Source organism: Miniopterus natalensis, chromosome 2 (assembly GCF_054644295.1).
Source record: "Miniopterus natalensis isolate mMinNat1 chromosome 2, mMinNat1.hap1, whole genome shotgun sequence".
Lineage (NCBI taxonomy): Eukaryota > Metazoa > Chordata > Mammalia > Chiroptera > Miniopteridae > Miniopterus > Miniopterus natalensis.
This window is the reverse complement of record NC_142082.1, coordinates 174,208,712-174,484,184: the sequence shown is the minus strand read 5'-3', so window position 1 is coordinate 174,484,184 and position 275,473 is coordinate 174,208,712. Positions and strand designations below refer to the sequence as shown.

Below are 275,473 nucleotides of genomic sequence, written 5' to 3'. Positions count from 1 at the left end.
GGAGAGGTCGCAGAGCAACTACTTCCGGATCCTAGAGAGCGTTTATTTCGTGACCAGGGGAACAGTAGCCATGGCAACGCGTTCTTCACCTTTCCCTCGTCCACGCGTGGAGTCGCGTTGGGAGGATTCCAGTGCGACTTTTCTCAGTCGGATTTCCTTTTGGCAGCGCATCTTAGAAAAGAAACACGTGAGAGGCTGAAAATCCCCGGAGTGTTTTCAGATGGGGTAGTGGTGAAGCGGGTCACGGACAACTATAGTTCCCGGCATGCAACGCACCAGGGGTACACTGCATTGAACGCTGGGAATCGTAGTCGGCCCAGCTGCGTCGTTTGGCCTTTTCTTCCCCACGCTCCCAGGTTGTCTTTACGTGAACTGTGTGCGGCGCGCTTTGGAATTTACATTTTGTTCTGATTGCAATAGCGATCTGTGCCTCTGCCAGGCCTCTAGCTGTGAGAAGCGGGATTGGAAAGCCGCCGCGCCTGGGCTAAGGCCGCCGGTTAGGCGGGTCGGCCCTTCTGAGCCTGGACTCCGCCTCCCGCCGGGGAACCCGCGTTTCCGAAAATGGCTTCTCATGAGTCCCTCGGGCAGCCGGAGCCTTCCCTTCCTCTGCGCGTTCCGCTGCCGGGATCCCGAGGCCTCCCTAATTTCCTTTACAGAAGAAGGGGGTAGCGGGGCGCTTTTTTAAAAAAAGGGAAACGGCGAGCAACTCATGCCCCCGACTTCCTCGTGAAGTTCAAAGGCGGTGGCCCGTGGGCTCCCGTCCGCTGTCAGCCAGGTGGAGAGCGTGGCCGTCAAGTCCGGTCCAGCACGGAAAAGAAAACACACTCAGTTTAACGGGGGCGGGAGGATGCACCTGCAGGTATTTGAAAGCAAAACCCGTGGGGCTGCGAGTGAGCGAGGGGGCGCGACTTCGCAGCTGCGTAGAAACACCGGTCCGTTGGGAAAGGCGCGCGCCCCAGGTGTGTCCCCGGAGGCCTCCGCGGCGCGGCCTCGGCCCTGTCCCTCCAACCCCGTCCTTACGCCCCCTCGGCCCACCCGCGCCCTCTCCCTTTCCAGCGAAACACTCCCTTTCTTATTGCCAGGAAGTTGAGTTTCGAGTTTGTTTTCAGATAGCCATCCAAATTCCTGAACACAAGCGTTTCAGTCGCACAACTTCCCCTCTGGGTTTGCCCAGCCTTCCTCCTGCGGTCGGCGCGTGCCCATTGTGGCGGCGCCTTATTTACATCCGCCCAAATTACCTACGTTGGTTATTAGTAAGCAAAAGGTAGTTTACAAAGCTTTTTATTTTTTTTAAAAAAACTTTGTAGTTAATTTATTTTTTTATGTTAGTGCTCGCCCGAGGATATTTTTCCCTTTGATTTTTTTTTTTTTTTTTTAGAGAGTGTGGAGAGGAGGGAGAGAGAAACATTGATGTGAAAGAATCACATGGATTGGTTGCGTCCCGCACACCCTGACTGGCCCGGGGATGGAACCTCCAACCTCGGTCGGTGCCCTTGATTGGGAATTGAACCCCCCACCCTTTGGTGTGCGGGCTGATGCTCTAACCATGGAGCCACCCCAGTCAGGGCTACAAAGCTTTTTTAAATGCCTCTGTGCTTGCATTTTTAAAAAAAAGTGTACTAGGCCCGGCGGGGCGCGGCTCAGCGGTTGGGCATAGACCTAGGATCCAGGAGGTCACGCACAGTTAGATTCCTGGTCAGGGCACATGCCCAGGTTGTGGACTCCATCCCCAAGAGGGGGGTGCAGGAGGCAGCGATCAATGATGACTCATTATTGATGTTTCTGTCCCCCTCTCCCTTCCTCTCTCTGTAGTCAATAGATATATTTTTTAAAAAAAGTATACAAGGGTGCAAATTACATTCAGAAATCCCGCAATTACATTTTCATGTGTTTTAACTTGTTTGTTTTTTTAATTTTCATTTTTTTGAAGACTTACTTGGCTTTATTAAGCAAGTCACGAATTGGGCAGCATCCCATTTAGCAATTCGAAGGGGACTCCCTCTTGTTTATTTTTTTAATAAAAAAAATGAGTTCCTTCACTTTTCTGCATTTCACAGCCCAACTTCTTTACATTTTTCTCTAGCTCTGAACAAGTAAGCAACCAGTTCTGAAACTGCAAATTTCATCTTAACTGCTCAGTGGTGGGTAGCTCGTGCTGCACCTGGAGGGAACTGAGAATGAGAATGCCCTCCAAAATAGATCCATTGTTTGAAGCTATACTTTTTAGCAGATGATGGTGGGAATTTATGAGACAGAACACAAGACAGTAGACTAGCAGAAGAAAATGGATGGCTGTTGTGTGGCTCAGCTCTGCCCGTTTAAGACAGGATCCCTGACTGCTCACCCTGTAAAAGAAATGGGCAGCTTACCCAGTTCCCAGCCTTGCTGTTTCTCACCTGTTCTTTCCACCCTTTCTGACCCATTCACGGATGGGGAACCTTTTTCTGCCAAGGGCCATTGGATATTTAGAAACATCTTTCGCGGGCCATACAAAATTATCAACTTAAAAATTAGCTATGAAAAAAGCTCCTGGATTTGTTGAATTTTGAGCCCCACTGACGGTTGCCTTGGCAAGACCAGACCAAATGATTTTGTAGGCCTGATGTTCCCCACCCCTGCTTATTTTATCATCAGTTCCCATCTTTCCACAGCATCTTCAGAATTTATACTTCAGATTGAGTATTAAAATTGAATACCTTTGGATCTGGTTCCCTTGTTTTCTAATTTTAATTTGTCCCTTTTGACATTACGTGTCCATGGACACTACTCACCTGGTACACAGGTGTAGCCTGGCAGTGTGGAGTCAGGGAATGCAGGAGATCATGGCAGGAAAGCATTTGGTATCAGGGAGCATGAAGGAATTGGGGCTGAGCACCAGGGCGAATTCGTTGGTTGGTTGATTGGTTCGCTCATTAATTCGTTTATTAACTCAGTTAAATGTTGAAGATCTGGTATGTGCCAGGTATTATGCGAGGTGCCGGCAATGTGGAGGTAAGCAATGTAGATGGCCTCTCTTCATACAGAGCTTGAACAAATATTAACAGTGGAGTTGCATCATAAATGCGTGTATTTTATTTAAACTAAAGCAAAGGTATAAAAGAATGCAAAAGAGTATGAGGGAACTTTTTGGGAGTGATGGGAATGCTCTTGATCTTGATTTTGGTGGTGGTTAAAACTCATCAAACTACATTTATTGTTTTCTTTTGTTTTTAAGCCTTACCTGAGGATAAGGATATTTTTTCCATTGTTTTTCAGAGAGAGTGAAAGGGGGGGAGAGAGAGAGAAACATCAGTGTGAGAGAGACGCATTGATTGGTTGCCTCCCACATGCACCCCGACTGGGGCCGGGACGAGCCTGCAACCCAGTTACTTGCCCTTGGCTGGAATCGAACCCAGAACCCTTCAGTCTGTGGGCCGATGCTCTAACCACTGAGCCAAACTGGCCAGAGTTCAAACTGTACATTTAAAAGAGTGAATTTTCTGATATGTAAATTATATCTTAAAAAACCCAACTAAAAGCAGCTGTCATTCTAAACAATAAAACACTAAAACCCATTTTAGCAGGAGGCGGGAAGCAGAGATGCCCACTGTTGTCAGCGTCGTCCCATACTGCTTAACAGCGTCTCACTAACCGTGTGACAAGGAAATGGAGTAATTTTAGAAAAGTGAAGTCTTTTATTATGAAATTCTTCTCACTGGTGAAATGATTGTATATCCCAGAAACCCAAGAGATTATAGTTAGAAGAACACACACACACGGAGAGGGAATAAATACAAGACTAAACATTATAGACTTGCTCTAATCTTGAAAAAACACATAAGTAGAAGTTTTTAATAAGTTTTGTTCATATTAGAGACAAAACCCATAAAATACTTAGGAATAAACTTGACAAGAAAGACAGCTCCTGTTTAAAGAAAATGGTAAAATCTTACTCAAGAATATAAAATAAATGGAGCACTTGGGGTCAGGTGCCATACCCTATGTATACCTATTGCTGTGTAACAAATTGCCCCCAAACTATGCAGGCTAAACAGGGAACATTTATACCTCACACAGTATGGGTAGGTCAGGAATCCAGGAGCACTTAGCTGAGTGGTTCTGGCTCAGAGTCTCTCAAGTGGCCACAGTCATCCAAGGCTTAACTGGGCTGGAGGACGTGTTTCCTCAGTGGCTAAAGAGAGAGCAGGTGGCAGGAGGCCTCGGTTCCTTACCCCGTGGATCCCGCCATGGGCCGCTGGAGTGAGTGTGCTCATGGCACGGCAGTTGGCTTTCCCCAGAGTGAGTGCTGATCCAAGTCAGAAAGCAAGGCAGGAGCTGCAGTAACTCCTGACCAACCTTAGAAAGCATAAAACCATCATTTCTGCAGTAACCCCACTCAGTGAGAGAAGGATTGCACAAGGAAGTGAAGCCCATCAGTCAGAGGTCACTGGCCTTTCAGAGGCTGGCTGCGGCCACATCCTCGCTTTAAGAGAAGCTGAGAAAAGCTCTGGCATCTTCAGTTTCTTTGTGAGGGGTGCGCTCATAAGCTGGGGGTGAGAGTCATAAGGTGGGGATTTCCCCAAACGCAGGAAGGGGATTTAGATGCTGCAAAGTCAAAAAGAATAATAAATGTCCACTACATGTTTGAATATGCAAACAGCAGTGCAATAAAAGAGAGAATCCAGAAATAGTTTCAATTGCCCTGTGACAAAAGTGCTGAGACTATTGATTTAGAGGGGGAAGGATAGTTAGTTTCATAAATGATGCTGCCTTTGACTGGTTATCATCTCTAGAGAAATAAAGTTGACGCCTGTCTTACACCATATGGAAAATAAAACCAGCTTAGAAGAAAATAAGAGAGCCCGTGAGTACATGCTAAGGGTTAGGGAGGTCTTAACCAACATTGAGCATGCAGAAAATACAGCGGAAAGCCTAGGTTCACCGGACCTCCTCCTTGGTGGGCCTTGAGCTCCAACTTTGTTTTCCTAGCACGAGCATTTATAGACTTCAGAGCTTTGCTTAGCTTATCAGCCTTGCAGCTTCTTCTAAGATGATTGGTTCTGGGTGGCATAAGATTCACTAAGTACTCAGAGGGGAAAAGCAACAGAGAAGGTAGGGCTCAGTTCTCTAATTTTCCCTTCCCTCTGGAATCTTGTTTCCTCAACTCCGGGTTGCCTAGATCTCCTGAAATCCTGGTTGTCTGGCTAGCTATCTGATGCCCTTCAATAAATTCTTGCCCTGCTGTTGTGGCTCAGCGGTTGAGTGTGGACCTAGGATCCAGAAGATGATACTTCAATTCCCAGTCAGGGCACATACCCGGGTTGTGGGCTCGGTCCCCAGGAGGTAGCCGATCAATGACTCTCTCGTCATTGATGTTTCTCTCTCCCTCTCCCTTCCTCTCTCTGAAATCAATAAAGACATATTTTAAAATAAATAAATTCTCAAGTATCTTATCCAGCTTCTCTAGTTATTTTGACAGGAGGGTGAGTCTATTTCAAATTGTCCATCATAGTTCAGTTGACCTTTGAACAATAAGGGGTTAGGGCACTAATCCCCTGTGTAGTCAAAAATTTGTCCATACCTTTGACTCCCCCAAAATTTAACTACTGAGAGCCTTCATTGACCAGAAGCCTTACCAATAACATATATAGTCAATTTAACACATTTTGTATATGTATTTTATACTGTATTCTTACAATAAAGTAAGCAAGAGAAAAGAAAACAATAAGAAAATCAAAGGAAGAAGAAATATATTGATAGTACTGTACATATTTATTGAAAAAAATCTGTATATAAGTGGACACATGCAGTTCATACCTGTGTCAGCTGTGGAATGTAGAAGTAGATGTAGATCTACATAGTAATAGAAGTCCTTTGTTCTATTTTAATGTTTCAAAAATATGAAGATTTCAGCTAAGACATTAAACAACTATGGTTATTTTCTCGTGTTAACCTTTTGGTGGCTTTTCATCAAGCAACTATGGAACTTGTATTATTTTTGGCTATAAGACAATAAATGTGTTTCTGGATAGTTAATGTAATTGTAACTACAGTTTACACTCTGTCTTCTTTTTGACTAGTTTTATCTGCAATTTTGTATTATTTGTGATCTTCTCCCTCACCCCAACTCACTCCACATTACCCTGCTTGAGAATTGTGGACATAAGAAACATTCAAACCTGTAAAGAATTTTGTGAGTTTATTTGAGCCAAACTGCCAACAATTTCAAGGAAGCAAAATCTTAACGGATTGAGATAATGCTCCAAAGAATGGCAGTTTTTAACCTTATTTTATATAGTACAATCAAAAGAGAAGATGGTTACATGAAATCCATTGGTGATAGATTAGGGAGGGGGGAGAAAGCAAAGCAGTGGGGGGGCAGGGGACCTCTGGGGTTGGATGAAAAATAAAATGATAGACATATACATCTTTTACATAGGTGGGTACAGAATAGTTAATAGTCAATAATTAATATGATATAAATAACAATGAGAGGATTTGTAGTCTCTGCACATTAGTTGTGCCCTGAGGGGTCCAGAAAAGGGAAGTTACCCTGACATTCCAAAGGTATGTTATCTTAGATGCAAAAGACAATAGACAGGCTCAGTTAAGAAAATATTGATTGACTTGTCAGGGATGATTCTAGCCTAGGACATGACTACCTGCCATAAACTGCTTTTAGTTAAAAAGTTTTAATTTCAGACCATCCTTTGTGGTTACTTTAGGTCTCTGAGTTTGCAAGGCCTCCACGCAGGCTTCCTTTGAGCTTGTCAGGTTAGCATGTGGCCCCTTTTTGTCCACAGAATTGACTTTGAATTTGTAAAATGGTTACCTGCATTTGCTAATAAAGTCTCAGGGTGCTATGACTTTCTTACTTGCAGTCAGAAAGTTTAAACCTGTTATAGATTAAATTCATCCCCCAGTCTTGTAGTTTACATTTTATTTTCTATTAATTAAAAACAAACATCTCCCTAGAGTCTGCTTTAATTGAATTTCAAATAAGAGATTTGTTAACTTTTAAATTGTCGAGATAAATTTGATATTTTGCGCGATCAAATCAGCTATGTTGATAATTTATAGTAGGTACTTAACAGAGTTTTTAGAGCTGGAAGGAATCTTAAAAATCATGTAGTTCCACAATTCTCTCTTTCATTTTAAATTATATAACTAATATATTTTCATGGTTAAAAAGCCAATTGGTATAGAAAGCTTTAAGATCAAGGTAAAAGTTCCAGGTTCTCCCCACCTCACTGTTACCATTCTTTAGAGGTCACTACTGCTAGAGGTTCCTTATGCTTCTTTCTAGAAAAGTGTGTGTGTGTAATAAAATTAAAAATGAAACGTTTAATTTTTAAAAGATAAATGGAACAATACATATTGGCTCATCCCATTTAATACACCTGGATGCCTCATTTCCTTTGATTTACTCCCCTATTTGATAGCATCTGTATTTGTTAGACAGACATGAGCAGAGTGAGGACGATGGGCCAGGTACAGAAACTCACAAGGGCAGAAAGCCCCAGATGCTTAGCAAGGGGCAAAACTGGGAAAACAAGAACCTCACCCCCAAGGTAACTTACCTTCCCCAGCATATTGCTAGTCAAGCGGCTCAGACCCTCCCTGACCTTTTCCTTCCTATAGATACCATCTAGGCCTCAGTTGTATTTCAGCTGTAGCCCCAGAAAAGCCACAAAACCAGACAAGTGACACTGTGGTTGCCTCAGGACCAGCTTCATTGACTAAATGACCCCCTGCCCTGGCACTGACCTGGACCCTGAAAGAGCACACCTGGAAAAGTGATGAATATTCTATTGAGACCCTCCCCTAAGATTTCTACCTGCAAGACAAAGATAAATATGCTCAGGACAAAGGACCCAGCTTCATTCCCTTCCCCCTCCTTCCCTCGAAGGGGCCCCATGAGGGAGCAGCAGCAGCAGCTCATCCCAGGCTGACCCCCTGAACCTGTCCCCGAGGCCCCCTTTTCTCTGACTTCCCAGTGAGCCAGAGCAGCCCTGCCTGGGCTTTCTTGTTTCTTCTTATATGCTCTTCCTTGTCTCACTGTCCTAAGTATATTTTTGCCGCCAACCTAGACCCAATACCCTTTGGCTCGGTGCTGTGCAGCCCTTCCCTTTGGATATCCCCCGCCCCCAACCCCCTTTTCTTTAAATAAGTTCAATTTTTCTTTACTCACGCCCTGAGATGGCTGTTCAGCCTACCTGCATACCACCAACTGAACCCTTCAGTGTTGTTTCCAGCTTGTTGCTCTCTCAGTCAGTGCTTCAGGGAATGTTTTAATAAGCACAAGTTTTCGTATTTGTGCAAGTTTATCTGGAGGAGAACTTTTTAGGTTTGGAATGGTTAGGTCAAAGCGTATGTGCATTCAAAAATCCATGGATATTTAGCGATTCTTCTACAAAAAAGGCTCTACCAATTTATACTCCCAACAAAAGCCTCCCCAATCTCCCTTAAAAAAATAAATAAGAAAAAAGCTTAGCAATTTTGAGGTCTAGAGAAATTAAATGAGGTTCCAGAGTTAGGTAACCCATATTTCTTTATTAGATATATCACTATTAGCATCTTGGTGACTTTATTAATATTTAACATATATATATTTAAATTAAATTAGGATCACACAATAATGTTTTATAATTGTCTTTTTTATTTGCCAATATATGGTAAACATTATTAGAAATAAATATTTTTGCAAGTTATCTTTTAATGGGTGTGCACTATTTCCTGTCATGACTATGTCATAATTATTCAGTTTATTATTGTTAGAATTTAGTTTGTTACCAATTTTTAAGCCAGTATAAATACCATTGCAATAAAAATCTTCAGAGATAAATCCTTATAGACAAAATAAATTCTTAAAGTTAGAATGCTTGGCAAAAATATATCACTTGTTTTAAAAGACTTTTGATACACATGATAAATTGCCCTCAAGGAAAGTTGTACCAATCCCCACTAATGTACATTTTAAGTATAAGAACTTTTAAAAAAAGAAAAGAAAAAGTGCAGCCTTGGGCTCTCAGTAAAAATCACTCAATGGAGCAAGGTGTGGCAATTATTGTTTTTTTAATTTAAAATTTTAATTATAAAATATCATAGCTATAATTTACAGTCATTTTGATTAGAAAAACGATGTGCCGTAATTTCATCATTCGAACACAGCTACTATATTATTTTTCTTTCCTATTTTCTCTTCATGTGCATTTGTTCTAATTATGATAGTTAACATTCATTGAATGTTTGTTAATAGGCACTGTTCTTAGCATTTTGCATCTAATAACTTGTTGAATCTTCTCAACTGTTTTATAATATAGATACTGTCATTCCTGTTCTGCATAAGAGGAAGCTGAATCACTGTGAATTTAAGAAATTTACTGTAAGGACTTGAATCTTCTGAGCTTCTACTTTTCATCTCTGACTGTGCTGTTACACATATTTAGCTGTGTTTTATTAACACTATTGTTATTATGGCCTATACTTATTTTTTTCCTTTTTACTTAACCCTTACTTATAAACATTTTCCTCTTGCTATGTAGTTCTCAAATTTTTAAAAACGTTAATTTTGGTATAATTTACATAAAATAAAATGTATTCATTTTAAGTGTTCAGTTGATAAGTTTTGATGAATGCATATACTTAACCACCACTGTAATTAAGATAGAACTTTCCCATCACCCTAAAGAGTTTCCTTGTGACCCAGTAATTTCTTCCCCTGTCCTTCTGTCACTATTCTAATATTTCTTTTGACTTCCTCTTTAACCCGTGAATTACTTAGAAATGTATTGTTTAACTTCCCAAAGTTGTGAATTTTTCAGGTATCTTTCTGTTATCAGTTTATAATTTAATTCCACTGTGCTTAGAGAACATAATTTATATGATTTCAGTTCTTTCAGATTTGTTGAGTTTTTGGTGTATGGCCTAGAATGGAGGTTGACAAATTTATTGTTTGAAGGGCCATATGGAAAATATTTTAGGCTTTGTGTGCTATATGATCTCTGTCAGCTTTGCTGTTGTATGAAATTCATAATATGAATGGGAATGGCTGTGTTCCAATAAAATATTCTTTATAAAAGTAGCCAACAGGTGGGCTTTGACCTTTAGGATGTAGTTTGCTAAACCCTGGCCTAGAATATGATCCTTGTTCTGTGGGGCACTTGAAAAGAATTTGTATTCTGTTGTTGGGTGGAATGATCCAGAAATGTCAGTAAGGGAAGGTGGTTGATAGCGTTTCTCAGATCTTGTATATCCTTGATGACTATCTGTCTACCATCTATTACTGGGAGAGGAATGCTGAAATCTCTAATTATATTATGGGTTTGTCTATTTCTCCTTTAATTTCTACCAGTTTTTGCTTTGTGTATTTTGAAGCTCTGTTGTTAGGTGCATATATTCTTAGGATTGTTATATCTTCTTGGTGGACTACTTTATCATTATGTAATGTCACTCTCTAGTCCGAGTAATAGTCTTGTTCTGAAGTCCACTTTTTCTGATAATTATAGAGCTCTTCTAGTTTACTTCTCTCTGGATCACTCCTGTATTGTCTAATGTCTGAAAATAGATATTTCATATATTTTGTCCAGTTTCTAATTTTTTGAAGAGTGTAGGCAAGTCTAGTCCCTGATATTCTATCACAGATGGAAGCAGAAGTCCCTGTCTTTTTAATAGATGCACAACCTGCCATCAGTGGTCGCACTTTTATCCTCTTAGCTGCCCCCTTAGTGAAGACTAGCTTGCCTTCTTTCTTTTAGTATGTTTTCTATTATAGAGAATACAATGAACATCTCAGCTATAGTTTTTGTCTATTTTGATTAGTTCCTTGGAGTGATTCCCAGAAAGAAGGATTATTGAGTCAAAAATTATAAACACTCTAATATATTTAGAAGTATATTGTCATTAAGTTTCCAAATATACCTTCCAATAGCATTCCAAAATTATCTGAGATATGTTTCACCAATATTTAGACAGCTATATTTGAAAAAAATCTGTAACATTGCTTACTTTAAAATTTCTTTGAATTCTAGAAATGTTGAATATGCTTTTTTTTTTTTTTTTTTAATCCTCACCTGAGGATATTTTTTCTATTGCTTTTCAGAGGCAGTGGAATGGAGAGAGAGAGAGAGAGAGAGAGAGAAAAAGAGAGGGAGAAACATTGATGTAAGAGAGACACATCGATTCTGACCAGAATCGAGCCTGCAACCGACATACGTGGCCTTGGCCAAAATCGAACCTGGAACCCTTCAGTCCAGGGCTGATGTTCTAACCACTAAGCAAACCAGCTATGGCGCTTTGTTTTTTTTCAAATTGATTTTAGAGAGGAGGGAGAGAAACATCAGTTGGTTGCCCGCCTGCATGCGCTCACAACTGGGGATTAAACCTGCAGCCTGGGTATGTGCCCTGACTGGGGATCAAACCCATGACCTTTTGGTGTATGAGACGATGTTCCAACCAACTGAACCACACCAGCCAGGGCACTGAATATGCTTTTATATGGATTCTTGTATTGATTTTCTTTTTTTCTCTATTTGTATATTTTGCTTATTAGTTTACTAGGGTGTCAGTATTTTTCTTGGAATAAAGATAAATTTATTTGTGGCAAATATTTTTTATAGTCTGTTTGCCTTTTAAGTTTTTTAAAAATGTAATTATATTTGCCCATCTTTTCTTTTGTGATTTCTTCTATAGCTTATAAGTTTTGGATATCCTCTCCAGGTCTGATAAATATTTAGTTTTTTTTTTTTAATTTAAAAAATTATATTAAAATTTTTATTCAATAAATGAATGAAATTATTGTTGTTTATATTATTTTATAAATATGATTCCTCACTGAGCTCGGAAGAGGCAGGGAGTGGGCGACTGCTAAGGGAAACAGGCAACTCCCTTTCATTAGCTAGACTAGGAGAGGAGGACAGCAAAGCGAGAGGAGAGCGCGTGGCTGCCACCTCCGCAGCCGGAGGGGGAGAGCACGGGGCGGGAGCCAGCAGGCTGGGCCCGGGTGGGTGAGCACAGCTGCGTCTGCAGGGAAGCCGGTTCCACCTGGTGAGCTGGATGTGGGCAGAAGAGGAAGAACAGCTGCTGAGAACACAGCTGGCCTGAGAGGTCAGGTACTTGGAGCTGGTCAGCCTCTTTTCAGAGTGTTTTCCTGGGGCCACCTCAGCTGTCTGCAGCTGCAGCTCCGGCATGGGCTGTGACACCTCCCCCAGGGTGCCCCTATGGAAAGCTCACATTTCTGCTCCGCACCTCACCCTGCTTGTCAGGGTAAAGGGACCTTGCAGATGAGAACTGCCGGTAGCCAGCATTCACGGCTCCCATGCCCCTCAGCCGCCCTGCAGGCAGCTGGTGTCCCCTCTGTAGCACGCTTCACAGAAGGTCCGAGGAGAGCAACTGACCTTCTCATGTACACATTTCCTCACCCTGTTACCCCTGTGCCCTGGTGGCAGCCCTGAATAACAACTAGTTCCACTCATTGAACTGGCTTTCGGGTGCCAGGCAATGTGCCAAGGGCTTTAGCCGCATGTCATGGAATGCTCCCAGCCTCCAGCATCACCCACGCAGGTGAGGAGCTGGGTCACATGGCTACACGTGCGTGGAGCAGGGAGCTCAAGCAGGGCTTGCTGAGCTGCAAGCCCCTGGTCCTTGGTACTGTGCCGACTTGCCTCCTTGAGCCAACAGAGGGGCAGCTTGCTCTCTGGGATGATTTCCGCCAGGTACTGGCTCCCAGGAGAGCCTGCACTCAAGTCAGTGAAACGCAATGGGCATTAAGCGCAGCGGGAAGCCTGGGCAGGGCCGCCCAGCTTGGCGCCCTGGGCCTGGCTGACTTCTCCAGCGTCTCCCTCGCTTCGCTCCACAGCCTGATCTCCTCGGAGCAGCCAGTCGCTGCCGTTCCTCCACTGTTCCTCCATGTCTGTCCACTCAGTCCCCTTCTCCTGGAATGCACCTCCCTGTTCTCAGGTCAGTGAAATTCATCTCATCCCATGAGGCCCAATTTAAAGGTCACTCTCTATAAGAGGGGCTGACGGGTGCCTGTCTCCTTCACCCCCAACACTGACCAGGGGCAAGGATAGCCCCAGTCCCACTGTGTTCTAGCGTATGTGGGTGTCTCCCTCCAATACTGTGAGCTTGCCTTCCTGGTCCCTCAGGTCACTTACACATGGTCCTGTCATCATGTGTTTTATTGTCTCCCTCTCTAGTTCTGTGAGTGCAGGGAACCATGTCTATATATATATTTTTAATCCTCACTGAGGATATTTTTTCCATTGCTTTTCAGAGAGAGTGGAAGGGAGAGAGAGAGAGAGGAACATCGATGTGAGAGAGACACATCAATTGGTTGCCTCCTGTATGTGCCCCAACCAGGGCGAGGGATCAAGCCTACATGCCCTTGGCTGGAATCGAGCCCTTCAGTCCGAGGGCCGGCACTGTAACCACTGGGCAAGACTGGCTAGGGCGGGAACCATGCCTATTTTATTGGCCATTGTCATACTCAGTGCCAACACATAGATGGTTCTTAATAAACCTGTATTGAATGATGGGAGACAGCACTGCCAAAAAGTGAAAAAGTAGTTTTTATTGTGTGACACAAACTCAAACTGTATCTTTTTTTATACCTTTTCCTCCTTTATGTTTCACATTTACATACGTAACTTTCAAGTCATTGACTTTTATGGCCATTTTCTTTTTTAAATATATTTTTATTGATTTCAGAGCGAGGAAGGGAGAGGGAGAGAGAGATAGAAGCATCAATGATGAGAGAGTCATTGATCGGCTGCCTTCTGCACGGCCCCTACTGGGAATGGAGCCCGCAACCCGGGCATGTGCCCTGACTGGGAATTGAACCGCAATCTCCTGGATCCTAGGTCAATGCTCAACCGCTGAGCCACACTGGCCGGGCTATGGCCATTTTCTGATATAAAAATATGTATAAAATTCAATACAACCCTCTACTGTAATATAAAAGACGAGATAGAGAAAATAATTTGTTTTAAAATAATATGTATTTCAACATGTGAATGCTCAGACCTGATTCCAATGGGAGACCTGATTCCAGTGGAATAGGCAGGTGCCCACCCCATATGGAAAGCAACCATGGAAGCGATAGCTGTAAGTGTGTACTGATGTGGCTGTGCTATAGTCAAAGCTCAAACATCATGAGCAATACTGTTCTCAGGGTTGTGATTTTATGAAATGGTGAACAAATCTTGGTATCATTTAAAATGAAATAATATATAATCTATCAGTTTAAGTGGCAGTTGCTTTCCTAGAAAATTTCATGTGTTTTTAACCCATGCAAAAAATATGTTTACATGTAAAATGGAGTTGGTTTCTAGGCTAGGTGATTATAGTTTCCCCTCAATTATGTGACTTACAGAACATTTGAAAGTCAGGTAGATCAGGGATAGAGCTTCATTGTGTGGGACTGTCCTGTGTTGCAGGCTGTTGAGAACCCCTGGATCACCCCTGGTGAGTTCCACTGCTCTGAACAACTTCCTGTTTTCCCAAATGTTCTGTACGTCCCTACCTCCAGGCCTTCACCTACGCCTTGTCTAGCTTGACATAGCCTTGCCCTTGTTTCTACCTGTGCATTTGTCAAGGCTCACCTCAAATGTCCTCTGTATGAAGCTTTTCTTCATTGTGCTGGTTCTACATCAAACCCCAGTAGACTTCAGACTCGTATTCCGCCTCAAAAAGTGGTTATTTGTGTACAGAACCCATTTCCACTTCCATTAACTCCTTGACTTTATATTACGGAACATTTTATCTCTATGTCCAAGTCATCTAGCACAGAACATTTCACATAATAGGCAACCAGCAAATATTTGTCAAACATAATTACTCCAAATGACTCTATAACAGAATCTTAATGCATTGGAGGGACTTAATCCATTAAAGCTTCTTTGCACAACTTGATTTTCTAGTTTCTAACATGCCTAAGTTTCTACAGAAAATATTGCTTTTGAAAACATAAAAGCAAGATATGGAGCGTGTATAGTAAAATGCTCTTAGATTATTAGGCAGTTGATTATAATGTTGCATTGCTGCTACTATGTTGTTTCATCACAGTTTGAAAGTTGCTCTTCAAACAACTTTCTGTACCCTTGGCTGGCTCATAACTTAATTCTCCCTGGTGACTTTCAGAATCCAAGGTTTGGGGTCTGAAATTGTGGGCAGAGGAGGTTAGGATTTGTTATGTTAGGTTGAAGATGGGCTAGGACCAAAGAGACTAGGCAGTGGGTGGGAGATGCCATATGTGTGCACTGCTGGGCGGCCCAGGGTGGCAGCCGTGACCCCTAAACAGGCACCCAATGTTAACGAGCTGCAGAAACTTCACAGATCACAACCGCCTGACCTCTCTCTCTTCCCCATCCAACTCTTTGTAACATGATTTTTGCATTTTGTAAAATGAGAGTAATGGTTTGGATCATACAAAATGTTTTTTATATAAAACCCTGAAACTGGTGAATGAATTCATCTGGTGGTGAATATCATCATCTCTTTGGGTAGAATATTTTGAGGCTCCTAATCACACTTATAGGTACATGTCAGCTGTACAGCTGTGATTAGCACCCATTGCTCCCAGCCCCTTCTGCTTCCCCATCCCATGAACATATTCTAGCAGTGATGGAATCATTTTCACCTAATTTAAGCACATTTCTAAGCTATCGGTACTCAGCCTGAAACCGACAGCTGGAAACTCATTAAGACTCAAATGTCTTGGTCTTTTAGCTTCTTGTAGAAGTGTTCACAGCTTCCATCAGTTTAGAGCCTTGTATTAGATGGAATCGAAGAATTGATTGGTATTTATGGGATTTCAGGACAGAAAGTAATCTCTTTTTAAAAAATAACACCTGTTTTATTACTATTTTATAAGAAAAAACCCCATAATTTAGATTGCACATAACACCTTTTCATTGCATTGTTTATCTATAGCTGTGGCCAGCATTGCTCACAGGGACTGCTGTATATTTTTATGGAACAAATATTTGTACAGCACTTACAATGGGTCAGGCGCCATTCTAGGAACTTTAGAAATCTTAACACATTTAATTCTCACAATAGTCCTATGAAAGTAAGACTGTGATCCTCACCTCTGTTTACAGAGGGGACTGAGCATGGAGATCTTAAGTGGCTTGTTGAAGGCCCTTAGGTCATGGTGGACTTGGGATTCAGACAAGGGAAATCTGGTTCTAGCAACTGTGGCCTTTGCTCCTGCATGGTTCTGCCCCACTTTATACTTTGATCAGGCATTTATTTGGCTCCTGTTGTGTTTTTTATGTTGTATATTTTGATCCACCTCATCTACACTTATTAAATCCCATTGATTGATTACTATCTTTAATTTTTCCCTTGTTCGAAGTAATATGGGGTTGATGGACCTCTAATATTTTTGGTGTCAGTCATTACTTTGTGAAACATTTTCTCGAAAACTTTAAATTATATGTAGTTATAAATTATGTAAGTAATATGTGTTTCTCATAGGAAATATGAGATTTGGGGGTTCATTTGTCCACACAGCAAAATCTAGCCTGTCGTCAGCTAGTGAGTCTGCCCTGAGAACTGCACTGAACTTTGCACAGAAGATGCTGTGGTTGGGCCATCCCTCATATCCCATGTGTACTCAGAGGAGGGCTGGACCTGATTGAGAAGGCTGGAATCCTGCTTCTGCATTTACTAGCTACGTGCTGAACAGAGGCCAGCCACGTGGTCTCTCTGATTTTAAGTAGCTTTGTTTGTCATATGGGGATTGTCTTAATTGGGGTTCTCCAGAGAAACAGGGCCAATAGGAGATATATAGAAAAATATTATAGATATATAGAAAAATACTTATTATGAGGGATCAGCTCACATTATTTTGGAGACTGAGAAGTCCCAGGATCTTGCTGTCTGCAAGCTGGAGGACCAGGAAGACTGGCAGTGCAGTTCCTGTCCAAGTTCAAAGTCCTGAGAGCCAGGGGAGCCAAGGCTGCAAATCCTAGTCCTCAGCTGAAGGTCTGAGAACCAGAAGTGCTGAGAAGATAGATATTCCAGCTCACATGGTGAGCACATTCGCCCTTCCTCTGCCTCTTCTTCCCTATTCGGGCCTTCAACTGATTGGATGATGTCCATCTGCACTGGTGAAGGTGATGTTTACTCAGGTTCAAATGCAAATCTCTTCCAGAAACACCCTCACAGGCACGCCCTGAAATAATACCTTACCAGCCGTCTGGGTATCCCTTAGCCCAGTCAAGTGGACTCATAAAATTAACCATTACAGGGACTTTCAGATTCTCCTCATAAGATTGCTTTTCAAAAGATAAAATTGTAGTGCAGTGAAGGCCTTGGAGGGGGTTGGGGATGGTGGTGGTGGAAGGGGTTAATGGGGGGAAAAGGACGGACATCTTTAATACTTTTAATGAGAAAGATAAATTAAAAATAAATATAAAATTGAACACGGTGTCTTATATGAAAATGTTTTAAGCATTGTGTTTAACTCCAAATCTTGGACTCAGGGGTCATATCTATCGCAGCTCTCTTCCTCTCATTCCCCACCCACTTTCCCAATTTATGGCCCACATACAGTGGGGGAGGGGAGATTCCTTTTCCTCCCGCGCGTTTCCTAAGCACTGCATGCTGTCCTGGCAGATTTGCACACTTTAGACCAGCTAGCACAGAGTCTCCCCAGATGGGTAGATAACATGGAAATCATTTCAACAGAAACGCACAATGGTTATTTGAACAATGGGCTCCCCTTTCACTGTAGGTCTGTGAAGAGCTGGGCTTGGTGTGCCATCCAGCTGTGTGACCCATTCAGCTTGCAAGTGTCAAGCAGGAAATTAAAAGTACTTCTATTTCTGTTTTCAAGGATGGATATCTGCAAGATTTAATGAAACAAAACCCTTCTGTTTTCTAGAAGCTTGCTTATGAGCAGTATGATCGGTTGGAACCATTTTCTCCTTAATTTTGACTCCAACATCCAATTTGCCTTTAATTTGCCAGCTACCCCTTGGCCTATATGAGATCCAGGCAGCAGATTAACTTTTACAAAATGCATGCCCTCAAATATCTGAAAGTGCTTATTTAAGTGGTAACCATGGTGTATATTGAAAATAGAAAAATAGGTCACAAATATTTCCTTAGGGGAGGGGGAAGACCATATGAAAATCAACATGCTCACAGGCTTCCCAAAATCTAGGTCAGGGATCATGACTGTAACTAATTCTTTGGTAAGTCAGACTAATTTATAAGGAGATACATTTTTAATATTTCAGTGTTTTTCAAGCTACCTTATAGTCTCTGATTATGGCCACAGAGCTGTTAATCTTTGCCATTGTGTTTTCATATACTAAAAAGTCAGATGCATTCGACTATAATTGAGTTTTTTAGATAGGCGTAATCACCCCTGTCCGAGAAATCAGTCCACACAGCCCGCGTGCCTTTCAGAACCCAACGAATCACAAGAGATCACGTTTTCACTGAATCTTGGTGAGATTTCCAAGGGCAAACTGCTTTCTGGAGAGTGTACCAGGAGCTGCTGTGGCGTCTGAAAATGAGCAGCTCCTGGGGGGATTTGTGCAGCTTTCTTTCAAGTCCTAGGTAAGTTGCATTGCTTTTATACTGTGTTTGGCAGATTTAGCTTCTCCTTTTGCTAGCTCTGCATTTAATGACCCATGGCTCCCATTCATTCATTCATTTGGAAGGGACCATTATTTGCCATCAACTTCTGTGGCTAATGGATCCCCTGGGTTACTGCATTTGATCATCTGGCTCTGCAGAATGTCCTATTCTTGACTCCGGCGGATTCCTCTCCAAATTAAGAGGCATTCAGGAGAAAGGAGGACTTGTAGTTGGGTCGGGATAAAGGATTGGCCATGTTCTCCTGCTAGACCCTCCTGCCTTCCCTTTTTTCCCTGCTCCCCTCCACCCCATCCCCTAACTCTGGTCCCCTTTCCTTCTGGTCCTCTCATGCATTCCTTCTGCAAACGTCTATCGTTATCCCTCTGTCTGCCTCGCTGTGGTAGGCTCTGGGGGGGATGCACGAGGGACTGAGATACAGCCCCAGCGCTCAGGTGCTTTATCTGCGATGGGGGAGAAGTGCAGCCAAGAATCGCTGGGGGGGGGGGAGGCCACGCGTGGCCTCCAGCTGTGCAGCTCGGGGAGGGAGGGGCCTCTCTCCTGGCAGGTTCGCAGCCGCTCAGAGGAGGGGCCTCCTGGACAGATGACGGCTTTGGCTTTCACTGCCGAAGGGTGACAGGCTCATATTTATCTGTTGACCCACCCAAGTCATATTAGTCAAGAAGCTGATGAACAGGCTTATAGAATTAAAAGACTAGCTCCCTTGGAGGCATGAATACTAAAATGACTTACATGAATACGTTGTGCTACATTGTCACAGACTTCACATCAAAGATCCAAAGCCTGAGCTTCTGGACAAGGCTGCACCTCCTTCACTCCTGGCATTTGTATCGGAAGCTGGGTATGACCCTGCCAGGGCCTGGATGAAAGACAGAGTGAGGAGGAGATGCACGTTCTCAGGTACAGTGAGTAGTGACGTGTGCACAGTCCGTTTTGCTGGGATATAGAGTGGCCGATAACTACTGTTTCCTCATATAATTCTGGTCAACCCAACAGATCTCCCTGACTACTCCTCCCTACAACTTAAGCCAACAATTCATGAAGATAGGAAATCAGAAAAAGTATTAATTTTGAAATGGCTCCTCCTCATTGTTTTGTTGTGGCTGTTTTCCAAGGGTTTGTTCTTAGCAGTTTTTTTTCCTCTATATACTTTCTCATGGCTTCAACCACATCCCTAACACCTTCCTTCTTTATCTGTATTCTCAGCCTTAACCTCCCTTGGAGTATCAGGGTACATCCACCACTTCCTGAGAGCTACTAGTAGTATTATTGCTTCATCAACATCTTTCCTGAGTGAGCAGTGGGCAGTTCAGATTAAGTAGATGCATTATTTCAGGTTTCCCCCCAAAAGTTGTTCTTCTATGTTCCCCTAATCTACTGATGATACCATTAACTTCCTCCATCTCTCAGTCCTGGAAATGTGTAATTACTGTGGAGGTGGCTTCAATTCCAATCAGGATCACTCTTTTATTTCAAAATATTTTTTTATTTTTCAATTACAGCTTACATTCAATATTATTTTGTATTAGTTCCAAGTGTGCAGCATAGTGGTTAGACAACCAGGGATCATTCTACTTTGACACTTTTTTTTTTTAATTTTATTTTTTAATTTATCTTTATTGTTGAAAGTATTACAGGTGTCCTATTCTCCCCCCCCCCCAATTGACCCCCTCTACCTGGCTCCCACCTCCTCCCCAGGCCTTCACCTCATTATTGACTGTGTCCATGGGTTATGCATATATGCATAGAACTTCTTTGGTTAATCTCTTCTCACTCTCTACCCCCCTTCCCTCTTTCATTTGAAATATGATTGTCTGTTGCATGCATCAATGTCTCTGGATCTATTTAGTTCATCAGATCCTTTTGTTTATTAGCTTCTTGTTAAAGAAGACCCTTCAACATTTCCTATAGTGCTGGTCTGGTGGTGATGAACTCCTTTAGCTTTTTCTTATCTGTGAAGCTCTTTATCTGACCTTTAGTTCTAAATGATAGCTTTGCTAGGTAGAGCAATCTTGGTTGTAGGTTCTTGTTTTTCATCACTATGAATATTTCTTGCCACTCCCTTCTGGCCTGCAAGGTTTCTGTTGAGAAATCAGCTGACAGTCGTATGAGTGCTCCCTTGTAGGTAACTAACTGCTTTTCTCTTGCTGCTTTTAAAATTCTCTCTTTGTCTTTAACCTTTAGCATTTTAATTATGATGTGTCTTGCTGTGGGCCTCTTTGGGTTTCTCTTGTTTGGGACCCTCTGTGCTTCCTGGACTATTTCTATACCAGGTAGGGGAAGTTTTCTGTAATTTTTCAAATAGGTTTTCAGTTTCTTGCTCTCTTTCTTCCCCTTCTGGCACCCCAATAATATGAATGTTGGGCCACTTGAAGTTGTCCCAGAGACTCCTTACACTGTCTTAATATTTCTGAATTCTTTTTTCTTTTTGCTCTTCTGGTTGGGTGTTTTTTGTTTCCTCATGTTCCAAATTGCTGATTTGATTCTCAGTGTCCTCTACTCTACTGTTGATTCCCTGTAAATTATTCTTCATTTCAGTTCGTGTAGCCTTCATTTCTGATAGGTACTTTATTAGGTCGATTTTCTCAGTTGTTTTCATAATAATATGCTTGAGCATCCTTATAAACAAAATTCTGAACTCTGTATCTGTTAGCTTGCTTGGGTCCATTTCATTTAGTTTCTCTTCTAGAGATATCTTCTGTTCTTTCCTTTGTGACATGTTTCTTTGCCTCCACATTTTGGCTGCTTCCAGGTGTTTGTTTAGGTAGAGATGCTATGGTAGAGATGCTATGTCTCCTGGAATTTGTAGAATGGCTTTGTGTAGTAGGTGTCATGTAGGGTCCAGTGGCTCAGCCTCCCCAGTCACCTTAGCTGGGCCATTAGGTGCCCCCCTGTGTGGGCTGTGTGCATTGTCCTGTTGTAGTTGAGCCTTGGTTGCTGTTGGCATCAATGGGAGGAATCGACCCCCTGGCCAATCATCTGTGAAGACCTGCTGCAATTACAGCCAAGGAGCTGCTGTGCTGGAGACACCCCTATGGAGCAGGATTTACTTCAGTGGGGCTTTGGTGTTAACCAAGTGCACCCCTCAAGTGTGTCACTCGTGGATGTAGTAGGGCTGTAATCCAGTGTGGTTGAGTCTGACCACCAGGTGCACTGTCTCTGGGGCCTTCCAGGAGGTGCAAAGTCAGCCTCTGCCAGTGCTTTGCCCAGGGCCACCCAGCATGAGCTACACAGCAAACCGTAGTTGGCTGCTGCTTGTGCTGGGCTTGGAGGAGCCCAGGAGAGGCCAAGCTATGAGCCAATGCAGGCTGCTGCTAGTGCCAGGCCTGGGGCCACTTATCAAGCCATATGGGGCCCACTGCTGCTTGTTTGAGAGATTTTAGGAAAGTACTAAGCATGAGGCCCGAGAGGCCACTTGCACAGAAAAGCCCCTGGAAAGGGCCCGGATGAGCTGCAGGTGGGGAGGGGCGGGGCCTCCGGGAATCACAGGGCGGGGCCATGAGTCAGGTGCTGGCGATTCAAACATGGCGCCTGCCTGCCGGCTGTGTGCGGGGAGGACTCGCCACAGGAGCCATGGCCTCCGCCAGCCCTTCTGCCTGGGAGGAAGCCGTCCCTCCAGCTCTCGCCCCGACCCCAGGCAGGTTAGTTCCTCCCCGAGTGTCCCGGGTCCTTTCAGGCTGCTGCCCGGCGCTGGGCTCAGAGGGAGCGCGTCTGCTCGGCCCTTTAAGAGGAAAGCCTGGGGCTCCCGCAGCCTCCGCGACCCTCAGGGACAGTCCCTGCTGGTTTCACAGCCTGAGGTTGTGGGGACTTCTCTTCCCAGCCCTGGAGCCCTGGGCTGCGGGCCTGCTGTGGGGCTGGGCCCCCCGCCCCTCCGGGAAAGGTGGGGGAGGTATACGTCCCGGGTTTAACCCGCGGCACCGGATGTGGGCCTGCAGCTGCATCTCCAGGATTCAGCCCCGATCCGCCTGCGTCTCCGCCCCTCCTGCTGGTCTCAGTGCTGCTTCAGTTCCCTGGTTGTAGGGCTTGTGTGCAGCCAGATCTCAGGAGGCTCTGAGCGATGGTTATTCTGTATCTTGGTTGTAATTTTGGTGTGGTTGTGGGAGGCGGCGGGCACAGCTGTTACCTACACCGCCATCTTGTTTCCTCCTACTTTGATATTCTTTAAAAAAAAATTTTTTTTATTGATTTCAGAGAGAGGAAGGGAGAGGGAGAAAGAGATAGAAACATCAATGATGAGAGAGTCATTGATCAGCTGCCTCCTGCACGCCCCCGACTGGGTATCCAGCCAAAATCCGGGCATGCTCCTTGACCAGGAATTGAACGTTGACCTCATGACACTCAACCACTGAGCCACACCGGCTGAGCTGATATTCTGCCTAATGACTGGGCTTGGCCAGCACCTTGGTTAATATTTCCTTCCTTTGCTCTCTATAAGTAGTTCCCCTCCCCTCCCCCCTTTCATCCTGGCTTATTAAACAGTAATAACCTTTGTTCATTATTCCAACAAATAGCCACTGTGTACCCTCCCTGGGCCAGGGACTCACTGGCACTGCAGATGTAGCAGACAGAATCCCTGCCCTCATGGGGTTACAGCAGGGACCATAATCACAGATTCTGAGCATTTGTCATGTGCTACCTCCAAGTCAACTACTTTATATGTATTATTTTGTTCAATTCTTATAAACATCTGTGATACTATTGCTATCTTGATTGGAATTGAGGAAACTGAGTCTCAGAGAGGTGAGGTGAGTTGCCCAAAGTCTCCCAGATAGTTAGGAACCGATTTGGGCTACACAGACTCCATCCGTTTTGGTCCTAGGGCATGGAGCCTTTACCTTGATTTTTATTACCATGTATAACTGGTGTAACTTTGGAATTGTCTGATCCACTGCTCCTCCACGTGGAGGGGCCCAAGTGATGCTTCTAAGGATACCAGGGGATTGAATGAAACCAGGATCCACCTAGAAATGTGTCAGTGCTTAGGGCTGGAGGGCAGAGGAAGGAGGCGGGGAGACGGGTGGGGGAGCTCTGGGTGCCACAGGAAGCAGAGGCTAACCAGAGGAAGTTTCGAGGCAGGGGTAAGAATCCGTCCTGATCAGGCCACAGCTGCTCCTCATACATGGTTGTCATGGTGATGGCAGGGGCTGGGGCTGGGGGTGGGAAGGGGGAGGAAGTCAGCTCACATTTCAGTGTATGAGGATTTTCTGGATGCAGATGAGCCGAGTTCAGAATGTGTCTCTTTGATCTAGGCTGAGGTTTCCATGGGGCTCTTCTGGGGGTTCCATGAGCAAGTTGCCCGCTGCTGCCTGACAGTCACCTGAGATGCTGCCGGTGGCTCCGCAGCAGGGAGTCCTGGCCTCGGTCACTGCCTTTGATACTGGTCACCTTCCTCACCACTCGTGTTCAGTCGTGACCAATCCTGTGCTTTTACCCCTGTGAAGTCTCTCATATTCATTCTCTCATACCCACCAGGTCCTCATTTCCTCTCTGATCAATCTTCCTAACACAAGGCTGTGCTCAAGTCACTCGGCACATCTCTGTCCACCTCCTGTCTTACCTGCAGCCCTGCTGGCAGTCAGCCCAGGGCCAGCTGGGGGGCTCCCTCAAGTCCCCCAGGACTGTGTAGGTTCACTTTTCTTCTGTTTGGTTGCTTAAAAGTGGAAGTCACAGGGCCAAGTACTTGTCACAAAGCAATAGAAAATATATTCCATTGATCGGAACAAGGTTTAATTAAATATAGGAATCCTGTATAGTAGCCACAGGGGTCGTTGCAGTGGTCTGGCTGGCTGGCTGGGGTCCTCAAACATTTCTTGTTTCTCCCATGCTGATGTAGCCGCACACAGCCCTGAGCCCCTCTGCCCTCCTGGGGTGCTGCTGGAGGTAAGGTCCTTAACTGGAATATCCGTTCAAAGAGGCTTTCGAGAAGTCCTGTTTTATAGTCTGCCATCTTAGCAATTGCTTGCCAGGTCACCCCTGCTTTCCTTTCTAAAGAAGAGGCCTGGACAAGAGCTCTCACTCTTCCACGTCAACTCAAACGGTATTTACTGAGCACCTGCCTTGTGCCAAGCTCCATGCTGCGTCCCAGGCAGACGACAACGGATGAAACAGACCCTGTTCCGGCCCGGAGCTCACGCGGTGTAAAGACGGACACCACGGAGCAATCGGCCTGAGAGGAGTGGCACCCAGAGGTGGCACGGAGCCTAGAGCAGGGCAGTGTGGCCTTGTCTCAGGAACAGTGGACATCAACCCAAAGAAGTGACATTTCATGTGACACCACTGGACACGGGGGACAGCCTGGTTGAAGTTCCAGAGTTGGGAGGGAGAGCGGTGAACATGAAGAACCGAACGAGTCCAGAACGGGAGCAGGAGAGGCTGCAGAGGCCGGCAGCAGCCCACGCACAGAGGGGCCCGCCCCGATCCTGAGAGCAGTGGGAAGCCACCGGGGATTTAAGCAAGCTGGCGACAGGTTTGGTTTGAAAAGGTCACTCTGGGTGTGATGTTAAGAACAGAAAAGTACAAGCAGGGGAGAGGCAATGCTGCCTAAGTGAGGGGGTGGCAGTGGGGACCAGAGGGAGGCTTGGACATAGCATCCACAAGATTCGGTCATCGGGTGGGTGTGGGAGACGGGGGAGTCCAAGGTGACTCCCACAGGCCTGACTAGAACGACCGGGTAGGTGATGTTGCCATCAACCCAAACAGCAAACACGCCCAGAGGAGATTTAGGGCACAGAAGCCATGCTGAGTCTGGAGTGACAGTGGAGCGTGGGGAGGAGAGATTCTCTGGGCTCGGAGGGAGCTGGGCAGGGATACACGCGTGTTGTGGGGACTGAAGTCAGGAGAGGGACTGAGAGCGGCAGGGAGAGGAGAGGCGGGTCTGGGACAGAGCTCCGAGGGGTGCGCAGGGGAGGGTGCAGCGGGGACAGGAGAAGGTTAGACGGGGAGACTGAGGCCTCAGAAGTTCCAAAGGAAAGGATGGATGGCAATCAGATGCATTCAGTTAAATGTTTAACATTCCATTTTCAGTGATTTTCTTCTCTGTGCGGGGTGGGCACCCTCCTCTGATACCCCTACATTTTTAGTAAAAGTCAGTTACAAATTGTTTGGGGGCATGAGGACACATCCACAGCTGGCCCACATTTAAGGCAGCCTGGATCAGAGAGGGGACAGCAGCGGCCCCAGGAAGTCAGCGCCGGAAGCAAGCTCAGGTGGGACGGGGGCCCAGGTGTGAGCAGGAGTTTAGGGGGGCAGCAGGTAGAGCCAGGCGCCCTTGGGCGCAGGACTGGCCTGCGGGCAGTGGATATCAGGCAAATCCCTTCCCCCAAGTGCACCAGCGCGAAGAAGAGGCCTGAGGACAGGGACGGGGGGGGGGGGGGGCGCAGATCTTGCTGCTGGGAGAAGGGGTGCTTTCCTGGCAGGCACGCCTCCAAGTAGAAAGCAAGCCCCCATTCTTGGGGGCAGCGGGAGCATCCCTAGCCTCCCTCCCCATTCAGGAGACGAGTCAGAATTCCCTTTTCAAGGCTCATTCTTCATTGTCCCCATTTTTGTTCCAAAAGGCAAATGGGCTACTTACCCTTTTGACCCCGCCTGCTCCTGAAAGGCAGTGAGAGTTTCCCAGGGTGCGCAGCCTGTTTGGTTTGATGGCCAGTGGAGGAGCCTCTAAATGAGCTCCAGCTGCAGGAGGCGCTGGCTCAGGAGGGAGCGCACCCCCGCTTCCCAGTCCCCCCTCCCGCCTCCCGCCTGGTTTGGCTCCCCCTGGCTGCTGCCGCTGGAACAGTAGTCTAATTTGGGTTGACAGAAAAATGCACAGCGGAATCTGGAGCTCTCTTCTCCCTGGTGAACTTGACCCGCCTTGGCGAACCCCGGGGAAGCTGCGTCTCTGATTGATAGCCAGCAGAGGTCTTTGAGCCCCGAGGACAACTTCTAGGGTGGGATCAGCTTTTCCAGATTATCTGAGACACGATACTCTTGTTTTTGGCTGGAGTCCAGGGTCACATCAAAGTGAAGAAAACCCATTTCTGGCTCCAGTCACACTTTTTGGACGTTGTCGAAGATGAGAGAATGGAGCGGACGTGGCAGAAGGATGGGTGTCTTGACAGATGGCTGGCTGCCCTCCAGGCGACGATGGGGTGGGGTAGGGAGAATCGTCTTTAAGGGACACTTTCCCATTAGGGCAGAGGGTAAATGCGTTACATCACAGCAGCTTGTCAGAAGGTTGTAGTAAATGGGACAGTAGCAGCTTTTCATGACTAATGTATTTTACAAATATTCTCTCTTAATCTGTAGCTTGTGTTTTTGTTCTAACAGTGCCTTTCATAGAGCAGTTTTTAATTTTAATAAAGTCTAACTTAATATTTCCTTTCATGGATTATGCTTTTGATGTTGTATTTAATAACTCATTGCCAAGTCCAAGGTCACATAGCTTTTCTCCTGTGTTTCTTCTAAAGTTTTATAGTATTTCATTTTATATTTGGATCTAGGATCATTCTGAGTCATTTTTGGGTGAAAGGTATAATATTGTGTCTCGATTCTTTTTTTGCATATGGATGTTTAATTGTTGCAGGACCATTTATTAATTAGACTATCCCCATTGAATTGTTTTTGCTACTTTGTCAGAGATCAGCTAGACTTCTACAGAAGATTTTTATGGAGATTACATTGAACCTGTAAGTCAAGCATCTTAACAATGTTGAGTCTTCCAACCCATCAACATGGAGTATCTATTTATTTAATTCTTCTTTGATATCTTTCATCACAGTTGTAGATTTGCATATAGACCTTGTACATATTTTGTTAGACTTATACCTAAGTGTTTATTTTTGAGGTGCCACGATAAATGATATTATGTTTTAAATTTCTAATTCTAATTGTGCATTGCTGGTACACAGAGCATTTGGCTTTTGTATATTAACCTTGTATCCTTTAACCTTGCTATAATTACTTATTAGTTCCAGGAATTTTTTTGTTGATTTTTTACACAGACAATCATATAATTTGTGAACAAAGACCATTGTAGTTTTTCCTTTCCCAATATATCTTTGTTTCCTTTTCCTGTCTTATTCCACAAGCTAGGACTCCTGGTATGACGATGCACAGGAGTGGTGAGAGGGGATACCCTGACCTCAGCTTTTCACTAGCATCACTCCAGAGTCCAAGCCACTCTCAGCTCTCCCCTGGCCTATGGTCAGTCTCCAAACTGGCCTTGCTACTTTCATTTTTTGTTGTCTGCTAAGTACCCAGGATGAGCTTTTAGGAATGTAAACCATATCATGTCACTACCCAGATTAAGATCACTCCCATGGCTTGCTGTTGCACTTATTCTAAATCTAAGTTCCTCGGCTTAGTTAGTGTGCAATGCCCTACATGGCCTCTGCGTTTCTGGGTAGCATCATTTTGTCAGATTCTTCCTCTTGACCTCTAGATGTCAGCTACCCTGGCCTCCTTTCTGTCCTTCAAGTACATTCTGCCTTTGGGCCTTGGCACCAGCTGTTCCCTCTGCCAGGAAAGGCTCTTCCTACTCATTTATTGTACCAGTTCTTTCTTGTTACATATTTAGATCTCAACTGACGTGTCCCTTTCTCAGAGTGGCCTCTCAATCTAATGTTATACCTACCTAGTCATGCTGTATATCATGTTAGCGTGTTTTAGCTCTTTGCATAGCTTTTGCGGCTACCTGGCTTTGTCTTGTTTTCTTTTTTTAAAAAATTGTCTGTCTCTGCTCCTCCCTCCCCTGCCCCCTACCCTCCCAACCACTGGAATGTAAGCTCCTTGAGAGCAGGACTCCGCCTCTTATGTTCATTGAGGTCTCCCAAGTTCCTGGAGCAGCAGCAGGCTTGGTGTGGGTGCTGGGTGGCTCCTTCCTATGTCTCCACCCTGACCTTGAACCAAACTCTTTGCTCTCTCTGCTTTTCAGTCTCCATCTTCCAGTTCTCTAAGCGCCACGCTTTTTCCTACCCTAAGGCCTCTGTACATGCTCTTTTCTCTCTCCAGAATTTCCCACACCCTCCCTCCCTCATTTACCTTAAAGCCTTCTATTTTTTTTTTTTTAATTTTTAAACTCGCAGATCAATTTCTAATACATGGAAAACCTTCCCCAGTTCATATCAACATCTATTTCATGTTTTTTTTTATAGTTCAAATTTATATTCATTTGTATGATTATGGGATGGTCAGTCTCCCTCATCCTTCTGACCGCCAGCTGGTAGGGCCCAGGTCTGTTTGGGCTCATCCTTTACTGCACCCAGGAGAGTGCCTAGCCCATAGCAGGTACCCATGTGCTCAGTGAATGGTTGTTAGAAGAATGAATTCACTAAAGAACAAGTACTGGATTTCACTGGTTCTAGGAAGGAGGTTTTCTCAAAACTTAACGTTTCTGAACTAGGGAAGAATTTGCATCTGATGGCGTTTAGAGTTGATGAGGAACATACAAGTTGTTAATAAAGACAACCTTATGTTTCCCTAGTAATCAAGGAAATGCAGATTAAAACAGGTACCAAACTGACAATGATTTTTTGTATAATGAATTTTAAAAACAATAATAATATTGGTAAAGGTGTGAGGAAATAGGTCCTTTTCCATCCTGCAGGAAGAGTTTATATTGGGGCAGTCATTCTGGGGAGCAATTTGGCAATATATATCCAAAGTCTTAAAAACATTGCCCTGGTTGGTTTGGCTCAGTGGTTAAAATGTTGGCCGCAGACTGAAGGGTCCCAGGTTTGGTTCCGGCCAAGAGCATGTACCTTGGTTGCAGGCTTGGCCTGGTTGGGGCTCGTGCGGGAGGCAACCAACCGATGTGTCTCTTTCACATCGATATTTCTGTCTCTCCCTCTCTCTGAAAGGTGAAGATTAAAAATAAATAAAAATAAATAAAAATATTAATATCCTGTGGGTTATTTAATTTCTAACAGTTGCTCTAGAAAAATAGTCAAGGAGGCTTAGAAAGATTTCTGCCAGTCCGGCGAGGCGTGGCTCAGTGGTTGAGCATCGACCTAGGATCCAGGAGATCCTGGTTCGATTCCTGGTCAGGGCACATGCCCGGGGTGGGGCTCGATTCACAGTCAGGGGCCTGCAAGAGGCAGCCGATCAAGGACAACTGTCTCATCATTGATATTTCTCTCTCTGAAGTCAATAAAAATATATTAAATAAAAAGGTTACTTCCAATAATTCTCACTGGATGACATTTTATAATACTGAAAAATTGACTAATGGTAATAATATGTAAAACGGAGTACAATCCAATCATAACTATGTGTATTCTCAAACAATTTTTAAGGACATGGGAAAATATTTACAAATAATATGTTTTCCAATAGCTTATAAGCTACACAAGGGCAGGAACCATGAATATTATGTTCAATATGTATTCACCACCTAGCACAGTACTGACATAGCAATATTTGCTGAATGTGGAAGTAAAAAAGCAGGCATTAAACATTATATGTAGGATGATCCCAACTTTAATTTAAAAAATGAGTGTGGGTACACACAAAAGATCAGAAATACAGTAGTATGTTAACAGATTACCTTTCAATGAGGGATTTTCCTTTTTCTTCGTATTTTCCTATATTTTTCAATCTTCTATGATGTACACATATTAGCTTTATAATAAGGAAAGTTTCTTTCTTGTCTATTCCAACTACATGCTGGTGCTAAGTGAGTGAACGTGAGGATATGGTCAGCGGGAGGCAGGTTCATGAATGAATACTTCTTCGAGCACGTGGATTGTTGACTTGAGTATTAAACATAGAGGTGGACGTCGTCCATTCCAGCCTGAGCCCTTGCCAGGAGTCTGGACCCAGTGATCCTTCTGGAATGTGCAAAAGCCCCACCCTGGGCAGGAGCCCATTCCTGGGCTGTTTGTCGAGACCACCCTTGTCTGCCTGCTCTGAGCAGCTGCTTATAGCTCTTAGGTTCCCTGTTACTTGACAGCCCCTCAGCTATCATGCCCACCTCAGCCCCTTTGCTCAGACAGCCACTGTGGACAAACGCCTCAGATCCTCAGCCCGCTCTCTGTCCCTTGGCTCCGACTTCTAGTTTGCTCTCCAGCTTGAGGCACCGGAGCTACAGCGTAAAGCCTCCCGGTCCCCCCGCAGGCTGAGGGCTGCAACCCCGCCTGCTGCGCTGATGAGCCCGGAGTGCTTGTCTCTCACACGGATGCTCAGTGAATGTTTACTCTGCGCACGAGTGGAGATCCACAGCGAAGTGGCAGAAAGCGGGAGGGCTCGGGTCAGCATGTGCAAAGGCTGACGGACAAGGACTGCATTTGTGTCAAACACATTAGGTGCAACAAGTGAAATGTAACCAATGGGCAAATGTAGAAGTTTAGATCCTGGAACATTTGGAAAGAGAAATTCTGAGAATGATGACTTACAGTACCATGCATTTAATTGGGTCTTCAAGTTAAAAATTCTATGTATTTTGATTTGTGTATAGTAAGGTACACACACACACACACACACACACAGTATGATTCGTATTTTGTTCTTTTAAACATTCTGTTCTTTCTGTTAAAGCCAGTGATTCAAGATAGTGGCAACAGAGGGCAGAATTGTGTAAGAAATTGAAACACCTTTTCATGCCTGAAAATCACCCCCAAATACAAAGTGCAGCAACATGCAGACTGAGCTATGGAAATATTCTTCTTTCACCCTCTGGTTTACAAAACTTACATACCAAGGTTATTTAAAGCCATTAGAGTTATTTTTCACGTCATTGTTTAAAACACCGGGTAATATATGCAAGCCTTAATGAAAGCAGGGTGCTGTGCTGATCCCTTGAGAGAGAAACTCTAAAAGGTGGATACTGTATTTAACTCCTGTATCAAGATTCAGCGATGAGCCTCTCTGTTCCTTTCTAAATATGATTTAGGATTACTGGCTTTTCTTTCCGTTCCAGTGCTGGAATGCAGGCCTCTCGAGGTTACTGCCACTGACAAATGCTGGTTAATGTTCTTCATCGCAAGATTTCTGAAGCTTGCGGACAAGGCCGCAGAAGCAGAAGAGCCATTCTTGAGTGTTGAGAACAGTTACCTGAGTGCCGGTAATGCAGGAAATAATTTTAACCCCTTCAAGCATTACTCTTTTCATCATTTTGCTAGATATTTTTAGATATCATTCACCTTTGTTCCTTTACAATTTAGTCCACAAATGGAGAAATTGATCAATTATGTTCGTCAAAGAGGAGGCAATGATTTTCATCCATGCCTCAAACTGTATTTTAATGACAAGAAGCAGGAAATTGATGGGAGTCAATGTAGAATGAATGAACACTAAGAGGTGTCGTTTTTTGGGGGAAAAAGGATTGTTCATAAAGCAAAGGGGAACTGAGTAGTGGATTGAAGTGAACTAACGAGAGACAGGTTACAGGCTTGGTCATATTTTCATAAAGATGTTGGGGAAGGTTGATTGATTTACTTTTTCTGTATTGATTTACTTTTTCTGAAATATGAACTTTTGGTTTTGTTGAATACAGTGAACTTTTCACTCACAACATATAACTATTAGCCGTGCTTAGGGTGACATTTAACTGCCCTTTAAGACAATTATAAATTTTCACTGATTTCAGTATAATTTGTGGACCAAAGATAATATAACCCAAGACAAAGCTGTCTTTACTTTAAAGCAAACACCTTCAGACTTTCATAAAAGACTGCCTTCAACCCGCGGGCACACATTTCCATAGAAGGAATCTATCTAAAGAGATTTAGAAGATTTAACACTGCCAAGTCCCTTTATGGCAGAGACCCTTCTTATCTACCAATTTGTGGCGCACCACAACCTTTGGGTGCTTAAGAAACGTGATAAATGGATCAGTGAAGCAGTTTGAATCTGCAGAAGCTTTGTCCTTAGAAGGCAGCGTGGAGCAGTAAACAGAGCGGAGCTGCTTTCAGACCGACCCCGATTTAAGGCTCTGTGGCCCTCGCTGCCCTGTGACCTTGGCAGGGATGTTAACCCCTGACTCAGGGTGTTCTCACTGTTGAGTTTCTATCTGCCTCTTGGGGCTGTTACCAGGTTTCACTGAGACAGCTCGCAAAGCACTTCCCACATGTGGCACCTGGTGAGATCTCCAGAACTGGTAGCTGTTTTATTATTACTGCCTGTGGGTTCTAAAGGAATTGAGGCCTAGATTATAAACAGAGAGTTCAATTTAAGCTGTTTTGCTCCCTCTTTCATCTTCGGAACAGATAGTCCAGTGATTCTGTGGTATCTTATGATGATTGGGGGATTTCCCCCTGTACCAGGCGATTTTTTCCTCGAGGTCCAGATTTCCATCGCTGACATGTGCGTGTCTGAAAAGCACCAGGTATTTTGTTAGCTAATCCCTGAGTATCTGGTGCAGTGTTACACACTCATTCATTCACTCCACTGACATTCCCCGAGGGCCTTGCCTGGCCAGGCACTGAGCCTGGAGTAGGGGTGAGAGCCTCGAGCCCACAGGCCCAGCCTCTGCCCCCATGGAGCTCCAAGCTCCCCAGAAGCCCTGCCAACATCCTCATCAGTGATGAAGCACGACTGTGAAACACGTTGGTCATGAAGGGGTGAGGCTGCTTCATGGGAGGGGCGGCGAGCCCAAGCTTAGACATCCAGAGAGAGTGTCCCGCTCCAGAGCTCCCCTTTTGGAGGCATCACTCTTAGGATTCCACTCTCAGAATATTTTTGAAACAATCCTTTGAGACTGGCCACCACGGGGACTAGTAAAAGAATTTTCTTTAGGCTCTGAAGGCTTTTCCAAAAGAGAAGTGCTGAAACTATTTTGGGCAATGACGGCTTCTTTGAAATATGTGCTTGAGGGCAAAGATCTTGTTACTGGTGATGTGTATGTTCTGCACCGCTTTTATAATTTCTTCAGCTTAGGGTATTTTATAATTTAATGCAGTGTTTTTCCACTGGGAGGCAGTTTTGTCCCCCTGGGAATATTTGGTAATGCAGGAGACACTTTTGGTTGTCACAGCTTGATGGGGGTTGCTAGTGGCCTTTGGTGGGTAGAGGTCAGGGATGCTGCTGAACATCCCACAATGCACAGGATGGTCCCCACAGCACAGAGCTGTCCTGCCCCAGTGTCAATGATGAGAGACTCTAATTTAAATGATATGTTTGTTAATAAAGTAGGTCTCAATACCACCCTCCACCCCGTCTACTATTTCACGGCAGGTGCCCCAGGCAGTAGGGAAACCAAAGGATATGTGTGTGAAGGGGCCTCTGTTTATGCATCAGAGGTTCACTTGTTAAGAAAATGTCCAGAGCTTTGGAGTTAAACAGCTGTGCGTTGGACACCTTTGCTCTCCTACTTGTTAGCCATGTGAGCTTGGGTGATTTATTTAACCTCACCGAGCCTCAGTTTCCCCAGCCTGTGGTATGTCCCCTCCTGAATTTTTAGCCCAGCAAGTGACTGGAAAGAAGACTACATTTCCCAGCTTCTCTTGAGGCTAGCACATGCCTAAGTTTTGGTTGCTGGGACATACATGAAAGTGGTGTGGATAACTTCCGAGAAGTTTCCATCCAGAAGGCTAGCCCAGCCTGTTCATGTGGTGGCTGGCAGGATCCCCATAGGAGAGCAGAAGCCCAGGCCTAGCTTCTGAAGCGGCACAACACGCTCTCCTGCTGCCTTCAGTGGTCTCAGCGTTTGGATTTTATTCTCTGTGTGAGGGGAAACCATCGCAGGGGGTCCGGTGGGGATGGTGTCATCTGATTTGTGCTTCGAGATCACTTTTGCTGCTGTATGGAGAATAGACCCCACGGTGGGGAAGAGTGGATGTGGGAGACCAGGCATGTGGCTGTCCATCCCAGATGCTCAAATGCAAAGCCTGAGGCCCTGGAGCCAGGATGGCAAGGGAGGGGTGCATCGGCCCTGGGCAATGGACGAGTACTACTGATGATGGGAGAGAGGCGTCTTGATAATTGAATGGCAGTGTTTTGTAATTAAGACGGAATTCATAGCACCGAGAGTTCAATCTGCTTTTCTTTACTGCTAGTTATGCTGTAGCGACACCTCCTGGGAACGTTGTTACGATTTTCCCTCTTCCTAACCAAGCACAGCTTAGAAAACACTTTCCGCTTTTTAGAGAAAACGCTTTCCACTTTCTAGAGGTCTGTGTTACTGTCAGAATATGTAACTCTCAATAAAGGAGCAAAACGTTGGGCCTTTGCCGAGGGGACGTTCTCCTGGTGGCGTGTATCTAGGTAGAGCCCTTTAGTTACTGACTGGATTTATGGAGCTTAGTCACGTGCCTGTGGTTGCAGGGCTGTATCATTTTATTTTTTCTTATGCCACCAGCTGCCTCTGTTAGGACTCGGTTACCACAGTGACAACCAGTTTTACTACATCTCTATTCTCACTCTATTTCTGACCTGTTCGTTTGCAAAACAGACCCAGAATTTGGTTTCAATCTATTTTCTTAGCTCTTCGGCCCAATAACTGCTGTGTACACACAAATACATTGTATGAAAACCAGGCCTCATGCCATGTGGGTCAGTCACTGATTTATTAAGAAACAAGCCTATTGGCTGCGATGGAGAAATGATATTAAATGTCTGCCTCTTGTCACCTTACCTCTTTTGTGGAAAAGAAAACCTTAAGTATCATCTTCTTTGCCAGAATTCCTTCCTCAGGCAGAGTCCTGAACAACCTGGCGACGTCAGCCCCTGAGCAGTACTTCAACGAAAACCCCGTGTTGGGAATGTGTCCTGGACTCCCCAGCTTGCTGGGCAGCCACCCCTGCGGCCAGGCTGCCACGAAGCACACCAAGGTGTTCTGATACGAACATGTTTTTTCTTGAAAAATTTTTGTTTTCTGTAGTAGCTTTTATGGCTGTAATTAATATTCTTAACCCACACTCCTGAATCCGTTTCCCACCTCTCTGATTATTGGAGTAAGAAATGCTGAACTTAAGTGTCTCCATCCGCTGGTTCAGTGGTTCTCGACCAGGGGCAGTCTTGGCTCTATGGGACCTTTGCCAAAGTCTGGAGACATTTTCGGCTGTTATGACTGGGGGTGGGGTGTTGCTATTGGCATCTCATGGGTAGAGGCCAAGGATGTCGCTATACATTCTACAATGCACAGGACAGGCCCCACCACAAATTCCCTAGCCCCAGATGTCAGCAGTGCTGGGGCTGAGAATAGTGTCCTAGTTTCTTATAAAGATGCACCAACATCTTCCTATAAATCGCGTTGAAGGTCTTGAATCCCTGCTGTCATGAACTGCTCTGCTGTTTGGTATCTTCCTATTCAAAAGGCAGGGTGTTTATGAGAATTATTTTTGGTAGCACAGAAATGTAGCCAACGTCGATCATGCCCAGTAAATAACACAACATATGTTTTATTTTCAGAGAGATTTCTGGTGCAAAAACAAAATTTCAAGAATGCTTAAATATCAGGAGTGTGTGTTTGGGGAGAAAAACACCCTAGTTGGAGAAATTATGGAATTTTTAACAGATTTACTAATTATTCCATTAAGAGATAGTGGAAGGTAAGTCTTTATGAAATGTTTCAGGTACTGTATCTCCTTCCCTTCCCCCCAGTGGCAGGGAGGTTTGGGGCCACCCCTCGGGGTGTCCCACTTCTCTAGCTCCAGCCTGAGGGACTCCCCATGCCTGAGAGCTCTGTCCCAGCCGATTTGTCAGGACACTGACCATAATGTGTTTGCAAGGAGCTCTGAGCCCACAGACGTGCAGAGGGTTCGGCAGCAGGAAAAGTGCAGAAGATGACGATGTTTCCCTGCGTCACTCAGGGGCCTCGTGAGGACGATGTACGGGCCCTGGCCCGTGGTCTGTGGTCCCCACAGCCCGCTGCTCTGTCTTTGCAGGACCTCGGCCAGAGCCTGTGGTGCTCAGGCCCTGCTTTCCTGCTACCTCTCCTGGCTGGGGGCGTCCCCTCGCTGTCTTGTGACGTGTGGGGCTTTCCTCAGCTCCCCAGACAGGCATTGTTAAAGCTGTTGGAGAAAAATCACTCACGATGCGTGTCACAGAAAGGTGAGGCAGCGGGTATTCGCACCGCCCGTGATGGGCGCAGGGCCCTCATCATCTCCCTCTGGCCTCCCTGCCTATAGCCTCTCCTGCTTCAGTTTCTCCTCTGTACATCCAGGTGACTTTTCTAAAATGCAAATGAGATCACATCATTCTCCTAATGACAACTCTTCAGTATTAAAGTCCCAAATCCTTAGGGTTGCAGCCAGCGCCCTTCCTGAGTGGTCAGTCCTCTGTCTCTCCAGTCTCTCCTCCTGCCTCGGGGAACTCTCTGAGTTCTCGTTTCCACTCCAGCCCTAGCGCCAGCCTTCAGTGACTGTTTGTTGAATGAGTGAATGACTGCAATGCTTCTTCAAGACAAAACTTTAAATTTCTCTTTTCTAGACTCCAAAGGAAGAAAGCAATTGAATATTATAAACAAGTGATAAAAATAAAGGCAAATGCAAGCCCTCTGGCCAACTCTTCTCTGGTCAGGAAGCAGTTGAGCACCAGCTTAAGCGGTACCTATTGTAAATTAGGTAATTGCTCTGATCTAGTTCTATAAGAAGCAGGTGACTTTTCCGGTTATTTCACCTGCATACTTTGCTCATTTAAAAGATGTCTTCACTTATGCCCGGCTGACATGGCTCAGCGGTCGAGCATCGACCTATGATCCAGGAGATCTTGGTTCAGTTTCCGGTCAGGGCACATGCCTGGCTTGCGGCTCGATCCCCAGTGCGGGGCATGTAGGAGGCAGCCGACCAATGATGACTCTCTCATCATTGATGTTTCTGTCTCTCTCTCTCCCTCTCCCTTCCTCTCTCTGAAATCAATAAAGCTATATTAAAAAAAAAAAAGTTGTCTTCATTTTTGAAGCAACTGTTCCACATACTCTCAACTCTTTTGGCTACCTTCTTCCCTCATTAGGAAAGTGTCTTAGTCTGCTCAGGTTGCTCTAACAGAGCACCATAGACTGGGTGGCTTAAGCAACAGAAATTTATGTCTCAGTTTCCGAGGCTGGGAAGTCCAAGATCAAGGCACCAGCAGATTCAGTGTCAGGTGGGGGCCCAGTTCCTGGTTCACAGATTGTTGTTTTCTTGCTGTGTTCTTACACGATGGGAGGAAGGGCCTGAGAGCAATTTTTTGGGGGGGGTCTCTTTTATAAGGACGCTAATCCCATTCATGAGGGCCCCACCCTCATGACCTAAATCACCTGATTATCCCCCAAAGGCCAAATCTCCTATCATCTCAAGGGTTAAGATTTCAACATAATGCCTGGCCAGGCGTGGCTCAGGGGTTGAGCACTGGCCTAGGATCCAGGAGATCGAGGTTCGATTCCTGGTCGGGGCACATGCCTGGGTTGCGGGCTCGATCCCCAGTTGGGGGTGTGCAGGAGGCGGCTGATCAGTGACTCTCTCATCATTGATGATTCTCTTTCTCTCCTTCTCTCTGAAATCAATACAGATATATTAAAAAAAAAAAAAAGATTTCAACATAAGAATTTTAGGGGGGACACAAACATTCAGTCCATCACAGAAAGACACCTTTTACAATCTTTTCCATCCCATTTCTTTCCTAGGCAGAGCACCATGTCCCACGACACTTCTCTCCCGTCAGTGGAGGTTCCTTCTTTCTTCAAATTCTGTTTAAGACACAGTATAAGAATAGCCTTTTTGTACTTATACCCATGATGCTAAGTAACACGTGACCCAAAGTAACAAATGGGTTTTTACATGGGCCCACCTTTGATTTGCCTAATAGAACATAGGACTCAGCGCCTCAGACCTGGCCCAGAGACTTGAAGATACTTTCTTCTTTTTAATGTATCTTTATTGATGTCAGAGAGAGGAAGGGAGAGGGAGAAAGAGAGAGAAACATCGGTGATGGGAGAGTCATTGATGGGCTGCCTCCTACATGCCCCGCACGGGGGATCGAGCCCGCAACCCGGGCATGTGCCCTGACCGGGAATCAAACTGCGATCTCCTGGATCCTAGGTCAATGCTCAGCTGCTGAGCCACGCCCTGCAGGGCTGAAGATACTTTCTGATTAAAGATAAAAACTAAAAACTTAAAATGTAATTAAAGTTAAAAACTTGGCCTTAATTCTTACTAGGAGGGGAAGTTGGGTTCCTCCAGTCCTCTTGCTCCGTGCAGCTTCTGTTAGGGCTGCTTTGCTGCCCTTCATGGGAGGAGTTCCTGTTCTTCCTCTGAGTTTCTTCCACCAGAATATTGATATTATTATCTGTGGTTTATAGTGAGCGTTTGGTTCTTTTTTCACTGGTCCTAGATCAGTTGGGTGGCATTCACTCGCATGTTAAGCATGGTCTTCCAGGGTCACTGTTGAGCTCCTGAGAGGCCTCCTGAGAGACGGGCTATGCTCCAGGCTCTGCCGTTGCCAAGACAGAGTGGCTGGACCTTATCTTTTGCGGCCTCAGTACTTGTTCTGCCCAGCAGGCCATTAGCTTGTTCTGCAGATAAAATGGCCACTCAGTGAGTTCTGCCACTTGCCTGGAATGTCGCCACCAAACTTGGGAATTGAGGAGAAGGAGAGTTGGATTGGAGGCTGCAAGTAATGCGTGGACGGTAAGCTGGAGACAGGCCACAGCTGGAGAGTGTGGTGGGGGTGTGAGTCCACAAGGCAGTGCCTCCCAGACCTTGTGCCTCCAACGAGTTGCCAAATAGAGACCTCTCAGCCCCTGGCGGCTTTGTTTATTTCTTCTAGCAGCCTACACAAGCAATATTGTTTTCTCTAAGTGCCTTGGGGCTTCAAAGGGGAAGGAGGTCACTGCAGGATGGAAGAGCAGCCTGCGTAGATAGGTCAAATCGGTTATCTCTGATAATCTCTTATTATGGGCAAGGCTCCTAATTTAAATTCTTCTGGGTAGATAAGGGGTTGGGGGGAGCACAGAAGTTTCTCTTGAGTCTGAAGGGTTTCAGTTGCCTTTAGCTGAAAATCATCCACATACTGCAGAGGCACATCTTGAGTTATCACAAGAGATTTGTAATAAATATGCTCAAATAGTATTGTGAATCCAGGGTCATGAAGGAGCTTGAAGGACCCTTTATGACACTCATTTTCTACTTCTTTCCAGTAGAAAAACAGTCAAACAGGCTGAATGGAAACCTTGTGATTTATTATTATTTTTTTCTTTCTACTTTATATATTTTATCATTTGTTTTTGAGAATATACCCATGAACATTTTGATAAACATTTATTATCAAAAATTGGAAATACAATAAAATCTTGTCATCAGTGAGCAAGGAAGCCATTTAATCTATCATCTAAACAGAGCCTATCAGGAGTGAAAGAGGTGCTACTAAGTACTATGCTGAGTGGGGAACTAGGATATAAGGTCATTTTGTATCTTTAAAACATATGTTCTGGGAGCTTGTTGGGTTTCTACATTTGTGAATACCGTGTTAGCTTATACACTTCTCATGTGACTCAGTAGAGTTTAAATTCCTGAGAGTTACTGAATTTGTTATGATAAGTAGCAATGGTTAAGCAATAATGAGATTTGAATGCTGAAATTTTGGTTGCCTCACTTGGTAACTAAGTTACTTCTCTGCATCAGTTTTTTAATTTATTTTAAATTTATCTTTATTGTTGAAAGTATTACAGGTGTCCCATTCCCCCCCCCCCAATTGACCCCCTCACCTCGCTCCCACCCCCTCCCCAGGCCTTCACCCCGTTATTGTCTGTGTCCATGGGTTATGCATATAACTTCTTTGGTTAATCTCTTCCCACTCTCCACCCTCCTTCCCTCTTCTCTCTGAAATATGATCGTCTGTTGCATGAGCCCATGTCCCTGGATCCATTTAGTTCATCAGTTTCTTTTGTTCATTAGCTTCTTGTTAAAGAAGACCCTTCAACATTTCCTGTAGTGCTGGTCTGGTGGTGATGAACTCCTTTAGCTTTTCCTTGTCTGTGAAGCTCTTTACCTGACCTTCAGTTCTAAGTGATTTATTCTTCATTTCTTCAAAGCATCAGAAATGGTGCTCTGTTCACGCAGGAAGGGGAGGAAGTGGAGGAACAGGTTCTTTCTGGGCATTTGTTCTTTCTGGGCATTTGCACAATATGCCTGGCATTCAACACAAGTGTTGGCTGTGCCCCAGCCTAATAGCATTGGAAGAAATGGCCTAAACTGCACTTGTGGGCGAAAAGGGGCCACATGCTAACTTGATAAGCTCAGGGAAGGCCTGCGTGGTGGCTTTACAAACGCAGAGACCTAAAGTAACCACAAAGGATGGTCTGAAACTAAAACTTGTTAAACTAAAAGCAGTTTATGGGGTAGTCATGTCCTAGGCCGGTATCTTCCCTGACAAAGGCCAACCTTTACCTAAACAGAACCTGTCTACTGTCCTTTTGCATCTACGATAACATATTGCTGGAATATCAAAGTAATTTTCCTTTTTCTGGGCCCCTTAGGGCACAGGCACCTCTCTGCTGAGACCACAAATCCCCTCGTTGTCACTGAATTAACTGTTGGTTGTTAACTATCCTGCACTAACCTATGTAAAAGAAATACTTGTCTATCATTTTACTTTTTATCCAATCGCAGAGGTTTCCCCGCTTTGCTTTCTCCCGCCTCCCTAATCGATCACCAGTGGATCTCACGTAACCCACATACGTCTCCTCTGTTGATTGTAATGCACAAAGCAAGGTGCGAAACTGCCGTTCTCTGGAGCGTTCTCTCCATCCGTTGAGATTTTGCTTCCTGACATTTGTTGACAGTTGGCTCAAATAAACTCATAAAAACTCTTCACAGGTTTAAATGTTTTCTTATGCTGACATATTTTAACCTATTGAAAACAATAATCTTTAGTTGATTTTTCAGACTTCGGTCTGGATTATAGATTATTGATGATTGCTAGCTTGGAAAGCAAGCAATCATCAATAATCTTGGCACCTTCCTTAGTCTTGTATTATTACATTCAGTCAACATGTTAGGAAACTGTAATCTCCCAAGGGGTATGAAAATAGTGGGCTTCCAGCAATGATAATTCAGATTTAATTATACACATAACATTTTTATGCATAAGATTACAGTAAGCACATATTAAAATGATGGATTTGTGAGAGGGCCTTAAATCCTAAATCTTGTTTCTTCTTCTGATCACAGTTTTGTGAGGCACTTACTCAAAAATGAAAGCTTTCTGTTTACCAGGTCCTGTTTTACAGCTCATCTCATCTCCCCTTGATTCAGTTTCAAGAACAAATCTTAACTTAATAAAACTTCATTCTAGCGATTTCAGTACTAATACCTGCCTCGACCTTTGTGGGGAAGCAGGGGATCCTGAGAAGGAGCGATGGGAGATTAAGAAATACACAGAGACATAGAAGATAGTGAAAGCTGGGGCCAGGAGGGACACTGCCCTCGGATGGAGAGACAGTGACCCCCAGCAAGCTCAGCGTCTTTATTATATACATCAAGGTAACAATTCTTCATGGAAATTGCGGTAGCCGAGAGGGACAAAAATAATCCCTTGGCAAGCTTGCTCAGAACATGCTGCTTGCTGGGCCCAGAACAACTTGGGGGTTTTCTATTGTTATAGCTGCACCCACTGTGCCCAGAAGCTGGCCCCTGACCGCTGCTCAGCTGATCATCTCCTGGCCTTTGGCAGGACATGCTGCGTGCAAGCAGAGCTCTGCTCAGGCCAGCGTGTCGGCCTACACAATGCACAGGGGAACCCGTATCCAGGCACGGCTCTGCCTCTGCCCAGGACAAGGCCCCTCAGGGTCTCCAGGGCACAGCCTCACTCCTGCCCGAGCCCCGGCTGGCCTCCAGGTTCAGCCGCTCTCCACAAATACCGACTGTGAAAGAGGATTTTGTGATTGCTGCTGCAGGCTGCCTCTGACAGAGCGAGTTTATTAATCTCCTTCTCTGATAAGTGGTGCGAGTCTGCCCATTCAGAAACCACTGCAGCAGGAGAAAAACCAGACCTGCAGGCTCGCATATTCCAGCGCGGCAAGGTGAGGATCCTGTATTGAATTGTTGGGTGAAGGATGGTAGGTGAACATTATGCAACTTCCCTCTCCCTGGGGTTCTTGCAAAAAAGAAATGCCAAGCATCGCAGGCAAATGTAGAAGGAAGAATTTAAACAAAAGCTCTAGCAGGTGACTTTCTGTAGGGTGAGTTAGCCCCTTTCTCATTAGATTTTTTTCCTTTAATCCTCACTTGAGGATATTTTTTCCATTGCTTTTCAGAGAGAGTGGAAGGGAGAGAGAGAGAGAAACATCAATTTGAGAGAGGCACATGAATTGGTTGCCTCCCCCATGCACCCCCAACCAGGGCTGGGGATCGAGCCTGAGGTACATGTCCTTGACCAGGAAGGAAACCTGGGACCCTTTAGTCCTCAGGTCGATGCTCGAGCCACTGAGCCAAACTGGCCAGGGCACCTCATTAGATTTTAAAATGCTCTGTTCAGCCAGAGGCCTCCTCTCTATAGCAGGAGGTCTCTTAATCCAAAAAGCAAGATAAGTGATAGAGACAAAATCTGCATTTTAATTTTAACTTAAACACATAAATGTAATTCCACACCCCCCCCCCCAATTTAAAATTTAGAATCAAAGTCTTTTTTTCCATAGGTACTCTGATTGGTATTAGATGTCATCTTTCTCAAAATGCGTCACCCACAGTGTCTAATTCTGGCTTCTGTGATGCGGTGTGTGCAGGATCCTCCTAGATTGCTACCTTTTCTTCGTTTAAATACACGGTGTTGCCCGGCCGGGCGTGGCTCAGCGGTTCAGCATCGACCTAGGATCCAGGAGATCGAGGTTCCATTCCCGGTCAGGGCACATGCCCGGGTTGGGGGCTCGATCCCCAATGACTCTCTCGTCATTGGTGTTTCTATCTCTCCCTCTGCTGCCCTCTCTCTGAAATCAATAAAGATATATATATAAAAAAATTTTTAAATGCACAGTGTTTCATGGTTGTCTTGCCCTTTCATAATTTGAAAGACCTTCAAAGCATTCAGCCTGTTTTTCACAGAAAACAACTCTCTTTCATTTCACGCTCATGACTTATTAGTTTGTACTATACTTAATTCAGTTACCACAATTAGACTGAGAAACCCTGTGGACTCTAGGTTATGCTGGAACCCCACGGTCAGAAGCAGAAGTCTGCCAGCAGGGTAGAGCGGAGCCCACGAGCTGCAGCGTTTGGTGTGCCTCGGGCATCGGGCACTATACACAGGAGATAGAGGGCCCTGGTTAATCCAGAGTCCAGTTTCTGTCTGTTAACAGAGCTTCCTTCTTACTTGCGTAGGTTTAACCATTTTTAATGGATTATAAATTTCTATCTGAAAGGGACTCTAGATGTTCTTCAGCTAATTTTAAAGCTGAAGAAATAGCAGATCTGTCCTATGACCCACCCCAGTGCGGATGATCAGAGAATCCTATGAATTAGGTGCTAGACTCAATGAGCCTCAGAAAGACCAAGTGACATTCTGAAGCCCTGAAGGTAGTAAGTAGTAGACTTAGGACTTGGAACCCAGTCCTCTGACCTAAATCCCATGCTCTTTCCACCATTTGTGGGCTCTTAGAGTTTGTGGTCGTATTGGGAGGACAAGCACATGGGAGAGAACTGAAGTCCAATAGGATATGTGCTGTGGCAGACATTGCTAGAGGCCACAGGAAGACTTTCCGAGAAAGTGACTTGGCTGTGAGTCCTGACAGGCGTCTGACGGGTGAAAGAGGCGAGGAGCATTTCAGGCAAGAAGAATCAGCATGAATAAAGGCAAGGGAGGGTGAATCAAGGTGTTTTCTTTTTTCAAGAGGAAATAATAAAGATACCACTTTATTACGTGCTGAAAAAAAAGGGGGAAAGTAGGGAGACTTACCATTTAAAATTTGAAAACAGTCCGGCCGGGTGTGACTCAGCGGTTGAGCATGGACCTAGGATCCAGGTGATCAGGGTTCGATTCCCGGTCAGGGCACATGTCCGGGTTGCGGGCTCGATTCCCAGTGGGGGGCGTGCAGGAGGCAGCCAATCAATGACTCTCATCATTGATGTTTCTATCTCTCTCTCTTCCTTCCTCTCTCTGAAATCAATAAAGATATATTAAAAAAAATAAAAACATATAAAATAAAATTTGAAAACAGATTTTCAAGGAAGTTAGCGAGACATTCCTCCCACTCCCACCCCCAGTTCATACTGGGTTGGAAATAAGGTGGGTGTGGCTCCTTGGAGAAGCACAGAATGGAAAGGGTAACTGACGGTTCCTTCCTAGCTGTATTTTTTGGGGAAAATCTCCTAAGGAACCAATGTGACTTCTAGAAATTATGGTCCTTGGATCCTAGGAACCTGTATTTGAATCCTAGTTCCACTATTTTCTGGGCTTGTGGACATAACCTCTGTGAGTCTCAGTTTTCTTACCAGCAAAAGGGGATAGCAGTGTCTACCTGCAGGGTGATGCTCCAGATTTAATGAGCTGACCTATGCAAAACAACCAACAGCCTTCACATCCACAATGAAGGTCTGAAGCGGCAGGACTGCTACAATAGGTGGCATTCCATTGCCACCTCTGATAAATGTTTTTCATCCGTCTCTTTTAAATGTGTGAAGTCAGGGGTAATTTTTAAAAATTCTAATGTTCTTATTTTCAAATATCCAGCAGGTCAGTTATTGGTAAGTGACTCTTGTCATCATGGTGTGATTAAGGCACTGGGCTATTTGTACAGGTCACTTGATTTAAGGGTGATTTACACTGGATCTTCTCATTCATCAATCCACGGACCTGCAGTGAGTTCCTGTTCTATGTCTCAAAAAGAAATACTCTTCTGGTTCTTCATGTCCTATGCATGGCCTCTTGACAATTTTTGATCTTTTGCAACCTTCTGAGGGAAGTTGAGCAGATCCGGGGTAGGAGATGTTGGCCTCAAGGCACGAGCCAGCAATATTCTGAGGGTTCTAGGAATGGCACCTCATCGTGGGAGCACTTGCTGAAATTAAACTACCACAGCACCCAGGGTTCTAATACAGCGAGCTCTGCGATGTGCACGAATGCAGATAAATTACAGAGGGCTAAAAGCACAGAGTTGGTGCCTCATACAATCTCAGATAAATCAAAAGGTGCTTCTGGAAAAGGGAAAAAGGTCTTGGGGCCTTATTTCTACTTCTGTTGAGGAAAAGCCCCAATGGAAGACACAAAATAATATTGAAATGTGGAATGGCCCAGAAAAAGAAGCATCGAAGACAAAGAAAGATTATTTCTCTAAGATTTTATCTGTGGGTACAATGGAGGATGCAGTAAAGCTTCACGATGGAGGATTTTGTTAGCGGCCATGGAGAGTGGAACAGGCCAAACCACCACAGTTTACCCGCACTGCCGGCGACGACGGCCTCTTAGTGCAGATAAGCCCCGTGAATCCGTGACTGAGCTTATCTCAGAAAAGTGGCTTTTTCATAGCCCAGGTCACAGCTCAGCTCCTCAGCAGTGTTTTTGTTTTGCAGAGAAGATCTCAGTTTGAAAGATTCTTATTGAAGAGCTCAAATGACACTAATAAAGTATAAAAATGATCACGGGCTCTTTTATGTCTGTAAATTTTTTCTATTTGCCTTTGTTCAGAACTCTTGGAGGAGATGAGATATAACTCCTAGGAGTGATGTTAATCAAGGTCTTGATTTGATTTCTTAGCTGCTTAAAATAGTGTAACAGATTTTCACTAAGAAGAACAATATTTTTAAAAAAATCTTTATTGATTTCAGGCAGAGGAAGGGAGATGGGGGGAGAGAGATAGAAACATCAATGATGAGAGAGTCATTGACCAGCTGCCTCCTGAACACCCCCCACTGGGGACTGAGCCCACAATCCTGGCACCTGCCCGGACCGGAATGGAACCTCGATCTCCTGGATCCTAGGTAGATGCTCAACCACTAAGCCATGCTGGCTGGGCAAGAATAATAATTTTTAAGTGCTTCACATTTCTTTTTTATTTAAAAAAAATATTTTTATTGATTTCAGAGGGAGGAAGGGAGAGGGAGAGAAGATAGGAACGTCAATGATGAGAGTCATTGATCGGCTGCCTCCTGTGTGCCTCCTGCTGGGGACTGAGCCCGCAACCTGGGCACGTGCCCTGACAGGGTATTGAACTGTGATCTCCTGGATCCTAGGTCGATGCTCAGCTGCTGAGCCATGCCAGGCCAGGAAAGAAGAACAATTTTTAAGTGATTCACATTTCTATGGTAGGTATGTGGATGCTGATCTCACAGGGTTCCATATCTAAAAGTACAGAGAAGCAATGTTATAAAGTTCTAATTTGTGTTACTTTTACATTGCTAAATTTCACCTATTTGAATTTTTGAATTAATTTTTCACATAAACAATGGCTAACATGAAAACTTTTTAATGAAACATGAATAAGAAAAAATATAAATTGGGGCAAACTAAGACCTTAAAGTACCAGAACCCATGGATATGATATCACATATGCTTTAAACATGTTAATTGCCTCTCATTTTATCAGTGATTTGTATGATATTACCCGTTAGCCTGTAAGGATTACTTATTGGCTACCTTCCTCCTTAACACACAACTAAATCCTACCTAGTACATTAGGAAGCCAAAGGGAAGACTGGGCTCAGCTGTGTGACCCTCGGAAAGTCATTTCACTTCTCTTAGCCTCAGTTTCCTTATTTATGAATCATGCACCTGCTTTTCGGGATCACTGAGAGGCTTGCATGCGATAACGCACGCAGCACATCCTTCAATAAACAGCAGTTATTACCTGTCAGGGTTTAATCCCAAGGCCACCTTTCCCCTGAAGCACCTCCCGAGCCCTCCCGCCTGCACCAATGCTTTGTGCACTTTGTCTTAAGTCCTTCCCCACGCATTTCACACGCAGCAGCGTGGTCTCCCAGGCGCGGTGCCAGCCTTGAGCTACTCCGGGTACCTCGCCCAGCCCCGCTCGGCAGTAACCACGGCAACCAGCAGCCCGGGAAGTCGGCAGGTCACGGTCACTCTCAGGCCGGGGTGGGTCGCGTCAGTCTTTCCCGCAGGAGCCCAGACGGACTCACAGAAAAGTCGCCTGGTGGGAGTTTGTTTGACTTTGGTGGAGCCGCAGTGCCCAGAAGAGGCGCGGCCAACAGGTCTGAGAGAAGACAGGTGCGCCGTGCAGGTGAGCTGGTGGCAGGTGAGCTGGTGGCAGGTGAGCTGGTGGCAGGTGAGCTGGTGGCAGCGTCCGGGGGCGGGAATCTCGGCAGGGACACTGGCTTTTCAGGCTGTGCCCTGGGGGTGCTCTTCAAACACATCTGCCCAGGTGCGGGGTCTGGGCCCAGCCGTCCCCTCACGGGCAGCCCTGGGAGGATCCAAGCTGGGGATCCGGGGACGTCCCAGACCCACCCCGCGGCCCAGGGGAGATCCGGAATTCAGAGGTCACCTCCTGAGAGCGGGGGCCACGGCCAGAGGGGACAGGCACGGACCGCGCGGGGAGATGCTGCGGAGCTCGGCGGGCGGCGCCGGGGTCACGGTTAGTGGCCCAGGGCCGGGAGCGAGTCATCCCTTTCCGTGTGGCCTCGGCCTGGCCCCGCGCGCACCTGACCGCGCCGCCACCGGTGCGCCGCGGGGTCAAGCAGCGACTGCGGCCAGCTGGGCGAGGAGCCCGGCGCCCAGGCCCCGCCCCAAGGTCCCGCCCCCGACAGCCCGGGCCAGGCCCCGCCCCCAAGGCCCCGCCCCCCGGGCCGGACCAGGCCCCGCCCCCAAAGCCCCGCCCCGCCCCGCCCCCCGGGCCCGACCAGGCCCCCCCCCAAGGCCCCGCCCCGCCCCGCCCCGCGGGCTGGGCCGCGCCGCCACGCGCTCAGACGCAGCGAGCCGCCGGCCGGCCGGGCTGAGCGCGGGCGGAGCTCCGGTCCCGCGGTGCCAGGCGCAGCGGGGCGGCTGCGAGCATGGCCACCCCGGCGGCGGCAGTGATGGCCGGTGGGGCCCGGGCGAGGGCGGCGGCGGCGGCCCTGCGGAGCGTGTGCGGGACCGCGGCCCGGGGGCGGCTGCGCGCGGGCCCCGCACGGCCCCTGTGCACGGCCCCTGGAGCCGCTCCGGACATGAAGCGCTACCTGTGGGAGCGCTACCGGGAGGCGAAGAGGAGCGCGGACGGTGAGTGCGGCGCCCCGAGCCCCCGAGCCCGTGGGGACCCTCCCCGCAGGGCTGGGGCGCCGGGCCCCCTCCCACGCGGTCAGCCGGGAGGCGTGTATCCCCGGACGCGCGCGAGACCCGCTGCAGATCTCAGGGCCCCGAATCGTGACCCTCGGTCGCCCCCAACTGCGGGCAGCATCGCCTCTGCATTGCGATTCGGGGAAACGCGGAAAATGCGCCTCCAGAAACTTTACAACTCTTGCCTGCCTCTCGTTTGGAAAGCTGTTCTATACATTCTTGGGGTTTTTAGCTAGAAATCTGCCTCGGAAGCGCTTTGGGCTCTCCCCGGGGGTTTCACCGACGTCGCTTGGGGTACGGTCACCCCCACGCGCCGTTAGGGGTGGTTATTAAGCACTAATAATAGTGACCGCCGGCATCCGACGGACTGCAGGTTACTTCGGAGCGGGACTGCCGGGCAGGTGGCGGTGTCCGGGGCTACTCTGTTTCCTTCTTTGTTTTAGGGGATAGGTGGGATTTGCTGTGCTGGAAATAGGAGGGGCTGCAGGCCGGCTGTTCTGGGCTATCTGCTGACCTCAGGGAGGAGGGGATTCCAGGGAGTTACTGCTTTGGGGCCTGGCGAATTTAAAATTAGCATGGTCCCGTTGTTACTGAGGGAAATGGGGAGAGACGGAGGACCGAGTGAATGTTAGTGCCAGGCACGTAGATTGTGTCCCTGAATTCTACCCATACCTACCCGAAGGACGTGCCACATCCCCATTCTATAGATGGCAAAGGTGAGACTCAAGTTTAAGGATCCTGGCCACAGTGACACCTTGACTCTACCTGTCTCAGTCCCTAACCCACTGTCTTATTTCCTGCTTTGCTCTGCCTTCTGCTAGTAGCTGACCGCTGGGGAACTGGTGTAAAGGGCCCGTGATACTGGTGAGGTTTCTTTCAAGGAAGGTTTAGAATTGAAAATTTAAACAGACTTTTTTGAGGAGGAGGGTAGAGGTGGCACATAGAGATAAGGAGAGATTATTTGGTGGGAGAGAACATTTTGTAGAATCACATTTTCCATTGTTTGGCTAGAAGTCAACTTAATGAAAGAAGTCAATTGGGATACTTTTCTGAGCGAACTCAAAGTGACCAGCAATCCGGAATGCTACGTCACAGGGCTCCTTTTCTTGGTTTTTCTTTCCTCAGAGTTAATTTTGCATTGGCTTTTAAAATGGTTGTGTGGTAGGGTGCAAAAAGGACTGGCTTTGGAGACGAGGAAATTGCACATTTACCGTGAAAGAAATATAGATCATGTAGCTCAGCTTTTAGGCAGGCAGGACTCTTTAAAATTGAAACTCTAATTGAGATAATTGTATATTTACAATATACAGTTGTTAGAATTGATACAAAGAGATATGGCATACCCTTAACCCAGTTTCTCCCAACAGTAACATTTTGCAAAACAATAGGTAGTACAGTATCACAATGAGTATATTGATATTGAGACATTTCTCAGCCCTTGTTCAGAGTCCCCTAGATTTACTTTTACTTTGTGTGTGTATTTAGTTCTATGCCATTTTAGCACTTGTAGGTTCCTGTATCGTGTACCACAGTCAAGATGAAGAACAGTTTACTACCAGGACCCCTCAGGTTGTCTTTATAACTATACCCCCTCCTTCCTTGTGTTCTCTCTAATCCCTGGGGCATTCTCCATTCTCCATTTCTAAGAGTTTGTCACTTCAAAATTGTTGTATAGATGGAATCACACAGTACATAACCTTTTGGCATTGGGTTTTTTCACCAAGCATAATTCCTTGGAGATGCATCCAAGTTGTGGTGTGCATGATCTTTTTAAAAAATATATCTTTATTGATTTCAGAGAGAGGAAGGGAGAGGGGGAGAGAGAGAGAGAGAAACATCAATGATGAGAGAGTCATCGATCGGCTACCTCCTGCACACTCCCAACTGGGGATCGAGTCCACAACCCGGGCATGTGCCCTGACCTGGAATCGAACCACAATCTCCTGGATCCTAGGTGGATGCTCAACCACTGAGCCACGCCCGGCGAGGCTGTATGACCTTTTTACTGCTGAGAAGCATTCCGTGGTATAGACGTACCACAGCTTAACCACAGTCCACTCGTTGAAGGACATCTGGGTTGTTCCCAGTTTTTGACTGTTGCAGTAAAGCTGCCATAAACATTCGGGTACAGGTTTTTTTGTGTGAACGAACATATATGTTCATCTCTATAAATGCCACGTCACTGCTTGGTTGAATGGTAATTGTATGTTTAGTGTTACAAGAACCTATGAGCAAAAATTTTGCCATTCTTGTTTTGTGGATGAGGTTTGCTGCTTGCTTGCAGGCTGTGAGACCCTGGGGATGCCATGAAGCTTCCGTTTCCTCATCTGTAAAATGGGATGCTGGCAGTAGGACCAGCATCATAGGGTTGTGGCCAGGAGTGAGTGAGTCTACCATGGAAGGTGTTCAGAGCAGTGCCTGTGGGTGACACAGCTGAAGTGTTGGGTGGTGAAGGTCGGCATGGGGCTAGAGTCTGGGCTTCGGTGTGTTATAATCCCTGGGGGATTTTGGATTATGACAGTTTATGGGAGATTTTGAGATTGATTAGCTATGTAATCTTGGTGGCAAGTTGTTTTCCTCTCTGACCTCAGTTTTCGTTACTGTAATCTGGGGATAATTGGAGGATTTTTAGTGTGGGTGTGGCACCCGGCAGATGCTCAGTAGGTACTAGTTATTATTATTAGTTATTAAATAACTTTCAGTCTTAGACACGCTTAATGCTGGGTGGAGGTGGGTTAGTTAGCTCTGGAGTGTAGGTCTCCTAAGTGCCTAACTAACCGTGTGGCCTTGAACAAGCCGCCTGATCTCTAGCTTGGGCTCTTCCTTTGTAGAATGAAGCCGCTAAATTACGTCTAAACCTTTTCAAGCGTTACTGGTCTGTGAGTCAGGTATTCGTGTGCCCCATGCTATCTTGACACCCCAGCACGTGGTCCCTCTCTCACCCCTGAGAACACAAGGACTTTAATTTTTTTTTTTTTTAAATATATCTTTATTGATTTCAGAGAGAGGAAAGGAGAGGGAGAGAGAGAGATAGAAACATCAGCGACGAGTCATTGATCGAGCCCGCAACCCAGGCATGTGCCCTGACCGGGAATCGAACCCCAATCGCCTGGATCCTAGGTGGACACTCAGCCGCTGAGCCACGCCCGGCCGGGCCAGGGACTTTAATTTGACGTGCTTCTTTGCCCAGATTGGGGCTGGACCATTCCAACCCCCTTTAGCTGAAGTCTGTAAGAGTGTATGTGTCCAACTTGTGTTCATTCAGCAAGCTTTTATTAAGCACCCAGCAGTGGCTTTAAAGGCTTTTGATTCCCAGATGGATGGGCCTGAGAGGGAGGGGCCCACAGTGGCTGAGCCCCTGCCTGTGCCAAGCATGGGACCTGTGTTGCAGGGGTGCCTGGTAACAGGTAAGTGACGGTCCAGCCTGGGGAGATAAACAGTGGGCCCCAGGGGCTCTGACGGAGCAAGTCGCTGCCCCGGGATGCAGGAAGTGTTTGCCGAGAACCACGTCTGTGGGAACAGAGGTCTGTACAAAAGCCGGTGGTGGGTTTTTGTTTTGTTTCGTTTCACTTGTTTGTTTCAGTTTACAAGAAGACAAAAGAGTGTTGTCTCACTTCCTGATTATTTCTTTCTGGCCATTTGATCTCTTGCTGTAATCGGAGCAATCAGTTCAGGTCCCTTCCCTTCCAGCGCGCTCCCAGAATGAAGCCTGCTCAGGGAAGAGACCATTGTTACTCTTTGTTTTACTCGTGCTCTCCCACCCTTCTTTTTATTTCCATTTTTAAGAATTTTTTTTTTTACAAGCTTTATTTCTTAGGTCAGTTTAGATTTATAGAAAAATTGCATATTTCCTTTCATAAACCCTATTAACGTCTCACATGACTATGGTACATTTGTCACAATTAATGAACCAATAAGGATACATTGTCATTATGTATCAATAGTAACTTCGGTCAATACTTAATTCAGATTTTCTTAGCCTTTAACCTAAGTACTGCCCCTCACTCCTCCAGAATCCCATCTGGAATAGCGCATTGTGTTTAGTTGCCCCGACTCTTGGGGCTCCCTGGCTGTCACAGTTTCTCTGAGGTTCCATGTTTTTGGTGACCTTGACAGTTTTAAGGAGTACTGGTCACATCGTAGAATGCTCCTCATTATTTGGAATTTCTTCTTTTTTGTTTTTAAACTTGAGATTTTTGGAAGTGTAATATTTATGCACCCTGTATCAAATTCAGCTCAGAGAAAAGGTTCTTTGTATTTTTGGGGAAAAAAATATTGGTTTATAACCGTTAGCAAAAGTTTCCCATAGACCTATGATTCTCAACCAGAGTTGGGTGGAGGGGGGGAATTTTGTCCCCCAGGGGACATTTGGCTGTGTTTGGAGACCTTTTCTGGGAGAAAGGGGAGGCTGCAGGCCTCTGGTGGGTGGAGGCCAGGGATGCTGCTGAACATCCTGCAATGCACAGGACAGTCGCCACAGCAAAGATTTTCCGGCCCCAAATGTCAGTTGTGCCAAGGCTGAGAAGTCTTGCCTGGGAACGGTGTATCTAAGACAAATGTAGGGGCTCCTGCAGCCTCATATGTGGAGAGCTTGGTGGCCTTTCCCCCTTTAAAGCCATCTCAGAGCCTGAGATGAAAAATGACTATCTTCCAGAATAAAAGAACTTTAGAAGAATACCTAAACTTCTAAACTTTTTGTACCAACTCCAGAGAAATGTTTACATTTTTGCAAATTTCCGTGATGTCTGGATGAATGGGAGGCAGCTAGGTTCCCGGACCTGATCCTGCCGCCTCTCGCAGTATCAGACATCATGTAGCCCCTGGAAAACTCCACTGCGCGTTGGCGAGGACAAGCGTGAAAGAGGCACATCTCCGTATGAAATTCTGTCACTCCTGTTACACATTCCCACAGACTTAGTGACTTAAAACCGCCGGAGTGTGCTCTCATGGTTCTGGAGAGCAGCAGTCCGAAACGGGCCTCACTGGGTGGAAATCGAGGTGCTGGCGGGGCTGCCTCCTTTCCGGGGGCTCTGGTGGAGACTGTTTCCCGGCCTTCCCGGTTTCCAGAGGCTCCCCACATTCCTTGGATTATGGCCCTTTCCATTTTCAAAGCCAGCGATGGCCAGTTGGCCTCTCTCACATCACATCTCGAGACTTCTGCCTTCCTTTTTCCACACTGAAGGACCCTTGTGGTTACATGGAACTCACCTGGATGATCTATGATACTCTATTTTAAAGTCAGCTGATAAGCAGCCATAATTCCATCCGCAACCTTAATGTCCCCTTTGCCACGTAAGGTGACATATTCACAGGTTCCAGGGATTAGGATGTGGATGTCTTTGGTATTACTATAAAAATAGTTTTGACCTCAAAGATCCCTTGAGAGGGTTGGGGGGTGTGTGTTTCCTGGATTCTGCTGATCTAGGAAAAATATTACTTTGCATGGATGAGTAGAGAAAAGGGAAAGGGACTGACCTTTATGAAGCACCTACTATGTGCCAAGTACTATGCCAGGCATTCAATGTACATTTTATTGTTTGATAACTGTGTAACCTGGGACCGGTTTCTTAACTTCTCAGCCTTATTTCCTCATCTGCAAATTGGGGATAACAGTATTCACCTCATGGAATTTCTGGGACATTAATTGAGATGACAAGAAGTGCCCAGTGCGTGGCATGTGGAAGTCACTGATAATTCATTTCTTTTCTATGTCCTCTACACTTTGATGACAAATTCTTGATAGTTTGCCTTTTGTTTGATCTTTTGATAGGGCTAACTTTCCTTTTCTAAGAAGTTTTTCTCTTTCTTTTGAGCACTTTTTTGTTTTTTTTTTTTTTAATTAAACGGACAATCTTAAGATTAAGTTGTCATTAAACCATTACTATATATAATTTTATTGCAAATGTAGTTGCATGAAGTTTTATTTTTGGAACTTTGGGAAGCATGATGGATTTCTACGGAGCAGTCAGAATTACAGATATTACTTACAGAGTAGTAAGAGAGGTAATTTTAACTTTTGGTGGGAGTAGCATAAATGTCATATGCAGTATTCATTTTTCAGATGAGTAATTCTATTTGTCATGGATTGATTTCCCCTGGAGATGATGCAAAATATCTAAACTAGAAAAAGGAAAGCTTCTTTGTAGAATAGACACAATAAATGGCTTTTGAATTGCCGCCCCCTCTGGGGGCACACCCTGCCCTGTGTTAGTTCCTCGTATCTCACCTGTCAGAGTGTCATTTCTTCGTCTCTCTTACTGCCTGTGATGTTCATTACATTTTGGGGCTTTACTATTATTTTTATTTATAATCTCTGCACAGTGCCCCCATACGGTGTCTGGCACATACTAGATGTGCAATAAGTGCTTATTGCAAAACTTCCTGAGAGTTTAGTAAGTGGGAAAACCAGTTTACCAAAATACTACGTGCTGTATGGTTTCATTTACATAAAATCCTAGAAAATGCAAACAGATCTGATCAGGTGCATAGCAGTTGCCTGGGGATGGGCAGGGGTGCAGGAGAGAGGGAGGGGTGGAATTCCAAGGGGTGCAAGGAAATGTTGGGGATGTTAGAGATGCTCATTATCTTTATGGGATGAAGTATATACGTATGTCAAACGTCATCAAAATTTATACACTATGTGTGATTTATTATACATGATTTTATTATACCTCCATTAAGTTATAAAGGAGAGATACAGAAGTAAGGGCTGGACTCTGGTTTAGCCTGGCTTAGGGCAGCACCCAGGAGGTGGGACCATAGGAGTGGTCGAGCGTGAGTGGCGTGTTCTACTCTGGACCAGCAACTGGGGCTGGAGGGGCGGGGGCAGGGTCCCGGAAGAGCCCAGAATTTGTGTTCAGAGGTGGGGAAATGTCATTTCTTATCTAAGGACTGGGAGATAACTGCATAGATGTTCTCCATAGTGGAAAGGACACTTTGGACATCTGAACATCTATTACTGGACTATTGCAGAAGTAAAAGTGATTTACAACTGAGTGGTTATTTGCGATACTAGAGAAAACAGTTTCTGGCTAAGAATAGTTGTATTTATTTATTTATTTATTTTTTCTCTTTTTTAAAAAATATATTTTTATTGATTTTTTTTTAATTTTTATTTTTGTTTAAAGTATTACAGATGTCCCTTTTTCTCCGCAATGACCCGTTCTCCCCCCCCCCCCCCGTTCCTTCCCCCTCCCCAGTCACTCTCCCCACCATTGTCTGCGTCCTTGGGTTGTGCATATATGCATATAAATTCTTTGGTTACTCTCTCCCCCGCCCCCCCCCCCCCCCATCCCTCTGACATTCATCAGCCTTCTCTAAGGTCTGGGGGATAAATGGTGATGGAAGGAGACTTGACTTGGGGTAATGAACACACAATACAGTGTACAGATGATGTGTTGCAGAATTGTGCACCTGAAACCTGTACAATTTTGTTAATTAATGTCACCTCAATAAATTTAATAAAAAGGAAAAAACCAGCAAAATAAATCTCTAAAGGCTAACAGTAGCATGCTCTCAGGAATTGTCTGTGTCTCAAGTCACACTTCTATTTGTCTCTATTTCCCTTATCATAACTGGTTATTAGCAGAAAGGATATTAAATGGACACAACCACACCAAATAACCTTGGTTGGCACAAAACATATCATTGTAAGCATAAACGTGAAATTTGCGTTGTGGTGAAACTGTTCCCTAACGGATCAGTTGCATCAGAACAAACTCACATTTTTCAAGCAAGCGTCAGTAGCAAAACCGTCTGGCCTTCGCCCAGGCCTTCCTGACAGAAGGAAGCTGTCCTGACAGAAGGAAGTAGTAACGTGTGAAGTTCTCTGAGGGCAGCTGTCCTAAAGTGGGGTGGTTTTTCCCTTGGCAATCGCAGATGAGAAGTTTAAAGGTTTAAAATTTGGATACAGAACCTTCGGTTTACTTGCCGCAGAGACAGCCGGGAAATGTAGATACTGCTTTACCTTAGGAACCAAAGTTCCCATACTTTTTTCATATATTTTCAATCTAAATACTTTTAAAAGAAATTTTGAAACCTTGTTTTCAATCTACATGTGCACTTTTGAAAGAGGATTTGAAGCCATCTTTAGTAAATACGAACTAATTCATAAATTATTTTTAATATGAATATTCATGAAATATGAATATTATGAAATATATAATCAGACGTTGAGATTTGGTCAAATGAGGGAAAAACAAATAGTTTAGATCTGCTCTAACTTTTGCTGATGTGGGAACATAAAAATATGACAAGGAAATGTGACCTTGAGCTGTTAATCTCGTCTCATCTTTGTTTTCCCCTCTGTAAAGTGGGCATATTACCGAGGGCCTCACTCAGAGGCCCGTGTGCATTGCTTCATGTGCCTGACACGTAGCGAGTGCACATTATTAGTGCCCTGGGGTAGCTGGTTGGTGCACGGAGCCCTGGGAAGATCCACGGAAAGCTGGGCGGTGCTTTATGGGGGCAAATGGAGGCTGCCAGTTTGTTGTAACCTCTGAAATTCTCTAGGAAAAAAAGCTGCCCCCCCCCCCCCCCCGGTTGAAGTCTAGGGCACACAGCAAAAAAGAAAATCCCTAATTTAATTAATGAATCTTCATTAATAATATTTCATTAATGAAGAAAAATGTCATTTCAGTGTCTTTGGGATTGTAGTTTGCCTTCCCAAAAAATTGAACTGCAGGGTCTTTTCTGTGCCTTTCATTCAGCTTTTCTGTTTGCTCATATTCTTGTTGGCATGTTTTGGTTCCTGAGTTCAGGTATCTGAGATGTATGTTTGGGCCTCCAAATAAGGCATGTTATCTCCCAGGTTTTGCTTCGTTCGTGTCACTGTAGCCAAGTCTTTGTATATAAATCTGTATCCACATCTCTATTTCCTGAGCATAGATTCCTAGAAGGAGAATTACTAGGTCAAAGGGTATGAATATTTTTAAAAGATTCCTGGTAGTTATTGCCAGTCTGCTTTCCTGAAGGCTCAAACTGATTTATACCCTTAAACAGCAAGGAGTGAGGCTGGCCAGTGCCAGCACCAAATCTATGTTCTATCACACAACCCACACAACACATACAAATAACAATAATAGCAACAAAAACACCGCTGTAATCTGATAGGAGCAAAATGCCATCTTACTTTCATTTCTTAGCCAAGCAACACATGCTTATTAGAAAAAAAAGTAAATGAAATAAGATCAGTAACACCTCTTACAATCCCACCTTTAGGGGAGAGCTGCTGTTACCTGTTTTAATTTGCTTTTTTTAATTAGACTGGTTGAACACGAAGATTTATCAGTCATTTAATTTCCTTTCTTGTGAGATGTATCCTCTGTCTTTTTACTTGTTGGAATCTCGTTTTTGTTAACAGATTGGTATGGATTTTTGAATATTAGGGACATTAGTCCTCTGCTGTTTGTTTTTTAATTTTTTTGTCTAATAGATGCCTTCACCTCAAATTTTTAAAAATATTTTTGGATGCACAGATGTTTAAAATTTTATATTGTAAATCCGTCGGTATTTTTCTTTGGTGATTTATTCTGTAGCTTTTACATTTGGAAAGTTAAGTTCTATTCAGAGTTGAAATAAATAGTAATCTTTATATATTTTAATGTTTTAAAAAAATTTACCTCTGATTCACATGGTGTTTGTTTTATGACATACTGTGAAGGAAAATCTTACTTGACATTCTTTCCGTATAGCTAAGTACACAGAATATTCCAGGTGAATGTTTAATCCAAGTCATTGCTCACTACAGTATATCCTGGAGAGCACAGAGTAGTAGATTACCCATCTTTTTGAAAAATGGCAAATGATTACCCATCATTTGAAAAAATGAACTTTTACTTGGGACTCCTTCAGTTGCAAGCAGTGGAAACTCAACTCAGACTGACTGAATTTAAGCCAAAAAACCCCCCAAAAAACCCTTAAAAAGAAGAAATTATGTGGTCTTGTGTAAATAAAAATCCAGAGGCAGTACTAGCTTCAAGCATGACTTGTTCCGAGTTCAGATGGTGTCATCAGGTTGCATCTTTCGCTTGACATTGCTCTCCTCCCTGTTGGCCTGTTTTTCAGGTTCCTAGTTATGGCCCCTCTCATCTCCAGATTTAACTTAGGTCCAGGTTTGAAAGTATAGTGCCTATTCCTTGAAATTCCCCTATAATTCCAGAAATTTTCCTGATTGGACTCATTGGTTCACTTTGGCTGCTGGGAAAGTGTGGTGATGATTAGCGAGAGGGGTCCTCTCCCTGCCCCAAACTAATCAGTGTTGGCGAGGGAATTCAGGGGCTTTATTTGGCCAGGCCTGGCCAACATGCTCTCCTTCTGGAGTCAGTAACTTCACCGATACCGTACAGTCTGAATGTTGGAGAGGTATAGTATCCTAAAGAAATTCAGGAGGAATACTAGAGGAATAGAAGGCATATCAGTCAGGTTTGACTAGGTTTTGCTGCAGTGACAAGCAACACCAAAATCTCAGTGGCTTACTGCAGACAGCTGTAACCAAAGTTTTTTCTCACTCATGTAGTCTACCAGGGCCTCATGCCACTCTCCAGGGCAGTTGCCCTCCAGGTGATGGGCTTAGCTTTCCCGGCTTCTTCCATCTTGTGGTGTCTCCATACCTTATATTTCCATAATAGGCCAGTAGGAGAAGGGAGTGTGGCCTGGAAAGTGACACTTCTGCCCCCAATCTTTTGGCCAGAGCCAGGGTGGGGAGTGGAGGGAGGATGCTAATCCTCCCCATAGGCCTGGGTGAGAGACGAACTGAATGTGAGTGAGTGTGAGATCGCACAGCCAGCCACACTGAGTGGGCACAGACAACCAGTGCCCGCAACCATTGCTTATCAGAGGCTGCCCTTAGGACGTCGTGCGTCAGACCCATCCCTTACACCCCTCCTGTCTTTATCTGACTCATGCTGGGCATCATGCTGAGAGCAAGTACTGTATTTGGTAACCTTCTGTTAGAGCTTTCCAGTGCTGTGTGCCCAAGGGCTGAGTAATAGTCACGTGACACTGCCTCTCTGGGGACATTAGGAATATTCCTTGACACAGCTCAGGCTGTGGATTTCTACCTGTCACCGTCCCCACACACTGCTCTGCGAGGCTCGAGGCCTTTATTAAGGGAGAGTCATTTAGCATTTCTGAACATTGAGGGGACGAAGTACTTGGCAAAAACAGTATTTCCCAGACTTAGATCTTGACACAGTTTGGAAATGTCTGACTTCTGTACCTAAGTTCTGACTTCATTCATATTCTCTGTAAAGATAGAATTTAGGCAAGGAAGGAATTCTTTTGGGCCATCTTTAAAAAAATCAAAATTAAAAATGGTACAGTGGCTATGGAACAGTATGGCGGTTTCTCAAAAAATGAAAAACAAAAGTACTATGAAATCCAGCAATTCCTGTTCTGGGCATATACTCTAAAGAAGTGAGACAGGGCCCACAGAGATATCTGTACAGCCATGTGCACAGCGGCATCATTCATAGTAGCTAAGGGGCAGAAGTAACCCATGTCCACCATCTATGGGTGAGTAGACAAAATATGGGATACACACGCCATGGAGTATTACTCAGCCTTCAAAAGGAAAGAAATTCTGACACGTGCTATGACATGGATTAACCTTGAGGACATTATACTAAATATAATAAGCCAGAAACAAAAGGATACGATATGACCTTTTATGAGGTACCTAGAACAGTCAGATTCATAGACAGAAAGTAGAGTGGTGGTTGCCAGGGGCTGGGGAGGTGGAGGAGTGGGGAGTTGCAGTTTAATGGTTATGGTGTTTCCATTTTGCAAGATGAAAAGAGTTCTGGAGACCCATGTGCTGATGGTTGCGCAGTCTAAATGAACTTAATGTCTGAACCGTACACTTAAAATTCGTTAAGATGGTAAATTTTATTTTATGCATATTTTACCACAATAAAAATGAGTAAACAAGCCCCTCAGAAAGCTTACATGGTTTGCTACAGGTGGCTCTCCACATTTCCCAGCGCTCCATGGGTTAGCAGATGAAAAACCAGAAGCTGCCGGGTATGCTAGTGGGTGTCCCATCTGCTACACTGTCCCCTGAAAGGCACCTGGCTTCCAGCTCCGGTGGCTGCGTTGGAATCGGGCTCTGGCCAGAGCAACAGAGCTGTCTCTCCGTTTCTCTGTACAATTGTGTAGTCTCGCTGTCATCATCCATTAGGTGCAAAAGGAATTCACTTTCTAAGCTCATCCCTGCTCTCGTTGGCGCTTTGGGAAAGTACATAACGGACTGGTCAGAGCCCTTCTGTTTATATTTCAGTCTGCAGTTGAGCCTCCTCTCTCTCTCTGAGTGGTTGGCATTCTCTTCTCCTGCCTTGTAAGTGTTGGTTTTATTTTCAGCACTTTTCTGAAGTGGTTGCAGGGCGCGTTGAGATCCCTTTTAAGCTTCTGACGCTCTCCTGTTTATTTTGGGTGATGATAGGTTAGCCGCCCCAGTTTTCCGGTGCTGCTGCTCATGTGATTGATATCACCTGGGGCTTTCAGTTTAGGGGGGCTTGGGGGGGCGCAAATTCCTAGGCAGCTTTGGGAGGCGTGCGGGCTGTTAGCGATTTTCCATCCTGGTCATGTTTCCTTGAGAGCTTCGCTTGCTCTTCTCGGGCAGCAGAGAGGGAGAGAGGCTTCATTGCCAAGGCCATTTGTAAATGTAAGCTTCTTATTTAAACAGGCTGTTAGAGCTTCCCTTGGAAAGTTCATCTGTGAACGGAGAGCTTGTAGGCAGTCTGTAAGTGATCCCCCTGCACTTGCTTTGTGGGGACAGTGTCACGTGGCATATTCTGAAAATGGCATCATCTGATTGTGGAAGGCCAGAGGTCTTGGGTGTTAGATGCGCAAGAGCTTGGGACTGCGGGCTTCTCCCTTCCTCAGGACTAGTTCTTGTCAACTGTCTGCCTTCAGGTTTCTTAAAATGTTACTTGTTTCCTGTCCTCCGATTGGTTTTATTTGCAAAAGAAAAAGAGAAGAAGCCAAGATTATTGTCTGATTAGTTCCTTTGTCAAAATCAGTGAAAACAGCCCGGACGGATGTGGCTCAGCGGTTGAGCGTCGACCTGGGATCCACGCGATCGGGGTTCGACTCCCGGTCAGGGCACATGCCCGGGTTGCGGGCTTGATCAATGACTCTCTCATCATTGATGTTTCTATCTCTCTCTCTCCCTCTCCTTTCCTCTCTCTGAAATCAATAAAGATATATTTAAAAAAAATCAAAAAAAAAAAAAATCAGTGAAAACACAGAATTGGTGAATCTTGACTATTGGGGTTTTCAGTGGAGTCAATCGTATCTAGGTTGTCAGTGGGACATTCATTCACCCATTCATTCATTCACCTGTTCATGCATTCATTCATTCATTCATTCATGCACGTATGTACTTGCCGTTGCTGGTTGGGGAATTCTGTGTGGGGATGCAAAGGCTTGGTTTGAAGTTAGTGTAATGAGGCAGCTTAACTGGAGACCATGAACAGGCATCAGGGGTCAATCTCCCTAAAATTTTCCACAAAACTTCCCTGTGCATTATTCTATAGCTTCTGTTAGGTTTTCAAAGGGATCCAAGCCCCAAAGATGTAAGGGGCTTTCTGAAATACTCAGAATTGTGGCTGGGACTGTCCCCTGATTGTAGCTGTCACCCTGCTAGATTAGTGCCTTTTGAGTATTTCAGGTGGCCCTTGGGACGCAAGTGGATAATGTGAACCATTCCTAGTCAGAAAGAAGTGAGCAGAAGGGAAAGGGGAAGCACCGTAGACTCTAAAGCACCAAAATTATGACGGATTGAAACCAAACACTGTTTTCCAAGGCTTGTTGATTCGTATAATCCTGGGGAAGGGAGCTAAGAGCATAGATTCTGGAGCTAGACTTCCCGGGTTCAAAGCCCAGCTCTTCCATTTAGTGGGTGTGTGTCCTTCAGTGGATTATATAATTTCTGTGTCACTAGTGTCCCCATATAAAATGGGGTCCTGGAGTATTTGCCTCCTAAGGTTGCTGTAAGGATTAAATGAGGCAATATAAAGTGCTTCTGAGAGCATGTTGTACATGCTAACTGCTTAATCAGTATTAGTTGTTACAATGGAAGTGGGAGGTTGTCCTTAGAAACGTAAAGAATAGTAATATAAACACAGTTCTGTTTAGTGGTAGGCTCTGGACAGTTCAGTTTTTGTGTGCAGGTGTTGGTTGTTTTGTACCTACCTCCAGAAAGTCACCTGCCTTCAGCATTTGTCTGCTGTTTCTAGTAAATTCTGGTGCACAAGCAACGTAAAAGGTGAAAGAATGCCATTACATGTCCTTCTGGCAAAACAGGATGGCTTGTGTTCCTGTCACAGACTACATGATGTTCTTCCTGGTCAGTGACTACCTGTGGGAACTTAGGAGAATATCAGGTTTCCTTTTGTTTTAGAAACACAGGAGTGGGCAAGAGGAGGTTTACAGTTGTGAGTACATGAAACGGTTTATTTTTGTATTATTAATTATTGCATTGACTATTATTATTATTAACCTACTTTGGCCCCCCCTTGCATGTTGCGTGACCTCAGATGTGGTCACTGAGGACTCATAGTCTAAGATTTCACTTCTGTGGTCAGTTTCTCTCCATCATCAGATGCTAGAGAATCGTGCTCTTTCACTTCGTATTCATCTTCTGCCAGTTTTATTATTTGCCACGATGGATGGAAAATGGGAAATTAGGATTTTCCAACTGTGTCCCATGGAAGCTAAAGTGACCGCAAAGGTGGTATCTTCAGACTTCTGAGGCGGATGTAATGCTTTGGGCCGTGCGCGGGATCTGAAGCACGGTGCAGTGAGGGTTTATTTCACCATCGTTCCACCTCAGACAGTCACCCGTTGTCCTCCTGCTTCCTTAGCGGACTCATGCTTGGAATCGCAGGTGGGGACAGCCGATGGGAAATGATGAAAACTTTGGCCGTGATAAAATAGCAAACGCATTTAAAGGTGTTGGGAAAGTAAGATCACTAACATCGCGCATTGCGTCTTAGCTTTTTTTAAAGTGGGCTGGTGGAAATTGTAAGGTAGAATAAGTTCCTGGAAAAGCTCCAGGAAAGAGTTAACAGTCGTGGAATAACTATCCCTACCCAGGTAGAACTGCTCAAAAAAGAAACTTGAAACTGTTGTTGGATCCAGGGGACCCTGGGGTTAATCACACTTCTCATAACCCATCTGAAGGAACTCATCTGAAGGGTAAAAGATAACATAGGAAGATACTGATTGCAGTGCTGTTTTTAACATAGGAAAATACCTAAGTGTGTGACATAGAGTAATAGGTTGGTTTGGCAAAGTAAACCCAAATCTTATGTAAATTTAAAGCTATATTCTCAGAAAGTCTGTAATATAGGAGAGTACAGTCATGAAAGAATATTAAATTTAGAGAGCAGAGTACAAAGCTGTCTACACAGTGCGAGGCCAACTATGTAAAATCTGCATCTACAGCAATACTGGCAGCAGATCCATAAGATGTTAATGGCTTTTTTCCTGGGTGATGACAGGATTTTTGATATTTAAGTTTAATTATCTGTCTGTTTATCTTCTAAAATCTGTAACTGACCTGTATTATTTTATAAACAAAACAGATCTTTTTATGATGTTGAAGCTAATATTCTGTTTTAATAGCAGTTTTATTAAGATATTGTTTACATACCATACAATTCAACCACTTAAAGTCTCCCATTCAGGATTCTAGTATATTCACAACAGCTCTTCAACATCGCCATAATCAATTTTAGAGTATTTCCATCACCCCAAGGAGAAACTCTGCACCCATTAGCAGTCACTCTGTTTCTCCCCACCCCACAGTCCTAGGCAGCCACCAATCTTTCTGTCTGTGAGGAGTTGCCTGTTCTACACATTTCCTGTGAATGGAATCACGCACACGTGGTCCTTTGTGACAGGCTCCTTTCACTCAGCATTGCGTGTGCAAGGGAAAGCAGAGCGCTCTTGCACTTCCATTTGCTCATTTCATTTAGAAATCATACTTATGACCCTTACTTATCACATGGCATGATGCATTTCTTTTTTCTTTACTTCTAGAATTGGTTCCTTCGATCATGAGCAACTTGCTGAATCCTGATGCCATTTTCTCAAACAACGAGATGAGCCTGTCGGACATCGAGATCTATGGCTTTGATTATGACTACACCTTGGTATTTTATTCAAAGCACCTCCACACACTGATATTTAACGCTGCCCGGGACCTTCTCATCAATGAGCATCGGGTAAGAGCACGGGGACATAACCTTCTTTCTCCCCGTCCCTTAGATGTGTGAAGAACAGCCGTGAGCTGACCTGGCCTCATGCTTGGCACGTAGATGGCATTTAGGAAACTGTGGCTGAATGAATGAGTAGATTTTGTTCCATTCCAAATGACTCTACCTGGAAGATAGTTCTTTAAATTAACCACTTTATTTAGGTATGATTGACATGCAAAAGGCTGTACATATTTAATGTGTATATTTCCATGAGTTTGGGGATAAATATACACCTGCGAAACCATCACCCCCATCAAGGCCATAAACTCCATCACCTCCCAAAGTTTCCTTCTGCCCCTTTGTTGTTGTTATTTGTGTGTGCGTAGTAGGAACACTTCACATAAGACCTACCCTCTTAGCAGTTTTTAAGTGTATAGTACAATATTGTTTGCTATGGGTACCATGCTGTATAATAGATTTTTGGCACTTACTTATCTTGCATGACTGAGACTTTATACTCAGAAGATAGTTTTGTTTTGTTTTTAAAAGACCCTTTAGGTGTCTGTTAATGGAGATTAACAGACGTTTATGCTGTCATTTCTCGCAGAGTAGCGACATAGCTTCTCCCAACGTCCCAGGAAGTGGCAGCCTGTTGAGTTCTGGTTAGAAGGAATTCTTCAAATGATAGGCATTGTGTTTTGTTCTGGTCTCAGTTTATAATGATCAGTGTTGTGGCTGGACCAGCCCCTGTGGTTCTTATTACAATTACAAGACACCCTTCAGCAGTAACCATCAGGAACCTTGGAAAAGATACAGGTTTATTATTTACAAGGCTTGGAAATTACACCTAGCATGTGATTCTCTAGTCTGGTTTGAGTACACATTTCCAGAGCCAGGATGAGAAGCATCCTCAGAGGTTGCCCTTGGAGGACCCCCGCAGCATCCCGCAAAGAGCCGCAGGAATCTCCGTCTCGGACCCGAGGGCATTCCTCCGAGAGGCAGTTCTGATCTGGGGAGATTCTTCCACGGGCTGGATAATTCTGCCTTCACAGAGCTTTCGCCCTCTGTCTCTTTTCTTCCTGCATCCCTTCCCACAGCCCTTAAACCTTTACCAAGTGCCTCTTCTGTGTCAAGCCCTATAACAGAAGCAGGGAGGCTGGAGGTGGGGAGGACCAGGTCCTGCCCCTGGAGACCCGACAGTCCCTTGGGGGAGTCAGTCACACAGGCAGATGAGTTAGGAAGCCGCCTGGTGGATGCCTCTACAGACACCCGACCAGAGATGGGGGATGTGTGGAGCATGGTTGGAGCAACTTTCCCTGCCTGAGGGAACTGGAAAAACATCAAGGAAGGTGATATTTCAGCGGAGTCTGAAAGGAGTTTGTTAGCAAGGGTGGGCTGGGTGGGGTGCGAGGTAGAATGTGAGTAGCTAGAAACCTAAAACTTGACTTAGGTTGGGTGTTGTACAGATCAGCCATTATGCCGCCAAGACTTCTCTTTTCCTAGGCTGATCATTCTTAGTTTTTTCAACCATTCTCATTTGGCTTCTTTTTGTCATCTTGGTCACCTTCTTTTGTGTGTGCTCTGGTTTATGCCTCTCACATGTGAGACCCTGAACTGGAGATGTTACAGCAGGTGGGGGTCTGACTGGTGTGGAATAGAGGGAGACCATCACCTCCCTGGTTCTGGATATTAGAGCTTGATTAATGTTGCCAAAGTTTCCATTAGCTTCAGATCCTCACCTTTTGATGCAATATAGTCCCTTCAGCTTTTGGTTATCAGTGGATTTAATAAGCAGTTCATCTTGTCCTATTTTAAAATGCAGAAATGGTATCTGCCAAAAATAACTTGACCTCTGCCACTAAGCCATCGGCCATCTTCTTTTGGTTATGGCCACTTTACCAGTTATCAGCCCATCCAGCCACTTGCCGTCCAACAGCAGTTCTCTGTTTGTTCAAGAGACTCTGTTCTGTCTAACCCACGGTCCTTTCCCTCGACTGCAGGGATGGAAGCAGAATGAGACCTAGGTGGTCCTGCCCTTGCTCTCCCATCTGTCACCCTGCACCACCTCTCCAGCACCCCACTGGGAGGTCGAGCTGAAGGGGTGTGGTGTGGGTGCTGGCATTCTAGTCCTAGGTCATATGCCGTGACTCTGATATCACTCACAAAACGAAGGCCATTATTGCCCTGGCTGGTGTGGCTCAGTAGTTAGAGCGTCGGCCCATGCCCCGAAGGGCTGTGGGTTTGCTCTCGCCCCTGGTCTGGGCACGTATGGGAGGCGAATTGATGTGGCTCTCTCACATCAATGTTTTGCCCCCTCTCTCCCTCCCTCCTACTTCTCCCCCTCTTCCTCCCTTCCTTCCACTCTCTCCGAAAAAGCAACGGAAAAAATATCCTCTGGTGAGATTAACCAAAAAAACACACAAAACAAAAAAACAAAACAAAACAAAACAAAAAACTCAAGGTCATTAGCAACAGCACTGTCTGCTACTTGCTTGCTGGGTACCAAAAGCACAGGTTCTAGAACCTGACTGCTGGGGTTCAAATTCTGGCTTTATTATTTCTAATCTGTGTGACAGCCCTGTAGATAGATACTGTCTCTGTTGGACTGTTGAGGAAACTAAGCCAGTAGGTCAAGGCCACGAGACCAGAGGGAGGCAAAACCCGGATTTGAGCTTAGATCTGTCCGTGTCCAAGGTGCATATGCCCTCTCCTTTATTCCATGTTACCTACCTTGTGGAATTAAGAACACCGGTCATTTCTGCCATGTAGGTTTATTGTTCATAGGAAAAGAAAATATTCATGAAGATTAAAAATTTAGGAAAGTAAAAATTTAATGAAATTTGGGAAAAAGGTTTCAATGATTATGATGAGAAAAGCTTTTGGATTTAAGATCATGGACTTTCATTCATTGCTTAGATAAGAGAAATCTGTCATAACACTAATGATATCAGGCATATTAAGGGAGTCAATTATGCTTATGCAGATTTTTCTCTTGCTTTGGATTTGAAAGTGATTCTTCTAAGATGCTGTTGGAAGCATTGACTTTGGTGCTGTTTTTACTGCCAAAGACCTTGTGAGCCTGTGGAGTTGGAGAGACATCTGCGTTTGTGATGCATAGTAATGGAACGGGAAGTGGGCAATTCAGCATCTTCCCAGAAGCAAATGAAAAAGTTTCAGCTCCTTAATTACCCTTCCCTTCTTTCTTTCCTTCTTTGTTTTACAAAAACAAGTTTTTACAAGAGTAGAAATAAAAGAGATTGGGTAATAACTGTATCTGTACCTGTATTTCACATGTCCGCGGGGTAGAAAGGGAGTGTTGGAAGAGTTCTGACTTCATCTCCTAAATCGCACCCTCATCAGTGTTTCCCCATCCGTCACTGGCACCGGCGTTCACCCGCTTTTTCACTCGAAAGCCTAACAACGGCTGTGACCCCTGACATTCTCCTGTTTCCACATCTGATCTCAAATGCTGCGGGGCCTCTCTGTCTTTTTTTTTTTTTTTTTAATATCTTTATTGATTTCAGAGCGAGGAGGGAGAAGGGGATAGAGAGACATAGAAACGTCAATGATGAGAGAGTCATTGATCAGCTGCCTCCTGCACGCCCCCCCTGGGGATCGAGCCCACAACCCGAGCATGTGCCCTGGCCGGGAATCGAACCGCGATCACCTGGATCTTAGGTCGATGCTCAACTGCTGAGCCACGCTGGCTGGGCCTCTCTGTCCTTTAAAAAAGAAATCTTTCAATTTTAGAAGAGTTTTAGGTTTACAGAAAAGTTGCAGAGGTATGCAGAGAGCTGCTGTCTGTATACCCCGTATGGTTTCCCCTAATGTTAGCATGTTCCATTTCCACGGTACATTTGTCACAACCGAATATCCAGTATTAATAAATGATTATTAACTGAAGTCTGTACTTGATTCAGATTTCCTTAGTTGTTACCCAGTGTCTTTCTGCTCCAGGATCCCATCCAGGACCCACGTTTCATTTAGTTGTCATGGCTCCTTAGGCTCCTCTTATTTGTGACAGTTCCTCAGACTTGCCTTGATTTTGATGACCTTGACAGTTTTGAAGAGCACTGGTTGGATATTTTTTAGAATGTACTTCTCTTGGGATTTGTCTGATGTTTTTCATATGGTTAGACTGGGGGTAAGGGTTTGGGGAGGAAGACCGCAGAGGTAAAGTGCTGCTGTTGTGACATCCTATCCAGGGTACAGGCCATTAACATGACTAACCTGTGACTTTGACCCTGATTGTCGGTGGAGGTCATGCTCCCATGTTTGCACTGTCACATTTCCCTCCCCATGCAGTACTCTGGGAGGCTGTACTCCGTGCAGCTGTGAGCTCTCTTTTCACTCATTTAGAAGATATTCGTCCAGCGTGTCCTGACTGCATCCAATTCTCACCTCCCGCCCGAGGGTGCAGTGGCCTCCTGACTGGTCTCCCTGCTTCTCTGTTCTTGCCCCATAGTCTGCTCTCCATTTGGCAGCAAGAACGAACCGTTAAATATTAATCGCATCACTTCTGGGCTCAACCTGCCTTGAGCCTTCCTGTCACACTTGGAATGACACAGGAGGCCTCCAGGGCTCCCAGACCCCCAGCTTCCTTGCCAGCCTCTCCTCTCACTGCCCTCACTCTGCTCCAGCCAAACCAGCCTGCTTGCTGCCCCTTGAACTCCCAGACACGGTCCTGCCTCTGGGTCTTTTTTGTGCTTGCCATTTCCTCTGCTTTGGAACGTCTGTCCTGGCCCCTGGCAGCTTCTCTCTTTTTTTCAGATCTCTGAACCCTTGGACTGCATTTTCTTTGTAGTACGTATCACCACCAGGCCTGGTATTGTATGCGTTTGCTTATTTGGAAACTTCTTAGGGGCAGAGACTGTGGCACGTGTGTTCATGGTTGTATTCCCAGGCCCAGGCACAAAGTACGTGCTCAGTAAATACTCGATGTCTTTGTTGAATTCCAAAGTTAAGCCAGAGTATTGTGCTTGGTGTGGAGCTGCCATTCAGCTGCAGATTATTTGTCCTTGATGCCTGTTTTGGGTGGATTTCGGAGAGCTTTGCTTTTATACCCTTCTGCCCTGCCTCTTATTAGACTCATAATTTAGGCTCCTTTAAATAGCAAACTGAGACCTCTGAAAAATGGATATACTTATAGGCATCGGGACCTCAGGAACTCACGGGCAGTGTTGTAATGTTGAGGTCACTAGCTGCGGCCAGAGCTCTGTAATTAGCCAGGACAGGGTACATGGCCCAGCTGCAGATCTGTGGCAATGGCAGAGGCGGGGACTCCTGGGTCCTCGGCAGTGTTTTAGTCTTAACTTTCTGCAGCGAAGACAAAGGGACATTTCTGTAGCATTTTCAGGGGGAACCTTGATCTTTCTTTGTCTGCACACACCAACCTGCCCCAGAGTGCACCTGGAATTGGAACAAATCCACATACTGAAGGAAACCAGGCTGGGCCTAAATAAGATGTTTTAATAAAAATCCCAAGTGAAAGTCTTTTATCTTTTATATTTCTTCCTGCTTTTAGGGATACCGGTAATCTTTATGACATGTTGGATGAGTCATGTTTTTCAGGATGATGGAAAGTTTCTAAACTGTGAAGGGTCCAAAAAAATCCAGCCATAGGCCGTGGGAGAGAATGTGAACCCCTGACTGATGTGAGCAGCTTTGGCTTCTGACCGGATATTATTGTGACCGGTCATTCCTAGAGATGCTGCCTCTCTCTGTGTGTGTGCATGTGTGCGTGTACATGTTCGGTGTGTGTGTGCATGTGTGTAGTGTGTGTGTTGGAAAGGGGCCCATCATAGGGACTTTCAGGGCTAGGCTGCTTGTATGGGAATCACAGTTTAGGGGCAGGAGACTAATGACCCAGTTCCACCATTTCACTTTCTATATGAAGGAAGAGGCCTGGAAAGGTTAAGTGACTTCCCTAAGTCCTCCAGGAGAGTAGCAGAGGCTAGTGGAGTGGGTCTGAAAGCCCAGGTGTCCCGATCCCCCGTCCAATATAAAACAACTCAGTTTTGTTTTGTTTTTTTAATATATCTCTATTGATTTCAGAGAGAGAGAGAGAGAGAGATAGAAACATCAATAATGAGAGTCATTGACCTGCTGCCTCTCGCATGCCCCTGACTGGGGATTGAGCCCACAACCCGAGCATGTGCTCTCACTGGGAATCGAACCGCAGTCTCCTGGATCCTAGGTCAATGCTCAACCGCTGAGCCACGCCCGGCTGGGCCTCAGTTTTCTTGAGCACTTGCTATGTGCCAGAGGAGACTGTCCTGAACCCCCCCAGGCATCGTTTGACTTAATTCTCTCTGCTTTCATGTAGGGTAGGACTCCTGTTATCCTTACCCTAGAAATGAGAAAATTGAAGCTCAGGAAGACAGATGACCTTACCCAAGGTCACGCAGCTAGCACATGGTAGGGCTAGAATTTGACACCCGGTCCCTCAGCCCTGGGGCCTGTGTTCTTCATCAGACTTGTCCTGTGGAGGCCCCTTCAGCTGCTTCTATCTGTTCTCCAGGTTGTTTACTATGGTCTCTGGACCACTTGGAAACCGTTGTGTACCTATCAGAAGTGGCTCTCAGCAACAGTGAGAGTGACAGATGAGCCAGATAAGTGAGCGACAGAGGGAGCCTAGCTAAGCCTTATTTCAGAAAGCAGCTTCCAGGCTTTCGAGCAGTCCATGAACAGAGTATACACTCTCTCATTCACCCGCGGCTCAGCTGAAATAGCCAGCACCCCCTTGTTTCTGGGAGTCCTCTCAGCAAACTCATCGCACCTTCCGAGGTGGCAGGTGCTGCTCTCACAGGAGGCGGTGAGCATCTAGTGTGTGGCTTAGGGTTGGTTCAGACTTGATTGTGGAGTGGTTGGGGTGGACCTGGGTTTGAGTACTGGCCTGACCTCTGTTTATCTGTGTGAGCCTGCGCAGGCTCCTTGACTCTGTCCTCAGATTACTCAACAGGAGAACAGACATGAGGTGCCCTTCATGCTGGGGGAAGAAATGAAATTAAGTCACAGAACGTGTCTAGAACAGTGTGGCACATGGCTCAGTAAAAGCCCCTCTGTCAGTAACGTGTTAAACACCTTCCCCCTGTCCTGTCCCTTATTTGTCACTCCTCAGTTAAAAGGAGACTTTGGCTGTGTGGAGTCCCGTGGCCTCACTTGAAGAAGCAGGACTGTGGTGCCTGTGATGGGTTCTGTGTGTGTGTGTGTGTGTGAGAACTGTGCTCAGTGTTCTGAATTCTTGGGAACGCCCATGAGTGGAAATATCACGCAGTGATTTTCTGGCACACACGGTAAGTGTTAGAGAAATGAGCCTAAATGTGACATTTGAGTCAGCACTTCATGCTGCTTGAATTGAAAACTTGCCGTATGTGGTTTAGCCTGGTGGGACCGGGAAAGTTCTCATGCCAGTGTGCCTTTGGATGTAAAAAGCTAGCAATGCAGCCTTGCAAAGAGGTTTCCTGTGCGTCTTGATTGTTGCCCAGTTTTTTTTTGAGAGGCAACAAGCATTTATTTGAGATCAAAGAATTGCAGTACTGAGAAGCGCTGATTCAGGCAGAAACCCAAATAGTGTTTCTATTATGGGGTGAAGGCAAGGGGAGTTTGTGAGAAAGGGAATGGAAATAATTACATGACTAGAAGAAAGAAAATTCTCTTGGTGATAATAAGCTGTAATTCTTTTTTCCCCCCTTTATTTTTATTGTTGACACTATTACAGATGTCCCCATTTGCCCCCCTTTGCCCACCTCCACCTAGTCCTTGGCTCCCTTCCTTCTGGCCATCACCACATTATGGTCTGTGTCTATGGGTTATGCATATATGTTCCTCGTCTAATCCCTTTACCTTCTTTCACCCAGTCCCCCCTCTCCTCCCCTCTGACAGCTGTCAGTCTCTTCCATGCATCCATGCCTCTGTTTCTATTTTGTTAGACAGTTTATTTTGCTCATTAGGTTCCACGTATAAGTAAGATCATATGGTATGTGTCTTTCTCTGCCTGTCTTATTTCACTTAGCATAATAATCCCCAGGTTCATCCATACTGTTGAAAAAGGTAAGATTTTCTTTTTTACAGCTGCATAGTATTCCATGGTGTGAATGTCCCCCAGCTTTTTTATCCACTCATCTACTGATGGGCATTTAGACCGTTTCCAGATCTTGGTTATTGTAAATAGCGCTAGTATGAATATACTCTTTCAAATTGGTGTTTCAAAATTCTTAGTATATATTCCCAGAAGTGGGATCCCTGGGTCAAAGGCAGTTCCATTTTTAATTTTTTGGGGAAACTCCATGCTGTTTCCCATAGTGGCTGCACCAGTCTGCATTCCCACCAGCAGTGCATGAGGGCTCCCTTCCCTTTTCCCCACACCCTCGCCAGCACTTGTTTGTTGACTTGTTGATGGGAGCCATTCTGACAGGTGTGAAGTGATACCTCATTGTAGTTTTAGTTTGCATCTCTCTGATGATTAGTGACTTTGAGCATTTTTTCATGTATATTTGACCATCTGTATGTTCTCTTTGGAGAAGTGTCTATTCAGGTCCTTCGCCCATTTTTTAATTGGATTGTTTGTCTTCCTGCTGTTGAGTTTATGAGTTTTTTGTATATTTTGGAAATTAACCCTTTATCAGATGTATTGCTGGCAAATATGTTCTCCCATACAGTGGACTCCTTTTCGTTTTATTGATGGTTTCTTTTGCTGTGCAGAAGCTTTTTAGTTTGATGCAATCCCATTTGTTTATTTTCTCCTTAGTTTCTCTTGCCCTAGGAGAGGTATTGGCAAAAATTCTCCTACGTGGGATATCTGAGATTTTACTGCCTGTGTTTTCTTCTAGGATTTTTATGGTTTCGTGACTTACATTAAAGTCTTTTTATCCATTTTGAGTTTACTTTTGTGTATGGTGAAAGTTGGTGGCCTGGTTTCATTTTTTTGCATGTACCTGTACAGCTTCCCCAACACCATTTATTGAAGAGACTGTCTTTACTCCATTGTATGTTCTTGACTCCTTTGTCAAATATTAATTGACCAGATAGGCGTGAGTTGATTTCTGGGCTCTCTGTTCTGTTCTGTTGATCTATATGCCTGTTCTTGTGCCAGTACCAGGCTCTTTTGATTACAATGGCCTTGTAGTAGTATAGTTTGATATTAGGTATTATGATCGTCCAACTTTGTTCTTCTTTCTCAAGATTGCCATGTCTATTTGTTGTCTTTTTTGGTTCCATATAAAGGTTTGGAATATTTGTTCTAGATCTGTGAAATATGCCATTGGTATTTTGATAGGGATTGTGTTGAATCTATACATTGCTTTGGATGGTATGGACATTTTAATGATGCTAATTCTTCCAATCCATGAACACAGTATATGCTCCTTCCTTAAATTTATTCCTAGGTACTTCATTTTTGTTTTGTTTTGTTTTGTTTTGTTGCAATAGTAAATGGGATTGTTTTCTTAGTTTCTCTGAGAGTTCATTATTGGTGTATAGAAATGCCACCAATTTCTGAATATTAATTTTGTATCCTGCTACTTTGCCAAATTCATTTATTAGACCTAGTAGCTTTTTTTGTGGAGTCTTTAGGGTTTTCTGTGTACAATATCATGTCATATGAGAATAATGACAGTTTTACTTCCTCCTTTCCAGTTTGGATACCTTTTATGTTTTCTTTCTGTCTGATGGCTGTGGCTAGGACTCCCAATACTGTCTTGAATAAGTGGTGAAAGTGGACACCCCTGTCTTGTTCCTGATCTTCAGGGAAACACTTTTAGTTTTTGCTTATTGGGTATGATGTTGGCTGTAGGTTTGTCATATATGGCCTTGATTACGTTGAGGTATGTTCTCTCTCTTCCCACTTTGCTGAGAGATTTTATCGTAAGTGGGTGCTAGATTTTATCAATTGCTTTTTCTGCATCTATTGATAGGATCATGTGGGTTTTATTCTTCATTTTGTTTATGTGGTGTATCATGTTGATTGATTTGCAGGTATTGTACCAACCTTGCATCCCTGGAATAAATCCCACTTGATCATGGTGTATGATCTTTTTCATATATTGCTGGATCTGGTTTGCTAATATTTTATTGAGGATATTGATGAACAATATCCCTATGTTTATCAGGGATATTGGCCTATAATTTTCTTTCTTTGTAGTGTCTTTATCTGGTTTTGGAATTAGGATAATGCTGGCCTCATAAAATGGGAGTTTTCCCTCCTTTTGAATTTTTTGGAATAGTTTGAGAAAGACAGGTGTTAGTTCTTCTTTGAATGTTTGGTAGAATTCATCTGTGAAGCCCTCTGGTCCAGGACTTTTACTTGTTGGGAGTTTTTTGATTATTGCTTCAGTTTCTCTAGTTGTATTGAGCTGTATGTAGTACTGATTCTAACAAATGTCCAAAATTACGTCATTGTGGTCAGAAGGTTTGCTTTCCTGGCTGGTTTGGAAGACAGTGTTGGTTTGGGCCAGTCCAAAGGTTATCTTGCCCAAGTCAAACATTTCAAAGGTTCAAGAAGCAAGACATGCAAGGTAGTTCCTCTGGGATGGGGGCTCCACCTCCATTTGAAATGGCTCTGTGTATGTCATTTTTCATAAGCTCCATGTAGTTGAAACTTTTGCGCCAGGCAGGCATGCCAGTGGTGCTCTGGCCTCCAGAGCTCTGCTTTTTTTAGAGACATTTCGGCTCCAAAATGACGTGTCTATGGATTATCTTCTCCTCCAGGATTCTGGGAATTTTAATCTGGAAATTCAGTGTAGTAAACCCACATTTCTGCCCAGGAAGAGGGACTGTAATCTTTGCTGCCCTTGGGCATTGTAGGAAGTGTAGTTCGGAGGTGTTCCCTGCGGATGCAAGAGTTTTTAAAGCTGCAGAAAGGTAGGCGCCTAGGTTTTTACTTAAGCAGTTTATTTACATCGTGATTGGAAGATCCTGGTGACACAGCCTCTCTAGACTCAGGAGTAGACATTCTGTCCTTCAGGTCTGTGCTCTGAGGGTCGAGGGTGTGGGGAGAGCAGAGGCCGGAGCCTGACTCCCCGCCCACCACGCCCCAGCTGTGTGGCCCAGGCCAGGCTGTTTCATCTGGTTCCTCTGATGTCCCGCCTGTGAAATGGGAATGGCAGGGCCTGCGGTGCTCATACATCAGTGCTGTCAGTGGGGTAGCCGGTGTTCTAATCCTGAGACTCGGGGAGGAGGGAAAGACTAGCTAAGGAGGGAGCCTGGAGTTTTGCACAGGTTGAGGAATGGTTTAATAACCAGGAAATACCAGGGGAGCCAAGCTCCCCCCCAAAGCCGTGCGTGTTCTGAATCAGAGCGTTGGAGCAGTAACGGGGAGCCACGTGCTGAGAAAGGGCCCCTCTGCTTGAGTGGGGAGGACACTGCACTGACAGCTGTGGGGTCCCTCTAGCCCACGGAGGGTGAGCAGTGGCCCGCTGTCCAGATGAGAAATGTAATGAACGGTACCTGGAGGGGCCCTTTGGAAGTTTTCAGCTTGGGTCTCTTCATGAAACCTGGTAATGGGCCTATTCCAGGGCTGCGACATGGAGGGGCTCAAATTGAGCTGAATGAATGCTTGACAGAGTTAAGGGAGGTAGAAGCAGATGTATGTCTGGGGTCTCAGGGATCTGGGAGTCTAGGGGCGGAGGGAAGGAGGGGAGGGGACAGTGAAGATGAGAGAAGTTGGAGGGATGAGACCCCACCTCTGCTGGGCAGATACCCAGGGAGCGGGGCTGGGCAGAGGGCTCTGGGGCCAGGAGGCGCTCGGTCCAGAAGCAGAGGGACCCGGTGCGAGTCGTCCCTTCTGACCCCCCCTTCCCATCGGAGTGCATCAGCCACCTCAGCCCTTGTCCAAGGACCAAGTCTGGACGTACTACCTTGAACCTAGTACGTTGTTAGCTAAAACCGGTTTCTTTATTTTTCCTTAGTATCCCGTGGAAATCAGGAAGTATGAGTATGACCCAAATTTTGCAATTCGTGGGCTTCATTATGATGTGCAGCGGGTAAGTTTAAGCCTCATCTTTTCCTTGATTAATGGCGTTCGGGGATAAATTGTACTCTTGGTGCATTTCTTTGCTCAACACATAAATTTATTTTAAATTCATGTTCTTTGGGGCTGCAGAACTGAATTCTTTTTAAAAAATATATTTTTATTGTTGACGGTATTACAGACTCTTTAAAACATCTTTGGATAAAGGCTTTTTCAGGAGACTCTATATTAGAAAAGTATGAATGCATCAGCAATGGGGGACATTACTGTTTATTTCCAGCAGTCCTTGTTGGGGCTGTGAGGAGGAGCCCGTTGTCATGTCTTTCTCTGCAGATAGGCCATTTCTTTTTTTCTTTTTAAAAAATATATATTGATTTCAGAGAGAGGAAGGGGGAAGGAGAGAGAGAGACAGAAACATCAATGATGAGAGCCATTGATTGGCTGCAGCCCACAACCCGGGCATGTGCCCTGATGGGGAATTGAACCCCGATCTCCTGGATCCCAGGTCGATGCTGAACCGCTGAGCCATGCCTGGCCGGGCAGATAGGCCATTTCTTTAGTGACTTGCACGCTGCTTTAATCAACAAGCAACGCTTTCAGGAACAGACAACTGCTTCCCTGTTGTGACAACTTAATGTTGATAGGACTTATAACTACGTCTGGACTTCTCATTCAGTATGCAAATTGTTGCTGCGCATTATTTACCTGTGCCTGTGTTTATGTTTTTGAAGGCAGTGTTGATGAAGATTGATGCTTTTCATTACATCCAGCTGGGAACTGTCTACAGGTAGGAGTAAGCTCCCTGGCTCAGACCCTATCCCTTCTCTCCTGGGTGATTACAGTTTTCTACAGAGTAGTCCATCCTGTACATTACTGTTCAACCAACCTACCTAAAGCACTTTCCTCAGCCCCCCCGTCTTCCTCTGAAATCCAGGATGGCTCCCCACTGTCTAGAGACTAGAGCCCACACCTCTTAGGTTTCTTGTCAGGCTCCAAACCCTTAGCTTCCTCTTTTTGCATGCACAGCTGCTTTACTGACTGGGTTGGTTAAGACTCTCATTGCATGTGACTGGAACCCAACTCAAACTGGCTTAAATGAAAACACAGTATTGGGTCACTAATTGTAAGGCCCATTACAGGGCCAGTTGCAGGTGTGGCTAGAATGATGCTGCTAGAACTCTTCCTATCTCTTGGTTCTCTTGCTCTCTGGGTAAGCTCCCTCGGTGTGGTGACCCCTGGAATTACCAGGCTTTCATCCCCCAACCCTCCTTCAGGGCTCACTTATGATGAGGCCTCTCCTCATGCTTCAGCCTGAAACGGCTTTTTTCTTTGCTCTCCTGTGGACACATGACTCTGTGGCTCCTAATTGTCCTGTTTCTTCTGTAGATAAATGAGCATTGTCTTAGGGTGTATGGACTGGGCCAGGCAGGAGCAGCCAGCTGAGGCGTTTATAGGGGAAGGAGTGTCCAGCTTTGGGTCCTGGGAAGGTCACTATGGTCTCAGTGCTGAGAGGGGTGTCCCTGAGGCAGCAGGGGTGTGTGTGTGGGCTCTGGAGTCACACTTCCTGAGTGGGAACTTGGACCCCACCACTTAGATGTGTGGCCTTGAGCAAGCTCTCGACTATCAAAGCCTTGGTTTGCTCCTCTGTCAAATGGACGTGATTCTGGTGCCCTCCCTAGGGGTGGCTTGTCATGCAGACTAAAGCATGCTTGGAACAGTGCCCAGAGCACTATAGGCACAAATAAGTGCCACTTCTCTTCCCTTTCCCCTCAGAAGGGGTAATGAATGAGTGAATGGCTGGAAAGAAGACTTCTGCCACAGCCTTGCTCATTTCTGACACCTGAGACCTGCTTTGGGGACCTGCAGTTTCTGCATCAGGTTGAGTTTTATGTTGTGGGCCATGGAATGAGTACCGCTGGGCAGGGGGGCCGGCAAACTGCTCTCCACTGCAGTCTCATTTCGCACCCCAGCAGTGCCTGCCATATACCAGTTACTGTTCATAGATAGTAAGTAACTCGTTAGTCTGCCCAGTAACACTAGGAGGTAGGTACTATTATTGTTTCCAGTTTTAAAATGACACTGAGACCCAAAGAGTTAAATTCCGTGTCGAGGTAGTACCCCTAGTAGTTAATTAAGGGAGCTGAGATTTGAACCCTAGGCAGACTCTGTATTTCTCATAACCACACAGGGCCATGTAAAGTAGTTTTCAATGCCAGTTTAGGCTGCATTCAAGCGCGGTGACAGTCCTGAGCCTGTCACAGCCGCCCGCGTGGTGCGCCGTCTGCCGGAGCCGCCTTCCCGGCAGTCAGCGGCGGTAGCAGACTGACTTCTGAGCTGGCACCTGGCTACCTGGGCCTTAAGGATGCAGCGGATGTGGCCAGGTGCCTGTGACCGCGCTTAGAGGTCGCAGTGGCTTCCGCAGGACGGGGTCGGGCCTAGTGCGGAGGCAGAGAACTCACTGGGCAGAATTCTTTTACTTTTTTGTATTTTCTTTCCAAGTGTTAAAACCTTACAGGTGTGCACACCTGACGGCTGCTGCGTTAGCAAGAGCCGTTTTCCAAGGTCACTGTCCAGAGAGGTCTGGCTTAGTACCAGCTTCTTACCTGATTTCTGGCTCAAAGATAAACGGAAGTACATTGCCTCTTTTGTTTTCAAAGGCTAGTAGTTGTAACAAGTTAATCAAGATCGGGGACAAAGTATTAATAAATCCACCGGGATATTTTTAGAAGTAACATGAGGGTGGAGAATGGAAAGAGGCTAAATTCTCATTAAAGTTACATTTCAAAAGTAAATTATTTTTGTCTGTATTTTAATATTGGCCAAATGATACTGTATTTTAATCTATTGTATCGCTAGCTAAAGTTCAGCTGAATAATTTATTTCCCTGTTGTAGCAGAGCGAGATGCTTCTCCTGTCATGGTGTCTGTTTCTCAGGCACCTTCTCTCCTGGAGAAGCGGGTGGAGGGCAGGCGTCGCCCCCATTACACTGCAGAGTGGGGGGTGCCAGGTGAGGAAACATGAGACCACGGAGCCCTGGGTAAAAGCATCTGCTCACGGCGCTGGCGGCAGAGGCGGGGCTGAAATCCGGCCGCGCTGACTCCAGAGTTATTTTTTCCTGCGTGTGGAGGCGCTGGGTTCATTTCCAGAATCTCCTGCAGCTCCAGAGGCAGGCAGATGGGGGGAGTTACCGTGGCCTGCACAGATCAGGGAACTCGCCTTCACCGTCACGTAGCATTTGGGTCACCCCTCTTGGAGGTGGTGCGCACGCGGCCTGCCTGGTGTCACGGGGTTCAGTCCACCTGAGCCTCATGCATGACTTTTTCCATCTCGGCCCTGACCTTAGGGTAGAGTATCTGAGGGCACGAGGATGATTGAGACAGAACCAGCCTTTCTTTTCTTAATGTATTAAAAACATTTAAAAAAAACCCCACCTCAGAGTAAAGCATGAGGCCTTGTACCTTGTTGAGGGGCCAGTGTGACGTGGTGGTTGAAGAGCCGCAAAGCCCTGGGACCCACCACGTTCTGTCTTGGTGACCTTGGGGAGGCTGCATGACCTTCTGTGCCTCAGTTGCCTCTGCTGGGAAAAGGGACGAATGATAGTGCCTTTCTCCTAGGATTGCTGGGAACTAAGGAAGGACCATGTGGAGTTCCTACCTGGGGTATTCTGGGTGCCCCGGAATAGGAGCTGGTGCCTTTCTGCTCTTACCGCCGGTAGAATGGCAGCAGCAGGAACAGTGGCAGCGAGCGCTTTGCCCGTCATTTGTAGCAGTTACTGGTGGCACGTCCCGCCTCTTTGTACCAGCGTCTTACACCTTGCTTGAGAACCCCCAGCAGTTGCCAGAGGTGTGACAGTCATTGCGCTCGCCGATCGGGCTCTTAAACTGCGCCTCCTGTCTTTTCCCAGAGGCCTCAGTGTTGTCCCTGACGAAGAAGTCATCGAAATGTATGAGGGGTCCCACGTGCCTCTGGAACAGATGAGCGACTTTTACGGAAAGGTAATGAGAAATGTATTTAGTTAACACAGCCTGTCTTTTTCCGTCTCAGAACAAGGCCTGGCACGTTCAGGGGCTTGGATCCCTAGGCTCTGTGGCTGCTCATAGGGAGCTGACAGGGAAATTTGGGGCTGTGTTTTGCGAGACCCAAGGTTGAGAGAGGTTGGTATGTTACAGGCTCCCTAGGTTCTTCCATGGTTCTTTCCTGGCCCTTTCCTCCTTACCTGACGGAGGCTCTTTACACCTTGCTCGCCCCTGCCCCCGTTTGTCACCATCTCCCTGAGGCGTCCGCATGTTCTGGATTGAGTCCTTGGGGACTATCCGGGCAGCGGCTGTCGCCTCCCCTGAGGTTGAGGGCAGGAGGTTACCTGTGCCTGAAGGGAGACCTCTGCTTTTCTAACTTTTGTGTTTCTCTTGGCTCCCCGCATTTTTCCTTCTTTTCTTATTAGATGCATTGTCTAATTTGCATTTTCAACGTGCAATGGCAGGTGTCTGGAAAGGCCCTTTTTCAGGCTCACACATAGGGTTGTGAGGTGCTCAAACTCAGGCATTAAGCGGCTTTTTCTGTCATTCCGCGCGTGGTAACCTATATGAGAGTGTGAGCTGGGAGTGGGGCAGAGTACAAGGGGAGTGGAGGGGGAGGGCGGTTAGCCTTTCAGGGGGAAATTGGGGCATCTCCTTGGATGTGCTGGTTATGCCTGGAGCGAGGTGTCCACTCGGCCGTGGACGGTGAGAACACGGCGAACATTTTTAGTTTGTAGTGTTAGGATTTTCCCGTCCTCGTGGGGAGGGATCAGAGGTTGACCAGTACCCCTCGGGAGAGGGTCTGCTGGCTCAGCTCGGTCGGCCTTCCTTCCTGACTGCCCCCTGCCCGCAGAGCTCCCACGGGAACACCATGAAGCAGTTCATGGACATCTTCTCCCTGCCGGAGATGGGCCTGCTGTCCTGCGTGAACGAGTACTTTCTGAAGAACAACATTGACTACGAGCCTGTCCACCTGTACAAAGACGTCAAGGTTGTGTGGGCAGAGGGGGGTCACGGGTTCGCACCGCTGGCAGCTTTTCTGCGGAGCTAGCAGAGTCCTTCGGGCCCTTTGTAGGGTCGGTGTGTGAAAGAGCCCTTCTCCTGGGAGCTCTTACAGTTCGTTCCTGAAAATCGTAAGGTGTTACGTTAGGAGAGCTGGAAATCAGTCACATCTGTGGTTAAAAGCAGAGGGTCCTCGTATTGTTACCTGGATTTCTTAATTCTTCCTGACCAAAGGCCAGCGCCAGGGCACCCAGCCAAAGGGGCGAGTGGTGCCTGAGGTCCAGCCTGTACAGGCTCATTCCCGAGCCTGGCCGCCGGCTGGGGTTCATGCCTCAGGGACTGCAGCTGCCCACAGGAGGCGGTTGTCTCTGGCACACAAAGGTTCTGCGCAGGCCCTTGGAGGCCCTGCAGAAGCTGTGCAGAAATCCATTTGGAGGGGAGACAGATCAATATAAATATTTATATGCATATATACACACCTCATTTATATAGCTTTTTATTTATATATTTTAATTCACATTCATATGTGTTTATATATATATTCTTTAAACTGAACTTTTCAGTACTTAAAAATATTTATGTATTTATCTAATGTGTATTTCTTATATATTTATAAGCATGTGTTATAAATATGTTTATTTATATAAAATATATATTACACATATAACACATACTTATTTAAATATATGTATTTTTAAAAGCTCCATATTCATATCCTACAACATTTTTTATTATATGTTTATGACTAATTAGCATTTTGACTGCCCTGTATCATGGGTTTTAGGCAGCTAAAGGATGAATTGTAGTTTCTCAGTATCAGTCTAGTGTTATGTGAACTGAATTTAAATATTTAGTTTCTAGTCTCCTTTTGTGTATACAGACACTTCATTTGTAAGAACCTTTAAGAATCACTTATATTTATGTAGCCCCTTGCGCTCATGAGTAGAGATGCTTATTTAAAAGTTCAGTTTTTACTGTTAGTGTGATGACCACCAATAGTGAACACGCATACTGAGTTTTCTGTGTTCCAGGCACTGTTTTCCTGAGTGCTTTATGCATATGCACTAATTAAATTCTCGCAATAATGCCTTGAGGAAGATACTGTTATAGTCACTCTCATCTCATAGCTACATTGAGGCACAGAGAGGTTGAGTAACTTGCCCATGGTCACACAGCTAGTAAATAGCAGAATCTAGATTTCAAGCTGAGAAGTTTGGCTCCGGCTTGCTTCTTAAGCATTGCCTTCTGCCGATGTGACATTGAGACAAGCCTGTGCTGGAAGGGGACTGAGGTTGAATTTATAGTCCAGGGTGCTCATACTTGACAGAAATCTCCTACTAACTTTCTGAGGCTTATGGCCCAGTTTGTCTGCAGCCCAGTCCCCTGCCACAGGCTCTGAACATTTCCATGTGCCTCCAGGAGTGCCACCTGTGTAGAGGACCTGCTCAGTGCTACCTGAGAGTGGGACTGTGCTCTGGCATCTGCCAGGCATCAGGCTGCCACACCCCTGGGCCTGCCAAAGGGTCGGCTGCTTCCTCCTGCTCATGTCCGAGAGCTGGACCACATCTCTGCCTCAGTCACCATCCCACTGATGGTTCTCGCCTCACTGGCAGCACTGAAGAGAGGCAGGTCCATCCCTTGTTGGCCTCTGCCTCTTTTTCTAGATGCCTCTGCCTGCTGTTGGAATCCAGGGAAGGGTGCAAAGATGAAAAATACAATAATGCCCCTCGCGCAGATGACCTGGAGTCATTGTTCATGATACTGCGTATAAATTATGGTTTATCATATGGGCCTTTTTTCAGAATTATCCACACAGATTACCTCCTCCCAGTGACCCTTTTGCACATTGCACTGAAAACTGCCACCATCACCATGGAAACTTAAGTTTTCCCCACAGGGGCCACCTCTGATGAACAGGCCAGACTTTAGATTTCATTTAGTGCTTGGATTGCAAGCTCCTAATGACAGACGTTATCACGAGTGCCATTTCACTTGTATTCTTACTCAGGCCAATACACTCACTGATGGAAAACATATCTTTTGCCAGGATTCAATTCGAGACGTGCATATCAAAGGGATCATGTACCGAGCCATTGAAGCAGACATTGGTATGTACCTGGCATTGCCGTGAAGCTCGTCCCAGGCGGGCCCCTCCCCATGGCACTGTGCAAGCATTTTGCTTCCATCACAGGTGCTGAGCAGAGGCTCTAGCACCTTTCCGAGTGCCGTGCAAGGACCCCGCACCCCCTGCATCCTCGTGGCCCAGCCGTCTCCCTCTCTTCTGCCTTAGAACTTGACAAGATCCTGACTCAGAAGGAGAGGCGCTGGCAGCTGCAGCCCGTTAGTTTCCTCCCCATAGACCAAGGAGGCGGGGGCTTGGCTACTGATACAGTGGACACTGATAGACCACCCTGATCTAGGCTCCCTTAAGACTCGTTTCTCTTTCTCCACGTGCCCTGGACGGCACTGGGCCCACAGGCCCCATTCAGTAAGCACTTGCAGATTGAGTGGACCTCCTGCTGAATCTCTGCGTGAATTTTTCTTTTGCTCTCAGATAAGTACATCTGCTACGCTGAGCAGACCCGCGCGGTGCTGGCCAAACTGGCTGATCACGGCAAGAAGATGTTCCTCATCACCAACAGCCCCAGTAGCTTTGTGTAAGTGTTTCCTGGCTCCCTTCTGGCTGCCTTCTCTTATTGCATTTAATGGTTGGAAATTTGCAGGAGAGAGTTGCAAAGACAGTTAACCCCTTCAATGGTAGGCTAACCTGGCTGACGTGTCGTTTAGGGACAAAGGGATGAGGTATATCGTTGGAAAAGACTGGAGGGACCTATTCGACGTGGTCATCGTTCAGGCGGAGAAGCCACACTTCTTTAATGATAAGCGGAGGTGAGTGTCTGCCTCTCTAGGTGACTAGGTTTTACTCATTTGCTGCCTTGAATACTTAAGATGTAGTGTGTCTTCGTGAAATCCACTTGGAAATCACAAGCATCTGACATGAAAGCTTTGATTTTTAAGTCTCGTAAGTACTTACGAGGAGGGTGAGATTAGACGCCTTACACGTGTCGCAGTGGTTCTCAGGCCAACGCGGGCTGCTTCAGTCCTGTCGGTCAGCTTTAAGAAACTGATGGATAACAATGAAAAATGCAAACTTATCCTCACATGGTATAGTAGATCTCTTGATGCAGACACATTGCGAAGCCTAACAGAACTGCGGCAGCAAACCGAGCTCTTTATGTAGAGCTCTAAATGGTACCTTTAAAATTGCAGTTGGATTTTGCAAAACTTCTTTGCAACACAGGTTTTGCGTCAGGTGGAGTACATTTCTACTAAGACTTATAGAATGTCCTTCTGCTCTGGTAGCCTTGGGAAATGGGAGCCGGGGAGTTTGGGTTGTGATGGTGACTCGAGTGTACTCTTAGGATTTACTGAGTGGGGCTCAGGGGTCCTTAGGTCTTTTAACATGTGGGGCAGACATGTTCACTGGGAGTTGTCCCCCACAAATGTCAACAGTGTTGACAGTTACTGCACTAGGTTTAGAAAAATAACTCTTATTTGTACAGTAATGAACTATTTCTGAAACACTCTAAGCTACTCTGCCGTCGGTGACCAGAAAGCCATCCTGTCTGCTGGGTGATACAAACTGTCAGAACCGGCTAGTTAGTGTTGAATGGATTAAATTCTCTTTGCACTGCTAAGTTCCAGTTTTCCAGGTGTCACAGTGACTCCCGGAAGAAGAGGCAGACAAACCCAAGAACCTTGTGCAGAGACTGAGAAGTCAGGAGAATGAAGGGAAAACTAGAGTTTCGATCAGAAACAGCTATAAACACCGGCTTGCTGCTTTGTCGTTGATAAAATGCCCTCCACCGTTTTCTTATTAGATTCCGGGGTGTGGCCAGGAGAGGGGCTTCATCTCTCCTTTCACCACGGACCTCCTCTCCTGTGTCAGGTTTATACACAGCAGCAGGCCAAACAGTGCTTTGGACTATTTTGGGAGTGGGAGGGAGTTGTGGGGGTGTTGTGGGGGGCCCAGCGCAGTGCTCCCCTCACTGCAGAGTAAGAGCTGAATAATCTCCCACCTGTATTCATCCCTGTGTGATTTTATAGTGATGGAAGGTCAGCAACAACCTAAAGGAACATCCATATGAAGGATGTTAGGCAGCCGTAAAAATGGTGCATTTGAAAAGAAAGAGCAGCGACTGTAAGACCTGACGTCTGAGGAATATGTCATCACGTGGGACATTTCTCAGGACAGTAGAGAGAAAAAGATAGAACCAGAGTACACAAACAACCCTCATTTTATGCTGATGACAAAAGAGAAAGATAACAGACTAAAAAAACTAAAAGCGACTGAAATGTGTTTACACCTGGGTACTAGAATTATGGGTGATTTCCCTTTTCTCCATTGTATTTTTTTTGCATTTTCCAGTGAGTTTATATTTTTCTAATCAGAAAAACAATTCAAATAGGTGTTACCTTAAAAAACTGAAGGCGAGCAAACCCCTTGTCCTTTGGACCAGCACCCCCAGGGTGCGGAACGAGCCCTTCTTTCCCATTTTCCATCGTAAAAGGGTCCGCCTGGTCCTCTGGTTGGTTTTTTATCGAGAGTGGCGAATTTCAGGTACAAAGCTGGGTAAATGTACTGAGGCAGTGTTTGCCACTTTTCTTTTTGAAACACAGGGCTGCTTTTTGCAGAAACAAACATTTTCTGTACGGTCAAATGAACCCGGCAAATCTGGGTTAAAGCCAGTTTCCTTACAGGAGGCTTTCCCAGCCGTCGGTAACTTTAAAGGGACTGTATAGTGCACGGTGTTTCCAACTGTGTCTGCCCCTGGAGTTCTTTCTCCATGACCCATCCTTGGACGTGGGGTGCGGGGTGGTTGGGGGTGCCGTTCGGGAGCCCTTGCCCTGGGCCGGGGGATGTGGTGGACGTGTTTTCGGGGCTTCTCAGGCTCTTGCAGCCCCTCCTGTTCCCATGGAGTGACCACGTCGTGTTTCACACGGCAGGCAGCCTGCGTGGCCACCACGTGTCATAACGTTTCCCGTTTCTGTCCTTAGGCCTTTCCGAAAGGTGAATGAGAAAGGTGTCTTACTCTGGGATAAAATCCACAAGTTGCAGAAAGGCCAGATCTACAAGCAGGTATCTCGTGCCCGGTTTACCCTGTGGGTGGCTTTGCTCTGCGTGCTCGGTGCGGATGGTAACAGCGGACGTTCTCCGAGGCTCACTCTGGGCCGGGCAGTGCAGAGCGCTCTGCCCCGGGGGACTGCTTATGCCTCGGTGGCGAAATTTAAGCTTAAGTCAGTATCTAAATTAACTCAGAAATGAACAGTTTCTTCAAGCAAAATTTAAAGCATTACCTTTCAATGTATATAACATTTAAGATATTAGTAGCAAAGCTTGAAAATGTCTCTTTAAGAAACATTTAATCGCATGGCATGTTATTTGCCCAGGTTAGTAATTATTTCCTGACAAGCTGTGTCTTATCTACAGTTGTAATATATTTTGGTATTATATAAGGCTCGCAAATGTTTGCATAAATGATTGACTTGCTGACTGTTACTCTGCTACTGAAGTTTTTTTTTTTTTAAACATATTGATACATTCCTGGCGGGTTTATAACAACCTGCTAGACTTGGCCTTCAGTCTGTTTTCTAGGCCTTGAAAAACTAGCTTTGAGACAGCCATTCCATTACTAGGAAGTTAGCCTAAGAAAATTATTAAGGTAATTATAGCAGCTAAAACCCTGCTATAAGAATGGAGCTACTTACGAAATAAAGTAAATGATAACAAAATAAATGTCCAACATGAGGGAATTGGTAAAATGAATTGTGGTACTTCTCAGGAATGAAGTTTCAAGGCAGGTTAATATTTGATCCGGAGAGACAGTCATAGCATGTAAAGTACAAACAGATTGTTCCAAAGAGGTATATACGGTATGAATCCTTTTTGAAAAGTACATTTGACGTAGAAGGAAGACCTGAAAGATTTCTTACTAAGATGCTTTAATCTTTATATTTTGATATTTAAAATAAATTTTAAAATCAAAATAATTTTTTTAAGTTTTGAAAAAAGGTATTTTGGGCTCTGGGTTATACACAGGCCTCTGCCTGTCACAGGATATAATATCTCTATTTCCCTTACTGCAGGGCAATTTATATGAGTTTTTGAAGCTCACTGGATGGAGAGGATCCAAAGTGTTGTATTTTGGTGACCACATATACAGCGACCTGGCGGTGAGGAGGACCTTTTTTCCTATTTCTCCTTTGGGGGACAGACGTGTTAGTCCCACTAATTAAGGAATTTCTCTTTTGGTTAAGATCATTTTTGTGCTTTCATAAAATGAGGAGTAGGTGGCCGCATTTTTTTTTTATTTTTATGTCTCATATTTTATAGAACAGGATGGATCAGTCATGAAAAAGATACATTTTTTGGGACCTGATGGAAGTTAGCAGTTGATACAGAGTTTATCAGAAAAATCTTTCTATTTAAGTAATGATAAGAAATAAATGCCAGTGTTGTTTTCTTTTCCATTTATTAATGCCTCAGCAACACACAACTGAGGTAGCCGTTATGTGAAAGTGAGGCTTTTCATGCCCCTTGGAATGAGTCTTGGAGGCTTTTCATGCCCCTTGGAATGAGTCTTGGAGGCTTTTCATGCCCCTTGGAATGAGTCTTGGAGGCTTTTCATGCCCCTTGGAATGAGTCTTGGAGGCTTTTCATGCCTCCTGGAATGACTAGAGGAGTATCTCAGGACTTGAACTGTGGTTGAACCTACAATTGTAGGTAGAGGGGGGTGAGTCCCGCGCCTGTGTGTCTGTGTGTGCTGACACTCTTCCCGGGTGACTCCTGCACCCCCCTGTGTAACCCCATCTGTCCAGGGGGTTGAGGCATCAGGGTAGTGCCGGCCTCAGAATGAGTTAGGAAGTGTTCCCTTCTCTTCAGGTTTTGGAATTGTTTGAGAGGGATTGATGCTAAGTCATCTTTAAGTGTTCGGTAGAATTCGCTAGTGAAGCCATCTGGTTCTGGGCGTTCTATGGCTGCAGGTTTTTTGATTACTAATTAGAGACCCACTCAGATTTCCTGTTTCTTTGTGATTCAGTCTTGGCAGGTTATGTGTTTCTAGGAATTTGTCCGGCTCATCCAGGTTATCCAGAAGTTGTTGACGTACAGAAGCTCTTAGTACTCTTTTTAACCCCTTTTTATTTCTGTAGAATCAGTAGTAATGGCACCACTTACATTTCTGATTTTACTAAATTGAGTTTCCTTTGTTTTTTCTTAGTTAAGATAAAGGTTTGTCAATTTTGTTGATTTTTTTTTGAAGAAGCAGCTCTTGGTTTTGTTGATTTTTTCCCCCTAAAACTCTGGTGTAATCTTTATTTTTTCCTTTGTTCTGCTAAATTTCAGTTTAGTTTTTCTAGTTCCCTAAAGTATAAAGTTATTTGAGATCTATTTTAATGTCAGTGTTTATAGCTATAAACACTGTAGCAGCTGTAAATCTGGGTGTGTTCATTTGCAGTTTTATTTGTCTCAAGGTATTTTCTAAGTTCCCTTGTGATCTCTTCTTTGACCCATTGATCAAGGATGTTGTTAAATTTCCACAAAATTGTCAATTTTCCAGTTTCCCCCCCTGCTATTGAGTTCTGGTTTCATTCCTTCTGAGTGGAAAAGATACTTTGTGTGACTTTAATCTTAAATTTATTAAAGACCACTTGACATTGTGTATTTACTTGCTTATTTGTTCTTTGTATTTCCCATGAGGGCACAGATGGGTCAGTTTTTGTTCATTGTTTTATCCTCAGTATGTAGAACAGGGCCTGGCAAATAGTACTTGAAAAATATTTGCCAAATGAGAAAATGAATGGCCTTTTAGTACAATGGTTGCCTATTTTAGATTTTCCAGGACATAGTTGACATCAGCTAGTCTGGCCTATTGTCAAATCATCAGGCTTTATGTGAATGGAAAATGTGATCGTGTGTGTTTATGTGGTGTGATCATACCAAGTCTGATAGTCCACGGTTCCCCATAACCCGCAAGGCCCGGTGCACAGGGGCTGCTCCCAGCCCTCGGTGGATGAATGGAATGAACACCTTCAGGAGCATCTCAGTCCAGCCTCTTTCTGCCCCTGACGTAACTGTTGTTTTACAGGCCATGGTTAATGATTCCAGACCCTGGGTTTCTGCAAGGACTGTGACTCACAGCAGTTATTTCCGGAACAGAAATTTTCTTGGGTGAAATAATTAAAGCCTTGGGCTAACTTGGTTTTAATGAAATGTAATTCATTGAATTCAGCATGGTTAATAACCAACCATTACAATTAAAAAGTAATTCAGTGAATGCCTGTTGTGTATGACTTCGGTTCTGTTGAGACTGATGTTGACTTTCTGTGATCTTTGTGATCAGGACTTGACCCTGAGGCACGGCTGGCGAACTGGTGCCATCATCCCAGAGCTACGATCCGAGCTCAGAATCATGAACACGGAGCAATATATTCAAACCATGACCTGGCTGCAGACCCTGACTGGGCTACTGGAGCAGATGCAGGTTTGGGATTTCTTTCTCTCCTTTCTCTTTAAGCCTGAAACTAGTCCATTGGTCAGAGTTACTTTAGACATTTTCTATTTAATTGTGGTTATATAGTAGGAGGCATAAGTCACTCTTCAGAGTAACTACTGAGATTATTTTGCCCCTGAGAATTTTGCCAGTTTCCCTGAGAGACCTTTAACAGTGCCCCCCAAGCCATTTGGAGAAAGACCCGTGTTTATGTTCCTCTGCCTGAATTCAATTGTGCTCACTTTCCCACTGTAGCCCCTTTGGGAGGTGTCTTGTAGGGGGAGGGGGGTGGGATTCGAGAGTCTGCCGCCTTTTGGGCCTAGTCCTGCTTCTGCCTTTAGCCTGCAGTGGTCTTCTCCATTCTGGGCCTCAGTTTCCCCTTCTGTAAAATGAAGGGTCCTGTGGAATGAACACTTCAGGCTAGGCGCCACGGCTTACTGGAAAATCTCACAGCAAGTCAGGGTCCCTGCGTGCAGTCTCCATTTGATTTTGAAGACAATACCTACAGTTTGCTGGCTTCTGTAAGTCATGTAGCCAGTTTTGGACAGTTAGTGCTTTTTTTTAAAAAAAAATGTTATTGATTGATTTTAGAGAGAGAAAGGAGAGAGAGAGAGAAAGAGAAAGAGAAACATCAATTTGTTGTTCCATTATTTATGCTTTCATTGGTTGCTTCTTGTATGTGCCCTGACTGAAGATTGAACCTGCAACTTTGGTAATATTGGGACGATGCTCTAACCAACTGAGCTGCATGGCTGGGGCGGTTAGTATTATTTTTCACAGTGATTTCCCAGCCAGTGCAGATTCCCCTCTGTGGTGGCTGCAGCCCCCTTTCCAGTCTCATGAGGCACCTTGCTTTCTCGGTTGACTCAGCTGGCCGGGCCTGCAGCAATCTCAGTGTGAATGCCGGCTCTTTCAGGATAAGGGGCGCAGATGCCCGCTTTCTTGGCTAACGTACCCGCAGCCTCTGCCCATGGCGTGTCACCCTGCTTTGGAAGTGGCCAGGGAACTGCCTTGCCTGGCCCAGCTGGCAGCCTGTGTGGAGGTGCCTGGCAGTGAGCTCAGGCAGAGCTGCGAGGGGTAGCAGGCCAGGTCCTCACTCCAGGGTACTCACATTGCAGAGCATGGGGACCCGCATGTCCCCTGGTCTTGCTTCCATGTGCCCCGGCCCCATTGGTTCTTGGCTCTTCTCTGATGAATTAAATACAAGTATATAATTTTTGGTTTTAAGAAACTAGCTATAAGGAATAAAGATAATTTTGTGCAGTCTTTCCAGGTGGCCCTGTCAGAGCCTCGGGTAGCCCAGGGGCTGGCGGTCTTCTCCGTCAGACAGTCAGCATGTTAGGCTGTGGGGCCCTCTGGTCTCGTCGCAGTTGCTCAGTCAGCTCTGTGCTCGTAGCACAAAGCAGCCTCAGGCAACATGCAAACGCTGCGTGTCCCTGTGTCCCTGCAACTTCACTGGTGCACACTAAAATTTGAATTGTGTATCATTTTCATGTGTCATGAAATTCTTCTTTTGATTTTCCCCCCAACCATTTGAAAAATAAAACCCATTCTCAAGCTCATGGGCTGATAGAGCAGTGGGGGGTGGGCTGGACGTGGCCTCCCCGGTGCAGATGGCCGGCCGCTTGCTGGTTGTAATATCCTGCTCACGCACGTGTGGATGGGCAGGTGCGGTACATGAAGCCAGTCCGCATTTTTGCTCATGGAGAGCGGAGTTTGCTGATTCATGATTGGGGCTAACGGTGGCTGCCGTGTCTGTGGGATCAGCCTGTGGCGTGGGCTTCTGGTTGGTCTTTTCTGATGCTATCCATCCTGGGGTGCATGCCTTCACTTAAAGGTTAATTATAACTAATTAAGAGTCTTCAAAACATTGTAAAGTGGATGTCAGACACGTGAGACTGTTGTTTTGTGAAGTTTGGCCTGGTAGGGGGAATAGAGCCAGAGAAAGGGGGTGGCTGAAGGAAATACAGTGGCACCTCGGCTTTCGAACGTCTCCGTGGATGAACATTTAGGTTAATGAATGCCATAAACTTGGACCGAAATGCTTCGGTTTTCGAACGTGCTTCGGAAGTCGAACATGCCACACGGCTTCTGCTGAGGGCAAGATCCTGAGGCCCAGCTGTCGGCTGTGGATCCCTCGGTTTTCCAATGTTTCAGAACTCGAACGGTCTCTGGAACGGAGTACATTAGAAACCAAGGTACTGCTGTGCAGTTTTTTCCCGGGAGAGGCTGTAGCATGTTTAAATGCTGATGGGATGGATCCAGGTGAGGAGGTTGATCATATGAAAGGGGTGATAGGTGATGGGGACAGGTTCACGGGAGGGCAGGCGGGAGGGAGCCTAGGCCAGGTGCTCGGTGGGCCTTCGACGGGAGGGCCTGAGGGAAGGCTGGGTTAAGGCGCACACAGAGCTCAGGTGGCCCTCCTCTGGGGATGCTCCCCTAGCCTCAATCTTTGGGGCTTTCCTCCTTTGCATGTCCCTTCAGCAGCCTTGGGCTCTGCGGGAGATGACCTCTCATCCTTGGCTGCCCTCCATTCTAGAACAGCTGGCCTGGAGAAAATGCTTCGAACTCGGAGACTCAAGTTGGCTCTTCTTTTCTGTAGAGCCTGCCTTAGGTTGGGGGGTGCCACCAGGGGCAGGAGTGGAGGGGAGCACTCACATGGCCTTTGGCAGCTAGTTTAAAGAGGGATAGTAAACAGATAAACTTTGGTAATCCTTGTTCTGGTCACCAGTCAGAGAATTCTCTCCTGCCAGGTAAAGGGTGTGTGGGCAGAGGCCGGAGGGGGATTCCCTCCCACAGACGGACACTTCATCTCTGTGGTATCGCATTGTTTTGTGGTCTGCTTACCTGGGCACCCCCCTCCCAGACAGACACACACACAGGCCTCCATCCTGTCCTCTTTTATATCATCAGCATCTAGCACTATGCTCAGCACATAGTAGGTGCTGAATATATATATGTATTTGTATGTGAATACGTGTATATACGTATATATGTATATGCATAAATAAATTACTTGGGACACCCTACAGATTTTTGATCTAGTCACATACTTTGTAGAGTTTAAATTCTGTAGTGAGTAATTTGTTGATTAAAATGTCGAAGCTAATTTAAACTATGCTCGCAAAACCATCAACCCCCCCAGAAGGGCCGGGCCAGTCTTCCCGTGCTCCGGTAACACGGCCAGCGGTCACTCAGTGTCGCTGCTTCCTGGTGCTGCAGGCAGTGGTGTTGGGCAAGAATATTACCCAAAGCGCAAGCTCAGGGTTTTGTCTGAGCGGCAGAGGCACCGAGCGGGTGCCTGTCACCCAAGCTGGTGAGCTGGGCAGAGCTGGTAAACAGAAGGGCCTTGGCTCCCACGTCAGAAGCAGATGGTTTGTTTGTTTGGTCTTTTCCACTGGGTCCTAAGGCTGCCCCGTGACTGAATTGCAGGGAGCCACCTGTCCCCTGCGGTCACGTGTGCCTCTGACTGGCCCGGTGTTTCCCGTTCAGCCACAGGGACCTTGCCGAGGGACTTGTGAGATTCTGCTGTGGGCAGTTGCCGTTTCCTTGGTGCCTTTAGCTCATATTTCAGCCCAACCAGCGAATTCTCTGCTTTTCCATCTGGTTGAGGTGCTCTACCTTTTTGCTGTTTACAAAGACATTTTTTTCCCTTTAACATTTTAAACGATAATACAATATTAAGGAAGACAATTTAAAACAAATTATAATTCTACTGCCCTTGCAAAAATTAAAGAAAAATTTCCAGTTAATTTCTTACTATAGCACATATTTTTACATGCTTCCAATTAGTGGGTGTACCTGTTATTTCCATTTACCTGCCATTTTTATGTTGATGCATATATCTAATACGTGTGATAGATAGTATGTATTAAGTATATGTTTATGTAGGTAACACATATGTGTAACGGGTACATTACACACATGTCCAGTACACATGTATACTTTATGTGGATGCACATGCATTATGTTTATACATAGACATTAACAGTACTTTATTATCTCTAGTTTAATAGGGGCCTTGTTTAATACCTTTGTAATATCCAGTTTAATTTGTTAAACCGTATTTCTGTTGTTGGATATTCAAAATTACTTTGGTAAAGAAGGGAAGATTGCGACTGGGGAGTCTAAAAAACGTATTGTTTCATGCAAGTGCCTGTTTCTTAGACTTGAATAAAATTTCTCCAAGAGCCCAGCCAGGCTTGGCTCAGTGGTTGAGCATCGACCTAGGATCCAGGAGATTGTGGTTCGATTCCTGGTCAGGGCACATGCCTGGGTTGTGGGCTTGATCCCCATTTGGAGGCGTGCAGGAGGCAGCCGATCAGTGACTCTCATCATTGATGCTTTAACTTTCTCTCTCCCTCTCCCTGAAATCAATAAAAATATATATATAAAAAAAATTTCTCCAAGAAAAGCTGCCCATTAAAGTACTCTCACTACCTAATGAATTTATTTGCATCCAGAAGTCTCAGTAATTAGCTTCTGTCCTGCAGGTGCACAGAGATGCGGAGTCCCAGCTGGTTTTGCAGGAGTGGAAAAAGGAGAGGAAGGAGATGAGGTAAGAGCAACCTGTTTTGAACGTGGGGCATCCGCCACCCTGTCTGCATTTGCTCAGCCCACGTACCTGCCCCAGGCATACTTCCAGACACCCCTTTTTAACTCCCAGGTATGACTGTGACCACCCCAGTGTCCATCTGCTTCCAGTGAGTGATGCATGACATTTCCTTGAGGCAGCAGTGACCTCCCTCACACCTCCTGCCCTTAGTTTGTTTCTTTTTTAAGAATCAAACGAACGTGCTCTTATTTCTCACCTAAACAGACATTCACAACATATCTTGGTTCCACAGTCCCTGCCAGGCCCCATCTGATGTGAAGGCCCCGGGAGAAGGAGCCTGCCTTCCATCCCTGCCTGCTTGGCTTTCCCATTTGGGCAGCCGGGGCCCACATGGTGGTGGTGCTGGCCGCGCACAGTGTGGCTCCTGAGACAGTATTGCAGGAGGCGGGCCCTGCCCCAGAGTGAATTTCTGGGGCTCGTCCAGCGCTGGTGCTTGCTTGTAACCACGCTGTTTTAGGAATGTGCTGCACTCAGTGTCATTGTGTTGACTGGTGAATGCCCGCCTGCTACCAGAGAAGTTTGGCGGGTGTGCGTCTTAAGGGAACATTGTTCAAGAGGCCCCTGGACTGTCAGGCTTCCCTGCGAGGATGCTGTTATGCGGACACTGTTTACAGGGTATTTCTGCTCGTGTGCTTGGCCTCCACTGCCCTGGGCTCAGCTGTCTCTAAGGTTTGGAAGGAGTGGTCATTGGTTCTGGCCTCCGAGCAGTGGACAGCTTGACTTGGGGACAGGGCATGGAGAGGGGACAGAGCCCCTCCCCCGGGCTGCAGAAGCCTGGCAGTATTGACCCCTCCCTCCCAGGGTCTTGTCTGTCAGGGGCTTATTCTAACTTGACTATCACTCTAACATTGGTATAAAAGTGTTGGGTGAGAGGGTGATGGGCATGTAATGAGATTTGACTGTGGGCCCCTTGCCCCTGAAGGCCATGCCTGGGTCCTGTGCTCCAGGGACCTCAGATCATTAGATAAAGGAACCATTTCACCCGCCAGAGATTTTTGTTTTGATTTCAAGTTTCTAACAATTTCACATCTCAATGAGACTTTTTAGTAAAAGTTTAAATACCATTTATGTCGCTCCACCCACAGACCTAATAGAGTTCTTTTAATTTCCTACTTTTTGGTCATCAACATCCACTGTCACCATATGATGACCAACTCGCTACCAACTTGTGGCTTTTATCACACAATTGTGTAGATGATTATATTTTTTGCTGTGCTTGCCACTGATTAAGTCAAATGGTAGTTAACATTTTGCTGGAATATTCTGTGTCCAGGGGTGCCAGCCGTGTTCTGTGCACCTGTGATGGGGTGTTGATTTACATGCAGATGCCCGTGTGCACACGTGCAGGGGCTGAGCGCCTGGGGTGGGGTGAACAGCCTTTCAAAATGCTGTCACCTCGGCTTCCAGGAGGCAGTGAGGTGCTCGAAGCCGAGTAATGGATGGCAGAGGTTTATTTACATCGTTATAAAATAACCCTTCATTTCTCAGATACCAAAGCGCTTCAGAGTTTACAATATGCTTTTATTTTTCTTACCTTACTCGGTTTCTGCTGTAGCCTTATAAAAGGGTGTGTGTGTCCTGTTCCCACTCTGTAGAGGAGGGACGTGTGGAGACTCTGGAACATTCCACATCTCTCTGTGCCTTCAGAGGCAGCATCTGCGTCTCTGCTTTTGTTTGCGAATGGGGTGCAGTTAGGGGGGCAAACACCTGGAAACGGGAGCCTCTCCAGAGGCCCCAGTAGGAAGTGTCGTTTGGATGGATGGACAGACAGACTGTTTCCTGATTAGAAGTGGGGGCTGCTTCTAGGCTGATTTTCCTCCCAGATGAGTCCTGCGAAAGTGAGAAGGTGATTTTGATCTCGGTGACTGTAGACCGGCCCTTGGACTCATTCTCTGCCGCGCCCTCTCTTCTTGCCTCCTCAGGGAAATGACCAAAGGCTTCTTCAACGCCCATTTCGGAAGCTTGTTCCGCACCGACCAGAACCCCACCTACTTCCTGCGGCGCCTGTCGCGGTTTGCCGACATCTACATGGCGTCCCTGAGCTGCCTGTTGAACTACGACGTGAGCCACACGTTCTACCCCAGGCGGACTCCGCTGCAGCACGAGCTCCCCGCGTGGTCGGACGGGCCCCCCACCCGCAGGCTGCCCCTCCTGCAGGAGGCCCGGGCCAAGTGACCGGCGCCCACCTGTGGGCACGCCAGGGACAGCCGCGGCCCAGGTTGGGCGGACGCCGAGGGGTTGGCCTTGTGTGGGTAGGAGTGTTGCTTTTGGAAAAGACACAGATAACGCCTTTTGATATTTATTTCGTACCTTCTGGAAGAGACTCGCCGGGTGGCTAAGACGAAAGCCAGCAGCGCACACGTCGGGCTGGATGCAGGCCCCACGTGGAAACTCTGGTCAGTCTTGCTGCCAGAGGTTCTGTACCTGGTGTCAGTTTCCCGGGACAGGGGAGACTTCCTGATGCCATTTCTGTATTCCGGCAGGTGACGCTTTGGAACTCCCTGACCCTTCCCTGGAAAACAGGGAACAGTCCCAGGCGGCGTATTGGGAACGGACGGGCACAGTGGCCTGCAGCGACAAACCGCTTGCAGGAGGCGATGACTTAGTGAGCTCTGCGGCAGCGTAACGCGGCATAAGTAGCAGAGACGATCCCCAAACAGCAGCCCAGTCCCCAGCCATTTGGTACCAGGGCTTTGGTGTTCTGGTGCATCAGTCGAAAGAACAAGAGATACAAGTCCTTAGCCCTGGGTCGTCCTCAGCATCCCCTTCCTGTGGCCCACCCCATCCTGGGGAAGGACAGATGGTGCCCGCAAGCAATGGGCGGGTTCGCTTCTTTCCCCGGAGGAGGAGAGAAGAGCTCCTGGTTGCCTTTCCAGCTGGCAGGACAGACTGTGTAGATTAAGGCTGGGAGCAACAAGCAGGTCAGAGCCAGCGCTTGGTGGAGGGTCCCCCGAAAATGCCACCCGAGCGTTGGCTTGATGTGCTCATTGGTGGACAGAAAATGAAACCGAAACAAAAAAATCCTTGTAAGGAAATGCCACGCCACGCCATGCCGTGACCTCGCTGGGTTGCGTTGGTGTCTTGCTAACACGTAGGCATTCCCAGGAACCGTCCTTTTCTGGAGGGTAACAAACGCGCCTGCCTTGTGCATGGATTATCGGGGGAGACGCGGGCTTGCACCCAGCAGGGCGGAGGGCGCCGGGCTCCCCGCTTAGCCGGCTCCCACCCTCTGCTCCCCTTAGCTTTCTTTCCTGCCATGTTTGTGTGGCTATGTTGGGAGTCTGAGGGGTTTTCTTGAGGTGTCTGTATTTAAGGTGGGAGATAAAGGGCATCGAAACAAAGAGAAAAAGGGTTAGAAAATGATTTAGCTGACTATTTCTCTTGTCTTTCTAAGGACAATGAAAGGGGCCTGCATTCTCAAACCTAACGCCCAGCTGGTACATGAAGGGGGCTTGTGGACTGTGCTTGCTAATTGAGCATTTTTGCTGTGATAAGTGTATGGGAACCAGCTGTTGACAGGAGTGCTAGTTTGGCAGACCATAGGCTGCCTGCTGGAATGCAGACATTAAATGAGCACTGTAGCATGTTTGTAATGCCACTTGTTATAATGGGATTTTACTTGTGTTTTCTTGTATTTAACTGTCACAGTGAAGGTGACCCATTAGACCCAGTTGGCCCGATCAGTTAGATGCCTTTTTCCTGCTGCATTTTATTGTAACCACAGTGGTCCGTTCCTTTTTTGGAATGGGGCAGCCTTTTGTTTACTGTTTGTTAGCTCCTAGGTGTTGTGAGCATCAGAGTTGATTGGAGACGGCATTTAAGGGGCGCAGGTGGAGGCCGGAGCTGCTTAGGGTTGGGGCCTCAGAGGGCACACTGGTGCTTTTGGCGGCTGCTTTGGGGAAGCTGAGTGAGGAAGTAGTTACTGTTATTTTAATTTCTTAGTTTTTATCTAATCAGGTATTTGTTGGATGTCTCCTAGGTGCCAGTTACACGGGGATTTGTTTACTCAGGAATGAAGTAGACTGTTTTTTAGTCCTGCTTTCGTGGGTGTCTAGGTTGGGTAAGCCAAGCCATGGGGGAGAAATACATTTTCTATTTCACGATTTATTACCAATTAAGGTTTCAGTTTCTGCGCCATCAAACATGGCAGTGTTGAGATCTACCACTTGGCAGGGGCCTGGTATCTGTCTTAGCAGGCTACCCCCCCCCGCCCCCCCCGCCCTGAGTGTGTGCTTGGCAGGCGGCAAACCCATGCCCGGGCCAGCAGCTCGGGTCAGGACAGCTGTCTCCCCGTGAGGGACAGAGGCACCCTCCTCGTCCTCGCCAGTCATTGTCCTGACTCGGCTGGGTTTGGCATGCTGCACGGGGCATTCTGTTCCTTCCAGCTTGTCTTTGGTGCACACGCTGGTGAAAGCCTGTTGGTCCAAGGGAAGGGAGTCTATTTTCCACCCTTCAAGATAGCAACTTGGAAAGTGAACAGAATAAAATTAGTGTGCACATTTAAAAATATTTTCCATTTTTAGCTTTGGTTAGACTGATTTTCTAAGAATTATGTGAACGAAAATTCATAGTCCAGGGGCAACATGCCAACATGCGCATGGTACCCGGAGCAGGTTGCCTTGGAGGGACCCTCGCAATTGGTTTTCCCAGAGTTGCGTCTATAGATGAAAACTGGCTTTTAAAATATTTTAGGAGTTTGGGTTAGAGCTCCTACTTTCCTCCAAACATAGTCTCAGTCTCTCTCTCTCTCCCTCTCCCCTCGCCCATCTCTCCCTCTCCCACTGCCCCCCCCCCCCAATACTCTTCAGCTTCATTTCCTGCTGTTGCTGTTAGCACAGTGTAACATAAACCACCTGTTACCGACTCGGGTACCTCTCAGACTAAATTGCTAGTTGCTTTGAAAGCATTGGCCCTCTTCATTACTGCAAAGGAGAAATGGAAAGTAATTTTTCCTCCTAGCTAATTTAGCTTTGGTTGAGCTAAATGGCTTTTCCTCTCTCTTCCTCCCAAAAGGCCCTTGAAGCAGTAGAGAGCTGTGCTCAGTATTGGAACGAGTTTCCACTATGCAGAATGCTCATCTGCTGCCAAAGACCCTCTTGGGGGACCTAGCTACTGAATTTGGCCGGAGGCCGGGCTCCTCGATTGCTCTATTCATCTGTGTGTTTGCCCTCTTGTTATCAGTTTCCTTTTGTACCAATTTCCCTTTTTCTTTCTTTTTTATCTGCCTTAGGATTTGACACCCGAGTGGATTAAGGACAGGAAAGGGAGTGAAGTTTTCTAAATGCGGGGTCAGCACACTTTTCCTGTAAAGGGCCAGATAGTAGGTATTTTCAGCTTTGCAGGCCGTTCTCTGTTGCCACCACTCTGGGAAAGGACACAAGTTTGTTCCATTACAACTTGATTTATAAAAACAGCTTGCAGGCTGCATCAGGCCATAGTTCACAACCTTTGCTCTGTGCAGATGAACAGCCTCCTGGTGGGGGCGGCAGCAGGAAGGAGCCCTATAGGTAAGTGCCCCGTATTGCCCTGGAAGCTACTCTGGGCATCTTGACCTATGTGGCCAGAGTGAGATACTGTGTCCCCAGCACTTGGCATTGTCCTGTGTGATTGAGCCGCCGGGCTCGGGCACTAGCGCTAGTTAAATATACCTCTTAGTGTAGTTGTTTGTGACTGTGGTTGTCGTGGGTGATGGGCTTGGCTGCCCACATAACCCTTCAGGACTGAAGGACTGAGACCCCCAGCTGCTGGGTGTCCAGTGGCTGTGGGCCCTCCGTGGGAGTTTCCTCTGCTGAAAAGCCCTGCCCCCAAAAGGTCACTCCCCCTCCTCTGAGCAGCTCCCTTCCCCTAGCCTCTCTTCCCTTCCCAGGCGGGGATCCCCAGAACTCACCCCGTAACCTTCCTGCTCGGATCTCCATCTCAGCGTGTCTGCTCTGCAGAACCCACCCCGCGACAGCCCCTCTGTACGTTTCTAGTACCGCAGGCTTGACCTCTGACTTAGGAAACTGTTTTCTAATTATTTAGTTGAATGACTAATTGTGCCTGTAGGGTAGCAGGCACAGTAAATGCAAACTAGGTAGACCTACTATTTATTCTGAATGTGAACTTGCTATTTATTCTAAATGTCGATTTTATGTTACCTGATATTGAATTTATTGCCAAATAAAAGAGAATTGAATTGTATTGTCCAGTTTACTGTAAGTCATCGGTTTTTGTGTGCTTAAGTTAGTAGCAAAGCCATAACAAATTCTAATATGACCGAAAAAGAATATCCCTGTGAGAGGGAGGGGTGAAAGATTTAGGGTTCATTTCTCACCATCCTTGTGCTATCATGCCCAGCAGAGCACACTTGCCTGTTTTTAGAGCTTGAAGACTGTGTAATTTAGCCACAGATGGAAAATTGGTGTGAGCTTAGTAGGTGGGCAGCAGGCAACCCACCTGGAGTTTCTTTTCTCCCACAGACAGTTCCCTCCTTGAGACCAGGGAGAAGACAGTGATCCACGTGTTTGTCTGCCATCAAATTACTCTGAAAGCTGGAAATCATAAGGAATGGTTTTTGTGTGTTTTGTATTTTCTTTTTAAAGATTTATTGATTTTTAGAGAGAGAAGAAGGGAGAGGGGGAGAGAGAAAAATCGATGTGAGAGTGAAACATCGATTGGCTGCCTCTTGCACGCCCCCCGACTGGGAATCCAACTGGCAACCCTTTCGTACACAGAACGACACTCAACCAACTGAGCCACACCGGCCAGGGCTGGAAGCAGTGTTTTAAGGGAAGAAAATACTGAATATACTGCATTAGGAGTGCTATATAAGTCAAATGTCTACTCAGTTTTGGATAAATTTAAATATTTCGAAGAGCTTTTTTTTTTTTTAAACTGTTTATGCATTTGTGCACCTGTGCGTATGTGCACATGTGTATCTGTATTTAAACACCTTTATATCCTTGACCTCTCATTGTGCCAGAACCTTAATCTCATTTCCTTTTCCCATGGACAAGCCTGTTGTTTTCCATCAGGTCACTTGCCTTTTGGTACCTGTGATGGTGGGATTGGTGGCCCCCCTAGAAATCTGTCCCACACTCTTTCTGGGGGGTGGTTTCCTGGACACGTGGCATTCCTCCCACCACGGCATGTCATCCCAGAGGAGATGGTAAGCTATTCCTTTGCTTGAAACTGGGACTGACTTCTTCCCTTTCCTGGAGTTGTGAAAAGCTTCTAGAACTTTGGACTTGGCTCAGCAAAAGCCCCAATGATGTGGGACAAAGTTATGTGGGCTGAGAGAGCAAAAGAGAGGAGTCTGAGATCTGCTCGACCCAGCCTTTCACTCCTCTGTCCCTGCAGAGATTCCTATGCTCAGCCAGTACTGCCCCCCTTGGGACAGTTTGGAAATGTGTGGTGGGTGGGTTGGAGGGTGTTCATTTGTCACAGTCATGGGGGGGTGTCTTCTGGCACTGGGAGGGCAGGGACCTGGTGTGGTGGACATTCTGTGTTGCATGGAGAGTCCTGCACATGACCACCGAAATTCCAGAACATTTCCATCACTGAGAAAGGAACCCCACACTTCTTAGTTAATTCCATTCTCTCCTTCCTAGTCCCTGAACCACTAATGAATCTGCTTTCTGTCTCTGAATTTGCCTGTTCTGGAAATTTCACATACATGGCATTATAGAATATGTGGTCTTTTGTGTCTGGCTTCTTTCATTTAGCATAATGCGCTCAAGGTCCATCCGCGCTGTTGAATGCTTCAGTGCCTGGGTCCCTTTCAGGGTGGAATGACGTTTCATCATAGGGACATACCACAATTTGGTTACCCATTCATAAGCTGATGGGCATTTGGTGTGCTTCCATTTTCCCCCCGCTATTATGAATAATATTCTCTGAATGTGCATATGTAAATTTTTATGTGGACCTGTTTTCATCTTTCTTGGGTATGTACCTTGGAGTGAAGTTTCTGGTTCTTATGGTAACTCTGTGAATTTTTGAGGAACTGCCAAATGTTTCCACAGTGGCCGCACCTTTTTACGGTCCCACTAGCAGTGTGTGAGGGCGACCACCTCTCCACGTCCTCGCCAGCACTTGTTATTGCCTGTCAGTTTGATTGTTGCCATCCTAGTGACTGGGAAGTGGTATCTCACTGTGGTTATCATGTCTTCTTAATATACGCACACAAACAACACAGAAGAAATAACTATAGGCAGATGTTGGCTGCTGAAGAGATCCTAGTTAGGTCTAATAAGTGGATTCTATCTTCAGACCTTGACCCCTTCTGTGGCGAGCAGTATTTTTGGTTCCCCAAAACACTAGATTTGTTCCACTGACTGTTTGTTTCATAAACATTTATTGAGCCCATTTCATGGTCCAGACACTGTGCTTAGTGCTGAGATACAGGGTGAATGAGGTGAGTCCCTGCCTTCAGGAGCTTACAGTCTAGTAAGAAAATAAGACAAGGTCACAGTTACTGTGGAATTGGGTAGGATGTCATAGGTACATCTAAAGGTAGCAGGAAGAACAGCCAGAGGTCAGAGGGAGAAGGCCCGAGTTGGCGGGTGGGTTTCACAGGGTTCCTCACCCACAGAAACAAAGAATCCTCCAGATTACCCAGGGAGATGAGGTACGGCTTGACTGCCTCACATGCTTCACAATGTTCAGGGACCTTACGTTCCCCAGAGCAGCTGGGGCTGAGGAGTCACAGTTGGCAGCCTTTGTGAGGAGGCTGGGTGGCCCCGGTGGCCGTGGGGGTGGCTGGCTGCAGCGGGCCTGGGCCTTACAGCGCCCCCAGGGGGTCACTGCCCTCCAGCAGCTGGTCCTCAGAGTCCTGGAAGAGAGAGGCCTGTGAGCACGTGCGGAGGGCCCAGACCTGCTGCTCTGCGGGTTGAGCATTTCTTTCGGGCGCTGGTCGGGGGCCTAGATGGGGTTCAGGACACACTACCCCAAAATATGACACCTTGGCATATTAAATATCTTAAGCTGAAGGAATTAAAACAAAACACAAAAAAACAGCAGAAGCAGGATGGTCGCTCTGAGCTCCTCCCCCTCCATCTTCCTTGAAACAGGCCCTAAAACTCCCATGTGAAGGTCCCTCCTTGGGGGAGGAAGCAAGACACTTAATCACCAGAGATGAGGAGTTGGGGGCCGGGAAACCTTACAAACAAACCTTGTTAAACGGACTTTCCCTTCCCAGTTCCTTCTTTACCATTCACTGCCCAGCCCAGACCTGTCTCGTGGATTCTTCACCAATGCATCGTTTCTTTGTCTGCAGGTATAAAAGCTTCGTGCGCTGGCCACTCCTTCGGCTCTCATTCTCTTATGAAAGCTCCCGTGCACACGTAAACATTCAACAAAATGTAGATGCTTTTCTCTTGTGAATCCCACTTTGTCAGTTTAATTTTCAGATCAGCCAGGGGCTGGAGAGGGTTGAGGAAATTTGTTCCCTTCCCTGCAGCCTACAAGATGACTCCTCCCCAGGGGCCCGTGAACACACGTGGTGGTAACATTCCTGCTCGTGGCTGTCCCTGGTCTCGTGTCCGGAGGCAGGATAGTGTGGTGGTTGGGGCCCCTGTTCTGGGGACAGTTGCTGCTGTTTGAAGCTTGTGTGCCCTGGACAAATCATTTAAACTCTGCGGTAGTTTTCTTATTTATAAAGAGTCCTAAGAGGTGTGAGGATTGAATTTGATGCTACATTAAGGAAGGTATAAGCACCCCACAAATGATGGCTATTCTTAGGATTACCATGAAACTCCTTCTAGATTGAAAATTCATCATCTCAGAGTCAGTCGGATGCATATGCCAGAGGCAGCCACCCCAAACTTCCCACTGTCTTTAGCTCCCATCAGCTCCGAAACTGTTAATTACCATAATGGGCATGTTCGAGGTGTCTGGGTTGGCTGCAGATATTCTATAAGCACCCCCCTCCCCAGTAGAAAAGGCACGGGGTTCTAGCATGTCACTTTTGGGGATGGCGCCCTCCCCTTAGGATTCCTGTTACTGGAATGCTTTTGCCGTCCGGCCTGATGATGTTTAGCTGAATCCCGCATCTAGGATGCGCTCTTGCCCGCCTCAGGTGTGTCTCATGAACAGTGCCGACGGAGCCCTTAGCTGAGAAGGCATGGAGCATGCTGAACAGGATCGATACTTTTTTTCCTTTGCTTTTTAAATGAGGTTGGTTTCAACATAATGTTAATAAAGAAATCAAATATTAATAAAGGCAATCTAGCTGAACTTACCCTTGCAATTTGGATTTGAAATGCTTACATGGTTTGATTAAAAACAAGATAGGATTTAGGATCTGGTTATTTTTCAGTGTATCACAACTATAGTACATTGGCTACCATAGGCACTCAGAACCACAAGGTATTTATGTTTGGTTCTCTGCAGAAAAATAACATCTGTTGCACTATCCAAGCTTCAAATGGTGTGATAAAATATTTTTGTAACGTTTCAGTGCAACTTACAAAAATTCAACAACCATAAGATAGTCTTGGGGGGAGGCACAGCATATGTCCACCCAAAAAATGACAACAGCTGGCTTTGGTTCCTGTTGCAGGAGGGGTCTAGACCCACACAGGCCAAGATTCATGTATTTCTTTGGACTTGAGTAAGGCCGTTGGCTCATTCTGCTGAGGTACAAAAGGGCCGTCAGCAGACCGGCTGTCAGCTTTTCTTGTCTTTATATGAGGAACTAAGTGCTATCCCTAGCTTCTCAGTCCAGACCTGGTATTACAGGGAGGGTGTACCTTCCACATTCAGTGTTAATGGGGTCCCCTGCCACAGGGTCCTCCTGGGTTGAGGTCAGTGGAGGCCCCTTCTAAGCTCAAGGATCACCAGCTCTAGAAACAAATGGAAACCAGAGCAGAGCACACTCCCCTGTAGAAAGGAACTCATCAAAGGAGCGAAGATCCAAGAGCAAGAAGCAGCTCTGATAACAGGCAGAACAATCAGGCAGCAATGTAAATACAAGTTTAAAGCATAACCAAAGGAAACAGCTGTTTTTGTTTTTTTTAAATTCCTCACCCAAGGGTATTTTTTCCATTGATTTTTAGAGAGTGGAAAGAAGAGGGGCTGGGGGAGAGAAACATCAATGTGAGAGAGACACCGATTGGACGCCTCCCGCAGACGCCCTGACCAGGGCTGGGGATCGAACCTTCAACCAAGGTACGTGCCCTTGACTGGGACTCAGACCCACGACCCTCCAGTGCACAGGCCGATGCTCTGACTATTGAGCTACACCGGACAGGGCAGGAAACATACCTTTTAAAGGCTTTATGTCTTATTTTGCAGCAACCTCAGAAATGTTTGCAGCAGAATTTAGCCCATTTCTTCTCCTTGCCACCTGATCATGAGGCTGGAGTGGGGCAGCTTCTGGTCTCCCCTATTTCTGTCGGGGCTTCTGTCACCCACTCAGAGGAACCTGGAACCCTGAACAACCACAGGGCCTCCCCCTGCTCGAGACACCAGCTCTTAGGCTTGCTGCCCCACCATGTTCTAGAAGCGAGCTTGTCTTGGTGTGAAGCTGTCCCTTGCTGAAAGACATCGTTCCCCTGCACCCCAGTGGAACCTGGATAAATAATGCAAACTCACTGTGAAGAGGTCGTAGGAAGGTTCTGGGGGAGCCGGGGTTGCTCTCTCGTACAAGGGGTTCGAGATGTTCTCAGGGGGTTGCTTGCCAAGAGCTGTGACGTCAATATCCTCTTCTGACTGCTCGGAAGGACCAGGACCGGGGCTGAGGGCCAGGATGTCCCAGGGCAGGAACATCTCCCCCCAGCGGGCAGGTAAAGCAAGCCCGCCCCTACCTCACCTGGGACCTTTTTAACAGTGATAGACATCAGATTTACATAGAGTAACATGCACCAATTTGAAGTGTTCAGCTCAGTGACTTCTTAGTATGTCCACCCAGGTGGGCCCACCTCCGAGATCAGGATATAGGGCACCTCCGTCCCCACAGAAAGTGCTCCTAGGCCTCTCGCCCCCAGTACCAATCCCACCTAACGCAGCCACTGTTCTGACTTCCAGCACCCTGGAGTGGCTTTGCCTGCCCTTGAACTTAATTTAAAAGGATTTGTACAGCCAAGCCCTCAACTGCTGGGGGAGCTCTTGGAGCCGCCAGGCAGCTGAAGCAGCCCAGAGCCAGGGGCTGGACCGCAGAGAGGCCCCTGTCACATGTTCCCATTTTCCTCACTCCTACCTCGAAATGCTGGAAGCCAGCTGTTCTCCGGTGTAGTCGGAAGTAAGTATATGCAACCAATGCGATGGCTCCAATGACCAGGATGACAGCAAAGACTATCCCTGTTCCCAAGCCAGTGTGGCCTGAAGTCTGCACACAGAAAGGGGAGGGGTCGGTATGAAATCTGGTGACTTTCCAAAAGAGGTGTGCTTTCTGGAGCCCACCCCGGTCCTGCTGGCTGGGAACCTTGGAGCAATTTGGGATAGAATTAATGATAAAATAGTTAACATGTGTCTGCCTTTACTACCACCAGAGTCTGTTCTAAGTCCCTTATATGAAATTATCCATTTAAATGTGTAGTAGCCCAGAGAAATAGGGACAGTCATTCTTGTTTTCATTTTTACATGGAACCAAGACACAGAGAGGTTAAGCACTCGCCTAATGTCACACAGCCAGTGAGTGGTAGAGCTGGGCTTTGAAGCCTATGTGCTTAACTACTGTGCTATGGAACTTCCCAGCATCCAGCTGTGTTCACCCTCCCTTATACTTTTGAACAAAGTTAGGATACTAACAACAACCATCCAACTCTTACATAGCATGTACTGTGCACCAGGGACTGTCCTAATTATTTTATATTAACTCATAGTTCTCGCAAGAACCCAAGGAGGAAGTTGTTATGACCCTCATTTTGCAGGTAAGAAAAATGGGGCTCAGAGATGTTCTAGGACTTGTCCAAGGTCACACAGCTATGAAATGGAGGGGCTCAGGATTTCTCAGCCTCCTTTCTGTGGTTTCTCCATTATCCTGTCCTTTTCATTTAATAAATAATGGTGACAGGTATTGTGCTCCAATGCACAGGAGAGGGGGGTGGGATGAACCAGGGCCAGGCATCCCGAGGCCAGCTGCCATGATTGGGGAAAGCTCCTCCAGGCTCCAGGGGAGGGGGATGTGCAGGCTTCCAGCAGTGGTTTGCCTCTTGGAGCCTGGACATTGGGCTCCTCCTGGCCTTTCTCCAGGAACCCTGGATACTCACCACTGGGGCAGGAGGTGCTTTTAAAGGCCTGGAAATGACATGAATGATCCCATTGGAGGCAAAGATGTCCCACTGCAGAATGGCTCTTCCATCGACAAACCTGGTCTCCTAGGGAAATGAGAAGAAGGCTGATGGAGATTGGTTGTCACCTGACTCTTCCTCCCCACGTGGTAGCCCTTCCATGAAAGGAAGTTTTTCATTTTGCCCGAGATCTTGGAGCCTGGGTTTCAAGCCTGTCGTTACCAGTAGGCAGCATAGGACCCTGCTCACCACCTGGCTAGCCCAGAACACATTAGTTGTTCTTGTGCAAACAGCTTTATCTAAGAGCTGCAGAGAACCTAAGGGGTCATCTGTCCAGCCCGCTTGTCTGGTAGGTGAGGGTTCAGGAGGAAAATGGTTTGTCCAAGATCACCCAGGGAGTAAGTAGCAATCCCATGCCTCTGGGCTCCAGATCCATTGCTCTGAACACCACACCACACAGTGGAAAAGACATTTTTAAGTGATCTAATCTCTTGCTGATCAAAGTGTGATCCACAGGCTTGGGTGGGTAATCACCAGAGAGTTCACGGGAAATGCAGAACCTGAGGCCCACACTCTACCTGCTGAATTACAACCTGCATTTTAACAAACCTGCAGGTAGTTTAAATGCTTGTTAAAATGTGAGAAGCACTCGTCTAAACAACTGATCTTCAATAACAGAAATCTTTTATTAGGTAAAAATTTAAAAATCATTTAACATTTGCTGCATGTCAGGCACTATTTTCACATATCACAAGCCTTGAATCCCCACAAAAGCCTGTGATTTGACATCACGGTTGTCACAGTCACCCTTACCATCACCATCATCAGGACCTAATATCAGCACCATCCTAATATCAGGACCATCACCATCATCATCATCATTGTCATCATCATCATCAACATAACCATCACCATCATCTCATCACCATCACCATCAATATCACCACCACTATCACCATCAACATCAGTACTATCACCATGATCACCATTGACAAAATAATATCACTGTCACCACCATCACCAATACATCCCATCATCTCTGGGACACAGAGAAGTTGGATGACTTGCCTAAGTTCCTACAGCTAGCAAGTGGCAGCAATAGTTTTCATAGTAGGGTCATTTGACTTCAAGGCTCACAGGCTAACGCCTAGGATAGGCTGACAGTCTGACAGAAACAAAGGCGATGAATCAGACAGCTTTAAAGTGGATTCATTGATAGTCCCTCATTACCAGCTTCTGAGGCTGGTGGTCACCAATGGCTTATCTCCCAAGGGGTAGGGGCCAACCAGTCAGTGTGGTGTGCTATGTTGTTCAGCTAATACCATCCCCTCACTGCAGGTTTAGGGTATAATTTCACATTAGAATAGTTGCCATCTATTAAGCACCTACTGTGTGCTAGGAGTTTTTCATGTATTATCTCCAGTTCTTCTAATAAGCCCAGAAGACTTTTCATACCGGTTGGCGCTGGTCCTCGCTGGAAGTGATGAGCAGCTGGCTTCCCAGCCTAGTTCTCAGGATAGTACCATTGATAAGGTCATTGTAAAAAAGGATGCTGACGTTGGCAAAGTGGTGCTCGATGTCCCGCCCAGAGAGCGTCTGAGAGGAAAGGAGAAACACAAGAAAGGTCTTTAAGGGCCAAGCAATATTTTTTCTTTTTAATGATGATGACACAGGAAAAATGTCACTTTTCATAGCCTTGGCTTTTCTGCCTCATGTGTGATCAGGAAAGGTCACGTTTTCTCAGGCTTTTGGTTTTTCTGGGCTCTGCCAGAGGTTCCCCTCTAGCTAGGATGTGGCATTGAGAGTCATCCTCATGATCTGAGCAGAGCTTCTCAACATTGCCCTGGGAATAGTGGGTCTTGAGTGGGTAGCAAGTGGGCAGAGGTGTTGCTCCACTCAGCCATGGGGGGTGGGAAGGGCCTGGGACTGTCGGAGCTGCAGGACAACCAGCTGTGGGAGGGCCAAATGAACACTGCCAACCCCTCTGTGTGCCGTGGCGTGAAGTCTGGTGTAGTAGATTGGTTGCATCAATGGCCCTGGTTCTTCACCCCTCCCTGTATCCTTGCTGTTCACCATGTAACTCTGAGGATCCCCCACTCTGACTATGGGCTCAGCTGTGTGACTTAACTGGACCAGTGGCGTCTTAGCAAATGTGAGCAGACAGGTTGAAAAGTGCTAGCAGGACCGGGCTTGCTCTCACCGTGTCCTGCCGTCGCCATGAGAACATGCCCGAGCTGGCCAGCTGGAGGACGAGAGCCCTGAAGCGCAAAGCCCCAGCCCGGCCAGCCCAGACCGGCTGCCAGCCAGCCCATCGCAGACACACGAGCAGGCCTGGCCAAGAACAGAACTGCCAGCTGACCTGCAGGTGTGAGAGCTAAGTGACTGTGTGGCTACTGAGCTCTGGGGTGATCTGTGACATGGCATTGTCGTGCCAATGGATAACTGATACCGTCTGGAAGAATTAATCTACAGCACAGACCCCAGGGACCCGACTCACCTCATTGTCCCCCAGCCCGCTGTCCTGTGGCACGAAGAGGGTGCCCCGGATGGACAGGTCAGTCAGGCGGCTCAGGAACGCCCGGCCCCTGGCTGAGCTGTTGGAGTAGGCCAGCACTCCCTGCGGAGGGGAAGGAGGTGATCAGATGGGAGGATCGCCTGGCCCATCTGGGGACAGTGCTGGTGTGAGCCCCACTCAGGCTGCCGCTCGTCTGCTGTTTCTTCTGCCTGCACCTGGGCAGAGTTTCAGGAGCACTTTGCTTTTCTTCATTGAATCGCATGGTCCTAAGTCACAGCCACATCACGGTCCATTCTCAATGTGGCAGCCTGCACGGTCCTTGGAAACGTTACGTCAAATCTAAAGTCTCCTGTTGTCAAAACCCTGCATTGATGTTTACTTCACTCACAGGAAAAGTCAAAGTCCTTGTAGTGACCCATGAGACCCAAACCTGGACTCTGTAGCTCCTCAGACCCCACGCCCAGCTGTCTTCTCGTTTACTCCGCTCCAGCCACGCTGGCTTGCCTGCTGCTACTCCAACTTGCCTGGCATACTCCTGCTTTCATCCTGTGCCTGGCTCTTCCTTCCTCCTGGAACGTTCTCCCCCCAAATCGCCATGTCTCGAATATCACCTTCTCACTAAGGCCTTCCCTCATCTCTCTATGCAAAGTGGAAACCCTGAGGTCCCCACCCCACCCCACCCCACCCCCCTGCTCTACTTTCCCCCATATCACTTCTAGTGCTCAATGATATCTACTTGTTTATTCTGTTTGTTTACTTTGTTTGCGTATTTTGTTCACTAATGTAGCTCAAGCACAAAATAAGTGCTCAATAAATACTCACTGAACAAATGATGAGAAATCACACTACCCAGTTCAACGGGCTATCGTGCAGATGGGACTATTAATGCCATTGTCTTTTCTCTGAAATGCTGTCACGAGCCAAGCTCCTGGATAGCAGAAATGTTGGTTTGGGTGATCTGTAAAGTATTTCTGATAAACCTGATTTTTAGACCAGTTAGATGGATACCTTTGATCTATTGACAAAGATATACCATTTTAGGGCCCGTGGTTTAGCTTCTGCCCTGATCCTGTAAGCCCTATATTTATGCCTAGTCTACTTTCCTTGGCTGTGTCTATGATCTTGCTAAGCCTTAGTTTCTTTATCTACAAAATGGGAATAATAGCAGAAGTGCCCTCATAAAGTTGCTTGAAGATTTATTCCTTCTAACAAGGATTTACTGAGCACCTACTCCATGCACGTCACCAGGCAGAGAAAACCTTTCGTCCTACAGAGCTTACCTTCTGTGGATTGAGTAAAAAGTGCAAAGTAAATGCTCAGGAAATATTAGTTTTCTTGCTATTATTATTATTTTTATTAGATCTTTGACTGGTTGACCTTTGATTGGTCAACCTCAAATCCTTCTCCAATGGGGTCTTTCTCTTTATTGGACATACTTGTAGACTGTTGAAGTGACTTTAAGTGCAGTGCAAAATGCAAGTTGACACCATGTTGATAATTTGGCTCACTGGATAATCAGGTAGGCTTAGCTCACTGTGTCCTACCCTGTCCATGAAGACAAAAGAGCATCTCATTCCTGAAGATCAGGCGCTCAAGATGCTCTAGATGCAAACAGAGATAGCAATACTAGCCAACACCAACATGGCACTTTCCATGTGCTGGCTGAGGTCTAAGTGCTTTACAAATATTAACTCATTTAATTATCACAATTGCCCTATGAGGTTGGTGCTATAATTATCTCCATTTTACAGATGAGAAAACTGAGGCCCAGTGAAGAAAGTAACTTTAAGGTGATGCAGCAAGTGGCAAACCCAAGCTTCAAATTTAGGCAACGTGGTCCAGTGCCCATGATCTTAACCAGGACTGTGAGCCTTTGCCTTCTTTCAAGGACTCATCTCTCTAATTCCTGCTTTGAGGCAAGCCCTCCTTCCCTGGGGTGAAAACGAGCGGACACGGTACGTACCTTCAGGAAGTTTGTGAGCGAGGGGAAGGACATCAGGACCTGCAGTAGATTCCCACTGCATGAGAAGCCGTCTCCCACGTAGCCCGCCTTGCAGGTGCAGTTCACATCTGGAAGGCAGGAGCACGTGGGGTCCCGTCCAGCGGGCCTCGGCTGCCAGCCTCAGCCTTGGAGATTGGCTGGCCAGGCTGCATGGCCTGGAATCTGAAGTGCAGCCGGGATAATTACCTTTCATCCGGTAGCAGAACACATCCCACGTTTCACTCTTGTTGCTTCTCGGTCCATAGTCCACTATCCCAACAACACCGGAGCCGCAGTTCTTGGAGGCGTAGGCCGTGGGGTAGGCCACCCACCCGCTCTCGAGCCAGCCTGCTGAACAGAGGTGGTACTTGGCCTGTGGGGACACAGATGTGGCCACGGGTCATCTGCAACTTTGTAGTTGCTGTGGAGCCCTTTGGCTAATGTCTGATCCCCCATCAGACTGTAAACTCCATGGAGTCAGGGGTCAGGGCTCATTTGTACCCCTCTGCCCTTAACGTAGTAAGTGCTCATTCAGTTTTTGTTGATTGAGCCATCGGAGAGATGAAAGTGGCGCCCTCTCTCTGTCGGAGGTGCCCGAGTCCTTCACACTCATTTCTTTTTTCTCTGCCCTTGAGAAAGGATTTGCTCTCCGCCATTTACCCCTGGGTGAACATTCTGTTTGTGGATTGGCAGAACTCGAATTGGTTATCACCCCCATCATCACCATCATCATCGCCACCACCATCACCATCCTTACCACGCTCACCATCATTATCACTATCATCAACATCATCATCTTCACCTTCATCATCACCATCACCACCACCATCATCATAACACACTGAGAGCCTATTCTGGGCCAGGTTCTATTGCAAGGGCTTTTCATGTGTTAACATCTCTCACATCGACCCTTTGAGATCGGAACTTTAAAAAATTCCCCATCATATAATTGAGAAAAAGGAGGCCCAGAGGAGTTAAGTAACTTGCTCAAAGTCATACAGCCAGCAAGTAGCAGAGCTGGGATTCAAACCCAGGCAATCTACTCCAGAGCTCTTAATCTTAAAATGGAATCCCTGCTGTACGCCAGTCACTGTGCCATATGACCTTCAGTCCTTACACAAACATGCCAAGGATGACAGAGCTTTCAAGAGCACATAACCAGCAAGCAGGAGAGCAGAAATTCAGACCCTCCAAGATGCTGGGTGCTGGCATCAAAAGCTTTGTTCCTTGATAAAGAAATGTCACATCTGAAGAAAGGTAGAGAGATTTGGTAGAGATGGAGGTTGGAGGAAGAGTCTTAGAATTATACTGGGTGGCAGTCAGCTCTTCGCCCCACTGAGCAGTCATTAGGTAGCTCCAAGGGCTTCTGGTTTTTGAGGCCAAGAGAGTAGTTCTGGCCAGAGCTCCACTTCTTACCTGGCTATAGCTGAGAGCTACGGTCACCCCCTTTTAACCGCTTCTCAGTCCTTCCAGACACAGAGAAATCCAGCTATTCCAGAGAAGCTCGACTGCTCTGTGGGTTCAGGGAGATCCCAGGCTTTGGGTCATTGTTCTCTTTCTGGTCCCCAGCTGTGGGGTGTCCACTTCCAGTCTGCGCCTCTGATGTGGCAGTTGAATGTCATGGTCGAGAACAGACTTTTGAGGTCAGGGCTACATTTGAATACTGGATCTGCCACTTCTTGGCTAGACTGGACACATTACTTAACCTTTCAGAGCCTCCGTTGCCCTATCTGCACTTCCAGAGATGTCATAAGGGTGGGCAGTAATGTCAACAAACCATCCCTCATAGTGCCTGACACAGAGTAGACACCCAATGGCTGTGACAAATTGTTATCGTAGCTCCAGGAGCTTTCTGCACTCCCTTCCAAGGAGGCAACAGCCTAAGTGTCCCCATGTTAAGCAGAGCCTGAGGCTCCTTCCCAGCTCACCCCGTCTGCTCGGTGCCCACTAACTGGGACCCACCTTCTGAGCGTAGGAAAGCTGGTTGTAGGTTGCTATGGTTGCAGCTTCGTTGGCACAGGCCTCTTTGGCTTTGTCGAAAGTCAGCTTATACTGGCCCAGTGGGGAGCGTAGATGGAAAACTCCAACAGTGGTGTCTAGACAGGGAAGGAGAGGAACCACCTAGGTCAGTGCTTCCTGCAAAGGACTTTGATGAGCTTTCAAAGCGGGAGGCCAGCCACCGAGTCTGTGTGGGGAATCATGCATCTGTCCTTTTGTGTCTGGCTTATTTCATGTAGCACAATGTTTTCAAGGTTCATTCAGGTTGTAGCATGTGCCAGAATTTCATTCCTTTTTAAGGCTAAATAATATCCCAGTGCATTTTGTTTATCAGTTCATTCGTTGATCAACACTTGGGTTGTCCACCTTCCGGCTGTTGTGATTAGTGCTGCTGTGAACATGGGTGGACAGATCTGTTCGAGTCCCTGCTCTCAATTTTTCTCTGTTCTCCTCTCTCATTTCAGTTGTACTGTCAGCATGAGATAAATTCCTGTCTTCTGTCTTAGTAGTTTCTTTTCCTGGTCTTATGAATTTAAAGATTGTTTTCAACTATATTGTGAATCTCCTTGTAAGTAGACAATGTCATCCTATGTATTTCCCTGCTTACAGGCACCCTCCATCATCCCCCAAAGAAATCTGAGGTGTCTTGGGACTCAATATATGTTATGGACTGAATGTTTGTGTCCCCCTCAAATTCATATGTTGAAGTCCTAACCCTCAATGTGATGGTAATTAGAAGGTGGGGACTTAGGGAGGTAATTAGGCCATGGGGTGGAGCCCTCATGAATGGGCAGAGCCTCTATACAAAGCACCCCAGAGAGCTCCGCTGTCCTTTCTGCCATGTGAGAACACGGAGAGAAGTTGGCAGGCTGCAACCTGGAAGAGGGCCCTTACCAGAACCTGCCATTCTGGGACCTGATCTTGGACTCCCAGCCTCCAGACTGTGAGAAATCAATTTCTGTTGTTAATAAGCTCCCCAGTCTATGGTACTTTGTTGTAGCAGCTCAAATGGACTAAGACAGCACATAACAGGTATTAAGTCAACAGTTATTATTGAGATGCGTAAAAACTGCCTCACTAAAGCAAACCCAACGCAGTCAGAGAGGTCCCGTTGGCCATAATGTGCAGTGGTCTGAGTCACTTTCTGGAACACTCGAGCCCTTCCTTGCCCTGGCTCAGATCTAGTCTCTGGGTCCTTTATGGCTTTCCTCCGCCAGCTTTCAAGATGCCCTATCAGCCGTACCTCTTAGTTTTATTACACCTGTGGGTTTATTACAAGCCCTTCACATGGTCCTTGGAAGCAGGCGGGGCCCATGCCAATCAATGTGCTACTATCCAAACAACCGCTAAGAAACTGCTTGTGCACGAGGCAGCCGCTTCCTTTTTGTTATTTAAACCCTCAACTATGCTCCTTAGATTCAGATCCAATTAAGGGCTGCAGGGTTCACTAAGCAACTTGAGGAAAGCAAGTATCTGGAAAATTCATGATAGAGGACCTTTGAGCTCCCTTCTGGTTCTCAGGGCTCAGGGTCCAATTCTGAGTTTACTTGCCCCTCCACTCAGAAGCTGCTGCCTCCTGGACGCTGGGTCCCCAGCTACGCATGGGCTATTTGGCCCCCAATATATTATTTTTTAATTAAGTTGTAAAATTTAATGAAATTAAAATTTTTACTTTTTTAAAGTTAAAAATGTTTTTTTTTTCCTCTTGCACAGACCCCACCCCAAGCCTGAAGACCAGGTGCATTGGGCCGCAGCCCCTCACCACACTGACCCTGGAAGTGGAGGTCGGCGCAGTTGGCATCGGGGTGGCACTGCCCGTTGTCCTGCAGGCAGCGGTCGATGGGCAGCTGCTCTGGCTCACAGTTCACCCCGTCTCCTATGTAATGACTCTTACATTCACACTTGCGCTTGCCCTGTGGGGAGAATGGAAAGGGTGAAAAAGCCCCTTGTCAGGGAACAGGACCCCAAAGTGCTCTGCAGGCCACCATCCAGCATAGGAGATGTTCTGTAGGACCGAGGATATGTGCCTCTCCTGTTCAGCGAGAATGAAGTAACTGCCATGTCATGTGTTTGTCCAGGGTCCCTGGACAAATCTCAGCTCAGATGGCACTGCTCAGAGGGAGCCTCCCTGACCCCCCTAAATGGGTAGCTCTCCCAAACCCTCTATCGCATTGGCTGGTGTATATTCCTCCTGCCTCTCGGTGCTCTCGGAAAGTACCATGTGCATTCCTTTCTGCACTGAGCATTGCTCCTCTCTCTGTTTGTGTACAAGCTTTTTATTGCGATCCCTGAAACCAGCAACAGCACATAGTAGGTGCTTGGTGACCATTTGTTGAATCCGTGATCTCATCTGATCCCCACAACAATACTCTGAGATCTGCATTATTATTAGGCCCACTTTGAAAATGAGGAAACTGAGGCTCAGAGAGATTAAGTAGCCGGCCCCAGGCCACACAGCGTGTAGGTCCAGGAGCTAAGACTCAAAGGCTGTCTGACTCTAAGTTCATGTTTATAACCACAATGGATATTATCTCCTACCACCTTCTCTTCCCACCAGATAAACAGGGCTCCAAGAAACCGATTCTGTTCTAAAAAGACTTCAGGGAGTGCCCAAGCCTGCACTTTACCTGCCACCTCTTACCAACTCTTTTTGTTTTAATAAAATTTTGGTTTGAATTAGCTTAGATTTATAGAAAAGTTACAAAGATAGCAGAGAGAGTTCCTCCCATCTACTCTCTACCTAGCTTCCCCTCATGTTAACATCTAGCATCAGCAAAATACACTTGTCAAAGCTAAATAATTAGTGCTGGTCCATCACTATGAACTAAACAATGACTCTGTGTGGATTTCGCCAGTTTTCCCACTGATGTCCTTTTCTGGTTAGGGTGCCAGCTTGCCCTTAGCTCTCTGACTTCACAAGAAATGGAGGTGGGAAGGAAGCTTAGGGAGAGGCCGAGTGGGGAGCAGAGTGGAGCACCAGAAGCTGATCTCACATTTCCCTAGGGAAGACAGACTCACCGGGCCGGTCATCTTGCAGGTGGCATGCTCATGACACCCACCATTGAGGCCATTGGCACAGAGGTCTATCTCGGAGCAGCTGTGGCCGTCGCCCTTGTAGCCTGTTGGGCAGCTGCAGGAGACCTTGGTGTCCTTCTGGGAGCACTTGGCGACCTTTGCACAGCCCCCATTGTTCTGTTTGCAGAAATCCACCACTGCAAGGGTAGGAGAGAGAGGGCTCATGAACCCTCTGTGTAACTGGGGCTTCAGGTTGGGCTATGGGTCACCCCAGGACCATTGGCACCAGGGGGAATAAATGGGTCCCAACATGTTGGTTGGTGCCTTCTCTCGCCATGCCCTGGGGCCTCTGTGCTAGCCTTTGCAAACACTAATATCCTGTGGCTAATCCCGTCATAAATCAGGCCTGATGACATCTGTTCACCTCTGCCCCTTTGCCACATACTTCTTGCCTCCGCGTGGGTAGCACTTTTCTGGATGAATTTTTTTAAAAAAAATATTTTTATTGATTTCAGAGAGAGGAAGGGAGGAGGGGAGAGAGAGAGATAGAAACATAAATGATGAGAGAGTCATTGATCGGCTGCCTCCTGCATGCCCCTGCTGGGGATCGAGCCTGCAACCTGGGCGTGTGCCCTGACCAGGAATCAAACCGGGATTTCCTGGATCGTAGGTCGATGCTCAACCACTGAGCCATGCCAGCCAGGCTGAGTTTGGGTTTTTACTGTCAGGACAATATGAATGTATATGTGTGTGTAGAGTTAGCACACTATGGAGCACCTGTGAAATAGATAGGACCCCATTCTACAGATGAGCAAACTGAAACTCAGAGAGCTTCACTGATCTGATGAAGGCGAACAGCTAAAACGTGGAGGGGCTGGGATTTAAACCCAGGTTGGTCGACTCTGAAGCCCCTGCTGTCCCCACTGTGCTGCGCTGCCTCTTAGCACCTTTGTTTTCATAATCCCCAGAATGTCAACCCAGTAATAGATGAGCTCTGGCTTCAGGAGTAGCTGGAAAGCCATCTGATTTCTCTTGTCTGCCTTTTTGCTTCGAGTTGTTGCGGCCACCCGAGACCCTGAGAGAACGGACATTAGCACAAAAGGCCTCTCATCCTAAGGATAGCGGGGTAGAAAGACAGACTTGGGGCTTTGCTGTCATTGTTGAATGCTGACTTCTGGGCTGCCTTGTGGCAGATTACAAACAGCAGGTATAGCAAGATCTCATTTTTGTAAAAAAAGTCTGTATCTCTGTGAATAATTATTCAGGAAAAAGAAAGTACTTGTGGGCGAGACTGGTAGCTTTCCCCTAGTACCTATTGTCTCCTTTATCTATAGTAATAGATTTTTTTCCCCCCTGAACTCTGCTTTTTTAATTTAACAATATCCCCTGGGGATCTTTCCATTTTGGTACTTACAAAGTACTTCTTTTTTGTTTGTTTTAATTTTATAGCAATAGACTTTTATCTGGGCTCATGGTTACTCAGTGAAAGACTACATTCCCCAGGCTCCCTTGCTGCCAGATGAGACAGATAATAAGGGTCCAAGCAATGGGATAAGAGCAGATAGGATTTAAGCAGCTACTAGGTGTGCCTGTAAATCTCCCTCCTCTCCCTCTCTGTCCTGCTGCTTGGGATGTGTTTATGGTGGTGGCCATCTGGGCCACTGTTCCTTTGGGTCTCTCTGTGGCTGATCCCATATCCTAACTACTAAAGACAGACACGGCAACAGTCACAGTGGTTCTCACTGAATGGTGAGGCTATGTGTAGGTTTAACTGATTTTTTGTTTGTTTTTTATAATGTAGTGTATCTTCTGAATTTTTTGAAGTGAGACCGGAGTACTCATAGAGTTAGAGAAACACTATAAAATAAAGTGCAACACAGTCTGCAAAGCAATTTCAAACCACGACCCGAGAGGCAGGCCGATCAGGCGTAAGCCAACCTGTTAAGGAGCCCGGGTCACAGAGAGGGTGGGCACTGCCAGGTGGCTCAGGCAGGAGGCAGAGGGCGGCATGGAGCCCGGCGCTCTGACTGCGTCCCGCTCCGCCTCTGGGCCACACTATCGTTTCCCACAAGCACCAGCGGCACCCACCTGTGCACGTTATTCCGTCGCCTTCATAGTTCAGGCTACACTCACAGGTGTTGTTCCCCGTACAGGTGGCGTGAGCAGAGCAAGGGGGTGTGCACACTGGGGGCAAAGCTGCAGAGAGAAAGGTCACCGTTCATGCAGTGTCACGGTGAGAGGGGTTGAGGCCCACCTAAGGCTCTCCCCAGGACTCCCTCTCTGGCCTGCCATCGTGTTCCAAAAGTGTCCCCTCATACCCGCGGGATGGGGTGCTTTGCTAAGGTCCCTCCGAGCCCGGAGATTCTGGAGTTACTCCTTTATATTAAGACATTATCTCTGCAATGGTCATCCAATTAAAATGCAAATATGTTACCTTTGGGGGCAACCAATTACAACTTTATACTTCAAAATTTGCCAGCAAAGATGAATTTGGCAGATCAGCTCTCGGTCCTAAGGGCACAGGGTTCCCCATGGAGAGGGTTACGTTGGAGAAAGCCCAGGGCCTCTGAGGGAGCTCCGGTGATTGGGCGGGGCTGCAGCACCGACAGGCCCAGGAAGCCACGCGGCAGCTACGGGTCGGGGGAGCAGGGCAGGAGCAGGAGCAGGGCAGGAGCAGGAGCAGGAGCAGGGCAGGAACAGGAGCAGGAGCAGGGCAGGGCAGGAGCAGGAGCAGGAGCAGGGCAGGAGCAGGGCAGGAGCAGGGCAGGAGCAGGGCAGGAGCAGGAGCAGAGCAGGAGCAGGAGCAGGGCAGGAGCAGGAGCAGAGCAGGAGCAGGGCAGGAGCAGGAGCAGGGCAGGGCAGGAGCAGGAGCAGAGCAGGAGCAGGAGCAGGGCAGGAGCAGGGCAGGAGCAGGAGCAGGAGCAGGGCAGGAGCAGGAGCAGGAGCAGGGCAGGAGCAGGAGCAGGGCAGGAACAGGAGCAGGAGCAGGAGCAGGAGCAGGAGCAGGGCAGGAGCAGGAGCAGGGCAGGAGCAGGAGCAGGAGCAGGGCAGGAGCAGGAGCAGGAGCAGGGCAGGAGCAGGAGCAGGAGCAGGGCAGGAGCAGGAGCAGGAGCAGAGCAGGAGCAGGAGCAGGGCAGGAGCAGGAGCAGAGCAGGAGCAGGAGCAGGGCAGGAGCAGGGCAGGAGCAGGAGCAGGAGCAGGGCAGGAGCAGGAGCAGGAGCAGGGCAGGAGCAGGGCAGGAGCAGGAGCAGGGCAGGAGCAGGAGCAGGGCAGGAGCAGGAGCAGGAGCAGGAGCAGGGCAGGAGCAGGAGCAGGGCAGGAGCAGGAGGAGGGCAGGAGCAGGAGGAGGGCAGGAGCAGGAGCAGGAGCAGGAGCAGGAGGAGGAGGAGGAGCCGAAGGGAAGGGTGCTGCTGGGACTCTGGGGCTTCAGATTGCCAAAGCCCAGCAGAGCCGAGCCTGCCTTTCGGACCCGGGGGGATGGGACGACAGTGATCCACCAGATAAGCCAACCTTTACGTCTCAGACCTTCTGCCAGCAATAGGGCTTCGGGCATGAGGGAGGCCTCGGAAAACTGCCTGCTCTGTAAGGATGGTGATAACGATGATGATGATGATGATGACAATGACATGATGATGACATGATGACATGAGAATGATGATGACATGAGAATGATGACAATGATGATGACATGAGAATAATGATGATGACATGATGATGATGACATGATGATGACATGAGAATGGCAGCTACTGTCAAGTGCTCACGTATATGGGGCACCTCCAAACCACCGTCTCTGACCCTCACAACAGTCTCCCCATGTAAAATGTGTAACACACGCTTCTTGTTTTTGGTTAACCTCACTTGAGGATACTTTTTTCATTGATTTTTAGAGAGAGTGGAAGGGAGGGAAGTGGGGAGAGAGAGAAATGTCAGTGGGAGGGAGATACATTGATTGGTTGCCTCCCACACCCACCCTGACCGGGGCTGGGCATCGAACCTGCAACTCAGGTACGTGCCCTTGACAGGGAGTCAACCCGAGAGCCTGTGGTGTGGGAGCCGATGCCCTAACCACTGAGCAACACCGGCCAGGGCAAGGTCGAGTGCAGCAAGGCTCAGAGCAGGTGGGTTGTCTAAGGCCACTTGTCTAGTAAGCAGCAGAATCCCGGGGCGGATCCAGGACTCTAGGCTGTACTTTCTCTGAAATCACAGCCTCTGGGCCCTGGACCACGATCCCGAGGGCCCATTCCGGCCCGACCCTGTCTTCTTTGCCTGACGAGGGTCCTTTTGTGACTGCACAGGACTGCGTGCTGGTTTCATGGGTTTGAATGAAATATTTTCATCTACTTTTCCTTTAAGTCACCACACCTTCTGGGGCCTGGGGCCACATATCCACGTGGCAAAGGGAACACCTGCTGTGCTGCCTTTTTTTTTTTTTTTTCCAGGTGTTGTTCAGACCCAGCCTCACTCGGACGCTCTGGGCAGGGTCCCCTGGAGCTTGGTGTTGCCGGCGGCTGCCCACCCCCTTGACGGACCTGCCTGCATGTCACAGAAGCGGCCGGTCCACCCTGCTTCACACAGGCACTGCCCGGAGCCCTTGATCCCCTCATCACACTGGCCGTGGTCCGAGCAGCCACAGGCTGTAAAGCAAATTGGAGTGTGATCAGTAATTAGTGACCGGGGATTGAAATCCAATCACCGGCACACTCGCCACCTGTTGGCTGTTGTCAACGTGGGAAGCACCCGGGCGGTTGGATGAGATGAAGCTCTTTCAGTGGATGGAAACTGGGAACACTTCGGAGGGAAAGGCATGTAAGGGCAGGCAGATGGGGGGTGCTGGGGGGGAGGGAGGGAAGGAAGGGTGCTTTTCACAGATGAGGACAGGAGCACATGGCCGAACAACATGCTGAACCCAGAGGCGTGGGTGCCACGTACGCTGACAGTCAGGCCCGAATCGCCCTGGCGAGCACAGCTCGCACGCCGTCCCGCTGAACCCCTTGTTGCATTTGCACTCTCCTGTGGCCCAGTACTGATCCAGGCAGACACCCCGGTTATTACATGGGGTATCCGGTCCTCCGGGGCAGGCTGGAAGAGAGGAAACAGCAGGGACTCAGTGGTTTCCCCAGCATTTGCAAAATGTGCTGCTAACCTGTCCTCAGCTGTGGGTCCTGACCTCCATTATCCCAGAGGGATTGCGGCTCTGGGGACTTACCCACACAGTGTCTCAAAGTTTAGGGTCCATGGGACATGAAGGTAAATGTACCTGCTGGGGTTCTACCTTGGGAGGGTGATACATCGAACTGTGCACTGTATTTGGGGGTCAGGAGACCTGGCATGAGTAGATCTGGGCTGAATAATGAACTTGCTCTGAGCTTCAGTCCTCTTAGCACTGGATGATGGTGGTGGTGATATAACGCCCCACACAACACTGTGACATGAGGATCCAATGGGGTTCTATTAACTGAGAACATTTAAAAAATACAAAGCACTGAGCCGAGTCTAAGGGGTGGCAGTGATTTCTGTGAATGGTCCTCACTTCAGTGATGGAGAGTGGAGGCTGGGCGATCGTGTGGACTCCCAGCCCAGAATTTTCTCCTCTGAACCAGGATGAAAGGAGTATGCCTGGTAGTTAAAATTGTGGCTTCTAGAAACACACTCTGGGACCTTGGGCTTGCTTCTTACCTTCTCTGTGTCTCTATTTTCTCACCTGTAAAACGGGGATAACAACGTAATCTGCTTCTTAGGGGTCGTTTCGAGGTTTAAATATAATTGTATATATGGGAAGTAGCACCCAGCATGGCAGATGGAATTGCCGTGGCATTTGCTACGCTGCTGTTGTTGCTGTATTATTGGCTAGAAGTTGTATCTAGACACAGGGGTTTCAGGATGGGCCTGAATGCCCTTTGACAAGGAGCCCTTTCCTGGTGAAGGAAGGGAGGGCGATGTTATATATCCAATAGCGGATTTTTTTTTTTCGGTAAACAGTGGCCCAAACATATGCTGTTAGTCCAGCACCCCGCCAGGGCAGAACTCGATTAGCTGCATTTAAACGCACGTGCTTGTCAGTATCACGGACTAGAGGAAAAACTGAAACGTGTTTCTGGCGCCACGGGAAATGTCTTATACTATATATGGTAAGCAAAAAGGCATGAAACGCAATCGCAAGCCACGCACTAGACTCTCGGCTCAGTCGGAGACAAAACATGACAAAAGAAAAAAGTCAAAGGAAAGCCACACAACTCTTCAGACCGATTGCGTTTGGATCTTTTCTTAGTGGCGTCATTAGGAGAATGCACCCCCCCCAACACACACTTTATAACTTCAGCACTTTCAAGTCCACGGTGCACAGTGATTGTACAGTGCCTTCGGAATCTCGAGGCCGTGAGAGGCGCCCTCACCCTGACAGTCTTTCCCGAAGTAGCCCTTGCAGCACTGGGGCAGCTGAATCACCAGGGCGCATTGCTGCCGGCAGCCTTCCAGGTTCCTCTTGAAGGACAGGCTGTACTGACACTTCTGCTTCACGCCCTAAAGGGAGAGAGTGAAGATCCCCGACGTCTGCGGCCTGAACTTGGGCTTGGGGCTCTAGCCTGCTCCCAGTGGGGGCCTGAGTACTGCAAGTCAGAGATGGGACTCACTGGCCTTTAACAAGGGAATTCTTTTCCTGTGTAGACAGCAAATGAATGGGGGAGGGCACAGAGCTAGAAAAATGCCTCTCCAGTCTTAAGACCCTTAGAGTGTTTCCAAAGGGTGTGGTTCCTTGGTGAGAGAGCAGGGGAGAGGTAGCTTTCTATCATGGGAGGGGACTTTCTATCACGTCGAGGCCCCCAAATCATTGGAAGGGAGGGTATGAGTTACATTTTGTTTTGCGGGGGTGTTTTTGTTAGAGGTTTTCCTAGTAGAATAGAAAGGACTTGGCTTTGGAATAAGTAATAAAACCATTATTTAGTGAACACTTACTAGGTGGTAGGCTCTGTACCCATGTTTTAAAACTTATTTTTCCTAATAGCCATACACTGAATAGTTATCAGCTCCATTTTACAGAGTCAAAAATTACTTTTACATTGCTTTCTGGGCTCCACTCCTCTCTTTGCTCCTTACTAGCTGTGTGACCTTGGCTGATTGCTGATCCTCTCTGACATTCATATTTTTCATAAGTGGAGATAATAATAGCTTCTTATGAATGTTATAATAAGTAGGGATAATATCTAAGAGCCCAGCACAGCTCCAGGGGCATGAACAGCAGCCAATAAAACCCAGCTGTTATTTTTATCATTATAATTTTCTTTGAAGGCCCTCCCAGGTCTACACTCCCATGACTTTTCTAGACAATTCCTGGAAGACGGGCAGTGGGTTGACAGGTTCCCTGGGTTAAGAATGTTCATCTCCCACCCCAAGGGCTGGTTGTTGAAAGAATGGCGTAAATTACAGTGATGCAACACACCCACCAATGCACACACACTCACACACACACCTATGCCTACCAGGAGATGGGGGACCGATGACGAAACACACCTATTGCCCTCTAAACGTCACCACTGCATTCATAATTACCTTTGGCTTTGTCCACCTCGGGCAGCTGGGAGGATAGGTGCAGCTCCCACAATCCCCCTAGTAGTCAAGAAAAGAAACACTTAAAAATCAAGAATATTGGGAAACACAAGGACATGCCCCTGGTGAATGTCTTGATGAGCTGACTAAGAACTTCATCTTGATCAAGACCCTGGCCAGGATCAAGAATATTAAAGCAGCCTGGCCGGGCGTGGCTTAGCGGTTGAACGTAGACCTAGGATCCAGGAGATCGCGGTTTGATTTCCAGGCAGGGCACATGCCCCGGTTGCGGGCTCAGTCCCCAGTCAGGGGGGTGCAGGAGGCAGCCGATCAGTGACGACTCTCATCATTGATGTTTCCCTCTCTCTCCCCCTCTCCCGTCCTCTCTCTGAAATCAATAAAGATATATTAAAAAAACCCAAAACATCAAAGCAAACACATGGCCACTTTTCCCTGGAGAATTCTGAGGGTCTGTCTTGGACTCCAGCTCCTGGGTTTAGTTCTTGGAGATGAAAAGTTCCCTGTTGCGCAGAGGTGGGCCAGGGCAACGTGGTCACGAGGCGTACAGTAAACCGGTGGGAAACGTGGATGCAGGTGTCGGCACCATCATAAATCAGCTGGGATACATTTGGCCAATCACAGGCTTTGATCCTTAGTTTTCTGATCTCTAGAATAGGGCTAATAACGCTTGACACTACTTGATCTTCAGGGGATTGGTGAGGGAAAATCACAAACTGAAGAAATGTGTGTGTGTGAATATACTTCGGAAGTCAGCAGGAAGGATAACCGGGTTTTCATCTTCCAGGCTGGCTGCCTATCTCCTAATAACCTGGGATGTTTATTGCATGCCTACAAGCTGCCAGATACGAAAATCAACTGGTGACGGACTTTGCCATGTAAGTCACTTCACGAACTCTTTGAGACTCAGTTTCCAAATCTATATAATAGAGCTGATGATAACTACTCCTGTTATTGGATTATTGTAAGGATATTCATGCAGTGGATAGTACTGGGTGGAAGGATAAATGTGAAATATGAAAATACCTCATACAGTGCGGGGCCTAGGGTAGAAGTTTAACCAATGCAGTTAATGACTGATCCAATGAATGGAGGTGGGGGTGGCATAAAATACTAGGTCTAACCATGAGAAATGGCCATGTTTGTAGTCACAGCCTGTTAAATATGGCAAGTTCATATGGTTTGATAAAGCAGAAGCTCAAAAATGCTTGTTGAATGAATGAGTGAACAACTGGACAGATGGGTGGGTGTGAAAATGACTGGCAGGGCACATGGTACCCAACAACCATTTCCTTAATGGCATGAGGGAATCAATGGATGGGTGGGTGGGTGGATAAATGAAAATTTGCAAGGCCTGTGCAGGGCTAGGTACATGCTTATTGATTGTGAACCTGAAGAACACTGTCATTTGGCCTCTGATCTCTTGGGTCCCAGGCTCACGGAGGACCAGCCCTCAGGAGTTTCACAGCAGAGCCCATGCTGGACCACAAGGGCTATTCCTTGGCTCAAGGCTCTCTTACCACAATAAGAGTAGTGTTTTTAGGACTGACCGAGACATTGAATGATGTAAAAGTGTCACAGCGGCCTCCTAGGGTGGGGTCAATCAGTAGACAGTCAATGCCATAGGCCACACCCAGGTCAAATAAGAGCTCCCGTTGTATAATTCTGCATGTTTGGTCGTTAAGGAAGAGTTCACCCTGAGAGAGAGAGGAGAGAGAGAGAGAGAGAGAGATCAACAATCCTTCTTAGGCTTCTTTTCTTTCTAGGCCATATAATGTTGCCAGACTCAGAGAGAACTGACACAGATATTTATGCATCTCAAACACTCAGCACGTATTATGTGCCAAGTGCTGTCTTATGTGCTTTACCTATGCAAATTCTTTTATTCCGCACAACGATAGGATGTAGCTACTGTTGCTAGTATCCCCATTTACAGGTGAGGAAACTGAGGCAGTGAGAGGTTAAACGACTTGCCCAAGGTCACTCAGCCAGTAAGTGGTAGTATGAGCATTCATAGTGGGCAGCCAGCCTCGTAGCCCATACCGTTTGCCGCTCTGCAACACCGTCTCTGCCAAAGTAGAAACAGTGGCAGTGGGGGTAACAGGGTGGAGCCGGGGTGGCCTGGCTGCAGTTCAGGATAAGCTTGGTTGACGCGGCCACTTCATGTGCAGTAACCGAGTTTCCTTATTTAGTCCCAGCACCCAGCAAAGTGCCTGAGGCAACCTTCTTTCCAGGATCCACAGGTGATGGACTTTACCTTTACAATGTTAACAGTCACTTCTTTTTTCACATGTATTAGGCGTTGTCTAAATTGTGCTTTAAATACACGATTTCATCTTATGCTGTGACAGTCCTAGCCCTTTTCTGCACTAAGGTCCACCTAGCAAAGTTGATGGGTACATTTCCTCCCTCCCCCCTCCACCGGGAAGCAAAACGTTTTTAGAAAGTTCTATGAAAAGAAAAAAAGATAAATCTCTGCATCTGTGATGCGATGGACACGATGTGATTCAGGGAAAGAACACTGGAAAACTGGTTAAATCCCCCCACTTCTACTTACGCGGACTTCGGGTTTAATTTTCCTCACCCGGTAAGTAGGATTGATTCCATTGCATAGGGTGCTATGGAGGTCAAACTAAATAACGCATTACCAAATGCCCTGAGAGCTGTCTGGCACAGAATGAGCAGTGGGCATCCTTATTATGTTTCTTTGATACGCCGCCAGTTTGATCTATGGAGATCAAACTGGTCTCGAGTGTAAGTACATTGGGGTAACTTTCTGGAAGTTGGACTGTGAAGGTGCTAACATTCCTCATATTCAGTTATAAATTCAATGCAATACCAACCCAAACACCAAAGGGATTCTGGCCAGTCATCACTTTACGGAAAGTTGTATGGCACTTCTCAGAAGGCTCTTTGAAGGGAATCAACTCATCTGGGAGCTGCATCCCTTTTGCCATTTCTCCTTCCTACTGCCTGGAAGGTGGAAGTGGTGGCGGGAGCTCCAGCACCCATGCTGGACCTTGAGGCGACTTTGAGGCTGGAGATGCGTTAAAGAGCAGAAAGACAGAAGGAGCTCCCCCATCGAGCCACCATACCAGCTCTGGATGAGCCACCTCCCGATTTCTTTTATAAGAGAGGTAAACCCTTTGTATTTAAGTCGCTGTCATTTTGGGTTTTCCTTTATGTGCAGGATATAGGATGTAGCTACTGTTATCCTATCAGATCCACTCATCATATGGGGTTAGAGGAAGGTAAAATTGTTCAGGAACTAACCAGGGAAGGTGAAAATTGCAAACTTTCTCTGTTGGCTCATTTAAGAAGCAACAGCCTAGAGCTGGTTCTGACCACCAAGAGAGGGCTGGAGACAGGTCACAGTGGGGCTAGGAAGGAAGGGGAAGGAATGACAGTGTACTTTCCTGTTTCAGGAAGTGTCTCACACTGGAAAGTAAATGCTCCACTGATTAACTAACTAACTAACTAACTAACTAACTAACTAACTAACTAACTAACTAACTAACCAGCCAACCTAAAAGCTGCTCTCCACACACGTAAGAGGAAGGGGGCTCCTTGTCACCTACTACCAGGTGGGCCAGGATTTATCAGGTTTTTCATGTTCACTTATTTACTCCCAGGGGAAATACCTCTCAAGGGAGTGAGGGAAAAGAGCTTACTGTCAACATGGGAAAAATGGACATCCCCTCGAAAGGGCAACAGTTAGGGGGGAGTGCCGATGATGGGTTCCCAGCCCCCACCCGTGTGACGATACTCACAATGTTATTGTCAGCTCCACACCGCACACTCAGCTCTGAGCCTTGCAGGGTCTTCCAGGCAGCAGATCTGGGGAGATCCACCGCTGAAACCTGTAGAAGCCAGGATGCCATATTAATGCCCCAAATTTGGGCCGAGGAAGGGGCCGAAGGAGCTTTGCCAACAAACCAAATTCAGACACAGGTTTTTCCAAGAGTTCTAATAATTCCAGCTTTAGAATGACAGTAGGTCTAACCAAAGGAATAATAATTACAGGCCCTCTAGGAGCCTGGAAATTCCTTCTGTGGGGAAAGTCTCCGCCAGCTGGACTGGGTTCAGTCACCCTTCCGGCTCCCGTCTGTGGGGGAGTGGGCCAGGGAAATGGCACAGGGTGCTGTTACAGGCTGAATTATATGCCCCCCAAAGTCAGAGTTCTGACCCTCATTACTTTAGAACGTGACTTTACTTAGAAATAAGATCGTGCCTGGCCTGGCGTGGCTCAGCAGTTGAGCATCGACCCAGGATCCAGGCGATCGGGGTTCGATTCCCGGTCAGGGCACATGCCCGGGTTGCGGGCTCGATCCCCAGTCGGGGGCGTGCAGGAGGCAGCCGATCAATGACTCTCTCATCATTGATGTTTCTATCTCTCTCCCTCCCCATCTCCCTTCCTCTCTGTGAAGTCAATAAAAATATATTTAAAAAGAAAAAGAAAGAAGATCGTTGCAGATGCAGTTAGCTAAGATGAAGTCACACTGAAGTAGGGTGGGTCTCTAATCCACTATGAGTGGTGTACTTTCCAGAAGAAGAGAGGAGATGCAGGAACCATGTGAAGATGCAGAAACCCTCGGGGAGAAGAGAGCTTTGTCACAACAGAGGCCGAGATGGGTGGGGTGCGCCTACAAGCCAAGGAATGCTAAGGATTGCCGCCAACCACCAGAAGCCAGGAGAGAGGCAGGGAACAGATTCTCCCTCAGGGCCTTGAGGGGGAGCAACCTTGTCAGCACCTTGATCTCGGGCTTCCAGCCTCCCGAATTCTGAGACAATACATTTCTGCTGTTTCAAGCCACCCAGTTTGTGGGTAATTTGTTATGGCAGCCCCAGGAAACTAATGCAGATCCTATGAATTAACCAAAGTTTGGACATTGGGCGTTTTTGGATTGGACAGATTCACTTCTGGAGAGAAACATGGTCCTGGTCGAGGGTTTTAGCAGGATCTGCCATGTTCCTACAAGATCTCGTCTTCCTGAGCACAGCAGATGGGTTCAGGAATGAACAACTGACCTCAGCGGAATGAATCAGTCCTTTGCCTAGAAACTTTGGAATTGGGAGAGGAGTCGGTCTGGAGAAACTTTGGGACTGCTGTCAGCAGCCATCTGGCCAAGTGAATGACCGAGGCGGAAAAGCTGATCTGATCGACGTACAAGACAGGAAAGCTGCTGGTGGGTATTGGTGAGAGTTAGAAAGTACAAGGCCGGTTGCAGAAACAGGACGAGGGGTGGCATACCGCAGGGGTCCATTAGTGACGGCCGGTCAGAGGACACAGAGGGCAGGGGCTGCTCACAATCCCTGGATGGACTGCGTCACCCTGGGGCTCCCCTGCACTTGTGTCTGCGTGAAAACAAAATACCTTGGCGTCTCGGATCACGTGGAACTTGAGATGCTCCTTCAGCTTGTCCTGGTTGACTTGGTTGAAAAGGAAATCCTGTTTTTCCTGGGGCAGGGCCTGGAGGGCTTGGTCAGTGGGCCAGAAGAGGGTGACCGGGGTGTGCAGGGGGTCAGTGATGAGGTTCAGCAGCCCGGCGCCCTGAAACACAGGGCCGGTGCCATGCTCGGCGAAACCCAGCAGCGAGGACGAAAGGTGGCTGGGGTCCCCTCCCTGCCCACCCAGGGATGCAGGCAGAAACTAGAGGCCCATTGCTCTCCAGCTGTTTGGACCCTCATTTTCTTAGAAAGCAAAAGGGGAAGTGAAAGCAAAAGGGGGCTTTTGTTAATAGGAAAATAAACTTAAGCAAGTATCCTATTATTATTATTTTTTCCCCTACTCCTGCCCACATATTTTAATTTCTGGAAGACCCATTTAGCACTTTTCTCACATTTCATTAAAAAAAGTGAAACCTACCCAATACTGAGATACTTCTGTGTATTTATAAGATTTCTAGATCACACAGATCCATAGAAGAAATTGTCAGATGAACGGGAGGGACCATTTGATAGCCTTCTATAACCTGGGTGCATTGTATACATTTTTTCTTGTAATTGTTCCAACAGCCCTGTGCAGTAGGCTTTACTATTCCCTTTCATTGAGCCCAGAAAGGTTTCCTAACTTGCTATAAAGGCCTGTGTTCAACCAGACCTGATGCCCAGGTGTGGGGGGAACCATAAGGTTTGGGGAGTGGGTGGGTGGGCAAAGATGACTTGTCCGTAACATCCCTGGAGAGTCTCACTTTGGACACCTTGAAATCTCCATTTCTTCAAAGCTGCCCAGAGTCTGACCCCAGACTGTTTTGAAAATCAGTGGGCAACAGAGAGGTTTGCAGACTATACTATGGGGAGTGGGGGTGGGAAGCTAGAGTTCTTAGGGCCCTCCTGGGACTTCTTGGAGCAGGAGCAGGAGCAGGAGCAGGAGCAGGAGCAGGAGCAGGAGCAGGAGCAGGAGCAGGAGCAGGAGCAGGAGCAGGAGAGGGGCCTTGAGAACTCTGACTCTTCCCAAGGCTCCTCTGCAATATTTGTTTGAACAAGAACTTTTCCTACTCAATTTGTGGGAACAGTCTCTGAAGTCAGGAGGATATAGTTTGAAATGCAATTTCTACCTGTCTCAGGGCACAGATTCCTGACTCTCCACCTCGGCTTCCCTGTCGCTATGAGGCAGGCGGTAGTCCCAGATGGGAAGTTCCGGGCTCAGGGGCTGGTACACCCTCACTCCTTTCCCTTGCTCCAGCCTCAAACCCTTCAATCTCTCACTCGGCCTATGTACGCTCTAGAGCCGAACAAGCCATACAGCATTCTGGGGATGGACCGGCAGAGAATGACTTTGTTATCTAGAAAGTAAGGACTCCTCCACACACACCCAGAACAGCTGGCTAGTGCCCCAGACAAACAGAACAAGAAACTAAACCAACAGCAAAAAAACACACCCAAACCAAAAACCCTCCCAAACCCAAACCTCTTTAGTTGGGTTAGCCCCAGAGGTAACTTTCCTCCAAGGTTTTTACCTGTATTAAGTTGCTAAATTTGGTGTAGCCGTGATTCATTGCCAGAGTCGTGAGGTTTTGCTGCAAAGATAATAAGAAGGGGAATGTTACCTTTCCCCGTGCAGTTCACAAAGAGCTTGAACAAAACCTCAGCTGATGTGATGAGGGTTTGATAACACAGCAGGTACCCTGGATCGGTACCGTGGGGGACTCATGGGCACGCCCCCTGGCTCGGCCTACCCTTGACTTTCTGCATTATTTCCCAGACTGCCTTGCAGCTAGAGCCCCAGGTGCCATAGGGTCCTCCAGGGGGCAGCGCTCATGCAAGGCTTATTGGTGGAAAGAAACAACCGGAGGTGGCAGTGGCTGCTGGCAGGGAGATCAGATCTGACAAACACATGGCGAGGGCATCTGGTGTCCAGATCCTGTGTCCTCGGTGCTGAGGCTGGGGACAGGTGGCACTGGGAGAGCTGTTACAGGAGGAATCAGGGACCTTCCCTCTGCAGGTGTCCTGGGCTGCTTTGTGCCCAGCTGGGCAGCGTCTGAATTAGGCTCCCAGGCTTTCCAGAGATTTGGGGATGTCAATGTCTTAAGAAATTCCTTTTTGTTTAAGTTCGGTATAGTGGATTCTGTTGTCTACAATGAAGAATTCTGGCCAATATGAATAAATAACAATAAAAGTTAAAATGGTCTTTGCTGTCAATTGAGAAGGAGTTTTACTCCAGGTCTAGTTTTAGTGATAGCTACCTACCTACCTACCTATCATCCATCTATGTAATTTTTCCATCTTCCAAATCTATTCAACACCACTTGCCCTTGTGGACACTAAAGAAAATTGATAAAATCCATTTATCTACTTAAAACAGATTTACTTATTTGCTTCTTACTAAAGAATAATATTTACTAGGCTTTTCATAGTTGCTTGAGATCGAGGCAGCAAAATTAAAATGTCCCGAAATGATGCCTCACAGTCAGAATGGAGATAATAAATTATTAGCACTACGAGTCACTTTGTGCTGAGAGCATCACCATGAGTGAGTTCACCCACCAGAATCCTCCCAGAGGCATCTCTAGGGGTGACAAGCAAGTTCTGCGGAGACAGCAATTTGTCAATGATGTGGATGACTCCATTGGTACTGATGATGTCACTGGATATGATCCTAGCTTTATTATTTATATACACTGTGTCCTGAAATCAACCAAAGAGAAAAAAAATGAGCACAAATAGAAATAGACACAAAATTACCTCTTGCTGAATGCTCGACAACATGTTAAATTGTCATAAAAGTGAATGTTTAAGCAGATTTGTGGGCAAAATCTGAAGATCCAAGTTTAGCAACTATTTTATTATGGTTATAAAGAGGAAACTGGGACAAGAATGTAATTTTCACCTGGAGAACTGAATAGCAGATCATCAACCCAAACAGTCATTTCACTGTGATTCTCAAATATGAAATAACAAGCAGATTGAAGTTGGCTTCTGGTTCCCATGTGTTCTCTGTATCACCAACCCTCCCCCTCTGCCCCATCCCACACTTTCCCCCCTTTGCTGTGAACCTTATAGCCACCGTTTGTGGGGAGGGAGTGGACCAGCATGCTCAAGTGGCTTTGGTCAAAAGCTTTCATTTCTCTCCAGCTTTTGATCAATGTTGCCAGAAGCAGTTCTGTTGACCACCTGAAGCTGCCTTGAGTTCGAATTCCAGCTCTACTATTTACTTACTGTGTGACCTTGGACAAGTTACTTAACTTCTCTGAGCTCCGTTGAGGAAAATAATAGTATCTATATTATGAGGATCCAGTGAGCTCGTACACATCAAACACTTAGTACCAAACACTTAGTACCTGGCTTATCGAAAGCACTCACCATGTGTTTGTTGTTGTTGTTATTACTATTTTTATCGTTCTGGGTTTTACTCTAAGGAAGAGGGAAGAAAGAGGGCCCAAGGAAAATGGGCACCTTCCTGAGGTGGCCCCTCTTACCTGAGAGACGGAGATGACGATTGACTCCCCTTGGAGAGAAGTAGCATTTGGGGTCAGTTTCAGGTCCTCCAGGAGCAGCTGGTGGCAGGCGATCACATGATACCGAAGGACCTGGGGCATCACGCCCTGTCTGTCCCAGTCTTTAACCTGCAATGGAAGGTCAGAGGGTTCCTGCCAGAGCAGGAGCCTTTGCCCCCACTGTCCCTGTCGCGTCCTGCGTGCCCTGTGCCCCTTCCCCATCTCGCCCCGCCCAGGCCCTGGGAAGGGGGCAGGGCTGGCTGGCGCCCAGGTTAGAGACTGTTCAGGCGAGGGGGGCCCATGGCCGTTCCCTCCTGCTTCCCTTCAGAATCGCAGAGGGGGAGGGAGCTCGGAGCGCCCTTGGTCCAGCATTTCACAGCAGGCAGGGGCCCTAAGCCCTGTGAGATTCTACCCAAGAAAGAGAGTCTTCTTGTGAAAAGTACTGGGGAGCGCTGCCTCTGTTTCCCTTCCCGGAGAGGCCCCTGGGCCAGATGTAAACCTTTAGGATGAGAGATCCTGACGCTTCTCCATTTGTGAATCAAACTGCGAACAAACTGAACCCTAATGTAGGTGTAATAAACAGCCCACATGGTTCTCGTTTTTCTATGAAAATGCCTTTGATCCTTTAAAAACACTATCAAATGTCAAATTTTTTCAAAAATTATTTTTGTGTCCCTGCTTTGCCAGTGTCCAAAATATATGTCTAAAGAAAGATGCAGTGCGTGTGGTGGCTAAGAACACAGACTCTGGGGGCATGTTTGAGTCCTTGTGCCACCATTTTCAGTCAGGTGACCTTGGGAAAGTGACTCCTCTCAGCGTCCTCGATGGTAAAATGGGCATAATGATAGCACTCAGCTCACAGGGTTGTCACGAAGACTAAAGGAGTTAACTTAGATCAGGCACTAGAAACAGTGTCTGGAACACTCAATAAATGTATGCTACATTACAACAGATTAATGGGCAACCCAGCGTGAAGAGTCCCACTGAATATCAGAACATTAAAGGCTCTGATAAGTCCTGCAAGAAAGAAACCCCAATTTAAATCCCTTTAATCCAATGTTCTTTCTCTTTTTTAGTTATGGGAAGTTTGGATCATTTAAAAATTGCTGATCTTTTCCAACCTCCTACTGTATTCAGGAATGTCCTTGAGAAGGTCTCTGGTCAGTGGTTACCCCAAATCCAATTGAATGCTTCCTCTGATAGGGGTCCCTATGCTGAGAGGCAGCCCCTTCCATTGCTGGCCTTAGAGCTCCTGCCCACACATGTACCCACTGTTGGTTCCGGGTGACACCCAAAGACTGTGTTCTAGACCCAGACCTCTTCCACCTGCCGAAGCTTCATGCTCACCCGAAGATCATTATCGAAGGCCGCAGACAAAGGTGCAAAAACGGTGAAGGGGCCTGAGCCAGCCAAGTCTCGTACAGAATGCTCCTGTGGAAAGAAGGTGGGGCGACATGCCACATATTCAACATAAATACAGGCAGGGGCCCTAAGGGCAGAGGGAGTAGATGGGGTGGCAGAGGGGAGTGAGCACTGGGTGGGGAGATCTGTGCCTCATTTAGTCTCAGATTCAAGTTCATTCAGATTCAGTGTCATTGAAATAATGTTTATGTTTATCTGGTTATCCAAATAACATATGCTTATTGTATAAAGATTTGAAAATACAGTATAAAGAAGAAAATAACAACCCATAGTCCCACCACTGAGAAGTCGCCCCTGTTATTTTCAGGTATTCTTTTTCAGTGTCTCTTCCACATGTACCTATAGGTCATAAGATGATTTAACTGTTCTAATTGTCTCATTGCCAATATTAATATCCTATGGTTATATTTTCTTCTAGATCTCATTCCTCTGGATTTTTGTCTTATTCTAGTATATCCGAATATGCTTATTCATAGGTATGATGTGTAGAAAGACCTAACATAATATTTTCACCCAAAGAGTTAACCAGTTGTCCCTGTACTGCTTCTTTTTTCCACTGGTATGATGGCAGTTTTCTCATATGTCACATTCTTATGTGTAGAACGGCCACTGTGACGATTTTTCACTCTTTCATTCTGCCCACCAGAGGCCTGAAGAGTTCACAAATGACCAGCACAGAGCCCGCTCCAGAAATCCAGGTTCCCAGACTTTCTTCAACCCTCACCGACTCCAGAGACCACAGGCACATCCTGTATCTGGCTTGAGACCCAGCTCTTACAGCGAGACACACACACATATTCTTACCAGCAGCTGGAAGAAGTACTGGGAGGTTTGGGGGTTCCTGGGAAGCTCCTGGAAACAAAGAGAGGGTAGGCTCACTTAATGTCTGTGAATTATACACAAGAACAAACAACACAGGGTTATTGCAGGGCAGTTTCTCTAAGATTGAGAGCATCTACCATCCTTTCAATGGGGACTCTGCCACCCTGGGCCTTTTCCAGCCCCATCTACAGGTTTCCGACTGATGTTCAGAATGACTATGTGGACATGCTGTGAGCTCCAAAACCTTTCTGGAGTCACCATCTGACTTATCAAAGAAAGAGCCAGCCATTTCCAGAAACATCTGAGCTCTAAGTAATTTTTAAAGTTCAAATACTTTTATTATTATTCTTTGAACAACAATAGCAATTTATTTTTTCACAGTTCTGGAGGCTGGAAGTCCAAGATCAAGGTGTCATCAGTCAGTAGATCTGGTTTCTTCTGAGGCCTCCCTCCTTGGCTTGCAGATCACTATGGCCTCTTACTGTGTCCTCACATGGCCTTTCCTCTGGGTGTATGTCCCTGGTGTCTCTTTTTGTGTGTTCATGTTCAAATAGTTTTTAAAAAATGAGATATAGATTTATGGCAGATTTAGTTTCTCTATTAACAGGAATTTTGCATCAGCCAGAATGCTCTAGCCTCTTTTTAAATCAAATAATGGATTGTTGACTTTATAACAGGCAGAAATCTACAAGCATCCTATGCCCAGCGCAGATGCACACACACGCCCCCCAACAGCAACCCACGCCCTGCTCATGCCTGGGAGTCATTCTGTTCTCTGTGCCCGTTGCTCACATTATCTCACTTAATACTCCTAACAACCTGATGGGGTTGGAGGCATTATTTTCTTTTCAGGTTAGAATGCGGATGCACAGAGAGGTGATGTGATCTGCCCAAAGTCACACTACTAACTGGCAAAGCTGAATTCAAACCCAGGTGTTTCTGACTCTAGAACTGTCCATCTGAGACACTACATTCCAGGTCAAATGAATTCCATGGGTAGATCAAATTTCTTTTCACCACCAATTAATATAAAGACAGTCATTCACAGTGTTACAAAGCTTCCACATTATAAAACTCTTGTATGGCCCTTAGCAGCCTGGAGTCTCAGCACAGCGAGGGAAGTAGAGTTGACTCTATGGAAACGTGTCTTGTGTTACCTGGTGGATGTTGCCACGGCAGGTGAGCCCATCCCCAACGTAGTTTGGTTTGCAAGTACAGGTCCTTTCCTCTTCTCCAGTGTGATTGCAGATAGCAAATTCACTGCAGCCGCCATTTCTCTGGTAAAATTTCCAAGGGGTGGGAGATAGGGGTCGGACCAGTTAGTTTGCCAGTAGGAAATTTCTCAGCACCGGGGGGTTAACTAGAAAGGTCCCCGTCTTGTTTGACACTTCCCAGCTTTAGCTAAACCCTGATCCCATCATAGCAAAGCTAAGAGTCATGGACTAGAAGGAAATAGGTATAAAATTATACAAGACATTGCCCTTGCCTGCAAAGAGCTTATAAACTGAGGAAGATGGGGCAGAGACCTAAGATATAGACAGAGCAAAGTGCAGTTCAGAATCAACGTCCATGGGAAAACTCAAGAAGGGCTCTGCAAGCCTAAGCTAAGGCCCTAAGAGGGGAAAGAATGGGAAGCTCAAGAAAAATAAATCCGATGAAGCTGAACAGAGAAGGAGGTCAGCAGCCTTAAAGACCAGCTGCAAAGTCTCCCCTCCCAATCCCCATCCCGAAAGTATCTGTGGAGCATGATATTTTGGCCCAGGAGTGACCTTCCGCCCCAGATTCCTGCCTCACTGACACAGCTCAGTGAGCTGTTCAAAAAAGCGGACTCTTGGAAGACCATAAACCACCTCCTAGGGGCCCCGGATCTTCCAGCTAAATACCCTGGATTTACTTGTCTCAATACCCTGCATGCGCTAAGACCACAAAGACAAATCCCCTCTTGTCCCACCTTCCTGTTCATCCCTGTCAACCGCAGAGGTCTAGGCGTCCAAGGTGATCCCCTACTACATGGATACTCCCCTGCATGTTGCTCTATGCACCGGGATCTGACTCTGTATCCCCCCCTTCCCACCCTCACAATCCCCTCCCCGTGTCATCTGAAACTCACCACCATTAGCAAGCCCCCAGCAGTCTCCACTGTTCCCTGAAAGCTCTTTTCACCTCTTACTGAAGAGGTGTCTGTCTCCCACAGGCTCTGTTTGCCCTGCGCCCCCCCCCCCCCCCCGGACAGGACATTTCACATCACCTGTCTCCTCAGCTCTCACTGTCCCCTTACTCTCAGCTGATGAGCTCAACTCATGGAGAAAACAGACATATGGACAAGAGCCTCATCTTCCTGTCCTGCGGTCCACCACCTGCCTGAGCCTCAACTCACAGCGAATTTCCAGGCCTAAAGCGGTGCCTGGTACCTGGTGGATGCTCACCGACCAAATGTGTGTCACACCGTGCAACGTTTTCCACTGGATACAGAAGGCACACAGCCTCTGCCTTCAGAGAACATAGACATTTTTAAGTTAATTCATAGCAAAGGGCCCCATGAAGTAGGTGCCCATGAGTGTCTCACTGACTTGACTAACTGACTAATTGACTGGCTGACTAACTAACCAACGAACTAGCTGCCTGACTGAGCAACTAATGGACTGATGGACTGATTGACTACCTACCTACCTACCTACCTACCATTGCCCCTGCTCCTGTGTGAGGCTCACCTTTCCTCTCCACCTGTGGGCTCTGGGCCCCATTCCCTTACCCGCTCACGTACTTTCTCCTCTAACAGTTCACCTTCTCGAGACCCTTCAGCATCAGTTTCCTCCTCTCTATTGTATTGTACCCATCAGCATAAATACACGCCTTAATAGGACTCATTTGCAAGAAAACAAACTTCCTTTCTTCTGAGAAAAATCCAGTGGGTGGTGGCAGTCATGGGTGCAGGTGAAAGGAGAGTGGCCATGAGTTCATGACCCTAGTACCTGAGAGTCAGGTACAGGTGGGTTCATTGCATTAGTTGCCAAGGCAAGGTAGCCAGTTTTGGAAAAAACACACAGGAATAGCCACTGGAAGGACCGCTGTTAGACTAAATTTGGCCGTCCAATTAGTTGTAACAGCTCCACATCCCAGCCGCCTGCCTTCTGCGGCTTTTCCCCTATTGTCCCCACAAGATCACTTCATGTTGGGACACTGTTCTCCTGAGGAGCATGTCACACCAACACAGGTGACAGTAGGGGCCTCACTTGGAGAGGAGGGGCTTTAATTACGAGGTGTCAGTGCTGTTCTTGTGGCCACAACTGGAGGCTCTCAGGGGGACAGTGACATAAATAAGGAAGCTAAGGTGTTTTCGTGGGGCCTCTGCTGGGGTCACTGCCTCGTGGGAGGAACAAGCACCCCAAGGTGTGGTCAAGACTGGCCTACGAGCCAGAGAGATGGGGGTTCGAGTTCTGGCTGTGCCTGAGCTCGCTCTGTGATCTTGGGCAAGGACTTGTGCTCCTCCCAGTTTGCAGTGGTTTGGAGGTTGGCCTCCCGAAGGCAGGGCCACCTCCTAAGCCCTGGTACCTGTGGAGGTGACCTTGTTTAGAAAAAGAGCCTTTGCAGATGTTATGAGGGATTGAGATGAGATCATCTTGGATGAGCCAGGGGGCCCTTAAAGTCCGCCAGCATCCTCGTTAGGACAGAAGACAGACACAGAGGTGAAGGTGAAGGCCACTTGAAGACAGAGGCAGAGACCGGTGTTTCCCCAGGGGTACCACTGGCACACGAGGGAGAAATGAGCCTCAAGCCCAAAGCAGCTCTGAGGTGATCACCCCGACACCCCATCCCTTGGAAGGGGGTAAGCACCCCACGCCGACCTCGGAGGGCCTCGGCCAGGGCTGGACTCACGGTTAAGCAGATGTTGATGAGCGTGCAGACCCTCCCGTCGCCAGTGTATCTCGGCAAACAGTTGCAGACGGCCTGTCGGGGGGAGCGAGAGGCCGTTTCATGGGGGGTTCGCTGGCTCTCACACTAGGAGTCCCCGGGGGTACCGGTAATGTGAGCAGGCTCTATATGGGGGGTATCTATCCTGTAATGGTGACGATCATCTTACATCTTAGCACCGTTGGCACACTTCGCTCTAGCCCTGGCATCTCCTACCTACCCTATCTTTGCTACCAAGTACTTTGTTTTTAAGAAACTTTGTTACCTTATTTGGTCCCTTGTTCTGGGCACTCGGCTCTTGCCTCTCTTTGGTTGGTAAAGGCTCAGTTGCAAGGAAGCTAAGCTCCCCGGCTGCCATTCAACTCAGTGCTTGCTCACCTCCGCCCAGCCTCGGCCCCCCGGGCACCAGCACTCGGAGGCGCCAGGCGATGGCTCTGCAGTCAAATCAGTAGCACACGGGAAAATACTCAGTCAAGCCCACTGTCTGACCGAGGAAGGCAGTTGGGCACATCAAGATGAGGGAGGGGACACTGTCTATAGGAAGTTGGGGACTGTCTAGTTCACCCTGGGTCCCAGGTGCCCTGCTCAGGAGCACCTGGGCATGGCGGTGAGTGGGCCTAATACCCAGCTACGCTCTACTCACCAAGCCGTGTGTCCAGAGGAAGGGGCACCTGCTCCTGGTGTGTTCCCCCAAGGGGTGGCTTTTCTAATTCACACAAAACCTCCTACACGGGAGAGGTGGCTCTGGTCTGACATCTGCTTGTTAGAACTTGGGCTCATTGGCTGGCCAGCCAGGGCCAAAGGGTGGGTTTTCACTGCTCCTTTTCAGCTTAATTACAGGCCCTGATCTGGGCTCAAACCTTTATCAAGGTGCCCACCAGCTGCCCCTCCTGGGCTAAGGCCCCGTCTCAGAGACCAACCCTGCATCTCATTGCCTTCTAGGTCAAAGGAAGACTTTTAGAGGCCTGAGCACCAAAAACGTATAGGTTTTCCCCATCTCATATGTGGAAATAAGAACTCCACTGAACCCCAAAATGTGTATAATAAGGCACACCAAAACTGACTGCTCTGAGGTCTCTGAAGGGCTCACCAAGGCCAGGTGAACATTCCCTGGGGAACTTGACCTCCACATCCAGTTCTGATGTATGTCATCTGCCTGACCGCTGGGCTGTACATGATGTGACCGAGACTGAGGGAAGCAGGGCTAGGGTCCCTGAGCCACCAGCTTCCTGGCCTGTGTCTTTCCCCCATGACCTTTCCTCTCCTTTGGGACCCTCAGATTTTCCCACCTGCCCAATTCTTCTCACTAGGGAGGCCCTGCAAGGTCATTGTGTTAGGGAATAGATGACTGACAGAGGGCTTAAAAATGTTAGCTTCTGCTGTGGCCCATGCATTTCAGAGCCTCAAGCCACAAAAAAATCGTGGGATTCTGGGAATCAGAGAGCTGAAAAAAAGGGAGACACTGTTGAAGACCTTCTAGGTGCTTCTGGAACCATGTGGTGTTTGGAGAAGTCTACTCTTCCCACTCAAGGAGAGCCCCTTCTCCTAAGTACCCTCTGTCTCCCCTCCTATTTCTTTGGGAATGCTTTCAGAATTTCCCCTAAAGTGTTTATTTTTTGCCGAGGTCTCTTCTCAGCCCCCTTCTCTCAGGCTGGGGTCTAAAGGCCCTTAGCCCCTCCTGGAGGCAGAGCTCACCTGGTTGGGTCCAGTCTGCGTGCACTCTGCGTGCCTGTGACAGCCACCATTGTTCTCCAGGCATGGGTTGATCTCTTTAGAACAGAAAACCAACACCTTGCATGAGAATCAAGCCTCATTTTTGAGTAAAGGCATCTTGAGAGACCAGCCAGGATGGCTAACTGACCGAGGAGAGCATGTGTCCACGTGCGATTCAGTTTTCTGATATCTCCGGGGCAGAAGTAACCGAACGGGGAGGCTACCAGATATGGTTTCTCAAAACCGACTCTCTGGGATGGGGCTGTGCCAGCACAGGCATGGTCTGCGGGCTTGAATCTGTCCTCTACTGAGTGAATCTACGAGTTGGCAGCCAAGGATTGAAATAATAGAATCTTGGAGTCCAGCCCGCCATGCTATGAATGATGAGACTTAGGAATTAAAAGAAATCATTGCAACCATCAAAATATAATTGGCTCAGGAAAGAGTCATCAGCAGATGCTAATTTTAGGCGATATTTTGATGAGGAGATTTGCTTGGTGTTAAAACATCTCCCCACTGATGGCTTATTAGTAGCAAAGGGGAAAAAGTAACTATGCCAGTAGAGAAGTCAGATAGCACCTTGACTAGTGGTCACAATTAACAGCACAGCCAAGAGGCAGTTGGAAATCACAAGCATCCAGTGTGATATCCTGAGAAAGATGCAACATTGCTAGTGTGATATTGGGCCTGATATGCAAAATCTGAATATAATAATGAAAAAAAATCAGGCAAACCCAAGTGAAGGACATGCTAGCAAAAAAAGTTGGGATGGTGCGCAGTATTATTCCACAATGTCAGTGTCATCAGAGAAAAGCAAGGCTGAGGAACCAGCCCAGGTCAAAGGGGCCTAACGAGACGTGAAAACTGAATGCAATTCCCAGCCCTAGACTGGATCCTGCTCTAGAGGGGAAATGTCAAAAAAGGACAATATTGGGTCAATTGATAAAGTCAGAATACAAATGGTAATTCAACAAAAGTATTAGGTTAAAATAAATTTACTGAAGTTGATCACCACTGTGGCTATATAAGAGTCTATCCTTGCTCTCAAATATGCTCCAATATTTAAGAAGAAAGGCAATATGACATATGTAGCTTATTCTCAGATGGTTAGAATATATATATGTGTATATATATATCAAATGGGGCAAAATATTAACAGTAACTGAACCTAGAGAAAGAGAAAAATAGGTCTTTTTTTTGTACTATTCTAGCAATTTGTCTGCATAAATTTTTTTTTCAACTAAAAGGTTAAAATTTAGACAACTTACAATGGCATGCCTTTATAGAAGAGCAGTGTTTAGTGATTAAAATAATGATTTGGAGGTATACTTATTTTCAGGGAGGGTTGTTGCATCATATTGCTAAGCGCAGTAGACATTATATATCATAAGGGACAATTTTTGTTTTAGAAAATACATGTACACACAGCAAAATGGGGTAATAAAATAGTAGTAAGAGGGGTTACCTCCAGATCTCCCCACCCCCAACCTATATGCAACCTCTAATTTTTCTATATTGAGAATGTGCTACTTATAAAAAAAAGAATATATGTTTTAAAATTCAGTCACCATCATAATGTTTAACTGCAAATAGTTTCCCCCCTTTCTTCTTCCAAAGTGATCTTTGGACATCAGACCCCTTCGTACCCCTGTGGTCACATTCCCACACCTTCACACCTTCTTGCCCAGGCGAACCGAAAGGCGGTCCAACAGCATCCACACACACTAGGGCCCTATAGCAGGGCTCTGGATGGGTGAGGGATGGCACGTACCTAGGCACACGATTCCATCGCCGGTGTAGCCTGCCTTGCACACGCACACTCGCCTTCCTGGGGTGGTTCTTTCACAGTCGGCCTTGGCAGAGCAGCCTCCGTTGCTGACCTCACAGGCATTGATAGCTATGGGAGAGAGATGACAAAGCGGAGGGGGGGAGGGGGAGAAACACTGATGCACTTTTACTTGCCATTGAGAGATGGAAATACTTCAAAATGCCAGACACTGGATTAGCTATGGATAATGCAAAAGAATGCAGAGCAGCAGATATCTTTGCTGGTGAAGTCTACCAAACATTAAAAGAAGAGTAAATGCCAAATTTTTACAAACTCTTCCAAAAACTAGAAGAGAAGGGAGGATTTCCCAATTCATTTTATGAGGCCAGTATTTCCCTAATATCAAAACTGGACAAAGCCATCACAAGAAACTACAAACCAATATCCTTTATAAATATAGGAAAAAAGTCCTCAAGAAAATACTTGCAAGTCAAATTCAGAAATGTATAAAAAGGATTATATAGTAGCCCCCCTTATTCATGGGGGATACTTTCTAGACCCCCTCTAACACTGTAGATAATAACAAACCCTATGTATACTGTTTTTTTTTTCTATACATACATACCTATGATAAAGTTTAATTTATAAATTAGGCACAGTAAGAGATTAACAACAATAACTAATAATAAAGTAGAACAGTCACAACAATGTACTGTAATAAAAGTTATGTAAATATGCTCTCTCACTTTCTCTCTCTCAAAATACCTGGAATTTTCCATTTAATATTTTCAGACTGTAGTTGACCACAGATAATGGAAACTATGGAAAGTAAAACTGAATAAGGGTGGGCTACTGCACACTTTCACCAAATGGGGTTGATACTGGAACTCGATGTGGGTTAACGTCTAAACTCAATTAATGCAATACAGCATTTCAATAGAATTAAAGACAAAACTACACAATCATCTCCATAGAAGGAGCAAAAGCATTTGAAAAAAATTCAATGCCTTTCATGATAAAAATACTCGACTGACTAGGAACAAAAGGGAATTTCCTTAACCTGATAAAGGATGTCTATGAAAAACCCACAGCTAAAATCATACTTAATGGTGAAAGACTGAATGCTTCCCCCCGTGATCAGGAACAAGACAAGGATGTCTACTCTTACCACTTCTATTCAGCATTGTACTGGAGATTCCAGCCATAGCAATTAGGCAAGAAAAAGAAACATAAGGCATCCAAATTGGAAAAAAGTAAAACCAGCTCTATTGGCAGATGACATGATACTGTATATGGAAAATCCCAAAGAATCCATTAAAAACCTATTAGAACTAATAAACGAGTTCAGCAAGGTTGCAGGATACAAGAGCGACTGACAGAATCAATTGCATTTCTATACATAGCAATGAACAAACTGAACATGAAATTAAGAAAACAGTTCTACGTACAATAGCATGAAGAAGAATAAAATAGTTCGGAATACATTTAACAAAATATAAAACTTATACCTGAAAGCTGCAAACATTGTTGAAAGAAAATTTTAAAAGATCTAAATAAATAAAAAATATTCTACGTTCAAAATTCCAGCTGACTTCTTTATAGAAATTGACAAGATGATTCTAAAGTTCATATGTAAATTCAAAGGGCCCAGTGTAGTCAAAACAATCTTGAAAAAGCAAAGTTGGAGGTCTCACGCTCCCTAATTTCAAAACACCACAAAGCTTCAATAATAAAGACAGTGTGGGGCTAGCATAAGAATATATATATATTTCCTTATATCCTTAGATCCCTATATTCTATCTATATGTTGTAGAATTGAGAGTTCAGAAATAAACCTATACATCTATGGTCAATTGATTTTCCACAAACGTTCCAAGATTTTTCAATGGGGAGAGGAATAATATTTTCAACAATGATATTGAGACAACTGGATATAAACATGTAAAAGAATGAATGTGTACTTCAATTTTACAACATATACAAAAGTTAATTCAAAGAGGGTCAAAGACCTAGACTCACTTGGAGTCCCAAGGTGTGTGTTTAAGTCTTGGCTTGGCCTTCACTCACTGTGTGACTTTGGACCTGCATTTAATTTATATGAATTTTGGGGTCTACCTGTACAGGTTTATTTATAGGTTTGGGGACTTACATCTGATAATGTATATGAAAGTATTATAGAAATGTCATATTAACTTGTATCTTCTGCTTTTGCTTTCCCCCCCAAAACCAAGGGCAAAAAAACCCCATTCCAGTTACTTGTCCTTCACAGCTCTGTTCACTAGAACACTGTATACTTCCTCGTGCAGGGACCAGAGACGGGTACCTGCATGCTGGGGGAACCCCAGGGTAAGATGGCCTAGAAAGCAGATTTCTGTGCTTATGGCCCAGCTCAGCCACCATCTGGGCCAAAGCTCCAGAGAAAAACGATGCTAAGCGTTTCCATTTTCTAGCACCAAATACGTGTTGGGCACCATAAGCGTATGAGCTCACCCTTACTGAGTGCTCTGTGCCAGGGCTGCATTAAGCACTTCACAGCTACTCATTCAGGTTACCATCCAGCCGCCCAGTGAGGGAGGTTCTCTTATCACCACAACTCACACAGGAAACAATGATCACAGCAGCCAAGCAACTCCCCCAAAGTAGCGCGACTGATAAGAACTTAGATCCAAACTGGGGGAGACTAATGCTGGAGCCGTTTTTAACAACTGCATCATTCTGTCACTCTACACAGACAGGTCATTTCACCCCCAAACTGGCTCTGCAAGGGAGAGAGTTTTATGTTCCTTTTGCAAACGAGCTAAGGGGGCTCAGAGCAGTGAAGAGACCCACCCAAGGCCAGGCGGGTAGCGGAGGAAGGACCAGGCAGGGCTTAGGTCCCTTTCTGCCCCACTCCAGAGTCCCCACGCCCAGGCCACACCCTGGTCAATCAAATCAGTGTTTTGGAAAGCTCTCTCATCTCAGGCCCGCCTGTGAACCACTGCTGGGAGAAACGGGTCCAATCCCCCGACAGTGGTTTCCTGCCCCTGGGCACAGCCAGCTGCCCTGTTCCCCGGTTCAGCAGCGGGGGTTGGTAGCGGCTGCCCGCCAGCGCGCAGGAGCAGAGATCTCCCCACAGCTCCCGCTGGTCCTATCTCCCCGGAGCAAATTCCTCCTTCACTTGCCTGTGCAGACTGTCCCGTTCCCTTGGAATCCTGCCGCACATGTGCACGAGGCTGTGCCATCTGGATTGAGAAGGCAGCTGCCAGGAGAAAGGACAAATGCTGTTTGTAGAAAAACACACGACACCCGCCCCTGTATGGCCAGTGTTCCCGCTCCGGCCCCAGGAGGCTCTCAGAGGCTCTGCCTAAGGATTCAGGGGGAAGGCCCCTCCCTAGCTTGGCTCCAGGCGGCTAAAATTGTAGCTATTATCAGGCAAACTAGAATGTGTATGTGCGGGTACGGGCCCTGGGCTGAGGGGTGGCTGCCCAGCTTCCCAGAGCTACCTGTGTGCTGGGGGCTGTGCCTCACACATGACTTCATGTAACTTACACAATACCCAGCAGCCCTGGCGAGTAGGTATTATTATTGTTCCCAGTTACGGATGAGAAAACCGAGGCTTAGAGGCATCAAATCATCGAGTCAAGGTCACGCAGTCAATGACGATGACAGAGGCTGATCTGAATTCATGTCTAACTCCAGCTACGAGGCTCGTCATTAATTAACCCATTAAGCCCCGCTGGAAGTTAGGAGCACCAAGTTGAAGAGTGGGCGAGGCTTGGCTGTGAACTGGGAGGAAGTTTTGATGAAAGCAAGAGGCCCACTGGGCTCCCTAGGCCTCGGTGAAGGCGTCCCTGTGGCTTGAACTGGGGTGGCGACTGGCATTTTGCCAACATGCTAGGTAACTCAGGTGGCAGCTTGTTCAAAAGGTATCCTCTTTAGAAATACTTCTAGTTTCATATTAAGTTTATCCCAAATCCTCAGATATGGCCCCAGGAGACTACTCCCTTGAGGATAGGGCCTGGGGTGCACACTGTTAGGAAAGGATGCCCTTTGCACGGTCCCCAGAGGAGGCCAAGAAGCTACCTACTTGGCACTGGTGTGGCACGTCCCGTTGCAGTTGTCTTTCGTGATCTCTGGGAAAACAAACCAAAACAATTTCTCTGTCAGCCCTCTTTTATTAAACCTTACTCAAGACCTTCCTTTTAGAACTTGGTGCTAGGAAAAACTTCCCTTCCCTGTTGTAAACGATATGCATCATGTTTACTATGTAAAACTATGGGACCACGGAGGTGGAATGTTTGGCCGTCCCCCCAATCTAATGTTGAAACTAATCCCCAATGTGACGGTATTTGGAGGTAGGGGGCCTTTGGGAGGTGATTAGGTCACGAAGGGTTAGTCCCTTATAAAAGACACCCCAAAGAGCTCCCTTGCCTCTCCTGCCTCAACACAAGAAGACGACAGTCTGCAGCCCAGAAGAGGGCCTTCACCAGAACCCGACCATGAACTTGGACTTCCAGCCTCCAGACTGGGAGATACCAGTTTCTGCTGTTTATGAGCCACCCAGTTTATGATCCTTTGTTGTAGCAGCCTGAATAGACGAAGACATCTCTGTTTCTGAAAGTTCTCTCTGGCAGCAGTGTGGAGTATGGATGCAGGGAAGCATAACAGGACGCAAGGAGACGAATCACAAGGTGACCGGTGAGAGAGGCAGGAGGGAGGGAGGGAAAGACACATGCAAGAAGATGCACATATGAGATGCTCATTGCAGCGTTGTTAGCGATAGCAGAAAATTTGGTTTCTAAAAGCTTGGTACAATCATATTACAGAATACTATACAGAAGCTAAGAAAAGAATGATATTTACCTATATTTATTCAAGTGGAAAGATATCCATTATATATCGGAAAGTGAGAAAGTAGACTACAAAATACTATGCAGAGTACAGCCCTATACACACATTTGTATGCCTATTAAAACGTTGGGAGGCTAATATAGAATATTAATGCTAGCTTTTTCCTGCCTTGGGAATAAGAGTAGGTTCTATTTTCTCCTTTCTGCTTCTCTTTCTTTTACAAACTTTTTGCTGCAAGTAGGAATTACTTTTATTACTCAAGGAAGAAATAAAAATGTCATTTCTATTTTGGAAAGAAAAAAAACATAGCTGCTGAGATGGAGGCTGAGAACAGATCATCAGCACGGAGGGGCGGCTCTCACCACTGTCGCATCTCACTCCTCGCCAGCCGACGTCACATTCACAGGAGCCGTCGCCAGAGGGCCCTTGGCTGCATCTCCCATGGACACAGGAACACACTGGGTGAAAAAACGCCCACACGTCGTCAGACTTCTGAGCTGAGTTCAATGACTCATTGATCATTTACTACAAAGTTCACTTCAGCGCACGTAATTCTCAGCCTGGTTTCGGAGAACAGCTGTCCTTAGCGGAGGGCCGGGCTCACGGGAAGGGCAGGCGGAGCTGAGCAGGCCGAGGGGTGAGTGAGATCACGGTCCAACACGGACCATGGTTTCCAGACTGTGTCGCTCTGTGGGGCAGCGACACAGGCGGTGGGAGTGTCCTCAGCTGAGGTTATCTGAGGATCCAAGGTTACATGCGACCCCTTGGGGTCCCAATATGGGTAGTCTTTAAAAGAAGCCCCATTTGATACTGGGTTTATATAAACCTGGTGTAGCACCCCCTCTCCAACAGCATGGAAATGCCGATTCCTTTGTCACACGGCAGCACCAGGAGCCTCTTTGATAACTGGATGAAAGCGGGGGATGCCTCCCCAGGGAAAAGCATTCAGCCCATGAAGGTCATCTATGGACCCCAGGTTAAGAACTCCTGCACAAATACAAGCAGAGAATCTTCCGCATAACATAGAAAAAGTAGCACTATAATGCCAATTATATATTATATGGCCCAATTACAATGAGCCAACTATACATTGATTTTGCCTGCCTTGGATCAGCTGACAATAAAACAGTAATAGCCAGGTCAAATGTATGGTTTTTAGTACAAGGCAAAAGAAATGCTTTGTTTTCTCATCATGAATTAGGAAACCCCTCCTCCCAAGTCAACCAGGTGTGTCCCTGGGCACAAGAAGCTCAGGGTGAGAATGCAGATGACTTGGCTCAAACAGAGCACTTTTTTTTTTTCTTTTTTGTGTGAAAACATTAAAGCGTTTGTTTCCTGAGGGTGAATAAATAGAGTGATCTTCATATAAAAGACAACATCATTCAAGAGCAGAGCTTTGGAGTCAAGCAAAGTGCGCCATCAAATCTCAGCTCTGCCTCTTTCAGGCATGACCTTGGGGGAAGTCATTCAACCTCTTCGCCTTAATACCCTCACCTGTAAAATGGGCATGACAATGCCTAAGTACATAAGGTTCCTGTGTGGATTAAATGAGATAATGTGCACAAATCTGCTTTTCAGACTATCAAGCACTGTCCAAAACTGAGAGTGTGACTATGAGGACCATGGGCACAGGCAAATACAGGAATGTGGTTAGGATGGGGAGTGTCAACGAACAGGTTGGGGGTGGGGTTGGTAGGTCTCGGTTAGTGGGGAAACACTGCCCTATGTAAACTGCACAACATAAATGATCTTATAATTCACGTGACCATAGAGGTAGATGACCAGCCTGCCTGGCAGCTAGGCCGGGTTACTCCTGTGGCAGCCAGGCCCGGGGGGCAGGGTGCGCACCTTGGTCACAGCGGATGCCGTACTGGCCCTCCACGCAGGTCTCGCAGGCTGTCCCATTGAAGCCCTCTTCGCACTTGCACGTGCCCGTGCCGTCCATTCCGTCCAAGCAGACGCCGTTCCCAAAGCAGGCGTTCCGGGCTTTCCCAGGGCAGGGCTGGCACTGGGGGCCGAAGAAGCCCGCACAGCACTCTCTGGTCTGAAACGAGAGGCCGAGGCTGGGCCCCTGCTTCCATCTCCCGGTTTTGTCCAGCCATGGTACAGAATCTTGGGGTGGGACTGGCTGTGTGCCCTGGGCTGGGACCCCACCATGGAAGGGTTCCCTGAGAACCAGGGAGGCCACGCAATTTCCAGGGGTGCCAGGAATGGACAGAGGCCTCCGCCCAGGAGGTAGGACAGAGGGAAAGGAAACAGGCTTTCACGTCTCAGTCCCCAGTTTCTCCATCATCTGGCTGGATGCTCGGTGTTGACCTCTGTGCTCACCCACAGGGCCACCCGAGCTTCCCGCCCGTCTCGGCTACTTTGAATGAAAATGGTAACGATAGGAAGGAAGCAGAGGAGATGGCAGAAGGCAGCCGTGTAAGGGCACTTTGAAAAACATATGACTGAATTTCCCAAAGCCGCCGCTCTAATGAGAATTATTAAACCATGATACTCACAATGACAGTTTTCACACATTTTGCCTGGCACCCAATGAACACGGATCGCTTGCCCATGAGATAAGTGGTAAAAATACATTTCCTCATTTCATTATCCTACAAAACAGTAATGATCACATCAGTTTCTTAGTTAGGAAAATGTTTTCCAACCTCTGAAGGCAAGTAGGTGGGTGACACGTGGCTGTCTCTCCATGACTGAAATGTTCTAGAAAGGGACAGGGAAAGTTTCTCAGAGCTGCTTCATGAGAAAGAAAGCAGACAAGCACAGCGTTGGCTGCCAGGACACCAGGTGGCAAGGTCCAAGTAATTATACTGTCAGGTAGCAATCTGCAAAAATAACTTTTCCCCAGAGGACAACTCAAGTTAGGAAGAACCAGAGTGAACCAGACAAAAATGTCCTTCCAGCACTACACATGGGTGATCTGAGTCTAGGCTTCTATCTATTTATTGATTTCTATCCTGTCTTGATCTGAGACAATATTAGGCTGCTTATAAAGACTTATCATACACAAGATCACATTAAAACTCAAGTGCGAGAATCAGCACTGTGACCGCGAACATACGATCCCCGTGCCCTGGAAGGTGCATGGGTGTTTATTCTTGCTAATGGTTGGAGCATGATCAGAATTAGCTTTTGCAATAAATAGCTACAAGAAGCACGGGTGGGTAATTGATTCAAGGACACGTCCACCTCCTCCAGGTCTGCCACCTGTTTTTTTGCGAAAATGAGTTGTGTCTTCGCCTGTAAAGGGAAATCAGGCAGGTGGAGCGCCTCAAGGCTGGATTTGGTTTTGGATACAGAAGCTGCCTTCTCGGATAAGAGGTCTTGCTCCTGGCCGCCCCTGGCTACTGGAATATGTAGAAAGTGAAAAACCTCTCCTTGCATTGTGTGTTGGTTGAGAGGAACCCCTGTTTCTATTTATTTATTAATTAAAATTTTGCTTTGGTCCTAAAGAAATGGATTCAAGACTTTAGAAAGATGCATACAACATAAGCAGGTAAAATGAAATGAAAACCAGTGAAGGAATGAGGGAAGTGAAAAGGAAGGGTGCTGGGATTCATTTTCTAATTTGGACCTTTCTGGGACTGGAAATTATTTGATCAAAACAGGAAGGATACTCACTAGCGGTTTACTTCCAAGTGGGCAGATCGGCTGCTGGGGACACTTCCCACACTTTCCCTTGATGAAACAGAGGCAAAGAGGACATGTCACGGTTATTGCTTTTAATGCAAAACAAGGCTGCAAATATATCCCAGACCTCAGAGTGAACCTATTTAATATTCTTCGAGACAAGCTCAGCGGGTGAACCTATTTAATATTCTTCGAGACAAGCACTTGAACTACCTCTGGTCTTGGCTATTTCAGCATCTCTCTCTTCCACGATGTTCTTCTGATGCCGAGCACCCTTTAACGTGTGGAGTATTACCTCATTCAAACCTGAATTTCTTTAACGACAACCCTCATTTATTGCTAACCCATCACTTAGTGAATTGGGCCAGATTCAGTGCCTGGGCTTGGGAGCCCACAGTCCAGCTAGAGGGGTCAGGGTGGAGATAATATATACGCTATTACCAAACTAAGAGCCCAACTTAACATTGACAGAAACTCTTAAGTGTGACTTGTTCCTAAAATAAGAGGAGGTCAAGGCATCCAGCTCTAACTCAGCACCTACCCGAGAGTACAGTGTGTAGTCCTGGCACTGGGGTCACACTGACTGGATTTGAACTCCTTCCCTGCCACTTGTTAGCTCTGTGAACCTGGGTGCATTACTTAGCTTCTCTGTGGTTCATCTCTTCCATCGATAAAATGGGGAGAGCACCTACTTTGTAGGGCACTGTGAGAATTATATGGGTTAATACATGTAAAATGTTTAGAGCAGGGCCTGGAACATACTAAGTGCCCGATGAATGTTAGCAGCTGTTACTATTACTGAAAGATCCTACACCACCCAATGGATGGGAGTGAAAAGTCTCCAATATTGAACTAATCCACTTTCATATTTTCTCTCCTAGTAGACCAGGCTGGGCCAATACCTGCCAAGCACTGCAGTCCCCTCCCTGTGCCTTTGGGTCGGCATGGCACATTTTCCATTTGAGAAAGACCATGGCTTCAGAATCCTGCTCAACACAACCCTCCAGGCAGCCTTTCCCGGGCATCCAAGGTACAACTCATTGCACTAGGTTTTGAGCCCATGGAAGGCAGAGGTCATGGTCAGGTCTTACTTATGTTTGTAGAGTCACAGCCAGGTGTGCGCCTTTGCACATCTGAGATGCTCACTCAGTGTTTTTTGAACTGAATTGAGATATCCTAATAGACGAATCTTACGCTTAAAAATCGAGTAAAAGAAACCAACAGTATTTAATTGCATCATTAGCCTTGGAAATAACTTACTCTTGAAATAGTAGTATGGCTATTATCACATCTATTTTTCTGAATTTCCAGAACTTTCCCCAAGCCATGGATCACTCCCTTGTCAGTGGCTACATTGGTGTAGTTTATTGGAGCTTCATTTACGTAAAGCTGTGAACAAGAGAGTTAAATGTAAATTTTTACTTTTAAGGGAAGTAAGGAAAATGGGGATTGGAGGGTGTCAGCATAACAACAGCCTAAGAGATATTTCAATATTCACCCAGAAGGTAGCACGCTGTAGGGGAAAGAGCTCTGGCCTAGGAGAGGGGAGTCAGAATAGTCCTGCGTCTGACCACCGAGCTGTGTGACCTTGCGCCAGTTGCTTTTCCTCTCTGAATCTCCATGTTCTCTTATGTAAAAGAAACAGGTTGTTTTAGATCATCTCGAAGGTTTCTCTCCATCCCTAAAGCTCATCGGTTTATGATTATTTGAAAAATGTTGAATTGTGATCATTTCATTAGTGACCATTGGCGAAATGGCTCCATGGATGTGCTCAGCTGCCCTGTGGACTTGTGGAGCTGGAGGTGTGACTGTTTCCCTAAACCAAGACGTGGACAGTGAGATTCATAATCCTTACAGCGTGTCTCTGCTTCGTGGTTAGTATGCAATTAACCCTCAGAAGGCTAAGTGACAGTTATAGAAGAACAAAAGTAGCTAACTTTTTATAGAGTTTGTAAAAAGGGTTCCACCAGATAGCATCATCTCCCAGTGTGTGGAGACTGCCCAGGGGTCAGCATTACCCCGTGTTTCCCTTGGGGCTCCTTTGGAGTTTACGGTATATTTGCAGTCTTTACAATCAAGCAATGACAATGTTAATTCATCTGGCTGCTGGACCTTACGTATGGCATTAGGCTCCTATGGCCTGGAACCTGTGCTCCTTCCCGGGAGCTGGGTTTTGCTGGTAGGTTTCCTTGCACCTTGGAGGCTGCTTGGGGACTGTCTGCTGGGTTTGATAGGAATCAGCATTGAAGGGCACCTGTGACTGCTGGGATTCAGAGGCCGCGACTAGTCAGCCGCGCTGGCTATCTGAAGGCTGGTGGCAGGGGGCTCGACAGTCTGGCCTAGTCGCTACTTTACGGTGAAACACAGACCACTGTCTTTTGTGGGTAAGGTGTAGGAAGTCTGGGTGAGGTACTCCCAGTAGGGAAGGGATGGTGGGTGACGGGAGCCGACCCCCATTCCCAGGTCTGGAGCGAGAGGACTGCACCTGGTCATTGTGGAGAAAGAAGCCGAGGAGGAAGGAGGCGCCCAGCATGGTCCCCCGGTGCATGCCGTTGTGCAGGTCGTTCTTCAGCAGCTTCTCCTCCAAGACCACGTGGTACCTGAGTATGTCCTCCCCCTGGGCACACAGAATTGAGTCAGCCAGTGGGCCAGCCAGTCCCCAGCCCCTCCCCAGGCTGCTCCCACATGTCAGGCACTGTGGGCACCGCGGGGGCAACAGCTTGCTGAACCGGAGGTTCTGACCGAGGCATCAGGCCACAATAGACAATAAATATTAGATCTGAGACAGATCACCTTGGAGATCATGTGAGTTTTCCACGTGGGATGCTCAAGAACTCATTAGGAGATCCTAAAGCCCAGACTGAGGGCATGAAAGGCTGGGGAGGATTTCAAAGATGATTTATTTTGGAAAGAGCCGCTAGGAAGAGAGAGTCCCTATACCTCAGCCTGCCTTTTACATCAGGGGTCACGAGAGGAGGTTTGATGGGATGTTTTAAAGGCTTGATCTGTGTCCCCTGCAGAAATGGTGGCCTGTGGGACTGGGGTCACTCAGCCTGAGTGATCTCATGCCAGGGACTGCTGGCAGGCTGGCCCAGCCACAGTGGAGTGAGGAGGGTGTCACTGCACCGGGCCCCTTGCACTCCCAGTGTTGGCTCGGGACAAGTGAATGCTTGTGTCCTGTGGATACACATCCAGGTTCCTGGAACTCCTGCACCCTTGTGCACATGGGCCCAAATGTGTGCTTCCCGGAATAGAAACGAAATACAGTATATGGGCAGCTCCGGCGTGTACACGGGGCAAGTGTCTGCATCAGAGCACCTCCTCAAGACTTTATGTTAAGTATCTGGAGATGGAAAGGAAGTTTCGCCGGAAGAGTGAAATGATACGTGATGGGTGAACTGTAAAATGTTGAGCGTCTGGATCGGCAGAAAGAATTTCCCTGGGTGTCGTTCCCGATACCTACCAGAGTGGTGGCCTTCTTTTCCCGGATGTAGTTCTCAATGGCCTCGTTGTTGGGCGCAAACACCGTGTAAGCGTCGGAAGCCTCGATGGCATTCGCCAGGTTATGTTGCTGTGGCGGAGAGAGACAAGGGCGCGTGAGGGACTCCGCCCCGGTCACCTGAGCAAGGGGGTCGCGCAGAAAACGTGGTACTTGCAATGAGGTAGCCCCGGAAGATGGAGTAGTCAGGCATCTGGTCCAGGCGGGTGAGCAGGTTCGGTAAGGAGGCAGTCAGGCCTCTTTGGGGAACCAGGACCTGGGGAAGGAAGCCCCACAATTCTCTCAGCAGGTGTTGGTGGCACTTGCTACTCTCCGATACCCGGTTGCATGTCACATACCCGTTTACAGTTTTCAGGGCTACGGCCAGTCCCGAGAATGCCTCTGCAAATTTAAAAAAGGCCCCCTTTGCCCTGAGAGTTTGCGGCGCCGACAGGGACGCGTGGCTTGGGGAGCGAAGTGGGCGGCTTTCAGCCTCGCTCCGCCTTTAGGCCAGCTGTTCATGGTGGCCCTGACATAGGGGACCACGGTGTCCAATGCACAGGCGTGGAAGGAGGGCCTCGGGGAGCCAGTGCACCCCGGAGGCTAGGCAGAGAACTGGACCGGTGGGCGTGCATCCGTGAATGTTTTGTGTTCACACAACTTCTTCTTCAGCCCAGGTACTTAGCCATGAGGACCCTCGGCTGCCTCATTCGGGAAGGGAGTACAATTGCACCCACTTTCTCAGGGGCATTGTCAAAATCACATGACCAAATGAGATGAGCCCTGGCCGGTGTGGCGTCCCGTGCACTGGAAGGCCGCTGGTTCGATTCCCGGGCAGGGCACATGCCCAGGTTGCAGGCTTCAGTCGGGGGCGTGCAGGAGGCAGCCAATCGATGTTTCTCTCTCTTACTGATGTTTTTCTCTCCCTCCCTCTTCCTTTCTCTCTAAAAAAATCAATCAAAAAAATCTTTAAAAATATCAAATGAGATGATGTGACTCATGATACTTGTTGCAATGTCTAGGCCCCAGTGGGCCGTCCTTTGTTCCAGCTGTGATTGTACCTGAGGTGAGGTGCTAGTGCTGATGAGGGACACAGAAATGATGCGGCCCCGCCCCGGCGGGACAGGCCATCAGCCTGGGGTTCAGGACCTGTTCCAAAAGGAACAACTACCCAACAGGAGGGCACAGTTAGGCCAGGGGAGCTCCATACCAAGAAAACCCATGGATCTCAGAGGCAGGAGAAGGGAACAAAACCAACATTTACTGAGGGCCCGCTGGGCAGCTCACATCAAGAGAGGGTGGCGTTTAATCCGCACAGGGGAAGCACATGGGGGTTCGTAGAGGTTATGTCACCTGTCCAAGGTCATGCAGCTAGCTAAGTGCCTGAACCCAGGCTCTGTGTGACTCTAGAATTACCCTCTTTACACTGTGTCAACCTTGGTGATATGAGCTGCAGGGATCAGGGAAGGCTTCACAGAGGAGGCAGGCAGGACTCGACTAGCCCCCCAGGATAATAATGCTTAGGATCGGAGACTGGATGAGGTGTTCTGCTATTCTACTAATGAGATTATGTCCATTAAAAGTGTAAATTAGAAGGAGAGGTAATTTTGTGTGTTTTTTATTTTTTATTTTATTTTTTTGTTAATCCTTACCTGAGGATATTTTTTTCATTGATTTTTAGAAAGAGTGGAAAAGAGAGAGAGAGATAGAAACATCGATGTGAGAGAGACACATCCATTGGTTTCCTCCTGCACATGCCCCAACCAGCGCCGGGGATCGAACCTACAACCCAGGTATGTGCCCTTGACGAGGAATGGAACCCTTGACTCTTCGGTGTGTGGGCTGCGGCTCTAACCACTGAGAACACTGGCCAGGGCCTGTGTGTGTGTTTTTAAAAAGGGTTTTCAGTACTCTGGAAAGCCTGGGTTAGACAAGAAAAATACCCTGGAAAAGTAATGTGACTGCATTATATGAAGCCATAAACTAGGCACAGCTCCCCTGTGAGTGAAAAATCACTTGCTCAAAAAAACAACAACAAAAAAACTCACAAAAAATCTGTGTTTTAAGGTCTTTTAGGAATACAAGAGAATTGCATGGTCCTAGCAAAATAATGCACCAAGGAGCTTTACAAAGAGCCTCTCTTTTCTGAATGGAAATAGTTGACCTTTTCTCTAACGTAAAATAAAAAAGTGAGTATATAAGGGCCAAATGAGAATAATTTTAGTTAAAATGCAGTTAGTTAATTGTCTTTTTAATATTCCACCTTTCAAAAGTTTCCAATATACCCTAAATTCTAACTTTAATTTTAAATAAAGATCCTAATACAGCGACTAAAAATTATAGTAGAGTTTCAGTTTTGCATGATACTTTATTTTCTATTTTACATCTTTGAATACTGTTGAATTGCATCTTAGAAGAAAATGAAAATGTCACAATACCCTTTCTACCCTTTCCCACTTTTCCTAGGGCATCCCCCACCCCATTGTCTTAGGGTGCAATACTGGCGAAGTGATACCTAAGCACTTGCCCCTCCTGCAGTTCTTGATTATATGCCATTTGGACGTTGGGACTTCCCAATGCTGAGGTCCTTGTGTGCCTCATAAGATGTTCCCATAAATAAGAAATATACTCTATGTGGCCACTCCTTATATAGGACCCATTGCAGAACAAGGGCTGAGTAGATAGTAACTGAGTCCGACTGAATGAGCAGAGCCTCTAAATGGCCTTAAAAGAAAAGCAATGAAGCACAATGCAGGCTGCTTTCATATTATGGCTAAAAATTTATCCCCCAACCCCTGCAAACATACTGTCCAGGAGGGCAAACAAAAGAAGAGAAGCTACCTGCGTGCGAGGATGGACTTCGTACCTTGTTGATGACATGTATCACTCCGTTGGTGGCTGCGTTGTCACCATCCACGATGGATGCTCCTTCAATTGTGATGTTCTGTAAATGAAAACCACAGTCCAAAGATGAGTCTCCGTAGAGAACACCTAGGGATCTATGGTAATTCTGGGTTTTCCACTTTCTGAGAAGGAGTAACCTTCACCCTTTTGGACCATGACCCGCCTTTAGAAATATCTTTAAATTGTGACCCATTAGACATATCACACTCACATATGCACACACAATCAAAATGAACTAGTGCTTTCCTCTACTATGTGGGAGGCAGCTGACCATTGATTCCATTCCATTCCATTCTATTTCATTAAAAAAGTGCTGGCCAAGGTCACTAACGTGACCCTGCTGTTTGAAAAACACTGTAGACAATGTTGTAGGTTGAAGTGTCTTCCCTCCTTTCCCCCAAATCCATAAGCTGGAGTCCTAACCCCCAGGATGTCAGAATGTGCCCTTATTTGGAGGTAAGGTCTTTACAGCAGTAATCAAGTTAAAATGAGGTCATTAGAATGAGCCTTAATCGAATATGGCTGGTGTCTATATAAGAAGAGGGAATTTGGACATAGGTATATGGGGAGTCTGCCGTATGAACATGGGACAGTCACCTACAAGACAGCCTGCAGCAGTTCCCTCTACAGCCCTCAGAAGGAGTCAGCTCTCCCCATCCCTTGATTTTGGACTTCTAGCCTCCAGAAGAGTGACAAAAATCACTGATATTTGAGCCACCCAGTCTGTGGTACTTTGGTATAGCAGCCCTAGCAAACTCATACAGACACTAACTGACTTTCCTGGTCAGAATCCAACTATTTATCAAGAATAATAATTACAAGGTGGAATGGAGCTAAGTAAAACCCAACCTACGCACCCACCTAGTCACCAACCAACCACAACAACTAGGCTCCACCCTCTCTGGTTTCTCTGGTTTCCTCTCATCTCCCCACCATTACCCTCTATTTGAAATTCCTCCTGGGCACTTTGGGTGCAAAGGGGACTTGCCTCACCCTGAGCATCTCCAAAGTCAAATCAGCAGAGGCCCTGAAGAGAACATTCCTGCGCCACCTTGCACATCTCTTTTGGTTAAAGGGAGACATTTACATCAGGCATAGGAATAAACTCATTAAAAATGGGCCTTTGATGGTTAGATCAGAGGTCTTGGTTGATTTATCTTTGAATCTATAGAGCCTGACCAGGTTGGGTGTTCACTGAATGCTTGTCAAGGGAATCAGTGACTTAAAACACTGATAGAAAATAACCTCAGATCTGATAATATGTATGTAATGCACTAGAATTATAATAACACGTAAAGAATCCATGGGACCATACGTAACTCTTTCCTGCTTCCTAAAAGGAATTATCTGGCGAAGCACACACATTTGGGTGGCACTAGGCATGGAGCCTTTTCATGGAGCTCACACTGCTCACTAGGCAGCAGAGATGTTTAGAGCAGCCTCTGGAACCTTCTGACTGTGCCCGTGGCCCACTGACGCAGCAGTCCCCACTCTCCAACCGAATCTTCATTCTCATCTTGCGAGATTCATAGAAAGAGTTTTAAGACACTGCCACGGGCAGCAGGGCAACCGCACGTCCTCGGGGAAGGCAAACCCAAGCCCTTGCCACGCTGTGCTGGGTGCCAGGAGGCGAGCGTCTGTAGGGCGCGGCTCTCCCTTGGGGGCCGCCCTAACTCCAGCACTTCGACCGGTTCCCGGGGCACAGCAGGCACTCAAGAAACATGTGCTGACTGACTCACCCGAACCGATATAAAATTTTAGTGACCTGTAATGACTCAATCAGTAGGTTACAGTAACAAGCTCTTGGTTAACTACACATAAAAATCAAAGTGGAGAAACTGCCCGACCTTCACCCAGAAGAATGGAAAGATCTGACTTTCTGGATGAGTGTGGTCAGTCAGGAAGTGCCTTGTGGCTAAACAGTAGGCAGAGGGTGGCATTTCATAGGGTCACTGCTGTAGAGTAACTGTGTGTGTGTGTGTGTGTGTGAGATGATTGTTGAAGCTGGATGATGCCTACATGGATGTAGAGGTCCTATTCTTGGCCTATTTTGGCTCATGTTTGGAAATTTTCGCAACACAAAGAATTTAAAAGTACAATATGAATGTAATTGACGTTTCCACTACCCAGCCCAATAAAGTGCTTTCTTACCCCATCTGCCTTCATCAGGTGAAGGAAGTTGCCCTGCAAAGACGTTGCCAGCATGTCAGAAGATGACAGAGTCTGCAGATCTGCCACTCCATACGTGCCTAGGAGTGTGTGGTATCTGAAAAAACAGTCCACAGGGCTGTAATGAATATCAATGCATGCGGCAGAATCTCTGAGTAATTTAAAAAGTGGTTCTGGAGCCAGGCTGCCAGATTCAAAACCTCCCCCTGCAATGATCAGTCAGGGCACCTGTGGGTTAGTTACATAATTACCTCATACCTCAGTTTCCACATCTGTAGAATGGGAATAATTATAATGCCCATCTTCTAGTGTCATTGGGAAGATTAACTGAGTTATATGTAAAGCAGTTAGCCTAGAATGGGCTGTCAATAATGTCAACTATTGCCATCCTGGGGGGTGGTGAGGGGAGCCTCACAGCATGTCCAGTGCCATGAATCTCAAGGACCATGTGGCTTCCCTCCATTGAACTTGTTCACACTGATGCCAGTAAGAGATCATGAAGAAGAGAATGCATAATACCTACTTTACCAGGGCTGGAATATTGCTCTTGGACAACCAAAAGGCTTTCTCATCTTGGTCCATGTCCTCAATAGCTTGTTGGGAAGGCACGAGGACAGTGAGGTTTGAGGCAGCTGACAGCATGGGATGTAGAGAAGCATTCTGAATCACAGAAGGAAAAAAGTGGCCAGGCTCATATTAGGGGACAGACCGGGGCTGACTTAATGCTTGGCAGAGATGACCATTTCCCTTTGATGTGATTTCAGGGACACTGGGAAGGTCCTAGGGACCGCTTTCGCAAATCCTTCCTTTTATTTAATTGTGTGAACCTTGACAAAAGGCAAATTTTCCTGATCAAGTCACATTCTGCTTCATTATCAGTCATTTACCCTTTAGTCTAAATGAAGAGAGAATAGCCTTGACAGGATCACGCATGTGTGTGCATGTGTGTGCATGTGTGTGCATGCGTATGTGCAGAGAACCTTGGGAATCCTTGGGACCTTTGGAATAGGATAGTGGGGAGATTATAGGAACAGGTTCAGCCTGGGAGAGAGACTGGAGGCCTGAAATCGAACAAATAAAAGCCCTGTTTTGTAGTGTTTGCTGACTTCTGTGGCATAAATATTCCCAGCTGAATTCAAACTGGCAACAGGGCAGTGGGGCTGGCAAAGGTGTGTTCTCTGAGCTGGGATGAGCTGGGTCTGGAACACCCCTGGGCAAGCTTCTGTGTGTGGGGTGGGTCTATGTGGAAATCAATGTGCTAACAGGACTCTCAGTCCCTGCTGCTCCATGTGATGGGGTGAGAGAGGTCCCACAGAGAAGCAGCAAGAGGCTGTCCTGCTGTGGGTGCTGGCCAGGCCCTACCTGTCTTTGCACATGTCCATTCGAAGGGGATAAACCACCTGTTTGATGGCTGGCTGGGCTGGTCACCTTGGCCCCCTCAGGCAAAGATGACAGAGATTCAGAGGACTGAGTAGAGTGGGGGCTGGGCTCTTTGTTATAGGACTTTCCAGGGGAGAGGGCAAAGCTCCCCCAGGCATGTTGGGCTGAGAGCTAAGGACACATGAAGTTTTCCAGATTGCAACTGCAAATCCCGTCTCTAACTTGGTGAGTTCCAGTGGTGAATTATGTGGACTTTTTACAGAAGGCCTCTGTGGTGAATGAAGCTAGACATGCATATTTGAATTGGTTGAAATGTTGACCACCCCAGCTGATCCTAGACCAGACTTCTTAGCGCTGGTTTCATGTCAGAATCACCTGGGAAGCTGTCAGACTACAGATGCCCAGGGCAACCCTCTGGCCAGTCAGATCAGGGTGTCTGGGGCGGGTGTCTAGGCATGGCGATTTACAGAATGTGTCCCATGTGACTCTAAAGGGCAGCCAGGGTTGAGAACCTCTGCTCTAGACAATGGCCCTCCCTCCTCCTACCAGCTGCATTTTTAGTTTCCCATTGTATACATTCCAAATTTCTAAAATTACATACATTCCAGCAAAGGTACTCACGTTTATCCACTGGTTAAATATAGCTGCCGCGGAGAGAAATGACAATTCCTTGTTCACACCGTGCGGGGGAGGGAGAGAGGAGAGAGAGACGAGAGAAGGAACAGTGAGGGGCATAATCTGGGCGTTTCTGGGGGCTCGCTCTCCCTGCCGCCTCCTTGACCCAACATGAACGGTTGAATTTCCACGCTGCCAGAGCTGCTCATTTCTTTCATGCTCTGTGGTTCTACTGTCCTCTCTATTTGAGGTAAAGAAGTAATTCCAGAAACTTCAAACGGAACAACAGCCTGAAGGTCTTCCAAATCAGAATTTAGGGTGTAAGAACATGGCCACCCACCCTAAGGGGGGTCACAGAGCTCAGTAAAGACCCCACGTTCAGAGCCGATGTTGAAGAGTGGCTTGGAGCATGGAGCCAAAGTTCCTTAGGCAAGCGACTTTGTCTCTCTGGGCCTCAATTTTCTCATCTGTACAATGGGGATATTGAAAGCCCAACTCTTAGGGCTGATGTTCGAATGGGAACAGTTAATGTTTTTATAGTGCTCAGAATAGAGGCTGGCAGGTGCTTCTTTTTAATTTCTCCCATGGAATTGATTAATGAACATATATACTGAACCACCATGACTGGTACCAGGAGGGAATGTACAGGAGAGCATTTTAAACAATCAAACACCATGACATCGGCAATACCAATGATAATATGCAAATTTCATAAAGACAATACATCTCAGCACTGTCTCCAAGTCGTTTTGAAAGTAGCTGAGGTTATTAAGTTAGTAAATACCTGTTAAAAAGTAAATCAGTAAACAGGTAAGTGTAAGAGCTGAGATGCTCATGTCTTGCCTTAAAGGAGCTGCTTTAAGGGAGAGGAGGCCACGAGTTGCACCTGGACTGATGGCAGAAAGACCAGAGGCTGAGCCCGTGGGAGAGGGGAGCAGGGCTGGCATGGAGCTGGGAAGCCACAGCTAAGCTCAGGCTCTGCTCAGCTCCTTGCAGGGAAAGTGAGTTGAGCCTGTGTGAAGGTCCCCGTTGTCCCAGATGAGTACTGAGACTTCATCTTGTTTTCTGTGGGAGGAGGGGACACTGTGAAAGCAGGGGTCAGGGTTTTAAGTAAGGTTTTGGTTTTAGATAATGTGGCCCATGGGCGGTGCAGAGAAAACGCTGGGCCTACGCTCCACGGTCTGGGTATTCCAGGCCCAACAGGGTGAGTAGAAGGAACAGTGTGAAGTGAAGGGTGGAAAGGACCATGGCTAGGCAGAATGGCCGAGGGTCCGGTGCTGCAGCCAGACCTGGGGAACAAGGAGCCCAGCCCGAGGGGGGCTCTGAGTTTGGGCAGGAGGCAGGTCCTGAGGTTTGTTAGACCAAGGGTTTCAGCTGAGCAGAGGGACAGCAAGCGAACTGCAGTGAGTCGAACGAAAAGCAAGTGATGAGAAAATTCCTGATTTACTCTACTTCTCATGTCAACCAATCTTTATAAACAGTGGGAGTGAAGCAGGAAACAAGGCGAAGACCTGCCCTCAAGAGTTTACAGCCCAGTGGAGGGGAAACAGTTAGATGTGTGCGCAGGGAGAGCTCTGCGCGACAGGCACTAAGCTCATAGAATACTTTCCACTGGTGGTGAAGGGCTTGGGCTCGGCGCTTAGGCAGCTGAGGGGCCTTAGGCAAATTTGCTCCGTGATCATGGTATTCCCCCTGCCAGGTAAGTATAGGCAAATTTTCCTAGTTTCTCAGTTTCTTCATCTACAAAATGGGCATAATAGCAGCGGCAACCTCAGAGGTCGTCATGATGTTTAAATGGGGTGCCTGCGTGTTAAGGACTTAGTAAGATGGGTGGTAAACAGAAGGTGTTCTCCCCCCCCCCCCCGTGTGGTCAGTGCAGGGGGCTCTGGGTACCAATAGGGGGCACACAACCCAGGTAGGAGCACGCTGAGAGCTCAGCAGAGGCCATTCAGTCGTCCATTTGGGAATGGAAAGACGTGGAATGACCAGAAAAGGAAGCCAGGACTGCTTGGTACACAGCAGGGGCCAAATAAAAGTTAGCTCCCTCAGCCTGTAGAAAACATCTACCACCCGGGAGAGGCAGCCGGCTTCCTAGAAAGTCTCCTGGAGCACTTGGTGTGCACAGCGCTACCAAGGCATCCTAGGAGCATTTTTAGAGAGCTCCGTCTTTGTCATGCGGCCCTGGGGTGACCCTTGGGGACTTACCACCGCCGCATTCCCGTAGCACAGGAAGCCGTCGCCCTCGTAGCCCTCTCGGCAGACACAGCGCCAGGCGCCAGAAGTGAGCTGACAGCTGGCCTGGGGAAAGGGAGATGAAAGATGGCTGGGCCTCCTAACTGAGGAGCTAGATATGGGCTACATCCGTGAGACGCTGGGCCCCACCTATGGTGAGAATTGCAAATTTGGGGTTGAAAGATGGTAGAAATAATCTGCAGACTCTTCCACGTTGCAATGAGAGTCTCCGGTCTGCACGTTTGGTGCAGCTTTTCCTTAATCGCGGGTTAAGTTCTTTCTTTCCAACCCTGCCAGGTTTAGCAAGTAAAAACACAGGATACACAGCTTATTGGAATTTCAGATAAATGAATGTGTTTTAGTGCAAGCATGTCCCCTGCCATGCTTGGGGGCACCCTTGTTCTGGAAAAAGATTCATTGTGTATCTGAAATTCAGATCTAACTGGGAATCCTGTATCTTGTCTGGCAGTCAGATGTTGGTTCCTCCAAGCTTTGTAATGGACTGAAAGTTACAATAGCTACTCCCATTCTGCTGAGGGACACCCTTTGGGAGTAAGAGAGATTTTGTTCATTTCTAGGCTCCAATAAGAAATAACTTGACTTTCTTTGTCAAATAATTTTTAAAAAATATATATTTATTGGTTTCAGAGAGAGGGAGGGAGAGGGGGGGAGAGAGAGAAACATCAATGATAAGAGAGTGACTGATTGACTGCCTCCTACACACCCCCTGCTGGGGATCGAGCCCCAAACCTGGGCATATGCCCTGACCGGGAATCGAACCGTGATCTCCTGGATCCTAGGTGGATGTTCAACCGCTGAGCCACGCCAGCTGGGCCTCAAATAATTTTGTTTAGTAAGGATAAAAGAAATCAAGAAACTCACCAAGGGATGGCATTTCCCAGTTTGTTCCAAGCAGGAGGTTACTGGTTCACAGTCTATCCCATTGCCTCGAAATCCTGTCTCGCATTCACACTCGTTCTGTAATTAACAAGGACAGAGTCGCGGCAGAGACAGCTGCCGTCCCCGCCGTGCCCCTCCGCGGTGCTGAGAAATGAGCTGCGGAAGCCATGGCGGCCCCGCCCTCCTGGGGAACAGCATTAACGTCTTTCGATTTTTTTTAGGCTTCAGATTCCAGAGCTGTTGGTCATCCATGTTCCACATTAAATTTTCAATCTGATAGTTTTTTCGTACTTTCATTTTGAATTTATTACCCCAGAAGAGCCATATGGAGAGCCTCAGAGAACTTAGACTCTAAAGAGAATCACATTGGAAAATTGGCCCCTCTCCCTAAGAGGGAAGGGTTAAGTAAGTCATGAGGTAGCCGTGTGGGGAGATCCATGCGCAGGGCCATTGCTAGACTAGGAGGCACTTGGCGTAATTTAAGATAGGCATCCCTCTGAGCAGGCGAATCTGAGTAAGGCAACACCCCTACATGGACAACTGGAACCTCAGAATAGGACCTTATTTGGAGAGAAGATTGTTTTTATGTAATTAGTTCAGTTAAGATGAGGTCATACTGGAGTAGGGTTGGTCTCTCATCCAACATGACTGGTGTCCTTACAGAAAAGGGGAGATTTAGACACAGAAACACACAGGGGGAGAGCACCATGCAGACAGGGAGCAGAAACCATGGTGATGCACATATAAGCCAAGGAACCCCAAAGATCACCAGCAAGCCACCCAGAGCTAGGACAGGGGCACGGGGCAGGTTCTTCACAGCCCTTAGAAGGAACCAAACTGGCCGACACCTTGATCTTGGACCTCTAGCCTCCAGACCTGTGACACAATACAGTTTGGCTGTTCAGTGCCACCCAGTTAGTGACACTGTGTTATGGCAGCTCTAGCAAACTAATACAGATACTGAGAAATTGTTTTTTTTTTTTTTCTCAAAGGCAGCCTGGGAACCCAGATGAGTCAAAAGCCAATACAAGTGTTTGCTAGATGCCTGGTAAGACTCAAGACGGCAGTGAGCTCTTTCATGACCGGTACTTTTCCGTGGCTGCAATCCTATGCAGTGTCATCACCTCTCCTGGGTTGGACCAACTCCTAAGCAGTAGCTTTTTCTGCCTCAGCCTCCCTTAAAGGAGGCTACATGAAAATGATCGACAAACTGTGGTGCTACAGAAATAGAAAGTGTGGCCGACGATGGCGACGAAGAGGGCAGCTCTGAGGTGAGCTGTCTGGGTGGGAACCTCACACCGTGACTTATTTTCTGTGTGATCTGAGCACAGTTTTAGCCTCTCTGTGCCTCTTTTCTCAGATGGACTAATAATAATACCCATGTGGCACCTAAAGCAAAAATGAACAAGTATGACAACATGGAACTAAAAAGCTTCTACGCAGCAAGGGAAACCATCAGCACAATGAAAAGGCAACCTACTGAATAGGAGAAAATATCTGCAAGTCATATCTGATACGGGGTTAATATAAAACATATAAACAACTCATACAGCTAAATAGCAAAAAACCAAAAATCTGAATAAAACACGGGTAGAAGATCTGAATAGACATTGTTTTAAAAGAAGACATACAGATGGCCAACAGGCACATCAAAAATGCTCAGCACCACTAATCAGCAGGAAATGCAAATCGAAACCACAATGAGCCATCACCTCACACCTGCGAGAATGGCCATCCTCAAAAAGACAGGAAATAACAAGTGTTGGTGAGGACTTGGGGAATGGGGAGCCCTGGTGCTCTATGGATGGGAACGGAAGCTGGTGCAGCCACTGTGAAAAAAGTATGGAGGTTATTAAAAAATTAAAAGTGGAACTAGCATATGATGCAGCAATTCCACTTCTGGGTATTATCTGAAGAAAACAAAACACTAACGTGGAAAGGTATCTGCACTCCCATGTTCTTTGCAGCACTATTTCCAATAGCCATGGTATGGAAGCAACCTAAGTGTCCACTGACATGAACAGATAAAGATATGTGTACGATATATGTATGTACACACAACACAGTGAAATATTACTCAACCATAAGCAGGAATGAAATCTTGCCGTCTGCAGCAACATCACAGATGGGCCTTGAGTGCATTATGCTAAGTAAAATAAGCTAGATAAAGAAAGACAAATACTGTATTATCTCACTTTAGGTGAAATCTAAAAGACCCCCACCCTAAACCAAGATCTTAGAAACAGAGAACAGATTGGTGGTTTCCAGAGATATTTTTATGTTCAGAGGGAAGCGAGCCATTGCAGGCATCCGGCCTCCCCTTTGCTCTCTGCCACGTCACACCTACCTGCCCAGGGCCCACGTACAGACAGGTGGCGTTGTCATGGCAGCCACCAGCGCTGGGCAGCAGGCAGTTGTTGATCTCTGAGCAGTCCCTTCCGTCCCCGGTCCATCCCTGCTGGCACACGCAGGTGTGGGTCCCCACGCCAGTTTTCACGCACTCTGCCTGCAGGAGGGAAAAAAGAATCAAAGCTTCGGAAACCTCAGTCCAGCTGCGTGATTCCAAAAGCAAGAAAGGGTTTTCAGAGGTACATTCTAGGAACACATTTACATGGAGCTCAGTGGAAAAGATGAGATGGTTGAAAGAGCAAAATTACTTGGAGTGGGCCAGCTAATGGCCACCACTAACATCACTGTCATTTTGTTGAGCCAGGGACTGCTCCTAATATTTTGTAGGTGTGAGCCACCATCCTGAGGAAGGTATTGTCATTACAGATAAGGAATCTGAGGCCCAGAGGAGTTAAGTGACTTGCCCAAGGACACACAGCTACAAAGAGGCACAAACCCAGGTCTATATGATGCTGAAGCCCACGCTCCTAATCACTGTACCTTTCCTTAGGATGACCACTCCAGGAGGTGGAAGGACACGGCGAGCGGGACAGAGGCACAAGGTGAGTTGTTGAGATGAGGCTGCTGAGTGGGTAGGACTCACCCCAGGGGAGTCCCACGGGCGGGGGCAAGGCACTGCGGCTGATCCCTTCCTCAGAGCAGGGGGAGTTACTGAGGGGCCGTCAGCATGGGAGAGACACAGTCTGACCGACTTCAAGTCCTTCTGACTGTGGCTGGACAAGGAATGTACTGACGGGTCAGGAGAGACAGCAGGGGGACCCGTCGTTAGACTTCAGCTAAAGGATGAAGGTGACTAGGGCCAGGTGGCGGTGGTGATATTCGAAAGGCATCAGTGAAAGCAATGGTGGCTCTGGCTATACCCTGGCAACAATAGGACTTAGGGCAAGTCACTTAACGTCCCCAGGCCTCAGTTTCCTAATCAGTAAGGTGGGGATAACAAAGTCGCTTCATTGGGCTGGTGGGGGAGCAGGTGAGGCTGCACACGGGAAAGTCGCTTGGAAGCCGTAGCGCCCCTGCTCCCCCTGAACGTGTGGAGTTAGGAAGTGGAGACTCACAGAAGGTACCCGGCACCGTCTTTCAAATGTAAGGTTCAAGACCTTGCCTTTCGGAAGGCATTCCCTCAGGAACTCCTAAAAAACCAGGCAGTTTGAAAATAAAATCCACCACTCACATTTCGGCTGCAGCCCCCTGCAGTTAATCCCATGCAAGGGTCCGTCTCTGAACAGAGGCTTCCGTCCCCTTCGTATCCTGCTTTGCAAACACAGCTGCCAAGGAGAGGGGTTCACAAAATCAGCCCCAGAAATGTGGGCACCCACCACCCGAAGACGGCTGGCCAGCCAGGGGTCCAGGGCTCGACCTGTGTACCAGGGTGGTCTTGGGCACTTCTGGGGTCTGTAGTCAGGCAGACCTAGGTGGGAATCCAGGCCCCACCTCTCGGCAGTCGTGTAGCCCTGGGCAAGTCCCTTAACTTCTGGGAAACTTTGTTTTCTCATCCGGAAAATGGGTCTAATCATACCGCCTCCCTCCTGAGGCTGTGGTGAAGATTAAACAGCTAATGGGCATGGAGCACTTAGCAGGGAGCTTGCCCCTTAGAAGCTCAGCATCTGGCAGCTTTTCTGCTCATACTGGGCTAGAATCTGCCTCTTTACAATTCCAGGTATTATCTCTGGTTTATGAGAGGACTCTACCCTCTCTTCTATGCGACAGCTCTTGAACGACATGTAAATGACGGTCACCTGAGACCTCCCTTCTCTCCCTTTCTTAGTCCCTCAGTTTATTTATTTTCCCCAAACACAACGTTCTCAGATGTCTCATTCTGTGAGTTGAAACAGTTTCCTGACCCCTCACTCTCTCAGACACCCATCTCAACATGTTCCACCGTGGTACTTTCACCATTAAACTCAGGGCAAGGCTCACCCATTATCTATCGAGTGCCTGTGACAGGTGCTGGGACGCTGTGTGGCTCCATCACACCCCCATATTTCTACTGTAAACTGTGCTTCACAGAAAATAAAAATAATATTTTTCATATATCAAGGCCCCTAGAGGAATAGGTACTTTATCTGGTACCCAAATGGAGACTTAGTCTGACCTGTTCCAACGCTGACTTACCTAAGCTTATGTAGGATAGACAGACCCACATCCATAGTCCTTTGTGGGTGATTTAAGAAGTTTTAAGGGCATTTTGATCACTGTGGTTTTGGCCCTACGCACCTATGTAGACCCTAATTCCTAGGAAGATGCATTTCTGTAGTAAACAGTGGAAGGGATAAGACAGTCTCTGCCCCATGGTGGAGGAGACAGGCTGCAGACAGGTAAGCATAGAACTATATAATTACAAATTAAGAAAAGCGCTGTAGAATCCAGACACCCTCTGCATTTCCCAGGATATTTGGGGGGTGGTTACTGACTTTGCACCAAATCTGCCTGGAGAGGAAATTTTCTCTCCTAGCCATGAATTACATTGACATTAAGGAAACAAATAATGATCCAATGACTAAAGACCCCATGTCCTGTCAGATGCCTTGAACAGGGGAGTTATTATTAATGGCCTTAGAAAGTACAGGTGTTTTTCAAGGGTTGGAAAGTTGGTGGACGAATCTTCATTTCCTTCAGATGAGAGATGGTAATAATTATAGTTTCCATGACTCAATATCTATCATGTACTAGCCCTGGTGCTGGGTGCACCTACGATCTCCACACCTGCCCTGCTAGGTGGGTAGCATCTCCCTTATTGTACTGATGAGGAAAGTGAGGCTCAGAGAGTTAAGTAACTTGCTCAAGGCCACACAGCTGGCAAGTTTCAAAGGAGGGAGTAGAGCGTTAGCCTGAGGTTGCCTCCACTAAGGCCACACTGGCAGTTGGAGAGAACAGGCCAGCGTATATGGGCTGGGACTGTTTACAGGTAGTAGAATGGCCATAGGCCACTAAGGGCGGTGCCCCCTTCCCCAGACCCACCTTGCTGTCCCGTTGCTGTATTCACAGGTGGCGTGGATGTGGCAGAACTGCACGTAGGGCCCACAGGCTGAGGTCTGCTTGTGGCAGAATCTCCCGGCGGAGCCCTCTCTGCACGTGCCGGCGAGGCAGGCCCCGTCACTGTCCACCCGGTTATCGCATGTCCCCAAAAGGCACAGGCATTCTGGGAGAGGAGGGAGAGGGACAGTCAGGGCCTGGGGACAAGCTCAGTCTCGAGCGCGTGGGTCATGGAGGACAGGGCCACCTCCCCTCACCCCCACTCACTCCAGTCAGAGCAGAACCTGGGGCTGAGCAGGGGACGCCTCTGAGTGCTGTTTTTTAGGGTCTCAGGCATTTCTCAGGGTGCCTGGGACAGCTTGTGGTGAGGGGGACTGTCCCATCAAGGATGAGAAAAACCTGGACTCTGGGCTGCTTTACATGCACGTGTGTGGGGTGTGGTGGGGCCCAGGGAGGGTTGTGATGGTGTGAAAGCAGCGAGCAACTCGATTTTCATCTAGTTCATGGTTGGAGCTCATGGTTCTAGTTTAGTCTGGAAATGTCTCACCTTTTCATGAAGACATTTTGGAATAAATAGAAGTGGTCTCTTGTGGCCCCTGATGCCAGCTCACTGAATTCTTCACTGGCCTTGTTCTAGGCACTGGGCCAGCATTTAACCTGTACCATCTCATCAATGGTCACCAGCCTCGGGAGGTAGGTACTTTTATCATTCCCATTTCCCCGATGAGAAAACTGAGGCCCAGAGAGGTGCAGCAAATTGCCTAACTTGCTGCTCAGTCCCCAAGCATGGGCTTGAACTCAGGCCTTCAAAGGCCATTTCTATTAGTGACCGTGTGTAAACACAACAGATCAGTATATTCACGGGCATTTCCACTTGCCTGTGTCATTTTAAACTTTAGCTCCTTGCTTTGCTTTTGATTATAATTATAAATTGCAATGCGAGCCAGCTCATCAGACTCAGGCTCCTAAGCACGCGGGAGGGAATGATTCTCAAAGGCAGGTGGCGAGGATTTGGGGGCTGGAAATGGATCAGAAATGAAGGAACCTGTGCCTTTGCCCCAGCAGGGATTGATGGGAGAGAAATGAGCTTGGGTGCTTGGAGCCAGCATTCAGGAGAGAGGAGAAACACAGCGAGGGGGATAGAAAAGCACAGCTGGACTTGAAACAAAAGAGACTTTTAAGCAAGCCAGTGCTTCGTTCGCAAGGAACATGAGCCCAGAAAGGAGGCTCCCTGCCTGCGATGGGGGTGGCCCTGGGCCTGGAATGAGAGGTGTTCGAGAGGGAAGCCCAGCACGGCTGCCCCGGCCTCGACGGCCTGCCCCGGCCTCCTGAACGCGTCAATGTTAGCAGGCTTTGCAATCAACCCGATTTTTATTTTCTCAGAAGCCTTATTTGGCAAAAAGGACATGGGCCTAAGATCAGCAGCCCTGACCGCGAGCTCTGGTTTGCTGTCCATTTTAAGAGGAAGCGAAAACATCAGAACAAGGTAGGAGAGGGGAAGGCTGAGCACTTTGTACCAAATGAGTGAAGGCAGCAGTAACAGCAATAAGAAGGGCTTCATTTTGTTTATTTCTTTTGATTAGAGATTATCACTCTTTATTTGGTTGGTTTGTGGCGGCGGCTTCATGAATTATTTGCCAGGCGCAAGCTCTGTGCTAAAGCCCTAAGTGATGATCCCACTGATCCGTGACCTATGAAGCGGGCACCAGCGTTATCTTGATTTTATAGATGGGAAAACTGAGGCTCAACGAGAGGCTTTTTCTAAGGTCGTGTGGCCAGTAGGTAGCACAGCGTGGACTTAGCTTCAGTTGGCTTTGGCTCCACAGCCAGCTCTGATCCTTTCCCTTTATTTTTGTTACTTCCAATCTCAGAAGTATGTATCTAAATATATTTATATGCATAAACATACACCTAATGTATTTTAAAGAACGCAATGCATTTTCCTAAGCTTGTATAACTGCATTTTTTCATTGTCTATTGTTGTGCAACTTTCTACATTTTCTATAAGCTTCTTGAAGTTTATGTCACTGAGCTGAGAATTATAGCAACAGTAGCTACAATAGCATAATAAAGGCCAGTGTATCGGGAGTGCACGCTGTGTGCTAGGCATTGTTCCAAGGCACGTGCTTTCTGTTTATAACTGTACCGATTGTCCGAGGTAGTATTATTATTCCCATTTTGTAGGCAAGGAAACTGAGTCCTAGAGAGGTGTAGTAACTTGCCCAAGGTTGCACATTTTGCAAAGGGAGGAGCTGATGGAAGTGGACATCTTGGAAGGCAGGGAGCGAGGCTGTTTCTTTATATGGAACCCAGCATCACTTCTGGTATGTGGGGAAACCTTAGAGGCTGGTTTTGAAAGTGTGGTCCCCTGACCAGCAGTGGTCAGCCTTCCCAGGGGATTTTTTGGAAATGCAAATTCTCAAATACCACCCCGGGCCCATCGTCTCAGAGGCTCTGTGGTGGGGCCCAGCAATCTGGCCCGTGCTACAGCTTCAGAACAAGCGCTTAAGAAATGCCCCGTGGTGAGGGCCTTCCCCAAGCGAAGGGCGCAGACGCCAGGCTGGCCGGCACCCTTGGCTTGCGGTGCAGCAGGGAGCCCGGCTGAGGTGGAGGGCAGCTCTGCAGGTGCCACTTACGTTTGTCACACCGAGGTCCGTATTTGTTGGGATCCGAGCAGAACTGGCACTGGGAGCCGTGGAAGCCATCCCGGCAAATGCACATCCCGTTGCCACTGATGCCGTCGGTGCACTGGGAGCAGAGGCAGACCCACGGGGGGCCGTCAGGACCACACCCGCCCGCCCCTCAGGGAGCCCCAGACCCTCTCTCTGCATGGCCTGACTTTTTGGGACTCAGATTTAATCCTGCTTGAAATAACCCTTTGGGACTCTGCAGAAAGTGGAGTCATGTTGATATCAGGCAGGAAGCTTCAGTGACAACAAGCTCGGGGTCCCAAACCAGGATTTAGAACTTTAAGGGAAATCATTCAAGGGGTGGGGGAGTCACAGTGGTGAACTGGAGTGGTGCCCCTCCAAACGATGCTTATGGGTTGGTGTGACAAGACACCCACCTCCAGAATGAAGGCTGGCCTTGCCCTCGATTCCCACCTGCTGGGCCTGACTGCTCGCTAGTGTTTCTCCCTCCAGTGGTACATGTTTTTGCCTCCTGCCTCTCCAGCCACCTCATGGCTAAATTCCTAATAATCAACGCTCATCAGAGCTGCCCCACCCCCCTGACCACTCGGATTTGGCAATTAATTAGTGCCAGCTTCCCCTCGTCTCCTCGCCTGCGTGGTGTCCCCACTCGTGGTTGCCCAGTTCTTCCTTTCCCTTGAAGGAGGCATATTTTAATGTGGATTTCTTAACTGCGCAGATCTATGCTTTTCCCATATGACTCACAGCTACCGGTTTTTTTAAACCTTTGTTTAGCTCCGGCCTCCTAGCTAAATGGGTTAAGTTTTGTTCTTTACGTTTCACTAGGTTTTGCAGAAAGGTTGATAAGAAGCGATCACTGGGCAGTGCTATTTTTTAAAAGTATCATAAAATCTTAGTTCTAGAAGGAATCTTAAAGACTCAGCCAACCCTACTGTCTCCCAGGGGAGGAATGTAGGGTCCAGAGAGCCTTGTCGAGGTGCCCAAGGCCATGCAGTCTGCAGTGGAAAAGCACAGACTAGAGGTGACATCACTGTACCTCACCCCACCCCACCCCACCCCTTTGCCAGCAGCCTCCTTCTCACGCAGATGCCTCTTTCAGCAACCGATCTCTCCTATTCTTGCTTCCTGGGAATAGTGGCTGGCATTGCAGCACTTCTTGGTTCAGTGGTTTTAAAAATTATTTTTTGACTTAAGAAAGGTCACCCTCAGCATTCGTGGGAAAGTCTGCTTCAGGGACTGTCCGTATCACCTGTCCGTTTCCCGAGCACGGGTTCGAGAAGCCTCCAGGACACTGGTTGCAGTTGGGCCCATAGAAGCCTTTGCAGCACTTGGGTATCTGAGAAATGAAATGCATGTTGCCCTTTAAAACCCAAAGCAGAGCCCCAGTTCCTCAAAGGAGGTCTGGTTTAAAATCTATTATTATCCTAAACAGCATTAGCCTCTCGCCTGTTAGGAGCTCACTTTTCTCTTGCAGATGATGCCATGGCTACTGCTCAGCCATCTGTTCACCACAAACCTACTGTGAGGGCTGACCACGGGCCCAGCCTGGCTCTGGCGCCATGTGGACCAGACCGATGAAGGCTGTGCTCATGGGTCTATGTTCTAATCAGGAAGAGACAACAAGTAAAAAAGAACAGGAGGAGGAGAGCTTGAGGAGGGAGAGAAGGGGGGAGAAGACTTGCAGGGGGTAGGGGGGAGGGAAGCTGGAGGGGGAAGGAGGAAATTTCAGAGTGTGGTCAGTGCTGGGAAAACAAGGTCCCATAATAAAGTGGGGGCAGGAGGAGGCAGAGGTGAGGTAGTCTGGGGAGGCCACCCTGGACTGACTGGTGATCAAGGCGGTGACAGTTAAATGGAGACCTGAAAGATAACTCAGCCCCCAGAAAGTCCGGGAGAGGACCTGAGGCTGGGAAGGCCAGTGGGCACACTCCGAGGTGGGCCTGAGGGTAAGAGGCAGGCCAGAGACAGAGGGTGAGCTGCGGGCGGGTGGGGCATTGAGCACATGGCTCTATATTAAGAGGGGTGGCTGCAGGGAAGGGGGTGACCTGGCTGCCCTGTAGAGAATCCGCCCTTCGATTCCCTTGCAGGGAGATATGGCCAAGGCCACCCAGGCAACCTGTGACTGCCGGGAACCTGCGGCCCAGCCCCGCTGGCCTCTGTGTGAGCCCCGGTGGCCTGGATGAGGCCTGGCCACACGCCCTCCTCACCTTCACGGTGGCATTGCAGTACATGGCACAGCCACTCTTCAGGCTCCTTGTTCGGCCGGTGTAGACACACTTGCGTGTGAAGAGCGCCTGGAGGAAAGCCAATGAGAAAGAGCATTGCGGGCGCATTTCGTGGTTCCCTGGGCCGCCCCCAGCTTCTACACACACTAGACTTTCTGCTTTCACTTTACCATCAGGGTCAAGGGTGCTTTAGACCACACGGGCACAGGCGGGTCCCCATCAGAGCGTGGCCACCCTCTAGGCACTCTGTTTGCTTGTTGGTAGAATACAGGCCAGGGCGTGCCCCATGCAGGGCACGCGCATCTTTATGTCCCTCTCATGCCATGGCAGACATCGCTAACTGATGAAGGGACGCTTTCCTGTTCCTCATGGATGTGGCTGAATCTCCCCTTCCAACCAACTGCCAGTCCTAAGCTCCTCTTACATAAAAATTTTGGAGCCAGTAGAGTCTAGCTCTAATTTTAGAAAGATCCACCGAAAAAAGTAGTGAGTCTGGGTTTTTCTCTTGGGGGTGGGGGCAGATTTAAATGCGTCCTGCATTCTCTAACCCCAACGCCCACTCATGATTATCTAGAACTGTAATTTATCGAGGACTGACTGGGATCTGACACACAGCACATATGAGGTTATCTACCTTCAACTCCACGTGGGTATTTTTCATACCTTTTCATAGGTGAGGGAGCTGAGGCCCAGATAGGTTGTCATTTTTGTGAGGAACACTGTTAGTAAGAGGCAGTTCCAGAGAGCCAGGCCTGATTTACCACCCACTAACTTTAGGATATCACAGGCAAGTGAGGCGGTCTCCGTGGGCCTCAGCTGCCTAATCTGTGAAATGGGACAACAGTGGTGATCTCAAGTTTTGTCAGAAGCACTGGTCCCTGGCTCCGATTTTAAGTTAGAGAAATGCTGATGTTGAGCTTCCTCCTTGCTCTTAGGCTCTTGCTCCAGAAGAAAACATTGAGAACCTCACAGACTGTAAAATCCTAAAGTCTTAGATGTATTTATTGAGGAAGGAATACTCAGTCCTCTAGTTGGATCTCGGGGTAATTAACCAAGCGTAGATCATGGGAGCCTGGGGTGGGGGGGCGCGTTTCGAGGCTCTTTCGGCTCCAGCGCAAGTGTCTCCTCTCTCTCCCTTCTTCCCCGCTCCCCCTTTGGGCGGGGGCGCCGTGGGGTCGTGGTTCTGCCACGTGTGGGCGGCGTGACCTCGTGCGAGGTGTTCGCCATTCCTTTGCCTGGTGGACAGCGTGCGACGGACTCGGGGTGATGGCCTCATCGGGCAGAGCAAATATCCGCACCCTGGTGCCTATTTAATTCCAATGTTTTGCTTTATTAAATGCTTTGCATTAAAGAGCTCATCACCTTCCTTGGGGATTTAGCCTAGTGCTGGATGAAACTTCTGGCTGCGAAGCTCTTTCTTAGGGTAAACTTAGAGGCAGGAATTTCTATTGTCAACTTTACCCAAAACACTTGGCTTTCGCCACCAAGAGACTACGTGGCACATGGATAATGAATTGTACAGTGGCCTGTTTTCCTTTTAGATCAGAGCTCTCAAGACAAAAACCAAATAAAACAAACTATTTTATTCATGTTTTTGCCCCCAGAACCAGCACTTTAATCCTCGATAGATATGTATAGAAGTCAATCAAATTTGAAAAGGTTTAGATGATTCTAGTGTCGTTTCCTTGATATTTCTCTCCAGAATGATGCTCGGGAAGAGCCAATATGAATAAAGGGTGATAGGCTATGCCACCCCAGAGTGTGACACTTTGGCATAGGATTATTTTGAGCTAAAGGTACCTGAAAAACAGCAGATACAAAAGGGACACTCTGATCTCTTCTTTCTGAAAATTGTGGGCCTCAGCTGCCTAATCCATGAAATAGGACAATAATGGTAATATTAAGTTCTGTTGGAAGATACAACTATGTGAAAGATGCTCTCCCTGTACCAGGAGAAGAGAAATATCTTGTCACCATGGACAGGGAGTTGAAGCCAAGAAAAATCTGTACATACAGATCTTGTTAAAATAACTGACTATCTTTTAGCCTTCCCATACATTTTAGTTGCTTGCCCCAAATTGCGATTCTTTGTTCAACCTACTATATAATCATTTGGGTTTTGCCACTTGTCTGGGTCTTCATTCTCCTATGGAGGCTCCCATGTAGGTGTATAAATCTGTGTGCTTTTCTCCCTTTAATCTGTTTTGTGACAGCTAATTTTGAGGCCCAGCCAGAGACCCTAAGGGGGTGGAGGTAAGGTTTTGCCTCCCCAACACAAACATTGGATTTTGTTTAAGAGGGAAGAGTAGAGAAAAAATGAACCTTTACTGAATGGCTACTTGATTTAGGCCTTGTGCTTGGGTTTTTAATCTATGCTCACCTGTTGTTGTGGTTATTATTATTATTTACAGATGAAGAAAATGAGAGTAAAATGGTCAAGCGACTTACTTGGGTTCATGCGTAAGGATTCAAGCACAGATCTCTCGGTTGTCTTTCTACCATCCCCCAGCTAGTAGGTTAAGAGCTAATCTTATGTCACCCCAGTTGGACTTAACATCTTTTAAGAGGAAGGTAGAAAGGGTGAGAAACCACATCAGTGGGGTTGCTTGGGTGATGTGTGTTTTCACAAAGCTGTCACACTCACTGTGGGCTCAGAGTTGGCAGGACACTTGCTCCAATAGACCAGGGAACAGCTCACGCAGGTGCCCTGGAAGGAAAGACAGTGGATCAGCACAGGTGCCCCTGTAGGAGGGGGCAGGGGACGGCCCTGTCTGGTCTCATGCTTCCTCCCAGTGAAGGGGGTTCTAGAGTAGCTCTCCTGGCTGCTCTCCCCACCCCCTACTGACCCCTCCCCAGAGAAAAGAGTCAAGACAATGCAGGAGGGTTTGGGGGGAAGGAACTGAGCCTGCTCAGCCCCTGCCTTTCCCTCTTTTAGGGTCAAACAGACCAACTCTCTGCCATGTAGAGAGGCACCTGACCCTCAGGGGACACTGTAGTTGTCCACCTGTGCCAAGGATGGAGTACTAGGATGAAGTCTTGTTCTCCAGCTAGCTCAGCAGTAATGAGGCTGAACACCGAAGCTCTGCCTTTTGGTCTCCTGGGCTTCTTGCTTCAGTGGTTCTGAACTCAGGAGCCGGGGAAGGGGAGCGTGCCTCCTAATGTCTCCAGATCCATCCTCCCACCTTCTCTATTGGGCTCTGGGCTCCAGCAGGTAGACCTTGGAGGGTGGGCTCTTGGGCTTCCTTGCCCACTTCCCATTGGTCCTGGCCAATGGGAGGCATTAGCAGGTTATTGATGGGCAGGAGGAGAGCAAGGCCAAGGCATTTCTGCCCTGCTCGCTGTGTGTTTAGGGACCATCCCTACAGCTCCTGATGGTGTGACTTCTTCCACCTTCCCACTCTCACTGGGTTTGGGTAACTTGACTCCCCTTCTTGACCCCCATGGGAATGATTTCCTGCCATTGCCTCCCCCTGGGTCCCCCAGCATAACTTGTTTCCTTAGCCCTGCCCATCTCTCTGTAGTAGCTTCTTCATTAAAATCTCTTCATTTGAACCTTCGGGATAAGTTCTGTTTCCTGCAGGGATCTTAGATCCTAACAAGTACAGGGTGCTATTTATTAAACCTCTAAACCCAAAATACATGTCCCCGAATCCAAACATGCATGGCCAAAGGCAGCTATGGGTTCAGCCTGGTGAAAAGTGAGACTTCTAGAAGGTGCCAGCAGCTTCTATTCTCTGCCAGCCCTACATACTTTCCAAAGAATGCATCTGTGCTTTTAATAGACAATCAAAACCACCCTAAATCACTTGGAGCAGATAGATTTGACTTTAAACCCAGAGAAAATAGTAGAAAACTCTTTTCTAAGGCAGCTACTGGGAACTCTTTCCCCTATCTAGCCAACATTCTTTGGGTTGCTGTTCAAACCCACATCTTGATTCTGTTCTTTGGGGAGATAGAAAACAAACTTTTGAACAACCTGGAATTAGGCACCTTGAACTTGGGGCTGCCCTTGTGCCTCCACAGACTTCCTTCCCTGAACTTGAATGGTAGCTGCTGGGATGGAGGAATTCTGAAGGAGTCTATTGATCCCAATTAACTCCTTTCTACAGAGGCTCTATTTTCCCTAATATTTTTATCTTTGGGCCAGAAGGTGAGACTATTTTCATCTGGCCTGTTCTGATCTTCATCCTGGCCTAAGCCAGGTGACACACCTGCCAATATTTATTTAAAGGTTTGAGCCAAACATAAATCACATCCAGGGACTGGCTGGGAAAGTGACCAAGTTTCTGCCTCTCTTAAAAAGTGGCGATCAGAGTTTAATCCAATTCCACAGATGGCATGTGACTGGCACGGGGGGCAAGTGCCATCACAGTAGCCTAAAACCTATCAGAGTCATTACATTAACTGAGAAATCTGGAATCAAAGAAGTCAGCCACAAGCCTGTGCCAAGTACTCAACTAGGTATTTCCAGCCTTCATGACAAGAAGAGAGAGCAGTAACATTAAATCTATAAAAAGAGGCCATCATTCCTTGTTCAAGGCCCATACTCCAAGGCCATTGTGAGGACAATCATTGAAGTATTATTGAAGTGTCCCAGATCTATTATTGCAGTGATTTTGGGGTTATTGTTTCCATGGGGACTAAAAGATCACATGGAACAGCAATGTCAAAATTTAGGGTGCACTGATTAAAACCAGCTGAGCCAAAGAAAGTTGCTATGGAAACAGGAAAGGCCATTAGAAGGTACACAAACTCAGAGGCAAACAGAAAGTTTGATATTTGAAAGAAGTACAGAAAGGTGGTTGATTGGCTGGGCCAGAGCATCTACCTGAGAAGAAATTCTATTTTAAATTCCTCTTAAAGTCCCTTGAAGTGTAGTGGGGTGAAGAGTATTCCCCCCAAATTTTATGTTTCCCCAAATCTCAGAATGTGATCTTATTTGGAAATTGAGTCTTCACAGATGTAATTGGTTAAGGTGAGGTCATACTGGATTAGGGTGGGCTCTAGATCTAATGACTTGTGTCCTTACAAGAAGAGAAGGGGGCACAGAGTGACACACACAGGGAAGAAGGCCGTGTGATGACAGGGGCAGAGATTGAAGTGATGCAATTAACAAGCCAAGGAAGGCCGAGGATCTCCGGTTGACACCAGAAGCTGGAGGAGCCAAAGAAGACCCCCCTCCACCGACCTTCAGAGGGACCGTGGCCCTGCTAACACTTTGATTTCAGACTTCTGGCCTCCAGAGCTGTGAGAGAATAAATCTCTGTTGCTTTAAGCCACCTGGTTCGTGGTAATCTGTTATGGCAGCTCTAGAAAATCAATGTACCCAGGCAACATCTATCACGGTGGCAATTCCCCCAAAGGAACCTTAGTTCACTCCTCGTGAAGACAGGAGCCACTCTGGGAATAGGCTCCTTAGAGTGGGAGAGCTGGGACTGCTGTCTGCCTTGTGGGGCTGTGTAGGGACCCTCAGTTCCTTTCCTGGGTTTCTTACCAGTTTCATCTCTCTCTTTGTCTCATCACATCGGTGGGGCAGAATTGGGACGATGGAGGGAGGAATTAGCACTCCAGTCAGTGTGTAAATTCGGCCGTTTTTGGCAGTCACCTCAAGTTCTTCCATTGCCACATCATTTGCCAGAATCTGCCCCTGGAAAGAAACAGTGACATCTTTCATTCTGTCCTGCAGGAACACCAGTGGTCCCCTGGCCGATCCGGATGGTAGTAACCTCACCAGACACCTTCAACTTCACTTTTCAGTGACTGGGAGATTGCTATTAGAAGGGCTTGGCTGACAGCAAAAGATGAATCTGTTAAGTGAATTCTTGACTGATGCCAGGCGAGGATGTCCTTGCAGAAATGCTCCTTACAGGTGCCAGACCAGGGAAGAGGCGTAACTCTTTCCAGCTCTATAATATATTTGCTATGACATCTTGGGCAAATTAGTTTACCTGTCTGTGGTGATCCACTCATTCAGATACATCTATTGACCTTGAGATATATCAGCGAAAAAACCCAGACAAATTCCCGCTTATGTTGCAGGGAAGAGAGCGGAAAATGAACAAATTTGTGAAGAATTCTGATCTCCACTTTCCCCCAAACCTGCTCCACCTGCAGTGCTAATGGCAACTCACCTTTGTGGTTGCTCAAGTCAAAAGCTCGGGGGTCATCCTTGGCTTCCTCTCTCTTTACTCCCCAGTCAATCCATCAGCAAACTTTGTCAAGTCCACCTTCAAAATACCTTCAGAACTCAACCCCTTCCTATCATGCACCTGCTACCACCCTGGGCTGAGTCACCATCATTCTTTCCTGGGTTATTGCAACTGTCTCCCGGCCAGTCTCCCAAAAGGAATATCTGAGCATGCCCACTGCCGGATCCTCCAGGGGCCTCTCATCCCGTTCAGAGTGAGAGCCTGTGCCCGTGCCTGGAGTTCTTCGGCCCTGCGTGCCCTGACCTCCCTCCCCCCTCCTCCTGCCCTGACCTCCCCTCCACGCCCTCGCCCTCTGCTCTCCCTGATGGAGCCACGCCGACCCTGCTGACCCGCAGGCAGCTCCGCACGCTCCTTGCTTTGTGCCTCTGCACCTCCTGCGCCCTGTCTCTGCAAGGCTCCTTCCCAGGCGGTCTCACTGCTTCGCCCTTCACTTCCTTCAGGCCTTTGCTCATATGTTTTCTTCTCCACAAGGATTTCTTGGGCACTTTCTCTAAAACGCCAGCCCCATCCCTGCTTTCTATTCTCCTGCCTTGTATTGCTGGTTTTCGTCTTAGCACTTCCTGTTTGCTCATATGGGATATATTTTATTTATTTGTTCACTGTCTCTCCTCCTATTTGCTAGAATGAAAGTTCCATGCAACCAGGGACTTTTGTCTGCTCACTGGTCTACCTTCAGGGCCTACAATGGTGTCTGGCACATAGTAGGCGCTCAATAGATATTTGCTGAAAGGCTGAGTGGTTCTCATCACCACCATCAGCAATGAATCAACAGGAGACATAATCTCTACGCTGCCAGCCTTTTGCTGATATCACAGCCCCAGGGAGTTAGCTGAATAATGCTGCCTTCTTTGAGTTTCTTAAATCAGTCATGCTGTCTCCCGCCTCAGGGCCTTTACACACGCTCCCCCTTCTGCCTGGGACTCTTTCTACTCATCCCTGCCCAAGTTCACTCCACTCATCTTTTGACTCTTGGCCAAAGCCTCACCTCCTCACTAAGGACATCTGGACACCCAGACTTGCTCAGACTCCTATTGCATGCCCTCTCAGTCCTCTTAACTTCCACTTGGTGGACTTACTACAATTGTAATGAAATAATTAGCTGGTTGCTAATTAGTTGTTTAAAGTCTCTTCTCCTTGTTGGGATGGAAGCCTGTCTCTCCCACTGCTTTGCCCTTGGCATCTGGTTCAGATGCTCACACACGTAGCTGCTCAGCAGGGATTTGCTGAAAAAGGCAATGAATGAATGAAATAACTGTAAAGACTCTAAGCCTGTGAGTTAGCGTAGAGGTAGGATAACCTGAAGAAAAATCATAAGAAGAGCAAAAATGCACATAAGTCACGATACCAGTGGTAGAGTTGCACCTACGTTGCTGGTTGTGTTAAACTGGATGATCTGGTTGGCCATGCTCCTAATGCGAAGGGTTGAAATGAGGGCGGCCACTTCGAGCTGCAATAAGAACAGTGATGGAGACATTTTAGAGCAACACCCATGGCCCTGCTTTCACAAAGTCCTCTTGAAAAATAGCCTGCAAGTTTATGAAATAAATACTGGGAGCTTGGATGTCATGCGTTTTCATGGCTTTGAAGATTTCTTTGATAGCAAGCTCATTGTTCATGGCTAAGGGTACACTTGGGACTACAGAAAAAGGACAATTGTCATGTATTTTCTAGCATCAAAATATTGAGAATTTAAGACTAGGTTAGATATCTTGAAAGCTGGGGGAAAAGGGCAAGAAAAGTGGGGCCAACCTGGGTAAATGGAACAATGTGGTATCTGACGAGTTCCAGAAGCTTCTGAGATCCCTGGGAAGGAATTAAAATACTTCTTTAGTCAATGAAGAAAACACAGCATTCCCCCCACCCTTCTGGAAACCTCCTCAAATGACTTTGGACATTTAGTCAAGAAAAATAAGTGACCCATAATCTCTTAATTGGGAAGTCCAGGGTGAGAAGAATCCCATCCCCCAAATAGCTACCATTCACCACATTCCTACTCTGGCAGGGGCTGTTCTGAAAGCACTGTGTGCACTTCTCCTTCAGTCCCCAACAGCCCTGTGAGCTGGGGCCTACTCTCGACTCATTCTGTGGGTGATAACACTGAGTTTTAAAGACATGTCCAAGGTCACAGAGCTAACTTAGGATATGAGCCTAAGGATTAGCCCAAGTTCTCAGTCACTCTGCTCCATGACCTCTCTGAACGTCCAAGGCAGCCTTCTGGATTTGCTAAGACAGACCTAGTTTATGATTCCTTTTCACTCTCATCATAACCGCATACTGGTTATTGAGGACTATACAGTCCTGTTTGGATGATCTGATCAGGATACTTGCCCTTCTCAGCTCCCATGGTACATGGTACATGGTACATGGTACATGGTACATGGTACATGGTACATGGTACATGGTACATGGTCATTTCTCCTGCAAAGCCCTTCCCAACATTTCTCATGCTTCAGAAAATGGAAGCAAGAGTGGAGAAAAAAAGAGGCTCTTGGGACTATAAACAGGATGAGCAGTCCTGTAAGGGTGTCCTGGGGAGAGCGCAGGGTTGGGGAGCCCAGGGACCACTGTCTTTGGGGGAAGGAGGTGGTGGCAGTGGTGGTGGTCTGTTGTAGAATGTTGCAATCTCCCAGCTGAGCCAGAGCTGGGGGTGACAAGCTTCACAGCCCTCAAATTCTGCTTCCTAAGTGGCACAACCATAGTCACTAGTCGAACGATCACAATCCAGATCATAGTAATGCCCATGAGGCCGACCATTCGGGGGACATGTTCCAACAGTGCGAAGCCCCAGATCAAAAGAAAGCCCTGCTGAATCTCAGTTCCATTCACTCAGATACCTCTCTGCATTTGGCCTTGGCCCTATGTCAGGAGAGTTACCTGTAAGTTGAGTGACCGCATATTCTGGTTTGTCTGTACCACCCTAGTTTACATCTAATGTCCTGGCAGCCCCAATCACTCTCAGAATTGTCCTGGTGTAAATGATAAATTGTATGGCTACCATAGCTATAAGTCAGTGGCATCGTGTGCAGGACATGGTTACCAAAAAGAGTGCTGAAGCTGACCACCGTCTACAGTACTGGCTCTGCTACTATGTGACCTTGAGCAAGTCACTTAGCCTCTGGGTTTTAACCTTCCCTTTATGCTACTTGCTGGTGCGGAGAAGTGAGACTTTTGCAGGCAGGAGCAATTACATCTATTACAAGCTTAGATGCTCAGTGGCAGAAGGAGTGAGAAAAAGTGAGGGCCACTGGGGAAATGCCAGACCAAACTGGCCTGCAGTCTCCCGGAAGGCACGAACTGGGTCTGTCTAGCTTATTAACCACTGTGTCCCCAGCCAGCACAGGATGGGGCACATGGCAGGCCCCGCATAAATTAAAAAGAGGAGGGGAAGGGTCCTAGGAAGAGCACTGAGCTGGACCTCAGGACCCTGAGTTCTAATCCTGGTTCTGCTTCTGCGTGACCTTGAGCAAGCCACGTAACTCCTCTAGTCTCCCCTTCACCTGCAAAATAAAGGGAGTGGTCTGGACCCCTTCAGCCCTCTAATTCTACATGGAGGACTTTGTCAACTGGGTAGTCCACTTCGGTGTTGGATCCCTTTCAGAAGAAACAGGAAAATGAGAAGGGACAAGGGCACTGATCGGCGTCGCTCCCTCCGCTGTGAGTCCCTCTGTCCCATTGAACTTCCAAGGCATTTGAGAATTGGCAAGGGCCGGTCTCTGCCCCCTTTGCTCTGACTTCTGTCTAGTCCAGAGATGAAGTCGTAACCTGGGGCTTATGATCAGGGGCTGGGTGCCTGTGGGGATGGGATGATTTGGGGACTGAACATTTTTTTAGGGAGAAAAAGAAAGATAAAGTGGAAAGGAAATTGGGGATACCAAATGAGAATTAGAAAGCAAGTGGGAATTAGAAACCAAGTGAGAATTAGAAACCAAGTGAGAATTAATTGGAAACCATTCTTCTGATGAGATCAGTTTGTTTTCCATTTTCTTGGCTTAGCTGATGGGACTGTCACTGCCTCCAGCTGCAGCTCTTCTGGGAAGACACAGCTAAAGGACGCTATTAAGGTGGATGGAGACAGAAAGAGCTTCCCATAGATGGAGAAATTTTAACCCACACAGGCTCCGAGCCTGAGGAAGAGGCAGAAATGGTTGTGGAAATTGATGTGGAAAAACAGTTTCTGACTCAGGACAAAGAGACTTGAAGCTTTACATTCTTTGCGGGAAGAAAAATATTGCCTTTGAGAGAAAAGAGATTGAGAGCCGGGAGCCGTGGTGTGTTAGTACGTCATTTCCATGGGGAAAAAATAAGCGGTGATTTATAGCGCTGGCCAGTGTCTATGGTGTAAATCACCGTGGGCTCATTTCAAGCTACCAACGCGATCTCAGTGAATGGAGCTGGGAAGAGACGCACAGTCGACTCCCGAGAGCCAGAGTGAGCCAGCTTCAGATACCAATCGGAGTGAAGGAGGGGGACAGAAGAGCTTTCTGAGCAAAAGTGCTTGATAGAGAAGCAGGGGGCTTGATTTTTTTTTCTATTCTAGTTAAGAGGTTTTGTTTTAATTTTAAGTGTACCTGATTATATGTCTGAGGACTCCTTTATTATTATTTTAAAAGATGCTCATGCACTCAGAGAGGCCATATAATATCAGGATTTTAATCATCTCCCAGGGGAGCAGCATTACTTTTTTAGCTTTAAAATTAGGTATAAGTGTGAGTTCTACAGAGAAGTAGAACAGGCTTTTTTCTTTCTTTCTTTCTTTTTTGCAATAGCTAAGTTTGAGGTGAGTGTGAATCATATGTTTAAAATAACATCCTATTTTTAAGACACTGGGGATATAGCATTTTAAATGAAAACCTATAGCAAATTGTTTAATATGTTGAATAATTGTCTGCAATGTAAGGGAGATTACCTTCTGATTTATCTCCTCGAGGCACAGCTTTTTAATCCAAACTTTTCTGAAAAATACCCTTATAGTACCAGAAAGTGTTCCAGAAAGGAATGTATTCACGTGAGCCTCTAAACCATACACGTAATAAGTTTCAGGTTTCCAGAAACAGTGTGGCCTGGGCTGCCTGAGTTAACAAAATGTCTAATTTTTTTCAAAATGCCTATTTCTGGGCCTCATTCTAGTACCATGAAATCAGAATGCTTGGGGAAATGTTCTGGAATATGCCTGCTTAACAAGCTCCTTAGGTGGTTCCTAAGCTTATGGAAGTTTGGGAATCATTAACCTAGAAGATCTGGATCCCCCATCCTGTATACTTGGCACTGATCTACAAGGTGTTCCCCCCAAATGCATGCACACTTTAACAGCGGATAGGTCAATTTTGAAAATGAAATGTATTTTAATAAACACTGCCTTTATAATTGTTCGAAGTGTGTGTAACATTTTTTGGGACACCCTGTACATGAGGTCACAGGCAGTCTGGCCCCATTGCCGGATGGCGGCGTGATTTCAGGACACGGGAAGAAAGCTGTGTCCCTTCCCCCACCGGACGCTCCAATGAACGAAATTCCATAACTAGCTGTTCTCTTCACTGTAAGGCTGTTATTTCTGGGAGTGGAAGCACTTTAAATGTTTTCGGTCATTTACACCGTAGTGCAGAGGAGTAAAAAATCTCCTTTTTAGAGGAGAATGTGAATTGAAGGCTAACGGCTGATAAAGGGGGTTATAATGGAGAGAGAGGAAAGGAACTGAAGGGAAAGGCTGGAGCATCTAAAAATAACATTTATGCCTTTTAAATTTAGCCTAAACCTGGCCCAGAATGGCCTAGTTTAGACTTTACTTTCTAGATGGCTTTAGAGTTGTAGAGAACTTAAAATATCAATTTTGCTACTGAGAAGAGCCAGGACAAATCAAACCGACCATTTAGATCTGGGGGTGCAAATAGATTTTATTTCCTCTGCCCAGTCTGACTGGTCACAGCTACTTGGAACTCCAGTGAGGAGTATTAGCCACAGCAGTACCCGGCTTAGTGCCAGAGAACTGATTGATTAATGATGTCTGCCTGGGTTGCAGGAGGGTGAGTGGTGACATGTGTGCTCCTTACTTGCCACCCCCAGTTTAGACAAAGCCTGTGTGGCCACAGACTGAGCCCATCAGAGCGAGTAGGGTACAGTACCTCTGGAGAGAGGAGGTAATCGAGAATGCCATCCTCCATGCCATTCAAGGCTTCATTACTCGGAACAAAAGCGGTGTATGGTCCACCAACTCCATCTTCATCTAAGGCATGTCCCATGCCGGTTTTCTGCAATTAAGGAATAAAATTTTATATCTGCAATGACCTCAGGCAGAGTAACTCCTCAAATAATATTGATCGTCGACACACCTGCTAATTTTACGAAGGACCGGGCATAAAACATTTCCCAGAAATCCACGAAAAGTACATACCTCTAACAAAGATCGGAACTTGCTATATCTTGGCTGTAGCATTGTCATTATGGTTTGCTAAAAGGAGACATTTTGTTTAAAAATTAGTGGAAAAAAATAAGTAGTTTAGGAAATAGACACCCTAACACTAAAAGACTGATGACAGCGTTTATGTGTGAGTGTGGACAGATAATGAAAAAGAGCTGGGCAACGTTATACAAAAACTTCCTGTTGTTATTGAAACAGTAGCTCAGCCTGCACATTCTGAAACAGCGTTTAGCTGTCACCGAACAGTCGGGGGGGATACATGCCACTGAAGGGAGACGGCCTCCTCCTTAAAGCTTGAGGGATACATCCTCACTGGTCACTGGGCAGAACTGTCAGCTGTGGCCATAAAGGAGGTCACAAGATCAAGACCTTTCCTACGCCTACTGCAGGCCTTTCTCTCTGCAGAGGTATCCCGAATTCTGTTGACAAATTATCGCATCCCCGTGGTCGGGGTCCTAGTACAAATGAAGGTCAAGTCCGTGCGGCTGGCATGCGTTTCCTTTATGGATGTGCCTCGCCACGGAACAAAGGAAGATGGATTGGAGTCGAGGTCACTTGTAGCTGAAATATCTCACCTCCGTGTCGCTCTCAAACGTGGGTGCCATGTTGTCCATGGCTCTGTCGAGAATGTGCAGGAGCCCGTTGGAAGCTATTATGTTCCCCTCTATAATTTTTACCTTCCTTTTGCCTCCATAGAGTTTAAGCTTTAGTTGATTGTCCTAAAACACCAAGGGAAAATAAGATTAGTGTGGTGGCCTGGAAGGAGTGAGCACTGGACTAGAAGTCAGAAGTCCTGAGTCCTTGGGGCCTGCCATTTATTGGCTGTGTGATCTCAGGTAGGCCACTCGACCTAAAATGGGGGGGGGGGAGCGATGGCATCTGCTTGATACACTTCACGGGGTTTTCATTAAGATCAAATGAGACAGCTTGTGAAATCACTGATGGCTAACACCACATGAAAATGTGAATCAGGCATTGCAATCTCTCCCAATAGACTGCAAGCTCCAACAGGGCAGAACTGCTCAATTTGCTATAAACACATCATCTGGTTTACTGTCTGTACAGAGTAGCTGCACAATAAAACATGTCTGTTGAATAAATAACGGAAGCCAATTTCTTCTTCTTCCCATGTGGCGCCTATAAGTTACAGACTTAGTAAATACTAGTTGATTGAATAGATGAATGAATGAATGAATGCATGTCCTTGGGAGAAAGAAAGCAACTTCCTCTCCTCTCCTCTCCTCTCCTCTCCTCTCCTCTCCTCTCCTCTCCTCTCCTCTCCTCTCCTCTCCTCTCCTCTCCTCTCCTCTCCTCTCCTCTCCTCTCCTCTCCTCTCCTCTCCTCTCCTCTCCTCTCCTCTCCTCTCCTCTCCTCTCCTCTCCTCCCCTCTCCTCCTCTCCCTTCCACCCACCCATCCTCTCACACACAGCACAATATGCTGGTTGAGTCAGGTTTTGGAGTCAGGCAGACCAGCACTTGAATCCTGGCTCTGGACATCCCTTACGGGGTCACTGTCAATCTTACCTGGAATAAATAAAGATTTACCCTAGATCCTTGCATAGAGTAAGTGCTCAATAACCTATCAGCTATTGATATTTGGTGAAACGTACCTGTATGGTCCATAACGCACATATGCACTTTCTGTCGATTAACCACGTGGACCTCAGCTCAGTAAAGTCACAAAAAGAGCTACTTGTGAAAGGGGGGGAGGATAGTTTTGTTTAAAAAGCAAAACAGAGCTAATGGCATTAGGAAAGGTGGAGTGCCACGCAGGAGAGGGCGGGTAAACTGCAGCAATCTAAAACAAACATCATCCATTTCCTTTCACAAGAACAGTGCTGATCTGGCTTTGTGCGGATACTTCCAGGGAACAGGTTGACTCAAACCTTCTCCTTCCAGCTGGCTGGTGAATGATGGCTGCCTTGAAAAGGAATTCAGGCCCGAGCAAAATCGAGCGCCTTCTAAGCCCCTTTCTGTAGCAGTCCCCCTCCGACCTGGCCTTCCTGGCGCTGCTCTCCACTTCTTCCCCCGCAGGGAAGGTCTCCACAGGGAGGGCCAGCCCTGGGCCCTGACTCGGGGACAGCTCCGCTCTGGGAGAGACCACCAGAGAAGCCTTACCTTGTCCCCACTGAAGATTTCCCCTGACCTTCCCGTCAAGGTGTAGAATGCGTCTGTGTTATTCATACACTCGGTGCTCATCTGCCCAGCAATTATGTGGAGTTTCACGAAGTACTGAGTAGCCTTATGGTCCTTCAAAAGCTCTTGGACCTAAGAGAAGAGAGCGGTCCCTTCAGTCCCCATCATTGGAAGGAGAAAATGAGGTTTGTGATTCATACATTGACTTGTTTAAGAAAGACATCAAAGGCCGGGCACCCTCCCTGGCCTTGGGCTTTCTCATGCAGATGACTTTCCTTGAGCTCAGCTGCCCTGGGCCGGGCTTAAGTTAGGAGATGGAGGGCTCAGGGCACCGAGGAGTCCTCTTGAGCCCAGGAAGCAGGTGGAAGTGAAGTATGAAATCAGGTGAAAAGAGCAGGTGGGGTGGACCAATGGAGCTCTGGAACAGTAACATTAAGACTTTTGAAATTCATCAGACCAAATCTACATTTTTCAGTATATCATCAATAATCAACCAACAGAGATTTTTGAATTAACATTGTGCAAACAGAATCTGTATATTAAACAAGAGACCACATGCAAAGTACCCAGCCCGGGGGCATGCAATATTTACCAATTCTCCCCAACAGGAGAGGAGGGGGGGCACCCCTGAAGATTAGTGGTAGGTTCATCTCAGAGAGATTAATGGTGGTGGCATATTAGGGTGAGAGAGTATGGAACTTACTGGGTTTTTATTCAATACAGCAAAAATCATCACAGAATATCTTAGAGTAAGATAGACCAATTTTATACAAATCAGTATGTCTATTATTTACATTAAACCAAATCTCCACCAGGCACTGTGAGTTTCATTCCCACTGGATGACATTACCTCAGACAAAAGCCGCTCACATGGAAGGCTACAACTTTCTAGTTTTCCTTCTCGCGATGACCATTTGTGATTTTAAATAAATAAATATCTAGCTAATGCATCAATTCCATCCTTCCTGTAGGAAGTGAGCAGTTTTGCAGCAAATCTTATCACATGACTCTAGTTGAGAACTCGCAGTGATTACCCTTGAAGGGCTAATGACTGGAAGGGGCATCAAGGGTCTTGAAGAGAGCTGGTAATGGTCTTGCTACATAAGTACATTTACTTTGTGACAATTTGTTGAGTTGTACACTCACAATTTGTATACTTTCTATCAGGATGTTGTATTTCACTAAAAGAAGTTTACCAAAATATTGCCATCTTTATCATCAGTAGGTTTGATTTTAATGAGGGTTTCCTGCTTTAAATAAAAGAAGATTTAAATTTTTAAAAAATTTTTTGCATCAGCCTCTTGGTGTAGCTTTATTTTAAATACTTACATTGAATCCTTTCAGTCCCTTGTCTGTCGGCAACAGCACAGTGAATGGTCCCAGGTTACTGAGTGGCCAGGCGTAGGCTTTGTCTTAGTGGTAGAAACACACAAAGAAAACAAATGGGTCAGTGGCACATGCAGAGTAAAGTCATGCGATGGTCCTTGTGGTCCATTTAGACCCCCGACTCAAGAGCTCCGCTGTGCTAAGTGGCATGTGCAGGCCCTTTGTCAACGGGAAGCTGTCTGAGAATGGGAGGCACCGTGATGTGGTGGCCCCCAGAGGTTTCTCAGAACGGTGTCATTTTTCCTGCAGCCACGGTCTTGGCTTCAAGGACACCCTGTGATGAGAAGTTCAGTGAAGGCCATGTCACCAAACCCCACCCAGCAGGCCCCCAACCCTATGCCTGACTCTCTTAGCTGTCACCATCTCAGTGAACAAAGCTCTTACTCCATCTGGACCAGCTCAGAAGAGCCTCCCGCTTGGCTTACTGCTCTCTGCTCTTGCCATTTTGAATGGTTAGTCATTTTTTTTTCTTTACTCAAAGGACTCTGCCTCTTCATTTTGCAGGAGGCCCTGCAAGTTCTGTGGCTGGTCCTGTTTCTGTGCCCCTGGGGAAGCTGGAGTAGAAGATGTGCTCTGTGCTCTCACACAGGAGGCGATGTGTGTACCAGCACTTTATAAATGGGGCAGCTGAGAGGCTGACCGGACTCTGTCTAGGGAAATGTTCGAGGGCCAGGTCTGCAAAGGACACCCTGTCACTCCATTCTGCTCTCATTTGATATTTTGAGTCCTTTGAGAAGGCTCTGAGGAGACTGGAAGATCGCCCCGGAGCCCTGAGGCACGCCAGTAATGCCTGAATCCCCTTAGGATGCCTCGGAAAGAACAGGACATTTATGCAGGGTGTACTGTCTCAGGGGCTTCTTCACTCTCTATGCCCAGTAATATCTGTCAACCTTGTTTCATACCTGAAGGACCCGTAAGGTCAAGGGAGAGAGGCTGGCCTCCACAGTCATATTAGTAGTTGCCTTGTCTCAGTGTTGCAGACCTGTTAATCTATGGTGACCCCAGGACCCTGTCCTCAGCTCTCTGCCTCTTAAGGTTGCATTGCTGGGTCTCCTGGCACCAACTCCCATCTCCCTGGAAATAGCTGCCTGTCCTTTCCCTCCCACCTGCGTGACCCCTTCCTAGAAGCTGATCCCAAGCAACAAGACTTGCCTAGCCTGCCCATTCTTTGTGAATGATTGTCTTGCAGTTGCCCTTGCCTGAAAGCTGGCTGCCCTTTATGTGGAATTTGCCCCCGTAGCTGCATACCCAGGAGCGAGATGAAAGAAGTCAGCCTTCCTTGCCATTTTCCTCCGGGTTCAGTGTTTAATTCTCTGAGCCGCTCCATGATGTTTCCATAACACGCCGAGCCATCGCCCACGTAACCTTTCTGGCAAGTGCATCTACAGAGAGGGTGAAAACACAGGGTCTCAGAGCCTTTGAGTGGTGAGACCCTGCAGCCAACTCCTTATCTAGATCCTTGTTTGCAACAGCGGGAGATACTCTCCCAGCCTCACTTTTTAGCTCAGGTGTGATTGGCTCTAGGCGCCCTTGTCTGACCGCCTGACCCTCCCTTGACAGGAGCATACCGGCCATGCCTCCATCACAACCCCTCTCGCCAAAATGACCTCTTGAGGTGCTGTCTCCTCTCTGGGTGGGAGGCTCTCCTAGGGCCTGGATCCCACCCGGGACAGGGCCCAACTGCTGAACTGATTGTTTTCTAAGAACCTTGAATTGAGAGGGCTATAAAGACAATAACAGCTACCTTGTCCTTTAGTCCTTTGAGCGTCTCACATGCTGGAGATGGAACTGGAAACAAATAATTTATAGCAACAGGATAAGGCCACTTAATTCCCTAAGTCCCTCTTATTTTACCTATGAAATAAGTTTAATAAAACCTTTAGGATTGTTAGTAGAAGAGGTAATGCATGAAAAACAGCTGGCACAGTGACAGATTCATAGAAAAAGCTCAACACTTGGACGATGGTGATGATGATAATGTTGATGACAATGATGGTGATGATGATGGAGATAGTGGTGATAACAGCAGTCACGTGGAAGGGCTGGGATATAGCGGGACAAATCCATAAACAGATAACGTAAGCTCCATAGTAAGCGTCATGGTAGAAGCTTGAATAGGACACTTTGGGACAGGGGAGAGGAAGTGACTATTTTGCCTGGAGAAATATGGAGCAGGCTCCAGGAGAAAGTAACATTGAAGATAATTCTAGGAGTATACATATGAGTTTCCCAGCCAGACACGTCTATTGATTGAGTTACCAGGGTTTTTATAGAGCTGTCACTCTCAACCAGGGGCAATTTTGCCCTGCAGGGAACATTTGGCAATATCTAGAGATGTTTTTGGTTGTCACAACCAGCGTGAAGGTGCTACTGGCATCTGGTTGATAGAGGTCAGGGATGCTGCTAAACTGCCTGCAATACACGGCACAGCACCTGCTACAAGGTGTTACCTGGCCCCAAATGCTAGTAGCGCTGAGGTTGAGAAACTTTGTTATAAGAGATCACTAAGGTAGATCTAACCATGAAACAATAATCTATTTAATACAATGGAATAACAGTTTCCTACTTAACCATCAGCTTTCTCTGCAAGTACTGTGCCACAAGATGATGAATTTAAGGCCAAGAGGGGCACTGAAAGTGAAACATCGGTCATTGTTGAAAATTAATCCTTCCCTAAGTTACATAAGTTTTATTTGAGGACAACTGTTGCTAGCTAGACAAGTAACCTTTGCAAACTACTAAGTATGTTTCTCTCTAAAAGTTCCCTAAGTTGTTAGGAGGCCAATGATCTGCTTTGTGTAAAGTGCCTCGATTGGTTTTCCTAAGAATGGCAGGAGAGCTGTATTTCAGTGGCCTTGGTGCTGGATGGAATGTATGAAATATAAATACTTTTTATTTTTATTTAAAATCTCGATCCAAAGTCTGAGACTTCATGAGGTCATTTTCTGACTTAAATGTTCTCATTCGGGCTGTGGCAGGTCCACAGCATTGCCTGTTTTGTAAATTGGTTCTTTATTAGGTATAAAGGTCTCCTGCTGTCTTAAAGTTTTAAAACACCCCTAAGCCAAACCCTTGGGCACTATTGGTGGGAATGCAGACTGGTGCAGCCACTGTGGAAAACCGTATGGAGGGTCCTCAAAAAAATTAAAAATGGAATGCCTTATGACCCAGTGATTCCACTTTTGAGCATATATCCAAAGAAACCCAAAACACTAATTCAAAAGAACATATGCACCCCTATGTTCATTGCAGCAGCACTTACAATAGCCAAGCTATGGAAACAGCCCAAGTGCTCATCCATAGACGAGTGGATAAAAAGCTGTGGGACATTTACACAATGGAATATTACTTAGCCATAAAAAAGAACAAAATCTTGCCATTTGCAACAGCATAGATGGACCTAGAGGGTATTATGGTAAGTTAAATAAGTCACTCAGAGAAAGACAAATACCATATGATTTCACTTATATGTGGAATCTAAAGACCAATATAAATGAACAAATGAAACAGAAACAGTCTCATATACACAGAGAACAGGGTGTTGTGGGGCTGGATGAAAAGGTGAAAGGATTGAGAAGTACAAATTGGTAGTTATGGCGTAGTCATGGGGATGTAAAGTACAGCATAGGGAATATAGTGAATAATATTCTAATAACTATGTGTGGTGACAGGTGGGTACTGGAAATATCAGGGGGAACACTTTGAAAAGTATATGATTGTCTAACCACTGTGCTGTATACCTGAAGCTAATACAAAATAATATTGAATGCAAACTATAATTGAAAAATTAAAAAAATTGTGAGAATTCTAGCTTCTTTAAATACATACATACATACATACATACAAACACCTATAACTGTGGGTGGGAAGTTACATAACCTGTCTGAGGTCGCCCCACTGGAGAATGGGGGAGCCCCCATTTGGACCCATTCTCCTTTATTGGTTATTCTTCTGTAGCTGATACAGTATGACTTTTAATATTCTGCATAAACTGATTGCCATATTGAAGAGGTGCAAACAAAAGAAATCTTTATCCTGGGTGAAGTAAAGTACCCAGATTACTGATGGCACCATATTTTATCAAAGACCCTTAGCCAGCCTTTAACCTAGGCCTCTTTCCTGCTGAAGACAGGCCATTTGGCGGGGGTGGGGGTGGTGGGGGCGGGGGCGGGGGTGGGGATCAAGGAGGCTTGTGACACACATACCCCTAAAACCCATTGTTAGTTCCACTGACACTCCAAACAAAAGTTTCAATGCAATTTCTATCATTCTAATGTTCAGTTTCAGGTTTCAAGTTTATCTTCTCGAACCCAAAGGAAAGAAATTGTTTAGTGTGTTCTACTAAAGCCTTCTCAGAGGACGCTTGACAGTGTGTGAACTGGCATGTTTGGTTGTCAGTGTTCCTAGGATCTGTGTTTTAAAAGGGGACGAGCCTGAGCACTACGTGTGTTGGGTGCGTGTGTGCCTGTCCGCATGGCCGGGGTGTGCTTGTGTGTGCACACACGTGCGTGGAGTGATTTCCACGTGTCAGGGTTCTGCTCAGAGTGATGAATGTACTCTCATGAAATCCTCATGAGAGCCCTGGTCCTCCCCCTTTTACGACAGAGAAAACTTCAACTCAGACAGGTTAAGGTAAGTGGCCGAGCTGAGGTCTGAACCCACGGTGAGCTCGGGTTTACTTATTTGCCCAGACAGGACGTGATGGCCACAAAACTTCCCTGGGCCAATGCACACATTCAGAACCCAGCTATGAAAGGAATGAGCTCCCAAGAAGACAGAAGGGTTCTGGAACCACAGAAACTCTTCTGTAATTCCGTGGTTCAGTGTGTTTTACGGTCCTGAGCTCGCAGTGGCAGTCAGAGTCCTTCTCAGATGCTGATGACGATGAGAATGGAAAGTGGTGTCAAGATAGAAGCCTCGTTCTGGGAGTCAAGACACTTGGGCTCTAGCCTCAGCTCACCCACTAATAACAACATGGTAACAGCTGTATAGCAGTTTCCAGAACATTCTCTCATGTCATCTTCACAACAACCTTGTAAAGTAGTTATCCCTGTGCTCATTTTATACACAGAGAAACTGAAGCCAGAGAGATGGTGTCGCTTTCCCAAGGTCATGTGGCCGATAGATAGAAGGGCAGGGGCTTAAACTCAGGTCTTTCAACTCCAAACACCTCCCTCTCCCCACCCCGAGAGCTGCCCCAGCTTCAGAAATTTCCACACAAATACCCTGACTCCCAGTAAACCCCTTCTTTCCTCAGTAAACCAGGGGTCCAGGAAACACCGCCGGCGTTCATTCCCTCTCCCCGGTGTTGTTTTGCGCAGCTAACAAGCAATATTTCACAGATGAGGAAACAGGCACATACATTAGCGGTCAGGCCCCGGAGGGGCAGCGTTTGTTTTCCCAGTGGCCGTGGCTTCCTCCCCCCCTGACCACCTCGTGCAGGTCAGCAGGCCGCTCAGCCTTTCAGACCGTTCTGATGGCCTGTACAAAGGAAACCATTTTTGAATGACTTGCCCATTAAAACAAAGATTTTCTAAGTACCTACTGTGCTCCTTGCATTGTGCTATGGGGGGGGGGGGGAATCTAGGCAGAATAAGACATTCCCGCCCTTCGAGGAACTTACAGCCTTGACTGGCCCCCATGGCCCCCACGTTCACCTCTTGGAAAGGACACGGTGGTGGACTTGCAACGACTTACTTGGTCCGGCCTGGAGCTACGGTGGAGCAGTTTGCATTCCTGGGACAGGGGTTGTTAGATTTGCAGACGTCGGTCACGCTGCACCCCACGCCGGGCACGAAGCCGTGGTAATGTTCCTTACACTCACAGTGAGACTTCGGGGGGGGGGGGGAGAAAAACAAAGGGTTCTAGTTAGTCACTGACATGACACTTCTTAAATTCTTATCTTTATTCTGCCATAAAAACCAACTTGAAGGACGTCCGAAGTGTGGGCTTAAACTAGAACTTTGTCAAGGCGCCTGAAATGGGAAACCCCGAGCCTACATCTAGTCTGTTTGGAAACTCACAGGCCCTGGTGGGGGTTTATTCTCAGCTTCCTCGTTCGCTAACCCTGGGCCTCGCTGGCCCCTGACTCCTGATTTTAGAGCCTGTGGCTGAGGAGAGAGAGGCTCAGACGGGAAGCATCATTGCTCTGGAAGCCTGGCTCCCAGCAACTAAGACTCAAGAGACACTGGGCAGTGTCTTGGAGACTTTTGATTTTCACAGTGGGACAGGGGGTGGGATCACTAGAGGTCAGGGATGACCCTAAACATCCTACAATGCTCAGGGCAGCCCCCCCAACAAAGAATTATCTATCCCCAAACGTTATTAATCTCGAGGTTGAGGATCCCTGCCCTGGAATAATGAAAAAACTGAATGGACTGCTTCTGTGTGGGCAACAGAGGGTTTTAAAGACCGGAAAATCTGCCTTGGGACTATTTTAAAGAGAAATATATTTTTAAGAAATATATATATATTTCAATATATCTTTATTGATTTCAGACAGAGGAAAGGAGAGGGAGAGAGAGAGAGAGAAACATCAATGATGAGAGTCATTGATCGAGCCCACAACCCGGGCATGTGCCCTGACCGGGAATCGAACCCCAGTCGCCTAGGTCCCAGGTTGACCCTCAACAGCTGAGCCATGCCCGGCTGGGTGAGACAAAGTATATTTTTAACCCTACCCCCAAGGTCCTGGACCTTGATTCAGGGTGTAACAGGACTTTGCCCACAGGGGACCTCATTTAGAGGACAGAGTTGAGCCCTTTGAATTATTTCTTGCAAACCTCAGAAATTGACAGCAGAAACGTCGCGTGATATGTTCTTTTTCCTAGGAGATGAGATTGGGCAGATTCTGTGCAGGGAACGCCAGGAGCATTCCTGTGGGGTGCTGAGTAGATGGCCGGGGACCCATCACTGTGTGAGTTCCCACCCAGGCAGCAAATAGCCTTGTGTGGGGGTGGATTTCCTGCACTGAACTCAATGTGCCCTTCTGGGTGCAGGAGGCACCGCTAAATATTTGATGGATGGATGAGATATTAGGAAAAGGGTTCTTTTAATTGCATTCCTCAGCAAAGGTCTCCTGGCCAGGCTGACTTCTACCAGTCAAGGTCATGATGTGATGTAGAGGGTCAGGGCCTCACCCCTGAGTCTCCTCTCTGCTCCCCGCAATCAGTCAGTGCTGCCTGGCATTTTATCAGTGTTCATCTCATTGCGACAGAATATTTTTGGTTCTAAGAGTCCTCCCTTGAAAAGAAACCAGAGAGACTGGAGGATTGCCGGTGAAAGTCAATTACACAGTCACCCAAGACTTGGCTCACAGTTCATTTGTGAATCTACTTTGAGTTGTGTATATATTTGTCAATTGCCACATAGGACTAGGGTAGAAGAGCATGTAGGACAATGACGTGTGGACTGGGGAGCTTGGAAATTGTGAGTGCAGAGGACAGACCGGGGAGGGGACTCGCTGAGGTCATCCCTGAGCACGCGCAGGTCTGTCTGGAGAGGAAGCCCAGTTGGTCATTGAAAGGGAGCACTGGGAGGGCACAGAAGACAGACGATGCCTGTGGCCCATCTTGCCTTCAGTGGGTTGTCCTACTTCTACTCGCACCAGTCCCGTGCCTCAGCAGCTCACCTGTCCAGGCCCATCGTATTTGCACACCGTAGACTTTGTAGGGCAGCCTCCGAAGTTCACTTGGCAGGGGTCCACTGGCAAGCACACTAGGCCATCGCCGTGGTAGCCCTCCTGGCAGGTACAACTGTGCTGATTTGGTCCCAGGGACGTGCAATTAGCATGAGGGTGGCAGACGTTTTGCGAACATGGATTGAGGGCTTGAGAGGCGATGACAAAATAAGAGGTGGTTACCACACCCGGGAGGGAGGAAGGAAACTGAACTGTGAAGGGACTGCCAGTCGCAGCTCATCGAAGCCACACAGGCAACCCTGCCATTTTAAGAGGAGTAATAAACATTTTGTCTTACCCTACCCGAGCACCCCCACCTACCAAACAGATTTCCGTACGGCCGTCAGGGATTATAGCTACAAATATTGTGCTGCTATGTCACTATACCATGGGCTATGTGGGTTTAAATAGAAAAGATCATGAAAGAAAGCACTCAGGCTAATGGAATTCATAATACGCACGGGGCTCTGTTCTAAGCATTTGTCAAACATGAACTCAGTTAATTCTTACAGTCCTCCAGAGTAAGTACCATAATTATCTCCATTTGATAGATAGGAAAATGGAGACACAGGAAGGTTAAAGAATTTGTCCAGGGTCATGTCGTTAGGAATAGGCGGATCTGGGGTGTGATGGCTGCCGTTTCGTGATGAGCATTTTGCTTAGAACTGTTTATATACTTCGTTCAGTGACATAGAGAGAAACAGAAGTGGCCATTGCATTAAAATTAGGGAGGTTGTGAGCTTCTTTTTTTTCCTATTGAGTAACTAATTCCAACTAATAAGCCAGCAGGACCTGAATTCTACTCACGCTCGCAGTGCTTGCCCTCGCTTTTGTAATTGGGGAGGCATTTGCATTCTAGCTTCGTTTCGTCTTCTCTGGAAAGTGAGCATCTGGAGTTTTCTGGGCAGAGCAAGGCTGCACATTCAGAGATAGCTGCAAAGGAAGGTTGTGGAGGTAACTGCATGAGCAGAAAAACCAGTTCTAAAAAACTCAACAAAAGCAATATTCCCTATTATTAAAAAGGTTACAAAATTTGGGGAGAGATAACATAAGAATTTACATGCATATATGCATAACCCATGGGACACAGACAATTGTGTGTGAAGGCCTGGGGGAGGGGATCAATGGAGGGAAAAAAGGGACATCTGTAATACTCTCAACAATAAAGAGAAATTTAAAAAAACCAAAAACCCTGAATGCATAAAGTAAAAAATAACTGTCTTTTTATTCTCACTATTCCATCCCACTCCTAAAGTAACCAATGTCAACAGGCAATATCATATATTTATTTATAAATTTATGTGATTTTTAAAGCCAAATGGAATCCTGTTAAAATATTTAGAAACTTGTTTTTTAATTTGACAGTATTAAGGAGGACTTTAAGGATATACTTTAATCTCTAATAACTGCATAGTATTTTACAATATCGAGGGGACATAGATAGTTGTTAAAAACTAGAAAGAGTCTGGCATATTAGCCAATGTGCAAAGGTAGTTGAGCTGATTCAGTTTCATGGATGACGCTGGTAGAAGATATGAAACTCTCAGGTCAGAGATGGAGGACAGTTTATTACTCATATGAAGAGCAGTAGCCAGAGTGCCAGCATTTTTGCATCAGGTCTTCCAAGGCCCAGTTCCCACAGGGCAATGCAAAGAGTCCCAGATGGAGACCTGAATGTACAGTGGATTTCATTACAAGGAAGGAGCTCTTACCTTAGGGAACATAAGGTGTTTTTGTGTTTTTGTAATAGGCAATGTATTAGTTAGGGCCCAGGCAAGAGACAAAAAGACCAATAATTCGAACAGGGAAAATTTTAGTGTAAAGAATTATGAACAGTGAATTAAAATAATGGTAAATTCCTTGTGAGAGTTAAAAAGAACTCTAAAGAATAAAGAAATAGTAGAAATATAAAGAGCAACCACTGCCTTTGGGTTGAGGTAAGCACCCAAGGTAAGCCCGCCTCCCTCCTGGGCTGAGCTCCAGATGCCACTGGAAAGGGCATGGCCTTGGGCACTGGATGGGGGAGAGGCCAGGTTTGCCGGAAATCTTCCCTCTAGGGAACAATCCACAGGGAAGTGCCAAGAGTCAGGACTCACTTGGTGTCTGGGGAAGCTGCTTGGACTAGGAGCTGAGAGACACTCTCAGATGTGTGGTGGACTTCTGGGCTTGGCTGGGGCCAGGGAGGCCTCAGGGGCCAGCTCTGTGGGATGACGGTGGGGTGGCCAGCTTCCAATGGCCAGTCCTGTGGAGCCTTGGTGTGCACAGGTTTGAGGAGAGGGTGTGCAGAACAGCATGTCCCTGGGCTGGGCAGTGACCTGCTCTGCCTAAAATTCAGATTCCTGTGCCTGTTTGACCTGGTGTGGCATTGAGGACACTAGCGGTACTCACGCTTGTCGCAGTTGGGGCCGGTGTATGCAGAGTAGCACTCACAGGTCCCGTTGCCGTCTATCCCGCTGTGGCACACCCCATGCACACAGTTGCACACTGCAGACAGTAAACAGGGGTTTTTCAGTACCTGATAAGTATAGACATCTTCTAAAGATTCTGGGCGGACAATGCTTTCAGATTTTGTTTATTGAGAATCTGCACAATGAGGCAGGAAATCTGCAGGTATGATGCCTACATCATGGGGTTTCTATAGACACACCTGCTTAAAAAAACCTAACCAAACACTGGAAAAGCAAAGATGAAGAAGGTTTAAAGTATTCCAAACATTGAATAAGCCATCAGATCCTTTGTAGTGTTAGGTATGTATCTTACTTTGGTCCCCTGCTGTTCATCTCCACTAGAACTGTCCTTGTTTAGGTCCTCACCATATTTTGCTGGGACTATTGCAGTAGCAAATTAACTGAACTCACCATGCAATTTCTCATCTCTCCAGTTCATCCATTTTATTTGATCAGTAATGATATCATGGTGACTGTCTCCAAAATATCTCAGTGACTCCCCATTGCTAAGCAAAAGAGATCTAAATTCCTCTGGCAAAAAGACTTTCTCCAATCTGACTCCAACCTCTTTAATTTTTCATTTTCATCTCCTGTCACTTTATTCTAGACGTCTTAGGCTTTTAGCACATGGGACGACTCAGTAGTTGACCTTCCTTCCTCAAAACATGCACTGAGCATCTACTACGTTCAGAGTGCTGTGCTCAGGATTAATGACCCAAACAAAGTCTCTACCCTCAAAGAGCTCACAGTGTAAAGGCGCAAGAAAGTAGCCAATCACAATGCGGGTGGTAAGTGCCACGATGGGATAGGTCGATGGCAATGAGAATTGTCAGGGAAGCAGCGGATGGGGCTGGCCTAGGGAAGACCGTGCCAGGTGGAAGAAGCAGGACCCGCACCCTGCGCTGTCACATTTCCATGCTTTTGCCTCCGCTGTGCTCCCTCCCACATGCCAGCGGAAATCCTCCTTACCCCCCAAGGCCAAGCAAAGCCCCCACCTCTGTGGCACCATCTGAGAGGCCCCAAAGCAGAATCCGTACTCTGGGGCCAGCAGCACTTTCTCTGTACTGTGTCCACGATCACATCTGACTGCAAATATTAATTTGGTTTATGTCCGCGAGCCAAAGGCCACCAGGAACATGCCAGTGGGCACGCCAAGCCAGCAGCAATGGCCGTGGTCACCAGAAGAGAAGCAGGGCCACTGGCGCTGCCAGGGCAGGCAGCCGCGGGGTGATTTTCGTGGCTGCCCGTGGTCACTGTCCGTTCCTCTGTTCAGACGTGGTTATGCGGTGGCCTACTTTTTGTCTTTCACAGGAGCCAGTGAGCCTCTGGTAGTGATATTCTGTGAAATCATTCATGCCACCGGCAGCTGTCAGGGCTGCTTTTTTCCGTCTCCGTCTGTATATTTTCTCCCTTATTAGACGGGAGCCCCTTGAAAGACCTTTCCTCCGCCTGGGCCTCTGCTCAGCATCTTTTACAGTGTCTTATGCCAACACCAACAGGCACAAACTAAACTTTCAACCCAGACAGCACCCCGCAGGGCCAGGAACAGGGTGAGGCGAGTGTGATCTGAGTGTTGTCATGTGGCATAAAACAGGGAGTTGAATGGGACTCAGCCCCTGCTTCCAATTTAGGTGCTCACTGCGAGAGCTGTCCTTGTCGCTAAGCTCCCCCTCGGGCTGGGCTCCGTGGTGTGAGCCCAAGAATCTGGCGTCAGCCTCTCCCCGTGTCCTGTCTTCCAGTGTAGCCTCTGTTCTGGGTTAACTGACCTGGAACAGCTTTTGGGAGCTTCTGACACGCATTGCGGGGCTGCCAAACTGTGAAGACAGTGTCCTTGGGAAGGAGAAACACGTGGCAGAGGGATTCCCAGATGCCATTTAAAGAGCCCTTGGTATTTGTCGCAAATCTCTAGAGACATTCAGAACTTGGGGTGTGTGGCTTTGAAGTGGTCAAATCCATGGCCATTTGGGTCAGAGGGACAGTGCCCAAAGCCCCCTATGCTGGGCCCCTCTGCAGAGGGAGCTGCTCGCCCTACAGTGTTTTTGTAGCATCCCGTGGTGCTGTGCACACTGGATCATAACTGTCACCAGTGTTTCTATGTCCTTGGGGGTGGGGACCTAAGCTCTCCCCTCTTTGGACCCCCATCGCCCTGTCCGGAGTCTAATGGCTGATGCTTACCAGGGGAGAATGGCGCAGTGCTGGGCACCCAGACTCTGGAATCAGACACCTGGGGTCAAATCCTGCCTCTGTCCCTATAATAGCTGCGTGACCTTGAGAAACCTCTCTTCTACTTCATCTGTAAAATGAGGAACCCAGCCTGAGGAGTTGCTGGAGCATCCAAAGAGATCGTATATGTCAAGCCTCTTCCCGCACCGCCTGGCAGACAGCTGGCACTCAGCAAATGCCAGCTATCAAGCAAATATTATTACCAAGACACGATTGTGGGGCTGCTTTGGGGGTCAGGCCAGAGAAAGTGGGCTTTGCCTTCTGCCCCAGCCAGGAGCGAGGCACGGGGTGGGCTAGGGCCTTGGCAATGGAGATGAAACCTCTCTGCTGATGCAGCTCTAAATCATGTTTAAATTAATCATCAGGCGGGTAGGAGAATGTTCCAGCAGCAGGTTAGAGCCAGTGTTAAAAATAAACTGAGGCTAATAGAGCTGTCCTACTTACAGGCAGAAGAGCCACCCCTGAGAGATGAAACAACACTGGCACCCAGTGGATGCCCGGCTGAAAAGGTTTGCAAGTTCTCCTAGTCCTTGGCAATGGGAAGTGACCAGCTATCACTGAGCCATTCATTCACTCATTCACTCTTTCATTCACTCACTCTTCCATCCATCCATCCATCCATCCATCCATCCATCCATCCATCCATCCATCCATCCATAGGTGGATAAATGTTCACCTGACTGTTGGATTGCTTTTGTCTTCACTTAACACTAGCTGCTGTTGATTGAGCGCTTGGGTCGTGGTGCTAAAAGCTTTGCTATATTATCAACACTGTGAGGCATGTGTTCTTATCCCTGCTTTATAGGTGAGGATGGCTCAGAGAGGTTACCTAGCTTGCCCCAAGTCACACAGCAGCTGATTTCAAAGTCAGGCTGGTTTGCTTTCAAAGCTTGTTCTAGAGCTGAGCTATCCAATATGGTAGCCACTAGCCACATGTGGCTATTTAAACTTAAATTAAGTGACATGAACTAAAATGTAAAATTCAGCTCCTCAGATGCACCAGCTGCATTTCGGGTCCTCGGTGGCCACCTGTGACCAGGAGCACTGTGCGATAGCCCAGACACAGAACATTTCCATTGCCGTGTGTTCTACTGGAACCTAGAGTTTGGAAATTTTTCTCCTGACTCGGTTTAGGCTTTCAAATTTTTTTTTTTTTTTTTTTAACAACTTCAGTTTCTAAACCAACTCTCTCCCTGTCACTTGCCTTTTCTCCATGGCACCAATAGTGTGAGGAAAGGCCACTTTATTTAGAAACGTTTGGGATCTCCGTGCATATCTGTGTTCGCTGGCAACCAGCGCCAGTTTCTTAGAGGCAACACGGACTCATCTTCTTTCTAAATTTTCATCCCAAGGCAATGACTTGGTTTTCTTGGGAAGTAAGCAGTGCTATATGCTCTCTGTACCCTTCCATTTCAATATTTATTTAAAGTATGTGATTTACATTCTACTATTATGATAGGGAAGGACCAATTTAGGAAACATGTTCTTTCTAAACAGTTGGTTGATTATATTTTAGTTTAATGTCCTTTAATATAATGTATAATGTTAAAAATATACATACAGACTATCAACATCTGTTTTAAATTGGCTTTTGCTAACACTCTTATGAAGTAATCTTTTGTGAGTGGTAGATGAAGAAAGTCCTCAGGCTGGGGGCCACTGAGGAATAATAGGTAATAATAATTGCTCACACTGATCGTGCACTGATTATCTCATTAAACCCTCATAATATTATTTCTGTGTTTATGGATGAAGACACAGAGAGAGAGTGTGCTTGTAAACTTAGAGTTCCCACGAGCAGCAGCCTCGGGGCTGAGACCCAGCCTGAGCCTAGAGCTGGGGCTCCCTATGCTGCGTCTCAGAGCCATGGCCCTGAGTCAGGACAAGGTGGCTGGGGCAGATTGGATTCTCCCTCCCTCACTCCCTCACTCACTCATCTGAGCAGCAAAGGTGGAGCGAGTGTCTACCATGCAGGCAGCACTGTGGAAGGGACTGGAGATAAAGAGGAACAACCGTGTCTGCCTTCAAAGAACCACGGATCATTAGAACGAGACAACGCCCCTGCTATCGCAGTAAAACTTATCCCCGGTTGTGCGCATTGCAGCCGACTCCCAGCAGCCTGTGAACGAACGCTCCCGAGGGAGCCTGCTCCACCTGAATGCTCCCCGGGCGCTGGAAGTGCCATGCAATTAACAACTCCCCTCCGCCCATGACGGTGTGTATTAGCTTCCTGCTGCTGCCATGACAAATTGCTCCAGACCTAGCGTCTTAAAACAACACGAATTTATTGCCTTACATTTCTGGAGGTCAGGAATCCAAAATTACTAAACTAAAATCAAGCTGGCAGGGTCGTGTTCCTTTCTGGAGAGGGGGGAAAAAAATGTTTTCTTGCTGTTTTCCAGCTTCTAGAGGCTGCCCGCCTTGCTTGGCTCCTGGCCCCCTCCCATCATCAAAGCCAGCAAGAGCTGGTGGAGTCTTTCTCACATCCCATCACTCAGACACTGCGTCTTCTTCCTCTGCCTCCCTCCTCCACACGTAAGAACCCAGGGATGACACTGGGCCCACCCGGACCATCCAGGACACTCTCCCTATCTCAAGGTCAACTGATTAGCAACCTTACTTCCATCTGCTACCTTAATCCCCCCTTTGCCATGTAAGGTAATATATTCTCAGGTCCCAGGTATGAGGATATGAACCCTTTTTTTAGGGGGGGAGTGGTCTTTATTCTGCCTCTTGCACTGTGACTCCCCTCGGGTGAGATGGCTCCGGAGTGAGCGTTGGACAGACTCAGAGTCCCCAGGACATTAAGCTCTGGTCATCACACTGGCCCCTGGCTTGACAACACACCCTGTATTTCCTCTGTGTCACTTTCTTGGTGTTTCTGGGGTCACCTCCCAAATATGCTACTTGTAGTGGAATCCTTGTTTCAGGGTCTACTCCTAGGGGGAGGAGGGAAACCAAAAATCATAGACAAACCAGTGTCAGGTTTGTTTGTTTAACCTACAAAATGGAGCCAACACTCTCTGATCACCTGGGGTATTTCTTTGTGAACTCCCCAGAGGAAGGGATAGATTAGAACGTGGTGGGACCTGCCGTGGAAGTCAAGGCCCCGGGGAGGAGGTCAGTGCTGAGACCAGGATCTGGAGAGATGGAGTTTTTTGCCAGAAAGCATTACTGGTGACTAGCTGACTGCAAACGCTGAAAACCATAGAAAACTCTTTTTTCAAAAACTGCATTTTATCAGATTTGCTGTCAACTCTTTGTTTTGCGTTTGTAGACTTGGTTATACAAGCAGACTTGGTTATGTTTTCCCCCAAAGGACAGTGTTTCTGGGGTCTTCAGCTGTTCGACTTTCAATCTTTCCAAATGTGTTTGATTACACAAAAGTCAGACATACCTCCTGTACAGCTGGGTCCAAATAAGTTGTCATCAGCGCAGGTTTCACAGGCTGTTCCACCAAACCCTTCCTGCAAAACATCCCAGGCAGATGGCGTTAGACCCGATGTGATCGACGTCACCCAGGAAGGCCCTGGACTTCTCACTCATGCTGTGGTCGGTGTTTGTTTCTCAAATATATCTTCTTTCTGTGCCTATCCTGAAGCTCCTTCTCTCTATTTTTCACTTATTCTTTGCTGTTTTGTGTTATATGGCGTACCTTAATCCTTGTGTCTTTTTTTTTTTACTGTGAGTCCAGAGCTGTTCAGAAGAAAGCTGCTTTGCCAATCCAAAGATATAAATAGAGAGCAAATGATAACAGCCGCATCATAATTTCACCCAAGGGTGAAATGAAAACTTTCAGTGTTGCATTTCTGAAGACAGTTGAACTCAGTCATTTTCAGAAGGATTTCTCTGTTTTTAGCCAAAGGCTTGACACTTACAAAAAGTCACTTTCATGGGGTAACAAACCCATTTTACAGATGGATACAATTAAGGCTGAGCCGTTACCTGACTCACTCCAAGCCCCAGCCTCTGAGAAGTCATTTTGTTGCAGATTGCCTACTCTTTTTACTAGTATTGCTACTTCGTAGAGACTCCATCTAGTGTGTGTGTGTGTGTGTGTGTGTGTGTGTGTGTGTGTGTGTAAGGAGGAACAAAAGGTAAGGAGAGGGAGCAGAATCAGGGAGAAGAACACGTTTTGGAACTTACTTGGCACGAGCAGGTCCCGTTTCCTTCCATGCCTTCGGCACAACTGCCCCTGCCACTGCAGGGGGACCTCGCTCCTCCTGGGCACTCTACGGAATCAAAGGGCTCAGATTCGTTCATTCATGATGGCACACAGACATTCTGCAAGGATGCACTCAGCACCTACTATGTGCCAGGCAGTGTGTTGGTTGCCAGGGAGAAGAAAGAATTGAAGCCCTGGCTGGTGTGTTCAATGGTTAGAGCGCTGGCTCGTGCACCAAAGGGTTGCAGGTTCAATTCCCGGTCAAGGGCATGTACCTGGGTTGAGGGTTTGCTCCCCACTCCTGGTTGGGGCGTGTGTGGGAGGCAACCAGTTGATGTCTCTCTCACATCGATGTCTCTCTCTTTCTCTCTCTGCCCCTCTTCCCTCCCTTCCACGGTCTCTCTGAAGATCAACAGAAAAAATATCCTTGGGTGGGGATTTAAAAAAAAAAGAAATAACTGAAGACCCTGCTGGCGTCACCCAGGGTTCCACAGAGGAGGCCAGTGAATCACAGTGTAGTCAAGGACTGTAATAAAAGACATTCTCAGCAACCACACTTGACAGGGAGATTATAGACTTTGCTACGAGGGCACATTTCTGATGCATTGTGAGGCTCGAGGAGCTGATAAGGCTATTTTAGGTTATTATCACATTTCCCTTTGGTCACTGCTATTCTGGTGTCCCTGACATCGTGACTTTCCTCATGCAGGAGGCTCACCCATTATAAGCTGTCAGCAAATCACCATCTGTCTGTTTCTTTATAGGAAGATAATAAACTTCCTGGACAGTAAGAGGCCAAGGACCTCCCTGGACCTTTATCTCCCAAGGACCTCCAGAGGGGCCCGCCTCCTTGTCACTACCTTGGTTTAAGGGCCCGGCTCACAGCAGGGCAGAGGGCCTGCCCTGGGATCCCATTTCAAGCTCTGGTGGAAACCGTCTTTCTGGGAAACTGATGTGAAATAGGATCCGCACGTAAATTCAGCATGATTTGTCCCTCAAAGCCAAGGACGTGCCTAAAACGGTGGCTTTCAAGTCCATATGGTCTGTTATTTGCAACCTGTGCCGTGAATGGCAAGGGACATACAACAGGAAAGAAAAAGGGGCCTGGAGATGCAAATAACACAATACAAAGGACAGACGGGCATAACTCGATGACATTGACCTTGGGAGGAAGAATCAAGGTCATTTCCCTTCGGGAGTCAGGTTGTTTTCCCACATTCTTTCACCATCACTCTGAGTTGCAGCGCAGACCCACTAACACTGACGGTAAAAGGAAAGGAACCGGCGCGGTCAAACAAACAAAAAAACTCGATTTCATCTTACACAGAGAGTGGCTGTTTAAATGGGCGAGGCTTCGGGGTTCAACCTATGATTTTGTGCCAATGGGAAGAGACTTTCAGATGCAGATGTGAACAGCAGTGCGAGCTTACTGAGGGAGAAGCACCTTTGTTATGTCAGAATGATAGATTTTCTTCCTCGAGTGAGAATTTGTGCCTCCCTTTCTGTTCCTTTTTGGACAAGAAGATATTTTTTAGAGTTTTGTTTAACGGAAGAAATACTGAGAACAAGTTAAATGTTCAAAATACTGCGTCTGTGAACTAGATGAAAGAACGTTCATTCAATGAAGCATTTACCAAAGAGCTGTTCACAAACGTGTTGCTAAACCATTTCTATTGGTCTAGAAAAATGTCAAAACGCACACTTGAGTGAAAACTACAAATACTGAAAAGCATGTTAAAAGTATGATATTTTAAGTGAAGGCAGTATGTAGGTATAAAAATTGTTACATCTCAAACAAATAATAGCAAAAGGTAATAGTAATAGGAATAATAACAACAGTTAATAACAATAGCTACATTTTCTCTTTTTTGTTGCCACAAAAAACCGTGCTAATTATCATTTCTATTAAGCAGGTGGTGAAACTGAGCCCTAGTTTGGTAAAGTAAACTGACCAAGAGTAAGGGAGTTTATAAGCTGCTGAGCAGCTGTTAAATCCAGATTTCTGTGCCTCCGAACCACACTGCATATCTGCCACTCTACAGACTCATCCACATTGTGATAGTGGAGATCTTTGGCAGCTTAGTGATGTTTATTTTCTTTGTTTTGCTTGTTAGTGCTACTTATTTTCTTTCGCAGGCGCGTATTGCTTCCGAAGAATAAACATTTGAACAATTTTTGTGTTTCAACAATTACAGTGGACTTACAATATTAGCTTCCGGTGTACACCCAGTGATTAGACATTTATAGAACTTATGGCGTGATCACCCTGATAAGGCCTGTGCCCACCTGGCACCATGCATTGTTATTACATATTATTGACTAGATTCCCTTTGCTGTTATTTTAGAAGATTAGTAGTTTTTATCATTGTGCTTTCCTGTGTTTTCCGGATGGATCATAGAGTTATTTTCTAATTTGGGAAAAGGTACTACTAAAATAATTTAAAAAGTAACCCCAAGGTGCACGGTGTGAGTGTATGAAAGTAGCCCCGAGGTGCTGGGTGCAAGTGTATGAAAGTAGCCCTGAGGTGCTGGGTGCAAGTGTATTAAAGTAACCCCGAGGTGCTGGGTGCGAGCGTGTTAGAGTAGCCCCGGGTGCTGGGTGTGAGTGTGTTAGAGTGGCCCCGGGCGCTGGGTGCGGGCGTGTTAGAGTGGCCCCGGGCGCTGGGCGCGGGCGTGGCCCCGGGCGCTGGGTGCGGGCGTGTTAGAGTGGCCCCGGGCGCTGGGCGCGGGCGTGTTAGAGTGGCCCCGGGCGCTGGGCGCGAGCGTGTGAGAGTGGCCCCGGGCGCTGGGCGTGAGCGTGTTAGAGCGGCCCCAGGTGCTGGGCGTGAGCGTGTTAGAGCGGCCCCAGGCGCTGGGCGTGAGCGTGTTAGAGCGGCCCCAGGCGCTGGGTGTGAGCGTGTTAGAGCGGCCCCAGGCGCTGGGTGTGAGCGTGTTAGAGCGGCCCCAGGCGCTGGGTGTGAGCGTGTTAGAGCGGCCCCAGGTGCTGGGCGTGAGCGTGTTAGAGCGGCCCCAGGCGCTGGGCGTGAGCGTGTTAGAGTGGCCCCGTGTTAGAGTGGCCCCAGGTGCTGGGTGCGAGCGTGTTAGAGTGGCCCCGGGCGCTGGGTGTGAGCGTGTTAGAGGGGCCCCAGGTGCTGGGTGTGAGCGTGTTAGAGTGGCCCCGGGCGCTGGGTGTGAGCGTGTTAGAGGGGCCCCAGGTGCTGGGTGCGAGTCCTTTCCCGGCGCGCGGGAAAGGAGGGGCCCGCCCCTGCCTGGGCCGAAGGCCACCGGGCTGGCCCCCCCTCAGGAAGGACGGCCGCGTGTCAGCAGCTCCGACCGGCCGCATCCTGGCGGAAACGCGGGCGATGGGCAAGATCTGTCTTGTCATCGCCGCAGAATGTGAGCGAGAGGTGAAGTCCTCCGGCAAGCGGGGGGCTTATCTCTTTCCTGAGCCGAAGGAAGGAAGCCCTCTGAGACACTTCGTGCGTTTGGAAGATGAAGATAAAGGGGGTGCGCTTTTGCCCCAAGAAGAGGGCAGCAGGAAGAATGGCCGAGCCTTGGTTTTGACATGTTTGCTGCAAAGGCCTGGAGACCTAGCAGAAGACAATGCCCGAGTGTCCAGGGGATCCGCTAAGACTGCCGGTACTTTCCACGAAATCAGTGTTACAAAGCGCCCAGCACGTTCCTGTCAACAGGACTTCTTACCCCCATGGCAGCTGCGGAGGCGGGGGCCTGAGCAGTACCGATGGGATTGGCCTCGAATCGAAGACTGAGTATCGGACCCAGGAGGCTGGCAAGAGGTAATCTTCAGATATCTGATTCCTTGTATGCAAAATGGATATAACAATGTCAACTCAAAGATGTGGCTTAAGAATCAAATCAGGTAATGTCGGCCGAGGACCTCTGCTGACCAGTGTGAGTAAACGGAAGCTGTGCTAACGTTGTTACTAAAAGATCATAAGTTACTAAAAGAAAGAAGACAACATTATGCCTACAATTCTGGCTCCACAGGGTATAAAAGACCAGGGAAATAAGCCAAAAGAGTTAGGGTTTCCTACGTGTGACAAAATACGAGTTGCTTTATTTTTTTCTTTCTTCGTACTTTTCTTTACAAGCTGTACACAATTTGTTTATATTACTTTAACCAGAAAAACACGAAGCGAAAGAGAACGAATCTCTCCCCTTAAGTGTATGCTTGCGGGGATGTTTCCATTACATTTTGGAAGATGGAAAACAAATGGCAAATTCATGAACTAAAATGCCTGATTTTAATTTTTCCCCAAGAAAAAAAAGGGATCGCGTACAGTCTATAATCAGGATAGAAGTTCAAGTTCAGCTGTCAGTGCTGTGCTTGGCCACAGGAGTCTAAGTGTACTGTTGACTCAGACGTGGCTGGTGGTTTTTCTTCAGTGGAACCTGGTTGTTACAGTTTGCTATTTCACCCTAAAACTTAAATTTTTTGAAGATTGAATGATTATGTTGGTTGCCAAATGATAACTACAGTCTTTGAGATGTTGTCATAAAACTTCTTATAGTAAATTGCTTTTAGGGTCATAAGAGCCCAGCATTCTTACTTCCTCTCTGTGGTCAGTTCACTTTTTTTTTTTTTAATGGATAGCCTTTCCATTGTCTCTTTTGCTGAATTGTAAAGGAATTCTCTTAAAGACAGACCTCTCACCGGAGGAAAGCAGATTTCTTTAGAAAAGCTGAGAGGGCAAGAAAGATTTTCTACATACAGGCAGAAATGTGACTTTCTGGAAAAAGATGCTGACATTCTCTTTTTATCAGGTCTCCTTCCTCTCAATTTTCTGTCAAATGGGACATCGAGAAGCAAGTATCCAAACCCAGGAAGGGTGTTCGCCACTTACCCATGCAGTCTGGGCCCCAGTGGCCGGGACAGCACTCGGGCTGGAGGTAGTCCTTCCTGCAGATGTGGCGGCAGCCAGGGAGGGACAGCGAGTAGGATCGGACCTGAAAGGTGTACCTTGAGGGGTAAAGAGAGACACCGCCCATTACCAGAGCAACGCCTTAGCTCGGGGCAGTGGGATTGCCCTAGATTTTTTTTTTAGATCTTTACACTATTTATTTTTCAAAATATACACTGAACACATTTTACTTTCTAGGTAGGAAAAAAACATAATTACGATTTATCTTTAATTGTAAGAAATGGATGAAAAAAATCAGGGCACAATGAAAATAGGGGTGAAATATCTAAAATGATGTCAGAAGCGGTTAGTAGATGGAAACAATGATGTTGGGTTCTAGGCACGTGCTGGAAGTGGACTTCCAACTTGTCCCTGAGCATCCTAGCAGCCAAAGCAAGAAGAGAAAGAGCATGAATGGTGTGGTGCACAGGATCTGTGGGTTTAAATCAAACCAGCTGCTCAGGATACGGTAGGTGTAGAAATTTCTGTGAGAGGTGGTGCAATGTAATGAGAAACATTTGCCGCAGTGTCCTCGAGGGAGCTATACGATGAGTTCCTTACAATAGTTTCTGTGCCGTCTGAGGTACAGTTCTGGGATAGCAATCCTGCGAAGGCTAAACATCAGTGTCTATTCTCAGGGGTCCCTGCATGGATGGCTTATTACAGGAGGCGACTCCGGTGTTTCTAGAGATCATCCTCCGTGAATATTGTTCCTTTCACCCGGGCTGTTACTCGTGGTGTGATGGTAGTTCCAGAGGGTCCTAAACCAGCCCTGGAATGCAGCCAATTAACCACAGAGCTAGTCAGGCCGTGGCAGTCAGGCCGGAGAGAGGGTTGGCAATTTCTTTGAAAGGTTGAGAATACTGGCAGGGACATCTCTTTATAAAGATGGCAAAAGGGAGAGCCAAGGGCAAAACCAAGTGCCCCCTCAAAGAGCCAATCTTGGGTTTGTTCCAGTGTAAATGGATGACAGGTGAACGTCTTCAATTCTAAAACAGAGCATGAGTGCACTAACCTTACCCACTCTCTCTCCCTCTCTCTGTCTCTGTCTCTCTCTGTTTAGGGTAGAGTGGGGATGGGACATAACCAAGTGCCAACCTTGGCCATGAAAACAACTCCACAGTACCAAAAAGGTCTCACTAAAGTCTCCATATAACTTGAACCTTGAACCCTAAGTCTTTCTTCGAGACTGTCTAAAAAAATCTAGTTCCAAATGTGCACCCACTCTGGTAATTGAGTGGTCAGCTGCCACATATGCTTGCCAATTCTAGGCCAGTTAGTGCTGGGAAAGTTCTATTAAAAATGATGATTTGGGTTTAGAATATGGTGCAGTCACATTAAGCAAATGTGAATTTAAAGCAGTGCGATAGATAGAACAGTGCTAAGGTTTCATTTTATGCAAAGTAATAAGTCATACTGAACCTTCATCCCTGAATTATAAATGAAACTCATCGAGTACTGCCTAATTTTTAAATTAGTAGACTAAGTAAATTTTTAAAAAGTGTTTTCATTTGAGCTGCATGGCTGCATTCATTAGCTGGTGAGCAGAACGGCTTGTCATCCACTGCAAGGATGGGCCTGGAATCCTGAGAGTTTTGAATCATAAGAGGATTTCAGGAGAGCCGTGCTCACAGAAAGTGCAACAAAGCTGTAATTCGTTTGTCTCCTTTCTTTGGGTTCTAATTAGTATCAGGGTCCATTGCTAGTTAGTAAGATGACTGTCAGACCCAAGGCTTTTTAAGGGTCCTGACTAGAACCCTTTCCAAGGGAAACAAAACCTAGATTTTCAAACTAAAGAAGGGCAGAATGAAGGGAGATTGTTTATGTGCAAGGTAATATAGTCAATTTTGTATTAAAATGTGAATCAGTAATACATTTTCCAGACTCAAGGTCATAGTAGTTGTGAATTGCCTAAGCTTGGCCTCAGTGTGGTCTTAGAGAAAGAGACAATCCTGGAAATGCTTTGTCGTCTTTGAGACAGGAGGTTTCTATTTGGATTCACAGTCCCTTGGGTTTCAAGACTCAAGTAGGACTATTTTCTCATAATGAATACCTGCAATCTCGAACCCCTACGGAGCCATTGGTAACCTTGGTGTAACCATCTGGGCAGTTAATTCCAAAGTTGAGTGAGCAGGATTGGCACTCGGTCCTAATGACAAGCAAAGACTTCTTATCGCATCTTTTTGCCTGTGAAAACATAAAAAAATCAAGTTCCATTAGCAGAGTCTTGCTTGGCCAACCGTCTCCATCGACTTTATGTCAATGGAATCGCAATGATGGTAATGAGGTTGATTAGTAAGGACTGGCAGGCTGCTTTCAATCTTATCTGGGAAGAGTGTTGGGATGGACAAGCAATGTCTGCCGTGGCTGTGCCAGGGCTGCTTGTGCCACATGTTTGCCATCCCAGATCTAAAGTCAGGAGTCCAGCAAGGTAAGGTATCATCACCACATACACTCCTCCAAATCGGAGACCTGAGATACAGTGTAGAGTACTCTTTTCAATGGGAAATTGTTAAGGCAGGTCATTCAAGGTCAACTGGTCATAGATCGACAAGTCTCAAGGCTATCCTCTCAGCATTAATCCCACAGGAATCGGCGAGTCTGGGCACTAAATGCCGTGGAACACTGTTCCTGCTCCAAAGATGTTTGTATTCCTTTGCTTACAGTCCAACTAGAATGTGGGCTCCGTGAGGGTGGCGGTCTGTTTCTATTTGCCCTCTGAAGCACCTAGAACAGTGTCTGGCACACAGTAATGCTCAGTGAATATTTGTTGATTGAGGAATGAATCGGAGGCAGTGAGACAGGCACACCAGAAACAAGAAGCGACACCAGGCAGCCCAGACCTGTTACACGGAACGAGGCAGATAGACTTGGGCCCTGTCTTCAGGATCCCTCCTTGCCCACGGGGCTGGTGCCGATCCTCCCAATGAATTCCCTCACCTTTTTCAAATACATTCCCTTCATTCCCCCGTCAAACTTAAATAGAAGCAGCTTTGTACCAGGACGAGAGACTGAACTTGGGCGTCAAAAGACCGACGCTTGGGATCAAGCTCAGCGTTTGCCAAGGGTACGCCTCGAATGAACGCCTTCCTCTTTGCCGTCCTCTGTGAGGGGGGTATCTTGATGACCACCCTCCAGGACACTGAGAACTTTAAACAACGTAACATGTGCAAATTGCGTGGCCCAGGGCGGGAGAATCAGGCAGTAAGTGCTAATTCCTGCTCTGTCCCCGCCTCTGCGCTTTGCTGCTGACTCTCCTGATGGGAATGCTCTTCCCCTCCTCCTGGCGACCCAAACCTCATACCCTTCAACACCCACACCTGCACAAAGCCACGCTCACCTCCCCCCCCCTCCATGGCTGGCCGGGAGAACACACTTGCTGTCTTTGCTTTCCATTTAAAATACATCTTTATTGATTTCAGAGAGAGGAAGGGAGAGGGAGAGAGAGAGACAGAAACATCAATGATGAGAGAGTCATTGATCGGCTGCAGCCCGAAACCCGGGCGTGTGCCCTGACCGGGAATCGAACCCTGATCGCCTGGATCCTCGGTCGACGCTCAACCGCTGAGCCACGCCCGGCCTGCTTTCCATTTAAAAACCACTACTCTTACCTTTTTTTTTTTGTCATCCCAGGGGCCCACCGGTAGGTTAGGGGTCATGGGCACATCATAACTACTTCTAAGTTTATTGAAATCTGTAAAGGCTGCACATTTTCAGAGCAGTTCATGGCTATGCATACTCCCAAAGGCACCATCATATTTGAGCTCGACCACTCCAAAGAGAAGCAGGGCAGGTATCGTCACCTTCAATTTAGAGGTGAGGGGGGCTCAGTGACCCGCCCAAGGCCACATTGTAAGTTAGTGGCCCTCTGATTCCTTGATTGGCCATGTCTCTTCCCTGCACACTGTATAGTGGTGAATAGGAAAATAAAAGCTCTGTTTTTTTTTCTGGCAACTTTCATTTGATGGTCACTATGAACCAGAATAACACTGGAGTGGTCTGTATGGAATAATATCAAAAACCACCCTTAGAAATAGTTCCAGTTAATCTCCTTTAATGGTCATGACAGCTCTTTATTTTTTAAAGCAGAATTTTCTTTATATTACATTACTTTATCTTTTTTTTCTTAGTAGACCAGAGTTAATATTCTCTTAACATTTTTAAAAAATTTATTGATTTGAGAGAGAGAGAGAAAGACACACACACACACACACACACACACACACACACACACACACACAGGGAAACACATTGATCTGTTGTTCCACTTACGCATGCATTGGTAGATTCTTGTATGTGCCCTGACCAGGGATCAACCCACGACCTTGGCATATCAGGAATGACACTCTAACCAACCGAGCTACTCAGTCAGGGATGAATATTCTCTTTTCAAAAGCCCCTTTCCTTTTCAAAGGGAATGGGTCATTCTGCTTCCCATAGGATCCCTTCTTGGAGAGTAAACTGAGCTTTAAGCATCAGCCAACACCCGAGTTCTGCACTAAAGCAACCACTCATGCTGATGGCCGTGACGGTGACGGTGATGATGATAATGACTGTGTGTGGACCCCTGGCAGGGAGAAGCTGAAGCCTACAGAGACTAAGTAACTTGCTCAGGGTCGATCAGCTAGGAAGCTGTGGAGCAGTCACTGATCCTCAGAAATCTTTGTTAAACACCTGAAACCACAGTTCAGACCCGTCGCTGTCTAACCTCAGAGCTGGAGCGAGTTACCTTTATGCCATTTTCCAATGTTTCCATGAAAATATGATTAGACTACAGCCAACTAAAGTAAAATGGGTGTTGTAGAGATTTGCCCGGCACAGATGCAGAATCACGTTTATGGTTTATTATTCATAGAGCAGAAATCAGATCTTGTGAAATGCATTTCAAATAAACCACTCGGGATGACTCCCATGCCCCCTCCTGTAGGCTGGCCTTGTTGCAGATCTGACACCAAACTTTCTCTAAGGTGACAGCGCACGGGAGTTTGCCCGAGAAGCCGGCGTGCTGGTGGAAAGTGCCCTGGGTACTTTTACTACAACTCGAGAAGGTAGAGCGTGGACACCCAACGCCTAGTGTAATACTGTACTTCTCAACAGGACGGCACCCGACCCGCAATTCCCCAGGACATCTCTCCACAGCCATTGTCACCTCCCACATTCAGAACGGTGCAGCGGGAAATGATGAAACTATTAAAACAAACAAATACCACCAGGATACCCAGATCCACAACGGAACGAGAAATGCGAGCGCTAAAATGAGAGACCCCAACAGCGGCCTGTTAGCACAGAAGGAGCCGCCGGGGTCAGCGCCCCGCAGCAGGCCCCGCAGCAGGCCCCGCACCTCCTCCGACCCGCTCCCGCAGCTTTCTCTTTAGCGTAGGAAGCCCAGAGAGTGCTCTCTGCTCACGACCCAAAAAGCTCTTAAACACATCCTGAAAATGACCAAGTTAAATAAACCGAAGCTTCCTCTTACCTGCTCGGTACTTTCCAGTGGGGACCAGAAATTTAGTGCAACTAATCCAAGAACAAAAAGTCTTACATTTCGTAGCATGGTGAGAAAATATTTGCTCCTTCTCTGTGCCGGGCACCTGTCAGAACTGTGTACCTATTTTAACTTCGTCTGATGAACTCCCAGTGAATTCTCTCTCATTTCAGTGTCTGTTTTTAAATCCTTGCCTCTCCTTTCCCGGGATTGAACCAGATGACATGCGAAACCCACCCCTACACAGGAAAAACGGCAAATCCAGGGGTTGCGGTGACACTCGCCACTCTCGGTTGTATATATGCCCTGGCTGAATGACAGGATATCCTGGAAGGGCTGGGGCAGCGACGCCATGTGGAATTTTTGTGCTTTGTGAAACCCCTGGGAACAAGCTCCTGCCTCCCACTGCTCTGCCCATCCTGCCTCTGGTCCTGTCTCCTCCTGGACCCGGAGACGCGCCGCGTTTCCACAGCCACGCCGCGGAACACGGCAGGCCTTTCTGTCGGAATTCGAGCTTGCTGTCTGGCCGTATTGGGGGGAGTGCCCGTAAATGGGTACAGTCCCCCTGGAGGGAATGCTGCAGACGCCTGGATCCTTGACTCTGAAGACGAGCGGTGGCCTCACCTGGTGTGGCTGGCAAACTACTGCAAAGAAATGGCTCTTCGCAGAGCAGACAGTGGGCTTTTGACTTGCCCTTTCTCATGGAGCCTCTAGGTCTCATCTGAGCCCGCAAGCCCAGATACTCTTAATCTTTAGCTAATTTTACTTTGTTACAACCATGTGAAAGAGCCTGGGCAAAGCAATGCATGTTGGCTTGGTAGATGTGAAAACTGAGTCATAAGGGAATCGAGTGATTCATGCAAGGTCAGTACGTTAGCCTGAACCAGCAGTAGATGAACTGGGCGTCTTACTCTGAGCACTTGCTCTGCCTGTTTGGTAGAGCACCATTCGGACAGCTGGTGCCTAAGCTACTGAATGGATTATTTGTGGCTCACCTAATTCAGTCATTAAAATGCTGAACTGCATTGGGTGCTCGCTATTTGTTTTCCCACTGAGACAAGGCCGTGGACACACAAGCCCTGAAAAACGGATATAAAGAACGTGGTTGAGATTATTTCCCTGAGCCACTGACAAAATCAGTTCATTTTGCTCTTTATGTGACTCGGTTCCGCCATAACACCCTCCTCCAAATAAATGATCATTCGAAAATCTCCCTGTTGCTTGGTGATTTCTCCCACATCTTATTCTGGGGGGTTATTATTTTGATATGTGGGAAATCAAAACCTTGTAACTTATGTTAAATGTTTTTCTATTTCTTACAAATGAAGTGGTTTTTATCCACCAAGCCCCAGACTCTTTCCCTATATAGTGAGTATTGATTCAGAAAAGGGGGTGATTTCAATACGTACAAGGGTCTGACTCCAGTCCTGCCCCACGCCGATGACACTGACCTTGAGCGAGTCCTTGAGCTCTAAGAGAAAGTAAGGGGGTTCGCCTGGCTGGGCGTGGCTCAGTGGTTAAGCGTTGACCTAGGATCCAGGTGATCGGGGTTCGATTCCCAGTCAGGGCACATGCCCGGGTTGTGGGCTGCAGCCGATCAATGACTCTCTCATCATTGATGTTTCTGTCTCTCTCTCCCTCTCCCTTCTTCTCTCTGAAATCAATAAAGATATATTTAAAAAAAAAAAAAAAAAAAGAAAGAAAGGGGGTTGGATGACATGATATTCACCCTGCTTCTCCACAGTCACAGGATTGTAAAATATTTCTTTTCACATTTCTCACCTGAAGGATATTTCTCCCCCTCTGAATTTCTGCAAGTCTTAAACATTTTGGTGGTTGGCTTGAATTTGGGGTGCATCCTAGAGGAGTATAGGAAAATTATTTTCTCCCTCAAGTAATCCAAAATTGCTTTATCCATTAATATTACTTTCTCAAAGGATACGGAACATTCTATGATTTTAAGAAAGGGTCGGGGATATATTTAATTAAGCTAAGATTCATGGCCATGGTGGTATTTTGCCTAAACTATTTCACCAGGCTGCAGAGGATATCCTGTTGAACCACATGAAACAGTCACTCTTTTAGATAAAAAACGGACTAATACTGGCAACTTCTTAGCCTGTACCCTCACATGGTCCTGTTTAGCACTATGCATGATTAGGAAAGAGTCTAAGCTTTCAATCTTCATAGAGAGGTAATCTTTTTTGGTTTATTTTTAATCCTCGCTGAGGATATTTTTTCCATTGATTTTTTTTTTTTTTTTTAAGAGAGAGTGGAAGGGAAGGAGGGAGGGGGGAAAGAGAGAGAAAGAGAGAGAAAGGGAGAGAAACATCAATGTGAAAGAGATACATCAATTGGTTGCCTCCCGCCCACACCCTGACCAGGGCCAGGGATCGAACCTGCAACCCAGGTACATGCGCCTGACTGGGAATCGAACCTGAGGCCCTCCAGTGGGCAGTGGGTGGGTCGATGCTCTAATTACTGAGCACACCGGCCAGGGTGAGAAGCACCCTTTCAGTCTGCTTCTCAGGGACTGAATTTTCTAGGAAGGTCATTATTGTGGGTGCAAGATACCAGGACTGGAGACTACGGGTTTTGGGTGAAATGATGTCTCCAGGTAGCAGGGACATTTGGGTCAGGGAGTTGCCTCTCTGTCAATGCTCCCCATCCTTCAGAAAGGGCCGGTGCGCAGGTGGGGAGGCGTCCATGCCTTCACCTGGCCCGGAAGCCCCCCTGGCTCCTCTCGTCCATGCTCGAGAGGTAAATACACACGCCCACTTGCTGTTAGGAACTGACAGGGCAGGAGGGCTTCCTGCACACTCACCAGGCCCTGGCCTCCCCGGAGCCAGCTTTCCCAAGCGGGGGATGTGTCCAAACACGTGCGCCCCTGTCCTCCGGGCCCTTTCCTGTCCCTTTGTTAGTTCAAATCTTCCCGTGTGGCAAGCTCTCTTTTTTAGCGTGTGATTTTGTTTTTCCTCTTTGTGGAGACTGGTCAGCAGGCCCTGCTTGAGGCAAAACTGTAAAGCTGGCAGATCCCCTTCCCTTTCCCCTTCCCCTTCCCTTTCCCCTCGGCACCCTCTCCCCCACCTCCTTTGCTCAGCCCGCATTCACTGGGCGCTCAGCACCCCCGGGCACCTTTCTGGTTAGGCTGTTATTCCTGAAAACACCCTAATTCTGCATTAGGATTCATTATTAATTAAGCAATTAAGCAATGCGTGTTACTAATCGTTTGGTATTTACTTAATTATCTTTGGCATTTCCATGGTCGTCGTGAGCATCTATCCACCCAGCTGCTGGAGAATCGTCTTTCATTCTCCTGCCTCCTGGCCGCAGCCCAGCCCAGCCCAGCCCAGCCCAGCCCAGCCCAGCAGTGCCCCTGCCGCTGCCCTCTGCGGGTGGCATCCCGCCGAGAACCTGGCCCTTTCTCTTCAACCCCAGCGCTGCCACCGTGGTTCAGGCCACCACCACTCCGTGCTTACATGACTGGAGGAACATCCACCTGACTCTCGATTTCCTCCCCTCCACCCTAATCCACAGCAGTCAGAGTTAACCTTTAAACACGTAAGTTAAGACCAGTTATTCCCAGCTTCAAACTCTAGAGTGACTGGCCATCACGCTGTTAACCAAGCGCCACCCACAGCCATGGCTTTGGCCCGCTTTGGTCCGGGCTCCGGGCTTGTCTCCGGTCTCATCGGGAAGCCTGCTGCTCCCCCCATCCTGCCTTTATTCTGGGTCTCTGATGCCTCAGTTGGTCCCCACCTTTGGCATGTTCACCACCTCCCCTCTGCCTGGAATGCTCTTGCCTCTGATTTTTGAATGGCTGAGTTTTTCCCTTGTCATCAGTTCTCATTCCAGTGTCACCTCACAGAGAAGCCACCCCCGATCACCCAAGGGACTGCGGTCACCTGGCTACTCTGTCACATGACTGTACTTTAGTTCTACTTTAGTTCCATGCATAGTACGTCTCCCAGGTGACGGTGTCCCATCTGTTACTCTCTCCTCCCCGCCCACCCGCCACCGCCACTGGAACAGAAGCTCCGTGAGACAAACTTGCCACAGGCACTTTCCCAGCGCCTAGAGCGGTGCCTGAAGCATAGCAGACAGGACCTTCTCGTGGAATGAATTTATATATTTTACGTGCCTGGTCCTTATGTTATTTAATTCTCTCAAAGTTCCTGTGGGAAAGGTACGATTGCTATCTTTGTTTTACAAATCAGAAAACAGAGGAAAGCAGAGATCTCTGAGGCTGGCTACATGACCTGTGGGGCTCAGTGCAAAACGGAAATGCAGGGCCCTTTGTTAAAAAAAAAAGGTTAAAAATTTCAAGACAGATTCGGCAGGGCTGAATAAAGGGGTTTTGGAGATCGAGGAAAGGTGTATTAAATGGGGCAGTCAGGGTAATTCTCACTGAAAGGGTGAAATGTGAGAAAGACTTAAAGGAGGCGAGGGAATTTCCTAAGTGGGGATCTAAGGGTATTCCAGGTAGAGGGAGCTGAAAGAGCAAAGGCTTTTGTTGGAGGTGTAATGGGAGGTAAAAGGTCAAGGGCTTTGTTGAGGAGTCTGGGAAATACTGGAAGGTTTTAAGTAAAGTCATCATCTGGATTTTATTAGGAAACCATCATCCCAGCAGCCGTGTTGAGAGTAGACCTTGGCATTGCAAGCGAGAAGACCTCTCGGCGGGCGATTGCAACAAAGCAGGTGAGAGGAGATGGCAGCTTGAACCATGGTGGGCACGTGAGGTGGTGAGGAGGGGTCAGACTCTTGACATAGTTCACATGGAGGGCCAGCAACATTTGTGGATAGTTTGGATGGAGGGGGCAGTAAGAAAGAGAGGAGTGGAGGATGACTCCAATATTTTTGGCCTTAGCAACTCGAATGAAGCTGCTGTCCACTGATACAGGAGGATGGACGCAAAGCAGGGTTTTATAGGGGATATTTACAAATTCAGTTTTGGATACAATAAGTTTGCGATGGCTATTACATATCCAAACGGGGATTCAAGGAGCAGTTGAATAAGTGAGTCTGGCATTCCAGAGAGAGGTCTGGGCAGGACTTACACATCTGAGAATCATCGGCACCCTAGGTCGTATTTAAAGCCTTGGGATAAGGGTATGTCACCTATGGAGTGATGGTAGATAGGAAGTAGGCCACCGAGCTCAGGGGACACTGATACTGAGAGGTGCAGAAGAGCTGGGTCGAGAAGGAGGGAATGCTCGCCTGTGTCGACTGGCGATGGAGGGTCGAGTCAGACGAGGGCTGATGCTATGCCTTTGGACTTAGCAACGTGGAGGTTTTGGGTGAACTTGACAAGAGCGATTTCAGTGGAGAGAAAAGAAAGAATGCCTGAATGGAGTAGGTCTAAGAAAGGATGGGAGGAGAGAAACTGGGGATGGAATAGATCTTTTCCATTGAGTTCTGAAGAAAATGGGGAACCAAGATATAAGGCAGTAACTGGTGAGGGTGGGGCTGGAAATGAGTCAAGGAAAGATGTTTAGAAGATGAGAAACATTAACAGCCTTTTTATGTGCTCATGGGAATTTCCAATAGAGAAGAAAAAATTGATGATGATCATGATGAATGTCAATATTGAAAAAACCATCCCTAACTATAGCATACTGATTAGCTCGCCACCTGGTGTTGCCAGGATGTATAGATACTGAAGAGGGCATCTCTTCATGTGCCTATTGAACATTTGTATATCTTCTTTAGAGAAATCTCTATTCAAATTCTTTGCCCATGTTTAAATCGGGTTGTTTGTTTCTTGTAGCTGAGTTGTGGATGTTTGTTACATAGTCTGGATATTAATTCCTTATCAGAAATGTGATTTTCAAATATTTCTCCATCTCCTGGGTTACCTTCTGACTCTGTCAACAGCATCCCTTGATGCACAAATGGTTTTTAATTTTGATGAGGTCTGATTTATTTTTTCTTTCGTGGCCTCTACTTTGGTGTTACATCCAACAAATCATTGCCCAATCCGTGTCGTGAAATTTTCTCCCTATGACTTTTTTATTTTGATTTTTTTTTAAAAAAATATCTTTATTGATTTCAGAGAGAGGAAAAGAGAGGGAGAGAGAGAGATAGAAACATCAATGATGAGAGAGTCATTGATCGAGCCCGCAACCGGGCATGTGCCCTGACCGGGGATCAAACCCTGATCGCCTGGATCCTAGGTTGACGCTCAACCGCTGAGCCACGCCCAGCCGGGCTCCCTATGACTTTTTAAAAAAAGGGTTTTATTGTTTTAGCTCTTCTATTTTCATGATTTGGTATGTTTGTGTCTTTGATGTAGAAAAAAGTTCCACTGAAGCTGTTCCTTAAATAACAGGGAACTTTACATTATATTCAATAAATACATTCATTAAAGGAGTTTCAGTTGACTATGGCCAACAATCATGGGAGCAAAAAACCTCAAAGATCAAGAGGGCAAAAGGCATGGGGTAAGGAGGGAGGAAGACAACAGCAGAAGAAGGCAGAGAGGGGAAAACAGGAAAACACCCTCGTAGTTGAAAAAGCAGAGATCTGATTCAGTAATCCTACTCGTAAAAACACACCGCCGCCAACATTTGTTATAATACAGTGTATATTTTAACGGTTACCTAAATTTTTGTGTGCCTAGAGGTTGTTGAAAAAGATTATAATGAAAAAAGATCACTTACTATGTGTTTTAGGAAGCAGATTAGGCAGAAAACAAAAGTTTAAAAAATCTAGTGTCCTTTAGTCGTGGCTCATTTTGTGGTCTTTTGTGGTTTCTCTAAAGGCATAAGAGCCACCCCACCCCCCAGGGTCCACAAACTACCCCAAAATGGTCCAAAAAGCAGAGTAAATGGGATTATAGCAAAAATAAGCACAAAACCGTAGATTTAATAAAATTAAGGGAAGGAGTTGCATCAGCAGACACGGGGCAGGCAGCCTCTTGCCGTGAGAGAGGAGGCTTCTGGAATCACCGAGGGCACTTTCCCTTCTAAAGGCAGGGCCCCAGGGAGCCATGGAGGAGGGTGCCCTCCGGAACCGGGAAGGTGGAGGGCGTCCTGTGACCACTTTAGAAAAGGCGGACGTTTTAGAGGAAAAGGCCAGGAAGGCGCCACTGGCCTAAGGCTGCAGGGACCAGGAGGAATGAACCTGGGGCTGCCTGATGTTCTGGAAGGCGGCTCTGGGCATGCAAGCTGAAGGAGGCAGGCCCTGCAGGTGGCAGCCCTAGGGGCACAGCAGGTCTCCCTGCTGCACCCAGCGAGGGTGTGTGTGTGTGTGTGTGTGTGTGTGTGTCTCGCTCTCCCTATTTTGGATTCTACAATTCCTGGGGTTTGCGGACAATCAGTTGGGAGATGGATGGGGCAGAATCTTCTAGAAAGAGATGCTAGATTTCATTACAAATAAGATTCATGGGGCTTCGAGGGGGTGATTTGAGAACATAAATGTTTGCCTCTGGTTTGTGGAGCAGTTCATGGAGCTTATATTCTAGCCCAGTGAAAGTGGCATTTTGGATTTTGGATTTGGGTCCCCACCTGCCACCTTTCAAGTGAGGATTTTCAGGCACAACAGATGGAAAATGCAGCTTTGGGCCTCTGATAGTTTCGGCCTGTGTGTGTGTGTGTGTGTGCGCATGTACCTCTAGTTGCTAGTATATGACACCCCTAGAGTCCAAAAAATCCAATTCATCCAGGGTCAGTTTGCGGATCTGTTCTGGGGAGTAATAGTATAGGTTTTGTTCCCATGGCCTGTGCCGATTAGGTTAGGAGGAGAGGTGGCTGTGGAGGGAAAGGAGGAGAGAGGGGAGGCCCTGGGAGCTGGAAGGGTGGTGGCCTCTTTGAGGTGAGGGTGGAGCGAGCAGTCCAGGTCTGGCGCAGCACCACGGTAACCATGGAGAGTGTTTTTATGTCTTATTTATCAGTATGTGCTATTCTCAGCATTTACATAAATTATCTCACAAATGATCGACAACCCTGTGAGGCAGATACTATTATTATTCCTCATTTCTCCCTTAGGAAATGGAGATGCAACGATGTAATGGGCCCAGGGCCAAGTGGCAGAGTTTGGGGTTCAAATCCAGGCAGTTTGGTCACAGATTCTGAACTCTTAACCTCTTTTTTTTTTTTTTTTCTTGCTTCTTTGCCATCAACAGATTTGGGAGGGGAGGGGGAAAGCTCATTGGTAACCAACAATAATGGTGTAACTCGGGCAACTTTAGTAGCAAGTGAAAGAAAACCCAAGTCAAACTGGCTTAAACCAAACGGGGCCGTGCAGAGCAGTGCGCTAAGCACTGCGGGTGGACACAGGGAGCAGGGACGAGCCTGGGCCTATGCAGAGCCCACATTCTGATGGCAAAGACCAGGCATTTCCAGGTAAGCTAGGAATTTTGACAGAAGTGTTAGCAGACAATTATGTTCACATAGTCTAGTCCAACCCAAACTCTAGCCATGTGTACACCCAAGCTGTTATCTTCTTTTTGGTTTTCAAAATAGCTGTGCTCGGTCTCTCTGCATGCATATGGAGATTTCCTTCTCTTAACTGCTTTCTGTGGACTGTAGCAGGATTAGGAATCAGATGCAGCCTTTTCTTTTGCTACGACTAGAGACAAATGTGCCACTTTAGAGCCTGCCCTTTGCTCTCTGTTCTCTGCAGTATCTCAGTGTAAAGCTCCATGCGTTTTCTGCCATCACCAGCTTCCCCTCTCCTGCTGAAATAGGGAGAGGATGGGACACTTGGAGCTGACCGCGGGAGCCCGGCACCTCGGTGTCTGACTTACAAAGTGATATTTATGCCCTACTCATTCCTAACAATGGCTCAGACAATTCCCCGGGATGATTGCAGAGCTGACACATCACTCTGAAGGGTCCTGACTTCATAAGACCTTGATAGGTCAGGACCAACGATAAATCAGCTGCTTCCTGCCTATCCATTTATCCAGTTCCCTCATTTTTTCAACATCTACTTACCAATGACCTGCTATGTGCCAAATGCTGTTCTAGGCCCGTTTCCTTCTTTCTAGCTCAGGGGTCAGCAAACTTTCTCTGGAAAGGGCTAGAGAGTAAATATTTTAGGCCTTGTAGGTCATACGATCTCTTTGGCAACTACTCAACCCTGCCACTGCAAACTGAAAGCAGCAATAGACAATATGTAAACTAATAAGTGGGGTTGTGTTTCAATAAAACTTTATTTACAAAAATAAAAGGCTGGATTTGCCCTGTGGGTCATGGCTTGTTGACCCTCTCATTCTAGCCTAATTCTAACCAGAGTCCAACTCCATCCCTTATCATAGTTCAGCTTCCTGTTCTTCTGAAATCACAGAGCACAGAAACCCATTAGTTAGTCCATCAGTCAAGAAAATTGAGTCCTGGTTCCACAGGTTCTGTAATTTGTTTCTTGTTTAACAATAATAACAACAATGGTGTGATCAACAACAACAATAATAATAGCTGACAATTATATAGCACCTATCATGTGCCAATCACTGCTTGTAATCACTTTTCAAAAAGTAACTCATTTTCACATGTATATGAACACAATTATTGTTGGCTATTGTTTTCCAGTATCACATATATTTTGGTACAGTAAATAATATCTTACATTTGTTGAGCTCTTACAAAAGACCAGATGTCAGGCTAAGCATCTTTGTTTATTATCTCATTTGACCTCCCAGTAGCCCTTTGAGGAAGGTATGATTTTTTATACCCATTTTATAGCTGAGAAAGTTGGAGCTCCGAGTGGCTTAAGACCTTGTGGCAGCTAGCAAGTGTGGACGTGGGACTCGGTCATGCTTCCAAATCCTGTGCTCTAACCACTCTACCATAATAATTTGCTCAGGCTGGAGGAAAATTAATAAGTTAATATTCCAGACAGTAATGTGAGTTTTACTATGATTGTATTTTATTTTTAAATTAAAAAAAAAATTCTTTAATGGTACAAACTTCTCAGAAAGCAGAACACAAGCTGGTTATGTCTCCGGTGCTTTGGCATTTTGATGACTGTCATTTACAAACACAGTGCCCAAGAGACCTCATTAAATAAACAGCACAATGGGACACATTAAAACACAAGTGCAGCTGCTCTGCAAAGGAATGTCCCCTGTGGGATGGAGCCAGGCCTCCAATGTGGCCCTGCAGTTGACAGCTGACAGCCACCCTGCTTGCTTGGGAAGGGGTGGTCTTACCCACAGATTACTCCTGAAAGCTGCCTCTTTTCGTGTCTTTTTGTTGCGTGGCTCAAAAGAGTCGCTCAGCTGGCACAACTGCAGCTGACAAAAGGGGCGCCCTGTTTGAACAGGGCCGGGGCAGGCCTGCCTGGGGAGGGCGCCGAACTTGGTGGGTGTGGGCACCGTGGATGTTGAGTACAAATTCGAGAGGCCATAGTCTCCTGGATGCCCCAAATCTGGGCGGTGCTGGGTCATGTGCATGTTTTGAGGCGATCCCTGGCCTCTGCATAGGTCAACCGTTTCGCAGACGCATTGGGTTTAGTGTTTCTGGTGGCACTTGCATCTAGTGTGTGTGGAATGAGAGGGATTTCTTCTCTCAACTCAATTTAAAGTGCCACAAGCAAAGTCAGCCCCAAATGCCTTTGTTTGTTTCTAGATGCTATGACTAAGATGATCAGAGAAATGGTGGAAATTGCAATGATTTGGTTTTAGGAAATCTAAACTTCAGACTCAGTTCTGTCCCAAAGAGCTGTGTCGCTTTGAATTGGTCTTTTTATCCAAGTCCCTGCACCTTTAGCTGTTAAGCAATGGGGTTGACAGGGATGACTTTTAATTTCCTTTCTGGTTCTGAAATCTTGTGGTTACATGTAAGTGACTTAGGAGTAATCTTTATTGTTTTAAGTATTGCTACAGAGAAATCTGAATGAATGAGAGGAAAGAATGCATATCTTCCTGTACCCAGCAAGACCCGGGATCGAAAATGACCATGTCTTGGGATTGAAGTGAGATATAAGACAGAAGTAAAACCTGCTTTTCTTTCTTTCTTTTCTGTGTGACCCAGTATGCAATCTCCTTCCTTTTATTATATTAAGCATATTACCATTTCCCTCTGGACAGGGTAGCCAGATTTTAGCAAATAAAAATACAGGGCACCCAGTTAAATTTACATGTCAGATAAACAACAAATAAATGTTTAGTGTAAGTATGTCCCATGCAATATTTTGCACATGCTTACATTTAAAAAACTATTTGTTGTTTATATTTCACTGGGTGTCTTGTATTTTATTTGGTGACCCTACCTGCAGAGAACCAGGTCTTTCCCGGTCTGATCTATGTGCCCTGGGTGACGGGATTTCCACGAGGCTTGGAGCTATGAGGGGTGACTGTGGAGCGAGTCCCAGAGGCCACCTTGAAGAGGGCCTGTGCCTGAGAGGAGCCTGTGGGGAGAAACAGGATTAAGAGGAGAGAAGGGGCAGTAACCATGCTGTACCTTAGCAACAAGGTCTTTAACGAGCTCCAGCCCTAGATTTTCAGTTCATTGAGCTCAGGATTATTTTTTGCTTAAGTTGCTTTGATTCAGGTTCTCTGTCTCTTGCAAATAAAACTGTTCTTACACATCCACTCCTTTTATTTTATTTTAAATTCTTCTTCCCCAGCCCCTCCTTGTGGTGAGTGGAGGGAATGGAGAGAGAGGACACTGTTTGCAGCACATGCTGGGCACTTGCTGCTCGTGTCATTTACCGTTCACAGCAGTCCTCCGAACAGGACAGCCTCTGGCTTTGCACGTAAGGGAACCGAGGCTCAGAGATATGAAGTAACTTGTCCCCGGGTAGCATGGCTTTTCATTTACATTTGATTAAGCAAGCTTGAGATATTGAGATGATTACAGGTAACACAAAACTGTCAGTAGTAATTATCCTTCCTGTAGGATGTAACATAAGTCCCAGATTCATTCATTAATTCACTCACTCGCTCCCTCACTCCTTTATTTGTTTGTTCTTTTCACTGTTCACTTATTTAACAAATATTCTTTGAGCATCTATGGTGTCGAGCATCATGGTGAGTGCTAGTGATGCCACAGTGAGTGAGGATGGCTGAGGTCCCCCCTATGGAGCTGGGCCTCTTGGTGAAGAGAGAACACGGGCCCCCATGCTATGTGTAGGGCTGTCGCGAGGCTTTAGGGCCCCTGCCTTGAATGCTCTTTGGCTCTGTGTCTGGGGGCGCTGAGAAACCCTCAGGCTAGGTGACTTGCTAGAAGAATTCACAGGACTCAGAAAAGCTGTTATACTCGTGGTTATGGTTTCTGACAGTAAAAATAAAAATATCAAAATCAGAAAAAGTAAAGGACTCATGGGGCAGAGCCCAGGAGAAACCAGGCACCAGTTTCCAGGTGTCTTCTCCCCGTAGAGTCTACAGGTACATGTCATCCTCCAGCAACAATGTGTGACCACACAAGTGAAGTGGTGCCAGGCAGGGACATTGACCCAAGTGAGTGCAGCCCCTGTGGGACTGACCTCACCTGCTCAGACTCCAACCTCCCAGAGCAGAAGCCTGGTGATCACCATAAGCCTCATTGCTAGAATAAACCATTAGATCAAACTGGTACCATGTGGCCCAAGGCCTTAGGTGTTTACTAACACTCTTGTCAGGCAGAACATTCCAAGGGCTGGGGCTCATCTTCCAGGGAATGTCCTGAGAATAGGTCTTTCTTGGGGATATGCAAGGTTGGAACAACCCAGGTCTGCTGATTGAACTGTTTGCAGTCCTATGAAGAAAATAGGGTGCAGTGCTAGAGGGTGACACAGTGGGCTATGTAGGTAGATGATCTAGATCAGATCTTTGAAGGAGATGTTCCGAGAAGGGGATCTGAAAGATGAGGAGGATTCCTGCCAACCAAGAGTCTGAGCAGAGTACTTGAGGAGGAGGGAAGAGCAGGCACAGAGCCTGGAGGCTGGGACAGGCTGGTCCTTTCTAGGAACAGAGGGGAAGCTGCAGTGTTTGGAGCATTGTGAGTAAAGAGGGCAGTGGTTTCAACTGGAAGCTGGAGAAGTCTTATAGGCCAAGAGAAGGAGTTGGGATTTCACTGCAGGCGCAATGGGAAGCTGCTGAGGGTTGTCCTGAAGGGAGTGACAGGAACTGGTTTGTTTTTAAATGATCTCTTTCGTTGCTCTCTGAAGAGGAGACCAGATGGGTCATGAGTGGAAGCAAGGATGGGCCATTCAGGGGGCTATCGAGACAGTTTAGCGAGAGAGGGTCATGGACTGACCATCTCTATTAACAGTTTAGCAGGAGATGTTGATGGAATGGACATTAGTGGACTGACATAGGATGTATTTTGGAGTTAGAACTCATGTCTCGATGGAGGGTAGGCTTGAGGTTGAGAAGGAGGAAGTTCTATGTAGTTCGGTGTGTATCTCCTTGGAGTACATGTGGCAGATGTCGATTTCAAGAAACACCAGTCTAATATTTTAGATTATTTTCTAATATTAACGTGAAATTGGCAGACAGCTCAGAACAAAGTCTTAAAGCAGAATAAAGAGGCCTAAGCTTCACATTATGCCCTTTGGTTCTGAATAGCTTCCAGCTCAGTGCTTTTGCAATTTGTCTTAGTTTGGGTTTCTCAAGGAGACCCTCAGAGAGCAATTCAAAGGGAAGTGATTTCTTGGGGAGCTAATCCCAGGAAACATTGCTAAGAGAGCAGGGAAGGGAGATAGGAAGGAAAGCATCCACTGCAGAGCAGGTTCATGCTCTGGGCATCTGGGGCTCAGTCCTGCTGGGGACTCAGTGGTCAGAGACTCCCAGCCATTGCTGGTGCGTGTATACCTTGAACCCACTCAAACATTGCTCGAGGGACACTCCTGCGGGTTTTTACTCCCAGTACTTCACCTGCCCTGGTGGGCAGAGGAAACCCCCAGGCAAAGAGGTGCAGATGTTGGCAGCTGGGCCAAATTACACCGTAGTGATAAGACCCACATGGTGGGGCCTTGACAACTTTCGCTACACAGTAGAAACAACACCAGCAGTCACGGAAGTGCTCTATTATTAACAGAAAGTGCTGTGGCTTTCTTTCCAAGAATTAGCTGAAGGCATGTCTGAGCAAAGAGAATTTATTTTAGTTTTGAGTTATTTTTGTCAAAACACTTAAAATTTGTTTTTAAGTTAAAAATTTTTTGATGTATTTTCTGTGATTTCTAAACTTCGTGTCCTTCACTGTGCTCCAAGTTTCTTCCTATCATTTTATCTCTTTCCTTGCAAGGCTCTGGATAAACAAAGGGCTTCTGGAATTGAATACTGCTTCTTTGGCTCTTGGGTGCTGTATGTTAGGGCCTCATCAGCCACCTTCACAGCAGCTGAAAACGCCAAGAGATTCTCTAATGTGTGTGGATGTTATTTGTATAGATGTCTTGAAGACTGGCATGTTGAATAATCTGTTGGGTAAAAATTGAAAAAAAAAAAAAAAAAAGACTAATTCTGAGTGAAACGCTGTGTGTTAACATTGAGCTACCTTGTTATATCAGAAAAGTCCACGTAAGGACTATTTTTAAAAAATACGTTTTTACTGATTTCAGAGAGAGGAAGGGAGAGGGAGAGAGATAGAAACACTGATGAGAGAGTCATTGATCGGCTGCCTCCCGCACGCCCCCTACCGGGGATCCAGCCCACAACCCAGGCATGTGCCCTGACCGGGAATCGAACCACAACCTCCTGGTTCGTGGGTAGACACTCAACCCCTGAGCCACACTGGCTGGGCTTAAGTAGTATTTTTAACTTATTGATTGGTTTGTTTTGCTAATTGACAGGAGTCCCTTCTTTCCTTCCTTCCTTCCCTCCATCCTTTGTTTCTTTCTCTCTGTCTCCCTTCACCAACATACAGGGAAAGCCATTCCTTTGCCAGGCGCTGTGCTAGGAACCAGGGAACCTAAAATGACAGAAACACAAAAACAACCTAGGCACCCAAACAAGGGCGGGTAAAACTGATGAAATCTGAATGAACTCTGTGGATGGCACTAGGGCCAGCTGCCTGCTTTTCAGCTTGTGCCCTGTAGTTATACAAGACGCTACCACTGGGGGAGGCTGAGAAGCGTGCGCGGGGCCTCCTCGTGTATCCCAGCCCCTAACTTCCTGTGAGTCTACAATTATTTCAAAATAGAAAGTAAAACAAAGCAAAACCAACAAACAAAAATGAAAAAACAACTTACTAAGAACGGTAAGAGACAGACACATATGAAAAATGATTAAGGAGGACAATTTAGGCGATACAAATAAACTTGATGTAACTCTTCGTGGAGCAGGCCGTCTTCGCTCCTGAAGGCCCAGAGAACGGGGCAGAAGGCAGGAGGCTTTCCCAGGACAGCAGTGAGGGACACGGGAGAGAAAGATAGAACATGAATAAGCACCTGAGGGCCGGCTTGGCCTTGGGGTTGGCTGCCTGGACGTACCGTGCTTCACGTAATGGCCCAGGGTAGCACTGACAGGCACCTGGAAGCTGTCGAGGTCTGGGTTTGCCGGTGTGGCACCCCGGCAGGAGCAGCTCCACCTTGGCCTAGAAATTCAGACAGAGGAGGGACTATCTGAGATTTTACAACTCCTATGGGAATTCGGAAGCTAACAAAATGCAAAGCGACCCTTCATTAAAATATCACAGGCCTTTTAGAACTGGAAGTGGTGTTGAAGTTCACCAAGAGTTTGAAAGTCGTCATTTTACAGGTAAGAGAAAAAGGAATCCAAAGATGGGAGGTAACGTGCTAAGGTTGTGGACCCCGATGTGCCACTTGTTTGAGGCATCAGCTTTTCCAGGTGTTGTGGCGGTGACACTCCTGAAAACTCAGATTCTTTCCCCTGGGTCCCCTGAAGTTCGGAGTGTATGCGTTCAAACCGGCCGCCCCGCCGCCGCCAACGGTGTGCGCTTAGTGGGCTCGCCACGAGGGGGCAGGAGAACATAAGCCATCCAGCCGGAGCGACGGGGCTGCGGCGGGCGGCCGGAGCCACCTAGCGTGGTTTTGATCCGCGCCCTGCTCGGTTCTGCTGCTTTAACATAGGTACATTATAAAATACACCAACAAATAGAATTAAAAGATGATATAAAGATAAGGAAATGGTCGGTCGATGTCTTCATTCCGCCATGCGTGTCTTCAGGCAGTGCGCGCGTTTCCAGCGGGGCTCGCAGCTAAGGAGAGCGGGTGTATGTCCATATTGCAAAAGGTATCGGTAATTTCACCTCCTTCGGGCTCACTTCCTGTCAAGTCTCACCAGGTGGTCACTGCTTTTCCCTTATAATGTGGTCGATTGGCTGGTACGAGGAATAACCCCACTTTCTTGTTTGTAAGCATTAGTTTGAACCGTATTAAATTGCTGTTTTTCTTATGTGAAAACTGGGCAGATATTGGCAATTTTTTTTCATGTGGTCTTACCTCTGGATACAGTCTGCCGCATCTTCAGTCTGCTTGTTCTTTGACAGGATTTTTTTAGCCGCTCGTCCATTGTGGCAGAATTGATGATCTGATCCGTATAACACTTACGCCTACTAACAAGGCGCCCAACCGTAATCTGTCACCGCACGTTCAAGGCCAAGGGCTGCGCTCCCTCCACGCTGCGGAGCTCTTGCTCCCTCCTCCGGCTCCCCGCGCACCTCGTGTGACCGGGGACCCTGGACATAGCGCCCAGGTGGGGGCCTGCTGTCAACCCACATCAGTAAAACCTTACTTCATTCTCATAGTTTCAGATAAAAAAAAAAAAGTCATTCAAACATGATCTTTTTGAGAAGGTAAAGTATTATCACCCAACATGCTCATTTTACAAATGAAGACGTAGCCGAGACAAGCCTGTTTACGTTCCTTCTTTGGAGGAAGGAGAACATACAGTTTCACACAACATTGAACCCTATGAACTACATGACGTCAACCAAACATGCTCCGTTTTATGGGGCAGGGGGGAAGCTTTAAAAGAACCCCAGGCTTGGATTCCCTGTTGGAGACTTGTGTTTGTCACACGTACAAATGTTATTCCATTGTCCCCCCAAATTCCAGAGACCTTCACTTCAACACTAGAATTGGAGAATTTGGCATGTGGTGCCCTTCACAGTTCCAGCCTCAGGAGATATTGTGCTCAAGGAGAAGTTTCCTGAGTCCTTACAGCCCCTGAAGCAGCTCGCATCTCCTTCTTCCTCTCTAGGTTATGGGCCTGAAGGTCGTAGCCATGTCTGGTTTGTTTTTCTGCCCCCCCGCCCCCCCAGTGGTTGGTTCAGCATCTTGCCCCTTGAAGATGGTTAATAAATGTTCGTTGAGGTGGACAGAATTTCCACATAAGGCATTTAATGTTAGACAGACGTGACCTGCATTGAAGATTGCATCTGTGAGTGTGTCGTGGGACACCAGGCAGGGCTCCCCTCCTGCGCTGTAGTCGTCAGTTCAGTCTAATAGAACTTTCTACAACAACAGAGATTTTTCTATAGCTGAGCTACCCGATACACTGCCTGCGAGCCACCAATATCTACTGAGCACTTGGACTATGGCTAGTAAGAAGGAGGAATGCAATCTTTAATTTCATTTAGTTTAATAAATAACCATATATGGCTAGTAGCTACACATTGGATGGCACAGAAAATCTAGATGATAAATTAGGAAGGTGTGGTAACTTCAAACTTCAACATTCTTCGTTTATCCTAAAGTGACATCCTTCAAAACACCTCACCATTGGGTACCCCCTCACCACCAGGGGGCTGTTCTGTTTTCTCCCATTCTCCCATATCTATTAAGACCCCAGGAAATATACTTTCTTCTGAGTGTTAATTTTGTTTAACCCATTGTCTAAACAACAAAACCACACACACACACACACACACACACACACACACACACGCCTGAAAGCAACCAGGAAAGTTATGATAATTTACAAATAGAATTGATGCTATCTTCCCCTTAGGCAACATGTGTCATGGGTCCGTCCGGAGGGAATAGTGACAGGACCATTTGGCCAGAGCCTTAAGCTCACTGGGACTCCAAATATTGGCTTCTCTTTTAAGGCAAATTTGCATTCTGGTCTTTAGAAATATCTATATAGTTGCCTTTGCTGACTAAAAGGTTAGTATGGAGTTATTACATGTTGAGTTTCCTGGATTTAATCCCTTGGATACACAGTTACCAGTTTAACTCCTACCTAGTCTTCAGAACTTGGCTTTACTATCACCGCCTCAGGATGGTTCCCCCGATCTCCCTCACCAATTAGATTTCCCAAGGATGCTGTCAGCATTTGAAACTCTCTTCACAGGGTTGGTGTTTGTACAAATAAAATAATGCAGAGTAAGTACCCATTTAGTGCCAGACACAAAGTGAGCGCTCAACCAATATTAGTTGTCCCTGTTCCTACAGTAGAGGCACCCCACCCAGATAAAGAATCTGAACCACAGTGAAGTTTCATCAATCCTGAGCTTTGGTAAAAAGATGAAATAACCCCAAGGTCACAAGTAGGCCAACATGGGTTCTGTGGATGGTCGGAAACGTAAGCGTGGGATAAGGCAGAAGAAGTTGATCAGGACTGAGTCTGGGAAAGAGAAGAGATTGCTGTGGGTTCACTGTAATTCAAGGCCATGTAAGTGGCAATTTAAAGGACACGTGCAAGATCACCTGCCAATCATTCTCTCGTTGGGCAAGGTAACGCCTAAGCCATTGAGACATTTGTCCACATTACCTTTTAGTCCTAGTCCATGGACTTATTAAACTTTTTACATATTTGGAAGAGTATTTTTGCTGTACATTTTATTAACATGTATATTTTCACTCTTGCTATAGCATTTTCCCCCTTATTTTCTCTGTCCTAGACATTCTGAAGTGAGCAAGTTTTGTATGTAGCCCTTTAATTTTCTCTATGCTCATATACATATACAAATATAAAAAGGTTTTCAATGTTTATTTTTACAAAAATTATATTATATACACTTATTTGCAACTTGCTTTTTGTACATCATCAGTACCCAGCATTTGCTTCAATTGCTCATAAAAAACCTGGGATGCGTGCGCTAGATTTGGTGTCTGTTTTTATTCCCAATTTAAAAAACAAAATTAGTTTTCTATTCCTGGAAGAATGGTAGGTAAGATACTCTGACTTACCCTCTCTGTGAAATCCTCAAATGCAGAATAATTTTTTTTTTTTAAAAATATATCTTTATTGATTTCAGAGAGAGAAAGGGAGAGGGAGAGAGAGAGAGAGAGAGAAACATCAATGATGAGAGAGTCATTGATCGGCTGCCTCCTGCACACCCCCGACTGGGGATTGAGCCCCCAACCCGGGCATGTGCCCTGACCAGGAATCGAACCCTGATCTCCTGGATCCTAGGTCGATGCTCAACCGCTGAGCCACAACCGGCCGGGCCAGAATAAAATTTTTAAAAATCCTAAAATGCATTAATGAGCTCTTAGGAGGAAAGAGAACCAAAGAGGTAAACAGATTACTAAAGACACTTTCATTCTGAGGCCATTTGCTGAAACCCAAAAGAAGCTACATTTTTTTCTCCCTTAGGCCATACAATTTTATTGACAGGTTAGAGGAAGAGCCAGGGGTAAGGGTCCTGCCCCTCCCACGCTCCTCCCTACGCAGGAGCATCCATCCCTCTGCTGGAAGCAGGAAGCCCAGGAGGCTGCTGGACTCAGGCAGTCTTGGTGGTGGGCAGGTTGCTGCAGTAGGCACCCTGGCCTCCAAGGGGGCTGCTGTAGGTGGCAATCACCTGCTCCAGCCATCTTGATGTCTATGAGCTGCTAGTACTCCAGGTTCTGCTGCTCACTGTCAGCACGAATGTCACTCGGCAGGCTTCGATTCTGTTGATTGGCTCCTGAATCTGTACTAGCTGGGCTCCAAAGCGAGCCTCCATTTCCACCAGCGTGCCAAGAAGCTGAATTTTTATTGTAATGAGCTCTTATATATGGGAGAAAGGAGAAAAACTAGATTCCACCTAAAGTAGGAAACATAAGGGAGATCCTAAATGTAGCTGGGCTCCAAAAATCCATAGAGGCTACATATGCAACAGTAAACTAAAAACCAAGCTGCCAATCCCCATAAGCAGGGATACAGCAATGAAAACAGTCTACCTTGAACCTTGGTACTAGATAAAAAGAGAAAAACAATCAATGGATGGATTTTAATAGTAAATTAGACATCATAAAACAGAGAATTGATGACTTGAAAGTAGATCTGAAGAAAATATCTAGAATGAAGCACAAAGAAACACAGATGAAAAGTATTTAAGAAAGGTTAGGAGACACAAGGATAGAGTGAGATGGTCTGTCTAATATTTGGAACTTCAAAAGGAAGCAGTACATTAAGTAGAGGGAATGCTTGAAGAGTTAATGGCTAAGTATTTTCCAGGACCCATGACAAACAATCCTCATGTTTAGGAATCTAATACCCTTCAATCAAGTAAATTAAAAACAAACAAACCATACTTTGAAACTTCACAGTCAAAGTTTAGAATCCCCAAAGAAAGATATTACCTTAAAAGGAGGCTGAGAAAAATAGGCTATCTAGAAAAAAAATAGTAATTGGATAGAGCTGACTTCTGAACATCAACAATGAAAGCCAGGATTAAGTAGATTTTGTGACTGTACAGAGAAAATAGCTGTCAACCTAGAATTACTCAGCAAAAAAATCTAATAATCAAAGTGAAATAAAGGCATTAAAAGGAAGACTAAAAGCTGAGAAAGTTTTCTACCAATAGACTCTTACTATTGAGGGTTCTAAGAGGATGTATTTGAGAAATAGTGAAAGTGTTTTCAGATGGAATGTTCTTAGGTGCAAGAGGAATGATTAGTAAAAAAGTTGTAAATATACGGATAAGTTTAAAACAAGCATTATTTGTCTAAAACACTTATAGTGAGAAGGCAAGACAGAATTCAACACACAAAACAATAATAGCATGCAAATTGGCAAGTGGCTGATTGGATTAAAGTGTTTTAAGGCCTTTGTATTGCACGGGAAGAGATAAATATATGATTAATTTTAGAATTTAATAACTTAAGTATGCAAGCTATAATTTATGTGGGGATATAGAATAATAGAAATGTGAATATAAATTCCAAATTGATAGAAAAGACAGGGGAGTAAAAAAAAGAATTCAACCTAAAAGAAGGCAAAAAAGAAGAAAAATTAAACACAAATAGTGATACAAACAGAAAGTACAAAATATGTTGATGGAAGCATAGCCAAATACATTTGTCATTGCAAAAAATTAAGTGGCAAATATTCCAGTTAAAAGACAGAGATTGTCAGACTGGGTTTTAAATTATGCACCATATGTTATTTAAAATAGACACATTTAAAATATCAGCATATGAAAAAATTAAAATTAGAAAATTAGATAGTAGGCAAATGCTAATCTTAAGAAAGCTTGTGTAGTAATATTAATAACTTTAGACTATAAGGCAAAGAACACAATGAGAAATAATTAAAGTTACTATATAATCAGAAAAGGTTCAATTCATGAGAAAGATATAAAAATTCGAACTGCGTACTTGCCTGGCACTATAACTCAAAATGCATAAAACAAAAATTAACTCCATGGAAAAAGTGACAATTGCAACATCATATTATGAAGATTTTTAATACACCTTTCTCCATAATTGATAGATCAAGTAGATAAAAGTGTCAATAATATGAAAAAATTAAAAAGTACAAATAATATATACAATCTCATGTTTCATAAACTATGAAGTGAAAATTAAGTCTTAGAAGATAACATTCAGCATGTTACCTTTTATAAAAATTAAGAAAAACTAACTTTATATGTACACAAACATATCATAAGACTATTTAAAAAAGTAAGGGTGTGGCCCTGCCGGGCGTGTCTCAACGGTTGAGCATTGACCTAGGATCCAGGCGACTGGGGTTTGATTCCCGGTCAGGGTACATGCCCAGGTTGTGGGCTCGATCAATGACTCTCTCATCATTGATGTTTCTGTCTCTCTCTCTCCCTCTCCTTTCCTCTCTCTAAAATCAATAAAGATATAAAAAAAATTATTTAAAAAAGTAAAGGTCTGATGAAGGCAAGTCTCAGTATAACAATCATTTCCGATGGGGAGAGTCATGGGAAAAGAATTGGGGAAGCACACAGGTAAATGCAACTTGTCGATATTCTTGCTCATATATTGGATGGTGGGTAGACAGGGGATGTTTCCTTAGTAAAATAAAAAGTACACAAGAACCAAGGATAATATTAATCCAATTCTGTGCAGCTGAGTACCTATACATATATGTACATGTATGTGTATATCTATCTGGAGACGGACCACCCAAGTTTAAAATTCTGGCTCTGCTGTCAGTCTCTCTGTACCTTGGTCCCCTCCTTTGTAATATAGAAGTGATAATAATTTTGCTTATCTTATCACATCACAGTGACTGTTAAATGAGCTAATACATTTAAAGTCCTTAGGTCATTGTCTGACTTGTATTAGGGGTCCACAAGTGTTAGCAATTATTACTATTGCTTCTGAGAGAGAAGGAACTTTGGGATGCTCTGCCCTTCTGTTTCTTTGATTTACTTTGATTTATTAATACTCACCCTTGATTTCTTCTCTTCTGACGTAATCAAGGAGGGAGTCCTTCGCCTCCTGAAGGCCCGATTCTTCACTCAGACTCTCAATCCTGTCCTCATCTCTGCTTCCTCCAGGCCCTCGTTCCACCAACTGTCCAGCTCTGTCCTGCTTCTCCCACCCCTGTATCCAGAAGGCTTGGGCCAGGAAAACAGAAACCACTTGAAGTATTTCAAGCAGTGGGGGGTATATTACAAGGAGTTGGAGGCTCACATAACTATTGGAAGGGCTGGGGGGTGGGTCCTTAATACATTTTTGTTGATTGAATTAAATAATTAAATTCATCGAGTACTCACTATATGCCCAGGCATGCGTCGAAGCACTTACATACTTCATTTAATTTGTATAACGACCCTGTGAAATAGGTACTATTTTAGCCCTATTTTGCTGGCAAGGGAACCGAGGTTTTGAGAAATGAAGGCTTGCCTATGACCGCACTGTTAGAAAGTGCTGGGCTAGTGCTCAGACCTAGGCAGTGAGTCCACACAAGGCATCTCTCTGTCCATAAAGTGCCAGTGCTGGAGGGTGATCATTTATTGAGCAGGAGGGTGGTAGAATATGAACCTACTTTCTACATCTTCAGTGGATCATCATCTGATCCTATGACTTGGAAGTTTGTAGCTTGACAGGTATGTGTGCTTGAACAAAATCAGTGGCTTGAACACAACCCAGCGGCTGATCTCTGAGCCTTTGGCCCGATGAGATGTCAGTTCCACAGTTTCAGCCTCAACTCTGCCCCATAAACATCATCTCAGCAAGGCTGATTTCAAAACGTAGCCTCAGAAGCATGAAGTGCCCTGGGTACAGGTGTGCTTTGGTTTCTCGCACCATACCTGGCACCACCGTTTTACTATTTACCTAGGCCCTGAGGTCATCCAGGGGACTTTTTCATGGAAAATGGGGACCAGGGAGAGGAAGTTTCTTAACTGAGATCCACAAGGACCAAAAGCACAGTTGAAGAGATCAATGATTGAGACTCTGGCAGCTGCAGACGGCGCTGAACCGCTGAACATCAGATCAGCCAAAGGCCTTCTGGAGCATTATGAATATTAAACTTCATTCTGTCAGAATGAATTCCTGACTAGAAATCTGAAGGGACAATTTAAGAAAATTCAAGTTCCTCCAAATGAATTTGCTGTTTTCAGCAATGACAAATCACAGTAGTATTCAATAAGTCCAGTAATTACCGAGTTAGAAGACATAACCAGCATTGTTGCTCAAAGTTAATCTTCGAGGCTAAATATTCATTTACATCATTATGTTATGAAACGCGGCCAGAAAACGTCCAGGAGCTCGCTGTGCTGACCGAGTCAGCCTGAAAGGAGCCACATCCTGTCGGGGCTGAACTGAAGGCCGAGCTTTTGTTTGATTGGCATTGGTTCCAGTCATGCCAGCAGACACACAATTCCCCGTTGTCCCCGTGATCCGTGCTTCACCTTGCCTGTGGGCCAAGAGCGGTTTGATGTGGCCTCTTTGAAGACTCGATGCGGGGTCTCGCCCCGTTGTTAGAGGGGCTGGCAGGCCTAGAGACTGCAGGGATGGCTGTGGCGCTTGCCCTCATTTTTCTGTGTTCTGTCACAGTTAGTAGGTCACGCATCCTAGTGACAGTTTAATAAGCATATCATTCAAACGGCAGATGACAACGTTTGATTTTGCTGAGGCTGGAGATCTGAAAGTCCAGAAGATTCCATGTCATTGCGTCAGAAGTTGGTAGAGAATTGGACAAAATAAAATAGAGCGATTTTCCTTTCTTATTAAGTTTTCTTTCATTTAGAACATTGTGATGAGTACTGCCGCTCAGATATTTTTTAAGGATAAAATACTATTTTACGAATGTATTGAATAAAATGTTTTAAATACGAAGTAAGCATAGAAAAAGTGAAATTCTCAACATTCAGTGCCGATCGCAATGATGATTTTTGTAACTGTTTTTGATCTAGGCATATAAGTAAATCCATTTATAACATAATGGATATAAGTTATTATCATACTATACACATTTTGGTAGCTGGCATTTCCCCACTTCATATATTGCAAACATTTTCTCATCTTAATTAATAGCCTTCTCTTGCCTGTTTTTTTGTGGCTGCATGGAATTCCACGAGGGAGCTGGGTGTGAATTTGATGGGGCTTTTCATTCACAGGGGGGACAGGGACTGGGTGTTAGGGTTGGAAGATGCAGCTTTAAATCTTAGCACTTAGAGGGCCTCAGTTTCCTCACCTGTAAAATGGGAATACTGACATTTGCCTGTCTGCCATGTTGTCATGAAAGTTAAGTGAGTTTCTGTGATGCACAGAGCAGGATATGCCAGACAGGGAGTCCTTAAAATTTTTTTTTTTAAATTTATATATTAAAAAATTTTTCAGTTACAGTTGACATACAATGTTTTATTGTATGTTTTAGGTGTACGACATAGTGATTAGCGATTCTATAACTTATGAAGTGATCCTCACAATCAGTGTAGTACCCATCTAACTCTTGTTTAAGGTGTGCTTATGGGGCGTGTGGGCAATGCTTCACAGATAGTCCATAACACTGGAGTCTGCCTTAATGGTTTGGTCTTAAGAGTAGAAAAACAAACCAACAAAACATCACAACCCAAATTACGGCAAAACTTTGTCCCCACAATGCCTCATAATGCAGCTCTTAAAGTGGAGGCTACAACCAAACTTTGAGAGAACCCGCAAGCTCATTTAGGGATCCGTCTTCTCTTCAATAAAGAAGTGACGCTCCATTCATAGACATGGCCAAGGCTTTAATCTTCAAACAGAATCCCGATGGGCTCGGATACTGGGTGGGAATTCAGGGCAGCCTCTCAGGTTCCAGGAATGAATGTTTTGATGAGTGCTAATTGTTAACAGTTCTCAGGTTAATATTCTTTTACCTACACTATGGTAAGAAGGACTTGCCACTCAAACCACTAAAATCGTGAGCTGAGGGAAAATCCAGTGTTCCCACTATCTCCAGTTTCAAAACCCAACTCTGCTTTCCTCTGACAACAGAAGAGCCAGGTTAGACACACTGCCCCAAGGTGAGCAGCCCTTGGCCATGTCCTGTTGTTCCAGGCGGCACTGGCCCTCGTGGGTTCGCCTAACATGCTGGCCACAGGGAAGGGCTGGCAAGAAATCGTGCTCTCGTTTCTACAGGATGCAAAATTGTAGGTCCCATGCTGCTTATGACCCAGGCCGAGGCAGGGCTTATTAAAAACAAAAAAGAAGAATTTAAACTCTTTACATTGCTGCCCAGACTAAAAGTTAGCCAGTGCACTGTTTTTTAATGCTGGCAAGGCACTCTCTTGTACAGAATAAACATATGTTAATTTTTGTGGCAGAGGAAGACGCTTTTAGGAACACGTTACAAATCTTTCAACTTGGAGGAGATGAACTCGAAGGATCCTGCCTCTCTGTTGTGACAGCGATCTCCCCCCTTTTCTTTTGGAGATAAGGCCCCTGGAGTTGTTGGGTGATGTGGGAAAATATTGAGACAACGTGCCTGTTTACGTTGTGGTGGGGCCGCAGTTTTGTGTGCGTAGCTTGCTGCTCTGCCCCTCCTTTTCATGGTCGGCGGTTCCCCGACAGCTCAGATTCCTCCACTGACATCTGTTATAAAGAGAGCTCTGACGGGAATAGATTTGCAAAATGATGGCCTCACAATAGGACGGGCGCCGTTCCCCAAACTTTCCTTGAGATAAGCAGATGGGATCTGAAAACAGAGCCTTTGAACTGATTAGGTTGAGGTGAATGCATTTATTCAGGGCACACTGAAGGGCTATTCTGCTCCTACCCCTCACCCCATCCCAGCTTCTCTCCCTGCCCCCTGCCCCCCTCGCCTCCCCCAGAGCAGAAGTGGGGCTTCCGATGGCTTCCTTTCCCGGCCTCCTGCACACACTCGCTTGGAGACGGGCCTTTCCAGCTCCTAAAACAGAAGCATGCTGGGTACTCACCTTGTGCCAACTGCCTGAACAACAGAGAAAAACCACCCCTCACGCCTCATAAAGGGAAGCCGGGGCAACACATGGGGCTTTCCCACTCGGCACAAATGATGGCTGTTTGTGCTAGTTAACCTTTTCCAAGCCTGGGTCAGCTCCTGCTGGGAGCAGGGAGATCGCAGGGGGAGAGCGCCTCGCAGAGCCGAGTCGCCAGCCGCCCCGGCCCCCAGCGCACGCCATTGCCTTTGCAGAATACTAAGCGACGCCAGCCCCCGTCTTCAGACGTCAGCCAGGCTCCATGTGCTGGTGACAGTTCAGCTTCCAGGAGAGAATGGCCTGGGCCTGCGGGAAAACTCGGCAGACGCTCCTGGTAACTTTTCTTTCCTGGTGTGGTTTGCTTTCGCTTTTCAGAGGAGTCTCTGAACAAGGGTTTAGTTGACATTTTTCCATATCAGGCTTTATGATTTCCAGTATCTCACTGGTTGCACTGGTATAAAGAGAAGGCGTCTCGGGATTTTTAAAGCCTAAAGTCGAGTTGGTAATATACACTTTAATAACTTGTGCCCTAAGTATATTGACTGAAACAAAAGGAAGACATGGCAATTGTAAGAAATACATTCCCAAGACTCATCCTGTGGACAGTTTTGACAGACAGTGGGGTAATGCCATCTAATGAAGTCTGATGAAGAAGGGTGACCCATAAAGGGAAATTTTGAAAATAGCTTTTCAGAGGGGAAAACCAGAAGTTTAAAAGGGATGGGAGTTCAATACCCAAGTAAAGGATTGGTTTGCCTCACCATGGAAATAGCCACACGGCACAAAAGGAATCCGATTTTTGCCCAACTGCAGGTTGAAATGATCAGAGGGAATACATTTGTTACAGCTGTCAGGGTCAGATGAGCAGAACTCATACTCCCTAGTGCAGGCCAAGGAAATCCAACAGTTGTGGGGCTCAGATTCTCAAATCCCCATCCCTGACTATCTCCTGCTGCCAGACCAGGCCTGTGGGTTTTGTGCTAAGTCAGCACAGTCTATTTATAAGGTGGTATTGTTCACAATGGGGTGTTTACCTGGCAACCAATACCCTGAGCCTGGAGAAGGAGCTGAGGCACAGTAAAAAGAGTTCACGAACCATGAAAGCAGTTAGCAGTGAGGTGGTCCAACACTGAACCACCACTGCATCTGATGTAAGATCCATAAAATCTAATATTTCAGCTACTACGTTCTGAAGAAATCTACCTTTGAGTTATACCCTTGCTTGCATCAAGAGAAATCATAGGGAATCCACTAGAACTCAATATTTGTGGCTATTAATAGTGGTAAAAAGAAGAATGATATAGTGAATACAAAAGTCGAAACCTTTAGCTGCTTTTCAGTGGGATTGTTTGAATGAGATATATGTAAGGGATAAGAGTCATCTCTTTAGGCTGTGTCCTTCGTGGACACTCTTAGGTGCTTGGAGGAGAGGCGTTTACTAGTTTTTATAAGATCATGGGGCAAAATATTAAATGCAGTTTCCATTGGTACCTTTAAAAAGGTACATACTCTCATAACCCTTTGACAATATTAAATAGTAGAAAGAAGATTGAGTGTGTGAACTCATTGAGAATGTGAACTTCGGCCTTACCACTCATTGGCTGTGTGGCTTTGAACACGTTTCTTAGCTTCTTTGAGTGTTGGCGCTATGCACTGAATGTTGTGTCCACCTAAAATTCATATATTAAAGACTTAACCCTCAATGTGATGGTATTAGGAGATGGGACCTTTGGATAGCAACTAAGTCATGAGGGTGGATCCCTTATTAATGGGATTAGTGCCCTTATAAGGAAAGACAGAAGAGAGATGATCTCTCCCTTCACCTTGTGAAGATGCAGCAAGAAGGTGGCTGTTGTGAGCCAGGATGCCAGAATAGCTTAAATATGTTTATTTTTTTAAAAAGCAAACTATGTTTTATTCTGCCTGAGGATTGTATTATTTCTCAGAGATAGCTTGATAATTTTGTTAAGGACTAATAGATATATGATTGAAAGTTCTGCATAGTCGAAAGATGAAGCACACTAGGGTAGCTGGTTCCTTGCAGCTGTAGCTTAGTTGCATAAGAGGGCAGTCTCTGGTGCCAGGGCTACAACCCCAGTTCTGCCTCTTGCTGGCTGTGTAATTTTGAGAAATTATTTAATTACTTGATGTTTGTTTCCTCATTTGTAAAGTGGCAACAATAATACCACTTACCTGATGGGGTTGCTATGAAGATAAAATGAGTTAATATACACAAAGTCCATAGGCCAGTGCCAAGGTTGATTTGTCATCATCATCACCATCATCATCATCATCATCATCACATTATAATGAACAGCTTTGGTGCCAAATCTTGGCATGCATTAAGAGGAGTTCCTTGAGGAGCTGAATTGCTGGGTCAAAGAGCATTTGCCATGCTGTTTCTTTAGGACTTGAGAATTTCATCTAACAGATCTAGTAGTTAATTTCACATCTGGTTCAAGTGTATTTATGTTGTGATTAGCATCCCTAGGCCTCAGGAGAAGGCAATTCTGATCAAAACCAGATCCAGGTACTGCGATGCTGAGCTTCCCTTGAAACTGTGGCATCACAGGTGTCCCTGAAAATATTTCCTAGAGATGTCCTGGTGACTTTGTTGGCACTGTATTCACCCACATCCTGTCTGTTGATGGATCTGGAAACAATACCTCTGTTCTTTCTGCCCCGAGCAGCCATTCAGCATGAGACACCCTGTCAGGGAATGGCCCAGGCCATTGTGGCAGATTAAAGTACTTAGCAAATCATACATTTCAAATAAATCAAAATTGCTGTGGTCCAGCCTCACTGCGTTAGTGGGCTGACAGTCATTCGGATAAGTGGCAGGGTTCATGGCTGCCTGGGTTTTCTGGGCTTGCTCACTGGTGGCATTTTAAGGGAGGGCACACCCAGGCTTAGCTGTCACTTAGTGTGAATGGGTGAGGGAAGCGTGCCTCCCAGATTTTGGAACAAAAAGGGCACATTTGGAAAATGCAACCATCCAGTTCTCTCTTGCCCACCCCCTTTGTGCCTCAAGGAAACATGATGCGGCCTTGTTTTTGATTCCTCTCTATAGACCTAAGCTCTCCTCCTAGGAGAAAGGAAGAGATTGGGGTGGCTGGAGAGACTCAAATCACTGGCCTCGTTCCTTCTTTCATCTTGCTTTGTAGGTGAGCGAAAGGCCAGAGAACAAATAAATGATAAAAGAGCAAGAAATCCTTGAAAAGGGGTAGGCAGGATGGATCTTAGGGGCTATAAAAATAAGCTAAGAGAGAAGGTCAGATTCTGTTACACTTTAAACCTGCTTAAGCTGAACAAAAGACAGAATAATTGAATTAAATTGGCAAAGGGAAATGTTTCGAGGAGCAGGGGTTAGGTAACGACTATGTTTACCTGAAGTATATAGCACACACCTTGTCCCCAAACATGCCAGTTCAATAAGTGGACAAATGGATGAATGATGGTGACGATGAGGTCTCATAGGCCTGGGTTTTTATCTTAGCCTTGTCACTTATTACTTCTGTAGCTTTAGGCTAGTCCCTCATACATTCTGAATCTGTTCTCTTACCTTTAAAATGAGACTAGTAACACTTTCTTACAGGGTTTTTGAGAGGTTTAGGATAATATATGTAGGCACTCAAAGCACAGAAGCTATTATTATTTTACATTAATATCCCTTAAAACAGGGAGTTGTCAAACTCTTGGAATATGGGCATCCCTTTACAATGGTAAAGTAATTTGCAGCTACCCCTCATGGTAGGATGTGTATTATTGGCTGAGAAAATACATACTGACTGAAATCAGTAGCATTTTTGAATGAATTTCTATTAGATTAATCATAACACATCTACATACATAGGTAGCCAGATGAAAATGAGGAGACATTCATTCTCTCTGCAGACAAGGCACGGTGCTTATATAAATTACCACAGGCTCTTGCAAAAGCCCCACAGACCTGCAGGTGACTGGGAGCCTCCATCTGAAAGGATTGAACTCTAGCTCTAGGAGGGCCATCTTTAGAAGAGAGGGTTAATTGATCTTGCTATGGATACTATGTCAAGTTAGATGTAGGAGATGGCCTCCCTACACAAAAACAGTCCTTCAGACTAACACCTTACGACGTCGGTACTGTTGTGCTCCGTGAGACTGATAGGTTTGTGCTTTTCTGGCCACGAGAACCTGCTAGATGCTGTCTCCTTTCATCATTGTCCTAACAATCGGACTTGTTTCTAAGCTGACCTGTTGAGGTTAGAAGAGTAGTTTTTGTGGACGTTTTGTCCCCTTGTGAGCTTTCCAATCAAAACCATTGTGAACTTGTATCTTATCAGAGCCTGAGATGAGGGCTTGTTTATTTTGGGAAGTACTTTCAAGGTGTGTATGGGGGCAGTGGCTAAACAGAATGAACTGGGAAGGAGTGAAAGCCAGTGGAAGGTTGGATTATTAGCTGGTTACTGCTGAGGCAAATGGAACGCAATCCCCTTGGGGGCCTTCTAAGAGCTGGGTAGAATGCACCTTAAAATTGTCCCCTGACACACGAAAGAGTGGGGCATTTTTTTCCACCAGCTCCCATGTTCTCATGGTCAAGGGTTGTCCTGTGGGGTGTTAACTCCCTTTTCCTCTAGGTTCGCACACATGTGAAGGTGGCTGGATGGGGCTGGGAAGGAGAAATGGGAGAGATGTGGGTATGGCTGAGGTACAGGATTGCCAGGTGATTGCTGGGCATAGCTGGTGCCACAGCAAGGGCTGGGTTCAAAAAGGCGAGCCCAGGAAATGGGAAGTGGAACACAAGAGGTGCCCAACTAGGGAGACGAAGCACAACCAAGGGGGAAACTGAACCAAGGTCAGGGCCGGTCACTTCATCATCTGCTGAGCGCAGTCTCTGTACCACGCATTGTGTTTGCTACTCTCAACTCATGACCGAGATGCAGATTCTGAATCTCAAGGTAGTCTTGGGTTCAAATTCAGATTTTTTGCTTCTTAGTAGTTGGGTGTCCTTGACTAAGCTACTAAACTGAGGCTCCTGTGGTAGAGCTGGGATGTAGGATGCACAGGGAAAAATAACAAGATCAGGCTGCTAGAATGGTGGGTTTGGGGAAAAGAAATACGGATGAAAAAGGGAGGTTGGGGGTCATATCGGACTCGTGTCATTTGTGGCCACTCACCACCTTTGAACACCCTCTACATTGTGATGGTTTCTCACCTTATAAGTTCTTTTTAAGGAAGAAGGTAAAAACCTTATGTCCCTGGACTCTTTTGCACATAGGATGTCTGTGTGGGACAGTTTTTCTAACGGGGTCCACGCCTATGAGACTTGATTCAGAAAACAGCAATGGAAAGAGTTGGCCCCACATGGAGGAGCGTCAGTCTTCTGGGTGTGGTGGGCAGCGGTGTCCACTTCATCTGGGGCTGGCGTGGAAGCTTCTAGTGTCTGGTCCCACGCAGGGGCTGCTGTGTAGAGGTGCCAGTGAGGTCTTACTTGAGAATCCCAGGGGGTGACTAGAATTACGAGCCTGATGGCTTCAGTCCAGCTCCTTCTCCCTTTTGAAGATTCTATGAGCTACTTTATATAACTTTAATAAATCCAGATTCTGCTTGAAGCAGTTAAAGTAGATTCTGTTATTTGCCACCAAGAATTCTGACTGATCCGGCGCTAGCCTGTGAGCGCCCGTGAGCCAATTGATGGCCCAGAGTTCAAGGGAACATCTGGGCGTCTTTCTCACGACTCACAAGCTCTCTAACCCTTATATCCTGACAGGAGTGTTTCAGTTTCTGCTGCGCCTTTCATGGCATTGAAATATTTCCATTGCCTGTTGAATATTGCTAAAAAAAATTATTTTTTAGTTTTCTGATTCGTGATGATTTTTAAAAAAGGGAAAAGATATAGAGGTATAATCCACAAATAAGCCAATAATTAACATTTTTTTCAGAAGAAGCTATTTAAAATTATTTTCAATAAATTTTCTTTCAAATCTTAAAAATGTCCCCTTGACTCTTTCTTCTTTCTTCTGAGCAGGGCCTTGCTAAAGGCTGTCTTTAAAAGCTAAATGCCCGGGATAAGAGAAATATAAGAATCATATAACCCAGTTTGAGAGAAAAGACATTCCCATTAAAAATTAATAATTCAAAGCCTAGCTCAAGGTAATACACTTCCCAAAGGCCAGCCCCCCTTGTGCCACTGGGTTGTCTTGTGTCTATTTTTTAATCAGAAAATATCAGAAAAGAAGTTTTAGTTCATGTAACTCTCCAACCACTCACCTGAAATGGTCTATTTAACTTGCGGGTCATCCCTCAGGTGGATCACACCACTCTTGAACTTTAAGCGAGCAGACTATATATTGCATGCTTGGCCCCAGCAAAGACATCCCAAAGGCCTCCTTCCCACCCTGCTCTCGGTGCCATGGCTTTGACCACTTCTACCAAAATCTCTTGGGTGAGCCATCCAGCTGCAGGCTGCAAGCTTCCCAATCCATGGTATTGTTGGTGCCAGAGTGTTGACTTGCAGGGAAGGTGGAGCCATGTGGATATGCAATTCCATGGTTAATTATGCAGGTCTGACCAGAGCCAGCAGAAAGAGCTTTTTGCCTGTCTCACCCAGAAAGGTCTCAGGCAGACAGACTTGGATTATGTATATTTACAAAAGAGAAATCGATATTGGGTCTGTTTGTCACCAACCTGGTTTGCCCAAACTTTCTCCTGTTATATCATCACTGTCTAGGGAATGGGTTGATTGGACTGCCTGGTCTGGGCAGCCTTGTCTGACTGCTGTCCTGGTCTTCCTTCGTGGTCCTTCTAGTAGACCTGTGGCTGGCTGGTTCTCTTCCAAGGGTTTGTTGCACCGTGGACCGTGCCTATGGTCAAGGCGAAGCAAGAACCTGTCCTCTCTATTAAATCTTGCAGATTTCAGTTGGTGTTAAACTGATTGCTATATTTTCTCACTGCTTTTGTCATTTGTTTACCCTCCTATTGTAAGGCCCTCTTTTCCTTCAAACTTTTAAAGCCCATCTATTTATCAAAATGCTACTTGAACTTGAACATATATTGGATGGTCAATTTTCCTCCCCGTCAGGCTTACTTCCTAAATTCTTTGTATGTAGAATTTTTGTTTTAGCCCCTCTTTGAGAAAATGCCAATTTATATAGAGACAAAAACAAATTTCTATCACTTCTAACTTTCTGTTTGCTCTTAAACATCAAGAGGAAATCATCAAATGATAGTGGCTTCTTTGAATGATTGCCTATCTGCAGGTTGGTTATAGTATGTCTTTTAATTATGATGATAAGATATTAAATAGTCCATCAATTTCTTATGTTTTCAGGTTCTCTGTTAGGGTTTTGTTGCAGTATTTTTTTAAAGTTTCTCCAGTTTTTGTTAAAACAAGTTTCCAAGAACTAACTGTACTATATTGTATCTCTATAACCAAGCTCAATCCAACACACATATATACGCCCACATATCTTATTTTACATGATGTTAACTAGAGCACAAAGGTAAAATATTATTTAATCTTTCTCTAAGTTAAATCATCAGTGAGCTAAAAATCCAGAAAGCGTTTTTATTTTCCAAATAAAATGGAAATAATTATTTTATCTTTTTTAAAAAATAGATTATCCTTCCATTGTGCATAAAATATCACATACGACAGTTTGCTTTCTTGTTCCAAGGAAACATTTCTTTTTATTAAATACAGTTTGCATATGCAACTTAGCATATCATTAGAAAACAGGCAGTTTGAAAACATAATATTTGTAGTTCACACTTTTTTTGGAACCACCCCTTCTGTAGCAGCTAAAGGCCTTGATTTGCACTTCACTGATGAGGGGCCAAAGCACTGAGGGATTTAGCTTTTCAAGCTCAGATTCAACTCCAATGTGCTGGAATGGAATACAAAGTACAGCTCTGCATTCATTATCACTTAATTATAAAACTAGTTGGGTTTTCAAAGGCATTTTCCTCCCCAAAGCAAAATCTGTGCCAGGTACTGCTGTTTCCCTGGAATGACATTTTCATATTTAAAAAAATTAAGTCTTCCTGTTGCAAATTTAGGAATATTCTTATGTCAATTTTCCCCTTAATGATCCATTTGAGAGCAGAGGCCACTAGTCATTCCCTACCCCCCCCCATAAGTTGTTCTTAAATGAAAAACAGCAACTCTAGTCTTTGCCTTTCAAATAATTAGCCAAAGACGAAAAGAATAAAACTCAGTTTGCGGGTCTCTGATTTCATATTTATTGCAAGTGTAAGAGTCACTAACAGAAACTAGGAACAAGGAATCTTTACATTCTCCAGACTAGGGTTTTTCCGCCTCGGCACTGTTGATATTTGGGGCCGGATAGTTCTTTGTTGCGGGGCTGCCTTGTGCGTTATGGATGTTTAGCAGCCTCCCTGGGCCCCATCCACGGATGCCGGTAGTGCTTCCTCCCCTTCTTCCTCCCCGCCAGTTGTGACAACCAGAAGGGTCTCCAGGCGTTGCCAAGTGCCTCTCGGGGGGCAAATGGCCCCTGACTGAGAACCACTGGTCTAGAAGTATGAGGAATGAAAATGACGATTTCTGTGCTATGGTTTTCAACTCTTCCTCTCCAGGTATATTTGGGAATTGTTTTTCAATACTCAGTTTTTCACTTTAGGGCATATAGTAGCCTTCTAACACACTATTTGGATTTAGAGATTTTTTATATTATTTGCATCTAAAAGCATGTGTAAATTTTCCCAGGGACACTATCTCTCAGCTTCTGTTTTTGTTCCCCCAACTCCTACCTATTTTCTCTACAGCAGCTAGAGTGAACCTTTAAGTGATGTCAGATCGTATCTCTTCTCTTCAAAATCCTTCAGTGGCTGCCACATCACTCAGAGTCAACATCGAGTCCTTACAATTCCCAGTGGGCCCTGTAGGATCTGGCCCCTTCTTAATTCAGAATTGGCCTCACTTCGTCGCAGCCACACTGGCCTCTTGGCTGTTCCTTGGCCCTGCCCAGGAGCTTTGGCATCTGCCCTGCGCTCTGCCAGGACCACCTTTCCCTCAGAGCTGCCCACGCCCCGGCTCTCGCACCTTCTTCTGGTTCCTGCTCAGAGGGGAGGCCTCTCCTATCAACACATCCTCCGCTCTCTGTGCCCCTCACCCTGCTTTATTTTCCCCCCAAATGTGTCCCTGGGTGGCATTGCTTACACTCTGCTTCCCTCCCCTGGAGTGTGAGCTCAGGAGGAGACACTGCCTCTTGTTCAGGGCTGTGTCCCAGTGCCTGGTATACTGACTCGCCTGGCATGCATTTGGTGCTCAATAAATACCTGTTAAAGGACTGGATACTCTTTCTGTTAATAAATTTAGTTGAAATGGGTCTTAATTTTCTACCCAAATTAGAGTGTTTCAGATCCAGAGATGAATCACAATTCATTCTTAGAGAAAGACCCCATTTCCTAATCTCAGGGTAAAAACTTTTTCTTTTCTTTTTTGTTTTGTTATTGAGGGGAAGGCTGATCATAGAGCCTGCTTTCGTTAATTAGGACTTTTTCTGTTGCAAGAAGCAGAAAACCCGACTCAGGTGGGCTTAAGCAAAGAGGGAAAGGCATTTGCTCATGTAAGTGTCCTCATGGAGAGACCTCTGCAGCTTTTCAAAGGGGTTGGATAATGTTTTTCACTGTCTAGCTTGGGAACACCCATCAGCGTGCGCTCTCTTGGTAGAAGAGGGGGCTGGGCCTGATGTGCCGAAACAGGATTGCAGTGTGCGCGGCTGGGATTAAGGATGGGCCAAGACCCAGACTGCAGCCATTAAAGAAGGGGCAAAATAAAATATTATTGATTTCGTGTCCAACTTTTCTGTTCTTGAATATCTGTGACCTGGCCTCTCTTGAGCCTACAGCACAAAAGAAAGGAACCCAAGGCGGGAGTGTGATACTATAATTTTATCACAAATAAAATGATGGCTTCAGGGGGATTCAAGAAAATTATATCTCCATGCCAGAACTCCCTGGAGTCAGAAAGTCTAAAGGCCTAAGATAAAATGGGAGGTGGAAATTGTTATTATGTGTTTAGGGGAAAAAATAGAACTCTCTGTTGGGATTTATTATATTCCATATATGGGTGTGGCCTCAAAAGGGTAGTGGGGTTGCACTGCTCAAAACAGGAATTCAGAATGAAAATGGGACTTGGTTAGGGTTGGGGTAGCTAAACATCACATCCAGTACCTGCTCTGCTCAGAATCGATGCTAAATTGGTTCAGGCTTGGAAACTCACTTGGATTTACCATTTTCTTTCCTTTGGCAGTATCCCCAGTATTTAACACATAGGGGCTTTATTAGGTGTTGTTTAAATTACATTTTCAAGGCTGCCTATAAGTGTTCAAGCGTGACTCCGGGGCTGAGATTGATTTTTTCTCTTTGAAGATGGCAAATTTGGAAATGTTCCAGGAAAATGGTCCTTCCTTGAGGCTCTCAGTTGGGTGGTGATTAACTTCAAAAGAAGAAAGGTACTTTACAGATTGTTCCTGTATCTCCTCCCACCCCTGATTTTCAGCAAAAAACATTGCATGATTGGAGCATAAGGAGGTTAGGGTTGAAAACTGCCGAATGGCACAGATGGGAAGATGGCATGAGGACTCCTTGGTGTGAAAAGGTCATCTAGGCATATATCTGCTGTGCTGAGCGCTATAGAAGCGTCATCTCATTCTGACATCAGATGGGCTGGGTTTGAGTACCATCCCAATCACCTATTGACTATGTGACCTTGAGCAAGTTACTTAAAATGGATGCCTCAGTTTGCTCAATCTATAAAATGGGGAAATAATAGTAGTTACCTCAAAGGGTTCCTGTGAAGGTTGACTAAAATATTGCATGTAAAACATTTAGAACATTAGTACCTACGTGTATAAGCATTTATACATATTAGCTATTATTATATCTTAAATGATTACTTTTTTATAGATGAGGGAATTGACACTTAAAGAGGTCAAGTAATTTACATGAGGTCATGCAGTTGGCAAGTGGCCAAGGCAGGACTTGAAAGCAGCTGTCTCTGCCTCCAATGCTTAGGTTATTGATCCTTCTGAATTATGTTGCCCTAAAAAAACTTACAATGCAGAAGGGAAGATACATATTTTTATAAGCAACTGTGATTTCCAGTAAAAAGAAGGAAAGAAAGATCCTAGGAGAGATTCTTTTAAGATGGAGACATGAAGGACATTTCAGAGAAGGGTGACATTTTTTCCTAGCACTGTTGTGGATTATTGCAATACTGTTAGTCTTATATCGACTGAATTGCCTTCCAGTTATTGGATGTGAGCTTTCTAATTGGCTTGGGACATTTTGTTTCCTATTTAAGTGTGAAATTTGAAAGCATACTATAGAAATGACGTCACCAATGGCTTCGATTTTGCTAAGACAAACTCAAAAGCTGACAAAGCTGCTGGGAAATAATTTCCCCATGATTCCCATGTTCACCCTGGTAGGAAAACAATCCTTCCACTCACAAGATTTATTAAACTTTGCTGATCTATGGTGACTTTCCATTTCTTTTTCTTTAGCCTTTGTTTTTCATAAGCAGTAAGATTTTAATCTTACAATTCCTTAAGACATTAGGCATTTCCCCAGTGATTCCTAAGCACCCACTGATTCTCCAGCTTTCTTTTTAACTTGTGTCTGCACTTTCATCCTATTAGATGTTGAGTTCACCTCTAGGTGTCCATCCTTCACTTCATCCTTTCCCCGGTATGATCATAGCTTCAAGGGGGTTGGGGCAATTTTTGATTTTGTTTCTAACAGGTTTTCTGGAATTTTGTTGATTGAGGCTTTAGGTATTGCTATTAAACAGGCAAGAGAATGATAGGAATTTATTGCTGCAAAATCATGCTGGGTTTGTGGTATCCTACTATCACTGCAATACTGAACTACAAACACTCAGAAGGAACAAAATAGTAACTACGAGCCACAGCATTTCCGAACACGCATATGATTCTTTCCTCACCCATTATATCACTGACGGGATGTTCCCAAATTAGTGCACATCAGAATCATCAGGGGAAGCTCACCAAAGTCCATATTGACAGGCCCCACCACCGGGAATTCCGAGTTGGAGGTCCACCTGGTTGATATTTTATACTCACCATTTTTATCACGGTATCTCGGAATCCATGTTATCTGGATGTTATCTTCCCCTGCAGCTCCTCATGCACCTTTTCTCCATTTCTGGAACTGTCTTTCCACTTCAGGACCTCACTCCTGCCATTCTTCTTCTGAGCTGCTGCCTTATTGTAGGTGTAGGCACTTTCCAGATGTTAATAATGCAGGCTGCTCTGATTTTTCCAAGAGAATCTAGAAATTTGGGTATTGGTTTCTTTACTTTTAAATGCTGGCAAGCTAGTTTGAAAAAGCAAACTTATTTTTTTTTTTTGTAACCAAGTGTGAGCTAAAGAAAAGATTTATGTGGGTTGGGTTTTAGCTTATGACTTGCAGTATGTGGTCTTGGAGCAGCATGATGACCAAATGAAGGAAGGTCTCCTTCTCTGTGTACTTCACAGCCATCTGAAGGAAAACTGTCATCTGTGCGTATCCATGACGACTGTGATGAACATGGCACTACCAGGGTTGTGCAATGGATAGTTTGCCCAAATTAACAGACCTCTCTTTGGACAAGAATGCAGAGTGGGAAGAAGTGACAGGAAAATATGAAATAGACAAGGCCAGTGGTATGCTGGAGCCAACTTGCACTGGCTCGTCAGAATTGATTATGCACATCTTTTCCCAACTCTGCACTCACTGATGTCACATTGGAAGCTTAAAATCAATCATGGTGGAGTATTTACACCAAGGGAATTGGCAACTGCTACAAATCAGGGCCCTTTTCTCCCAGAGAGCTGGTTGTTAAACATCTACTAAGGCACCACTGGACAAGATCATATCATGGAGGCCTGCATTTTAGAATGTAGGAGAGAGAGATGAGAGAGTGACCTAATCAGAACTCTACATTCCTGGTCTCTTCATTCAAAGGTCCCTCCACTTCTGACCTAACTAAAACATCATTTTCCTTAGAAGAGGTAACTTTTTTTGCACCCTCCTGGAGTAGAAGCTGTTCATTCTTTCTCACTCATGCCCAGGCATAGAGAGAAAAAAGGGAACAGCATACTTTTGTCCCCCTTTGCCTCTTTCCACCATTACTTTTTTGGTCTCCAATAAGCTCCTCTCGTTTGACATTCTTGGTATGTTGCTTAACTATCCTTTGCCTGACCATTGAATAAAGTTACTGCCGAATCCTCCAAATTAGAGCTTTGGCATCTCCCTCCTAGCCTTCCTATCCACTCCAAGGGTCATCAGCTTCCCAGGAGACTCAGTGCTCACATGGATTATCTGTTAAGCACCCTAGTCTCATGATCTCATAACTTCACCAATGTCAGGGACATCTTACCTCTGCTACACTTCAGACACACTTGCCCACAACCACACTCTGGATGGCAAAGCCAACTTTGGTACTGCTACACCTTTGAGATGTGGTTATGATGACACCTTTTCTGAAGGTTTGAGGTAGGGAAACAGTGACATGATGTATGGAAAGTGTCTAGTAAATGCCTGGCATATAATAGGTGTCCAACAAATATTTTTTCTTGCTTTTTCTTTTAAAGACAGAAACACAGTTTTGAACCCTGATATTTCTTCCCTCTTTATTTCAAAGTATCATTTGAATTTGCATAAATGGCTGATGCTTATGTAGCAAACTTTCCACTGGGTGACATTCTTAAGAGTCTCTCTGGCACTAGGGAGCCGCTGGCATTCAATATTATTGGTGCAATTGTGCTAACATGCACAACACAATACCCACTCTTTTAATTACAGAACATCCTTGCAGTAAAGTGACACTGATTCTCATCTGATTAATATTTATAGTTTTCACTTTGGGCTAAATGCCAGCTATCTTCACCATGTGAATTTCCTCAGCTTCCCAGCTCTACTTTGCTGCCTCTCTTCCATTAGCTTATTTTGTGTGAGCATATATCCCTCTTTTACCCACTCCAGAAGTGTCATGGATTCCTTAAATCACAAGCTTTCTATCCATGAGGGGCTTTAATGGGCAATTGTATTAAAACGTAAGTGAGCAATGATGAATTTTATGTGATTTTAAGTAAAATACTTGAACGCTTATATTTGAAGGGGTGAGGAGAAGAGCCACCATTCACCATAACTCTTATCATTGCCCCCAAATTGGTTCACCTGGTTAGTAAATTAAAGAAGTATTAGATATCTCTCATTTGTGCCTTCCTTTTACTTATCTTTCTAAATCTTTTATTTGCTCATCTTAGGATCCCCAAAATCTATATTTTGACAGGAACCATATTTTAAGCTGTTACTACAAAGGAATTTGTATTTTTTCACAAACTTTGGCAAGTGTGGGAATGTGTCAGTCATACTAACAGTTATTATGCAGGATTTGTTATATATTATCATTTAAAAATATCCAAGTTCAGAAGGAAACTTATTTTTCTGGAAGCAAAAAGACCACATGTATTAAGGATTCCACCTTCAAAATCTCTCTACCTTCCATTTCACTCCCTATGTCACTGATCTAATTTAAGTCCTCCGGACAGTTTTGATAGCGTTCCAACTGCTCTTCTTGACGTCTTCCTATCCAAACTCAACACTCTCATGTCTAGTAATGTTCAGTAATGACCCACTGTCCATGGCACTGGTTTTTGAACAGTGTTCCAAGGGACATACGAGGATTCCCCAGCAGTGCCTAGATGGTGAGGTGGCCAGAGGGCAGGGTGTCAGGTCCTATGCTTCAACGAGGGCGACTATACTTGGATCGATTTTATTATATTTGGATTTCTTGCAAGATGCTGGCTAAAACAAGTGTTCTGCTGTTGAAAACTTACTGGTCCTCAAGACAAAGTCCACATTCTTGGCATGATATTCAAATCCCTTTTCCACATGCCTCCACACCAGCATTCCATCTCCCTCTTCCCTTTGTATTGCTTTGCTCACAATGAATTGCTCACTCATCCTTCCTTAAACAATATGTCCTGGAGCCTTGGTTTATACTGTGATACCTTTATCTGAAATCTCTTTCCTTTGTGTACTTGGAAAATAAACCATTCATTCATTTAATGACAATTTATTGAGCATCTGTTATATGCTTGGTTTTAGGTGCTGGGGACTCCTACTTCGCGGCCCAGTTTATGACATCGCTACAGCGCTATCCAGGCAAAATTATTTGATGCCTTCTCTAGACTTCTATGATACTTTTCCATACTGCTATTATTTTCTAATTAATTACATTATGCTCTCTCTCTCTCTCTCTCTCTCTCTCTCTCTGTGTTTCTCTTTTGGAGGGAAATAGTCATATCTTATTTAGATATATTTTTCCTCTTATCACAGTAGTTGATTAGGTACTCAAGAAACATTTGTTAGGTAAATGAATAGTTTTTTTAAAAAAAGCTATGTATCTCTATTAAACAATGAACTTAACAAAGGCGGGATCTTTGTCTAGTTTGCCTGACATGTGGCAGGTGTTAGGTGATTATTTGTTGAATTGATGCAGAGTGTTCATCTCTGCTATGAAGCCAGCAGCTGTAGGAGTGGGGATAGAGCAGGTAAAGGGCATGTTGAAGTGTCCTTGATGTGGAAAACTGCTCCTCTGGGAGGTTAATGAGGTTGAAAGTGCCCTGGGCACCCCCAGCCACTGTCTGTCACAGTCTTGGGCTGGCCACTTACCTTTTCTGCTTCAATGACTGTGTCTAGAGATAGGATGGTTGGAACTCAAGCCCATCCTTCTTTTAGTGGGAATGATACCAGATTCTACTTGGAAGTGCCTTGTGAATCCAACAGCATGCCTTCTGAGAACTCTCAGCTGTAACTCATGAAAGTCACAACTGAAAGTAGTTTGGGATGGGTAGACTTCTTTATCTTTTGAGCAAGTTTCTGCATTACACACTTGTTCTTTTTCCTTCATCATGTCAAAGCATGAAGATAGTCGATGTCTTTCTCTTGCATATAAATGATAGAAGCAGCAAACAAACGAGGTAACAGTAAATTTTTAAACATTCACTTTCATTATAAAATCAGTCTAATTCATGGTGTTCCTATCTAGAAATCTGAAAAGGGTGGGAGAAATTGTGTTTGATGATGATGAGATTTTTGTTGGAGAAGATACATAGGGTCAGCACTACAAACTTGTATTTGGTGTAATTTTAATGAAAAGTTTTATTAAAGAAAAGGAAAATGACTGGAGTGAAAGGAGAAAATTTGAGGTTAATGGATAATTTAATAATATCTTCAACACAAAGGGTTGACTTGGAAAGGGGCCAGTTTCTCTCTTTTTTCAGAAAGCAGAACTGCAGGAAATGGGTATGAGTTTCTATGCTAGTCAAAGAAAGACTGTTGGTTCCTCAAGAGTTACCAGACCCTGGAATGAGACCTAACAACAAAGATTTGGGGCTTTTTTGTCTTAGAGATCTTTCAAAACAAGCTGGTGTTTTACCTGGCTGGAAATGTTTTAGTTGGGGGTGGGGTGGGGTGGGGGAGACTCCAGCCTGGGACTCGGTGAACCTCAACTTCCTGCTGCTTCTGCTAGTCTATAGAGGAATACAGTAACTGGGACGCCTAGAAAGGAAGAAAAGAAGACATAAGTTGTGATTAAAGCTTAACATCTCCTTGGTTCTGTGTGGTCTTTGGAAAGCTTACCTGGGGGGAGCTAACGCCTGGTTCCTCTTTGTTTAGGGGCATGGAATCCTCTAGCAGATATGACTAACTTTTGTTGATGCAACTAGTGTTCTTGACCAGTTGGGGGTGGAGATGGGGAAAGGCACAGGGCAGATGCTCCTGGAAGCGGCTAACCCAGAGAGCAGACTTTGGATCAAATGCGTCCCGAGGGGCCGCTGCTCGCACCCACAGCCTAGCTCTGCCCCCTGCCGGCGCCTCGCTCACTGCGCTTCGCTCCTGTTCAGAATCATTTCGAGGGTGACCCAGAGGAGTAAGTGGAGAGGGGATTTCAGGACTTCTGCGGATTTTTATCTCCAGGACTACTCCCTCCGTGGAAAATCAACCCGTTCTGATAAACCTCAGGACCCCCTCCCGCAAAGGGCAGGCGTCACTCATATTCTAACGTGGAGCTTCCCCCAGGCTTGCCGTCGGGCCGCAGACCAGAATGCCGGACGAGAGGTGTGGCAATGGTCTGTGACTCGGGTGGCTGGAGGCCGGCAGGTTCTGCCCGAGATGCCGGCCCCTCTGTGGTTGCCCAGCGACTGCGGGGCGCTGAGAATCACGCCGCCCTGCGCCCCAGGGCCTGGGCTGGCCCCCAGCTCCCCTGGAGGCCGCCTGGAGCCCTGGAGCGAGCGTGGCGCTTGCAGCGCCAGGTAGACGCGGGGGTCGCGGTTCCCCCTCTGCGTGGCTCCGCGGGGCCAGGCCCTTTGCTCTCTGCTGCTCCGCGGGACTCCGGCCACCTCCTGGACGGAGGAGACCGGTCCTCGCAGCCCCGGGCGCGGAGCCGAGCCCACCCCCCCACCGCCGCGGCCCGCCCGGCGGAGACGCACACGCTCCCTAATCCCCCGCCCCCCTGTTGCCGGGGCGACGGCCCAGACGAGCAGGTGACGCATTGACAGCGAGCAGATGGTCCCCCGCGGAGGCGAGGGAGGCCCACAAAGCCGGGGCTCCGCGATCCAGGGCCGCCCTCCCCGCCCGCGGCCTCTGCGGCCCGCATGCTAATACGGGGGAGCGCGGGTGGGTGCGGAGGTGCAGGGGGGGAGAAGGGGGATGGGGGGCGGGGCAGAGGGCACGCCCTCTCGCTCTTTGCAGCGGGGCTCAGCGGTTCCCCTGACGGTCCTCCCGGATCCTCGCGCCGGAGGAGCGCCCGTCTCCAAACTCAGAGCCGGGCTCCCCGCGCCCCCCGCGCGCCGCTGCAGCGCGCTCCCGGCTCCCCCCACGCGGCGCTTGCTAAGGACATAACGCTTAACCCCTCGGGGCGTGCCTTTCACCCCCGTTCTGCAGCCCCACCCCACCTGCTCCTGCGGCATTTAGCGTCCAGCCTCGGAAGACCAGGGGGGCGGGTTTCCCACTGCGCCCCCCTCTCTGCGCACCCGGCCTTGCTTCTAGACTTGGCGTTGACACTCGCTAATGTGCGCGGACGTATTTATCCCCCCCCCCCCCATGCTCCAGGATCTTTTCCGCAGCTTCTCTTGGCCTTTCATTCTGGAATTTCAAAAATAAATCTCCCTCCTCCCCCGACGACCACGCTGCTGCCCCCGGGGAGCCCTCCCATTCATCTGCCCCCCCTTCACCGCTGTGTGGCAAATTGAGGGGACCCTATAGTAAGGGCGTGAAAACTGCGAGGCACTATTCACAATCTTAATACTAACTTCATAGCTGTCACATAAATTCATTCCCGAGCCTGCTCCACAATGGCCGAGAAGGACCTTTAAGGGAAGGAGAGAAATAACCCCGAAGACACTGCTATGGTGTCTTTCTTTGCTTTGCAGGTGTTTTTTGAAACCATTGCTACAGTAACAGCAGAGCTTTTTTTTTTTTTTTTCTTTTTTAGCTGCCACATAGAGTGCTTTAAAAGGAACACCCATCCTCCTTCTTTTTATTTTACAGTAGATAAAAAAATGCCAATAAAGGTTTTCAAAAACGGAGTGGAGAGAGAAAGAGAGAAAGAGGCTCGTGAATAAAGTTGGGACAATGCGGGGTCACAGAGCTGTCGCAGCGAATGTCATAGAGCGGCTGTTGGGCGGGAGCTCAGCAAACGTCTTGTTTTTCGGTTTTTGTGGAGATTCGCTCTGAGGCACGGAGCGCTCTCTGCTCAGGTTTGGAGCGAGTGGCAAAGAAAGAGCCGTTTACAATAAGCTGCCCTGGAGGGCTCTGCGCGGCCCGCAGCACCTGTGGCTGGCGGAGGCCTTGCAGGGCACAGGGAGGCCAGCGGGCCAGGCCGCTCTGGGGAAATGATGCCCCTCGGACCCTGGGCCCTCAGACAGGGTTGTTTTATTGTTCAGCTTGTCTCGGAGGCTTGCTGTGCAAACTTACAATGAGAAAAAAGAAGCATTAGACTCTTCGAGTGGCTCATAATGACTTTTCCAAATGCCTGCACCTCGTGTTGAGCCTTCATTTTGATAAGTTCTCAAACTAGGGGAGGCTGTCGCCGCCAGAATTCAAGGCAAATCGACATGCATAAACCCTGGAGGCAGGGAGGGCGGAAATTAATATATAAGTTGCAGTTTTATTTCCCTACAACTTCTTTTTTTCTTTTAAGTGTTTTTTAAAAAAATATATCTTTATTGATTTCGGAGAGAGGAAGAGAGAGGGAGAGAGAGAGAGAGAGAGAAACATCAATGATGAGAGAGTCATTCATCGGCTGCAGCCCGCAACCGGGGCATGTGCCCTCACCGGGAATTGAACCCGGATCGCCTGGATCCTAGGTCGACGCTCAACTGCTGAGCCACGCCAGGCTGGGCGGGAGGGCGGAAATTAGTACATGAGACTTAGAGGTGGGTGGTTAGAATGCTCACCTGAGGGGCATACACCATTTATTTGAAAAATTTACGAACTTTTTTCTCCAATAAGGTTGATAATTTGATGCCTATTTCCTTTCAATTTCCTGCCTTTTCCTCCTTTTTCTTACCTGTTGAAGTTTTTATTTTTTCTCTGTTTTGGCTCTCGATTTGTTTTCTCTGTTCTTTATAGTTTCTTTCCCAGTAATTTAGGGAGCCAGACCAAAAGTACGAGAACATGAGGCAATATAATAAAGAATGCTGAGTTATGGGGCATTCCCGGTGGGTAGGATGCTCAAGGACAGACTTGCAGAGAAGGTCCCATACCTGAAGCAAATGACGTGGAGGGGAGGAAGCAAGCAGAGCTGGGCGCAGAGGCCCGGAGGCCGAAGAGAGCTTCAAGGGCCCCGAGTCACTGGAAGAACCCAGTATGGCTGGAGCACCAGCATATTGTGAGATGGGGTGGAGAGATGAGCCAGAACCAGATCGGGGAAAGTCGTGCCAGGCATGGGAAAAGACTGGACTCATGCTGGGAATGAGGGGACCTACTTGAAAGATTTTGAGTGGGGGAGTTACATGACCTAGTTAATATTTTATCAAGATTATTACTGCTGCCATGTGGAGTATGGATTGAGTGATAAAAAGGATCGGAAGTGCAATGACCAGTCAGCCAGCCTTGGGAGGCTGTTGTAAGAATGTAGATCAGAAATAATGGTAGGCCAGGCCCTGGCCGGGTGGCTCAGTTGGTTGGAGTATCATCCCATACACTGAAAGGTTGCAGGTTCAATTCCCAGTCAAAGCACATACCTGGGTTGAGGGTTCAGTCCCCGGTTGGGGCTCAGATGGGAGGCAACCGATTGATTTTTCTCTCTCACATAGATGTTTTTTTCTCTTCCTCCCTTTTAAAATCAATAAACATATCCTCAGGTGAGGGTTAAAAAAAGAAAGAAAGAAAGAAAGAATGGTGGCCTGGATTAAGGTGATGTTAACAGAAATGAAGAGAATGAGTGAATTTGGGGTTTACTTTAGAGGAAGAATGGATGAGCCTTGATGAGTGGTAGTGTGGGAGTGAGATGATGAAAGAAAGGGAGGAACCAAGAAGAGCCCAGATTTCTGAACAACTGGTCAGATGGCCATGCACGTTGTGGAGATGGGGAAGAGAACAGGCACGGGGGGACAGCCTTCCATTCTGGTTTGACATGTTAAATTTTGAGCTGTTATCGAGGCAGCCAAATGGAGATGGTGGGCTTAGGGGCAGACACGTGTCCTGCCCTAGGCTTGTCGCTTCCTAGGCTTCTTGGGATCTGTCATGTGGCTTAGTACGAAGACATGAGCTGGGCTAGTAAGATCGTCTACCTCCTGGATCTGAACTGGAAATACTAAGACAACCCGGCAGTTAGCATCAGAGAAGGAGCTGAGGAGTCATGAGCTGGAGGAAGAACCATTAAGGATCATGATGAATGCATGACATGAATAAGCAGAAGCAATGAAACAGTGGATGGAAAGGAAATTATTTGTTAGAGAAGAGAGGAGGCGACAGAGAGAAACAAGTTCATGTAAAGAAACTGTGCTGTGTGACAAGAGTACCGTGAGGGCAAAGAGCTATAAAGTCATGCAGTTGAGGTCTTTGCAGCTGCTCCCAGCCCAGACTGAATCTTTTAGACTGGGAAGCAACAACAACAACATGGAAATTGCTGGAACGTCGATTTGAGGAGAATGATAAATCACAAACTGAGAATGAGAAGAGGTCTGTAGTAAGCTAAGAGTTATGTTTGTGAAATGAATAATTCTTCCTTCCCCTTCAGAGTGCTGCTTCATAGAGGCCTGTTTTGCATCAGCTTCTCAGCTGTACTGATGTAGGCCAAGTGCTTCACCAAGTAAAGGGCCCCCTGGTAAAGTGAATTGAGATTGAGGCTTGACTTTCAAGCCAGCATGGGTTCCCCACTCCCTCCAGCCTGAATTGACTGGAGATAACTCACAAGACACAGTGGAGAAGCTGAGCAGATGAACAGTGACTGGCAGGCCTGTATGCTGAGGTCTGTGAGGTCTGCTTACATTATAGAAACTAGGGGCTTTGCCCACACACAGGCCTGCTGTGCGTGGGCAAAGGAAGGCAGAAGAGGAAGCCGAGTAAACATAGAGAGTGAGAGATATACCTTTATTACTTTTTTAATAATGCAATTCCTGGTAAATTTGGCCCAATTGATAGAAGCCTTTCTCTGATCTCACCAATTATCTCTTGAGGGGAGGAGTGTCTGTTTCTATGTTTTCCTTTAAGGAGTAGAACAGGAGTAGAACAATTCCAAGGAAATGGAACAGATGAGCTGGTTTCCTGTTGCAATAGTACATATAGATATTTAAAATATGAGAAATCACGATGTAGAATCTTGTGTTGATACATTTAAAAGCCTTAACAAAATTATTATATTAATGGGTAAAAACAATTAAAATTAGCTCAAAGAGAAATGGAAGAACTAATTGGAATAGTAGTCATGGCGATGATGAAAAATGCTTTCAAATTAACTCCAAACAAGGCTCTGAGACCAGACAACTTTACAAGTGAGTTTTTTATGTTTTAAGGAAACACAAGTCTACATTATAGCAGTTATTACAGGACATAAAAACTGGTGAAATTTTCCTAATGCATTTGGTAGCTAAACTGGACAAAGGTAATGTAATTTAAAAAATCAACAAACTATTTTACTAGTGAATATGAATGCCAATGTCCTAAAAACCCTATGAACACATTGAAGTCCTCAGTGTACATAAAATATATTACCTTATATAAATATACAAATAATATAAATATGTTATATTTTATGTTCCCAGTAGATATTACTTCAGGATAGTTTAAAATTAGAAATTATAAAAAACAAATATATCACAATAGTTGGATGAACAAGAAAAATCATATGAGAATGCTATCAAATAGCAAACATTTTGATAATATACAACAACTATTCCTTATAAAAATTTTTATAAATTAGAAACAGGTAGATACTTGTTTAATACAATAAAGAATCTATCTTAATGTTAGAGCCATTATCATATTAATGAAAAACACTGGAAGACTTTTAAATAACAAGAATACTTACAGTGTCACTATTATTTAGGTTATTCTGAAGATTTCAGGAAATTAAATAAGACATGATGCAGAGATAAGTAGTATAGCCAGCTGAAAAAAAAAAAACACACCAAGAAAAGGCTCACTAATTCCTAATAACATATTGCTTAACAATAAAGTCTGAGAAAATCAATGAAAAAATGATCATATTGAATAAGCTAACTTGATGCCAAATAAAAGTGCAAGATTTAATAATTTAAGAATATTAATAAAGATAAGTTATAAAATACAACAGGGTTTTTCTATTTCTAAGGGAATTCTAGACTAATCATCCTATGTGACTCTCTAAATTGACAAAACAAATGTTGGATAAAAAATTTAAAAAACTGAGCACCAACGAATTAAGAACAGTATAATAAACTCCCAAAATGTGTAAGAAAACCAATAATTAAAAGATACAATAAAACTAATAAATCACAAAATAAGCATATACAAATGATCAACAAAAATAAAAGTTGATTCTTTGAAAAGACTAATAAAATTGATAAGCTTCTGTAAGATTTGTCAAGAAAGGAGAGATGCAATATAAATAATATTACTAATTAGAACAGGAGTATATACTCATACTGAATAGATTAAAAACATAAATGGATATTATATATACTTTAAAGTTAAACTTGGAAACCTAGAAAATAATTTCCTAGAAAACATAATTTACCAAAATTGACTCAAAAGATACAGAAAGCATAAATAGTCCTATAACTATTAAATAAATTGAATCAGTAGTTTAAAATTTTCCCATTAAGAAAACATCAGGATGTTTTTATCAATCCAGTCATCCAGATATTTAAGTGGTAGGCAATTTCAATCTTATAAAATTCTGTCTGCAATTAGAAAAAGAGAATATTCTCCAAGTCATTTTATAAGGTTTCACAACTTGGTACCAAAGCAAGGCAAGGACACTACAAGGGGGGAAAAAGTCATTTTCACCCATGATCAATGAAAAAATAAAACTAAACATAATATTAACAAACAAACCCCAGCAATATACTAAAAAGAGAATACATCATGGCCAAGTTGTTTTCATTCCATGAATGCCCAGTTGGTTTAATACTGGAAATTCAATTAATGTAATATCACTTCAACAGATTAAAAGGAAATACATATATGAATCATCTTAATAGATGCAGAGAAGACATTCAAAAGAATTCATTATCTCTTCCTAATAAAAACAAACAACCGCACCCACCCCCAAACAAAAAATCTTTGCAAACTAGTAATAGAAGAAAACTTGTTTAACCTGCCCAAGTAGTCTATAAAGAATAAATAATGAATAATAAATAAAAATACAGCAAACATTGTTCTTGATGGGAGAAATGTATAAGTTCCGGTTAACATCAGGAACAACCCGTGAAGGCTGAATCTTATACTATTTAGGGTGCTTTATTACATAAGTCGTAGCACCTTGTGATTTGTATTGCTGTTGATTTTTTTGAAGTCTATGCCTCTTCTTTTATTTTCCATTACCTTTGTAAGCAATTTCCTGTGTTTGCTTCCTTTTGGTTGAAATATAACTCCAGCCTCAATTCTATAATTAAAAATTATTCATCAAAATGAATACAAAAAGAAAACACCCAAAAATTGGAGGCTTAGAGATTTAGGCCATTTTATTCTGAGATATTTTTTTAAAAAGACAATATTTTTAGAGCAAATTTATGTCTGTTACAAAACTGAGCTAGGTACAGCAATATCCCATATACCCCCAACCCCCACACATGCATAGCCTCCCACATGATCAATATCTCCCACCAGAGTGGTACCTTGATTTGAACTGATGAACCTACATTGTCACATCACTATCATGCAAAGTCCATAGTTCACATTAGGGCTCACCATGATGTTGTACAGTCTATGGGTTTGGATGAATGTATAAAGACACGTATTTATTATTGTGGTATCATATAGAATATTTTCACTGCCTCCCAAATTCTCTGTGCTCTGCCCATTCATTCCTTCTCTCCTAGCCCCACCAACCCCTGGCAATCATAATCTTTTTATTGTCTCCATAGTTTTGCTTTTTGCAGAATGCATATATATAGTGCATATAGTTGGAATCCTACAGCATGTAGCTTTTTCAGGTTGGCTTCTTTCACTCAGTAATATACATTTAAGGTTCCTTTGTGTTTTCTTGTGGCTTGATTGTTTATTGCTGAAAAACATTTTATAGTCTGGATGTATCATAGCTTATCCATTCACCTAAAGAAGGACATCTTGGTTGATTCTAAGTTTGGGCAATTATGAATAAAGTTGCTATAAACATCCATCCATGTGCCGGTTTTTGTATGTTTGTATGTTTTCGACTCCTTTGGGTAGATACCAAGGAGAGTGATTTCTGGTCACACAGTAAGAGTATGCTTAGCTTTGTCATTTTGTTCATATCTCTGCCATGCGTCTCTTCCTCAGTGGCCCTGCCTCTATCTAAAATCCATTCTGTGCTTTCTAACCTCTTACCATGCTTCATTTTTCTCCATATTACTTCTCACTACTCTCTAGTGCTCCCTCTGGAAACTAAGCTCCATGAGGTCAGGGACTTAGTCAGTTTTGCTCCCCTGTGTCACCAGTGTCTAGCTCAGTGCCTGGCACATAAAAGCTCAAGTTAAATGTATAAGTGAATCAATTTCTTAATTTCACTCTTTAGCAAAATACTTTGTTTAATGAGCTGGACCAAAGTGAACTATGTATAATTTGAATTATGAACTGAATTCAAATTGAAGTACAGACATCTGATTGTTGCATTTAGTTATTTCACCCAGAGTGCTAATTGAGTGTATAATCCTCGTAGCAAGATTTAAAACTGACATCAGTAAGTTATGAACTTGATGTGAAACATTAAGTATCTTTCTGTGAATACCCCTGCTATTGGTTGTACCTTTGGAGTCTAGAGACTGATAATAATAATGATAACAGTGATCAGTATCTTACTACCATCTGTGGAATATTTATTATCTGCCAGGTACTTAGTACTTTACATTATTTTATGTAATTTTCTCAGTGAAGTCATAGAGCACAACTTTACTGTTTTGTCTATCCAAGAAAAGTATTCCCCTCACTCAATCTTTCCTTTGGGAAATTGCTCCTACCCGCTCTCACTAAGTGGCTCTGGAAATAGCCCAACCACAGAACCTTGGTTATGGATGGGCATGTGATGCGGTCTGGACCAATTAGGGTCCCTATAGTGGAGTCCAGTGGCTGACACATAACCTCAGTCAAGCCAATCAAATTCTTTCTCTCAGTGTTTGAACTCAAGCTGAGAAGAGAGGGTTCCTTTTTCCCTTGGGTTTAAAAAAAAAAGCAAGGATGTGAGCCTAGAGCTGCCTGTGTCTGTGGAGATGTAAATATTTGGAGAAAATGATGCATGGAGATGCATTGAAAAGTCCTCACATACGTGATACAGTCTAACTTTTTCCATGTTACAGATGAAATAACACTTCTCAGGGCAGTTAAATACTTCCCAGAGGTCATATATCTAGTCAAAAGCCAGTAAATGGGGGAATTGGACCCCAAGTCAGCCTGACTTCAGTATCCATATTTTCTTTCACTTTGTTGTACCATGTCCTGGCCTCCTGGGTTCATAAACAGCCACTTACTCTTCCCATCCTGCCTGTTTTCAGAAAACACACTTCAGGGAAATGCGTGCTCCGTGTTACTAGCAGGGAGTGTTTTGAACAGGTCTTGATCACCTATGTATCTTATATTCTGATGAATTTTTCCACTTGAGACTCCAGGGCTGGAATGACAAATAAGCTCCATCTTTTGTGCTAATTGCAATGGATTAGAAAGGACTCCCTAGAGCTGTGTGTTGAGAAGGATTCTGAGACTTCATCTGCACTGGCCTCAGAAAAGGAGAAAAATGGAGTGAGGAAATGAGCTCCTAAACTTGCTCAAAGTGTTTGATAATTCAGGTTACATTTTGGAACTAGGGAGCTATACATTTTAGCATTCAGGGAGCATCGAATCAAGGACTCTGATTTTTCAGCTCAAAGAATGTTCTAGATGTTAGCCAGGGGTCCCCTTGTGTGCCAAACAAAATCCAATAGCCCCTTTATTAACACGATGGTGGCATCTTATATTGAACACCTTCCTCTGCAAAACACCCAGACTGTCCTACCCCACAATGGTAGAAACAGCGACATGACCTGAATTTCGATTCTAGAACTGAATGTCATTTATTGGGCCTGCTCTTTTCTGGTGAGAGGGAGGCTAAATCACAGCCCCCCTGAAATGGACTGGTATTGTTGAGCGTTTTCTAACAATCCAATTGGGCCTCCCATTTTGGTGGCTGGATGTTCCATTTCTTCGTCTTGGGCCCAAGTTACTTAGCAATGGCCAATCCAACTATGCACCCACCATATTGTTTGGCATGTTTGACTAGAACATTGACAGATTAATAGGAAGGGTAAATAACAGAGCACAACGGCAGGGGCCCAGTGTGGGGCGGCAGGATTGACTGCTCCGGACTTTGTTGTGTTTGCTCAGAGGAAGCCGCAGCATAAGCCTGCTGGGACGAGGTGACCCGGGTCATGGGCATTTGTTTCTTGTCTCTATAGAAAACAATTGTCTTCTCAATGGAAGATGGCTTTTTCTGAATCTACATGGTTCCACCGACAAAAAACCATTTGCCTTTCCAGGATGCTGGCTAAAACACACACATACCCATAGAAAAGCCACACAAAAGTTCAGATTTACTGTATTGCCCAGAGAATCCTTTGGCCTAGGTTAACCGGGAGAGAAGCCTAACTTTGCAAAGTTTATCTTGAGGGTCACCGAACCTTCACCTATTCATGGTCAACTCCCAACATGTGATGTGTATAAAGTTTTTATGAAGTTTCAAAATGATCCAGCCACCTCCTTATGCCCCCGAGATTCATGAGGGCAAAATCCATTAACATTTAGTGCCATTGATTTGCAGACCCTGGCTTTGGTGAAAGCTGTTTTTGATCTCAAAATGCCTCTACTCTGAATTGATATGAATGATAGATATTACTAGTGAAGAAAACCCCACTTTGGGCAAGTTTTAATCAGCCAAGGAGGGGCTTTATTTAAAAGTGAGAACTATGTTTCTTTGAACCTGGCCAATTTTACATTTGCAAAGGTACTGGAGTTCTTTAGAATAAAAGACACCAAACGGTTCACCTTCCTGTTCTCACCAGAAATGTGCCATAGATGGCTCGAGAGTAAACACAGGGAGGAGTCATTTACACGTGACTTTAGATTGTCACTTGAGATATCTTCAGAATGGAATAACTTCCTAATGTCACTGTGCTCTGATTAAGCCTGAACAAATTCACATTTTGTGACTCCTCTCCTTCAAAAAGACCCTTTCTGGAAGTGGAAGGTGGCGGTAGATGAACTGCTGGGTGGCAGGAGTGCCAGCCTGGTATTGCAGTGCTCTAAAGACATGAAAAATTAGTGGGGGGAAAAGTTTCCTTACCAAGCTTACCAGTTAAAAGTCTCCTCCATTTCCCCTTTCCTTCCAGATTTTAAAGTAGGTTTTATTTTACTAAAAATCTCTACTTAGGAACAATGGGATGGGATTTAGAAAAATGCTTGGGTTTTAGTCCCCAATTCATCACTGAAGCATCACCTGGCCTGGACAAACCACTCCTCCTTGGGTATGTCGTATACTCTTTGAGGCCACTTTCAGTTTCCAGTGACTGATTTTAGGGCTTTCCAAATGGACCAAATATGTTGCTTTTATGAGCAAACCAAGCTATAATGCTTTTTGTAGCTATAAACTAAAATTACAGACTTTCGGCCTGTAATTTTGCCTGTCACATCAGCACAGATTAAAAAACAGTGTCGGTGAGTGCGCATTAATATGGGACTCTCCTGTTCTGCAGCTGGATGTACTGTCCGTCGCTGCAGCTTCTCTGGAAGGCAAGCTGACTCGATTTTACGGATCAAGTAATGTTGAAATGCTCAGACCCAGTGATTCCACTCATATTTTCTGAGAATCTGTTTTTTTAAAAAGGTTTTTATTGATTTTAGAGAGACAGAGAGGAAGGGAAGGAGGGAGAGAGAAAGAGGGAAAGATACATAGAAGTTTTGCTTTTCTGATGTTAGGAAGTGTGCAATCAAAATAGATAAATCCCAGCTTTTATGAAGTTTTGTGTCCTTAAAAAGCATAGATTATTTTAAATTACGCAAGGCAGTGGGCACCTCAGTCTTGTTGACTTAAAAAATATCTTAATCCACACCTGCCCAGTTAATGTGTGTGAGTTTAAACCCTCTTGACATTGAGCTCTTAAAACAGAAGCCGTTTATTAAGGTGAGCAGTCAGAGCAACGCCCCTGTCATTTCCTCTATAACATTTAGCCACCACACTGACGGTGCTTCTGCTGATGTGCAGACACCCCTGGTGTTCTTCAAGTCAGGTCCATCCCCCGGACTTGCTACGCCTTTCCTGTTTTTACTCTTTGGATTTTATAGGCCTGCCTGTCTCATAGTAAATAATGCATTTCTTACTTTACCTTTAGCTAAAAAGTTTACTCTCTTATAGTTTTAGTCTTTGTATACACATGTTTTGTGTGTGGCCTTTAGGAGACATTGTGGTTTGAGTTGCTACAGAAGGGAGCCTACAGCAGCAACCTACTATGTATTGTGATATCATGAAGATTCTTCACTTTCTGGCTGTACACAATGTTTCTTTGGATGTTAGACTATCTTCCACAGCTCATCAAAAATGGCAATGGCTCTCAGCTTTAGAAATGATATTTAGATAGATCAGAGCAGCTGAGTCTTAAACTCCACTCTATCTACCCTTGAGTTCAGACTAAGTAAACATGCAAAAGATGGACATTATAAATATGATTATTTTTTTTTAAACATTTTATATTTGCATAACACTTTGCAATTTCTAAAGCTCTATTCAATGTATATTTTCTTTCGATCCTTAAAACAATCCTGGGATGCAAAGGGGTTGCTAGATTTATAAACATTTTTCTATTTTTGGAAATGGAGACTCAGAAAGTTTAAAGGTACCATATAGAATCGTGGAGGTAAGCAAAGTCATTTAATCCAAATCTCAGTTTTACAAAGGAGGGAACCAAAACCCAGCAAAATTAGGTGACTTGTTTAAGGTCACACAGGTAGTAAACGCAGACCTGAGTCAAGAATTC

The 275,473-nt window shown here is 46.2% G+C and overlaps 2 protein-coding genes across 4 annotated transcripts; one reads left to right on the top strand and one right to left on the bottom strand.

The window, feature by feature from the left end:
• Positions 1-48,413: 48,413 nt before the first annotated feature.
• NT5DC3 (5'-nucleotidase domain containing 3) lies at positions 48,414-99,782 on the top strand. The gene is made up of 14 exons (XM_087814862.1): positions 48,414-48,618; positions 64,720-64,904; positions 76,784-76,858; positions 77,577-77,632; positions 80,750-80,840; positions 81,715-81,852; positions 83,911-83,971; positions 84,418-84,520; positions 84,651-84,752; positions 86,922-87,003; positions 88,011-88,097; positions 90,266-90,406; positions 94,909-94,973; positions 96,953-99,782. The coding sequence occupies exons 1-14, from the start codon at positions 48,414-48,416 to the stop codon at positions 97,203-97,205; spliced, it is 1,644 nt and encodes a 547-aa protein (XP_087670988.1). The 3' UTR covers positions 97,206-99,782.
• Positions 99,783-103,358: 3,576 nt separating this feature from the next.
• On the bottom strand, positions 103,359-219,514 carry STAB2 (stabilin 2). 3 transcript variants are annotated; one of them, XM_016223240.2, is made up of 70 exons: positions 219,319-219,514; positions 215,899-216,032; positions 213,789-213,904; positions 208,926-209,011; positions 208,177-208,246; positions 202,498-202,593; positions 200,917-201,042; positions 200,062-200,258; positions 198,129-198,262; positions 193,680-193,813; positions 192,375-192,457; positions 191,028-191,177; positions 189,485-189,628; positions 188,883-188,939; positions 188,614-188,739; positions 184,244-184,297; positions 183,861-183,941; positions 181,780-181,932; positions 178,930-178,992; positions 176,268-176,354; positions 175,313-175,399; positions 174,049-174,160; positions 171,398-171,578; positions 169,611-169,704; positions 168,378-168,536; positions 166,013-166,108; positions 165,104-165,196; positions 162,905-162,952; positions 161,427-161,563; positions 160,886-161,000; positions 158,697-158,774; positions 156,009-156,107; positions 155,816-155,923; positions 154,838-154,969; positions 153,613-153,741; positions 152,344-152,400; positions 151,221-151,316; positions 150,565-150,760; positions 149,079-149,174; positions 147,953-147,998; positions 147,048-147,124; positions 143,890-144,015; positions 142,101-142,174; positions 140,370-140,441; positions 137,651-137,770; positions 136,476-136,523; positions 135,597-135,680; positions 134,232-134,378; positions 133,300-133,440; positions 132,273-132,332; positions 130,688-130,864; positions 129,084-129,173; positions 126,864-127,010; positions 125,299-125,355; positions 124,146-124,272; positions 122,683-122,832; positions 122,283-122,387; positions 119,839-119,946; positions 117,754-117,947; positions 116,507-116,648; positions 114,700-114,833; positions 112,945-113,110; positions 112,720-112,826; positions 110,739-110,858; positions 109,697-109,837; positions 109,404-109,406; positions 108,221-108,328; positions 107,209-107,337; positions 106,605-106,721; positions 103,359-103,842 (listed from the first exon to the last, which is right to left on the bottom strand). In XM_016223240.2, exons 1-70 carry the CDS (start codon positions 219,394-219,396, stop codon positions 103,792-103,794), a joined length of 7,650 nt encoding a protein of 2,549 aa, XP_016078726.2. In that variant the 5' UTR covers positions 219,397-219,514; the 3' UTR covers positions 103,359-103,791. The 3 variants fall into 3 exon arrangements, with proteins under 3 accessions (XP_016078726.2, XP_087670987.1, XP_087670986.1); XM_087814861.1 differs by lacking the exon at positions 109,404-109,406 and having other exon boundaries at positions 129,084-129,166; positions 130,681-130,864; XM_087814860.1 differs by lacking the exon at positions 109,404-109,406.
• Positions 219,515-275,473: the final 55,959 nt, after the last annotated feature.

Bases quoted from the DNA above. Each gene is read 5' to 3' on its own strand.
- NT5DC3 (XM_087814862.1), top strand. From the start codon at position 48,414: ATGGCCACCCCGGCGGCGGCAGTGATGGCCGGTGGGGCCCGGGCGAGG. The intron at 84,521-84,650 runs GTAAGTGTTTCC...CGTGTCGTTTAG, and splicing joins AACAGCCCCAGTAGCTTTGT to GGACAAAGGGATGAGGTATA. The intron at 84,753-86,921 runs GTGAGTGTCTGC...TTCTGTCCTTAG, and splicing joins TTCTTTAATGATAAGCGGAG to GCCTTTCCGAAAGGTGAATG.
- STAB2 (XM_016223240.2), bottom strand. From the start codon at position 219,396: ATGCTACGAAATGTAAGACTTTTTGTTCTTGGATTAGTTGCACTAAAT. The intron at 171,579-174,048 runs GTAAGTGGCACC...CTCCTCTCCCAG, and splicing joins CGGACCTCGGTGTGACAAAC to AATGCCTGTGCCTTTTGGGG. The intron at 130,865-132,272 runs GTAAAAACCTTG...CCTGTGTTTCAG, and splicing joins AATTTAGCAACTTAATACAG to GGCGCCGGGCTGCTGAACCT.